The 288,358-nt window shown below is 41.3% G+C and overlaps 12 protein-coding genes and 2 pseudogenes across 13 annotated transcripts; 8 read left to right on the top strand and 6 right to left on the bottom strand.

Moving 5' to 3' along the window:
* Positions 1 to 1,535: 1,535 nt before the first annotated feature.
* On the bottom strand, positions 1,536 to 2,477 carry LOC127627375 (olfactory receptor 5M3-like). The gene has a single exon (XM_052103713.1). The coding sequence runs from the start codon at positions 2,475 to 2,477 to the stop codon at positions 1,536 to 1,538; it is 942 nt and encodes a 313-aa protein (XP_051959673.1).
* Positions 2,478 to 11,531: 9,054 nt separating this feature from the next.
* LOC127628147 (olfactory receptor 2A12-like) lies at positions 11,532 to 12,458 on the bottom strand. The gene has a single exon (XM_052104851.1). It carries the CDS (start codon positions 12,456 to 12,458, stop codon positions 11,532 to 11,534), a length of 927 nt encoding a protein of 308 aa, XP_051960811.1.
* An 18,050-nt stretch (positions 12,459 to 30,508) lies between these two features.
* On the bottom strand, positions 30,509 to 31,435 carry LOC127628135 (olfactory receptor 1020-like). Its single transcript, XM_052104837.1, has one exon. The coding sequence runs from the start codon at positions 31,433 to 31,435 to the stop codon at positions 30,509 to 30,511; it is 927 nt and encodes a 308-aa protein (XP_051960797.1).
* An 8,073-nt stretch (positions 31,436 to 39,508) lies between these two features.
* Positions 39,509 to 40,453, bottom strand: LOC127627374 (olfactory receptor 52D1-like). The gene has a single exon (XM_052103712.1). The coding sequence runs from the start codon at positions 40,451 to 40,453 to the stop codon at positions 39,509 to 39,511; it is 945 nt and encodes a 314-aa protein (XP_051959672.1).
* A 15,017-nt stretch (positions 40,454 to 55,470) lies between these two features.
* LOC127627373 (olfactory receptor 6N2-like) lies at positions 55,471 to 56,397 on the bottom strand. The gene has a single exon (XM_052103711.1). The coding sequence runs from the start codon at positions 56,395 to 56,397 to the stop codon at positions 55,471 to 55,473; it is 927 nt and encodes a 308-aa protein (XP_051959671.1).
* Positions 56,398 to 77,195: 20,798 nt separating this feature from the next.
* Positions 77,196 to 86,625, bottom strand: LOC127627285 (transforming growth factor beta-1 proprotein-like). The gene is made up of 7 exons (XM_052103618.1): positions 85,863 to 86,625; positions 83,821 to 84,108; positions 83,193 to 83,276; positions 82,940 to 83,087; positions 82,687 to 82,837; positions 82,475 to 82,585; positions 77,196 to 82,290 (listed from the first exon to the last, which is right to left on the bottom strand). The coding sequence occupies exons 1-7, from the start codon at positions 86,203 to 86,205 to the stop codon at positions 82,243 to 82,245; spliced, it is 1,173 nt and encodes a 390-aa protein (XP_051959578.1). The 5' UTR covers positions 86,206 to 86,625; the 3' UTR covers positions 77,196 to 82,242.
* A 13,977-nt stretch (positions 86,626 to 100,602) lies between these two features.
* LOC127628259 (odorant receptor 131-2-like) lies at positions 100,603 to 101,550 on the top strand. The gene has a single exon (XM_052105044.1). It carries the CDS (start codon positions 100,603 to 100,605, stop codon positions 101,548 to 101,550), a length of 948 nt encoding a protein of 315 aa, XP_051961004.1.
* A 23,827-nt stretch (positions 101,551 to 125,377) lies between these two features.
* Positions 125,378 to 126,335, top strand: LOC127627372 (odorant receptor 131-2-like; annotated as a pseudogene).
* Positions 126,336 to 137,509: 11,174 nt separating this feature from the next.
* Positions 137,510 to 138,457, top strand: LOC127627371 (odorant receptor 131-2-like). The gene has a single exon (XM_052103709.1). The coding sequence runs from the start codon at positions 137,510 to 137,512 to the stop codon at positions 138,455 to 138,457; it is 948 nt and encodes a 315-aa protein (XP_051959669.1).
* Positions 138,458 to 153,200: 14,743 nt separating this feature from the next.
* On the top strand, positions 153,201 to 154,158 carry LOC127627370 (odorant receptor 131-2-like; annotated as a pseudogene).
* Positions 154,159 to 164,185: 10,027 nt separating this feature from the next.
* On the top strand, positions 164,186 to 170,091 carry LOC127627369 (odorant receptor 131-2-like). The gene is made up of 3 exons (XM_052103708.1): positions 164,186 to 165,129; positions 166,918 to 166,938; positions 170,088 to 170,091. The coding sequence occupies exons 1-3, from the start codon at positions 164,186 to 164,188 to the stop codon at positions 170,089 to 170,091; spliced, it is 969 nt and encodes a 322-aa protein (XP_051959668.1).
* A 120-nt stretch (positions 170,092 to 170,211) lies between these two features.
* LOC127627368 (odorant receptor 131-2-like) lies at positions 170,212 to 171,087 on the top strand (the record flags this gene model as incomplete). The annotated part of the gene is made up of 1 exon (XM_052103707.1): positions 170,212 to 171,087. A coding segment is annotated over one exon (876 nt), but the record flags the coding sequence as incomplete, so codon positions are not given.
* Positions 171,088 to 186,678: 15,591 nt separating this feature from the next.
* On the top strand, positions 186,679 to 196,921 carry LOC127627912 (diablo IAP-binding mitochondrial protein-like). Its single transcript, XM_052104525.1, has 6 exons — positions 186,679 to 186,719; positions 187,073 to 187,193; positions 194,167 to 194,292; positions 194,398 to 194,508; positions 194,686 to 194,782; positions 195,009 to 196,921. Exons 1-6 carry the CDS (start codon positions 186,679 to 186,681, stop codon positions 195,209 to 195,211), a joined length of 699 nt encoding a protein of 232 aa, XP_051960485.1. The 3' UTR covers positions 195,212 to 196,921.
* A 7,008-nt stretch (positions 196,922 to 203,929) lies between these two features.
* LOC127627395 (nectin-3-like protein) lies at positions 203,930 to 284,988 on the top strand. 2 transcript variants are annotated; one of them, XM_052103731.1, is made up of 8 exons: positions 203,930 to 204,046; positions 231,257 to 231,607; positions 241,071 to 241,370; positions 244,144 to 244,261; positions 245,005 to 245,156; positions 270,032 to 270,176; positions 283,228 to 283,330; positions 283,996 to 284,988. In XM_052103731.1, the coding sequence occupies exons 1-8, from the start codon at positions 203,953 to 203,955 to the stop codon at positions 284,161 to 284,163; spliced, it is 1,431 nt and encodes a 476-aa protein (XP_051959691.1). In that variant the 5' UTR covers positions 203,930 to 203,952; the 3' UTR covers positions 284,164 to 284,988. The 2 variants fall into 2 exon arrangements, with proteins under 2 accessions (XP_051959691.1, XP_051959690.1); XM_052103730.1 differs by lacking the exons at positions 270,032 to 270,176; positions 283,228 to 283,330; positions 283,996 to 284,988 and adding an exon at positions 250,004 to 253,283.
* Positions 284,989 to 288,358: the final 3,370 nt, after the last annotated feature.

Here is a 288,358-nt window from a genome sequence, read left to right as displayed (position 1 = left end):
GGTGTGAAAAGACCCTGCGGAGACCACACCCGCCCAGAGAGGGCGAGGTAAAAGTGGCGAAATACACCACATGGGCTTTTAGGTCACATGTGAGAAGTGGCACAGTGGTAGATCCCAACTCTTCAAAGGGAGGAGTTGCTACAGGCACGGCGACTGGGGGGCAGCAGGAACTGCCCAAGGGAGACACGGGTCCACTTGTAAGGAGACCGTACCGTGGAAAATACACACAGGCGGAACGTCCACGTAGGAGCCCTAACCTGCGGATCACCTATTCCAGTACAGGGTAGATTTGAGTACACTACTGCGTCGTGGTGGGCTGCGATAGCAGCTACATACACCTTCAAGGTGGACAGGGACAGCCTCCCCTCCAACCTCTCCTGCAGAAATGAGAGCACTTATATCTGTCACTATATTGAACACTGTTTTCAAGCTACTAAAATAGCGTGATAAGAGATAAGAGACGGTACAATAATATCTCTTAGAGCCAGAGGTCTTTTAATGACAACAAATGACAGTCAGTTCTCCATTTTTGTCCATTATCATTTTAATTGTAAATGTTTGATAACTTTTATTGTGTAAGCTGCCCTCAGTGAATGGGTGAACATTAGACGTCTCAGAAATTAACTGTTTATTTTACTTGAAAAGAAAAAACTAAGTTATGAATTCTTGTTTTAGTGATCTTCGTATGAGTTCAAGTCACGTCCTGCTTTTTTTCTGGTTGTATTGTTTAAAAATCATAAACAGAATTATCTTGCTATCATCGATGAAGTATTAAATAAGGCATGTATCAAGATAAACCAATACCAATATTTATCATGCCAAGGTGACAAATGAAATCATAGGGACTGTAAAGGGAAATCCAGGTAGTTTTAGTGTCAGGCTGTATTTGAAATTGTTTAGTGTGCTTGTGAGTGACATATCATAGGCTAAACAGTCAAGCAATTTTGTAGGTTTCAATGTTTTCAAGGACACTTTACTGTGAATATCTATGGAAAATAAAGGTAATAGAAAAAAAAAAGAAAGAAAGAAAATGCACGCACATTGAAAAAATGTTAACCTGTAAATGTTACATCAATGATCTAAAGTATTTCAACTTTATCTAAAGCATAAAAATGTATTTTACAGGAGAAACCTATTATGTCATGTAAAATACAAATGTTATTGAATAAATAGGTAATTTTAGATGTTACCACCTAAAGCACAAAGCATTTACAGTCTATGGTTATCCATGTCACTATCCTTGTTACTGTCTCTTTATCTTGTTTTTATCATATCTATTTACTCCTGGCACAGATACAAATTAAATTCGTTTTTCCACAATTTAGTGGATGGAGTGGGTTTGCAGCATAGGGAAATACTAAAGTACTCCTTCATTTATTCTTTACTTTGTTTATAAACATTTTTCAGTATTTTATGCTTACATAAAGTAAGGGACTTGGTTCCAAAAGAGTATAATATTTTGGAATAGAATACCATGGAGCAAATACAGTACATTACAGCACAGCAAATAATTCTTCATCATGATAAATACATGATTAATAATTATGATTATGAGTTTTAATGCATGATTTCAAGACTCTTTTGCGGACCTCCTTAAGGTTTAAGCCATATATTACAGGGTTAAAAATAGGTGGCACTATAATTATTTCTAAAGCCAAAAAATTACGCAGATCCTCTGGGAAACCACTTGAGCCATATCTGTTGTACATGGTGTCAAAAAGCATCGCAACACTGAAATTTACTAATGAAAATATATGAGGCACACAGGTCTGCCAAAATTTCTTTCTGCACTCTAATGATGCTTTACATGCAATGATGAGTTTTATATAAGATACAATAATAACAGCAAAAATGCAAAAATAAAACGAAATGCTTATAAGTCCATAAATGTTATTTGTGTCAGTTGATTCACATGAAAGCTTCACCATCGACCAGTTGTCACAATACAATTTATCAATGTGATTTTTACACAAAACCAACCTATTTGATAAAATCAGAGCAATGAGTGTTGTAATTAATGGGACAGTCCAAGAGAAGATAAGTAATGTGATACAAGTAAATCTGTTCAGCTTTGAGTGATAGTTTAAAGGTCTACATATGGCCATATGTCTGTCATATGCCATCACTGCTAATGTAGAATATTCACATTTAACTGAAGTGTAGATCAAAAAAGATTGGAGAGCACACATGTAAGAAGGAATCACATATGAATCCAGTATTAAATCATGCAGGAATTTAGGATAAAATCCTGTGGCTCCACATACGCCATTTAAACAAAGATTGCACAAAAAAATGTACATTGGTTCATGAAGGGCTTTCTCAAAGACAATGACTACACAAAGTGAAATGTTAAGAAATAATATCAGAATATAGAGAAACATAAAGCATGCAAAATAAATATGTCTATTTGATTTAGAGTCTTTTGGTTCCATCAGGGTGTAGGTTCCAAAATAGGTCAAATTATCTAAATGATCCATTATCTGTAATGTTAGGCCAAAATGTGAATTTGTCTAATACAAAATTACTTGAGATTTGATTCTTTAAAATCACCAAAATGTTACAAATAATAAATAAGGCAAAGACATGATTTCTTTTTTAAATATAAACATTTACAAAGAACTATTTAAAACAATGAGTGCTAATAACAATCAACTATTACCGTCGCCATGAAAGAGTTGCCATCTTTCATGCTCACACTCGTGAAATAGAAGCTCTAAAGGCAACTGGCAAGCTTATAAATAGTTTTTTCATCAAAGCATATTCCCTGGTACATAAACCCTGGGGTAAATGAACCCTGTTTGTCTTAAATATGTAAAAATAGCATTGTGTCCATTTTTTGCTATATAGACAAACAAGATGAAAATGTACACCGATGACAAAGGACTAAACACTCTACAAACTGCTCAATAAAATCCATATACCTTTTTATTTGAAGCATATATTTAAAGGTGCACTCTTTTCTTCATTAAATTAGTTTTAACTCCTAAAGACATAATTGTAATTTTGCAATATATGTAGGAAATCATGACCACTCATATTAAAATCAGTAACCTTATAAAAGCTGTTTTAATCTACATGGAGAGAGTCCGCACATTGGGGCTCATGTTAGAATCACATGTCAAGCCGAATACTACTCGCTTAATCTCAGTAACCATCCTGTTGTTTGACACTTTTACTCATTAGTTAAAGTAATCATGGCTGACTGTGAATACAACATTTCTGCAATGGCATCTGAAACTGAAAATGTTTAATTATGCTGCATCCAGGCTGCTAGGTGTCAGTGTCCAAGATGTGTACATCCCAGCCCAAGATGACACAAAAACAAAAGTTACTGAGTGCACTTTTAAAATCAGATTTTGAAAAAACTATGTACTGTATGGAGTTTTATAAACAAGGTGGTGACAGGTGATTCCTGTCAGCCTCATTACCTCGCTGCACAGCTCGTTAGGGCGTGATCCATTCAGCGATTCTGTTTGTCATTCGTAGCAATCATGTAACAGCAAAATCCTTCCAATCAACCAATACTTTAAGTTTAACTTCTTTTTAAACCAACGCAGATATTTTAGCACAAGCTTGCTGCCACGCAGCACAATTTGGCTCCGCAAGAGGCGGATCATCAAGCGCCATGTCTCAACTCATTCATAATCATTCCGCAAACTTGTCTTGCCTCTCAGCATTCGAGCACGCCGACAAACGCTTTACACAGGTAAAATCAACCATCATGGTTACTGTTGTAACCTCCGTTCCTCTAGAGATGGAACAAGACGTTGTGTCGAATGAAGTGACACAAGGGGTTTCTGGGACACCAAACATACCTCTGAACCTGAGAAAAGAACAATGTCAATTTGGCAGACAGAATTTGCATGCCCCGCCCCGGACATATGGTATAAAGGGAAGTGGGGCAGCGAGGGCCAGTCAGGATTTTGCACTGAGGAGCCGAAAATAAGGTATGGCCGTTTACAGTGGTAGGTCTAGTGCTGTGGCAGGAGGGACACAAAGTCTCGTTGCTTACCTCGGGGAACGGAGGTTACAACAGTAACCATGACGTTCCCCTTCTGTCACACACTCGACATTGTATTGAATGAAGTGACACAAGGGGTCCCATATAAAAAAGCCATGCACTGACCGTGTTACGTGAACTGCCAAGACAGGTGCAAGCAGTCTACTGTGTGCTAGAGGCAACTGTGTCGGCTGCACGTAGCCCTCCCCAACGCCCCCAAAGAGGTGTCACATACAGACCTTAGGTTCCCTGCACCCCTGAGGTGGGGAACAAGTGCTACATGACTAGCATGGGAGCAAGCCCGGCAGCCGCACCTTTTTTCTCGCTCAATGATAGCACGCCTCACAAACGAACACACGCAGTCAGTGCTGAATTGCCTGAGTTCTTTCAGACCAGGCACAGCAGTTCCATTGAAACAATTTCAGAGGCTCCTGGGGTATGTGGCATCCTCAGCGACAGTCGCACCACTCAGGTTGATGCTTATGAGAGCACTTCAGCACTGGCCTCAGACTCCAGTCCCGAGATGGGCAAGGCATCACGGCACAAACCGTATGACTGTCACCCCTTCCTGCCATCACTTATTCAGCCCTTGGACAGACCTCTGTTTTCTACGGACAGGAGTCCCCCTACAGCAGGTGTTCAGATGCGTCATAGTTACTACGGACGCCTCCCAGTTGGGCTGGGGAGCCATGTGCAATGGGCACACAGCCGCTGGCTCCTGGATGTGGCCCCAGCTGGGTTGGCAAATCAACAGTCTAGAGTTGCTGGCTAGATTTCTGACATGAGAGGCAGCGCCTGTGGCTGTCAGAAGCAGAGAGGTAATGACCGCATCCAGGAATGACAAAAGACATAAGGGCATCTTGAAAAAGATATGTCTTTAAAAAGACATTCAACATCAATGTCAAGTCAAGTGGTTTTTATTGTCGTTTCAACCATATACAGTTAGTACAGTACACAGCAAAACGAGACAACGTTCCTCCAGGACCATGGTGCTACATAAAAACAACAAAGGACCAACATAGGACCACATGAGACTACACAACGAAATAAAATACCTATATAAACTACCTATATATGCCTATATAAAGTGCACGTGCAAACATGTGCAAAAAGTACAGGACAGTACAACAAATTACTGACAATGAACAGGACAATAGACAGTGCAGCGCCGACCAGTACTCAGTAGTGCAAAAAGATGACAGTTTCTAAAAATGTAAACATAACATACTATGAGATAATGTTCTATGCACATAGCAGTTATTGAGGTAGCAGACAGTTATAAAGTGACAGTTATTAAAGTGCAACTCAGGACACGTGTGTGTCAAACCAGTCTCTGAGTATTGAGAAGTCTGATGGCTTGGGGGAAGAAGCTGTTACACAGTCTGGCCGTGAGGGCCCGAATGCTTCGGTACCTCTTACCAGACAGGAGGAGGGTAAAGAGTTTGTGTGAGGGGTGTGTGGGGTCGTCCACAATGCTGGTTCCTTTGCGGATACAGTGTTTTTTGTAAATGTCTTTGATGGAGGGAAGAGAGACCCCAATGATCTTCTCAGCTGTCCTCACTATCCTCTGCAGGGCTTTGCGGTCCGAAACGGTGCAAGTCCCAAACCAGGCAGTGATGCAGCTGCTCAGGATGCTCTCAATAGTCCCTCTATAGAATGTAGTGAGGATGGGGGTTGGGAGATGTGCTTTCCTCAGCCTTCGAAGAAAGTAGAGATGCTGCTGGGCTTTCTTGGTGATAGAGCTGGTGTTGAGGGACCAGGTGAGGTTCTCCGCCAGGTGAACACCAAGAAATTTGGTGCTCTTGACGATCTCCACAGAGGAGCCGTCGATGTTCAGCGGAGTGTGTTCACCTTGTGCTCTCCTAAAGTCAACAACCATCTCTTTTGTTTTGTCGACATTCAGGGACAGGTTGTTGGCTCTACACCAGTTCGTCAGCCGCTGCACCTCCTCTCTGTATGCTGACTCGTCGTTCTTGCTGATGAGACCCACCACGGTCGTGTCATCGGCGAACTTGATGATGTGATTCGAGCTGTGCATTGCTGCACAGTCGTGAGTCAGCAGAGTGAACAGCAGTGGACTGAGCACACAGCCCTGGGGGCCCCAGTGCTCAGTGTGGTGGTGGTGGAGATGCTGTTCCCGATCCGGACTGACTGAGGTCTCCCAGTCAGGAAGTCCAGGATCCAGTTGCAGAGGGAGGTGTCCAGGCCCAGCAGGTTCAGCTTTCCAATCAGGTGCTGGGGAATGATTGTGTTGAATGCTGAGCTGAAATCTATGAACAGCATTCGAACGTATGAGTCCTTATTGTCTAGGTGGGTGAGGGCCAGATGGAGGGTTGTGGTGATGGCATCGTCCGTTGAACGGTTTGAACGATACGCAAACTGCAGTGGGTCTAGTGAGGGGGGCAGCTGGGTCTTAATCTGCCTCATGACGAGCCTCTCGAAGCACTTCATGATGATGGGTGTAAGTGCGACGGGACGGTAGTCGTTGAGGCAGGACACTGAAGACTTCTTTGGCATGGGGATGATGGTGGTGGCCTTGAAGCACGTTGGAACAACGGCGCTGCTCAGAGAGATGTTGAAGATGTCGGTAAGAACATCTGCTAGCTGGTCTGCACATCCTCTGAGCACTCTGCCAGGAATGTTGTCTGGTCCAGCAGCCTTCCGTGGGTTGACTCTACGTAGAGTTTTCCTCACATCTGCCGTGGTAAGACAGAGCACCTGGTTGTTGGGAGGAGGGGTGGACTTCCTCGCCATCACGTCGTTCTGCACTTCAAACCGAGCGTAGAAGTCGTTCAGCGCATCTGGAAGGGAGGCATCTTTGTCACAGGCAACTGATGTGTTTACTCTTTTAGAGAAAAATAGATACTCTTTTAGAGGTCTGGCATGCAGAAGAAAAGAAAAGCTGCTGAAATGCGGCATATTTCCAACAGCTTATGCTCTTTAGAGTTGAGTGGAACAGTGTGGGTTTTACTCAGCTCGCTGAAACACAACCGCTCGGCTCCGAAGAAAAAATCTGGCTGAACAGATGCAAATTATGTTCGCCAATTCTCATTGGCCTTCTCTCAAAGATAAGAGGTAAACAAGGCTCTCAAGAGAGACCCCTAGTGTCACTACATTGACACAATGTCAAGTGAGTGACAGAAGGGGAACTATAAACAAGATAACAAAACTAAATTAACTTTAACCAATGGAAAGACTAATAACAAAGTAATCAAAGAATGAACCAACGAAATCAAGACACATGAACAGGGGAAACACATGACAAGATCATATGAGGGAACAGGAAATCACATGATCACCTCTAGGGATGGCTCTGGCATGGCTGTGACATGGCCTGGAGCTGACTCTGGCACGGCTGTGAGATGGCCTGAAGCTGACTCAGGCGTGGCTGTGACATGACCTGGAGCTGACTCTGGCGTGGCTGTGACATGACCTGGAGCTGACGCTGGCATGGCTGTGACATGGCCTGGAGCTGACTCTGGTGTGGATGTGACATGGCCTGGAGCTTACTCTGGTGTGGCTGTTACATGGCATGTAGTACACTGAGGATCCGGGGCAGAAGGTGGCGCAAGCTCATTGACAATGACTTGGAACTCTGAATTGGCGGTCATGACGTGGAACTCAGGATTGGTGACCATGATGTGGAACTCGGGCTTGGCGGCCATGACGTGGATCTCAGGCATGGTGCCCATGACTTGGATCAAAGTTGTGGAAGGCGGAGCCATGGGAGGCTCAAAACTAAGAGTCCTGGATGACTGGGAAAAGACCTCAGTGGTTGTGAACATGAGCAGAGCTTTTAGGAGCGACCTCAGTGGTCTTGGGCATGGACTGAGTCTCAGGAACGACCTCTGGGGTCGTGGGAGTAGACTGAGACTCTTGAATGACCTCTGTGGTTGTGGACATGGACAGAGACTCAGCGATGACCTCTGTGGTCATGAACATGGCCAGAGACTTGGAAGCAAAAGCCTTTCTCCTCCTCCTCCGGGAGGCCTAAGTTGGCAGCGCAGGCTCTGGGACGGAAGAGGCTGGCAACGCAGGATCTGGGACAGACTAGATTGACAACACTGACCCTGGGATGGACGAAGCTTCCAGCTCATTGGCCGTGGCAGGCATGGGCATTGATTCGTTGGCCGTTCAGGCATGGGCACTGTCTTGGCATTAGCCTCCCCCACAGTGAACGTAGAACCCGTAGTCTGCAGGACAAGGTCAATATACTGGACCAGATTGAGGGAACTGCAACTGCCAGGCATTAAAGATGAGATTGGCTAAATCAATCCAAAATGGAAACAAAATTTGAGAGCAACCTCATTAAAGTCCACCAGACTGGCCAGATCGCAGTCCTCTACATAACTCTCCAGGTGACATCTCTCCTGAAGTAGGCCGAAGAAGCCGAACTGCTGGGTTAATTATGGGTGGCCAGGTATTCTGTAACAATGCTGGAAGCAGGCAGACAAAGAGACGATGGTGAAGTGCAGTTTATTTCCAAATGTGATATCCAAATATCCAAAGACAAAAACAGCAAAGTTCCATTCACAATACCTGGCAACAGACAATGGCAAACATGAGTGCTTATATACAAGGACATGGTAGAACACATAACAAAGATGACCAATGACAAGACTAAACTATAAACAAGATAACAAGACTAAATTAATTTTAACCAATGGAAAGGCAAGACTAATAACAAAGTAATCAAACAATGAACCAATGAAAACAAGACACATGAACAGGGGAAATACATGACAAGATCACATGATGGATCAGGAAATCACATGACATGAACAGACAATAAACTTGAAAAAAAGACATTAAAAACATTAAGCAACAGAATAATAACATGACAAGAGGGCACCCAACTTTCATTTTCAACCATCCTACTCCCATCCAGCCATTCCAATCATTAGCACACTGCCTACGTACATTACAGAGGATCCCAAACAAAATCCCTCTAGATCCCCTCTTCGATGACGACAAAAATCAAGCAGTATCCCGATTCTGGTTCCAAAAACGCCTCAAATCTGTCCTGCTCAATTCTGGCATCTCAGATAAACTATACTCAAGCCATTCCTTTAGCATCGGTGCTGCAACCACATCAGCCCACAGAGGCCTTCCCGAACACATAATATGATTACTTGGCAATTAGTCATCCGACGCTCACCTTGGCAACATCTGCACCAACCATCTTCATATCAGGAAGCCCTAATAATCTAATCAAAATGTTCACATTTGGGTTAAGGGGAATTCTTGCTTCATCCTTGACTTTCCAATAGGCCGGCCTCACCGTTCAGACACAGAAGGGTTCCACCCCAGCCAGTCCGGAATCCCCCATTCCATAACACAGGACAGGCCTGCCTTAAGCACTCAAGGGCTCACCCGTTCGAGTCACAGTGTGGGTTCTCCCGCTTTAATGCAGTGCAAACTAACTCATAATTTTTTATATTGTGGGCTCCCCTGTTCAAAGTGCAGTGAAGAATCTCCAGTTAGAATGCTGTGAGGGCCCCCCATTGTCAGGAGGAGAGGCCGAGGTCGTTCCGAGTGCCTAGTATTTACTCATATACACGGGGCAATATGCCCTAGTGGCTAGGATTCATGCCTCCGCTCGGGCCAGTCAGAATCCTCCAGCGCAATCCATCAAGGGCTCTCCCGTTCAAATCACTGCAAGGGTAATCCCATTACAAATGCTGAGTGAGCTTTTCACGTTTATTTTTATCATGGGCTCTCCCGGTCAAAGCTCGGAGGACTCTCCCTGTTGAATGGAGCAAGAGCCCACATTCGATTGCAGGCTGGGCTCACTTGCTTGAGCGGCCGCAGTGTCACTTCCCTAAGGGTTTTCCTGTTCGCTGCATATTCTCTTCCGTCGAACTCACCAAGCCCAGAGCGAGATTTAAGGTCGGCCCCCGTGTTTTGACTTAATGATCCCCCCATTGCTTTTCAGCTCTCGCAGAGCTCATATACATGCATCCTCAACTGCCACTGTCTCTTCAGTGCTTCCACCTATTTTCATTCTCCATCTCTATCTATTCTACACCTCCCAGTTATCTATCCCCTGAACAGACCATAGTGCGAGGCTGCCACTACTAACGGCCCCCGCTCATTCTATCATACTTTGCAACCTCTGCTCACCTCTCACAGGGCTCAGCAAGTGCCTCCCCCTCCCTCAAATTATTTTTTGGGGAGTACAAGAAGCATCATAAAATACTTTGTCTCAACGTTTACACTATCCTCTAAGCAAGATTACATTAACTTGCATTGAACTACTGAAATGCAGTTTTATAAACAAGGTGCGGGAGGAGTAAGGTCAATTAATTTGACCAATCACATCGCTACTGTAAGCGAATATTTACATCTTCATGGCGTTGAGTCTTCCTGCATCTCTCCACCTCCCCTTTCTCCTCCTTTCTCATTATTAATAACTAATCTAAGTCTGGGGTATTCATGCTCAGGTCAAGCATCGCGCTCTTCTCCCAGCGACGTTTACACTATCCTCTAAGCAGGATTACATTAACTTGAGGACTACAGAAATGTCTTTATTTTAACATTGCCTTGGTTCTGTTTTTTACGGTTTTTAAAAAACACATTCTGGACTCTATAGAACAATGGCCAAAAAAACTCAATTAATCAGTTTACTTTAATGCATGTATGTTAAGGGTCTGACAGTTCAGGTACAGTCTGTGTATCTTCTGTTAATTTCATATCTGTTCACAAATGTTTCATACAAATTAGCACATTTTTCCCCCGCTTATTTATTTAGTATTTTTCCTATTTTAAATTTTATCAGTGTTGAATTCATGGGGTAAATGAGTTATTTGGGGTTGTCTGCAAAGACTGAAATGTGGCCCTTATCAATTCCATGTGTTCCATTCTTGGTAGTCCATCTTGCTGCTGCACAGTGGTGCATCTTGGCTTGTTGATTCTGATTGAAACAAAACTGTGAACAGTGCCATTAATGTGGTAAATGTAGGCCTAAATACAGTTCAATCACCTAAGATGTTTTTACACTGAAAGTTGTAGGTTATTTTATTAGGACTGAATGTGTTTTGGGGAAACCAGCTTGTATAGTGCTTAAATCACTTTAGCTCATAAAACGTGTACGTTGTGAAAAAAGTTAATTGCTTATGCGCAGACATACAAGTTTTTTCTCATTGCAACATGTCGCTTGCTGCAGAATATTGTGTTCCAAAAATGTTTTTTAAATATATATTAGACACCAGCTCATGGGAGCACTAAACCGTAGATTTGTCTGCGATTTATTCTACCCCTAGTTAAATTGCCCACACAAGTCCTGCTTTTAAACTATTTGTGCATCCTTAAAAGTAAGGTGCAGCATGATAGCAAGCATCCTCTATGACTGAAATATGAACTAAACATCCTAGTAACTTCGTAATGGACTTTTTCTTTCTTTTGTGCTTCACTCAATTACAGTTAATGCCAGTCTGTTCCTTTATTTTAGACATTGCCATTAGTATTTGTCAGCTATGTAATAATCAAATGATATAGCAGATACATCAAGACAGAATTTTAAGTTAATTGTTTATTGTTTTATGTTATTAATAGCGCATTTCAAGATTCTTTTACGGACCTCTTTGAGCTGTAAACCATAGATTACAGGATTGAAAAGAGGTGGCACTATAATCATCTCTAAAGCCAAAAAATTACGCATATTCTCTTGGACATCGCCTGAGCCATATCGGCTGTACATGGCATCAAAGAACACGGCAACAGCAAAATTAATCATTGTAAACATATGAGGCATACAGGTCTGCCAAAATTTTCTTCTATTCTCTAATGATGCTTTACATGCAATGATGAGTTTAATATAGGACACAATAATACAAATAGACAGGCAGAAATAAAATGCAAGTACAATAAAACCATAAACATTATTGGCAACAGTTGATTGACATGAGAGTTTTACCATAGACCAGTTGTCACAGTAAAATTTATCAATATGATATTTACACAATTGCAATCTGTTTGTCAACAGAAGTGCGATGACCATATAAATAAATGGTAGGGTCCAACATAATCCAAGTAATATGCCACAAGTAAATTTGTTCAGCTTTGAGTGATAGTCTAAAGGTGTACATATGGCTATATGTCTGTCATAAGCCATTACAGTTAATGTAGTACAGTCACACATAACTGAGGTGTAAATAACAAAAGCTTGGAAGGCACACATATAAGAAGGGATCACATATGAATCCAACATTAAATCATGCAGGAATTTAGGATAGAATCCCGTGGCTCCATATACATCATTTATACACAGATTGCACAGAAAAATGTACATTGGTTCATGAAGGGCTCTCTCCAAGACAATGACCATACTAAGCCAAATGTTAACAAACAATATAAAAACATAGATCAGCAAAAAGCATGTGAAGTATATATGCCTATATGATTTAGTGTCTTTTGGTTCCAGTAGGGTATAAGTAGCAAAATATGTCCTATTATCCATTTTAAATATATATTAATCCACAAATTTCAAATTGAAATTATGTGATATTATTCTTTAATATCACCAAGAACTGTTTATTGAAAAAGCCAATTATATCTACATATAAGCACCTATGGCTTTTGTCCAAGATGAAAAACATCTAAATCAACCAAAAATAAATAATTAAATAAAGACACATGCGTTTAAAACAACAAATGCTAGAACCTATGAAACATTACAATTGCCTTGCCAGAGTTGCAATCTTACATGTTCCCATTCATGAACTGAAGGCTGTAATGACCACAGACACCCTTATAAATAACTCATGGCAACTTCTTTGTGAGGCTCTAGCAAATAAACCCCATGGGTTATTGTGTATATGTTGTTGATCTTTGTAATGTGTTTCATTGTAATACAGCATATTTGTCTTTTTTTATTGCATAAAAAAATATAAAATTATATAAAAGTATTAAAGTATATTTATAAGATGTTCCGAGTATGAAGAAAGTATTACATTCAGTCTCTAACATTTGCAGTCAGAATGACCTATTTAAACCTAACGCTGTAACTTGTTAGCCTTTCTCAAAACTTATTATAACATTCTTTTGAATTAAAAGTAATTTTTTTGATATGGTGAAGCTTTACAAATGTCCATAATTAAGTTTGTATCATTATACGCAGGGTTGTATTTTCAATTCACCGGGCCCAGGGCAAAATCCCAAATTTTGATAAGTGTCTTCTCAGATGAGTAGGGCAAATCATGAGCCCTCCCTAAACGCATTGATTCTTTTAACTGAAGCCACCATCTTTACACCACAAAGGCAACAATGTTTAGGCTAATGTGGCTAATGTGGATAAACGCCTCTGAATTAAACTGAGAATTTCAAGCACAATGGAGAATGTCAAACATAAGATAAGATAAGATAAGATATACTTTATTGTCCCCGAAGGGAAATTTGTTTTGGACACAAATCTCATAAGGCTAGACCGCCAAGATATTCCAAACAGCACTGATGAGGTAAAGACTAAAACATAATATGCATGCCATTACTGTAGCAACACTAAAGGTAATAACTGGCATGATTTGACAGAAATGTTGTAGATTAATTAAAACCATAAAAGGGGAAGGAGAATTATTTAAACAAACACATAACAAAATGCTATACTTCATTTTATTGAGACCATAATGACATTGATCTACTCAATGACTATCCTTCCACTGTCTTACCTAACCTAATCTAATTCTTAGAAAGTAAAAAGTTTCAAATAAGGGCTTTCAATTAACTATTAATTATGGACCAATCTATGTTCCCTTTACAAAAGGCTTCACTACGATGTTGCGCTGCTAAGCGCTACGGGGAACAGCTTTCGCTGTGAGCCGAGCTGAAATATTGTGTGAAACACGTCAATGAACATTGACCGGAATTTATAGCCTCGGCTGATGTAATCATTAGATGCACCTGAGGCCAGGCTATAAATGGATATGTCACCAGGTGTCGTCAGAAACTCTTTTTTCAGAGCGATTCTGTTTCTGTGTGTTTCACACACCCTGTCAAAACTTTCTTTCCTCTGTTAGGAGTTAGAATCAGTTAGACAGTGTGCAGTGAACTTTGTTCTTTGTTCTCTTTTCTCTTCTGTTTAGAAAATATTATATATATATATATATTTCTAAAAAAAGAGAGAATGACTGAAAACCGCAAACGGTGCGTGTTCCCCTCTTCTCGCTCTATAGCTGAAGACGACACACATCAGTTTTTGCTGTTTGTTTGGGAGCACGCTGCTCTCGCGTTGCAGCAGGGCGGGTGCGAGCACTGCGATTTGCTTTAACAGGCAGAGTGCGTCGTGCTCGCCTCGCTTGCTTCCGGGAGTCAGCACTCTCGAAAAGAAGATCGTTCGTGGGGCTCGTGCATGGTTCTGGCTGAGGAGCAAGAGACGGGTTGATCCCTTTCTCTCACTCTCTCCCCAAACCCAGCTGTTTCTTCACATGATCTCAACGCTTCTTGGATCATGAGGTGGATCGCTATTCTCTTCCCGCCTCCGAGCTTTCCGTCCGTGATAAAAAATCTACGGAGGAATTGCTCGATGTTGTTACTTGTGTGGTTGCCAGATTGGTCTGGCCATGCGAAAAAGAGACCCCCAAACGCTCCAAATTAGGGGATAGATTTTATCTTCCAGTCTAAGAAAGGGAACGCCTCATGGGTTCCTTCCCTTCTTTGATAAACCTCCATTAAGAGCTTTTTCGCTCATGGAGAACCCCTTAAAAAAAAAAAAAAAAAAATATATATATATATATTTTCTTCTTGTGTTCACATACCCTCGACGTCATTATATTCGACTGTCGTGGGTGCTGAGGCACGGCGGTATTCAGTGATGCCGCCGGTCGAAGAGACGCTTATGGCTATCTCGCCGGGCTCGGCATCGTCACTTAAGAAGCCCTCTCTCCCCTCAAAGCCTTGTAGGACAACCTCCACTTTAGTGGGAAGGGCTTATCATTCAGCAGGTCAGGCTGGTGCTGCTCTGCACACTATGCTGCTCTGCACACTATGCTGTTCCTCCCAGTTGGGTGTTTTCGCTGTTCCTGCATTTTATTCAGGACTCGAAACACTCGACAACCCCTCAACAGGAAGTGTTAAAATATAATACCCATCTCAGAGATCCTGGCAGCGTGGGAACTTCTGCCGGATATATTATTTTCTGTGGGTCTTATAAGGGCGTCAGGATTTAATTCACTCGCCGCTTTTCCGTGTTTCAACAGCATGTTCTCACTACCGTGAACCGGATTTCTTTTTATGTAAACAAATATATAACTCAATCTCCTGGTTAAAGGGGCCATGGTATGTGTTCCCCTTCCAGAGAGAGAGTTAGGTTATTACACTAAATACTTCCCGTTTCCCATGGAGGGTGAGGGGTGGCGTCTGGCTTAGATCTTAAAGCTTGAACTACCCGTGGGTGTTCAAGTCCAAGATGATGCCTGTCAAGACGGTCATGTCTCAAGCCCTACAACTCGTTTGGCTGGTCACCATCGATCTTATGACGCACTTCTATACTTCATTTAGAAGTTCTGCCACAACATAGAAAGTTCCTGAGGTTCACTTCCGGGGACAAAGCCTTCCAGGGTCAGGTTCTTTCTCTCAGCCTAGCCCTTTTTACCCGCACATTCGCAATACATGATGTAGCGCTGGCTCCTTGCGACTCCGGGGCATCTGCATTCTGAATTATGTAGACGACTGGCTGATCCTAGCACAGTTCCAGGAACTGGCAGTTCAGCACAGGGACATTGTCTCAGCTCATCTGTTTCTCTGGGGTTGAGGCTCAACGCCAAGAAAAGCGTCCTCTCTCCCACTCAGAACACTGTCTATCGGGGCATCGTATGGAGTTCAATCTCAATGTGGGCACAACTGTCTCCCGCTAGTATTGAGTCCATTTAGATCACCCTGAGCAAAGTCAGGCTAGGTCAAGGTTGCACTGTTATCAGTATCAATGATTTCCAGGTCTCAGGGCGAAGGCGTCCACAGTGATCCCTCTGGACCTTCTGCTCATGAGACCGTTTTTGTTGTGGCCAAAATCCAGGGGATTTCTTCCAAGGGCCAAAACCCCTAGGCTAAATAGGGTGACGCGCCTCAGGCTTCGTTCCCTTTCTATGTGGTTCAGACCCCGGTTCTCTGCCTTGGGTCCCACTCTAGGTGCGTCTTGTTGTCGCAGGCTGCTAATGACAGACGCCTCCCTGATGGGTGGGGTAGCGGCCTTAAGTGGTCGTCCAGCTTAAGGGGATAGGAGGGTCGTCAGCTCGGTTGTCACAGTCACTGTTTCGGGTTGATGGCTGTATTTCTGGCCCTGAAATACCTCCTTGTGAGGCTGCCATGTCTTGGTGCGGGTGGACAATGCAGCGGTAGCCTCTTACATAAATAATCAAGGAGACCCACGTTCTTGTCAGCTGTATTTCTGACACGTTGGGTTCTCCTTAGGGCCCAGGGCAAGCTCCTGTCACTCAGGTCAGTTATATCCCTGGATGCCCGTATATGGGAGCAGATTTACGGTCCAGACAGAAAATACCAACGGGGGAGTTAAGAACTCCACCCTAAGGTAGTAGTTGCCCAGAGTTCGCCAGCAAGGGTTTTTGCCTCTTACTGATAGCACCGCGCTGGCCGAACAGGGCTTGGTTCTCGGAGCTAATCTCTTCCCTCGACGGCTCGCCTTTGGCGGTGCCGAACAGGAAGGATCTTCTGTCTCAGGCACAGGGCAATATTTCATCCCTGCCCCAAATTGTGGAATCTTTCATGTTTGGCCCCTAAGGGTACCAACTGAGGGACACAGGGCTCTCTCCTGAGGTTATCGAGACCTTTTTAAATGCCGGGCTTTTTCCACTTGGAATAAGTTTGGGTGAGATCTTAGGGCAGAAGAGGACATCTTCGCCTCTATGAATAGCGCAATGTGTCCTCTACTTCTCCCTGAAATCACCCAGCCCCCTTGGGTCGGGACGTTAAAACACATACATGACCCAGAATGCGTCTGTATGCATTTCTTTCCCCGGTTTCTCTGCTCCCGGGAGTCTTGGCAATGTTCACCAGCAAGGGTCTTGCCTCCTATTAATGGCGCTGCGCTGGCTAAACAGGATATGGTTCTCGGAGTTAATATCTCTCCTCGACGGCTCGCCTTGGGCGATTCCGAACAGGTAGGACCATCTTTCTCTGGCTCAGGGGGCATATTCATCCCCGGCCCGAATTGTGAAACCTTTCATGCTTGGCCCCTGTAGGGTACCAACTGAGGTTCACAGGGCTTTCTCCTGAAGTTATCGAGACCATTGCAAGCGCTAGGGCTCCCTCTCTTGGAACTGATCTGGGTAGATTTTACAGGGCAGAAGAGGACCTCTTCGCCTCTGTTGATAGCGCAATGTCTCCTCTACTTCTCCCCGAGTCACCCAGTCCCCCCCCTCGGGGGTGCTGATCGTGGTGGCGCATACATGGCACAAATGCGCCTGCATGCGTTTCCTTCTAATAAGTTCAAATTTCAGAACCAGCTAACTGCCAGTTTGCTTCAGTTCTGGATTTTCTGTGGAAAGAACAGTCAGCAGGCACTTGCCTCGCCACTGCCGGGTTCTATGTGGCTTCCACTTCGGTTTGCCACGCCTTGGTGGGCGGGTGCCCTCTAAGAGGCATCCTTGCTAGGACCTCTTCATAGGGTAAGACCCCCCTTTTTAAAACCTCTAGAGTCAGCGTTTGGTAGACTTCTGACTCTCAAGATGGTTTTTCATATGGCAATTACGTCTCTAAGGAGACTTGGGTACCTACAGGCTCTGTCTCTTTTGCCGGCCTGTTTTGAGTTGCCCCAGGTAGGACCAAGAGCATTCTTTGCACCCTCACCCTGACTACCTGCCCAAGGTGCCTTTCTCGACCCTTGGCCAGTCATTCTCTAAGCCTTCTGCTCCCTGCCGTTTGTAATGCTGGAGCAGCTAAAGACTACTCAGACTTTGTCCAGTCTGTGCCCTTCAGAATTATGTCCACCGCATTTGCTAGTGGCGTAAAGTCAGGGCAGCAGTTCTTCACTTTGAAGCCGTGTCCGGGTTGTCACTTTGGGTGAGGGACCTTACTGCCCGGGCCTACGAGGCGCGCGTTCAAGCTTCGCCAGTAGGTTTTAGGGCGCACTCTTCCAGAGGGCTCTCCTCCTCTAAAGCCTTGGCTAGAGGTCTCCCTCTGCAGCAAGTTTGTGGTGTGGCAGGTTGGTCCTCTCCGCGCACATTCATTAAACTTTTATAGTTTGGATGTTCTTGCCACCCTTGGCTCTTACGCCCTTGAGTTGACACTGAACAAGTTTGTGGTGCGGCAGGTTGGCACTCTCCGCACACACTAATCACATTTTATGGTTTAGATGCTTTGCTACTCCGGACTCTTATGTCCTTGAGTTGACATCTCAGCCCATGCCTAAACAAGTTTGTGATGCGGCAGGCTGGTCCTCTCCGCTCACATTCATCAGTTTTTATGACAAGTTTGTGTTGCGATAGGGTTCTCTTCGCACACATTCATCGAACTTTATGGGTTAGATGCTTTGCTACTCTGGGCTCTTATGCCCTTGAGTCGACATCTCAGCTCATGCCTGAACAAGTTTGTGATGCGGCAGACTGGTCCTCTCCGCACACATTCATCAAAAAAATTAATGTTTTAGATGTTTATGCTACTCCTGGCTCTTATGCCCTTGAGTCGACATCTCAAGCTCATGTCTGAGACCTCTCGCATTTTTGTGAGTACACTGCACAACCGTAGGGGTCCGGACAGCCACAAGTGCGGCGGCGTGGGTATTGCGTTCCCCGTAGCGCTTAGCAGCGCAACATCGTAGTGAAGCCTTTTGTAAAGGGAACGTCTCGGGTTACATGTGTAACCCTTGTTCCCTGAAAAAGGCGGAACGAGATGTTGCGCTGCTTTGCCGCACTGGGACGTCCCAGGACTGCTCTTCAAAAAGAAGTATCTGACGACACCTGGTGATGTATCCATTTATAGCCTGGCCTCAGGTGCATCTAATGATTACATCAGCCGAGGCTATAAATTCCGGTCAATGTTCATTGACGTGTTTCACACAATATTTCAGTTCGGCTCACAGCGAAAGCTGTTCCCCGTAGCGCTTAGCAGCGCAACATCTCGTTCCGCCTTTTTCAGGGAACAAGGGTTACACATGTAACCCGAGACGTTTTTCTGGTATAAAATGCATTCTAGTCTAATCTTATGCTTTCTGATTCTAAGGAGGAAATCTGGTTTTATAGATGTTCCAAGAGATCACTTAAAAGTCCCAACTCACCGAATGTATAAAGCTATTTTAATGAACTATTATTAAAATATTGCTTTTAAATGTATCTTATTGAATGCTCCATCATACTTATGTCTACATTTATTAATAAATTATTAACATAATTTTAATGGGGGGTTGTTGGGGAGATATGGGACTCCAAAGGGGGTTCTAAAAATCCTAACGGTGCCCCTGGCCACATCGTATTAGGGGGCCAAACTAATTTATTGAGTCGTTGCAATACTTAGTAAGCCCCAGTCAACTTTTTATCATATACTATACAAATATAGCATGAATTGTACATGAAAAATGTATGGAAACTAAATTAAACAAATACATGTAAGATATTATGCAATATTCAGTTGGATAAACTTCACAAACTTAATTTCTTGTTTGTCTCACTACATTAGGTCTCTATATGCAGGAGACTAAAATAGCCTAATAGGAGAATAAAGAAATTGTGCAACAATAGCTCTTGAGCCAGAGGTCATTAACTATCATGAGTTGGATAATTATCTCTCCTGGGATTTCTCTGTTACCTGGTAGGCCAAAAGGCAGATGTCAGGACTCTTCATGGTGATGCTAGTCAGGCACCTTTTTTATTCACCAATATCATTATCATTTCATAAATATATGATAAATATATATAAATATATATGATTGATGATTCTCATGCACAGAAAATGTGAAGCTGTACATGACAATGGCAAAATTCAAAACAGCTTTGCAGCTATCACATTGCTATTTCTGTGTGCAAACATGGCAAACTCCAGTTGAGTCCCGTCCAGCACAGGGGTACGCTCCTTGCCCTTGCCTCCTATCTCCGGCAGGATATGACGTTCCGAGTACAACTTCTTCGGACCGCCAGACGGGGCTTATGCCAAAGAGAGACATTACATTTCTATTTTATATTCATCAAATAAATGTCATCTTAAATTTCACTCAAGTCTGCGAGTCTTCCTGATAGAAACACATTTACTGAATAAACTCCAATAAAATTTAACAGGAATACAAGATGCATATAAAAAAAAACACATCATGTGACTGAATAATTAATTCATAACTGGATGAACCAATGAACCAATCATCGCAACTGAATAGTTGCCCAGGTTATTCTGAAATACCGGTGTCCTAAATATCCAAAGTCTTCATTGAGTTTGCAGAGGAAATAATATGACAAACACAAATGTGATGAGGAGGAGGGTAAGGCCAGGCCATGAGTCCGCATGGATGGCCCCCGATCCCGATTGACTGCCCCTAAGCAGTTCGGGAGAGAGAGAGAGCCACACGCAGCTACGGTGCATGTGTGTCTGTGTCTTTATATTTTATGTTGTTTTAAGTTAATTTATATCATTCAAGTTTATGTTGGCTGTTCAGCTGGTTCCCGCATCCTCCTTGCTCATCCTTTATCTGTTACAGTGGCAGCTGTGTGTGGCTCTCTCTCTCTCTTGAATCGCTGCATCCAGCTCGGCCTATCCCTCTCCTCAGCGTATTAGCCCGATTGGGGCCAGCTGTGAAGACCAAGAACCCAGCAGAACTCTTTTCCTGCATCATTTTGGGATAAATTGCCAATTCGCACAGGTGAGGTACAATAAAAACTGCTCTCATTAAATAATGGGTCTTTTTTACAGTAGCCCATACATCCAGTTGAGCATTTATTGTGTAAAGAAATGTCTATCAGGAAGACTCGCAGACTTGAGTGAAATTTAAAATGATATTTATTTGATGAATATAAAACAGAAATGTAATGTCTCTCTTTGGCATAAGTCTTGTCTGGCAGTCCAAAGAATTTGTACTCGTAACAGTCATATGCTGCCGGAGATAGGAAGCAGGGGTAAGAAGCCGACCCCAAAAGAGATAAAGTATAATACTACCCCCAAAAGAGAAGATCCAGTCAGGTACAAAACAGGTCTTGTGTTAGTTGAGCTTAATTTTATCCTTGTCATTGAGTGTGATTTTGGGCCCTCCGTCGAGGAGTCCCTAGCTGTGCAGAAACTTTGCTAGAGATGAACAACGTCGGATGAGGCCCTATGTTAGGCCAGCGTTGTTGTGCAGTATCTTTGTTGAAAGATAAACAACAATTCATTGTGAAAACCCTCCGATGAGGTAAGAGTTGTTTGAATATCTTTGCCGAAAGATGAACAACGTAGCATAAAGCCATACGATAATGGCGACGTTGCGTGCAATCCCTTTGCTGAAAGACAAACTAATTTATTGAGTCATGTCAATACTTAGAAGGCCCCAGTCAACTTTTTATCATATACATACCAATATAGAATAATTTTAACATGAAAATGAATGAAAACACAATTAAACAACTACATGTAAGCTATCATGCAATATTCAGTTGGCTAAACTTCACAAACTTAATTTCTTGTTTGTCTCACTACATTAGGTCACTATTTGAAGGAGACTAAAATAGCCTAATAGGAGAATAAAGAGATGATGCAATATTTTATCTTGAGCCAGATGTCATTAACTATCATGAGTTGGATAATTATCTCTCCTGGGATTTAATTTCTCTGTTTTCCCCTGGTAGGCCCAAGGGCAGATGTCAGGGCTCTTCATGATGATTCTAGTCAAGAACAATGTGCTTGTTTACAAATATCATTATCAATTTATATATATAAAGATTTGGCTGTCCTAAAGCAAACATGTGGACATTAATTTTATGGTTACTTCATCTCAACTCTTAATACATGTCCAAAATACATGTACTGTCCATTCTACTTGACAAGGTGCTACTTGTGTTCCATGTCGATCCATGATGTTGCTGTTGTGGTCATTTAAAAAATGGCCTTTAGAAATGAACTGAGGGATGCAATCCTTGCTGGAATCATTGGCCCTTACCCAAATGGTACACTTGATGTGGACTTGCACCCTTCACTAACACATGTCTATAAAGTCCACAAGGTCAGTGGTTGTTTTATTTTCATTTTATGATTCAGAAATGCATCAGAAATAAACCTCACTCAAGCCTGCATGTCTTCCAGACTGAAGTGTAAGATGACATTTATTTGATTCATGTAAAACAGAAAAGTAATGTCTCTCTTTGGCGTAGGCCCCGTCTGGCAGTCCGAGGGAGTTGTACTATCATATCCTGCCGGAGATAGGAGGCAGGGGCGAGGAGCCAACCCCCAAAAAGAGAAAGAAAGTAGTATACTACCCCCAAAAGAGCATGATATGCGGCCCTAAGTTAGGCCGGCGTTGCTGTGCAGGATCTTTGTTGAACGATGACATTAGATATGAAAACCTTCCCGACGAGGGAAGAATTGTTTGGGTATCTTTGCTGAAAGGTGGGCGACGTGCGTAAAGCCATACAATAATGGCGACGTTGCGTGCAATCCCTTTGCTGAAAGACATTTGATATGAAAACCCTCCGACGAGGGAAGAGTTGTTTGAGGTATTTTTGCCGAAGGTGGACAACGTGTGTAAAGCCAAAGGATAATGGCGATGTTGTGTGCAGTCCCTTCGTTGAAAGATGACATTTGATATGAGAACCCTCCGACGAGGGAAGAGTTGTTTGGGTATCTTTGCTGAAAGGTGGGCAACGTGCGTAAAACCATACGATAATGGCGATGTTGTCGTGCAATACCCTGTTGAAGGATATCCCATTATGATGCCAGCTTTCAAGCAGCTGGCTTGTGCAATACCCATGCAAAGGAACCATGCTTGAGATTATGGAAGCCCTGGCAAGGGGGGTAGACATAGTTATGCACTATCCTTGTTGACAGTGGGCATGCTTGAGTTGAATCAGATGTGCTAGGAGAAAGCCACCAACCACCACCAGATATGCAACTTATGGCTGATGGAGAGTTGAGCTTGTTTGATGATTTGGGTTAGGTTGACCATTTCGGGTATGATTGGGGTGACCGGCGGCCAAGCATCTTCATTGTGGATTCCAGTATACCTCGAAGGGTGCCAGTAGGAGCTGGTCTGTGGAACTCCTGCGAAACGAGGGAGGGAGACAGAGATTACATTGAAAACCCAGGGATGTGTCTGGCTGGGATAATGAAGTTGCTCTAATAAGATAATGCTCTGCCATGTCAGACGTCTCATAAGGAACATGATGGTTTGAGGGGGACCAGCCTTTATTGATTTATAGTGATGACTGCGGAATTGTCGCATAACTACGATGCGTTTGCATGTCTGAAGGGAACCCATATGACACTGGCCATGACGGTGGGTGTGGAATAATAAAGGCCTCTATAACCTTTCTTGTATGTAGCTTGCTGTGGCATCACAAAATGCAGCTGCTCTGAGAATGCATTTCCCATTTCTCTGCTCAAACATATATGTTACCCCATATAGGGTAAAGAACTATTTCATTGGAGGGTATAGTGGATGTTGTTTTGCTGGACCATATAATGAAGTGCTGTACGAATAACCGTGGAAAGATTTGATAGATTGGCTCTCTGCGTCATATCTTTCTTCCCTCAGCTGAGCCGCATCGCGATAGGGATTGCAGATCAAGAAAATTTATTAAATACATTAAATGACGAAATTACCTAACGATGGGATTAATTTCGAAGAGAGTGGATGGAGCGTAGGAAGCTATATTGAAAAATTATAATCCTGGCCATATCCCTGTGAATCATGATCCTAGAAAATAACCCCTGAATCCTATGGAGGGAGCCGCATCCATGAATAGGGAAATGTCATCCGGAGATTCGCGGCTGCCATCATTGATTGATAGGTAGGAGAGGTTGTCTACGGAAAGAGCTAGTGTGGGAAGGCAGGAAACAAAGGAGTGGCCTTGAGGAATGATAAGCATGACAAAAATGAGGTGGCCTGGTAGGGACTGGAGATTGCTTATGAGGCCCAAACTGACCGGAGAACGATGTGTAAATAGACCTGATCCTGTTGTGTTTCTTTAGGCGGGACGCTTGCACATTTAGAGAATGGAGCATGATGCCTAGAAATTCGAGAGATGTGGCCCCCTTTTTTTTTTTTTTAAGCAAATGTGACCCAAAACCTACAAAAATTTGTGTGTGTTTGTGCAAATCATTTTACACCGGACTGCTTTGTGAATGTGTGTCAATATATCGGGATCTTCAAAAATGTGATTCTCAGCACGGATCAGTAACAACTGTTTGTGTCCCAGCTTTACGAAGATGCAAGTATCGCACTTTATATTTGTGAATATTTGCAAATCTCCTTTCCAAATGTGCTTGTTAGCTGATTCCACGGCTAATGCGCTAAGTTACCATTGTCTCTGATTGCATTCACGAAGACCGGATATATATATATTCATACATATATGGCTGAACTCCAGTATTTACGCTGTCAATCATATTGGTTCTGATTTGTTGTTGCTCTAGTGTCTGAAGCGGGAGCTGAAAAGGCACAGCCCTCTTCCAGCTCATTTGCATTTAAAGAGGAATGCACAAAATCAGCGTGTTTTTGATTCCACCCTAAAGAGACATTAATAACATGGTATAGTAATTGATCTGTGGGGTATTTTGAGCTGAAACTTCACAGACGCATTCTGGAGACACCTGGGACCAGTGGGGATTTCTTTAAGACTGCAAGGGAAGCTCAGCTTCCCCTATAATGTCAAAAAAATAATGGTCAAATATGTACTATTGTGTAAACAATTTATTGACTAAAAATGCGTTAGAACACGTTCATCTCAAAGACGAGTTCGTTCAGAATCAGCTACATTACATATAGCAGGTCGGCTGACTCGATTTACTTCTCATACATTCCCGTAGCGTCAGTGCATTTCCCTGTTGAAGTCGAGCGTCCATTGACTTCAATGTGGCTGCTCTGAACAGTTTTTTTCAGTGCTCCGAAAATAGACGGTCATTAGATAAATGCTGCGATTATGTCCCGCCCACGGACGCTCAGCGTCTCTGGGGGTGAATGAGGAGTGTGCTGGCCCGGACTCCGGGCTTCTGCGTGATGATTGGAGGATCTGTCGAAAGACTGCATCTCCTTTTGATTGACAGCGAATCTGAACTATAAGAAGTCACTGAAGCTATTTCGCGCTCAGTCCCATTGCGGATTTCTCAAGTGTAGTCGAAAGACAAACTGCTGCAACCTATTTCTTTATATTTGTTTGGCGAAATTCCTAGTCAATTTGCATAATACATTTCACACAATTATACACCACATTCCTTGTTTCAGTTTTACCAAGTTTAATATATTTTGTTTTAGAGCGTTCGTTCGTTCGTTCGTTCGTTCGTTCGTTCGTTCGTTCATTCATTCATTCATACAGTAGGCTAGGCTAGCGTCGTACGGGTGAAACTGCGCATGATGGCAGACGGTGCTAATATTGTCGACCTGATTTTGGCAAAGCCATTTGAAAGTCTTCCTTACGAGGAAAAAATTAGAATTAAACAGCAGGGCAGATCAACACCTAAGATTGATTTAGTGCAAAAAATAGTGTAAATAAGTTTATAATGTAGGCCGAAAATGAGCTTCCCCTCTTTGAAAGACCAGCAGCCGCCACTGCCTGGGACTTATTACGTCTTGTAAAAAAAGGCATAATGGTTCCTTTAACAGTAACAAGATTATATCAATGAGTTTGACTTGGCACAAGTTTTATCCAGTGATTGACCTACTTACCTGCTCCTAAAATGTAACGTCCCTGACCATGCGCATTAAAAGGAAATGGCTCATGTTGAAATGCTTTGATATTTAAAAGTAATGTAGTTGGGCTGATATGACTGTTAGAATGAGCTTTGAAATTTGGAACATGGATAAAGCCCAAGTGTTTGAAGATCCCCATAGATTGGAACGTGGTCTGAACAACGATGAGTGAATGATTTATGAAGACATGCCATGCGAATTTCGGCACTTTAATGATGCCTGCAATAAAATGTAAATATGCCATGAGATAGGAATTACTCGCTGTATGACCAGATCATTATGCGATATGCCTTACACTGGCAATTTAATAATCTGATGAATAGGGGGATGCGGTATGGAGCAGTCGTGCTTGCGATTAGAATGTGGAAGTACATATATTGTAAGAAAACGCTGCGTTTTATGGATCGGCATTATGCGCCCTTGGAGGTGCTCGGGGAACATCACTCGAAATGTTGAGCCAAATGAAATAAGTTATTTATTTCAACGAGGACCCTTTCACAAGGCTTTGGTGAAGGCTATATTAACCTGTTGATACACATTTGTTCGCACTCAGGAGTGACGTCATTCTGCTTACATTTACAATATAATTTACCGTTTATATATGTAATTAATGTTAACAAATTGTACATCTTTTCTACGGGTTCAACATTGATATCCGATCTCTGTTGCATGATAGCAATCCTCCAGAAACAGCTATTTTTTTATTTGTGCCAGGAGTATGAATGAAAACATGCAAGATCAAAACGGGACTTCATACCTTTATTATGAAAACACGATTGCCAGATGAATCCAATTCACCACGCTTGGGTCAAATTGGGACGAGGGTTCATTCTAGCTCCAGTAGCCTTTTGTCCATAAAAATGATAAATCTTGATATGTTCTCCATTGTTTACATGAGATCTCGCCTGGAAGAATTACCCTACGTCGTCGCGTTCTTCAACAAACTATGCAATCTGAGCAGCATTCATGTTGTAAAACTGTATATGATCTTATATATTAGAGTCTCATAAACAAAACGAGCCCATCTCCAAAGTCTATTTATTTATTTATTTTTAAATGTGGCATAGTTTTCTAACTTTAAAAATACATATATAAACATATATAAACATATATAAATTTTGAAACTGGGAAGTAAAGCCCACAGTGTCTTCTTTCAAAAGGTACTACAACTGTGTACATCCAAAGGATCCCGTAAATACAACCATTTAAGTTCAGGATGTTATTTTCATGGTTTGTGCTCAAAATGGGGGGCACACATCAACGGGTTAAACTGTGATGCCATGCTCCCTCGGAATGCCCACATCATGGGCTCGGTCTTTCCTTGTGAGTAGGGCATAGGGATTATAAATTTTATTGGAAAGCACTCATTACGTGATTTGGGCGAAGGAGACCAGCAAAATGGGGATATCTTACTGAATGGAGTAATGGGAGCCCGTACGATAAGCACTGACTGTACATGATGATATTGCTGAATAATTATTTTAATTCACTGATGGGGAATGCTCGGGCATGCAGCATGATTAATGACATGTGAATGAACCTTGACCGAGTTTCCCTCATGAGATTGCTCGATTGCGTGCTATTACTATGCGCTGAGAGTGAATGCGCTGTTGACATGAAATACTGGCTTTTGATATTGATGCGGATGCATTATGATGAACAGACAGCATTGCAACTTTAGAATGAACAGGCAGCATGGCAACGGAAGGCCTAGACCCATGACTGAATCTGAATGCATTTGATGGATATGATAATGACTTAGCTTATTTCTGATGGAAACCAGCTGCTGCCTGAACCGATGATTTTGACGACCTTGGCGTGGAGCGCGCTGGGTCGTGCAATTAGATTAAGAGAGATCTCCTGAATAAATGAGATATGGGTGAAGATCCGGGTTTGCTTGTTGTTTACTCCCCATGCGTTTGATGTTGGCAGAAATTGAGATGAAGTGATGACTTCGTTCGAAAGGGAAGGCAGGCTTCCAGAGATGTGCTGTCCTCTGGTTCTCCTGTGGCCTGGAGAGGTTGAAAAGTGTCTATTTGCCGTGTTAGCACACTGAAACAACAATGTGATAGATTGTGAGCAGACTTATAAAGCAATGGCTTACATGCGATTGGCTAGGAATTACCCAGCTAATGGTGTGATGATGAACAGCTGCTAGTCTTCCCGCTAGAACTACTCTGCGCTTACATTTCAATGCACCCTTATGCAATTTCCGTACAAGTGCCATTAAGGGACTTTAAGAATTATAAGGGTTGTGAAGTCCAAGGGGGGGGGGGATACAATAACACAATACAATTATATTTACACCTTCAATTTCATAATACAAACTGTGTTTCACAGGTCATCACATTTAAAGGGCACCTATTATGGCATTTAAAATGTTCCTAATATTGTTTTGGGAGTCCCCAATGACCCAGTCAGTTGTGATTGGTATACTCTGTGCAGAGATTGTCGGAAACGGAACGCCCATAGCCCAACCGCTTTGTAGTAAAAAAATCAAAATCAGAGAAGGAATTTGAGTTGATTTATGTTAGCAATCATAGCCCAAAGTTCGGTGGTAAACACCCAATCAGTTATTGTTTGCATTAGCCCAACGCATAAACATATTGGTAAAGCACTGCATTACTACAAGTTATTGCTCTATTCTTTATGACAACTCCAATAACATCGACAAACATTTCACATATTTCAAAAAAATTGACATTGGAGACCTAGAAGCTTACACAACACACACAAATACTTATTCAGCATGCTAAAAAATACATAAAAGCAACAATTATTAATAATTTTTACAGGTTGTGATTCGGAGGAGGAAGCTGATCCAAATAAACTTGGTACTGAACCTTCCTTCAGTATCAACCGGCTCGCGAATCCACACTTGAAAGCATTCATGTTCGTAAAGCAATCGTCATTAAAATGACGCAAACACAGCACAAGGTTCGGGCTATACTTGTGTGGTATAGTTGTAAATATAAACTCTAGCCACTGATTCTTCACATGCTCGTCCCTGGGCAGTGAAAAAAAGGTCGCTTTTGATATGCACTTCAGAACACAGCGTCTTGTTGTCGACATGATGTTTTCAAGTTTTCCCTGGTGTCTGCGCGCACGAGTGGGTGTGGCCAATTTGATCATTTTTCGTCTTGACGTCACAACGAAAAGGAAAATGACTCATTGGAAAAACGATTCATTACATTGACTCAGAGTCGACTCCTACTTTTGAGAGACAATAACTTTTTTTACGGTGAACTTTCATATATAAAATTTTGCAGGATGTTTTTGTTCACTTAAATCTATGTTACACACTACATGAAAGGTAATTTTCAAAATTCCATAATAGGTGCCCTTTAAAGGAATATTTTGTGTTAAATTACTTGTTTAATATCCGAGGGAAAATAATATATTTATATCTGACGGTGTCACATTAAGCATTATTAGTTCAAAAGACTAACATTTATATCCTGTCCTCTGAGTAACACCAAACACTTCACTGTAAATTGTAGCAACACCTCCTCCTCGAACCTTCAGACGAGGCTCGTGTTTATAACAATAACCTGGGGGAGAAGATTCATTTAAACTAATATATTCATCTGGTTTAAGCCAGGTTTCAGTCAAACAGAGCGCATCCAATCTATGATCTGTAATCATTTAATTAACAATTAGTGCTTTGGTAGAAAGAGATCTAATGTTTATTAGCCCTATTTTTATATGATGTGTATTTTTTATTTGTTTGTTTTGTTCAAGTTTGACCTTAATCACATTTTTTCTAAATTATTTAGTGAGGGTATTGTGTTTGGTAGTTTTGGGAACAGACACTGTCTCCATGAGATATTTAGGTGATACAGTCTCTATGTGTTGTAGTTTATGTGACCTGTGTGATGTCTCAAGGCAACTAGCAGATGTTCGGATTAACCAGTTTTTCTGCTTCCTGACCTGGGCCCCAGTTTGTCAAATACTATCATTAAGACTATGAGACAAATTACTAGAGAGGAGAGCGGCACCTTCCCTGGAGGGATGAAGTCCGTCTCTCTGTTGTAGGTCAGCGAATATAACTGCATATGCGAGGGGGTTAAGCATTTAGCAGGGCTGGAAACTCGTTCAGAAAAATTCATGCCCCTGTTTGTGTCAACAAGGATTTAACATTACCTACGCAAGGCAAGAATTTCAGAACAAGTCAGAATAGAATCAAGTTTAACCATTTATTAGTCAGGTAAATATGGTTCAAGCCAATTACATAATAAATAATTTCAGAAATAATAAATGCAAAGTACCTAATGCTCAAAGATGAATCTTAAGAGTAACAGATTCATACCTGACTTCAGAGAAGTATGTAGTTTAAATTACAGGGATTTGTGGCTACAGAAAATTCCTGGGCTGGAAAGACAATGAGGCAATTCCTGCTCAGTTGGGTGTGAGATGGTATCTTTGCGAGAATGTTTCTATGCTGATTTTCTCAGAGATCATACATTTGCTCTTTGCCTCCTTGGGGAGTTCTGTCCTATAAATGAAATTACCTTGGCACCCCACCTTACATGAGCATTAAGTAGTTTTGCAGCATTTTGAACAAATAAAACAATTTTTCATTTGTCTTTTGCTTGCTTACATTGAGGTTTAGTAATGTTAGTTTATATAAGGCCGGACAATTTCAGTCTTTTCCAGTTGTGACAAAATAAAATACAGCAAATACACAACACAGTAGAACTTCATTATTTTCTTATGAAATTAGTGAATAATTTTAAGACTCTTTTGCGAACCTCTGTAAGTTTTAAACCATATATTACAGGATTGAAAAGAGGTGGGACTATAATCATCTCTAAAGCCAAAAAATCACGGAGGTTCACTGGGACATTACTTGATCCATATCTGTTATAGATGGTATCAAAAAGTATTGCAACAGCTAGATTTATCAGTGAAATTAAATGGGGCACACAGGTCTGCCAAAATTTCCTTCTGCACTCTAATGATGCTTTACATGCAATGATGAGTTTTATATAAGACACTATAATTACAATCACAAGACCAAAATATAATGATATGAAAACAAGTCCATAAATGTTATTGGTGTCAGTTGATTCACATGAGAGCTTTACAATTGCCCAATTGTCGCAATACAATTTGTCAATGTGTTTTTTGCATAGCGCCAACCTATTTGACAAAAGAACTGCAATGAACATGTTAAGAAATGGTACAATCCAACAGAAGCCAAGTAAAATGCCACATGAAAATTTGTTCAGCTTTGAGTGATAGACTAAAGGTCTACATATGGCCACATGTCTGTCATATGACATCACTGCTAATGTTGAAAATTCACACATTACATAGGTGTAAATTACAAAAGCTTGGAAGGCACACATGTAAGAATGGATCACATATGAATCCAACAATAAATCATGCAGGAATTTAGGATAGAAGGCTGCTGTTCCATATAGATCATTTAAACACAGATTGCACAGAAAAATATACATTGGTTCATGAAGGGCTCTCTCCAAAACAATAATCACACTGAGCCAAATGTTAACAAACAATATCATAACATAGAGCAGCAAAAAGCATGTGATATAGATGTGTCTATATGATTTCGAATCTTTTGGCTCCTTAAGAGTATAGGTTACAAAATGGGTCATATTATCCATTATTACCATCCATATGTAAAAAGCTCTCAAAAAATTTCAATTAAATAAAATCATACAATTGTATCTCAGGTAACTGATAAGCACTGCCATATTTTGACCAGTATACCAATAGAATTTAAAAATATAACATGCATACTTCTACAACAAACATTACCATTGCCTTGCCTGATCTTGCATGCTCACATTCAAGAAATGGATGCACCAAGGACAGCTGACCCACTTATAGAAAGCTGATTTGCACAGGGCAAAATCTCTGAGGTTCTAACAAATAAATCCCAGGGGTTATTCAATGCACACTGTTGCTCTTTGTACAGTATTTTTTCTTAAATAAATAGTTTTCAAATTATTATCGTGCCATCATTTACTCACCCTCCTGTGTTCCTAACCATGATGACTTTTTCTTTTATAGAACATAAAATTAATCTTTTGATAAATGTTTACGCTGCTCTTGTTCATAGAGTGAAAGTATACTCTTTACCAAACTCCAAAAAGGACATTGTACATTTTAAAGTGAAGTAATATTTTAAATGTTCTCTTGTATTTTTAATTAAATTAATACAACAATATTGAAAAATATAGCTGCAAACAGCATTAAGGGGTCAAGTAAAATTTAGAACTTTATGCCATGACCTCATGAGGCTATATTACAAAAATAATTATGTTGCTTGATGAGAGGGTTCAAAAGTTACAAGGTAAAAAAAAAGGAAATTAATGAAAAATTTAGCTGATGGTGGTGCTAAAGGATTTGTCTGAGGCAGGGGAAATCTTTTATAGAGGCTGGATGGGGAAAACATAAGGTTAGTGCCCTGGCATGCAAACCTCAGCTTTAATTTTAATTAAATTAAAAGAGCAAATTTCTTTGTTCACATTGAATGATTTGCTGTACAGATTCAAGGGCTTCAGATTCAATGATTGTATGTGATAGCGCAACATGAGAGGTCAAAATAACACTGATTAGTATTCAAGTAAAGATCCTTTGGTGTAGTGGGCCAGTGCTTTGCACACTATGCCACTCAGTCCCACACTAAACACTACTGAAAGGAAACATATTTGGTTTGATATATATTGCAAAGTCTCAAAGCTTGAAACAGCATCTCCACAGCACACAGGTATGGAACACCTACCACTGTGCCACACTGCCACAAGTTTAAAAGTTGCTTAAGAGACATACCAAGCTGAGAACCAGCACACAAAACTGTTGCTGAGATACTGCTGTTGTTCATACAGGTTTTTGGCAAACTTCCTCAATTAGAGACATTCTCTTTTCCTCAAAAGCTCTCATGCTCTGTGCCCCCCGAATCCAAGAAATGTAATTGTAGTCAGGCAATCTGATTGCAGCTTTCCAATTTTGTGTACAATATGCATCAGACAATTAGTGAACAGACTGTTGGTGGTGTCTGAGCCTGGAACATTCACATACCATTACATTCTTTTAATGTTTGTTTAGCTATTGTTTAATTTTTGTTTTGACTATGTAAAACGATTGGACATTTTTGAATATGTCTTATGTATTGTACTCTATTGATATATAGTTTCAATAAAAAGGCCATTTAAATTAAAAAAAACTTCAAAATTAGTCAAATTAGTTGTTTTGTGTAAAAATGTTCTATTATTTTATTAAGCTATTTTGTGTGCTAGACCTTTACTATTAGTAAATAATGTGAAATATATTTCTGCATTATATCGATCATCAGCTATCCTGCTCGTTTCCATAAAATTAAAGTAGCATGTGTGTCAGGCAATTTAATACCCCACATTCCCCGTCTGTCGTTCACTCCGACGTTGTGTCGAGTGAAGCGACACTAGGGGACTTTCTTGAAGGCCTCGGTTACCTCTGAACTTGAGAAAAGGCCAATGAGAATTAGGCAGAGAGAATTTGCATGTCCCTCCCCCGCACATACGGGTATAAAGGGAGGAAATCGTGCATCTGTTCATTCAGATTTCTGCTTCGGAGCCGAGCAGTTGTGCGTTCAGCGAGCTGAGATCACTACTGCTACACTCACCTCTGTAGAGCATCTGCTGTTGGATCTACGGCGTATATCAGCGGCTTTCTCCTTCTCTGCACGGCAGTGCAGCTTTGCCCCTGGGCGCTTCGACAGTGCTTCTAAAAGAGAATATTTACACAGCTGGCATTGAAAGTCCTTTTTAGGATGCGTCTTTGTAAAGATGCCCTTCCGTCCCTGTGTAGTTCCTGGATGCGGTCGATTTCTCTCTGCTCCTGACTGTCACAGCATGTATTGTGTGTCTGGGCCGCAATCACACTTTTTGGATGGTTCATGTTCTCACTGCGAGAACTTAACCTCACTTAATCTTAATTCACCTTCGGGTCAGCACGCCCAGTCTGAGGCTGATGCCCAGATGGCCAACATGCTTGCCCGGGCCGCCGTCAGCGTGGGGTTGGACTGGAACCCTCCATTCTCCCCGCAGCCCTCACGGCTATATGATTGGTTCCTCGGGTCACAGCCACGCCCCCGTCCCCCTCGGTCCCTTTCATCCCGGAGGTGCATGATGAGCCCACAGTTACTTGGAAGTCACCCAGGAGGACAGAGCAGTTGCGATCCAACTGTGCCCCGAAAACGCCGCCACCTGGTGGGATCGCCTGGTGCTCCCCTCTAAGGCCTGTAGGATGACCAGTCACTGACCACCAAAGCCTACAGTGTCACCAGAAAGGCCACCTCTGCCCTGCATTCCATGGCCCTCCTGCAAGTTCTCCAGTCCAAGGCAATCAAAGATCTGTACTTGGGTAGTCCTGACCCCAACATGTTGCAGGAACTGCCCTCGATTACTGACCTCGCCCTCCAGGCCACGAAGGTCACAGCGCTGACACTTCCCTAGTGAGCCTACTTGTAAGGATGCTGTGCAAGGTCAGGGAGGACGAGGAACAAGTCACTCTGGTAGCCCCCTTTTGGCCCACACAGACTTACTTGGTTCTCGGATCTTGCGACAGCCCCTCCCTGGAGAATTCCATTGAGGAAGGACCTTCTTTCTCAGGGATGGGGCACAATCTGGCATCCACGCCCAGACATCTGGAACCTCCATGTCTGGCCCCTGGACGGGATGCGGAAGATCTAATTGGCCTACCACCTGCTGTCGTATACACAATCAACCAAGCCAGAGCTCCCTTTACCAGGCAACTTTATGCCCTCAAGTGGCGCTTGTTCTTGAATTGGTGTTCTTCCCGATCTGAAGACCCGCAGAGGTGCACAGTTAGGTCAGTGCTCTCATTTCTGCAGGAGAGGCTGGAGGGGAGGCTGTCCCCCTCCACCTTGAAAGTTTATGTAGCCGCCATATCAGCTCACCATGACGCAGTGGATGTAAAGTCCACTAGGGAAGCACGATCTGATTATCAGGTTCCTTAGAGGTGCCCGGAGGCTGATCCCTCCAGGCCATGCCTGTTCCCCTCATGGGATCTCTCTGTGGTCCTTTCAGGCCTTCAGAGACCCCCCCCCCCTTTGAGCAGCTAGAATCAGGGACCAGGTAGTGAACCTGCAAGCGCTGCACTGGGAGGAGGCAGACCCAGCATTTTCTTTGCTGTGTCCAGTGAAGGCACACCTATGTGGACCGCACGTAGAGCTTTAGATGTTCTGAGCCCCTTCAGGGACCAGGTAGTGAACCTGCAAACACTGCCCCGGGAGGAGGCAGGCCCAGCCTTTTCATAGCTGTGTCCGGTGAGTGCACACCTATGTGGACCGCACGCAGAGCTTTAGATGTTCTGAACAGCTTTGATGGACAGCGGAAAGGGAACGCTGTCTCCAAACAGAGGCTTTCCCACTGGGTCATTGACGCCATCACCTTGGCCTATAACACCCAGGCCATGCCCACCCCCTTTCAGATTCGAGCACACTCGACGAGAAGTGTGGCATCCTCGCGGGCACTGGCCAACGGCACCTCCCTAGCAGACATTTGCAGAGCAGCGGGCTGGGCAACACCCAATACCTTTTCGAGATTTTACAATCTCAGGGTTGAGTCCCGGGATGCCGGGAACCTAAAAAGTTTATGATGATTTCTTATGGGCCGTTGGGGAAGGGTACTTGCAGTCTGATGCAGCCTGTTGCTTTGGCACGCAACTGCCTGCCCACACCTGCCTTAGCAGTGCACATACACGGTTCAGCACATGGTGTGATTGAATAGGGACCACTAGTGTCGCTTCAAAATGACCTCAGATCTCATTACACAGAAAAGCCAGCGTTAGAATTAGAGCCAAATTTACCTGAAGTTGGTGCTGTGACTTTAATCTTGAAATATCAGCTTGTCTTGGTGTTAAATAAAGGCATTGCATGACGAAATTATAATTTTTTTCACTGAGTGGAGCGAAGAAATTGTTTCACTTTGAAGAGTTTGATGCTGCTGCACTGATGACTTGAGTGACAGCCTCATCACTCAAGTGGGAGCGTCTCATCGCGTGCAGCTGTGAACTTCAGCTCTCGTAAAAGTCCCATTCAATAATCTCTCAATAAATTACACAAATTAAACCCAGAAATGTAACGACAGCAATGCCACACATTTTAAAGAAGTAAAAGTTTTTTACAAAATAATTTGTAATTTACATGACATAAATGTAGACCTACTTTAAAATTAAATGTTTCCCCAAAACGTTACTTAAGTAAATGTAAAGGAGTAAATGTAACGCGTTACTACCCACCTCTGGTAGTGTTAAAATAGTTTCTCCTATCCCAGCTATATATTTAGAGACAACTATGCCATTCGCAGGTTGATTACCCAAAACATGTACACATAGTGACTCTGTGGCACTATCAAAACATTCCTCTGATTGTTTGAAGATCCCAACCAGCCCAACACAGCAACATTGGCACAACCAATTGTGTGAGTTTGGGGCATGAGTTTGGAGCTTGTGTTTAAAAAACATGATACATTTTGTAATTTTGTTTGGTGATGTTAATGGCTCAGAAATTAGCCATTAACCATCCCGCTGTATGGTCCCACCAACAGGGGGACCATACAGCGGGAAATACATCATAGGGAGTTTGCCTGAAAAGGGAACTAAGCCTGTGGAGCTCGACCTCAGTACAGAGCACCTGTGACTCATAGTGGGTCTGGTCGCTTATTGCTCCACTGAATTCGCCGGCCAGAAGACTAGGGAGGAGAACATCCAGGGAGTGACGCTTAGTGGCTAACCTGGGATAGAAGGCGCACTGGATCAACTTGGTGAAGGGTGCTGTGTGCAAGCGGAACACCCATTCGGTTGTGTCCCGCGTTACCAAGTTCAACTGGCTCAGACCTGACAAAACACGGGACAAGACCGACTAAACCCTGATATTGTCAAATCTGGCAAAGATATTGGGTGTTTCCCAGCCCGCTGCTCTGCAGATGTCTGCTAAGGAGTAGCCAAGGGTGTGATAAGCAAAGGAAATAGCATCAACAACCCAGTGAGCTAACCTGTTTGGAGATGGCGTTCCCTTTCCTCTGTCCGCCAAAGCAGACAAAGAGCTGCTTAGAACATCTAGAGCTCTGCGTGCGGTCCAAATAGATACGCAAAGCAACTTGCTTGCAGGCTCATGACCTGGTCCCTTAAGGGGTTCGTAGGAACCTTGGGCACGTAGCCCAGTCGCGGCCTCAGTATAACGTGAGAATGTGCCGGACCAAACTCCAAGCAGGTGTCGCTGATAGAGAACACATGCAGGTCCCCAACCTTCTTGATGGAGGCTAACGCGATCAGTAGGGCCATCTTCAGGGAGAGGGCCTTGAGCTGAATCAAGCAGCTCGAAGCGGGTTTCTCTGAAGGCCCGAGAGGGCCACAGAGAGATCCCAAGAGGGGAACAGGCTAGGCCGGGAAGGGTTCAGTCTCTGGGTGGCTTTCAGGAACCTGATAATCAAGTCGTGCTTACCTAGGGACTTGCCATCTACTACGTCGTGGTGGGCTGTGATAGCAGCGAGATACACCTTCAAGGTGGAGGGGGACAGCCTCCCCTCCAGCCTCTCCTGCAGGAAGGAATGCACTGACCGAACTGCGCACCTCTGTGGGTCTTCGGCTCAAGAAGAACACCAATTCGCAAACAAGCGGCACTTTGGGGCGTAAAGTTGCCTGGTGGAGGGAGGTCTGGCTTGGTTAATCGTGTCTACGACTGCAGGTGATATATCCACTAGATCTTCCACATCCCGTCCAGGGGCCAGATATGGAGGTTCCAGAGGTCTGGGTGCGGGTGCCAGAGGGTACCCCGTCCCTGAGAAAGAAGATCCTTCCTCAGGAGCATTTTCCAGGGAGGTGCTGTCGAGAGGAGCATAAGATCCGAGAACCAGGTCCGGGTGGGCCAGAAAAGGGGCCACCAGGATGATCTGTCCCTTGTCCTCCTTGATCTTGCACAGCACCAGTGCAAGAAGGTTCACTGGGGGAAATGCGTACTTGCGCAGCCCCCGGGGCCAGCTGTGTGCCAGCGTGTCTGTCCCAAGAGTTAGTGGGAGTTGTCTTCGGAGGCAAAGAGATCTATCTGTGCCTTGAACAATTGGTCCCAAATCAGCTGGACCACCTGGGGGTGGAGCCTCCACTCTCCGCTGGGCGAAACCTACCACGACAGCACGTCCGCCATTGTGTTGTGGTTGCCAGGGATGTGAGTGGCGTGCAACGAACTGAGTCATGGCTGACTACAAAGGAGGAGATGGCGGGCGAGTTGTGACATATGAAGAGAGCGCACGCTGCCTTGGCGATTTATGTACGCTACCGTCGCAGTGCTGTCTGAACGGATCAAGATGTGCTTGCCCCGGATTAGTGGGAGAAACCTCAGTAGGGCAAGAGATACATCCAACAGCTCTAGGCAGTTGATGTGCCAACACTGCCGGGGTCCTGTACAGAGGCCAGCAGCAGCATGTCCGTTGCACATGGCACCCCAACCCTGTCGAGAGGCATCTGTGGTCACTACAACACGTCTGGACACCTGCTGCAAGGGGACTCCGGTCTGCAGAATGCAGAGGTCTGTCCAAGAGTTGAAAGTCTGATGGCAAGAAGGGGTGATTGTCACACGGTATGTCCCCCATATGTACCCATGGGCCACCCCGCCATGTACCCATGGGCCACCAATGAAAGCGCTGTCGAAGCGCTCAGGGGCGTAAACTGCACAGCGTGCAGAGAGAGAGAGAATGCCAGCTGGAAACACGCAGTAGATCCAACAGCAGTGCTTATCGCCAGTAGAGGAGAGTGAAACAGTGGTGAACTCAGCTTGCTGTTGCACAACCGTTCAGCTCCGAAGAAAAAATCTGACAGGCACTTGCTGCCCCGCTTCCCTTTATACCCATCTGTCTGGGGCGGGGCATGCAAATTCTGTCAGCAAACTTGACATTGGCCTAAAGCATACTGAGTCTTAAGACTTAAATTGAATGCTGGTAAATTGATATACATGAGCGGGGCATGCAAATTCTGTCTGCCAACTTGACACTGGCCTTTTCTCAGGTTCAGAGGTACGTTTGGCATCCCAGGAAGACCCCTTGTGTCACTTCATTCAACACAATGTAGAGTGAGTGACAGAAGGGGAACTACAAAATCTTGTCTGAGATTTTGCTTCTCCTAAATTATCATATAAGGTTTGAGCTTGCTCACAATAAAACATTTGATAATGTGGCATGTAAGCTCTCAGTTCAATTATGAACACAGAAAAATTATATACACAGAATTCAGATCGACACAACCTTGTCACACAGTGAATCACTTATAAATGCTACCAATAATTAAGCATATAGCACACTACAAAATGTTGGTCTCTTTCCTTTGTGAACTGACTTATCCAAATTTAGCCTTTTTTACTAATGCTAAATAAATAATTTCCAGTCATGTTGCTGTAATTTTATTACAATTATTTCCAATAATGTTAACATTTATTTAACATTCAACATTAAAACGAGAGATTAATGCAAAGGACAGTTTTCAAACATAGCTTGCTCCCATGCATAACAGGGTCAGGTTGGATGTCATGAGATACAAAATTGATCATACTGAGTCTTAAGACTTAAATTTAATGCTGGTAAATTGATATGCAATGAGTATGTATATCAATATGTATATTGTGTATATATGACATTTAAAAAAAGAAGTATAGCAAATAATTGTTAGGTCTCATTCCTTTTTCAACTTTCTGAAACATTCTCTTTTGTTGTTATACATGAAGTAAAAACTTTTTTACGCACTGCATTAACATTTAATCCATAAATAAGAGGATTAAAAACAGGTGGAACAATAACCAATTCTAAAGCCAAGAAATTGCGTAGGCTCTCTGGAATGTCATTTGCACCATATCTACTATACATGATATCAAAAAGCATAGCAAAAGTGAAATTGATCAGTGCAAATATATGTGGCAAACATGTTTGCCAGAATTTCCTCCTATTTTCTAAAGATGTTTTACATGCAGCGATCAGTTTAATATAGGATACTATAATACACACTGCACAGTTAACAAATATGACAGCAACAATATATCCATAGACATTATTTACAAGAGATGACACACAAGAAAGCTTTACAATTGACCAGTTATCACAGTATAATTTGTCAATGTGATTTTTACAAAATGGCTTCAAGTTTGATAACAGGACTCCTGAAATCACAAAGCAGTTTGGTACAATCCATGATAAAATAATTAATCTAACACAGGTGATTTTAGTTAATTTGGAATTATAGTCTAAAGGTCTGCATATGGCTACATATCGATCATAAGACATCACTGTTAATATTGTAAATTCACAAAGTAAAGAGCTGTAGATTACATATGTTTGTAGAGCACACATGTGAGAGGAGATCACATATGAATCAAATATTAAATCTGACAACATTTTAGGGTAGAATCCTGAAGCTCCAAATACCCCATTTACACAGAGATAACACAAAAATATGAACATTGGTAAATGAAGAGCTTTCTCCATGATAATGACCACAACAAGACGAATATTAATGGACAATATAAGCAAATAGAGGAAAAGAAAACAAGTGAAATATATATGCCTATTTGATTTGGAATCTTTAGGCACCATAAGAGTTAGTGTCATAGAGTTAGGATAAGACATGTTATCCATCAATATATATATGGTAGCTCAAATCACAATATTAGTAAATGTTTTTACACACACACACACACACACACACACACACACACACACGCAAATTATATATTATTTGCAATCTGTTTATTGGACTCCAGTATTAATTGTTGGCTGAAAGAAACCAGACAGTCAAAGTGAGAGCTTAGGAAAAAAAGGCAAACGTTCAGATTCACAGAGCTGGAGCTGGATGTGTGTCGAGCTAGACGTTTTTATAACAAATTTTTTCAGTTCTCTATGAGACATAAAATGTCTAGGGATTAATTACACTCATCTTAAAGCTGAAGTGTGTAATTTCTGTGCAACTAGCGCCACTGAACAGAATTGCAAATATAAACAATGTTTTAAAAAACAGCTTTCCGAATACACCCCTTGATTAGGGTGACCAGATTCCTGCTTGCGGAAAACCGGTCAGTCCCCTCCCAGCAAAAATGAAATTGACATATCCTTACCTAGGAGCAGATCAATGCGAAGTAGATGGTGCATCCGCATCTGGAACTGTTGTCACCTTGTACTTTTCGCTGTCAGCAATTTTTCTCAGTGATCACATGTCTTTCAAGAGTTTATCGTAAAATGCAGAGCAGTCCAGTCCAAAATTAAGACGTACAATAAGCATTGCCTTCATGACTGTTACACTGAGTCGAGATTTTCCAGTGTCCATGCTGCGTTCATTAATGAGAACACACGCTCCACAGGTGCAAATGTCCCAGACAGGCATAAAACAAACTCCACGACCTTGGCTAAGACTCTGAAGTTGATGGTTTTGCTCTCCAGTAGAGTTGGGGTACTCAAGTCCAATATTAATGGACTCGGACTTGTCACAGACTCTGATGCATTTTTACTTGGTCTTGACTCAGACTCAAGCCTTTAGGAGTTCCACTCTCATCCAGAAACATCAATAATGTAAGTACACTTTTAAAAGTACATTCCCCAACTCTGCAAATTATTAAATAGGACAAAAGTTTTATCAGACTCAAGTTACAATGCAAAGACATTTCTAACTGAAAATGTTGACTATATCGAGACAAAATCAATCATTACGTATAAGGGATATTTCAACTAAAATGACAGATGCAATAGACCATGGAATTTGTACAACTCAGTCCATTACATATTTGTAGCGCAACCTCTGTGTGTTACCTGTAAAGCTGGCACTTGTGTTTGGCAAAAAAGTTTGAAAATACAATGGACACAAGTGAATAGAGAAGTCTTTATTCACCTATTATCCATACGAAATATAATGTGAAAAGAACAACACATCAGCTTAACTTTAAGGAAGTAAGCTATACCTGGACAACGCAGGAGGACTGAAATTTGTGAAGTGTAGTAGAATAAAAATACATTTTTAATGGTAACTGATATTGTTTTATTTTATGGGCATTATTACATTTTTTAATATTACCATTTATTAAATGTATTAAACATATTAAATGTATTTAATTAATTACATTATATGTATTTTACCCATAATTTTAGATAAAACTGGACAAATTGAAAATGAAATAGAAACAAACTAAATTAAAATTTGAAATAATAATAACTAATTGATATTACTATTATATCAACAAATAATTGAAAAAGTCAACAGAACAAAATAAAAATTGTGTTGAAGGACAGTTTTGTCTTCGTACACCTGAAGCAAATTCATTCTTAAACCACTTTGAAATTTGTTCAGCAGGACACTAATCATAAAATGTGAATATAAAATGCAACAGAGGTGTTTTTGTTTCATTTTGTGAGAACTTCAAGGAGTACACAGGAAAGTTAGAGACAGGTGTTAGACATAATTTAGCTCAGGTGTAAGTGCCCTTACCACTTCTCCAGACGGGCACTTTACCATGTCCCCGCTGCCACACGCTTATATTGACAAATACTTTTTTCTTAGTTGTGAAGGTTAAAATAAGCTTAAAATATTTATGTTGAGTTTACGGTTACAATTTTAATTCAGATTCATGAACAGATTCATTTGGACTCAACTCGGACTCTGCCTGTTATGGACTCAGTCTTGAGTTAGACTCTGCCCCTTTTGGACTCTGACTCGATTGTTTAAAGACTCAGACTTGGCTGGAATTCAACTATGGTGGACTCGAACCCAACACCACTCTCCAGCTCATGAAAAACATCTGTCCATCTCTCAGACATGGCTGTCTTGTTCATGTTCCAATCATGAATTGCGACAAGTGACAATGTTTTTCACACAAAACACTTTTTTCCTGCTGTTGTGATGCTTCGACAGAGGCCAAGGCAGAGATGCTGGTCTTCACAGTTGCAACATCTCACATTTCCTCTATTTCATGTACTCATTTCCATTTACCCACCTTCTCGCAGCCAGTGGCAGCAGTGGAATGGACTAAAACCAGATACATTTTAAAAGTTGTTTTAACTTAATACCGTGACTTAAAAATGCAAGCTATCAAATGACATGCATTACAACGTTCAAAGACATCCATCTAGTGCATGTTTACAATGTCCAACAGTCAAAAACAGCACACCATGAACACCTTAATGATGTCAGGGTGTCCAGGACATGTTTTTGTACTCAAACCAGCACACAGTGCAGTAAAGTGGAACTGTGGATTTCATTTTGTAAGTTAGAACTTGACACAACATTCTTGGCACGAGATGGATACCAACAGCCAAAGATGTCTGTCTGGATCAAGTTTACAAAGCTAAACAGTTTAAAAATAGTGCAGATTGGTGCAAGAATGTGTCCTTTTAAACCACCCCTAATAGTCTCTTTTGGTATCTGTCCTGCTCTTGACTCAGGCAATAATGTAAAAATAGCTGTTAATGTCTTGCTGTGGAGGCAGTCATGTCCTGACGTGTTCATCCATGTGACTTCACAAAGTAGTTTGATAATTATTTTATGTTTAGCTACTTAGGATACTATGTTAGCCTATGTTACTTGTTAGAATTGGTTTTCTTGTCACTAAAAATTTACATTCTTCAGTGGAGAGTGTTACTATAATCTACAGTAGTGCTCAGAGCTTGAAAACATTATCCAGATGAACATTCTGTTAATGTACAAAATCTACAAATCAAACTCACTCAGAAAGCCAACCATTTCTAAAATATCATTCTAATTTTACAAAGAATAATTGTGCCAGAATCAGTTTTCTTATTCCTAAAAATGAACATTCTTCAGGGGAGAGTGTTCATTGTATTAACTTATTTCAAAGCATAATTTTTATATAATAATAATTATATATATCTCAATATAGTAAATGTTTTCTGGAAAATCAATAAAAAATTTTTTTATATATGTAATAACCATATTGTAATGCCTAATTTTGGAAATTCCAGTCAGTGAATTCAATATTTTTCTGTATATGGAACAGGACAAACATAAATAAAAATAATAATAGAAAAAATGTAAGTTACCAAAATGTTAATGATGGTATATTTCAGTCTGATATTTTGTTAACTAATATTATTATTATTATTATTATTAGCATATTATAATCTTTGCTCAAGAAACTCAATACCTATCGCATGTAAACCACGAAGTGTTTCTTACTTTATACATCTATCTACTTCCGCGTCCTCCAAATAAGGAAGCACCACTGTTGTTGCGCTGCTCTGACACCTAGCGGCAGGCTCTGTTACATCTCCGTTACATCTCATTACATTTCCGTTTTTCAACAGCATGATACATTTGGCTGCCTTGTGCAGAGTTTACACTACACGATTTAAAGCCCAATTTTGAATCGCCGACAGATTTGTGGAGATCGCTAGCAAACGCCCGAAATCATAGGCATATCAGAGCATGCTCCGACGAATGTTATGTATGAATCATCAAAGACAATATCTGAGAGAAGCGCTGACACATCGCTGATGTCAGCGAGATATTTAGAATGTTAAATATCTGGACCAGTCTTCAGACATGGGGACTTGTGACTTGGTGACTTGGACTCGAGTCGACTCGAGTCGCTATTTTTATGACTTGTGACTTGACTTGACAAAAAATAAAATACTTCGGACTTGGAAGTTAAAGACTCGGGACTTGACTTGACTTGAGAGACGAAGACTTGAATGACTTGAGTGTTAATCACATCATGTTTTCAGTTTGAATATAAAATATATAAATTATTTAAAAAAATAAAGTTGATCCAGCTGGAGCTCAGGCTGAGAATAGTTTTGTCATGACTGGATCACGACACTATAGGCTATCATCAGCCATGCCCTCTCGTATCTTACGCACACCACGCCCACTTAGATCAGATAACCCATCAACATGTCAACCGGAGGGGTAACGTTACCGAGGGTCATCGTTTTCGGCTTCAAAAATGATTATCAAGATGGTAAAAGACGAACAGCGCTTTGCAAGACATGCAACGTTAAGATCGCGGACAGCCAGACGACAACCTCCAATTTCGTCCGCCATTTGAAGAGCCATTCTGCCCAGTAAGTGCTTGTCAATTTGTTAATTTTATCTGGTTAGTTGGTAGTTAGCTAATGTAATAATAGCAGGGTTCCCACGGGTCCTTGAAATCCTTGAAAGTTTGTGAATCTGAAAAATAAAATTCAAGGCCCTGGAAAGTTCTTGAAAATAAACATACATATACAGGTCCTTGAAAGTGCTTGAATTTATTTTGTGCAAGAAGTTTTCTGGAAAAAAAATCTGTCCATTAATTTTTTATTTCGCCAACACTTCGTGGCTTATGCTGCATACTAGCCTGCTTGATTTACGTTAGTTACGCCGCATTTAAGTGTTTCCCTGCGAGGTACTTTGTTTTGTACGTTGCCATGACGTTCACGCGCGCTGGTACCTCAACGTTTCCCACTCACAGACATTGCAAAAATAGGCTTATGGATATACTCTGAGTGTGTGTGGGAGTGTGTGTGTGTGTGAGTGAGTGTGTGTGTGTGTGTGAGTGAGTGAGTGAGTGTGGGTGTGGGAGTGTGGGAGAGAGAGTGTGTGAGAGAGTGAGTGTGTGTGTGTGTGTGTGTGTGTGTGTGTGTGTGTGCGAGCGCGAGAGTGAGTGAGTGAGTGAGTGTGGGTGTGGGAGAGAGAGTGTGTGTGAGTGGGTGTGTGAGAGAGAGAGAGTGTGGGAGAGAGAGAGTGTGGGAGAGAGAGTGTGTGAGAGAGAGAGAGAGTGTGTGTGAGAGAGAGAGAGAGAGAGAGTGTGTGAGAGAGAGAGTGTGTGTGAGAGAGAGAGTGTGTGTGTGAGAGAGAGAGTGTGTGTGTGAGAGAGTGTGTGTGTGAGAGAGAGTGTGAGAGAGAGAGTGTGTGTGAGAGAGAGAGTGTGTGTGTGAGAGAGAGAGTGTGTGTGAGAGAGTGTGTGTGTGAGAGAGAGTGTGTGAGAGAGAGTGTGTGTGAGAGAGAGAGTGTGTGTGTGAGAGAGAGGAGAAATGTAACAAAGTTTAATGTATGTAACTGTGTTTGAGAGAGAGAGAGGGAGGTGTTCAGAGAGGAGTCTGTTGGATGTTAAGCTGTTATATGTTTTATGGACTCAATGTTGAAAATTTAAAATATTTCAAACACTGTTGGCAGAAGTGAAAAATAAATAATTTTATGAAGTTACAATTTTGTTTGATTCCATGATGTATTTTACTGAACATGAGTATTGTAATTTACTGACAGTTACTTATATCTTGTCTTTTCACTTTATTATGATCAGATTCTGCAGGTAAAATTACAATAATAAGGTGACTTGACTTGGACTTGACTTGACATAGCCTGTGACTTGACTTGGACTTGACTTGACATAACCTGTGACTTGACTTGACTTGACTTGCCCAAGAAAAAAATACTTGGGACTTACTTGAGACTTGAAGGTGAAGACTTGAGACTTACTTGAGACTTGCACATGTGTGACTTGGTCCCATCTCTGCCAGTCTTCGATTCCAAATCGTGCAATGTGAAATGTATTTTGACTGAATACAACTGCAGCGTTGACCTACAGCCAACGTGAGGGCAAGAAACAGGGCACGGAAATTTTCAGTTGGAGGAGCCCTGAGCTACCTGCAACAAAACATCAACTAGCATGGCAGCAGAGCAGACAATCCTTGCTGCCCGCATCTCCCCAAACCATTCCCTCCTCCGTAGTCTTTTCTTCTTCTTGTTTGACTGACTTTCGCTGTAAATCAGCGCACAAACATGTATATCGCAAGCATGGTGGTTCCAAACTGTATTCAATCAACCGAACTCAGCTCATAGTAACCAATGCATCAAAGGTACCATTTTCTTACAGCTCTGGTGGTGGTGCATTGCAAGGTTACTCTTTTTAAGGGTATTGCACAACCAATGCTTGCCCAATTCAGGGCTTATATAAAGTATTGGTTACTCTTTTAAGCAAGGGCATAGAAAGAATGTGAGATCTGTGTGTCAGTTTACTATGCACCATTAAGAATGATGCTCCCTGACAAGAACGGACAGTAAAATGCATTTATTATTTTGCCAAGATGAAACAAGATGCAGTTTAGGTTTCTCCTCTCTGCTGGTTGTGGAAAGTTTGTGGAGGCAAGTCAGACAGTGTGGAGGACTGTCCTGTCAGCGCCTGATTTCGCTCATTCTGCCTGTGAAACAGTGTGTGATAAATTATGGCAAAATGCAATAAACGGTATAACTATATGCACTCAAATCCAATGATTTTATGAAAATCGTAATTAATGATATGTAGACATTTATTGCCAGCCTGTAATAAGTATTTTTGGATAGCTAAAATAGCTTTAAGTGGCTTATACCAGAAGTGGTCAAAATTTTCTCTGAAAAATAAAGTGGATAGATCTAATGTATAAGAATAGAATAATGTAAATCCTTGGACTGAGAGTGAACAAGCAGGGCAACATTCGGAGCTGCTCAATGCAATAGCAGCTGTACTCAGCCAGTCACCAATGAGCAAAAGGTTTCTTTCAGTTAGAAATGAATATCATAGAAGGATAAAAGGGCAAGCCTTTTAAACTACTCCTCAATGTACATACAGTCCGTTCCCTAACACACACCCCAAAACTAATTTAAATTATTAAAAAAATAATTTCTAAAGTTACAATTTACCAAAAGTATAGTTGAAGAACAGGACAATTATTTATCCCCCCCAACGAAACCAAGAAATTAAATTGTCAGACAATCTGACTGGAGCTTGCAATTTTTGCTATATTGCTTTCTAGTTTGCTTTCGAATGTAGTGATACAAGGGGTCTTTCTTGAGAGCCTCGCTTACCTCTGGATTTGAGAAAAGGCCAATGAGAAATTTGCAGACAGAATTAGCATGTCCGCCCCCAGACATACAGGTATAAAGGGAAGCGGACGTGAGTCTGTCAGTCAGGTTTTTCACTGAGGGTATGGTATGACCGTTTACAGTGGTAGGTCTAGTGTCATGGCAAGGGGGACACAACGTCTCATTCCCTCCATCAGGGAATGGAGGTTACAACAGTAACCATGACATTACCCTTCTGTCACTCACTCGACGTTGTTTCGAATGTAGTGACACAAAGAAGAGTGACTCTTAAGGGATCCATTTCCAAAACTTGGGATTACACCTGACTTAAAGGAAATGGCAGGTCCACTGTTGGTTCTCAACGGACTGCAAAATTTAGAGCTGAATGAAGTAGAGGGGAAAGTGATTTATAAATTCTTTGTGAAGGTTTTTAATAAAGGAAAACGAAATGGGAGCGTTGGCAGAGGGATAAATTCGGGTTGAAAGAGGATATGAAGCCAGTGTGGAGGGTGCTGTACAAACCACATATTGACAAAACTATCTGGTGACTTACAATGGAGAATATTACATGGGGCTGTGGCTGTTAATGCATTTTATTTTCAGTCATTAACGCAAACAATAATGATTAATGTGTGTTTTGTGGTTCTATAGAAGCTATTTTTCATTGTTTCTTGGAGTGTGTAAGATTCCAAATGCTTTTTAATTTGTTGGATTTGTTGTGTAGTAAATGTGGGGAAAAGTTTACACCAGATGCTTTTATTTTGGGGGCAGGGTATAATCAAAAGCAAAAGGTTAAATGGCAGCTGCTCAGTTTGCTGACAGGCAAAACTCGTAATTTGTAAAACAAGGATGAACAGCATAGAAAATAGAGGTGGTCAAAAGATTATACCTTTATTTAAAGCTTTTGTCAAAGCTTTTTGTATTATAAAGCAATGAAAGATATAGAAACTTTTAAACTACAATGGTGTTACAATTTTATTTTTTGTAAAGTGGTGGAGTTATTTTTTGATCATGTGTGGACTTGAAACTTGTTTAATATTTATGCTTTTGTTATAATGAGTGAATAAAGTTTGTTATTAAAATCAAAGCTCTCTCTCTCTCCCACTTGCCCTTTCCCTCTCCCCTCTGCCACCCCTCGTCTCTCCCCAAGGTACCCAGGAGGCGGGGTGGACCACCAGCTGGTGGAACGGCGTGGTTGGCCCGTGAGGGTGCACGGCCGGCGCGGAGTCAGCTGATCAACAGGAGAGTGAGATAAAGGGGAGCCGGAGATGCCAGTTGGAGAGAGAGAGAGAGAGAGAGAGAGAGAGAGACACACGCAGCCTCTGTATGTGTGTGCATCTTTGTTTAATGTTGTTTTAAGTTGAATTTCTGTCATTAAAGTTACATTGACTCTTCTGCTGGTTCCCGCCTCCTCCTTGCCAATACCTAACCTGTTATACTATGTTAAAAGAGTATGGATATTTTTTTATATGTCTTATTGATAAAATAAATTATAAAATATTCAAACATGTTTTACTTGCAGCTATTATTATATAATCAATAATGGTTGTTTTGTAATTTAAATAGTGTTTTTCATTTAAATGTATATATCAATAGAGTACATTACTCTATTGTAATTGCTCCATTGATATATAATTTCGGAGAGCATCCCGAAAGTATTCACAGCGCTTCACTTTTTCCACATTTTGTTATGTTACAGCCTTATTCCAAAATGGATTAAATTCATTATTTTCCTCAAAATTCTACAAACAATACCCTATAATGACAATGTGAAAGAAGTTTGTTTGAAGTCTTTGCAAATTTAAAAAGAAAAATCACATGTACATAAGTATTCACAGCCTTTGCTCAATACTATGTTGAAGCACCTTTGACACCAATTACAGCCTCAAGTCTTTTTGTGTATGATGCTACAAGCTTGGCACACCTATTTTTGGCAGTTTCTCCCTTTCTTCTTTGCAGGACCTCTCAAGCTCCATCAAGTTGGATGAGGAGCTTCAGTGCACAGCCATTTTCAGATCTCTCCAGAGATGTTCAATCGGGTTCAAGTCTGGGCTCTGGCTGGGCCACTCAAGGACATTCACAGAGTTGTCACATAGCCACTCCTTTGTTATCTTGGCTGTGGGCTTCGTTGTCCTGATAGAAGATGAACCTTCACCCCAGTCTGAGGTCCAGAGCGCTCTGGAGCAGGTTTTCATCAAGGATGTCTCTGTTCATTGCTGCATTCATCTTTCCATCGATCCTGACTAGTATCCCAGCTCCTGCCACTGAAAAACATCCACAAAGCATGATGCTGCCACCACCATGCTTCTCTGTAGGGATGGTATTGGTCAGGTGATGAGTGGTGCCTGGTTTCCTCCAGACATAATGCTTGCCATTCAGGTCAAAGAGTTCAATCTTTGTTTCATCAGACCAGAGAATTTTGTTTCTTATTGTCTGAGAGTACTTCAGGTGCCTTTTGCTGAGAGTGGCTTCCGTCTGGACCACCTGAGCACCTGAATTTTGAGTCTCATGGCAAATGCTGTGAATACTTATGTACACGCGATTTTAACTTGTACATGCCATTTTGTGTACAATACCTTTGCGATTAGTAAATTATGTGAAATGTATATTGGCATTATATCGATCATTGTCTATCCTGCTCTTTTCCATAAAATTAAATTAGTGTGTCTGGCAACAAACTATTTGGATTAGACTTCTTAATTTAGACAAATTCTCTGTTGTTCAGGAAAAATTGGTCAAAAGAAATTTGGGCTCATCCATTTTTATTCAGGGTCACCCAAAAGTAATTTTCTGGCTAAGCCCTTTGTCTAGAGCCAAAAGCAGGCTGGCTGTTAGAAAACCAAAAAGCAAAATTAAAGCTGCAGTGTGTAATTTTGTCAGTGTTAATACTTTCACCTATCCCAGCTTAATTTGTATAGATAACCATGCCATTCATTTGTATTAATTTACCCATGTTTCCAATGATCATGGTATAAATATTGGGGGTTGTACTTGCTTGGTACAAGAATCCATGCCACTGGAGTTAGAATAAGACACGTTAGCTCAATTCACAATATTACCAAATTGTTGTTAATAAAAAACCCTACAAAATGTTACATTTGACATAATTTGTTAATTAGGCTTCAGAATGGTAAGTAATCAGACAGTTAAAGTAAGAACTTTGGAAAAGGCAAACGATCAGATCCACAAAGCTCGAGCTGGGTGTGTGGAGCTAGACGAGTCCCGCCCCAAAGCCACGCCATTGGTTAAGTCAATGACACAACAAATGATGCTGATCCAGGAGCACGTCTTACTTGGCAAAATCAAGGCAACCAGCAACTTACTGAATTTCAAAAGTAATACAAAATAGTCCAGAAGTTAGTGCAGAAGTTAGTGTAGAAGTGTAACTGCGGAAGACTAAGAGAGTAATACAAGTTATTGTTCCCACGTCAATTAAATGAAGGTCATCTGACAGTGAAATCCAGCTGTATATATGGAGTTTAAGAATACAAATTATTCTTCAAAGACTACTACCCCACGATACATATGCAAGAATTCCCTGCATGTCCTGTGGCGCAGAGAAAATTCCCCTGTTTTTTTTGTGACTCCTCATGTTCCTGGAATCCAAAAACTAGTCAAAATCAACAGCTTGTTATGGTAACACTTCTACTAGTCCAAGAGCTAGGCATAGGCAGAATGGAAATAAAGCAGAAGACAGAAGATTGTTTTGGTAGTCTTCTAGTTATTTTAAAAGTTATGGTAAAAATCTCACTGTTCAGTCTTCATCTGACAGGCATAGGCTCAACCAGTGTTATTATATCAAGCTAAAACAATGGAAAATACTGCTTCACAAAATTGTCCTATGACATTGAAGACCTTGAAATGGAAACAAATTATCTCTAACTTGTGAAGACAATACAGCATACAACCTAAGAAATAATAATCCATAGAAAAAGCAATAAACAATATAAAAATACAATTATTACTACTACTGAGAAAGAAATGTGTAAATGTATGTAAATCATGTTGTTTTAAAAAAATATTTTTTTATTATTATTATTATTATTAAATAAAATCTACAAGGTCTTTAAAATCGTGAGTAAATGTTGATCCAGAAGGATAATTTGAGTGTTTCAAGATATTTTTGGACCATCATAGTCATCATGTTGATCCTGGATCATCATAATTATTTCACTCCTAGATAGATTTGCTAATGTTGATCCTGGACCATCATTGTCATGATTCCCATAAACTACCATGGGAAGCACAGCTACTTCAAAATACCACTATCTTCAGTTCGTGGTTTGTAATTATTCTTGCCATGGTTTAATAAAGGCTTCCTTACATTTTATACTTCAGTTGGAGCCATGGATATATCCTTTATACCACTATCTTTTGTTACAAGCTTAAACATTTTCTAAATTACTGATCAGTGTAAATTAACTGGTTTTATTCATTAATTAGGGATGCTCTGATATTCAAATTCTGATAGATGCTGAAATGTATTGTCATGTAATGGCCGATGACGAATACATGGCCAATATTATTGATTTATTCAATTTTGTCTAAAAACAAAGTTAGGTGGTATAACCAATGGATTGGAATAAATAGTTGGTGTTATACAAGTGAGTTTATGTGTGTGATCTGAAACGGAGTTAGGTGAACTTGCAGTACTGGGTATCAATAACAATTATAAAGCTTTACAGCGTGCATTCAAGCTTTGCACAAGTTACAATTGTGCTAAACATTATCATAATTCCCAATAGTCAGTAGCAGAAATCCTGTGGCTCTATATACATCATTTTCACCCAAGAATATATACATTGGTTCATGAAGAGCTTTCTCCATGATTATGACCATAACAAAGTGAATGTTAATTCACAATATGAGCATAAAGAGGAAAAGAACACACACATTAAATATACCTATAAGTGTTTTATTCTTTGGGTATCATCCATCAAGGCAGGAATGGTCAGATAAATATTTTTACAATACAAACTGCACATGAGACATTATTAATAGACTTGCATCATAATGTACATCAGTGCACAACACTTCTGTATGTTAAGCCACACTATCCAATGCTGGCAGAAGGAATTGAAGTAGTCACAGTAAGTGCTCAAAAAAGGCAAAAAGATCCACAGATTGTAAGGTGGGTATTCTCAACTGAAAGTTTTGTTAACATTTTTTGCAACACAGTTGGAAAGTGTCAATAAAACATATCATGGGATCAATTACACTCAAAGCCAAAACTTTGAGCACACGTTTCTAACACTTAAACAAAAAGTAATACATTTGCCATATCTGGCACATTATTTATAATGATTATTGTGTATGATAATACAGTAACATTGATTTTATTTCTAAAATACAGATACAAATATTGATATTGTGTCAAAGCAGCGAGAATACATGTAAAAATATAGAGGTGGGTTCAGATGGTCTTAACCATAATTAACCATATATTACTGTATTGTTCAATTTTGTCAACCTTTCTCTGAAGTGTTTGAAAGGCCAGACTAAATTACATTTCTGTCAGAGAGTGAGACAAAGCGACCCATGAGCAGAGGAAAAGTTCAAAGAATTTATTAAAAATAAATATGAACTTTCACTGTGCTGGTGAAGACTGAGGATCCTGGCTCCAGTTGTGGGGAGGCGTTTGAGGATGTGTGCGCACCAAGGCCACGTCTTGGGAAAAAACACGAAGAGTGTGTTTGTAGGTGCATTATGGAAGTCAGTAGCAGATTCGTAGGAATCCTCCGTTGAAGTGTAGTAAGGTGTATAGAACAACGCTCAGCAGACTGGAAGGCAATCAATTTCCCGACATGCGGGCAGAGATGAGAAGTCTTCCGTTGAAGACTAATGAGTGCAGAGAACAAGAGCACAGCAAACTGGAAGGCAACCACACTCCCGACATGCAGGCAGAGACAAGCAAACAAACAGATACACAAGACAGGACCAACTAGGCAGAGAGAATGAGGTTTTTTTACTTCACATCAAACAACAATCAAAGATTCTGAAAACATGAAGGGCTTAAGAAGGGAGTGAATTATTGGAGAAACAAGGTGCTGCTAGCACACTAATTAGTGGCATGATCAGCATTCCCCTGGGAACAATCAATGCTCCCTTGGAAACACTGATCTTGCATGCTGGCAGCACGTGTGAGACATAAGGGAGAGAAAATAACAAAACACAGAACAAACCGACAAACTCACCGGAGCTGTGACGATTGCCTTATTCATAATAAACTTGAGCATAGCCATTCGTTTTCTGTTGCCTAAAGTATATGTATATGTACAGTATAGTAGACATGATTATATCCACAATATTCTGCTTTGTGGCCGATGTGGGCGGAACTTCCTAATAAGCATAAAACATAATTATGTTATGTATTAACACAGCATTAAAAATGACAGAAACTTGGGATCAAATGAAAACTGAATTGATTTGAGAGGTGATCTTTTTCTTCCCCATCAATCCATAATTGATTGTGGGTAGGTGGATGATGGCCAAATATCACATAAGCATTTTAATTATTTTGAGTCTTTGTCTATCAATTGCTACGAGTAACCTGAAAAGTTCCCAAGCCTATCGCTGCCTTCAAAGCTGTAAAGTCGGACATGTTTTGAGGACTGTAGAAAATTATGCTTATTTTAAAGCAGATATTGAATCTAATCAGAATGTGAAAAGTCTGTTCTATCAAGCTTGTACTTACTGCAGAGTCTGCAGAGGTCCAAACAGGAGGATGCTCATTTATTGCAGGGCTACTGTCATGCTGCTGTTATTGTTGTTCAGATAAAATCACATTTATGATTACAATTTGCTGGAGATGTAGCAGGCTCAATCTAGCTTCATAATTGTTAGTGTACATACATAATCTCCATATCTTAATGCTAACCTAAACCTAGCTTAAAACATTTGGTGTTGACATTGACTGTTGATTGATTGAATTCTTCCAGTGTATAATTCATCAGTTGAGCATCACAGCATGAAACAGTTGAAAACATCGTCACAACCTACGGTTCAGGAATAATTAATAAACCATTAATTTTTATACTAAGTAATAATGTCACTTCAAAACATGTGAAACATTTGAAAATGCCGACACTGAATAGAAATGAACATTCTCTTAAAGTTACTTATGAACTCTGAGGACATGTACACACACCTGTTAGCACAATGATGCTATTGTTTTTGTAGTTCATGGCGCTCTGCTTCAGGAAGTCTATCGCTGCCATTCTGGTGGACAAGATACGTATTCTCCACGGTTGAATTCATCAATAAAGTGAAAGAGCACACAAACTATTTATTCCAAAGCTTTTTCAAACAGATGTTCTGAAGCCCATACAAGAATCTAATCACCTGACATGCTACCGGCTACGCACAAAACACCAACCAACCGCATTTCCGCCAACCTAGCAAAATACAGTGGCTGACAATATTGTGGAGAGTATCGTTTGTTTCAAATTGGAGTTCTAAACAAAAGTTTGGGAGGAGAATGTTCCTCTAACCTCGCAATAAAATATATATAAAATAAATAATGGCTTGCATACCTTTCTCCTGTGACAATTCTTCCGGCATCTCTCGTCCACTCAATCTTCACATTTATTGTACATTTTCTTAATATACATTCACTTCCGTTACACTTTAATTAATCTATTAACATGTACAATATCATCTCTTTTTATGGAGTCCAGGGGGAACCTTCTATTGTACACAAGAGCCAAGCTATTTACCATTGTTTTAAGATTATATGAACACATGAACTTGTGAAAGAATGTATTGCATAACACAAACACACACACAACACAACAAAGTGTTAATATAATTTTCATTTTTATATAATCAAATTATTTTAATGATTTATGATATTAACACATGATTTTGAGATTCTTTTACGGACCTCTTTGAGTTTTAAGCCATATATTACAGGATTGAAAAGAGGTGGAACTATAATCACCATTAATGCAAAAAAAGTACGTAGGCTCTCTGGGAAATTGCTTGAGCTAAATCTGCTGTGTGTGAAATCAAAAACCATAGCAATACTACAATTCAACAGTGAAAACAAATGTGGCACACATGTCTGCAGAAATGTCCTTCTGTTCTCTAATGATGCTTTACATGCAATGATAAGTTTAATATAGGACATACTAATTAAAACAGCAAGACATATATAAAATAATAAAGTAATGAATCCCAAAATGTTATGAATGACCGTTGATTCACATGAGAGCATTACCATAGACCAGTTATCACAGTATAATTTGTCAATGTGATATTTACACAGTGGCAACCCTCTGGAAAACAGAACAGCAGTGAACATAGCAATAAATGGTAGAGTCCAACAGAAGCCAAGCAACATGCCGCACATACATTTATTAAACTTTTCATGATAGTGAAATGGTCTGCATATTGCCACATGTCTATCATATGCCATAATAGTCAGTGTACTACAGTCACACATAGCTGAGCTGTAGATCACAAAAGCTTGGAGAGCACACATGTAAGAAGGGATCACATATAAATCCAGTATTAAATCATGTAGGAATTTAGGAAAGAATCCTGCTGCTCCATATATATAATTTATACACAAATTACACAAAAAAATATACATTGGTTCATGAAGAGCTCTATCCAAGACAATAACCACACTGAGCCAAATGTTAACAAACAATATCAGTGCATAGACAAGCAGAGTGCATGTGAAATATATGTGCCTAAATGATTTAGAGCCTTTAGGTTCCATCAGAGTGTAGGTGGTAAAATAGGTCCTGTTGTCCATTATCGATTTATGTTCCTCCACAAATTTGTCCCGATCTAAAAAGCATGGTGATTTGATTCATTTGTAAATATTCCCTGGATACGACCAATGAAACCAACAATTAATCTCATGTAATTGGTTAACACTAACATCAATGTTCTAGCTTGAAAATACAGTATACACCAAAAATGACATACATTCTTTAAAAACTCAGTGAGTGCTACAGTAACACCAATTAACCATTACTATTATCTTGAGTTGTTATCTTGCATATTGAGAGTCAAAATATGGAGGCTCTGAAGACATTGCATGCTTATAAAGAACTTTTTTACACTGAGAAAATTCTCTGAGGCTCTAGAAAAGGGGTTGGCAACTGAGGTGTAATAGTAAGATGACAAAGGTATCTACCTTGTAATAGTATGTACATAATTACTTTACAAACATAAAGGGATCAGTCCCAACAAATTGTTATATTAAGTTTAGAAGGAAGACATATAGTACCAATGGGCACACTGCAAAACAGAACCAACTTGATTCTTCTCCTTTTTTTTATGATATTAAAGCAGGATTTTAACACTTCTGATTAGGGCTCTCTCCAAAACAATGATCATACTGAGACAAATGTTAACAAAAAATATTAGAACATAGAGAAGCCTCATTGGAGCCTCTTGGTTCCAATAGGGTGTAAGTTGTAAAATAGGCCATATTATTCATCATTTATTTATTGTGGCCAAATGTAATTGTGCAAAATCTGTCAAATGTTTAGACAATCAAAATTTGTGAGTCTAAGGGAATATTCAGTAAACTTTGAGATTGCACGGCTACTTTTTACCATTTTGTCACGCATCAAAATAATTAAATCTTACCAATATAATTTTAGATTGTAAGATTCCTTGTTAGAATAAATTTCAATATTCTTAAAAAAGGGTGCATGTTGCATTGTGTTGTATATAAGCCAGAATTTAATTTACACTGGATGTGAACATTACTTTTAAAAGTTGAATATCATAAAATAGCACTCAATTTGCCATCAGATATTTTGCAATGATAAGGGAAAGTTTGAATATATTGTCTTAGTTTAATTACATTGATTGATCGATTGATTGATTGGTTGGTTGATTGATTGATGTAAAATTTTGAGCAGACAACATTAGGCTACCACATTCTAATTCAACATGAAACTGAATGGATAGTATAATGTTTATTCATCAACTATGGAGCTGCTGTATACTTAACCATAAACATAAAACTATTTCCAAATAAACTAACTAAATAACTTCAAAAACTTCCCTACTTTTTTGTCTCACAGCCTGTTGCCCAGGGACTTAAATGACCTGAGAGGACAATAAAGAGATGCAATAATCCCTTGGATCCAGAGATCATTAACTATCATAGTTTGATAATTGTCTCCTTGAGCCATACTTTCTCTGTGGCTGGACCCAACTGTGAGACCAAAGGACATATCACAGTAGTCTTCATAGTTATGACAGACAGGCCACTGATCTTCGTTATAGTTTTTTTTTTTATGTTCAATGTGAGTGAGAGCTGTCACTGAATTGAAAGGGAGATTTTTTTTTTTTTCACTCATTTACTCTCAGAAACCAACATATGGCAGATTCTGTCTGACATGGAGAGTTCTGTAAAGCTGTAAGGTTTTCAATGCATGTGGAAGTCATTGATGTGGTTTGGACACTTACATCATACTAAAAATTTAATAATGTCATTGCGTTAAAAATAAAACAAGTGGCCTTTTCACAGAACTAACTTTACTATAGTCTTCTGAGCCATTTTTGGAAATTACTTTCAACCAATTATTTTCAAGGGGATTTTAGGTGAATATATAAAGTCGGTTCCCCTCAAGTTCACCCAGACTGACCAAATATGTGCAAAGAATATTGCACCTGAAAGAACCATTTACCAGATCATCAAGAACTTCAAGGAGAGAGGTTCAACTGCAGTGAAGAAGACTTCAGGATGTCCCAGAGTGTCCAGCAAGCGCCAGTACTGTCTCCTCCTGAGGAGTCTGAGGAGTCAGCTACGGAATCGTGTCACCACCAGTGCAGAACTTGCTCAATATTGGCAGCAGGTTGGTGTCAGTCCATCTGCAAGCACAGTGAGGCAAAGAATTTTGGACAATGGCCTGGTGTCAAGAAGGGCAGTAAAGAAGCCACTTCTCTCCAAGAAAAACATCAAGGACAGACTGAAATTCTGCAGGAAGTACAAGGATTGGACAGCAGAAGACTGGTGCAAAAATATTTTCTCTGATGAAGCCCCCTTCCGACTGTTTGGGACATCTGGAAAATCGATAGTCCGGAGAAGAAAAGGTGAACGCTACGATGAGTCCTGTGTCGAGCCAAAAGTGAAGCATCCTGAGACCATCCATGTGTGGGGTTGCTTTTCATCCAAGGGAGTGGGCTCTCACAATTCTGCCCAAAAACACTGCCATGAATAAAGAATTGTATCAAAACGTCCTGCAAAAGCAACTTCTCCCAACGATCCAGGAGCCATTTTGTGATGATCTGTGCATTTTCCAGCATGATGGAGCAACATGTCACAAGGCAAGAGTGATAATGATGTGGCTCGGAGATCATTACATTGACATTTTGGATCCGTGGCCAGGCAACTCCCCGGATCTTAATACCATAGAGAACCTGTGGTCAATCCTCAAAAGGCGAGTGGACAAGCAGAAGCTCACAAATTGTGATCAAATCTGAGTACTAATAAGTCAAGAATGGATCGCCATCAGTCAGGATTTGGCCCAGAAGCTGAAATCCAGCATACCAGAGCAAATTGCAGAGGTTATGAAGAACAAGGGTCAACATTGTAAATACTGACATAAATTGAGCGTTTTTTCCAATAAAAGCCTTTCAAACTTATGAAACGCTTATAATTGTTTTCCAGTATACCATAGAAACATGTGAAAAAATTATCTACAAATACTGAAGCGGCAAATTTTGCAAAACACAAAGTTTATGTCACTGCCAATTATATTCCATGGCTATATATTTCTTTCAAATAAATGTCACTTGTTTGGACATATTGTCGAGTAATGGCAAAGCATTCATAAGGGTCTAAATAATTTTTAGGGCCACTGTATATGTGACATAATGGTTGCTTTGTTAAACTAAAACATAAACTGTTCTTGATGACAAACTTGTTCCAGGTGACAAATCAAATTATTATCTCAAGGCCAATAGCCTCAGGTCTGGGTTCATGTAAATGACTTGTATAGGCACTATGGCTTTTGTGACTAACTAATGTGTTTGATTGTTGGCAGTGATGATTAAGAATTGTGATTCTCAAGTTCAAGCATCTTGTGGATTCAGTGATAGTGAAAATCAATGTAAATAGGCAAAGTACTGAACTTAACAAAAGGAACAGTTTCATTACATCGCCTTCACAATCTTTGATTGCACAAACTACCTAATGAGACCATGGATCCAACAGAATTAGAATTGAAGGTCTTCTGGCAGACACTGTCAGGCAGAGCATCTGGTAACAGCATAATTATGTTACAACTCATTATGTATAATTAGCATATAAAAGGAACAGCCACAATATATTCTCATGCTGTAGGCTTATAAAAAATGTTGAGGATGGAAGAGGCCACTAATTCTCATGATCAACAAAGAGCTTCATACAAAAATCTGCCAAAATAACAAACCTTTACATTATATTTTATCAGTCAGTTACTGTTTTGCAAACAAACTGCAGATAAAAGACGATAAGTAGTTTAGTCAAAATTAAATAACATGTTAAAAAAATCAAAGAAAACCTACATTCAGAGGCCTGTGGACTTGATTTTCTTGGAATAGAGGAAAACATCTGAACATGGCAATATATATTTAAGCAAATATGCGTTGATAATACAGGGCTAAAAAGCAATCCATTCCAATATATTTACTTACACATATTTGATGTGTGGAATAAGTAGAACAATTAAAATATATATTTTTAAAGGCCAACAGTATACAAATGTATTTATTTCTATAAATCTCTTGACATGTCTTGCTACTGTTTCTCATAAACATTTGTGATCATGTTTAATCGCTATACCTTTGAGAAAAGGTATATTTGTAACTACATAAACATGTTAATTGGGGTCATTATTTCTCAAAACAAGAAAATTCCCAGGGGGACAATTTAAAGTAGCCACTAATGAGTCTAAAGTAAAAGCTCATCAAACTGAGCCCAATGGACAAAATCACACCAAGGCCATAATGACCTCCCTTAAGTGGCCCTGATATTGTAATGTGGAAACAATGTGTAAGAGCTTGATGCAATCATAACACAGTTGTTTTCCACCTTTTAGCTAAAAATAATAATAATAATAATGATATTAATTTAAAAACACATGTGACATTTTCACCTTGAGTTTGACCAGTACTTTGATCTGAAGGCCTATTTACAATTAATACATTTGATTGTACTTAACTACTTGATTGATTATACCGTTGTTTTCTAATGTCTGTCCTAGCCTATTTTTCATAACTTTTATAATGATATTCTTTTGAGCACATTGGTGTCTGCTAAAGAGACTGTAAATAAGGCAATATTCTTAATAATTTGTAATGACTAAATAATATATAGCATTATCATAATTTTAAAGACAAGACAAAAGACGTACAAAAGATCATTTGTACATTACTTTAAACATATAAGCCTATTGCCAGACTTTTGAAGTTTAATCACATGCAGGATATTAATTATTTATTTCAATCATTTAATTTCACTAGTTAAAATGATAATTCTTGGTAACAGCAATGGAATTACTACTAGTGAAAATGGCCATTCTTGATATCAGTAATCACAATAGCACTAGTAAAAACAACATGATGTCATGAGAATTCATCACAATAGTGCAAGGTGGTGATCTCGTAACCTGACCTCTTGTCTCAATTCAAAGGATACTTAAACTGGCGGCCAAAAGTTTATATTAATGTATTTTGCTGTTTCGATATGAAATTACTACAATAATTCACCAAAGTGGCATTCAACTGATCACAAAGTATAGTCAGAACATTACTGATGTAAAAAACAGCACCATCACTATTTGAAAAAAGTAATTTTTTATCAAATTTAGATTCCAGCAGCCATCACTCCAACACATTATCCTTGAGTAATCATGCTAAATTGCTAAATTGGAACTTGAAAATCACTTGCCACTATATCAAACACAGTTGAAAGATATTTGGTTTGTTAAACGAAGCTTAACATTGTTTTTGTGTTTGTTTTTGAGTTGCAAAAGTATGCAATAGACTGGCATGTCTTAAGGTCAATATTAGGTCAAAAATGGCAAAAAGAAACAGCTTTCTCTTGAAACTCATCAGTCAAACATTGTTTTGAAGAATGAAGGCTATACAATACTTCAAATTGCCACAAAAAGAAACTGAAGATTTCAAACAAAGGTGTACACTACAGTCCTCAAAGAATATTAAAGGACAACTGGCTCTAACAAGGACAGAAAGACATGTTGAAGTCCAGAAGTACAAAAAAACAAGAGGATAAGTACATCAGAGACTCTTGTTTGAGAAATAGATGCCTCATATCATCAGCTGACAGCTTCATGGAATTCTACCTCTTGAATTCTATTCTCGGTTACCTCTTATCTTTGAGAAAAGGCCAATGAGAATTGGTGAACATAATTTTCATGCCCCTCTCCCAGACATACGGGTATAAAAGGAGGGAAGCGTGTGTCTGTTCAGACTGATTTTTTCTTTGGAGCTGAGCAGTTGTGTTTCAGCGAGCTGAGTAAACCCCACTGCTGTTCCACTCACCTCTACAGAGCATACACTGATGGAAATACAGCGCATTTCAGTGGCTTTACTCTTCTTCTACGCCCCTGAGCGATTCGACAGCCCTCTAAAAGAGTATATATTTCTCTAAAAGTGTAAACACATTGACGTTGAACGTCTTTTTAAAAGACGCGTCTTTTTCAAGATGTCCTTCCGTCTTTGATGTCATTCCTGGATGCGGTCGTTACCTCTCCGCTTCTGGCGGCCACGGGCGCTGCCTCTTGTGTCAGGGCAGAGATCACACAGAGGCAGTATTTGCCGTCTCAGGGCGGGTTCGCATCCTGCCCCGGCACGTTTCAAGACCCCGCACCCCGTCTGCTTGTCGCCAAGGGTGTCCCCCTGCAGAAGTAACACAGGCTCTGCCGCAGTCCAACCCAGTGGGCCGGCCTCGGCGTGCAGCCAAAGGCAGGAAGCAGACGCCACCCATCTTATGGCCGGCTGCCAAGAACCTAAGGAAGGCTTTGAAGTGCCGCTGAGACAGGCTGCCCAGGAGGTCCGGAATCTGCACTTCGGGAGCTGGTAAGAAGACCACTCACTCACAAGAAAAGAAAAAGTTCAAGAAAAGAGTAGTTTCCTCACTTCCTGGGCCCTATTCTCTGTGTCCACGTCTGTCGTTATCACGACCACCGGGCACCATTTCTTTATGGCAGGTGCCCAGCTGTGGCACTAATCCACCACCGATGTGATGGCCTCCACTGGCTACGAGGACGAAATTCTTCCTCTCCCGTCCCAGGCTGTTCCGGGAGCTGTCCCAAGGAGCCAGGTAAGTGCTTTGATTTCCCTGGACTCGGCACGGACACAAGTGGCAACTCAGACTCTGCCCCGTCACAAGGCCCCGTCCGGCAGTACATTGGACACGATTGTTCCCTTGGTCCCCCTCGCGCGGAGCTTGTGGGCATAGCTCGTGCTCCCCAAACCATTGCGATGGCTGATCAGGACTTGATGACTTCGCTATGCGATTCAGTTCACCTGGCGCCCACCCAGGTTCAACGTCGTCCGCTTCACTGCGGTGAGAGGAGAGAACGCAGCTGCCTTGTGCATGGAGATAGAGCCTGTCCCTCCAGCTGAGATGAAGAAGGGGTTTTACAGCCCCTACTTCATCGTACCCAAAAAAGGCGGCGGGTTGCAGCCAATCTTGGACCTGCCAGTTCTGAACCAGGCTTTGCACAGACTCCTGTTAAAGATGCTGATGCAAAAATGCATCTTAGCGAGCATCCGGCATCAGGACTGGTTCGAGGCAGTAGACCTGAAGGACGCATACGTCCATGTCTCGATCCTTCCTCGACACAGACCCTTCCTTCGGTTCACTTTCAAGGAACGGGGATACCAGTACAAGGTCATCCCCATCAGTCTGTCCCTGTCACCTCGCGCATTCACGAAGGTTGCAGAGGCAGCCCTTGCCCCGTTAAGGGAAGTGGGCATTCGCATCCTCAACTATCTTGACAACGGGCTCATTCTAGCCCACTGGCGGGACCTGTTGTGAGTGCCCAGTATCCTGGTGCTCATGCACCTCAGCTGATTGGGGCTTTGGGTCATCAAACTGTCTGTTCAGCCCTTGGTAAAACCTAGTGTTCCTACGGGCAAAAGTTCCCCTAGGCAAGGTCTCCAGGCACGTTGTGGTTATAACGGACACCTCCAATCCTGACTGGGGCACTGTGTGCAACAGGCACACATCTGCCGGTCCCTGGACTGGCCCGTGGCTGCGTAGGCACATCAACTGACTCGAGTTGCTGGCGGTATTATTTTCCCTGCGGAGACCATTGCCATTGATCTGGGGCAAGCATGTGTTGGTCCGTTCGGACAACACAGTGACGATTGCATACATCAACCACCAAGGCAGCCTACGCTCTTGTCGAATGTTGCAGTTCACCCAACGTCTCCTCTGGATTCAGCAGCGACTCAAGTCGTTGCGAGCAGCTCATATCCTGGGCTACCTCAACAGTACAGCGGACATGCTGTGGCAGCAGGTCACACTCAGGGGAGAGTGGAGACACCACCCTCCAAAGGTACAGCTGATTTGGAGTTGATTTTGGGCAAGCGCAGGTAGACCTATTCGCTTTCTGGGAATCCTCTCACTGCCCGCTCTGGTATTCTCTGACCGAGGCTCACCTTGGCACAGACGCACTGGCACACAGATGGCCCCTGGGGCTGCACAAATATGCGTTACTCCCAGTGAGCCTTCTTGCACAGACCTTGTGCAATGTCAGGGAGGATAAGAAGCAGGTCATCCTAGTGGCTCCTTATTGGCCCACCCAGACTTGGTTCTCGGAACTCATACTCCTTGCTACAGCCCCCCCTGGCGAATTGCCCTGAGGAAGGACCTTCTTTCTCAGGGACGGGGTACCATCTGGCACTCATGACCAGACCTCTGGAATCTCCATGTCTGGCCCTTGGATGGGACATGGAAGACCTAAGAGGCTTACCACCTGCAGTGGTAGACATGATCACTCAGGCCAGGGCTCCCTCGACAAGGCAGTGGAAAGGAAGCACTGTCTCCAAACAGGGTCAAACTCCACTGGTTCATTGACGCCATCGCTATGGCATATTACGCCCAGGAAATGCGCCACCCGGCGGGGCAGCATCCCATTCTATCAGGACTGTAGCGGCCTCCTGGGCTCTAACCAATGCCGTCTGTTTAGCGGACATCTGCAGAGCAGCAGGCTGGACAACACCTAGTACCTTTGCGAGGTTCTAGAACTACAGGGTTGAGTCGGTTTCATCCTGTGTATTGTCAGGTTCAACCAGGTAAGTCTCGGCACAGCTGGCCAGGTGTACCGCTTGGATATAGCGCCTTTCCCCTCCCTTGCGGTAAGTCCATGTGACGTATTCCCAGTCTAAAGCCACCCCCCTCTCCGGGCAGTGTGTGGTCTCTGTGGTGTCCTCCTCTTCAGATGGACACTCCCCGACATGGACCTTACAGTATATGGCCCCCCAGTGAAGGGGTCAACCGGTCCTTATTTTTTGAGCAGTCGACTTGTTCCTGACACCTACAAATGCATTGGCCATAGTTACGTGATGGTCTGGTATGCTGGCTATGAGGCACACAGAGCTCTGCCCATCGTTGTGCCATTTTCCATAAGGACCCCTAGTGTCACTATATCGACATAATGTTGAGTGAGTGACAAAAGGGGAATGTCATGGTTTCTAACGTAACCTCCGTTCCCTGATGGAGGGAACAAGATATTCTGTATGCAGACTCATCTTCATCTCGGATTATGCCAATGACAGTGGTGTTGTCTGCAAACTTCAGGAGCTTGACAGAGGGGTCCTTGGTGATGCAGTTGTTGGTGTAGAGGGAGAAGATTAGTGGGGAGAGAACACATTCCTGGGGGAACCAGTGCTGATTGTACAAGTGCTGGAAGTGAATTTCCCCTGTCTCACAAGCTGCTACCTGTCCGTCAGAAAGCTAGTAATACACTGGCAGATAGACATGGGAACAGAGAGTTGGTGTAATTTAGTACAGAGAATATCTGGGTTGATGGTGTTGAAAGCCAACCAGGCTATTCAAAAAGGATCCTTACATATGTCCCTGGTATGTCCAGATGTTGCAGGATATGATGCAATCCCATTTTGACTGCATCATCCACAGACCTGTTTGCTCGATAAGCAAATTGAAGGGGATCTAGAAGGGTCCACTGATATCCTTTAGGTGGGCCAACACCAGTCTCTCAAATGACTTCATGACCACAGACATCAGGGCGACAGGTCTGTAGTCATTAATTTCTGTAATTTTTGGTTTCTTTGGGACAGGAATGATGATTGAGCGTTTGAAGCAGCAGGGAACTTCACACTGCTCCAATGATCTTTTGAAAATCAGTATGAAGATGGGGGCCAGTTGGTTAGCACAGGATTAAGACATGCAGGTGAAATGCCGTCAGGGCCTTGTGCTTTCCTTATCTTTTACTTATCTTGATGGCACACATCATCTTCACAGATCTTAAGTGCAGGTTGAGTAGCAGGAGGGGGGAGGAGGGAGGCTGCAGGGGGTGTTAGTGTTTGTGTGAAGTGAAGGTCAGAGCGGATGTGGGGCGTGTGATTGGGCCTTTCAAATCTACAGTAGAACACATTCAGGTCCCCAGCCAGTTGGTTGTCCACCACAGGGTTGGGGGTAGGAGTCCTGTAATTCATAAGATGTTTCATGCCACTCCACACTGATGCAGGGTTGTTAGCTGAACTTGTGTTTCAGCTTCTCAGAGTATCTGTTTTTAGCCAATCTGATTTCCTTATTCAGTGTGTTCCTGGCCTGATTGTACAAGAGTTTACCCCCACCACTGTAAGCATCCTCTTTGGCCTGATGAAGCTGCCCGAGTTCTGCTGGAAACCATAGTTCCCTATCAAAAAGCTACACTTTGATGCTGCGCTGATTTAGCGCTTTGGGAACATATTTAGGAGTGACCAGCTGTGAATATGTGTGCAACACGTCAATGAAAATGACTAGAATTTATAGCCTCTGCTGGTGACATCATCAGGATGCACCTGAAGCAGGGCTATAAATAGATGCATCACAGGTGCATCGTCAGGTCTTTTGTCATCAGACCACTCTGTGTGTGTGTGTGTGTGTGTGTGTGTGTGTGTGTGTGTGTGTGTGTGTGTGTGTGTGTGTGTGTGTGTGTTGTGTTTCTCAAGCTGTCAGAACTTTCTTTTCCTCTGTTAGGAGTTAGAATTTGTTAGGCAGTGTGCAGAAAACCTTTTCTCCTTTCCAAGAATTAGTGTGAAGCAAAGCAAGCAGTGTGTGTTCCCGTGTTTACACTCTATGGCTGAAACGGACACACACCAGTTTTGTTTTGTGTGTTTGGGGGAAGAGGCCACTCTTGCATTGGGGCGGGTGCGAGCATTGCGATCTGTTTACAGTCAAAATGCTTCGCACCCGTCTCACTTACTTCCAAGACCCAGCGCCCACTCCTGTCAATCAGGGCAGTTTATATCCCTGGATGCCTGAATGTGGGAGCAGATGTACTGTCCAGACAGAAAATACAGATGGGTGAGTGGAAACCCAGAGGTAGTGGAAAAAATCTGGTTGAGATTTTATAGAACCTCTTTGCCTCCCAACAGACAGTGCAATGTCCCCTCTACTGCTTCACCAGTAGGTGTCAGGGCTCATTCTACCAGAGGGGTCGCCTCTTCTAAAGCCTTGGCCAGAAGTGTCCCTCTGCAGCATATTTGTTATGTGGCAGGCTGGTCCTCTCCTCACACATTCATAAGATTTTATAGTTTGAATGTTCATGCCACTCCGGGCTCTTATGCCCTTGAGTCAACATCATAAGCTCATGTCTGAGACCTCTTGCGCTCTTGTGAGCACAACTACACAACCGTAAGGGGTTGCTGCGGCATGGTTATTCTCGTTCCCAAAGCGCTAAAATCAATGAAGCACAGCATCTCGTTCCGCTTTTATCAGGGAACAGGGGTTACAGTTAAGTAACCCGAGACGTTCCCTGTCAAAAAGCTACACTCTGATGCTGCGCTTCATTGCCGCACTGGGATGCCCCAGGACTGCTCTTCAGACAAAATACCTGACGATGCACCTGTGACGAATCTATTTATAGCCCTGCTACAAGTGCATCCAATTGATGTCACCAGCAGAGGCTATAAATTCTAGTCAATTTCATTGACGTGTTGCACACATATTCACAGCTGGTCACACCTAAAGCTTTTCCCAAAGCGCTAAAATTAGCGCAGCATGTCATTCCGCTTTTATCAGGGAACAGGGGTAACAGTTAAGTAACCCGAGACATTTCTACTGTTGTACATTTTAATTTAATTGATTACATTTTAGATCAAACAACAGCACAGCTCAAATAAAGATGATAACTGATTCAAGGTCAGTTATTAAATAATTATTGCCCCCCACCACCCCCCCGCCACGACACGGTTAAAACCTAGATTAAAAACCTGGATTACGACTCGGACCTGGACCACCTGGAGGACTATATTGACAAATGCTTCAAAAGACTTTGTACAATGGGTCGATCACGCAAAGCCAAAAAACCGCGCACTTCGGATTCTCCCATACCAACTGATTTTTCGTCGTCACCAACATCACCAACAACCACTCCTGTCAAAACAAACTGCTGTTCTGATATACTTTTCTCAATCAACGAGCGCTTATCTAACTTGGATTCTAGACTCTCACTAATCGAAGTACTTCACAAAGAATTCCAAAACCTTCGCCATAGCCTGGAATACAGTCAACAACAAGTCGATTCGCTCACAGAAGAAAACAAATCACTTAAAAGCTCCGTGGGCACACTCACCGCAGAACTTTCCACTGTAAACACTCAACTCACCTCCGTCACCGCTGAGAACAAAGCTATACAAGAAACCATCCTGGATTTACAATCACGTAGTATGAGAGACAATTTAATTTTTTCCGGAATTGCCGAATCATCCACCGAAGACCCCGAAAAATCTGTTAAGGACTTCATGGTTAACCAGCTCAAACTTACACCAGAGACTGTGGAGTGCATCACCTTCCATCGCGTACATCGTTTAGGACAGAAACTCCTCAACTCCACTCGACCCCGGCCCATCATCGTAAAATTTGAACATTTCAAACAAAAAGTACTGGTTCAGCGACAGGGCCGGCAGCTAAAAGGGACCCATTACGGACTCAACGACCAATTTCCACAAGAAATCATCCGCAGACGTAAACTACTCTTCCCCATCCGCAAGACAATGATGAATCAAGGTAAAAAAGCAATCATTACAGTAGACAAATTATATATTGATGGACAATTGTTCAGAGACAAGGACACTACTCCCTGGCTTTACTAATTCTAGAAACTGTGAAATGATGTATAGACAAAAGACCCCTGCTCCTGTCTCGTTGTAACCCCCCCAATCAATATTCTTACATTAAACTACTTGCACCACTCACACACATTGTATACTAAATGCTCCAAATTAACCTTTATGCTCATTGCTTATATGTTTTGTTGTTAGTTATAGGTATTTATGTTTGTCCTGTTTTGTTTGTCTTTTGGTATCGTAGATTTACAAGTACACACACACACACACACACACACACACACACACACTCACACACACACATACATATGCAGACCTATGCTCACACGACATAATTATGAAATAAACACTATAGGTTCATGCAATTAAAATTCTTAACTTGGAATATTCGTGGAGTTGCTTCTCAAACAAAAAAAAACAAAGTCCTAAGTTACCTAAAAAATACGCAAGCTGATATATGTCTTCTACAGGAAACACATTTCTCACAATCTACACAAAACAGTTTAAAAACTACACATTTTAACCACTGTTTTTCCTCCTACTTTAATTCAAAACAAAGATAAACAAAAAACAAAAAAATACAATTTAACCACCATACAACCATTTCAGACCCTGAAGGCCGTTTTATCATTATTAACATTTCAATCAATAATAATCCAATCACAATTGGCAACATTTATGGACCAAACTCTGATGATCCCTCCTGCTTTTTAAATTTCTTTTCCTCTTTTTCAAACTTTTCCAGCGGTCCAATAATTATAGGGGGAGACTATAACACTGTAATCAATCCATCATTGGACAGGTCAAAACATACAGGGAAATCCTGGCAGTCCTCCAAAACAATAAAACAGTTCATGAGTGATTTTGGTCTTGGTGATGGTTGGAGGCTACAACACCCACTCGCCAGAGAATACACTTTTTATTCTAATGTCCACAAAACCTACTCCCGCATTGATTTCTTTCTAACCAGTAATTCAATCATACCAAATACATTGAAACCAAAATTCATCCCATCATTATTAGTGATCATTCTCCGGTAACTCTCACATGGAACCCACCTGCAATACAGAGGCACCCCACCAGATGGCGTTTTAATACATCTCTCTTGAAAGATCTAGAATTTGACAGCTACTTCAGGAGAGAGTGGACATCCTTCCTTGAAATAAATGACTCTCCAAAGTCACCAGCATCACTACTACACTACTTCGTCAAGAAACTTTCCACCATAGCAATAAATCCGGAAAATATCTAGCCAGTCAAATTAAAAGAAATAAAGAAAAAACAGCTATAACATCCATTAGAAACTCAGCAGGGAAGCTAACTAATTCACCAATTGAGATAAACAAAATATTTAAAGAATACTATACAAAATTATATTCATCTGATCTGGACCCAAACCAAGAAGACATAACCCAATTCCTCGATAACACCATTCTACCAAAACTTAATCTGGAACAAATGAACTCTCTCGAATTACCAATCACTGAAAAAGAACTTCACTCTGCACTAAAACACATGCAAAATAATAAAGCACCAGGACCGGATGGCTTCCCTGCTGAGTTCTACGAACATTTTTGGTCAATTTTATACCCACTATTTAGTAGAACAATAACGGAAATAAAACATAATGCAAAATTCCCATTCCACATGAATACAGCGCTCATATCACTCATTCCTAAACCTAACAAAGACCACACCCTTACATCTAACTACCGTCCTATTTCACTTATAAATGTCGACATAAAAATTATTAGCAAAGCATTATCCCATAAAATTGAAAAAATTATACCTCATATCATCCACCCTGATCAGACCGGCTTTATAAAAGGCAGACACGCATCCAACAATACCCGCAGGTTATTTAATGCATTACTCATCAGTACAACAGAAAGATACATTCATTGCCACATTAGATGCTGAAAAAGCTTTTGATAGGGTCAACTGGAAATTTTTATTCACCACATTACAAAAATTTGGCTTTGGAGAGTCATTTATTAACTGGATCAAGATTTTATACACATCACCATCTGCCACAGTCACAACCAATGGACTAACCTCACAAAGCTTCACACTGTACAGGGGGACGAGGCAGGGATGTCCACTCTCTCCATCCCTATTCACTATTTTTATTGAACCCTTAGCAGCAGCTATCTGCCAAAACCCAGCAATCAAAGGTATTGAAACACTACAACAAACACATAAAATTTCACTTTATGCAGATGATATTCTACTATTTATACAAGAACCTCTAGCATCTACTCAAGAAATAATTAAAACAATCCAGTCCTTTTCAAAAATATCAGATTATGCAATAAACTGGAATAAATCTTCCGTCCTCCCTTTACATAAAACCAAATGGGATGTGGCACCCCACCAATCACCTATACCTATATGTCATGATTACATCACTTACTTAGGCATTAAGATTTCCTCCAGACTGTCAGAGTTGGTAACACTCAACTTCACACCACTGCTAAAAAAAATAGAAGACGATTTGCTTCGATGGCTCAACCTTCCAATCTCCATAATTGGCAGGATAGCAGTAATAAAAATGACGACTTTACCAAAAATTAATTATCTATTTTCGATGATTCCAACCCACCCCACACTCACCTGGTTTAAATCACTAGACTCCATTATCACTCACTTCCACTGGAAAAATAAAACACCAAGGATAAAACTCACTACACTACAAAAAAACAAGGTTCAAGGAGGACTAGAAGCATCAAATTTGTATTATTACTCAATGGCTAACCAACTGCAATACATATACAAATGGATCCACCCCACCCAATCCGATACTATATGGCTAGATATAGAACAATCACTATGCAAAGAATTAAATATAGCTGACATACCATTCCTCACCAAATCAATCAAACAACACACATGTTTTAATGCAGTAACTATAGCTGCCACTCTGACAGCCTGGTGGAAATTTCACCAAATCACAAATTCTATACTAGCTCCATCTAACCTCACCCCACTGTGGAATAACCGTGACTTCATAAGCAATAAGAAAACACTGAATGTTAGCACATGGGCTGAAAGGGGTATCACCCACATTAACCATATTTTCAAAACTAACACATTAACAACATTTCCGCAATTGGCCCAGGAGTTTGGCATCGGGAGCAATGAATTTTTAAAATACTTACAACTCAAATCTTCTGTTCTGGCAAAAATAAACATCAGAGCCACAAATTTAGAACTTCCACCGGCAATATCAGACTTGGTTAACATTTCCTCTCCAAAGAAACTTCTCTCTAAAATATACAAAATGATTTCAAATCAACTTCAGACCATAGACTTACCAACAATAAAATGGGAAAACGATCTTTCAGTAGCTCCTGATACCAACTTCTGGACCCAAATCTGTAAAAACATCTTTCTCATGTCCAAAAATGCAAATCTTCAGTTAATACAATACAAAACACTTCATAGAACACATTACACGGGCAATAGATTAGCCAAAATGGGTTTCACATCAGAAGTTTGCACACATTGCAATCACAATTCTATAGATACATACATCCATGCAACCTGGCACTGCACTCCAATCAAGCACTTTTGGGAAGAGGTCACACAGTCACTATCCACTATGGTCGGCTACCACATCCCATTATCGCCCTCTCTTTGCTTGTTGGGGGACCTCACAATAATCACTGATAAAACTATAAACTCTAAAATGCTCCTCATAGCTCTAACCATCGCAAAGAAAACTATCCTCATGAACTGGAAAACTCGTAACAAAATACACATTAACCATTGGAAAAATCTTATTACAGACTTCATTACAATGGAATACACATCTCCCCCTTATAATTACGCATCTGAAACCGACCTCTGCCATCCAACACTTTCTGGTCTCTTACAACTATGAATCCTCTCTCTCCTTTCAACTTCGACTCCTCCCTCCTTTTTAATCAACCCACGGATATTACTATATTTTTGTCATCATTGCCATTATTATCATTATTGTTACTGTTATGATTACTATATATATAATTTTTTTTTTTTTTTTTCTGTTGTTATTGTCGTTGCTCTCATCATTGCTATCACCATTGCCATCATTGTCATCAGTATCATTATTGTTATTATTAATACTATTATTATTATTACCATTGTTAGTACTGTTTTGGAATTACTAACCTGGTGTTTTCACTACTGCTGTAGTTAAATTAATTGATTGTTTCCAAAATTCCCCCCTAATCTTTTCATGTGTTTTTAATGCATCACAACGTAGAATAGAGAGGAAAAGTTTCATTTTAAAATAAAATGTATGTATGTATATATACACTGAAAAACCTCAAACACTTAGGCAGGCAAGACAGGAGAGAAGTGGTTTCCATGGTACAGCATCTCTGTCCCAAGTTGAGACACTCTCACACTGTACCCCTTGTTTTAATGCACATTAAACACTACACATAACATACAGAGAGAAAAATAAATAAATAAATAAAAATAAATAAATAAATAAATAAATAAATAAATTTTTTAGGAGAAAATAGGGATTGAAGAGATGTGGGGGGAGGGTTATCTTATATTATCTTATTAAAGTCTCTTTTATTTTTGAAGAGTGCTGACAATGGTAATTGTTACATAGGAGGAAAGATGGAAATAAGAATAGAAATAAAAATTGACTGATACAATGTTGGCAGCATGTTGGTAGTGAGGAGTGGTGGTGGTGATGGTAATGATGATGGTAATAAATAATAAATGCTTATTTTGCTTATGCACACACACACACACACACACACACACACACACACACACACACACACAGTTATTTTCACTTCTGGAATTATGGAATTACTATATTGTTCGTTAATGCACTATTTTGGTTTGTATACAAACCAAAATAGTGCATTAACGAACATGTCTGTCTGTTAATAAAAAAAAAAAAAAAAAAAAATTAAATAATTATTTACAGAAATGCATATATGCACTTCAGCTACACATGCACACAGAGAACTGAGATAGTGTGACCAGGGTCCAACTTGGCCAAAGAGACACAGATCACCTTAATGATGATATTACACCAAACAACTATTTGCAGCAAAGCATAAATAATGCAACAAAAGAGCTAAAACATCTATGAATTCTTAATAACAATTATTTAAATTCCCCAATCTGTTCCCTCTGACCAAGGAAATATAATTCAAGCAGCAAGGGATTGTGGGTATTCCCCGTAGTATCAATTTTGTACTCAGTACTTTGAGTTATTAACACTTCAAATCTTAAATCTATGGATTTTTCAGAAAAATTAATTCAATGAAGTTGAATATTTGAGTTATGAGTCCAAAACTTGACATTTCAAGTAATAATTAAGACAACTTGATATTTTCAGTACTGATAACTTTAGGGTTTACAGTGCATTTATTGAACCACTTGAGTCTGATGGATTATTTTATGCTGACTTTATCTGCTTTTTGGTGCTTCAAAGGCCTAATCACAATTCTCCTGCATTGTATGGACCTACAGAACTGAAATATCCTTCTAAAAAGCTTTGTTTTGTTCTGCAGAAGAAAGAAAGTCACACACATCTTAGAGGGCATGAGGGTGAGTAAATGATGAGAGAATTAACAATTTTGGGTGAACTAACCCTTTAAGTAAAAATTAAGTAAAATGTTTATACAATATTATTAGTTTGCCAGCACAATCTTACTTTAACAGCCACAAACAATTTACAAGTCTCTTTTTTCTAGAGGCAGCAACAGAGCCATTTGGAGAGTAGGCTGAGGTGACCATGCGTACCAACTTTTGGGGAACACTGTGGGTGTGCCATGCTCTTGTGCCAATACTTAAACCCAATGTTCGGGTGGTCAACGTGTCCAGCTTTGTTAGCAAGAGGTCCCTTGATCAGTGCAGCCCTGAACTACAGGCAAAGTATGAGTGAATCAGGTTTTTATAATAAGTTAATTATAAATACCATATCAACCTTATTGTAAATATCATAAATTACACACCCGATAAATACCATATACGGTTTTTATTATTGTTTTGTGTTTTACCTTATGTCAGATTAAGAAATATACAGATGTCAGAGGAGGAGCTCTGCCTGTTGATGGGAGAGTTTGTTCAGGCTGCACAGAACGGGGACCATGTAGCTCAGGGCTGGCCAAACACCGCCTAAGGTACCACCAAGGTAACAAACATCTGTATTTGTTCCTGAGATATGGACCCTACAAAGATCTTAAAGGAATAGCTCACCCATAAGTTACATTAATTTTCTTGCCCTCATATTGTTCCAAAACCATAAGACATTATATCTTCCATGGAACACAGAAGGAGATGTTTGGCAAAATGTTAGCCTCAGTAACCATTAATTGAATGGAATAAAGATGCAATGAAAATGAATGGAGACTCAGACTAACATTTAGGAATTTGGGGCTGGCAATGAAGCATTTTGTTTCTGTCTTTGTAGATCGGTGTGACTGTGCTTTCAAAGACCCTGGCCAGAGTTTTCACTGAGACAAGGCTTGGTGATGGTATCCTCCTGAACGCTTGCTGTCCAGGATTGGTGCGTACAGACATGGCTTGACCAAATTCTCCAAAATATCCAGAGGAAGGAGCAGAAACTTCCGTCTATCTGGCCTTGCTGCCAGAAGGGGCCAAATATCCACATGGACAGTTAGTGTGGGACAAGACTGTACAGGAATGGTAGAGTGAAAAAAGACCTACTCATCAGATCATTCCATCAAAAAAAACGTCATAATGCCATTTGATTTTTCTTTGATTCTGAAAGCAACTGGCAATTCCAAATTCACATGTGAAATGATATATGACTACATGTTGACATTATGTCGAGACTATGAATTTAATATTCTGTAAAATGCATATACTATATCATTCACACTAAATAAAACTCAACATAAAAAAAAAATTCTATACTTTGTTGAAAATAATTGTAAGGTTTTACTATATGATTCTGATCTTCATATATGATTTTCAATAATTGTTCAGTTTAATATGAGGTCACTTTTAAGATTCTTTAATCTGTGCTATGGACTTTCTCAACCTCAAATTATCTCACTTTAAGATAACATATTATGTCCTCTAATCTTTTATCTACACAAGAATGTTTTCTATCTGCAGTCTCTAAACATATATTCACTTTCTGTTTGCTCAAATAAGGACATTTCAGCTAAAGTCATCTGCATATTTTTGGATGCCTAAAGTACTGGTTAGAGGAAGGATTCTACTTGACTGTATTGGACAGAATAGACATTTATGCCCTTCCACCATCTTGATAACACTGATAAAATCAGTTATATGGGGTTAAAGGTAATAAGGCAGGAATTAGAGGACTTGGTGTGTTAATTAAAATGTTGGCAGTTCCTTGAAAAAATGTTATAATGATAATGGTATGGAGAAATCATATTTTAATGATGATGATGATGTATTGTAAAATCAATCAGAAAACCATTTTTTAACAAACAGATAAACGTTGTATTATTATTCATCTTTTGCATGGATTCTGTAAATGTGAGGAAAAAGTAAGTGCATGTAAAGCTCAGTTGTTCCACTAGAGTGCATCATAGGACTGACATTTGAAGAATACCCTCCATTAATTCACTCTAAATCCACATTTCTCTTTCTATTTTTATATGTCCATGATTAAGATGACATTAAGTATGCTGATTAATTTTTATCAAGTTATTATAGGTTATATGCCAAACTTTTATTGGCCCCTTTCATGGCTAAGTGATGTAGTGAAATCATGTTTCAAAACTGGAATGACTTTATTCTTCTCTTGTGTTGTTTCTTTTTGTTAATTAGGCCTCTTTGTTCATCTAAATGTAAACATAGTGATACATAAAGAGAATCCGTCTCGATTAAACAACTGTTATTCTCCAACTCATTAAACATTATTTTCAGTATGAGCTTAAATTAATATGCCATAATCAAGTAGGCAGCATACAAACAATTACTGTAACCTTTTAATTCACTTCCTTAATAATATTAGACAACAAAAGCCTTGCTAGCTATGTAGTCATAATAGAATTGGCTGGCAGGAAGCTTTCTTTCCTGAACACCTGTTACAAATAGAGACTTTAGAACAATTTATGAAGAGTCAACATTAAACAGAACACAATTGTGCAGCAAGACAACTGACTTTGTAGACAACTAAACAGCGTCTTAAATAACAGAAAACTACATTTGGGTACTAATATAATCATATTATGATATTGACAGTCTGTTTTGTAGTATAATGTTTTACACTTTTTTTAACCATCAATTTCCACTTTCACATTTTTCTTGTTTTGTTTTTGGCGATTCGAATTCTTTGCGCATATTGCCACCTACTGGGCAGGATTTATAGTAAAAAGGACTTAAATATTTATCTCTATCACATCCACACCTATCATGTTGCTTCTGAAGATATAGGTTTAACCACCGGAGTCTTAACTTTTATGCTGCCTTTATGTGCATTTTAGAGCTTTAAAATTTTGGTACCCATTCACTTGCATTGTGAGGATCTACAAAAAGCAACTGACATTTTCTTCCAAAAATCTTTGTTCACGTTCAGCAGAAAAAAGAAAGTCATATACATCTGGGATGGCATAAGGATGAGTAAATGATGAGAGGATAAACATTTTGGGGTGAACTATCCCTTTAACAGATGAAATCAGCGCAGGTAACAAAACAACTAGTTAAAGCAATGCATACTGTTACCCTAGAATTACAGAGTGTACTTATTAATCATGGTGCTTTTAGTCATAATTTAAGACTAAGCTAAATAACACTTTTATTGGGACTGATAAATAAAAAAAACAGTAATAATAACAATAATAATAATGACCATAATACATGTAGACAACATGTAGACAATATGTAGATTGCTATTCACATCATAAAAAGTAATCTAAAAACTGTTATAGAAAATGTAAATGTAAAATATAGCTGCAAGCAGCAATTAATGCGGTTCAAGCCTTTAAGGTCCTTTAAGTACATACATTATGTAACTTATATTAAGTATTAATCAGCAGGGGTGTAAAGTAATGAATTACAAATACTCACGATTCTGTAATTAACAAATTTTCACAAGAATTTTACTTTTTTAAGTTGTTTAAAAATGTTGTAATTTTACTTGAGTACATTTGAGTGCTGTAACTGTACTTTTACTGCACTGTTTTCCCACTGTCTGTGTTCGCTACCTCCCTGTCCTGATTTTATTTTTATCTATCAACATGATTGACTAGGGAGAGTCTCGTGACTCCCATCAAATGAAATCACATGTAAAAAAACTTGAAAGGCAGCTTCAGATCTGGTGCAAACTGTGGAGAATACCTGAAAGGGATTTTCGCTGTGAAAAAATGCCAATTGCATGATCGTGTCATGTGAGTTTAACTTGCTCAAGCCAGATATCAGCATTAATCCTGCCTCTAATTTGAAGAAACATATCGAGGTAAAGTTCATATTTCTGCTTACTAGATTCTGTGTGTCTCTAGCGTAGCCTGTAATTGAACTATCTATCGCTGAGATTATTGGGCTGCTGTGAGAGATTAATGGACTGTTTTCAATAGGACTGGGCAATAAAATGATCTAGATGTTTATCAGAAAAAAGAGAGATGTCCTCGATCAAAATTTTGAGTAGTTTTCTATATTTAGCCTATGTTCTACATCTAGAACAAGGGTGATCATTACATCGATCAAGATTGCAACCACTGGTTGGTTGATCTAGATGAAATATAAAGATTGACTTTTTATTTCCTGATGTTTGTAGCTGTGCACTGTTTGATTGACAGGCAGCTAATGTTTGAGTGCTAATGCGAGTTTGCGCCTAAATTATCAAATACGCTTTATAATTCAGCCAATGCCTGTCTTTGTGAGGATTTAATGTAAACGCAGTCGTTTATTTCTAAAGTGAATTAAAACAGTGTGACAAAAATCGTATTCGCATCAAAATGTTGGACTTGATATTGTACATGTGACCGAATTAAGCACTGTCTAGTAGGCTATGTCAAATAAAGGCTATTAATCAAACAAAAATAACAAGGAAATGAGAAAACCACTCACTACTTTTGGCCGAATAACTTAAGTAGCTTTAAAAGTATTAATGTTATAGAATAAAACAGTGATATTTTTAATATAATTTTTTTTTTTATATTGTTAATTTTTTAATAATACTGACCCCTGATGTAGAGAGTGTTACATATATTTACATTTATGCATTTGGCATACAATTTTATCCAAAGCAACTTACAGAGCCCTTATTACAGGGACAATCCCCCTGGAGCAACCTGGAGTTAAGTGCCTTGCTCAAGGACACAATGGTGGTGGCTGTGGGGCTCGAACCAGCGTCCTTCTGATTAACAGATTACCAGTTATGTGCTTAGACCACTACACCACTACATTTATAATTGGTATAATAAAGTAGAAAAAGTATCAACCTTTACAGAGCAATACTTCAGCAGAACATTCCACCAGTTACAAACTTCAGAAAATTGTGCATCATGCATTAGAATGAGAACACAACTATTTCTTGGACTAAAAGATAAAATAACTAAATCAGTGTTGAACATTGTATTTCAAAAGGAGGACAATGTGGCCCCCATGTGCTACTTAAAGAAATGAAAATTCTCTCATAATATTCTCACCCTCATGCCATCTGTCTTAGACTTTCTTTCTTCAGAAAACAAATTAAGATTTTTAGAAGCATATTGTATCTGTAGGACCATTCAATTTAAGTGAAGGGGTGCCACAATTGTTATGCTCCAAAAAGCACATAAAAGCAGCATAGAAGTAATACATACAACTCCAGTGGTTTAATCCATTTCTTCAGAAATTATATGACAGGTGTAGGTGGGAAACAGATCAATTTTTAAGTCAAATTCTTCTCTCTGCCCAGTAGGTGGCGAAATGCATGAAGAATGTGAATCACCAAAAACACAAGAAGAAAGTGAAATTTAAAGTGGAGATTGACTGAGCAGGGAGGAGAACTAATAGTAAAAAAGGAATTAAATATTGATCTGTTTCTCACCACATCTATTATATCACTTCTGAAGACATGGATTAAACAACTGGAGGCACATGGATTAGACTACTTTTATACTGATGTGATTTATGGAGCTATATTTTAGCAACGATTCACTTTCATTGTATGGACCAAACGAGCAGAGATATTCTTCTAAAATTCTTAATTTCTGTTCAGCAGAAGAAAAAAAGTCATACACATCCAGGATGGCATGAGGGTGAGTAAATGATAAGAACATTTTCATTTTTGCACATGATGTAGCTCAGTACAGTGGCAACTTTTCCCATGCCTGCTTTACCTCCTCTATTGTGCAGGACATGACATGCCAAGTGATCCTGCTGATGTTGCATTTTTTTTGTATTCATTGCATTGTTTGAACATGTTTTATGCACAACAATAATGCTCTGTCAGCATTAAGGGAAATTTAGAGCCTACAAATACAGTAATCTGATTTTAATGGAATTGTTTCATACATTACGATTTAAAATGGTGATCAGTGTATTTAAAATAACTTATTAATCTTTTAATTTCTGTTATCATGTCAGATTCATGTAATGTTTATCATAGATGAGTGATGTATTTTAAAAGTTGGCATACAGTTTTAATTTTAATGGGGCATAGGTTTCGCAACTCAGTACTCAATACTCACTACTCATGAGTACTTTTAAATGAGCTAATCTTTAACTCTTACTTGATTAGTTTTTAGGACAGCTACACTACATTTGGGAAGTAACAGTAATTCTAATTGAATGTGATTTTTCAGTACTCTTTCCACCCCTGTTAATCAGACAGTCTGTTTGCAACTAAAACAATGATAAAGTGCCTTAATTTTCAGAAACATCAGGTTATATAGCACAGAGATATTGTATTTTTTACATTTCTTACAGTTATAGGGCCACCAAGAGGCAGAGGTACCCAATTTTTTTCATGTGTCCTCAGATTGACCTCCTAAATAAGTGTTTTAAATTTGGTAAACTTATGGAAAATCAAGCATTTTAACCATTTAAGAAAATATGGCCAACCCCACTTTGTACGTTTTGATGTACTGTTGCAACGGTGCATCGAAAGTTCAAACTTATTTTGAAAATTATTGAGATTGGGACTCCAGAGAACCTTTCTGCACAGATTTGTTAGAATCGGGTGAACGATCATTCGATCAGACCAACGGTTCCATATTTACATTTGTAATTATTATAGCGTCACCAAGAGGCAGAGAAACAAATTTTTTGTATGTCTTCAGAATGACCACATACATACAGTATGCACCAACTTCGGTGATAAAATCTCATTCTGTTCAAGAGTTATAACTGTTTTAGTAAAAGTGTCCACAACCCCAAATACATTTTGGTGTAACTTTGCATTGATGAATCGAATTTTCAATTTTTTTTGATAATTATTAATCTTGGGACTCAAGAGATGTTTCTGCACTGGTTTGGTTACGATCAGGCAAATGGCCTAGGACTAGTTCAAAAAATTAATTTTGCTAAATAATGCTCAAATATTTAACAAACAATTTGAGCCACACCAATGGTTCTTGAGGCAAAGTTGTTCAGAAAGAAGGTCTATCATATGATATGAACAATATGTTTGTTTGTGAAAAACAGCTGTATATACATCGATTTACACGCATTTAAAACATGATAGCACCTCTCAGTGGCCAATTTTTTTCACATTTTGCACAGATCTCTCAGGCCAATTGACAAATAGGCCTACCACTTTTCTTTTCGATACACCTTATTAACCTTGTCAAATAGCTGCTAAAAGCTGATTGGTTGATGGCAGCCATGTTTTTCAAGATATGTGACTGTCCTCATAGACCTACATGGCACTTTGGACAATGAAAAAGTCAATCGGACCAAGTGTTCCATAGTTAGAGCCATTTTTAGTTATTTAATTATTATGGCACCACTAAGAGGCAGAGGCATGCAATGTTTTGTGTGTGTGTCCTCAGAATGTCCCATTCATAAGTGTACCATATGTGGTGATATTATCTCAATCCGTTAAAGAGTTATAACCATTTTCGTAAAAGTGGCCACGGCCACTACGTATATTTTGGCATACCGTTTGATGCGGTTAATAACTTTTTATATTGGGACTCTGCTTAATCTTTCTGCATTGTTTTCCAATCTGGAAAATGTCCTAGGAAAAGTTCATTTTGAATTGTTTTCAGACAATCCAAAATAGTGGAAAATAAGGGGGTGGAGACAAAATTTACACATAACAGGAAACTTGATTTTCCTCAAAGAAATATTCACAAATGCATCCTTCACCCAAAATATCATAGGTTATAAATGTTCTTCTTTTGTCTTTGTACACCAGGACCACATGAAAATGATGCACTCAGAGTTAGCAACACTTGCAGGTCTTCACAATCATATTTGACAACTGTTCTACCTATAAAGAAAGTAACATTGCATTTTAGAGAATAAAAAGGCAGGCTACTACATTAAAAATCATGATATTAGGTGGCTTGTCTTAACATATCATACTCTCATGTTGACAAATTATCACAATTCTTTCATTTCACTTTTATGCCACAGAAACTGGATGAAAATATATGGGAGGGGTTCATACTGACCTTATGTTGCCTCCCCACAAAGTAAAGAATGGGCAGTGGATCTAGAACCTGAGGTACACAGCAAGGTTGGGCCGAGGCTCCGGGATTATGATGCCTATATAGTGCAAGCACCTGTGGTAGACAGGTTAACAATTTCAGACAATATCAGACCCCATATTTTTTAATTGGTCCAAATATGAAACATGTTTAGAAGCTTCTGTTCAAACTGGTACCTGTGAGTACTTATTTTCTGAAGTCCAGAAGTAAGAGCAAGAGCCAGTACAATAGTTGGCATAGTAGCCAGAAGGTTCATGTATCCACTTCCAGCCCAGGTCTTTGCGAAAGTCAATATACAGGCTTCTTACACAGCAACCATCAGACTTTCTGCATGAAGGCAAATTGATTGACATATTTGAGGCCCTTGATATGTTACAAATACATAAGCAAAATTATTTTTCCTTTATGTTATATTCATAAAAGGCTTACTCAGAACAAACTCCATCTGTTTCAGCTTGCCGTTTGTTGCGAGATTTCAAATGACTGTGGCGCTCAACAGGAAGTGACATCACTAAAATGTGGGGTCTTGGCACATGGTTGGCTAGTTCCTTCTGATCACCTCTTATACCAGACAAACCTACATAAACAATTAGCAATATTAACTTGTTCTATCATTCAATAAATTCAATTTCAATTTCAAATCAAAGATATATTTAAAGTATTTTAACCTTATATTGCTAACCTGTTATTTTGAATTGAAAATCCGACTTTGGCTTATCACAACCACAGTGCAACTTCACCTGAAATCCTTGTTCCTCCTCTATGTCTACAATTTTGGAAAAAGATTCATTCATAATTTATGCATTGTATATACAGTGCTGTTCAAAAATATGAGTCCACATTGTATTACTGAGATAAAAAAAAAAATCTAATTTAAAGCAGGAAATGAACAAAGTTTTAGGATTTTGATAAATGCAAATCAAAGAAATGTTATGACTTAAAATTAATAAGAAAACTTTGAGATTCTGTACTATTTCTAGGCCAGTTATCAAATTAGCAATTTTGTATAACTGGCCATGTTTACTTCTTTATACAAAAGGTCAAATCTCCTGGCATCCATTAAAATGCACTAAATGGTCTTTGGAAAATTCTTAATCATGCTAGGATACCATGGATATCCCATCAGGTTTTTTCATCGGAGCCCATGCCATCTCGATTGCTTGCTTTCATTAAAGCAAAAGGAGAGACATACCAAATACTAAAAACGCTGATATTCATGTTTTAGTTTTTTACTTTTTATTATTATTATTATTCAAATATTCCCTGAAATTTATTTTCTGAAATACAGCAAATATCATACATCTACCCACTGGCACTTTGGTTCTTAGAAGTAGATGTCATCTCCAGCAAGTCATTCAAGGTCTTAGTCACATCAAAGGACAGCCACTTGTTGGCCAGTTCATTGGAAACAAAGTGTGATCCCAGGTAGCGAGCCGTGTCCCCAGTGCCCTGGTACAGCTCCAGTCTCTGCTTGGAACCAGCTATATTTGGTTCCTTGATGCGCAGACGGAGCTCTGCCTGGGTGATCATGCGCTGATCCAATGTGAGCTTCATCTCTGTGATGTTGAACCATAAGTGCTTTTCTGGGTTCTCTTCCACTGGTGATGAGATACACAACAAACATGTTTGAAAATGTGTCTAAAAGCATGCATGTACAGAATGTGTACAACAACAGGGCCTTGCATTTAGGTTTCAATTAAACAACCAAATCTTGCTTTTCAAAAGTCATTAGTTTATGTTAAGCTTTTCAATTTAACATGTTAATTCAGTGTGATTAATTATTAAAAAAAATTACGTGTTGAAAAATGAATCATGCCCTGTGACCTAAGCCTTAAAAAGCGTTTCTAACCAATGATATCATTGCAACTATTACCATCTGCCATATCTCTAACAAGCGCTTGCTTTTTTCAAGCAAGAATCTATGAGAGTAATGTGTGTTTGAGTAGTTTTAAGTGAGATTTTATAAAAAAAAAAAATTATAAATAAATAAAAATACTTAAAAATTTTAAAACGTTGTTACTGTGTCACTTGTAATCGTGACATGAGGTATCTAGAGAGGATACACACAGCGTTTTTTATCTCTAAATAAATATCAACAAGAGCTTGCTATGGATTAAACTGTGAAAACCTTAAAACCTTAAAGCCCAGGGCCCCCCTCCTCTCGTAGTCAAGGGCCCTGGGCACTGGCCCCATTGGCCCAGTCAGTAATCCATCCCTGTCTTCGTTCCAGCCCACATAAGAATATTATCAATTATGAGAATATTTTGCCCAAAACCATGCAGTTAATGGCACTTTCCCATTCAGTCCTATGGGAAGTTTTGCTTGTCAGAGTAAGCAATGGTATCCAAGGGTGGGCGGAGCTTAGCGAAGGGTTGTTTGAATGAAATTGGTAAAATATGCTTTTCCAAGTGTAAATCAGTAGGGGCAGTCAGCGCAACAAACCAACAACTAAGGGGTCTGGAGAAACGTTATTTAAAGTTTCAAAGTACATTTAACTTGACACAGAGTCATTATGAACACAGCGTTTATGGCTAGAGATGCAGAAAACACGATGCAACAACTGTGAGATGCACATTGTTTTTGATGTGTGTGTACAGAAGGATTAGAAGAATGTGTCATGCCAGAACAGCCCAAGTATTCCTCAGCCAGATTGACGAATAGCAAAATGGATTGCTGTGGACTGTAGGCTAGTGATAGGGCTGTGTTCAATAATTTGTAAATAAATAAACAATATATTCACTTCTAATTCAATTCAAAACACTGCTAAAAAAAAAACTCTATCAACCAGGGAGGATTTTGCAGGTCAATCTCTGTACATGTGTTTTGCGATTATACCACAAACTACCACATAAAATATGGAAGTGTTTAAAAAGATTTTTTTAAGAGTAAGCCTTCTTTACAGTACTGTAAATTAATGCTGAGTGAAAATCACAGACAAAAAGAAAATTCAGGGACTCTACACTGACTGTTGAGTGACAGTTGTCATTGTCAGTGGTTTTTGCAAATTCATTTCAGACCACCAACACCAAAAAAATTACCATATAAGCCAAACCAGAGCTGTTGCCAAAGTCCAAATATGGTTTTAAGAGAGAAAATACATTTAGGGATGCCTGGAGTACAGTGATACATCACTCTAGTTTACCAAGGCACTCTCAACCCAGTATCTGAGTCACTCATTAACATTCTCTAAGCTGCCTTCCTTCCTGTTTGTGGTCAGATCATATGCACACACCCTCAAGTCTCAAAAGAATCATCAGTCAGAATCTATAGTAGCCTACTGTATAGTACAGCAATCATCAAATTATTGCAAGACAAGTTATGCACCTTATACACCAAATGAAAGGCTACTCACTCTGTTTCATTGTGAACTTGTGAACTTCTTTTGCATAGTATTCCGCCTCTGTAGATTCTTCTACAGGTGAAAGTACAGGATCCACGGACTGTTCTTCAATAAGCTCCAACGTACTGTTGTAGACTGATATGAGTTCTACAGGAATGTTTTCCACCTCTGCTTCTTCATCCACTTCTGGTTCCTTAGGCAGTCGCAACTTGCTGAGAATCTGTCCTCGAATGGCTTCAATGCGCTTTCTTTTTATTAGTTCCAAATCTAGAGGATTGCAAGTTGATAAGGCTCCACTATATTGCACAAATCCAAGCAGGCATTGCAGTGCCAGTAATAAACAATCTGCCCTCATGGTCCAAGTTGCTGGATTTTATGTTCAGACTTCGAGAGTGGCAATGGATGGTTAAAGGACTTAAAGAGAAGAATTTCTGGGCTGTAGAGCTGCCTTCACTTTAGCATTGCAAAAATGTCACCATAAACCAGTGCTGTCTTCGAAACCAAGAGCCAGAATCGGAACCAAAACATCACCAAGATTTGCTGCACATATTACTATCTTGCTGGCGCAAAAGCCTCAATAGATCTGAAAAACTCACCAATGAATTCAAAGGTTCAGCCACACAATAAATGTCCTTGCGAGTTACCATGCGTCACATTTAAATGGTTTAAATTTCATAACCTCAAAAATTCCTTACAATGGAGGTTCAAAGTTATATCAGTTATTTTCGTCTGCCTTCCCCTTGTTTGGTAAACTCAAGCTTTGCTCTCAGCTCAAGGAATGACAAAAGAGGAAAAGGAAGCAACACAGTTTAACCAAATGAGACTACTTCCTTTGCAGCACAGTAGTACAAGTTTCCCTTGCAGCTTTAACCCGGCATTGTGGACAGTACATGACTCAAAGGGTTAAGGTTCACTTAAATTGATTTTCATATGCCTGGAGTCAGCTGGAAATTGCTATCCCCTTATCAAGAAATGTCAACATAATATGAATAAGCATATATTTGTAAAACATACAAATAAACATAATAAAAAAAAACTTTAGTGCCTACAATGATTATGGACAAATTAAACAATAATTACACAAGATGTTATTTATTCTTTCCTTAATTAAACATATCATAAAGAAAAAAATATATAATTTTAACCCTGAACAGCCAAATTGCAGTGTTGGTGCCTATCTATTAGAATATCTTCCATATGTTTACAGAATGCAAATAAAATTCCCACAGTGAGAATCCTACTTTTAAAATTGACTACTCTTACTTCTAAACACAAAACTTTGTAGAGACAAACCTTGATGTTGGCTTGACAAAGCCTTTAAACTAAATTAAGTTTGAAGGTTATAGACTGATAAAGAAAGAAAGATAGCGCAAGAGACAGTTAAATTAAAGGCCTTTGTTTATATTTGAATTTTTTGACAGTCGGAGTTTGAATAGTCTTGGGCCATTTGAACATTCCATAAATGTAGATGTAAAATCATTATTCTGATCAGTTAGAAACACCATAGCGATGAGTGTCAGACAGCCTGAAGGTCTGTGCTAAGTTTGGTTGATGTAGTTTAAAAGCTTGAGTAACAGTGAGAAATTGTGGTCTTTGTTAAGGTATTTTTTTTAAATTCCAGTATGGCTTTCTCAAGCTAACATAATTAGTGGAGGCACATAAAAAATTATGACAGATGGATACTCATCAACATAAACTTTTACTTAGATGCGCACCTTACCCCATCTCTCTCTATGTCTATAGAAACAGCATTTGAGGAAGAACTTAAAGACAGACACAAAACAACAGACTAAAATACTCCTAATCTCCGTTTGAAACCATTTTTGAAAGAGTTTGTCAATATCTTTGTTTTACATGAGTGTTTTCTCACCTCCTCAGAGCACAGACAATGCTGATGCAGCAAAAGCCATTAAGTTCCTGTGTTCTATTCTAAATTTCCTCAGCATGATTTACTGATATCATATTTATTTACAAATCTGAATCCTCTTTTAAATACTGTTCCTCTCTCTCTTACTCATTAATCTATGCATTCTAATGACAAACATGAGCCATGATAACTTACGTGTTGTCTTTTCTTTAGCCTCACTAAAGCAGTTAGAAATTCCACACAGGAAATGAGCAAAAAGCGACAATTTAGATCTTCTGCAGGCCACCAAAGTGTTGTTTCTCATTATCTCAAAAACACACAAAACCTGCTACTTATTCTAACAGAAATCGAGCTGTAGGTGAAACAAAAAGAGTAGAACTACATTCTGATAATGTAAATAGGATGTGGTTTTATAAATTGTCGACATACCATAAAACAGAAGCACAAGCTCTGCGCTGGCAGGCTGTTGAAATATTTTCTTGTTCCTTACCCAATAATCAGGCTATTGTATGAGAAACTATTAAAAATGTATTATTCAGAAAATATCCACCATTGAAAACTTATATTTAATTGATGAATAAAATATTTTTATAAACAAAACCACAACATACATTTGTATAAAATATACAAAGTGTACAAAAAGTGTACAAAAAATAAAAAAGTATATGATTGATGTCCAAAATACACAAACAAACATACAAATTCAGCACTTATCATTACATACTTCACACTATAACTTTACATTCTGATAATCACAAAACACCATGTCAGCACATTTATACAATAAGACAATACTTTCTTTCCACTCCATAACACATCTTTGATCTGCACTTAAATGTGCAACAATCTGTGGTCCATTCTCAACTCTCCACACCGTATCGGTCAAAGTGCCGCAGAATGATGCACAGCTCTAGTTCTACTGTGCCCATTGCAACCGTGTGGAGCCTGTATCCGTCTGCCCCACTGTAAATTAGATCTGAAGAGTGCAACTGTGGTCCTCCACCAACAAAAATCTGATAAAGTTGATCCTGCCAGGATCCCAGTGGTGGCCATGTCACACACTGCAGATGATGCTGTCCTGGGCTTGATGGGACATGGCAATAACCATACACATACAGCTGGCATCGCCAAAATGAGTCCTGAAACCAGACTTGAAAATGAAGCTTTGGCCATCCTAGAGGCAGAGCAAACATACCATATTATAAATCAAAACTGCTTAACTGATTTCAAACTCTGCCAATGACACAGAAACAAGACAAATGCCTTGTAGGCCCTCAGTAGTATAGTGCAAATCAATGGGATAGCTCCAGTAGACCAGAAAGAAGCCTCCATACTCCTCCTGATTGGCAGTGAAAAGGTTACTAAGTTATTATTTAGTTGCTATTCATATTAAAGCATAACTTTCCTATGCTACATAAGATTGTGTAAATAATTTAAATCATTAAAATGTGAGAAAAACACAATGAATGACTGAATTGAAATAAGTTTAATTTGTGCTTTGTTGCAGCTGATAAATGGTCTTACCATTTGTTCAGAAGCTTAGATACCACAGTTAGATATTATATTTTGCAATATCTTAGTCTAGCAGATCTAGAAATACGTCAAGTTCATTCAGGATTTTTCTGAGGAGCCAGAAATGGTCCGGCCACTACAGTGGCTCGGCTCAGCGACATGGCCGGGAGGACACAACGTCTCGTTCCCTCCATCAGGGAATGGAGGTTACATACGTAACCTAGACGTTCCGCGTCTGTCGCTCACTTCGACTTTGTGTCGAAGAAGCGACACTAGGGGTCCAATTTAAATCACACCATGCGCTGAGCCGTGTACGTGTAGTGCTGACACAGGAGCGGGCAGGTACTTGACGTGCACAAGCGACCAGCTGTGTCAGACTGCACGTACCCTTCCCCAATGCCCCAAAACAGTCGTCGGAATCCATCTTTAAAACGTTGTTGCTGTGTCACTTGTAATCGTGACATGAGGTATCTAGAGAGGATACACACAGCGTTTTTTCTTACATTTTTCTTTTTTTTTTATCTCTAAATAAATGCGAGCCTGGCTGGCCCTCTTTTCTCTCTATGTTTCTCCGCATAGAGCAATAAACGACCGAGGCCCTTACACACATCAAGGGAAGGGGGTCTTACCCAGTTCCATATTCTTTCAGGGGGAAAAGACCCTGAGGAGACCACCCCTGCCCTGAAGGGGAGGTAAGAGTGATGAAAACATCACATAGATTTTTTAGATGGCATGTGGAAATGGCGCAGTGGTAGATCCAGCCTCACTAGGAGGGGGGAGTTGCTACAACAGGGCGGCCGGAGGGCAGCTGGGACTGCCTAAGGGAGACGCGGGTCCACTCGTAAGGGGACCGTACCACGGACAATACGCACGGGGGAGTCCACGTAGGAGTCCTGCCCTGTGGAGCACCTATTCCAGTACAGGGTAGATTAAGTACCCACAGTGGATTGGGCAATGTAAAAACCCCTCTTCATCTCGGCTGGAGGGACAGGCTCTATCGCATGCTTACGCAGAAGGGTGACCATGATGAAGTGAACGCCGGCAAACCTGGGCGGACACCTGGCAAACTGAATCGTTGGATGGTCCAGGCAAGGGGGACCAGAGGAACAATTTCAGCGGACATACTGGAAGGTGGTGCCTCGTGGTGGGGCGGAGCCAGGGAGGCCACATTGACAGGGTTTGAGCCCTGTAGCTGTGCTGAGGTGAGAGACATCGAAGCACTTACCTGACCCCTGATACTCACCGGCGAATCAGTAGAGGAGGGGGGAGGAGGTGTTTCGTCCCTGTGGTCCATCAAAACCGTCCGGGTTTGAGTATGTTTGTGCCACAGCTTGGTGCGCAAGGGTGGGGAGACTGCCGCCGGGGCGCTGGACCTGCCAAAGAAAGACAGAAGACGCTGGTCAGGGTGATGGCCGAACTCACTGGATATGTGGCCCAGGGTTTGAGGAAACTGCTCTTTTGTTGAATGTTTGGGTACCACAGCTACTAGAGCCTCCTACAGCCTCTGCCTCCCGAGCCTCCTACGGCTCTGCCTCCAGAGCCTTCTAGGGCTCCGCCTCTAGAGCATCCTACGGAGCCACCTCCCTCAGCTCCACCTCCAGAGCCCTCCAAGCCTCCACCTCTAGAACCTCCTACGGCGCCACCTCTCTCGACTCTGCCTCCAGAGCCTTCCAGGTCTCCGCCTCTAGAGCCTCCTACGGCACCACCTCCCTCGGCTCCGCCTCCAGAGCCTTCCAGTCCTCCACCTCCCGAGCCTTCCTCGGCTCCACCGCCTGAGTCTCCAGAGCCTCCCTCAACTCCTTCTCCTGAGCCTCCCATGGCACCGCCTCCTGAGCCTCCAGAGCTTTCCATGGTTTCGCCTCCCTTGGCTCCGCCTCCTGAGTCTCCCTCGGCTCTGCCTCCCGAGCCTTCCTTGGCTCCGCCTTCCTCAGCTCCGCCTCCTAAGCCTTCCTTGGCTCTGCCTCCAGAGCCTCCCAAAGCTCCGCCTCCTGAGCCTCCCACGACTCCGAATCCAGAGCCTTCTACGGTTCCACCTCCTGAGCCACCCATGGCTCTGCCACCTGGGTCTTCCATGGCTCCGCCCTCCATGGCTCTGCTACCAGAGACTTCCATGGCTCCGCCCTCGGAGTTCCCCATGGCTGTCCTGTGGCCGCCTCCTAGGCCTCCTGAACCTGTGCCTGTCCTATGGCCACCTCCCAGGCCTCCTGAACCTGTCCCTGTCCTGTGGCCGCCTCCCAGGCCTCCTGAACCTGTCCCTGTCCTGTGGCCACCTCCCAGGCCTCCTGAACCTGTCCCTGCCCCTTGGACTGCCTTCTTGCCCTCTGTGCCCCCTTGGACTTCCTGCCTGCCCTCTGTGCCCCCTTGGACTGCCTTCTTGCCCCTTGTGCCCCCTTGGACTGTCTGTCTGCCCCTTGTGCCCCCTTGGACTGTCTGTTTACACCTGGTGCCCTCTTTGGTCTGCCTGCCCCCCCTCACTCCTTGGACGATCTCTGTTTTTTGTTTTTTTTAGGTATTCCTTTTTTTTTAAAGAATTTCAGGAGCGTCTGGAAGCCGGTCCTTAGAGGGGGGGTTATGTCACGATTCCCTGGTTGTCTGCCCCGTGTTTTCCATGTCACCGTCACCATGGTTCCCGGTCCTCAACACTCTGTCACGATTCCCTGGTTGTCTGCCCCGTGTTTTCCATGTCACCGTCACCATGGTTCCCGGTCCTCAACATTGTGTCATTGTTTGCACCTGTTTGTCGTTTGTAATCATCCTGTGTCTTTGTATATAAACCCTGTTTGTTCTCCACTCCTTGTCATTCGTTGAAGGTTTATGTTCCCACTGTTTTGATGTTTCTGGAAGCCCCGATGTATAATCTGTCTCCTGTTTCAGCCGTGTTCACCCTGCCATGTTTTCCCAGTTCGTGTGCCCTTGAATGTGTTCGTGTTTTTTGTATCTGTTTACCCATCATGGTAGTTTCCTTTGTTCCTGTCTGTTTATTTTCACTTTTGTTCAATAAAACCGCATTTAGATCCCACTTCTTGTCTGTCCTCGTCTGCATGCATAACAGTATTATTCTTGTGGATCAAGTTTATTGCTTGTACAGTTTACGGACCGCCGAGTCCGCTCATTGTTGCTAATAATACTCAAGGTATTAATGTAACATACTGTTATCAAAAATGTAAGTTTGCTGTGTTGTAATCCAACCACATTGGACTGTTGTGTATTTACGCCATCGCGGATGATACCGGCACACTGTGTTTATCCATTAAAGGAACAGATCGCAGGACGGGTTACGAGCCGTTCAACGAGTGATAAATTAACAGTTGCCTTCTCTCTCACGATCGTGAAACCGGCTTCAGAGCCGCCGCACGAGCGCGCAACACCTCACAAACATTTGCTAGTAGATAACGTTGTGATAAAGCTCAGCTTTGTCCCCAAGTTATCGTGCAAGCTGAGACATGTTGTAAACGGGCAGACTTCACTCCTCACTCACACACACACACATACCTTCCTCTCATGTGTTATAGGCTTATTTTGGTTACCATATCTAATCACGTCACTGTTTAGTTTGTAGTTGAATGTCGGAAGTTTATTGACTGCATTGTATGGATTATTAATTGATATTATATTTTCAATAAACTTCGTTATAATTAAAAGAGAAGTGTTTTGGTTGTTTTGCATACACATGTGTCAAAGGCTGGCAGGGGATACCAGTGCTCAAATTCAACCCTTCGTTGTTCCCTTTTTAATCTTGATGATCTATGGACATCAATTTTCCTAAGAGAATAATCTAATATTGAGACTAATATATGTTATGAGAGAATAATATGTTAATATTGTTATACTGTCTGGTTATTAGTCCCTGATTCCAGGGTGGTGCCCCGTCGACATTAATCCTAAATAATATTCTATTGATTTTGATAATTGACAATTATCTTTGATGATTTTTGAATTTGAAGGATCAATAAGCTAGTGTTAAGTCTAATTAATGTTTAATTAATTTGTATAATTAATTATTATCTTGGATAATAATTAATATCCTATTAAATTTGATGATTGTTGATTTAAAGGATTAAAAAGCTAACATTGATTCTAATCAATGTTCTACGGCAGGAGGAAACAGATGACAGGGGAGGGTCCATGAAGAAGACCATGGAGTCCAGGAGTGATTGGCGGATGATCCCGTGGCCAGGGAGGAGTCTGGGAATGATCAGGAGGCCAGGGAGGTAACCATAGGACAGAGGTATAGTCAGGAGACTTGGGAGGTGGCCGCAGATCAGAGACAAGGTCGGGAGGCCTGGGAGGTGGCCCCAGGGCAGGAACAGTAGGAGCTGGGGTTTTAGGGGGTGAGTGCGGGGCCATGGAATACTCTGAGGGCGGAGCTGTGGGAGGCTCGACGAAGGCAGGCGGAGCCAAGGGAGGCTCAACGGGTGGAGCCGAGGAAGGTGGAGTCGTGAGAGGCACGAGGGGTGAAGCCATGGAAGGTGGAGTCATGAGAGGCTCGAGGAATGAGGCCATGGAAGGCTCGGGACTAAGAGCCATGGATGACTGGGAACTGATGACTGGGGGAAAAAAAAAACGTGTGTATAACTATACACTTAACTCCACTCCTGTTGCTTTTTGAAACCTGAACAGCATCTCCTATTGGTATTCTCCCATGTATTTTAGTCAGACGATTTTCTAGAGACATTGTAATGATTCCCTTTTCCTGTAACTTTGATTGCAATACATGTTTTTCATTGTTGTATGTCCTGCATTAACATTAAAGTGCTATGTGTAACATTACAGTTACTGCATAGCCCTTTAGGATGCTTATTCATATTTTGTAAGTTTGCATTCAGCCCAGTATGACCTATATGGATTCTAGTTATTATTGACTCTTCCCTTCTTCTCAGTAATTCTATCATTCCTCCTCCAGTGGCTACATTTTTCTGCATCTTGTAAAGATGCCTCCCCTTCACCTCTCTCTCCCAGAGCTTCTGCCAGATACTATTAGCAGTTTTACAAATACAAATCTTCTGATCTTCTGAATCTACAAATCTGGCTCTCTACATTATTGCATTTCATTGAGTTATTATCTAATTTGTTCACCCTCTCGTTGCCTTCTACTCCTACATGTGCCGGGAAACCAAAGAATGCTGATAAAAATTCCTTGGTTTTTCCTTGGTAGTCTGAACATAATTTCCAAGACTTCATATACGATGTCTTGTCTACTGTTAGAATGCCAAGAATGCAAGCTTTTCAGGGCAGCCAAAGAATCTGTACAAATGACTCCTCCCTCAACATTAAATTCCTCCACCCACTGGAGAGTGAGGCTATATTTCTGTTTTAGGTACTGAAGAACAACATAATCTTCTGATAATAGATCATTTTCCTTAATTTTTTGGAGTAATTGAATGTCTATGCAAGGCATTGGAAACAACCACTGTGGAACTGTAGGCAATGGAACAGTTTGACTATAGCTCCCATTGTCCAGAATCTGGGCTAGTCAAGACCCTATCCATTCCAAACTTTGGCAGTTAACTCAAGTATGCTCCCAGTACTCTGTGAACACAAACTTGGTAGGGTGTAAATCATTGTGTCCTTTTAACGATATCCAATACACCATGAACAGTTGTTGATGTCTCACTTTTAGCAGTAATTCACACATCTCCACTTGCAAAGCTGCTACTGGGGATGTTTTGAAAGCTCCACAACATATTCTGAGGGATATTGTTGAATTGAGAAAACCTCAATTTTCTTAAGAAGAGACTTCTATGCTGAACCATAAGCCATGAAACCATATTCTATTGCAGACCTAATAAGGACGCAGTAAATGTTTCTAAGTGAGTTTCAGCTAGCACCAGACTCACATCCTGCCAAACATCTCATGACATTTAGGGCTTTCTTACATTTATTCAGCAATTTACCTATATGAATACTAAAATAAAAAATGTCATCCAGCCACACACCCAAGAACTTGATCACAGACACCTGCTCAAGTGGATGTCCAAAAAGTTTTAGATTTACTGGAATAGGATTCTTTTTTGAGAAACATATTACTTGGGTCTTTGCAATTGATAGCCGGAATCCGTATTTCATAGCCCACTCCTCAGCTAGGTTTATTGCTGACTTAATTAGCAGTATGTGGCAGGGCGGAGGGCGGGGCCGGGTCGTGATTCTACACACCCGGTCCCTTATCAGGCTAATCAAGCCTCCGAGAGGGATAAAGGCTGACTGCAGCGGATGGTGCGGGAGAGAGAGATCGTTTACGGACATGTCCGTCGTGTGTGTGTTTGTCTTTGGTTTAAGTTAATCATTAAAATATTATTTATGACGTCAAGCCGGTTCTCGCCTCCTCCTTTCCATTGAACTGCTTTACACAGTATATACCACATTTTGCCCTCTCTTCCATAACGCTCCATCATCCACGTACAGTGATTGTCATATATTTGGTTCAATCTGATTAAATATATAATTAATCATGACATTAAATACGAGTGGACTACAAAGACTTCCTTGTGATTGTGTCAGGGCAGGTTAAACCCTCTCTGTATGAGTGACATGCATCACGTGATTATGACATTGCTAACAGTCAGACATCATGGGCCGCATATTTGTTACAAAACATATATGTTACATTTTTAGTGTTCTTGCTTGATTGGTTTAAAACACTGATTTTATACATGTTTTTGTGTCTATTTATTTTTTCATCTCTATTTTTATAATTGCACCCACATCTTCTGCCCTGGGCCTAGAATGAACCCATGTGACCTATTTGGTTAAATCTGGTGTTTTTATTAACATTTCCCTGAGTGAAATTCCCAGGGTCTTGCTCTTTTATTACTCAAAACCTCAATTCATCATTCTACTCTACTCCACAACATGGTGTTTCATTATCAATTTGATATATGTACTAGAGGAAGATGTTCCCACCCTAACTTGAATTGTTCGATTAAATAAAAAGTCTACCCAATTATAAGCTCTACCTCCAAAACCCAATGAATTCATTTTAATTAACAGACCTTCTTTCTACAGCGTAGGCTATCATACGCTTTATTTCAATATTGAAAAACACAGCTATCTTATATCAGAATCAAGGCAAAGCACTGAATCCATTGTGGTGCAACCACAATGAAAACCACTTTGATGTGGCGAGAAAATCCTTCTATTTTCAAAATAATACATTCATATATTTACTATCATTCTTTCCATGAGTTTACAGCGATTTGAAGTTAAATCTATTGGTCTATAACTAGTTGCTTCAAAATCAGTAGTGTAGTCTAGGGCATACGCAGGCATACGCCATATGCCCACCTAAATAACTAATGATACAATGATACTTATGGCCGCCAGATCAAGTAGGCTTTTGACCTGGAACATTTTCAATCTAATAACGTGATACCGCAGCACTGTTTAGTGAATTGTGTGTTTTTTTGTTATTATTAATAATAATATTTATTATTTTTAAAAGTTTACACAGATTCTCACTAAACGTGCATGGAGCTGCAGGAGCGCAACTGATAGCACAGGCAAAACAGACAGTCCGACAAAGCTGATCCACCAATCAGAACATTAATTTCAGATGCAATATATGGTACTACAAGAAAATATGTTAATGTGAACATTACTTCACTCATATAAGCTATACAATGCTTGACAGTTCATTGCGTATTATGAATGTATTAGTGTATTAATTAATTTTCATAGTAGCCTAATGAAAGGAACATTAATAAGACCTATACATTTAAATAAATAGTTCACATCAAGTTACCATGGTTCTTATTAAAGTATTGTACACCATGCCAGCAAGAAACTTAACCTGATATACATTTTGTAAATTCATATGGGACTATAATTAAAACAGCCAATTTTTCTTTTTTAATGGATTTTTTTTTATTTATCCTTCATAAAATCATAAATTCACAGTATGCCCACTTCTTCAGACACTACTACACCACTGTTCAGAATTATCTTTACCAGGCTTCTTTATTGGAATGATTGTTGAGTGTTTCCATGATGTGGGTAGTGTGCCTGCTATCCACACCTTGTAAAGTAATTCTAATATAACTGTAAGTGCCTCATCAGGCACATTTTTGATCATAATGTAGATTGTGTTTATTTTTTCAAGTTTTTTTTATTAATTTTTTTTATAAACGGAGCATAAACTAAGGTGGGATCCATGTTTGTGGTTGCGCATGTCAACTTCTGACATCCCCTCAAGATGCCATGTTTACATTATTTAATACTTTAATGTTTACATAACATGGTCAATAACAAGGAGAAGAGCATGTTCCAAACAAAAGGTTTCTTCTCCCTGTGGCCCAAATCATCCTAAAGTAGACATCAACAACACATTTAATACCCTTAGAGACCATCTTTTTATGAACAGATAGACAAATAGTTAATATTTAATGAGATTCATAATGAAAACACAAGGGACTTTGCGTGTGTCTGATGTAACCCTGAAGATTGACATGATGTTAAACTGTGGTGAAGGAAGTTATACACAGATAAACACAGTCATATCAATTGATACACAACAATATTGCTGTTTAAACTAACAGAGGTAAGGCCTGTGTTATTCTTTGGTTGTAATTATTCTGTAAAGTAAATTGAAAGGCGGTCAAGTTAAATCTTTTAAGTTTTTATCTTTTAAACATTTTTCACAAGAACCAAAGCAACAACCCACAGAATATCTGCAGAGACTCTACTCTCTTCTGTACTCATCAATACAACAGGAGGGCCAGTCGTTACATGACGCATACAAATCTAGGCCCTCCATAATGACTAGACATCTTCCAAGTGACTAGAGGTTGTTTGAAACCCTGGCCAAGTTGAAAAAAGTCCTGCTACTGGTGATATGGTGTTGTCTGGATGATAGGTTTCGTTCACTCTGTCATCTGTCATCTCACCGCTGTCTTAAAATTACAACTAGGCTACCAACTGATACAAAAATAATATTAATAATCAGAAATGCACTATAATGAGGTTCCATTTGTTAATATTAACATAACTACATAAGTGTTGGGATGGGGGCGTGGTCATGTGTCTGTCTGAGGGATAGGGAGAGCAGTAAGGCTTGTCTGGGATATAATTATGTCTAACACCTGTCTCTTGTTATAGTGATGGCAGAGGGAGACTTGAAAAGGTGCACCAATGCATCAGTTTTGGTGAGAGAGAGAGAGCGACCAAAGAGCATGGTGTGGACATGTACTGAATGCATTAAAATTGTATGTTCTTATTGAGTGTTATGAAGAATCTTCGTGAACTGAGTGTCATTAAATACTCATCCCGTCATCCCTACCCTTTCCATTCTGTTTCAGCTCCACGGCCCCGACTTAGGGGCTCTATCCCTTAGACTCTCTCTCACACTTTCCCTGTTTCCCTCCACACTACAATTCATACGAACTTACGATTTGTAAGTTCGTACACAGGGACTCTAGGAATTGGGATAATTAGCTCGAACCCCTGTTATTTGAAGTGCGAGAGGTCCTGCAAGCCTCCACAGGGATCTCTTGGTCCGGAGGTGACTCTCAAACAAAATTCATTCACCCCGGTCTCATGTGGAGACCACCTCTCACCATTGCAACTCACAGACATGGCCGAGTTGCAATCGGAATTGTACAGGTATTGGTGCCAGACAGTATTTCTGTAATTGCTATTTTCCTGGGATTTTTACACACAACAGTATCTAGAATTTACTCCGAATGGTGCCAGGTGGATTTAATGTTGTGGCTATTCAGTGTAAGTTGGACAATTTGCCTGTGGTGTGTAAGGGACAGTCTGAAAAGTCCACATATTTTGCTAAAATGTGCTAATACTTTGGAGGGTGTTTTAAATCTAAATGTTAAATAAGATCAAACAATGTATGAATACAATCACTGAGTCATAAAGACAAGTGTAAAAAAATAAAATATGACAAATAAAAATAATAAAGAAATTAAAAAATACACATAAACCAACCAAAATGTATGCATAAATATGATGAAGAAGACAAATACTCGAAAATAAAAGTTACAAGTAAAATCTTCGTTACAAGTCATAGGTAAGGAAAGATCTAATTTTAGCATGGCCGCCTAATAATCCTTTTTCATGAATTGGCTCTATCATTCCACTCTCTCCTACAACATATTGTGTGTGGTGAGTGTACTGGTGTACTATGGCTGCCGTCGCATCATCCAGATGGATGCTGCACACTGGTGGTGGTTGAGGAGAGTCCCTTGTTCACTGTGTAAAGTGCTTTGAGTGAGTGTATAAAAGTGTTATACAAATATAATGTTAATTTATTCATTCATAATTAGTTCACTGATACAGGACACCAGTGTTAAGCTGATGTGACTTTGACATTCAGCCAGGAAACCTAAAAGGTTCTTCATGTGATGCTGAAGCACCTCTCTTTGAGCAGCAGGCCTCAGATGGTAAAGATCCACATCTTGGCAGGATCATACATATTTATCCTATGTATTTTTTATGTGTTGTATATTTTGTAATTTGGCATGCCAGTCACACTGGGCGATGCACACCAGAAAGTGCACTGTTTTTATCAGTTCAATTATGCTGAGGAATTACGAAGTGTGAAAAAGTACTAAGAGCTAAGTATGATTTTTACATAATGTCCTCTCTCATAAATATAAACAAGTGTAAATGTCAACATCATCATATATACCCAAATAATTAAAGTATGTCACTCCAAATATGAGATCATCGCTGTCATTCAAAGTTTGCATTTTTGTTCCATTTTTATTGGTCAGATGCTTCCTTTAATATTTATTAATCATGTCATGTTACATTTAACCTAAGTTTAATGGTGCAACGCTCAAAAATACCCAGATGCCAGTATTTGTCAAATACCCATAATGTTCACTTATATTATTAAATGAATAGGCCTAATTCTGTAAATTAAATTGTTTTGTGCACTAGAGTTTTACAATGTTAAAGTGTTCTCTAGGGCAACATGAGACGCTGTGTGCAAAATGTTTCTTTATAAGTGAAATTTCCCTTTAAGGCCTATTCTCACCAAGAGCAAATATTCAATGTTAACAACACGCACAGACAAACAGACAGAAACACACAGAGACACATACCATTGGGATTCTGTATGCTGGCCTGCTAGTTGTTTAGGGTTAATACTTTTTGTCACAAGCTTTTTAACACACACACACACACACACACTCAAACAAACCAACCGTTGGGATTCAATACGCACTTTATGACATCATTATTTTTTATAATGATATTTAAAGCGTGATACACTCTGATCTTTCTCTCTCTTTTCCTTCAACAACACCTGTGACGTGACCTCCTACTGCAGATTTGCATTTAGAAGTATTTTGTAGACTTCAGTATTATTTAGTGTGCAATAACAGCAGTGATCAGTTTAATCTTTGTTTCTTTACTCTTCAAAAAATGTCTAATTTAAATAATTCTACATCTAACCTCATTCAGATTTTATCGCTGGGGGATAGAGTTGTGAGGACATTCTTCTCTGTGACCCCATGTGTTATCTTCTTCTTTGTCAATGGGGTCATGATTTTTACCTTAAGGAAAAAGACTGTTTTTAAGGAGGCATCTCGCTACATTTTGTTTGGACACATGCTTTGGGTTGATACACTCAATCTCTTAATGAGTGTAGTGTTGTTTATGTGTGCCACTAGTAGGGTTTCTATTATGAAAAATGTCTGTCTCTTTCTTCTTGTTACTGCAACATCCCTCTTTCAGGTTTCTACCCTAAATCTGGCTTTGATGTCACTGGAGAGATATATAGCTATCTGTTTTCCTCTCAGACATGCAGATATCACGACTTACGGAAGAACTCACATGGCCATTGTTGTTGTTTGGGCTATAAGTTTAATTAAGTCCCTGTCTGAGATTACAATTTTCTATGTCGTTGATTTGACAAACACACCAATGAATGTGTTCTGCTCAAAAACTACTCTTTTAAGACTGCAGGTATATAAGAATCTCGATATAGCCTTTACTTGCATATTTTTTGTGTCTGTGGGTTTTGTTGTTATCTTTACCTACTCCTCTATAGCAATTGTGGCTAAATCAGCCTCCGGTGATAAGGTGTCGGCCAAAAAGGCCAACAAGACTGTCCTATTACATCTAATACAGCTAGGTCTTGGTGCAGCATCCATTTTAGTTGGAGTTATACAAGAAGTAATTTATGTTCGTACCGACTATATGACTTCGGTACATGTAATGTATTTTTGCTTTGTAGTCTTTCAGATTTTCCCAAAATGTCTAAGTCCTCTTATATATGGCCTGAGAGATCAAGCCTTTAGCTATTTATTAAAAAACTACTTCATATTTGGTCTCAAAAAGAAAAACAGTTGTCATGCAGAGATGCATTAAGTAGCATGATGGTGAAAATACTATATACTATATAGATAACTTTATACTTGTTGAAAATATTTCTTCAAACTGTTTTTGTAGATTATAATCTTTAACTTAAAATTTTAGAAAAAGGGGAAGGAGGGTGGGGGGGTAATAGTCTATAATTGTAAAATATAAACTTGTGATTTGTAATGGGAAACTGGTGTCTAATATCACTAAATTAACTGTCCCTTGAAAAATGCAAACATATATTTAACAAACATATTAACACTTAGTCACAATATTTGCCCGTACAAACCATTGAGTGAGACCACATGGATGGGAAAAGTGTAAAATTCATTGCTTTTGCATCCATTCTGGTCAAGTGACAAACATTAAGCTGTTCTGCATTTTTCATTTTATACTGATTCATGTAAAAGTTGTGACATTTAAATGCATTCTGATGTGATTTACTGCCTGTTATTGAAGAAATGAATTTGCTGCCTCCCCTGTTTTCTGTCTGCTGTCAAGACAGAAAACAAAACCATGAGAGAAATAAAATAAAGTGACATTACTGACCACTAGATCAAATTCTCATTTGTATCAGAAACCGTAGCCCATTTCCCTTTAGAACCCATGTGCAAAATAGCATGGACAAAGGTGACCAAGTTATAAATAATGTATTGTGATAGTGAGGACGGAAAGACAAAGGAGTAGGTTAGAAAAGATACATTTGTAACATTGTCAAGAACATCATATAGAAGATGAACATGTATAGTTGTCAGAATCCCACAGGCCACATTTTATTGAACAAACATTTATTGTAACATTAATTAGGGACTGAGTAACGTTTTTCTACACCCTATATGTAATCACCTGTTATTTTGATACCACATGCTGTTTTGTCAGTCATTTAAAAGGCTACAGACACAGTACATTCAGTAAAAAAGGGTAATGGCAAGATCAAAATACCTAGTTAGTTTACTCCACTTCCAAATAAGACCAATTCACAAATAAAACAAAAGCAGTCATGGCGTTCATTCAGGCTGGGATATTTGAGAGGTAGGCAGAGATTGTGGGGTCATCCAGCTGAAATGACAGGCGAAGCTGTGTACATCATCTGCGTAGCACTAATAGAAGCTGTGTATCTTTATAACTGGCCCAGTGAGGTTGTGTTTATTGGAAATAGGAGTCAGCTTATGTGACCCAGACCCTTCCACCTGGAATTAAGATGCGTTTTGGGTGATCCAATCACATGTGGTCCTAAATACAGGTCTGAACGGGGTCTAAAATTTTTTGATAGGATCACAAAAACCACATACAGAGGTAGTCAAAAAGGAGTGTGACCACATATCTTTTCCGTCCTGAATGTGTCCCAGACAGCTGAATGTAATGGCCAATTACATTTATTACAGTTTGTTGAATTTGTGTCATTGATTTTTATTTAAGTCAAATTATGATTGTTTACATCATAATTTTTATTATCATTATGACTTTGTCTAAATGAAATATTTATGTAAATATTTGTATTATTTTCATTAAAGGTGCTATATGTAAAAATGGCAACAAGAGCTTGAAATGGGTACTGAAGTCCAAATTAAAAATATTGGAGAGTTGTCTGCCCTGCCACAGAATCGAATCTCATGCGTGTTGCCAGAATGTTAACATGCAAATTAGCCAACTCAGCATCCGTTTTAAAGGATTTTTGGGCTTTACTCTGTCTCCATCTTCCAAAGGCATCTACAATATTTATCCTTGTTTTACTACGCCTCTTGTCATGTTGGTTTTATATGGATGGCGAGGCTTTTTAGGTGAGTTGGAATCTGTTATCTGATCCAGTTTGTTTGTTTAAGGGAACGAATAGGGGTGGAGCACATCAATTTTACCATCTCAACATTCTAAAATCATGGAGGGAGGTGGTCCCTGTGGCCTTAGCGATGGTAGTCCCCAAGAGGGTGAGCTTGGGACGGAGGTGACTCTCAAATCAAATTAATTCACCCCGGTCCCATGTGGAGACCACCTCTCACTGTCGCAGCTCACAGACGTTGCCAAGTTCCAATTGGAATTTGCGGATGTGTTCTCGCCTCTCCCCTATCGCACAAACCTCATAGAGCACCACATCGAGACCACCCCAGGGGTGGTGGTTCGTAGCCACCCCTATCACCTTCCTGAACACAGAAAAAGGTTGCTAAGGAAGAATAAGAGGCAATGCTTGATATGGGCATAATAGAAGAGTAGCACAGTGATTGGGCCAGCCCGGTGGTTCTGGTACATAAGAGCGATGGGTCAGTCCGGTTCTGTGTAGATTATCGCAATAGCCAATGCCTCGGATTGATGAGTTGCTCAATTGGTTGGGTGTGGCTACATTTTGTTAGACACTGGACTTAACAAAGGGTTATTGGCAGATCCCTTTAACCCTCTGGGGTCTGAGGGTATTTTGGGCCCTGGAGAAGTTTTGACATGCCTTGACATTTGTGCTTTTTTCAGTTGCTTAAAAACATATTAATGGCTAAAGTCTGATTACACTGTATTCAGCACAAACTGGGCTACAATAATATGTGAGCAACATGTATGTACAGGTTTGTATTTTTGAGAAAATAACGTTTATGCTTGGTTTTTGAAAAATTAAAATTTTAAGTCACTGAAAGAAGGCCATATAACACATACTAAACATTTGTCCACAAGACTTTTGAGAATTGGATCTTGTAGCCTAGAGTCTTTGCTACAAAATTATGTGAAAACCATCCTGATCACTCATTCATACAAAACAATATAGTACTTTAACGTTTGTAAGACAGTTTTAGTGTTGAAAGGTCATATGCGAGGAGGAGTGAATGATCATGAATATTGGGTCTCAGGTAATTCACACCTGAGAGACAAAAGACCCTCCCCTGTGCCTATCAATGAGGGATAGAGAATGAATGTGAGGAGACTTAATGATCAAAATCAAGTTTTAAGTTAAAGGAAGTAATCTGACTATACATTTTCTTTACATAAAGACTTTACTTAATTTTAGACCTACACTACCATTTAAAAGAAGTCTCTTCTGCTCACCAAGACTAGATTTATTTGATCCAAAATATAGAAACAACATTGATATTCTGAACTCTTTTTACAATTTAAAAGAATCGTTTTCTATTTAAATATATTGTAAAAGGCTATTTGTGATCAAAGCTGAATTTTCAGCATCATTACTGCAGTCTTCAGTGTCACATCAGAGCCTTCAGAAATCATTATAATATGCTGATTTTCTAATATGGGCATATTTAAAGTGCATTTTACTCATTTAACCTGAACACATATTTGCAAGCACAAGCTTTGTTGATGATAATGAGGCATTATAAACACTAGATAAAATATAATCTAAACATTCATATTATTTTTATATCATATCATATTACATACCATATTTATATTATACAGCATACAATTTAAATACCTGCTTTAGCATTTAAAAACAGCATTTAAATGTAACTAAAACTTGCTTATTAGGAGTCATATTTCAAATGTCAGTACTCTGAATCCTGGCTGGATACCTGGCTGCCTTACCACTAGTAAAATATGTACATGTTTATATGAAATAGCATTTCAGCTAATGAAAACTAAATTACTTACTCATCTGAAATTGTATCCTCGGCTGGATCAAGTCTCTCTTCAAAATACAATCGTTCATCGGAATTCCGCTCTTCTTCTAATCATACAGATTACATTGCAGGAGAATATTTAAATATTACATTTGAATTGTTTTATTTAAAAGTAGACATTTTAAGCTTTCTTTAGACATATGTTTCATGTTTGTGTGATAAGTATTTGCGGAGTTTCAGTTCATTTTAGTGACGCGTTTCTGAAATATGCTCGTGAACACAGAGACTGCTGAAAGCTCAACCTTTTTATTTTCTTTATTTTACAAAAACACTAAATTTTGTTGTTATTGTGAGTGTACACAAATAAAAGTAGACCCTTTATAGTCTCTAATGATGTCTTACACTTATCTGTATACCCAAAAATGACTGAGTATTTTAAATTGTTTCCCCTGTAATGACGAAAATATCCAGCAGGACCCCAGAGAAAACTTTAACTAATGGAAAGACAAGACTAATAACAAAGTAATCAAATAATAAACCAATGAAAACAAGACACATGAGCAGGGGAAACACATGACAAGATCATATGAGGGAACAGGAAATCACATGACATGACAGGAAGTGGAACTAAACTAGAAAATAAAAAACATGAAGAAAACACATAAACGTGACTCTAGGGGTGGCTCACAAGGCCCCAAAACATAATAGCAAAGTTAATGAGTGTGCTGGGGGGGGTCCTTGAAACGTGGCCTGGCGAGACATGGCATAGAGCATGGGAACAGGGAAAAGTAAGTCATGTATGTAACAATCTTCAAACTGTGATGCCAGGAAAACAAAACAAGTGACTTCAGAAGGACTTGAGTGAAAGACAAAAGTAACATTAAGAAAAAGAAAAACGTCTAGGTTACGTATGTAACCTCCGTTCCCCGATGGAGGGAACGAGACGTTGTGTCAGAGAAGCGACACTAGGGGTCTCTCTTGAGCGCCGATATTCACCTCTGAACTATGAAAAAAGGCCAATGAGAGTTGGCAACCAGTATTTAATGGTTAATTGGGGGTAGTGGTAGTGGTGTAGTGGCTAAAGCACAGGGCTGTTAATCAGAAGGTCACAGGTTCTAACCCCATGGCCACCACCATTGTGTCCTTGAGCAAGGCACTTAACTCCAGGTTGTTCCGGGGGGATTGTCCCTGTAATAATTGCACTGTAAGTCGCTTTGGATAAAAGCGTCTGCCAAATGCATAAATGTAAATGTAAATGTATTTGCATGTCCTGCCCCGGGACATACGTGTATTTAAGCGGCGCAAATACGGGAGTTCATTCAGGATTTTTCTGGCAGGGGAGACACAACGTCTCGTTCCCTCCATCGGGGAACGGAGGTTACATACGTAACCTAGACGTTCCCCTTCTGTCGCTCTCTCCACGTTGTGTCAGAGAAGCGACACTAGGGGTCCACTTATAAAAGTGCCATGCGCTGAGCCATGTACGTGAACTGCTGATACAGGAGCGAGCAGGTATTCTTACGTGCAGGACGACCAACTGTATCAGGCTGCACGTACCCTTCCCCAGTGCCCCATTTAAGCCATCAGGATTCCTTATCGTTACCCTGGAGGGGGGAACAAGGTGCTGGCCGCCAACCTGGGAACGGGCCAAGCCTGGCCGGGCCTCTTATCTCTCTATGTTTCTCGCATAGAGCAACTAAGGCCGGGGCCCTTACTCGCCTTGAGGGAAGGGGGTCTTAGCCCTTATTCAGGGCGGAGAAGACCCTGCAGAGGCCACAAGTTTAAGTGGCAAAACCATCAGAGGCCTGACTTAGGGCCTATGTGGAAAAGTTGGTGCGGTGGTGGATCCAGCCTCATAGAGGGGGTAACATACAACATGGCAACCGAGGCAGCCGTGACTACCTAAGGGAAACACGGGAGTCTGCTCGCCAGAGGGGACAGAACCATGGTGTTACAGACTGGGGGAGTCCGAAGGAGGCCTTACCTGTGGAGCACCTATACCAGTACAGGGTAGCTTGCGGTACCCGCAGTAGCTTGGGTCCCAAACCTGGGATCTCCTGGGAATGAAGGCGCACCGTTTCCCCTGGTTAGGGGGAAAGGTGCTAGGTGCAAGCGATTCACCCGGTCAGATCGTGGGTGTGCTACCGAGTTCTACGGGCTCGGTACCTGAGAAAACACGGGACGATACTGACTCAACTCGGAGATTGTAGAATCTCGCAAAAGTGTTAGGTGTTGCCCAGCCCGCTGCTCTACAAATGTCTGCTAGGGCAGTGCCCCTAGCCAGTGCCCATGAGGACGCAACACTCCTGGTGGAGTGGGCTCGGACCCACAGGGGGGGCACGGCCTGGGTGTGATAAGCCTGGGAAATGGCGTCGACAACCCAGGGGGCGAGTCTCTGCTTGGAGACAGCGTTCCCTTTCTGCTGTTCCCCAAAGCAGACGAAGAGCTGCTCAGAGTGTCTGGTGCTCTGTGTGCGGTCCAGATCAATCCATAAAGCACGTACTGGACACAGCAGTGAAAGGGCTGGATCTGCCTCCTCCCAGGGCAGCACTTGCAAGTTCACCACCTGATCCCTGAAGGGTGTGGTAGGAACCTTGGGCACATAGCCCGGTCGCGGACCGAACTCCAGGCGGGGGACAGCCTCCTCTCCTGAAGAAACACGAGCACTGACCTAACTGCGCAGTTCTGCGGGTCTTCGGCTCGGGAAGAACACCAGTCCGCAAACAGACGCCACTTTAGAGCGTAAAGATGCCTGGTAGTGGGGGCTCTGGCTTGATTGATTGTATCTATGATGGTCGATGGTAGGCCGGCTAGATCTTCCGCATCCCGTCCAAGGGCCAGATGTGGAGGTTCCAGAGGTCTGGGTGCGGGTGCCAGAGCATGCCCCGTCCCTGAGAAAGAAAGTCCTTCCTCAGGGGAATTCGCCAGGGAGGGGCTGTCGTGAGGAGCGTGAGGTCCGAAAACCAAGTCCGGGTGGGCCAGTAAGGGGCTACCAGAATGAATTGCTCCTCGTCCTCCCTGACCTTGCATAGCACCTGTGCAAGAAGGCTCACTGGGGGAAATGCGTACTTGCGCAGCCCCGCAGGCCAGCTGTGTGCCAACGTGTCTGCCCCGAGGGGAGCCTCTGTCCGGGCATACCAGAGCGGGCAGTGGGAGGTTTCTTGGGTTGCAAAACAGGTCTACCTGAGCCTTGCCGAACCGGTCCCAAATCAGCTGGACCGACTGGGGGTGGAGCCTCCACTCTCCGCCAGGCAAGCTTTGTCTTGACAGCGTGTCCGCTATCACATTGAGGTTGCCGGGGATGTGAGTGGCGCGCAGTGACTTGAGTCGCTGCTGACTCCAAAGGAGGAGACGACGGGCGAGCTGTGACATGTGGAGGGAGCGTACTCCGCCTTGGCGGTTTATGTAGGCTACGACCGTGGTGCTGTCTGTCCTGACTAGGACGTGTTTGTTCCGAATTAACGGGAGAAACTTCTGCAGGGCCAGAAAAACAGCCAGAAACTCTAGGCAGTTGATGTGCCAGCGCAGCGGGCCTCGGTTCCCCAACCCAATTTGGAGGCGTCGGTTATGACCAGAACGCGTCGGGACACCTGCTGCAAGGGTACTCCTGCCCTTAGAAAGCAGAGGTCTGTCCAGGGTTTGAAGGTTTGGCGGCAGGCAGAAGTAACTTTTACGTTGTGCGTGCCGTGGCGCCATGCTCGTCTCGGGACTCGAGTCCGGAGCCAGTGCTGAAGTGGTCTCATATGCATCAACCCCAGCGGCGCGGCCACCGCGGAGGATGCCATATGCCCCAGGAGCTGTTGGAAATGTTTTAGCGGGACAACGGAGCCTGGCTTGAAAGAAGCGAGGCATTTCAGCACTGACTGAGCACGCTCGTTGGAGAGACGTGCTGTCCTTGAGACTGAGTCTAACTCCAGACCGAGAAAAGAGATGCTCTGGACTGGGGAGATCATGCTCTTTTCCCAGTTGACCTGAAGCCCCAAACGGCTGAGGTGGCTGAGCACCTGGTCTCTGTGTGCGCATAGTAACTCTCGGGAGTGGGCCAGTATGAGCCAGTCGTCGAGGTAATTGAGTATGCATATGCTGGCTTTTCGGAGCGGGGCAAGAGCTGCCTCTGCGACTTTCGTGAAGACGCGAGGGGACAGAGACAGGCCGAAGGGGAGGACTTTGTACTGATACGCCTGGCCGTCGAACGCGAACCGTAGGAAGGGTCGATGTCGAGGGAAAATTGAGATGTGGAAGTACGCTGCGAACCAATCTAGATGCCGGACGTCAGATAGAATTTGTTTCTGGGTGAGCATTTTGAATGGGAGTTTGGACAAGGTCCGATTGAAAACTCGCAGGTCCAAGATCGGTCGTAAGCCGCCGCCTTTCTTGGGTACAACAAAGTAAGGGCTGTAGAAACCCTTCTTCGTTTCGGTTGGACGGACAGGGTCCTTTAATAGAAAGGCGTCGGGAGGCAACGTGGTGTCCCGAGACTCTGGTGCTGAGAATAAACTCAAAGCACTTACCTTGCTCCGCGCACCCAGCAGGGGGCGGGTTCATGGCTGAGGAGGAGGTCTGATGCTGGCGTCCTCTGGACTCGTCTGAACCGGCCGGCCGGGGAACAGTCGTGAGGCTGAAGGCGGGGACACCGCGTTCATGGAGCCAGGACTGTTGAGGCCTGAAAGCAGAGTGCTGTGAGAACGTCATTTGCGGGCCATGTGCCCCTGAGACAAAGGATATAGCTCTTTTATTGAGAATTTGGGAACCGCAGCCCCTGTTAAGGCAATTACGTCTCTAAGGAGACTTGGGTACCTACAGGCTCTGTCTCTTTTGCCGGCCTGTTTTGAGTTACCCCAGGTAGGACCAAAAGCATTCTTTGCACCCTCACCCTGACTACCTTCCCAAGGTGCCTTTCTCGACCCTTGGCCAGTCATTCTCTAAGCCTTCTGCTCCCTGCCGTTTGTAATGCCGGAGCAGCTAAAGACTACTCAGACTTTGTCCAGTCTGTGCCCTTCAGAATTATGTCCACCGCATTTGCTAGTGGCGTAAAGTCAGGGCAGCAGTGCTTCACTTTGAAGCCGTGACCGGGTTTTCACTTTGGGTGAGGGACCTTACTGCCCGGGCCTACGAGGCGCAGGATCAAGCTTCGCCAGTAGGTTTTAGGGCGCACTCTACCAGAGGGCTCTCCTCCTCTAAAGCCTTGGCTAGAGGTCTCCCTCTGCAGCAAGTTTGTGGTGCGGCAGGTTGGTCCTCTCCGCGCACATTCATTAAACTTTTATAGTTTGGATGTTCTTGCCACTCTGGGCTCTTACGCCCTTGAGTTGACACCAAACAAGTTTGTGGTGCGGCAGGTTGGTACTCTCCGCACACATTAATCAAATTTTATGTTTTAGATGCTTTGCTACTCCGGACTCTTATGTCCTTGAGTCGACATCTCAGCCAATGCCTAAACAAGTTTGTGATGCGGCAGGCTGGTCCTCTCCGCTCACATTCATCAGTTTTTATGACAAGTTTGTGTTGCGATAGGGTTCTCTTCGCACACATTCATCGAACTTTATGGGTTAGATGCTTTGCTACTCTGGGCTCTTATGCCCTTGAGTCGACATCTCAGCTCATGCCTGAACAAGTTTGTGATGCGGCAGGCTGGTCCTCTCCACTCACATTCATCAGTTTTTATGACAAGTTTGTGTTGCGATAGGGTTCTCTTCGCACACATTCATCGAACTTTATGGGTTAGATGCTTTGCTACTCCGGGCTCTTATGCCCTTGAGTCGACATCTCAGCTCATGCCTGAACAAGTTTGTGATGTGGCAGGCTGGTCCTCTCCGCACACATTCATCAAAATTTAATGGTTTAGATGTTTATGCTACTCCGGGCTCTTATGCCCTTGAGTCGACATCTGAAGCTCATGTCTGAGACCTCTCGCGTTTTTGTGAGTACATTGCACAACCGTAGGGGTCCGGACAGCCCCAAGTGCGGCGGCGTGGGTATTGCGTTCCCCGTAGCGCTTAGCAGCGCAACATCTTAGTGAAGCTTTTTGTAAAGGGAACATCTCGGGTTACATGTGTAACCCTTGTTCCCTGAAAAAAGCGGAACGAGATGTTGCGCTGCTTTGCCGCACTGGGACGTCCCAGGACTGCTCTTCAAAAAGAAGTATCTGATGACACCTGGTGACGTATCCATTTATAGCCTGGCCTCAGGTGCATCTAATGATTACATCAGCCGAGGCTATAAATTCCGGTCAATGTTCACTGACGTGTTCCACACATTATTCAGCTCGGCTCACAGCTAAAGCTGTTCCCCGTAGCGCTTAGCAGCGCAACATCTCGTTCCGCTTTTTTCAGGGAACAAGGGTTACACATGTAACCCGAGACGTTTTCGGTTGGCTGACTGCACTGCAAAAGTGATCAAGAAATTGTATGATCTGAAGCTGTCATATGCAACGTACTCGCTTTTGTGCAGCTGGACTATCAGAAATTACTGCAGCATGGAAACACACATTTCCTATCTCTTGGTCCAGCTCTTGAAAGTATACTACACATTTTCAATGGTCTGCATGCATACTTTCTTTATCAAGAAAAATGCCCAAACTTTGGATTGGCATCACACTAAAGCAAACAGCCAATTTGAACCGTGTACTGGAGGTGTACTGCAAAACCACATATCAGCCACAGAAGTAGCTTTGCACAATCATGTACTGAGAAAAGTCTTGCAGGCCAGGCTGGAGAAATCATTCATATTCTCTGACATTAAAAAGCAGTTGGATGCCCTGATTGAAGCTGGTGACATGCAAGTGGATGATTTCTTTTGTGCAGTGAGAAACGTCTTGGTTACTGATGTAACCTCTGTTCCCTGATGGAAGCAATGAGAAGTCGTGTCGATGTAGTGACACTAAGGGTTAGACCAGGAGAGCCCCAATCACCTTTGCTTAAAATAGGCCAATGAGAATTGGTGAGTGGAATTTGCATGCCACTCTCCACCCGGAAATACAGGTATAAAAGGAGATGGCGTTCACCACTCATTCAGATTTATAATGAGGAGCCGATAAAGTCCTGGCCATGTCAGCGGCCGGTTCAGCGCCACAGCAGGAGGGACACAACATCTCATTCCCTCCATCAGGGAAAAGAGGTTACATCAGTAACCAAGACGTTACGGAGACCACATCCTGCCAGAGGGTGGAGAATATGTGGAGAATACCTCACATGGACTTACCAATGGGAAAGTTCACATATGGAATAATACCACCGGAGGACCCTATCCACAGAAAGAGTACACAGCCACAGTGGCCGACGCAGAGAAAGCTCTAGCGAGGGGAAACACATGGGGAACCTAAGGGGAAACCGAACAGTGGAAACTCATCATATGGGATTACCAAGGGGGGAATCACCACGCATGGAGTACTGTGCCCGAGCACACAGGCTCACCTGAAATGGGGCATACCAAAAGTACTGGGCCTGGTGCCATTACTCCTCCGCTGAGTTCATCACCGAACAGTGCTTAAGAATTAGAGAGGCGTTCGGGGTTCACTGTATATGGGGAGCTGTTGTGGACATAAAGGCATACATTAACACCTTTGAAAAAGGGGAAGGGTGCAATGCAAGCTGTACACCCAATTGGCCATCTGGTCTACCTGCTGCTACACTGCATAACAGTCGGGTCGATACCGGGTCTATGCGTAGGTTATAAAACCTCGCAAAAGTATTGGGTGTAGCCCAACCCGCAGCTCTGCATATGTCTGCTAGAGAGACCCCCTTGCCAGTGCCCAGGAGGATGCATCACCTCTAGTGGAGTGCGCCCAGACTACCAAGGGGCACGGCAAGTCCTGACATTGGTATGCGAGAGAAATGGCATCCACAATCCAATGGGATAGCCTTTGCTTCCAGACATCTTTCCCCTTCTGCTGTCCTCCAAAACAGATAAAGAGCTGCTCCGAGCACCTAAAGCTCTGCGTGCAGTCCAGTTAGATTTGCAGTGAGCGACGCAAGAGTTGGCCACCTTGGTAATTTATGTAAGCTACAGTCGCTGTGTTGTTGGTCCCGACCAACACATGCTTGCCCTGAATCAATGCTCGAAGCCACCTTAGGGCCAGCAATACCGCCAGCAAATCGAGCTCGAGTTCAAGGTGTCTGTCGTGACCACAACGTGCCTTGTGACCTGCTCTAGGGTAACAACTTCCCATTGAAATGCCAGGTCCGACTAAGGGCTGAAAGTCTGACGGCTCTGTGGAGTGATGGTCACATGCTGGGGGCCGTGGTGCCATGCCCACCTCAGGGCTCGAGCCTGTAGCCAGTGCTGAAGCGGTCTCATATGCATCAACTGCCGCCAAGGATATCATATGCCCCAGTAGCCTCTGAAATTGTTTCACTGATACCGCTACCTTCTGCATGAAGGTCTTCAGGCAGTTCAGCACTGACTGAGCATGTTCAGTTAAAAGACGTACCTTGAGAGTGACTGAGTCCAACTTCATACCAAGAACTTGCTCTTCTTGACCTGAAGCCCGAGTCGGTCGAGGTGCTGAAGCACAAGGTCCCTGTGTACACACAATAGATCTCGTGAGTGAGCTAGGATTAGCCAGTCATCGAGATAATTGAGAATGCGTATGTTTTCTCCCTCAGCAGATTCAGGGCAGCCTCTGTGAACTTAGTAAAGACTTGAGGGGATAGGGACTGACAGAAGGGGAGGACTTTGTACTGATATGCTCGTCCCTCGAAGGCAAACCGAAGAAAGGGTCTGTGTTGAGGAAGGATCGATTTGTGAAAGTACACGTCCTTCAGGTCGATGGCCGTGAACCAATCCTGATGTCGTACTGATGCCAGGATGTGCTTCTGCATTAATATCCTGAATGGAAGCCTGTGTAAGGCTTTGTTCATGGGACACAGATCCAAGATTGGGCCCGACCCTCTCCCTCTCTTGGGCACGATAATATAAGGGCTATAAAAACACTTTCGCTGCTTGGCTAATGTTACAGGCTCTATTGCTCCCTTCGCCCAGAGGACCATAGGAGAGAGGATGCCACTGAACCTGGGCAGGCGTCTGGTGAACTGGATCTTGTAGCCGAGGCGAATCATCCTGATGAGCCACCGCGAGGGGCTGGAGAGCGCTAACCAGGACACCAGCCTCTGCAACAGCGGCACCAAGTGGACGACTGCACTTACCGTGCCTGGGCAGGTGCCCCACCTGGAAGACAGTCCAGGGGGGACGTGCTGCTCTGCAAGCCCACAATGGTAGCCAGTGACTGGAGTGGGCGAGCGACCCCAGAGACCAGCATACATTTCTGTTCGCCAGCTGTCTCTTGACGGAGAACGAGGGACCGTGAGTTACTTGCGTTCACCTGATTGCTGGCCCAGGGAATGAGGAAACTGCTCTTTTATTTACCATGTGAGAGCCGAGGCCCAGAGGGCACTCAGCGATGTAATATTCACCACGCGCTGGCCAAAGGGCGATGGTGGGGCTGGAGAGATTACTTGGGCCAGACCGGTCAGAGGTAGTTGCCCCATCCATGGGCTGCCTGTGTTAGGGCCACCTTTAAGCCCGTCTGGGGTTCTTGGGGGCCGTCTGACGGGCAAGTGGAGCCTACATCCCGCAGGAGGATCTTTCCCTTTAATGCCGGCGTATGGGCTCCAGTGGTGCGGGGGGCCTGGTCCGGCACCACAGGGAATGGCTCTGGCAAGAAGCAGACAGGGTGCAGGACTTCAGAGGCCTGAATTCTGAAAATGTGCTGCCAGCGAAAAGTGCAAGGTGACAACAGTTAAAGATATGGATGCACCCTCTACTTCGCATTGACCTGCGTCTAGGTAAAGATATGTCAATTACATTTTTATTGGGAGGGGGTTGAGCCATTTTCCACAAGCAAACACACAAAATACGGGATCGTCCTGGATGTAAATATAAAATTATGCCTCCCATATCGAATCAATATGTGATCCGATTTGTCCCGTATTTAAACTGGTCAGATGCCGTAATGGAGAAATCATTCTAGATGAAAATTCAGAGCAAACAAACAATGAGGAGAAAGAAGAGGAAGAACAAGATGAAGAAGAGGTGCAAACTGAGAAGAGGGAGAGAGGGTAAAGGAAGAGGAAATAGGAGGAAGAAGTGATGAGATATGGGGAAGTTTTTTCTTAACTCTTTCATGGGTGAGCATTGAAAGAGTTGAGGAAAGACCAAACAGAGATGCTGTAATGATGGTGAGCAGAGAGAAAGAGGACAGCAGGGTGGAAGAGTAGAGTGTAGAAGACACAGGAGAGGCTGAAATTTCCTATCAATTGATCATGTTATGAATCACGGTCTCTCTGAGACACCAAGTGTTCAGCCTGATGTGAGCAGATCTACAGTGGCTTCAATCACAACAAAAAAGAGGAAGAGTGAGGAATGGCATTGGTCTGCATGCCACAGTTATTGTCAACAATCACCACCTGTGCTTACAGTTCTGTCTTAGGTCCATACAATCTAGCAAGACTGTTATCTTGTTTATTTTTTCAGTAAACTTTCTCATCCTCTTTCCAGAGGAAGAGCAGGAACTAGGGGTGTTACAGTCATTTTAAAAGTGGGAGGACACAGATGTCAGTAGGTGGCTCACACAGACCCAATACTTACAGTGCAGTATTTGTATATTACAGTATACACATATGATATAAGTATTATAGTAATATATAAGTATTATATACTTGTAGTATTTTAAAGATTTAGCTATTGAAAATTAAATGCAAAAATTAGCAAAATTAGCTGTAAAAATAAAGTGCATCTTTTAGAGCACTCGCTTCTGTTTCACACATGACAATAAAAGACTGAGCACAAGCTGTTCCTTGAATATATGATTTAATCAATGACAATAATACCAATTGTGCATGCGCATAATTACATTTTTTACTCTGTGCTTGTACATTGTGAGATTTAAATGTATCCATGTGGCTCGAGTATTTTGACTATATTCAAAAAATTCATTCAGATCCATTTAATGATTAGTTCAGTGACCATTTGTTATGATGCCACCGGTTGATGTCTTGTGTGAAATGAGTCACTGAATCAACTATCAAAAGAAAATTGTAATCTTTTAAAATATGTATTTCTACAGACCTAAAAAGAGACTTAGTAGAGGTTTTATGCATTACATGAACATAGCAAATCTATAATTTCCCTACAGTTTGTGAGCTGCAAGGCATGACTTCTATCAAAAGACAACACTAACAGTCTTATATTATCATGAGTTTCATTAACGTCTGTATGTTTTTATGTATAAAAAAGCATGTCTACATATTCTCTAAATTATAGAGAATGCTGTGAGTTGGCTCTATCAATCCACTCTCTCCTCTCCTCCAACATCTTGTGTGTGGTGAGTGTACTGGTGTACTATGGCTGCCGTCGCATCATCCAGGTGGATGCTGCACACTGGTGATGGTTTAGGAGAGTCCCTTTGTAACAAAGACTCAGGTAAGTTGGGATCCATAAGCAGTTTTTATTGAAAACACTGATGTTAACGGGCAATGGTCAAGCAATGGGCGAACAGGGCAATAGTAGGCAGGCAGAGAGCGAGGTGAGGCAGGCAGAATGTCGGGGCAGGCAGCAGACAGCAATACGGGAAGGCAGACGAGAGTTCAGGTAGGCAGGTAGCAATCAATCGTGGTCAGGAGGGAAAGCAAGGTCGGTAAACAGATCAGCAATGAGGAATGTAAACTAGAACGCTCAGTAGTGTAGCCGGAACAAACAAGAATCCGCAGTGAGTGTGTAACTGCGTGTAGCTTAAATAGAGGGAGATGAATGGGGATCAGCTGTGGACTAATTAAGCGTGGTATGTGGGTTGCGGAGGCAATTTAGAATTCAGGTGAATCGGATCTCCGGTGGCCGATCGGGGAGGCGCCTTCGTAGGCGTTTGTGACACCCTTGTTCACTGTGTAAAGTGCTTTGAGTGAGTGTAGAAAAGTGTTATACAAATATAATGTTCATTTATTCATTCATAATTAGTTCACTGATAAAGGACACCAGTGATAAGCTTTGACACCCCTCCCATTCAGGAAACCTTAAAGGTTCTTCACGTGAAGCCAAAGCACCTCTCTTTGAGCAACAGGTCTCAGATGGTAAAGATCCACATCTGGGCAGGATTGTATATATTTATCTTATATATTTTTTATGTGTTGTATATTTTGTAATTTGGCATGCCAGTCACACCCACTGGGCGATGCACACCAGAAAGTGCACTGTTTGTATCAGTTTGAATATGCTGAAGAATTACGAAGTGCGAAAAAGTACTAAGAACTTAAAAGTTTCCATTTTTATTGGTCAGATGCTTCCTTTAATATTTAGTTTACATGTCACTTTACATTTAGTATAAGTTTAATGGTGCAATGCTTAAAAATACCCAGAAGCCAGTATTTGTCAAATACCCATAATGTTCACTTCCATTTTTAAATGAATAGGCCTAATTCTGTAAATTATTTATTTTGTGCACTAGAGTTTTACTACCTTAAATTGTTCTCAAGGGCAACACAGGGCACTGTGTGCAAAATTTTTCATTTTAAGTGAACTGTCCCTTCACACCAAGAGCAAATATTCAATTTTAACAAGACACGCACAGACAAACAGACAGAAACACACAGAGACACATACCATTGGGATTGAGTATGCTTGCCTGCTGGTTGTTTAGGGTTAATACTTTTTGTCACAAGCTTTTTAACACACACACACTCAAACAAACCATCTGTTGGGATTCAATACGCACTTTATGACATCATTATTTTTTATAATGATATTTAAAGCGTGATGCACTCTGATCATTCTCTCTCTTTTCCTTCAACAACACCTGTGACGCGACCTCCTACTGCAGATTTGCATTTAGAAGTATTTTTTAGACTTCAGTATTATTTAGTGTGCAATAACAGCAGTGATCAGTTTAATATTTGTTTCTTTACTCTTCAAAAAATGTCTAGAATTTAAGCTCAGCTCAAGGCTCAACAACTGCCGGCTTCCCGAGAACAGCTTTCCGGCCATGGGAAACAACACCTTCCCCAACCTTCAGCCGCCCTCCCCCTCCGGTGGGGGCACCGCCGACACAGGTACGAGCGTAGCGCCTGGGCCGGCATGCTGGTGATGCGGAGATCCGGGCCACTTCCGGGATCAGTGTCGCTGATGGAGGTGGGGACGGTGGTACGGGTCTCCGATATCCCGCAGTCTGCCCCCGATTGGGCCGGAGCGTACCGGATACCGGTAAGAATCAAGGGGGGTACTCACCAAGCATTGCTGGATACAGGTTGTAATCAGACCACCATCCACCAAGGCTTGGTTCAACCCGAGGCTTCGGGCACAGCTAAACAGGTGAGGGTAAGGTGTGTGCATGGGGATGTTAACAAGTATCCTATGGTGACCTTGGTGATCAAATTCCGGGGGGAAAAACATAGAATGGAGGCCGCGGTTAGTTCCCGCCCCACCCATCTGCTGATTTTGGAGACCGATTGGCCGGGTTTTAGAAATGTATTAGAGGGAATTTGCGCGGATGGGTCCTGCACTAAAATGAGGAGATGTGCGGTGTGCAATGCTTTTGCAGGGGAGGCGGAGCCGGGGCCATCCTCGACCGCTCCAAGTCGGAATGACGAAGGAAGGGGCGAGGCTACCGCCCCTCCTCTTCTCAGGGAATTCCCTGAGGGGGATTTCCCTTTGGAGCAGTCCTGGGATGAAACCCTTAAGCATGCCTTTGACCAAGTGAGAGTAATCGATGGTCAACAACTCCGGCCGGGCATCGCCCTTCCATACCCTTATTTTGCCATTATAAAAGATCGGCTATATAGAGTGACGCAGGATGCTCAAACAAAGGAAAATGTAACACAACTGTTGATTCTATGAAGCCGCCGGGAAATGGTATTCCAGGCGGCTCATTATAATCCCATGGCGGGTCACCTAGGAGAAAGAAAGACACTACTCCGTCTAATAGCCCGTTTTTATTGGCCGGGCATTGGCGGCGACGTCCGCAGGTGGTGTGCGGCGTGCCGCGAATGTCAGCTGGTAAACCCACCGGCCACCCCAAAAGCGCTGTTTCCACTGATCGAGGTCCCCTTCGAAAGAATTGGGATGGACCTCTTCGGGCCATTAGAACGGACAGCACGCGGACATCACTTTGTATTAGTCCTAGTGGATTATGCAACGCGATATCCAGAAGCAGTGCCTCTGAGCAACATCTCACCAACATAGAATTAGTAGACACTTAAAATTTAATCAAGGATAATTAGACTAGTTCTGGTCATGAATAAATGCTTTTGGTTCAATCCGATTAATTAAAAGATGGTCATTCGGTGCTCAAATGTTCAATGAACTAATCTTTTTGGTGAATGAAATTAAATGAAACGAGTTACTTAAATGAGCAAAATCACCACCACTACTGCCCAGGAGGCCTAACCATGTTTATTTAAGAAACAGGTCAATATTCCCAATGAGCAGGGTCCAAAAATATCAACCACCATGCGGCAAATGTGCATTTTTCTATTTGCTAAAAAATTAAGCGATCTTGCACGAGACACTGAAAAGTGGAACATATGTGGCAAAGAAGTTTGTCCACTGTACGTTCACATAGTAAATCAATTGAAAATAGCAGAGACACAACGAAACTAAGTGTTCTATGACCGTCAACTTACTTTTTAAAAGGATTAATTAATAAAGGAAAAAGTGTGGGATGCAGTTACCTCAGCTGTTGTTGTAGATGGTAAGTTAACACATATTTTTGGGAGTGCATCCTTTTTGAGAGGAAATAAATCAACTCTTAAAAGTTCTGGCTGGTGTTTGATCAAAGAGGTATCACTATTCAATGGTTGTATATGTTTATTTATTTCTTATTATATTATTAAGAGTGATCGAGTCAAACCTAATTGTCTGTATAGGGCACAGCAGTTTCTGCAGCAGAAATGCTGTCAGTGTAAAAACACAAGTGTTGTGCTTGTGTACTATTTCAATGCTGCTCATGTGCCTCATAAACATGATGTGTGCAACAGCCATTAGCCTCAGTTAGCAGTAAATCTAGAAGCAAGATGAAGGAAGTGTTTTGGACCATTAATGCCATCCGGAAGAAGGGAAGACCACGCTCGGATTTTTAGTGAATGTGCAAGGAAGTTTTAATTACCCAACACCACACACACCAATTCTTTGGCAATAATTGCATTAAACAACAGGAACCCAAATTTATTTTCACAATGTTCATTTCCTTTAATGGTTCTTGAATGTGTATCCTTCCCGTGATGCAGACAGAAAACCGGACTAAAATACAGTGTTTTTCAGCACTACACAGCTACAGAATCAACAGCGCAAGACATAAAGCATGACGGGTGTAGTCCGATTCCAAAACAAATTGCTCTTTTGAGCCAGTTCTTTTAAGAGAAACAGTAAGCGCTACTAGTGTTGTCTGATTTCGCAACTAATGACTAATTTCAGTAAACCAATAAGACTTGATGAAGCTGACTGAATGAACTGACTCACCTAAAAAACTAAGAACTGCATTATGTTTAGCTAAGACCTGTAAGTTATTAAGTGGTTGTTCATATGACAACATGGCCTTTAAAATACACATTTAGTTTTGTTGTAATAAGTTTTCTGAAGAAAATATATATGGACTTTCAGGCAACTAAATATTCAAAAATTATTAAACAATTATTTTACATACAGTATTGTTTATTTGTCTCTCATGTCTGTCAAATCCACTTGTAAAATGCAAAAAAAAAAATATATATATATATATATATATATATATATATATATATATATATATATATATATATATATAATAACAATACATTTGCCACCTTTGCTAGTAGGCTAAAAAGTTAGTGTTACCGTACATTCACACCAGAGGCGGCGAGAGCGTCAGATCGACCGGAAGTCATTCTTTTTCAATGACAGCCAGCGTCTCTCTGCGGCGAGAAGTGGCGCGGCGAGTCTTTGGCGGCGTGGGCGTCAGATGGAAGTTCAAGCGCAGTCAACATTATGGTAATGAGCTGTGACGCGGTTCGGCGGCAACCTATTGGAATATAGAAGTGCTCCGCTCTAGCGATGTCGAGAACACAACCGTGTAAACTTTGGTTCCCACCAAACATTCGTTCCGAAGATAAAATGTAGAAACGAATTATTGCCGTGACGGGTTTCCCTGTAATATATGACCAAGACCACAGTTATTATTACAAATGTATTTTATTTTGATAACAAACAACTATAATTTTAATTACTTTTGCCATCGATCGATTTCAGAATTTTAAAGAGTTCATGAGGATATACGCTACTTGTGATCGGTCGGCAAAAAGTAAATGGTCGACATGTCTGGATGTTTAAATTGCGGCCCCTTTAAATATAGTTCACAAAACAAAGCATTCTGAACAAACGTTGCCGCTTATTTCAACTACGTCAGAGCGTCCACGAGCGTCCTTGAGCGTCGAAGGCAGGGCAGCCAGAGCGAATTTTGACGCTCTCGCCGCTTCTGGTGTGAACGTACAGTTAGGGTTAAGGTTTGCGACCCTGCCAATGAGGCTGCTCATGAAGCTCAATGTAGGACACCTTTCTGACTGGCAAATCTTGAAATAAGCCTAATAATGAGCAGTCAGTCTGTCAGTTTTGATAAATAAAATCAAAAGAAATCCAATGCAATTGGTGAAATTTGAATGTTTCTTAATCAATATTTGGTGTCTATTTAACTATTTATTTGGTAGGTAGCCATTTTATAAGCAGGAAATATACAGTCAGACAGTCATTATCCCATAATAAACCCATTCAGGGTAATACAAGACCTGATTACCCTGTCGTGGTTTATTTTGCAATTACAACAGGCTGACTGTACATTATACCATACGTAAAGGAATAGTTCACCCAAAAGTTTAATTTGCTGATAATTTACTCACCCTTTCTTTCTTCATCAAAACAGAATTTAAGATTTTTTGGATTTCATTTCCTCCTTTAAATAATGCAAGTGAATGTACTTCATTTTTTGACGGTCCAAAATGCATATCCACTTGTAATTTGCATCAAAATAATCCACACGAATCCAGTCGACAAATACATTTCTTCTGAACCAAAACTATTGATTATTTTTAGAAACAAAGTAATACTTATATACTTTTTAACTACAATTGTTTGCTTCCGTACATCTCTGTGACACGTGCTCATGAGAAGGATGACGTAAACTCGTTGGTAAAGTCACGCGTCACATGGAGGAGACAGGAAATGTGTCATTGTTTACAAGAGGAGTGCTGTACAAAAGTTTAATTGGCTGTGTCGCATTTGACAGCAGCTTACATCATCGAGGCTGTCTCATTTCAGAAAAGCGAGTAAGACACTTCGAATGCAGCCTTCGAATGCGACCATCTTTCACGGGAATTCGGAGGATGCATGAGGTGTATCTTTTGAGGGAACTCGCAACCCACAATTATTTGCTTCAACGGAAATGTCTAAAAAAAAATTACGCCAATTTGCCTGTAAATATGATGTTCAAATTCAAGTAATGTTAATTCCTAAGTTGAAGTACCTCAGTAGATGAGTGCAGAGTATATAATGGCTGTCTCAATTGGAAGGCTGCATCCTCCGGAGGTCGCATTTGTCGGCCACATACGTCATCGAGGCTGTCTCATTTCATAAAAACGAGTTGAACACTTTGAATGCAGCCTTCGAATGCGACCATCTTTAACGGCAATTCGGAGGATGCATGAGGTGTATCTTTCGAGGGAACTCACAACCCACAATTCTTTGCTTCAACGGAAATGTCTAAAAACAAATTACGCCAATTTGCCCGTAAATATGATGTTCAAATGCAAGTAATGTTAAATCCTAAATCCTAAGTTGATGTACCTCAGTAGATGAGTGCAGAGTATATAATATGTATTATTATATTAATATATAATTAAAATATTAATTGTATTATTATATTGTTTTTAATATTTAATACTAAATAAGTATTAGACTAAAAGCACAGCTTTAAAATCTATTTTCTTTTCTTTTGACATCATAATAGCTCTCCTAAAATGTACCTCATACATTCCCTTTCAAAGGGACTTTGTTTCCTTCTCACTTGAAGCGCTCCCGCTTGTAAGAAAGTGGCGTGCTGTCATAGCAACCATGTTATGTTCCATTTCGGTTTCTCCTACGAAGGCCGTCTTGTTTAAATGAGGCTAGTTTAAAGGAGGATTCTCGGTATACTACAACCTTCAAAGGATGCGTCCTACCTAGCACGCAGCCTTCGAAACGAGACACAGCCATTGTCTTTGCTGTAGATTTGCATTTATATAAGTGTATTGTTCAAAATGGTTGTTTTGCGTGTGTATCCTGGATGCTTCACCCTTCAGAAACCCAAAAGAACATGCACGCCAAGAAAAATATTATCTTTTCATTGATTCCCTATACATGATCATGAGCGACTGAAGCTCTGGCTTATCTTGCTGAACCTGGATATCAGTATACCCCTACATTCTCTCAAATATTGGAGGGTGTGCAATAAACATTTTACCCCTGAGGATTCAGACCATTGAATGAAACAAAGGGTCGATATCTGAATTCATCAGCTGTGCCCATGCTGTTTTTCTTCCTCTGGCTCTGCAACTCCCTCTGCACTCCGCTCCTCATCACCCGATTTCTAATTCACCACACCTGCACTCAATTCTCTCGCTCATATCTGCCTGCATAAATAACTCACCTTCACGCCACTTCATGTCAAGTCTCACACAAAGGACTCGCAGTGTTTATTTACCTGTCTGTATTTGCTCTTGATTATCGTCAATATCTGTTCAGTGCTTATCCTGCTGTTTCGGCTATTACCTCTTCTTTACTTTGTGAAGCTTCTCGTCTGTGATATCACCTGTACCATTGATCTCACTGTGTAAATCCTGTGAATCTCAGTAAATGCTCTCACACTTGGTTTCACTAACTACAATTTGTGTGGCTTGAATTCCTGACAGTCATATAGCTTATATTTTTCTGCTAAAGAAAAGGCAAAAGTAGATAACGTGACGGCATTGCTCCGAAACAAAAAGGATGGTTATTTACTGCAGTAATGTTTTTTATTATTATTTGGAAATATTTTTTATTATTATTTTATATTGTTTTGAAATAGTTTTGGACTGTTTTGTTTTGTGAACGGCGCTTGGTCTGTGGTCTGTGTAAGTTTCTCTTGTAAACAATGACATACTTCCTGCCGCCTCCACGCGCGAACTAACCAACGAGCTTACGTCATCCCTCTCATGAGCACACGTCACAGAGATGTACAGAAGCGAACATTTGTAGTTTAAAAAGTATATAAGTATTGTTTTGTTTCTAAAAATAATCAATCGTTTGGGTTCAAAAGAACTTTATTTGTACCCTAGTTTGTTGCATTTTGGACTGTCAAAAAAATTAGTACATTCACTTGCATTGTTCAAAGGAGAAGGCCTGAAATGAAATCCTAAAAATCTTAAATTCTGTTTTGATGAAGTAAGAAACTCCAATGCATCTTGAATGGCCTGAGGGTGAGAAAATTATCAGCAAATTTTCATTTTTGGGTGAACAATTCCTTTAAACACTTGTACATAATACATGTTGTAGTACTGTATTTATTGTGTTTTTTGTTTTGTTTTGTTTTTTACATATGTCTTTAATGTTAGTAAAGATAATTTAAATATAGTTATTCCAAAAAAGTGGTATGTCAATTGAATTATATGTATTTTCTATACATGACCAGGGAGGAGAATTTATTGGGAAAAAGAAAAGGGACTTAAATATTGATCTGTTTTTCACCCACACCTATTATATCACTTCTGAAGATATGGATTTAACTGCTGGAGACTTACAATACAATACGTAAAATATTATCAAAGCCCATTTTACATATAAATTATTATTATACTGGATATTAATTTCATCAACAAGCAACAATCTTCTAAAAAATGTTGTCCTGACTTCTTAAAAAAAGCAGGTGCAAAAGTCTGAGGTATATACACAGCCTGAGTTAAAACTTGAAGAGTCAGACTCACACACCAAAACACAAACAGAAGCACCCAGAGACAAAAAATAAACCACTGGGATTCAGTATGTACTAGATGCTTCTTATAGGCAGTCAATTGTTACTTTGATTGTTACAAGCTTTAGATGCACAATCACAGCCACTGGGACTCATTATGTACATTATGACATCATTTTGCAATGTGTTCAATGATATTTAAATTGTGATGCTCTGGCAGTACTCTAATGAAACTTTATCTGTTCCTTCAACAGCACCTGCGAGACAAGCCATTAATGTAGATTTGCAGAGACAAGGATTTTGCTGATTGCAGCTGTGGTCAGTTTATCATCATGTTTTTACTCTTCTGAAGATGGCAAATTTTAATTATTCTAAATCTAACCTCACACAGACTCTATCAATGGTGGATCAAAATGGACCAGTGAAGACGTTCTTGACTGTGACACCATGTGTTATCTTCCTCTATATCAATGGAGTCCAGATATTTACCTTGAGGAAAAAGACAGTTTTTAAGGAGGCATCTCGCTACATTTTGTTTGGACACATGCTTTGGGTTGATACACTCAATCTCTTTATGAGTGTACTGTTGTTTGTGAGTGCTGTTAGTAGGCTTTATATTATCAAAAATGTCTGTCTCTTTCTTCTTGTTGCTGCAACAGCCCTCTTTCAGGTTTCTACCCTAAATCTAGCTTTGATGTCACTGGAGAGATATATTGCTATCTGTTTTCCTCTCAGACATGCAGATATCACGACTTACGGAAGAACTCACATGGCCATTGGTGTTGTTTGGATGATTGGTTTAATTCAGTCCTTTTCTGAAATGATTATTTTCTATGCCATTGATTCCACAAACACAGTAATGAATTTGTTCTGTTCAAGAACCACTTTATTCAGGCTGCAGATATATACGAAACTCGATATTGCCTTTACATGTATATTTTTTGTGTCTGTGTGTTTTATTATTATCTTTACTTATGCATCTATAGCAATTGTGGCTAAATCAGCCTCCAGTGATAAGGTGTCAGCCAAAAAAGCCAACAAGACTGTACTGTTACATCTAATACAACTGGGACTTGATGCTGCATCCATTTTATTTGGAGTTATCCAAGAGGCCATTTATGTTTATACCGACTATATGACTTCAATACATATGATGTATTTTTACTTTGTAGTGTTTATCATTTTCCCAAAATGTCTAAGTCCTCTTGTATATGGCCTGAGAGATCAAGCTTTTTGCTATATATTTAAATACTACATCACATTTGGTCTCAAAAATAAAAACAGTTGTCATGCAGAGACACATTAAGTAGCAGGAGGTTGAAATGTAGCAGTTATTATTGTGCTGACTTTGAACATATTGAAAATGTTCCTTTAAATGCTTTAGTAGATAATAACCTTTGAATTTCATTTTCTTTTCTGAAATTTAAGAAGAACATTCTCCATAATTACGAAATATGACTCATATTGATATATTATGTATATGTCTTAAAGTTATTTTGCATTTATCATTTTATACTTTTTCATGGAAATAAAATGCAACATTGTACTCTAAATGTGAACAATGTGCTCTGAAATAAATTACACCCTTTTGTTGAGTGAATTTGATGCCAATACTGACCCACTCTCAAGAAAAGATAAGGGTTCTAGAACAGTTTTTTTTTTTTTTTTAAGCTATACATAACCTCAGTTGTGAAGAACCATGGCTTTTTTTTATTACAGTTTTTAGCTATAAATTTTATACACTTCTCCAAACTCAAGTCACTACTCTTAAAACATTTAACACAGCCATCTGAACACTTTGTAATTTTCTTGAACATTACAACTACACAGAAATTCCTCTGATCTAAGATTCATGGCTAAATTAGTCATATTCTCAGATGCACAAGTCAGGTTGTCAAATCCTTTCAGATTGTTAAACAACATGCGAAACAACCTTGATTGTTAATAATGCACACAGCAAAGAAAATGCAATTTACTAACATTTTCACAAAACTTTCATGACACTGTTATCTATAAAATTTCAATTGAAAATGAAAATTCAGAGCAAACAAACAATGAGGAGAAAAAAGAGGAAGAACAAGATGAAGAAGAGGTGCAAACTGAGAAGAGGGAGAGAGGGTAAAGGAAGAGGAAATAGGATTCAGGTATTGCAAATTAAAAGCAAAATTAGCTGTAAAAATAAAGCGCATCTTTTAGAGCACTCGCTTCTGTTTCACACATGACAATAAAAGACTGAGCACAAGCTGTTCCTTGAATATATGATTTAATCAATGACAATAATACCAATTGTGCATGCGCACAATTACATTTTTTACTCTGTGCTTGTACATTGTGAGATTTAAATGTATCCATGTGGCTCGAGTATTTTGACTATATTCAAAAAATTCATTCAGATCCATTTAATGATTAGTTCAGTGACCATTTGTTATGATGCCACCGGTTGATGTCTTGTGTGAAATGAGTCACTGAATCAACTATCAAAAGAAAATTGTAATCTTTTAAAATGTGTATGTCTACAGACCTAAAAAGAGACTTTAGTAGAGGTTTTATGCATTATAAGAACAAAGTAAATCTATAATTTCCCTACAGTTTGTGAGCTGCAAGGCATGACTTCTATCAAAAGACAACACTAACAGTCTTGTATTATCATGAGTTTCATTAACGTCTGTATGTTTTTATGTATAAAAAAGCATGTCTACATATCTATTGACTACAGTAAAATGAAATAAGTAAAAGTAATAAAACATGAAGAATGCTGAATATAAATGGTCTGCACTTATATAGCGCTTTTTTATTAACCTTAGAGGTTACCAAAGCGCTTTACACTGTGTCCCAATCACCCATCCACACTCACATTCACACACCAATGGCGGCAGAGCTGCCATGCAAGGCGCTAGCCTGCCATTGGGAGCAACTCAGGGTTCAGTGTCTTGCCCAAGGACTCTTCGGCATGTGGAGCCGTGTGGGCCGGGATTTGAACCACCAACAAAATCCTTGTCTCTGCGATTGGTAGCCGACCCGCTCTACCATCTGAGCCACAGCCGCCCCTACAAATCCACCATTTGGACTCGGTATGGGTTTAGCTTGGAAAAGTGTGGGGGACCGAATCAACTTTTTTCTCTCTCTCCCCTTTTCTCCCCAATTTGTAATGCCCAATTCCAATGCGCTTTAAGTCTTCGTGGTGGCGTAGTGACTTAATCCTGGTGTTGGAGGACGAATCTCAGTTGCCTCCGTGTCTGAGACCGTAAATCCGTGCATCTTATCACATGGCCTGTTGAGCGCGCTAGCACAGAGACATCGCGTTTGGAGGCTTCACGCTATTCTCCGCAGCATCCACGCACAACTCACCATGCGCACCACCGAGAGCGAACCGCATTATAGTGACCATGAGGAGGTTACCCCATGTGACTCTACCCTCTCTAGCAACCAGGATAAGCTACCCAGCCCCCGAATCACGTGTCCCCCATGTCCCCCCTGTCTGCTATACCCTTGGCAGGAACAACTAGAACTATAGAGACATTTTACAAAAACACATGGAAAAAGACCTGAATTGTGAATTTTTAGGTGAAGTTTTGGAGAAATTATTTAAATCAATTGAGAATCAATTAGAACTTTTTACCTCTAAAACGTGTATGCAGGGCCGGACCTAGGGTTTTGGGGGCCCTAAACAAAAATAGTGTATGGGGCCCTACAAAGGGTCTGTGTTGAGGATCGCGTAGCCGAGGCGAATTGTCCTGATGAGGGGCTGGAGAGCGCTAACCAGGACTCCAGCCTCCGCAACAGCGGCACCAAGTGGACGACTGGACTTACTGTGCCTGGGCAGGTGCCCCACCTGGAAAACAGTCCAGGGGGGACATACTGCTCTGCAAGCCCACAACAGTAGCCAGTGACTGGGGTGGGAGAGCGACCCCAGAGACCAGCATACATTTCTGTTCGCCAGCTGTCTCTTGACGGAGAACGAGGGAACGTGAGGTACTGGCGTTCACCTGATTGCTGGCCCAGGGAATGAGGAAACTGCTCTTTTATTTACCATGTGAGTGCCGAGGCCCAGGGGGCACTCAGCGATGTAATATTCACCACACGCTGGATGGTGGGGCTGGAGAGATTACTTGGGCCAGACCGGTCAGAGGTAGTCACCCCATCCATGGGCTGCCTGTGTTAGGGCCACCTCGAAGCCCGTTAGGGGTTCTTGGGGGCCGTCTGACGGCAGGTGGAGCCGACTTCCCACGGGAGGATCTTTCACTCTGAGGCCGACGTATGGGCTCCGATGGTGCGGGGGCCTGGTCCGGCACCACAGTGAACAGCTCTGGCATGAAGCAGACAGGGTGCGGGACTTTAGAGGCCTGAAGGCTGAAAATTTGCTGCCAGCGAAAAGTGCAAGGTGACAACAGTTAGAGATACGGATGCACCCTCTAATTCGCATTGACCTTCGTCTAGGTAAAGATATGTCAATTTAACTTTTATTGGGAGGGGGCTGAGCCATTTTCCACAAGCAAACACACACACACACTCCAACCACTGGTAGGGTTGCCACCCATCCCATAAAATATGGGATCGTCCTGTATGTAAAGATAAAATTATGCATCCCATATCGAATCAATAGGGGATGCGATTTGTCCCGTATTTAAACTGGTCAGATGCCGTCATGGTGAAATCATTCTAGATCGCTAATTTATCATAAACGATCAGCCACAACATTAAAACCACCTGGCTAATATTGTGCTTGTGCTGCCAAAACAGCTCCAACCAGCATCTCAGAATAGCATTGAATAGCATACCCCGGACATACGGGTATTTAAGCGGCGCAAATACGGGAGTTCATTCAGAAAATTTCTTCGGAGCCGATGGTCGTGTTTGCAGTCTGCTGCATTACTACACACCGAGTTCCTGCTATCCTCTGCTGCATGCTGTTGGATTCTGCGGCGCACAACAGTGGCTTTCTCCTGGTTGCACGGCTGTGCACTTCCTGCCCCTGAGCGCATCGACAGTTGCAGATAGAAAGATCTCTCACGAGTCTTTCATTCATAAAAGAGTGATTTTATTTAAAAGAGTAATTTCCTCTAAAAGAGCAAAAACACAGCGGCGTTGAGCGTCCTTTTCAGGACGGCGTCTTTTTAAAGATGCCTTTCCGCCCCTGTGTTGTTTCTGGATGCGGTAGAGTACTCTCCGCTTCCGACTGCCACAGGCGTTGTCTCGTGTGTCTGGGCAGCGATCACACCGAGGCTGCGTTTGTGGATGGTTCATGTTCTCATTGCGAGAACATGACCATGACAACGTTGCGGTCACGGCTTGCTTACAACCGTAGCGTGCTGGGTACAACCGTAAGCAAGCCACTCCAGCCGCCCCCCGCGTCGCTCCTTCTTCCCACGGGATTGAGGACGATGCGGCTGGCGATGGAGGTGATTTGGGGATGGCAGCGGGTGCAGCTCCGCCGAGTGCGCCCCTCGGACCACCAGCGCCCCAGCACGCTCGTTGACTCCGTCCCGCTCGAGGTGGCGGCGACTCGCCTCACAGCCAGTCTGCCTACCCTCTTGCGATGGAAGCAGATGAGTTCGCCGCGACATCGGAGGGCATGGGCTCTGGCGCTGAGGGCTCCTCTGGGCTGCCGCCTCGGGCTTGCACGCCCAGCAGGAGGCCGACGCGCAGATGTCCGATATGCTTTCCGGGCAGCCAATAGCGTGGGCCTGGATTGGAACCCTCCATCCTCCCGCAGCCATCACGGCTAGGCGATTGGTTTTTGGGCGTGGGCGCGCTCACAGCCTCGCCCCCCAGTACCTTTCTTCCCGGAGGTGCATGATGAGCTGGCGTCTTCGTGGAGAGCACCCCTCTCCACTCGTCGTGCCACCTGCTCATCCGCCCTCGCCACCCTCGGCGGCGGAGCGCGCCACGGGTACATGGAGATCCCCAGGTGGATAGAGCTGTTGCGATCCATCTATGCCCGGAAGCACTACCACCTGGCGGGGCCGCCCTGTACTCCCTTCCCGGTCCTGTAGAGCAACATCCTCGCTCACCGCGAAGGCCTACAGCGCTACCGGACGCGCCACTTCCGCCCTGCATGCCATGGCTCTCCTGCAGGTCCACCAAGCCAAGGCACTCCGCCAACATGCACGGGGGTGGCCCTGATCCCGACACGCTGCAGGAACTGCGCTCAGCGACCGACCTGCGCCCTGAGAGCGACGAAGGTCACAGCGCAGGCACTCGGGCAGGCGATGGCCACTCTGGTGGTCCAGGAACGTCAGCAATGGCTGGACTTGGTTGAGATGCGTGAAGCCGACAAGACTCGCTTCCTCAACGCCCCTGTCTCCCAGTTCGGCCTCTTCGGCGACACCGTGGAGGACTTTGCCCAGCAGTTCTCCCTGGTGAAGAAGCAGACGGAGGCCATTTCTCACATCATGCCACGCCGCAAGCCTGCCGCCACGGCCCAGGCCCCATCTGCTCGCCGAGGGCGTCCTCCTGCGGCCAGAAGACCTTCTGCTCCACCCCAACCTGGGCCCAGCTCTCAGCCCCAGCGTCGAGCAAACCGCAGGAAGCGTACGCCCCCTGCCTCACGGACCCCGTCGAGGACCCGGAAGGCTCCCAAACGTCCCTGAGACAGCGGACCCAGAGGACGAGAAGTTAGCTCCGGAGATGGTGAGACCGCTCCGTCCCCGGTGGAGGGCGGGAGGAGAATCTTGTGTTTTTCATTTGCCGCACCCCTGGCGGGGCTGCGGTACCCAAATTCTCAATAAAAGAGCTATTTCCTTTACCTCTGGGTCACATGGCCCGCAAATGCCGTTCTCCACGGCACTTGTGTTTCAGGCCTCAACAGTCCCGGCGCCCAGGATGCGGTGCTCCGCCCTCAGCCCCACGACTGTTCCCCGGCCGGCCGGTTCAGACGAGTCCAGAGGGCGCCGACATCAGACCTCCTCCTCTGTCACGAACCCGCCCCCTGCCGGGTGCGTGGAACAAGGTAAGTGCTTTGAGCTTATTCTCAGCACCAGAGCCTCGGGATGCCACAGAGCCTCCCGACGCTGCGTTACCTGTTCCGCACCGCTCGCGAAGCCCGCCGGGTACGTCCAAAATACTTGTCCCCTTGGTGCCCCTAGCACAGAGTGCAGAGGCATGGCTTTCTCTGCCCAGCTCGTCACGCTGGCTGCACCGGACCATTCGACTTCGATTACGCAATTCAGTTTGCCAGGTCTCCGCCCCCTTCCTGGGCGTTCGTTCCTCCGCAGTGCACGGCGAACATGCCCTCTCCCTGCGCGAGGAAATCGCCTCCCTTCTAATCAAGGACGCGATAGAGCCTGTCCCTCCAACCGAAACGAAGAAGGGTTTCTACAGCCCTTACTCGTTGTACCCAAGAAAGCGGTGGCATACGACCGATCTTGGACCTGCGAGTTTTCAATCGGACCCTGTCCAAACTCCCGTTCAAAATGCTCACCCAGAAACAAATTCTATCTGGCGTTCGGCATCTAGATTGGTTCGCAGCGGTAGACCTGAAGGACGCGTACTTTCACGTCTCAATTCGCCCTCGACATCGACCCTTTCTACGGTTCACATTCGACGGCCAGGCGTATCAGTACAAGGTCCTCCCCTTCGGCCTGTCTCTGTCCCCTCGCGTCTTCACGAAGGTCGCAGAGGCGGCTCTTGCCCCGCTACGAGGAGCGGGCGTACGCATACTCAATTACCTCGACGATTGGCTCATTCTGGCCCCTCGCAGGAATTACTATGCGCACACAGAGACCAGGTGCTCGAGCACCTCCGCCGCTGGGGCTTCAGGTCAACTGGGAGAAGAGCAAGCTCACCCCAGTCCAGAGCATCTCTTTTCTCGGTTTGGAGTTAGACTCAGTCTCAATGACAGCACGTCTCTCCAACGAGCGTGCTCAGTCAGTGCTGGAATGCCTCGCTTCCTTCAAGCCAGGCACCGTGGTCCCGTTGAAGCGTTTCCAACAGCTCCTGGGGCATATGGCATCCTCCGCGGCGGTCGCGCCACTGGGGTTGATGCATATGAGACCACTTCAGCATTGGCTCCAGACTCGAGTCCGAGGCGAGCATGGCGCCACGGCACGCACGGCGTGGAAATTACCACTGCCTGCCTCCAAACCTTCAAACCCTGGACAGATCTCTGCTTTCTTCGGGCAGGGGTACCCTTGCAGCAGGTGTCCCGTCGCGTTCTGGTTACAACCGGCGCCTCCAAATTGGGTTGAGGCGCCGTGTGCAACGGGCGCGCAGCCGCAGGCCGGTGGAACCAAGGCCGCTGCGCTGGCACATCAACTGCCTAGAGCTGCTGGCCGTTCGTCTTGCCCTGAAGAAATTTCTTCCGATGATTACGTGGCAAACATGTCCTGGTCAGGACAGACAGCACCACGGTGGTGGCTTACATAAACCGCCAAGGCGAGTACGCTCCCCACATGTCACAGCTCGCCCGTCGTCTCCTCCTTTGGAGTCAGCAGCGACTGGAGTTGCTGCGCGCCACTCACATCCCGGCAACCTCAATGTGATAGCGGACGCGCTGTCAAGACAAACCTTGCCTGGCGGAGAGTGGAGGCTCCACCCCAATCAGTCCAGCTGATTTGGGACAGGTTCGGCAAGGCCCAGGTAGACCTGTTTGCCTCCCAGGAAACCTCCCACTGTCCGCTCTGGTATGCCCTCACAGAGGCTCCCCTGGGGACAGATGCTCTGGCTCACAGCTGGCCCGTGGGGCTGCGCAAATGCAGCTTTTCCCCAGTGAGCCTTCTTGCACAGGTGCTATGCAAGGTCAGGGAGGACAAGGAGCAAGTCACTCTGGTGGCCCCCTACTGGCCCAACCGGACGTGGTTTTCGGATCTCACGCTCCTTATGACAGCCCCTCCCTGGCGAATTCCCCTGAGGAAGGACCTTCTTTCTCAGGGGCGGGGCACGCTCTGGCACCCGCGCCCAGACCTCTGGAAACTCCACGTCTGGTCCCTGGACCGGGACGCGGAGGGTCTAGCCGGCCTACCTTTAGCCGTCATAGACACTATTAACCAAGCCAGAGCCCCTTCGACCAGGCATCTTTACGCCCTGAAGTGGCGTCTGTTCGTGAACTGGTGTTCTTCCCGAGGCGAAGACCCGCAGAAGTGCGCAGTTAGGTCAGTGCTCGTGTTTCTTCAGGAGAGGCTGGAGAGGAGGCTGTCCCCTCCACCCTCAAGGTGTATGTTGCTGCTATCGCGGCCCACCATGACACGGTAGAGCGGCAAGTCTCTTGGCAAGCACGACTTAATCGTCAGGTTCCTAAAAGGTGCCCGGAGGATGATTCCCTCCCGGCCTAACCTATTTCCCTCCTGGGATCTCTCGGTCGTCCTGAGGGGACTCCGGAGACCCCCTTCGAGCCGCTTGACTCAGTTGGACTCAGGGCCCTCTCTCTCAAGACTGCCCTGCTGATCGCGCTCGCCTCCATCAAGAGGGTCGGGGACCTGCATGCGTTCTCTGTTAGCGACGCCTGCCTGGAGTTCGGTCCGGCAGACACTTTCGTGATCCTAAGACCGCGACCGGGCTACGTGCCCAAGGTTCCTACCACACCCTTCAGGGATCAGGTGGTGAACCTGCAAGTGCTGACCCGGGAGGAGGCAGACCCAGCCCTCTCACTGCTGTGTCCGGTACGTGCCTTACGTATTTACCTGGAACGCACACAGAGCACCAGACGCTCTGAGCAGCTCTTCGTCTGCTTTGGGGGACAGCAGAAAGGGAACGCTGTCTCCAAGCAGAGACTCGCCCACTGGGTTGTCGATGCCATTTCCCTGGCTTATCACACCCAGGCCGTGCCCCCCCCTTTGCGGGTCTGAGCCCACTCCACCAGGAGTGTTGCGTCCTCATGGGCACTGGCTAGGGGCACTGCCCTAGCAGACATTTGTAGAGCTGCGGGCTGGGCAACACCTAACACTTTTGCGAGATTCTACAATCTCCGAGTTGAGTCAGTTTCGTCCCGTGTTCTCTTAGGTACCGAGCCCGTAGAACTCGGTGACACGCCGACGATCTGACCGGGTGGATCGCTTGCACCCAGCGCCCTTCCCCCTAACCAGGGGAAACAGTGCGCCTTCATTCCCAGGAGATCCCAGGCTTGGGACACTGGTTGGCTCCTCCCCTAGCCCTCGCGGGTCGCAGTTCTGTGGAGGGACTCGCCGACCCAAACCACTGCGGGTACCGCTAGCTACCCTGTACTGGTATAGGGGCCCCACAGGTAAGGCCTCCTGCTCGGACTCCCCCTGTGTGTAAAACCACGGTTCTGTCCCCTCACGTGAGTTGACGCCGTGTTTCCCTTAGGCAGTCACAGCTGCCTCAGGTGCCGTGCTGTATGCTCCCCCCTCTCTGAGGCTGGTGCTACCACCGCACTACTGTTCTGCATAAGGCCTAGGTATAGGCCATGCGATGTATGTGCCACTCAAAATTGCCTCCCCTCCGGGTAGGTGTGGCCTCCGCAGGGTCTTCCCCGCCCTACCAAGGGCTAAGACCCCCTTCCCTCAATGCGTGTAAGGGCCCCGGCCGTAGTTGCTCTATAGGAGAAACATAGAGAGAAAAGAGGCCCAGCCAGGCTGGCCCATTCCCATGTTGGCGGCCGTCACCTTGTTCCCTCCTCCGGGGTAACGATAAGGAATCCTGATGGCTTAAATGGGGCATTGGGGAAGGGTACGTGCGGCTGATACAGTTGGTCGTTCTGCACATAGGAATACCTGCTCGCTCCTGTATCAGCGGATCACGTACACGGCTCAGCGCATGGCGCTTTTTAAGTGGACCCCTAGTGTCGTTCTCTGACACAACGTAAGAGAGCGACAGAAGGGGAACGTCTAGGTTACGTATGTAACCTCAGTTCCCCGATGGAGGGAACGAGGCGTTGTGTCCCCCTTGCCACGTCGCTGAGCCGAGCCCCTGTTGTGGCCGGACCATTTCCGGCTCCTCAGAAAAATCCTGAATGAACTCCCGTATTTGCGCCGCTTAAATACCCGTATGTCCGGGGGCGGGACATGCAAATACTGGCTGCCAACTCTCATTGGCCTTTTTTCATAGTACAGAGGTGAATATCGGCGCTCAAGAGAGACCCCTAGTGTCGTTCTCTGACACAACGTCTCGTTCCCTCCATCGGGGAACTGAGGTTACATACGTAACCTAGATGTTTCCATCTGTAGAACTGCCCCTCACTAGATTGTTTTTGGCACCATTCTGAGTAAATTATAGAGAATGTTGTGAGTTGGCTCTATCAATCCACTCTCTCCTCTCCACCAACATCTTGTGTTTGGTGAGTGTACTGGTGCACTATGGCTGCCATCGCATCATCCAGGTGGATGCTGCACACTGGTGATGGTTGAGGACAGTCCCTTGTTCACTGTGTAAAGCGCTTTGAGTGAGTGTAGAAAAGTGTTATACAAATGTAATGTTCATTTATTCATTCATAATTAGTTCACTGATACAGGACACCAGTGTTAAGCTTTGACACCCCTCCCATTCAGGAAACCTTAAAGGTTCTTCACGTGAAGCCAAAGCACCTCTCTTTGAGCAACAGCTCTCAGATGGTAAAGATCCACATCTGGGCAGGATCGTAAATATTTATCCTATACATTTTTTATGTGTTGTATATTTTGTAATTTGGCATGCCAGTCACACTGGGCGATGCACACCAGAAAGTGCACTGTTTGTATCAGTTCAATTATGCTGAAGAATTACGAAGTGTGAAAAAGTACTAAGAACTAAGAAGTATGATTTTTACATAATGTCCTCTCTCATAAATGTAACCCAGTGTAAATGTCAACATCATCATATATATCCAAATGATTAAAGTCTGTCACTGCAAACATGAGATTATTGCTGTCATTTAATAAGTTTCCATTTTTATTGGTCAGATGCTTCCTTTAATATTTAGTTTACATGTCACGTTACATTTAACCTAAGTTTAATGGTGCAATGCTTAAAAATACCCAGAAGCCAGTATTTGTCAAATACCCATAATGTTCACTTCCATTTTTAAATGAATAGGCCTAATTCTGTAAATCATTTTTTTTTGTGCACTAGAGTTTTACTACGTTAAATTGTTCTCAAGGGCAACACGGGGCACTGTGTGCAAAATGTTTCTTTTTAAGTGAGCTGTCCCTTCACACCAAGAGCAAATATTCAATGTTAACAACACGCACAGACAAACAGACAGAAACACACAGAGACACATACCATTGGGATTCTGTATGCTGGCCTGCTAGTTGTTAAGGGTTAATACTTTTTGTCACAAGCTTTTTAACACACACACACACACACTCAAACAAACCAACCGTTGGGATTCAATACGCACTTTATGACATCATTATTTTTTATAATGATATTTAAAGCGTGATACACTCTTTAAGAAAGATATGATCTTTCTCTCTCTTTTCCTTCAACAACACCTGTGACGCGACCTCCTACTGCAGATTTGCATTTAGAAGTATTTTGTAGACTTCAGTATTATTTAGTGTGCAATAACAGCAGTGATCAGTTTAATCTTTGTTTCTTTACTCTTCAAAAAATGTCTAATTTAAATAATTCTACATCTAACCTCATTCCGATTTTATCGCTGGGGGATAGAGTTGTGACGACATTCTTCTCTGTGACCCCATGTGTTATCTTCTTCTTTGTCAATGTGGTCATGATTTTTACCTTAAGGAAAAAGACTGTTTTTCAGGAGACCTCCCGCTACATTTTGTTTGGACACATGCTTTGGGCTGATACACTGAATCTCTTAATGAGTGTATTGTTGTTTATGTGTGCCACTAGTAGGGTTTCTATTATGAAAATGGTCTGTCTCTTTCTTCTTGTTACTGCAACAGCCCTCTATCAGGTTTCTACCCTAAATCTGGCTTTGATGTCACTGGAGAGATATATTGCTATCTGTTTTCCTCTCAGACATGCAGATATCACAACTTACGGAAGAACTCACATGGCCATTGGTGTTGTTTGGGCTATAAGTTTAATTCAGTCCCTGTCTGAGATTACAATTTTCTATGTCATTGATTTGACAAACACACCAGTGAATGTGTTCTGCTCAAGAACTACTCTTTTAAGACTGCAGGTATATAAGAATCTCGATATAGCCTTTACTTGCATATTTTTTGTGTCTGTGGGTTTTGTTGTTATCTTTACCTACACCTCTATAGCAATTGTGGCTAAATCAGCCTCCGGTGATAAGGTGTCGGCCAAAAAGGCCAACAAGACTGTCCTATTACATCTAATACAGCTAGGTCTTGGTGCTGCATCCATTTTAGTTGGAGTTATACAAGAAGTAATTTATGTTCATGCCGACTTTGTAACTTCATTACGTGTAATGTATTTTTGCTTTGTAGTGTTTCAGATTTTCCCAAGATGTCTAAGTCCTCTTATATATGGCCTGAGAGATCAAGCTTTTAGTTGTCTGTTTAAATACTACTTCACGTTTGGTCTCAAAAAGAAAAACAGTTGTCATGCAGAGACACATTAAGTAGCATGATGGTGAAAATACTATATACTATATAGATAACTTTATACTTGTTGAAAATATTACCTTGAAAATATTTCTTCAAACTCTTTTTGTAGATTATAATCTTTAACTTTACATTTCTGAAAAGGGGGGGAGCGGGGCAAGGGGGGTAATAGTCTATAATTGTAAAATATAAACTTGTGATTTGTAATTTGAAACTGGTGTCTAATATCACTAAATTAACTGACCCTTGAAACATGCAAACATATATTTAACAAACATATTAACACTTAGTCACAATATTTGCCCGTACAAACCGTTGAGTGAGACCACATGTGTGGGAAAAGTGTAAGATTAATTGTTTTTGCATCCATTCTGGTCATGTGACAATCATTAAGCTGTTCTGCATTTTTTATTTTATACTGATTTGTGTAAAGGTTGTGACAATTAAATGCATTCTGATGTGATTTACTGCCTGTTATTGAAGAAATGAATTTGCTGCCTCCACTGTTGTCTGTCTGCTGTCAAGATGAAAACAAAACCATGAGAGAAATAAAATAAAGTGACATTACTGACTACTAGATCAAATTCTCATTTGTATCAGAAACCGTAGCCCATTTCCCTTGAGAACCCATGTGCAAAATAGCATGGACAAAGGTGAACAAGTTATAAATAATGTATTGTGATAGTGAGGATGGAAAGACAAAGAGTAGGTTAGAAAAAATACATTTGTAACATTGTCAAGAACATCATATAGAAGATGAACATGTATAGGTGTCAGAATCCCACAGGCCACATTTTATTGAACAAACATTTATTGTAACATTAATTAGGGAATGAGTAACGTTTTTCTACACCCTATATGTAATCACCTGTTATTTTGATACCACATGCTGTTTTGTCAGTCATTTAAAAGGCTACAGACACAGTACATTCAGTAAAAAAGGGTAATGGCAAGATCAGAATACTTAGTTAGTTTATTCCACTTCCAAATAAGACCAATTCACAAATAAAATAATTCACAAAAGCAGTCATGGCGTTCATTCAGGCTGGGATATTTGAGAGGTAGGCAGAGATTGTGGGGTCATCCAGCTGAAATGATGTGTACATCATCTGCGTAGCACTAATAGAAGCTGTGTATCTTTATAACTGGCCCAGTGAGGTTGTGTATCAGAAATAGGGGTTAGCTTATGTGACCCAGACCCTGTTTCCACCCGGTATTAAGATGCATTTTGGGTGATCCAATCACATGTGTTCAGCCCTAAATACAGATCAGTGTCTAAAAAGTGTTGTGATCAGACCACAAAAACCACATACAGTCTTAGTCAAAAATAAGTGTGACCACATCGCTTATTCGTCCGGAATGTGTTCCAGACAGCCAACGAATGTAATGGTCAATTACATTTATTACAATTTGTTGAATTTGAGTCATTGATTTTTATATAAGCCAAATTATGATTGTTTACATCATAATTATTATTATCATTATAAATTGGTCTAAGTGAAATATTTATGTAAATATTTGTATTATTTTTTTTAAATGTGCTATATGTAAGATTGACAATAAGCGCTTGAAATGGGTACTGCAGTCCAAATTAAAAATACTGGAGAGTTGTCTGCCGAAGCTTATGTGGTTTGCCAGACTGTTGGCATGCAAATTAGCCAACTCAGCATCAGTTCTAAAGGATTTCTGGGCTTTAAACAGTCTCCATCTTCCAAAGACATCTCCAATATTTATCCTTGTTTTACTATGCCTCTTGTCATGTTGGTTTTAGATGGATGGCGAGGCTTTTTAGGTAAGGTGGAATCTGTTATCTCTTATCCAGTTAGTTTGCTGGCTTCCATGGCTGCAGCACGCAGTGTTGTTTCCCTGCAAACTTGTTCAAATCTGGCAACCGGGCGGTGTCTAAATATGATTAATGACTGGGCAGTGGGCAGGATCACACATGCCAAAACATTAACAGAAATTCAAGCCTGGAATGGAAACTTCAAAATAGAATATACTGCCTGTAGCATTGTTGTTGGAGAAGCCAGTATTTCAACTTTGCATGTTTCCTAATTCTATAATGACATATTATGGTCATTTTATGATTTTGTACAGTAAAAATTCTTTAAGTAAAGAAAATGTTTTGTCTTGAGTATACAGCTTGCCCCAGTGGTATGCATTTAATGATATTTCATTATTCATTTTTCAACGGCAGTATGGAGTGCTGGCATACGTAACTCACTCAATAAATAAAAGTGAATTAATTCACAGACATCTGCTTCACTCCTCTTTCTCTGAACTGTTTGTTGGAACTAGCCCCCACATGTAGAAGTGAATATGGTTATATTCTGATGCCTCTACACCACCCCTCAACTGTCAATCAACCACTGCCCTAAAACAGGAGTTTAAACATTGTCGGTTACTAGCGGCTTTAAAAGGACAAAAGAACGTCCGATCAAAAAATCTGAAAACGCTGATACATTCACAAGCATGAGGACTTCACAGGTCTTCTTCAGTTTGTCTAATATCAACATGCAGTGACACAGATGAGAAGTACACACATTTGAAGCTCCCCTAATACAGGTACTCCACTAAAAGTAATGGATGCATTTTCTCTAAATGTTGCATTTGTGCTATGATTAAATTTCAACTGCATTTTTGTTCGCACTTTCCTTGTCTTTTCTAACTTTTTCACGGTTTATTATCATGCAGTTACACAATGACATAGTGAATGATGTTCTTCATCATAAAATAAGTGACCTACTCTTGGAAATTTAAACACAAGTAGCCACAGGATATGCACTCACTGATTACAATGACATACGAACATTACTGAAACTCGTAATTATACTGAAGGCTAGTATTGCCTATTTTAGTATAGCTTGATTAAATAGTCATTCTCAGCAGTTCATAGTATGATAGATGTGCTTTTTTGTAATTTGGGGGTAAACAATTATGACACTCTGCAGTGTTGAAGACTCTAGATTAGTAGAATTGCAGACACTTAAAATTTAATCAAGGATAATTAGGCTTGTTCTGGTCATGAATAAATGCTTTTGGTTCAATCTGATTAATTAAAAGATGGTCATTCGGTGCATCTACAGGAGCAAAGGTGTAACTTACAGAAATATTCAATGAACTAATCTTTTTGGTTTATGGAATTAAATGAAACAAGTTACATAAATGATTCAATATCACCACCACTACTGCCCATGAGGCCTAACCATGTTTCCCCTTCTGTCGCTCTCTCCACGTTGTGTCGGAGAAGCGACATTAGGGGTCTCTCTTGAGCACTGAAATATGCCACTGACTTATGAAAAAAGGCCAATGAGAAGTTGGCAGACAGTATTTGCATACCCCGCCCCCGGACATACGTGTATTTAAGCAGGCAAATACGGGAGGTAATTCTGCTGCAAGTTACACACACCAGTTCCCGTGTATTCCTCTGACGATCTGCATGCTGTTGGATTTGACAGTGCCCAACAGCGGCATTCTCCTTTCCTTGCACGGCTGTACATTGTTGTCCCTGAGCGCTTCGACAGTGCAGATAAAACTCAAAAGAGTTTTTATAAAAGAGTGATTTTATTTAAAAGAGTAATTTCCTCTAAAAGAGCAAAACACAGCGGCGTTGAACGTCCTTTTCAGGACGCGTCTTTTTCAAGATGCCTTTCCGCCCCTGTGTTGTTCCTGGATGCGGTAGAGTGCTCTCCGCTTCAGACGGCCACAGGCGTTGTCTCGTGTGTCTGGGCAGCGATCACACCGAGGCTGCGTTTGTGGATGGTTCATGTTCTCACTGCGAGAACATTACCATGACAACGTTGCGGTCGCGGCTTGCTTTCAACAGAAAGCAAGCCACTCCAGCCGCCACCTGCATTGCTCCTTCTTCCCACGGGATTGAGGACGATGCGGCTGGTGCTGGGGGGCGATTTGGGGATGGCAGCGGGTGCAGTTCCACCAGGTACGCCCCCTTGGACCACCCACCCCCGGCACGCTCGTTGACTCCCGTCCGTGCTCGAGGTAACAGCGGCTCGCCTCACAGCCAGTCTGCCTATCCTCTCAAGCTCGAAACAGATGAGCTCGCCACTGCATCGGAGAGCGCGGCGTCTGATGCTGAGGACTCCCCTGGACTGCCGCCTTCGGGCCAGCATGATGTCCGACGTGCTTTCCTGGGCCACCGCCAGCGTGGGGCTGGATTGGAACCCTCCATCCTCCCCACAGGATGACTGGTTCCTGGGGTCTGGGAGCCGCTCACGGCCTGGCCAACCTCCCGTTTTTCCCGGAAGTGCATGATGAGCTGACGTCATCGTGGAGAGTGCCCCTCTCGTCAAAGTGCCACCCGCTCATCCGCTCTCGCCACCCTCGTCGGCGGAACGCCCCACGGATACACGGCGATTCCCCAGGTGGATAGGGCAGTTGCACTCCACCTATGCCCCGGAAGCCCTACCACCTGGTGGAGTCGCCCTGTACTCCCATCCAGGCCCTGTAGGACAACATCCTCACTGACCGTGAAGGCCTACAGCGCCGCTGGACACGCCGCTTCCGCCCTGCACGCCATGGCCCTCCTGCAAGTCCACCAGGCCAAGGCGCTCAGAAACATGCACGGGGGTGGCCCTGATCCCGATGTGCTGCAGGAACTGCGCTCAGCAACGGACCTCGCCTTGAGAGCAACGAAGGTCACAGCGCAGTCACTCGGGCAGGCGATGGCCACGCTTGTGGTCCAGGAACGTCACCTATGGTTGAACTTGGTCAAGATGCGTGAAGCCAACAAGACTCGCTTCCTGAACGCCCCTGTCTCCAAGTTCGGCCTCTTCAGCAACACCATCGAGGACTTCACCCAGCAGTTCTCCAATGCCGCCACTGGCCATGCCCCACCTGCTCCGCCTCAACCCGGGCCCAGCTCTCAGCCCCAGCATCGAGCACTCTGCAGGCGGTACACGCCCCCAAGTGGAGGGCCAGGAGGAGAATCTTGTGTTTTTTAATTTGCCGCACCACCTAACAGGGGCTGCGGTACCCACATTCTCAATAAAAGAGCTATTTCCTTTGTCTCTGGGTCACCTGGCCCGCAAATGGCATTCTCACGGCACTTTACTTCCAGATCTCAACAGTCCCGGCTCCCTGAACATGGTACCTCCGCCCTCAGCCCCACGACTGTTCCCCGGCCAGCCGGTTCAGACGAGTCCAGAGGACGCCAACATTGGACCTCCTCCTCAGTCACGAACCCGCCCTCTGCCGGGTGCGCAGAGCCAGGTAAGTGCTTTGAGTTTGTTCCCACACCCCTGCCTCCCGACGCCACACTACCTGCTCCACCTCGCTGCGAAGCCCCGCCGGGTACGTCCAAAATACCCGTCCCCTTGGTGCCCCTAGCATGGAGTTTAGAGGCGTGGCTCTCACTGCCCAACCCGTCACGCCGGCTGCACCGGACTATTCGACTCGGTTACGCAATTCAGTTTGCCAGGCCCCCACCCCCATTCGCGGGCGTCCGTTTTTCCTCAGTACACGGCGAGCATGCCAGTTCCCTGCGCACGGAAATCGCCACTATTTTACTCAAAGCTCTTTGTCTGCTTCGGGGGACAGCAGAAAGGGAACGTTGTCTCCAAACAGAGGCTTTCCCACTGGGTTGTCGACGCCATTTCATTGACTTATCATACCCAGGCCATGCCCCCCTTGCGGGCCGAGCGCACTCAACAGAAGTGTCACGTTCTCGTGGGCACTGGCCAGGGGCACATCCCTAGCAGACATCTGTAGAGCAGCAGGGTGGGCAACACCTAATACCTTCGCAAGATTTTACAATCTCCGGGTTGAGTTGGTATAATTTCTCATTATATTGTTAAGAGTGATTGAGTCAAACCCAATAAAGCACAGCAGTTTCTGCAGCAGAAATGCTATCAGTGTAAAAACACAAGTGTTTTGCTTGTGTACTATTTCAATGCTGCTCATGTGTCTCATAAACATGCTGTGTGCAACAGCCATTAGCCTCAGTTAGCAGTAAATCTAGAAGCAAGATGAAGGAAGTGTTTTGGACCATTAATGCCATCCGGAAGAAGGGAAGACCACTCTCGGATTTTGAGTGAATGTGCAAAGATGTTTTAATTACCCAACACCACACACACCAATTCTTTGGCAATAATTTCATTAAATAACAGGAACCAAAATTTATTTTCACAATGTTAATTTCCTTTAACGGTTTTTGAACGTGTGTCCTTCCTGTGATGCAGACAGAAAACCGGCACTACTAGTTTTTCAGCACTACACAGCTACAGAATCAACAGCGCAAGACATAAATCATGACGGGTGTAGTCCGATTCCAAAACAAATTGCTCTTTTGAGCCAGTTCTTTTTAGAGAAACAAGAAGTGCTACTAGTGTTGGCTGATTCCCCAACTAATGACTCTTATGAGTCAGCTAATTATAAGACTTGATGAAGCTGACAGAATGAACTGACTCACTTATAAAACTAAGAACTGTTACTGCGTTATGTTTAGCTAAGACCTGTAAGTTACTAAATGGTTGTTCATATGACAACATGGCCTTTAAAATACACATTTAGTTTAGTTGTAATAAGTTTTCTGAAGAAAATCTATATGGACTTTCAGGCAACTAAATATTCAAAAACTATTAAACAATTATTTTACATACAGTATTGTTTATTTGTCTCTCATGTCTGTCAAATCCACTTGTAAAATGCAAAAATATATATATATAATAATAATAACAATACATTTGCCACCTTTGCTAGTAGGCTAAAAAGTTTTGCGACCCTGCCAATGAGGCTGCTCATGAAGCTCAATGTAGGACACCTTTCTGACTGGCAAATCTTGAAATAAGCCTAATAATGAGCAGTCAGTCTGTCAGTTTTGATAAATAAAATCAAAAGAAATCCAATGCAATTGGTGAAATTTGAATGTTTCTTAATCAATATTTGGTGTCTATTTAACAATTTATTTGGTAGGTAGCCATTTTATAAGCAGGAAATATACAGTCAGACAGTCATTATCCCATAATGAACCCATTCAGGGTAATACAAGACCTGATTACCCTGTCGTGGTTTATTTTGCAATTACAACAGGCTGACTGTATATTATACCATACGTAAAGGAATAGTTCACCCAAAAATTTAAATTTGCTGATAATTTACTCACCCTTTCTTTCTTCATCAAAACAGAATTTAAGATTTTTTGGATTTCATTTCCTCCTTTAAATAATGCAAGTGAATGTACTTCATTTTTTGACGGTCCAAAATGCATATCCACTTGTAATTTGCATCAAAATAATCCACACGAATCCAGTCGACAAATACATTTCTTCTGAACCAAAACTATTGATTATTTTTAGAAACAAAGTAATACTTATATACTTTTTAACTACAATTGTTTGCTTCCGTACATCTCTATAACACGTGCTCATGAGAGGGATGACGTAAACTCATTGGTAAAGTCACGCGTCACATGGAGGAGACAGGAAATGTGTCATTGTTTACAAGAGGAGTGCTGTACAAAAGTGTAATTGGCTGTGTCACATTTGACAGCAGCATACATCATCAAGGCTGTCTCATTTCAGAAAAGCGAGTAAGACACTTCGAATGCAGCCTTCGAATGCGACCATCTTTCACGGGAATTCGGAGGATGCATGAGGTGTATCTTTCGAGGGAACTCACAACCCACAATTATTTGCTTCAACGGAAATGTCTAAAAAAACATTTTACGCCAATTTGCCCGTAAATATGATGTTCAAATTCAAGTAATGTTAATTCCTAAGTTGAAGTACCTCAGTAGATGAGTGCAGAGTATATAATGGCTGTCTCAATTGGAAGGCTGCATCCTCCGGAGGTCGCATTTGTCGGCCACATACGTCATCGAGGCTGTCTCGTTTCATAAAAACGAGTTGAACACTTTGAATGCAGCCTTCGAATGCGACCATCTTTCACGGAAATTCGGAGGATGCATGAGGTGTATCTTTCGAGGGAACTCACAACCCACAATTCTTTGCTTCAACGGAAATGTCTATAAACAAATTATGCCAATTTGCCCGTAAATATGATGTTCAAATGCAAGTAATGTTAAATCCTAAATCCTAAGTTGATGTACCTCAGTAGATGAGTGCAGAGTATATAATATGTATTATTATATTAATATATAATTAAAATATTAATTGTATTATTATATTGATTTTAATATTTAATACTAAATAAGTATTAGACTAAAAGCACAGCTTTAAAATCTATTTTCTTTTCTTTTGACATCATAATAGCTCTCCTAAAATGTACCTCATACATTCCCTTTCAAAGGGACTTTGTTTCCTTCTCACTTGAAGCACTCCCTCTTGTAAGAAAGTGGCGTGCTGTCATAGCAACCATGTTATGTTCCATTTCCGTTTCTCCTACGAAGGCCGTCTTGTTTAAATGAGGCTAGTTTAAAGGAGGATGCTCAGTATACTACAACCTTCAAAGGATGCGTCCTACCTAGCAAGCAGCCTTCGAAACGAGACACAGCCATTGTCTTTGCTGTAGATTTGCATTTACATAAGTGTATTGTTCAAAATGCTTGTTTTGCGTGTGTATCATAGCATAGCTGTATCAGAGTATATCATAGCTGTATCAGAGTATATTAGCTTTTCATTGATTCCCTATACATGATCATGAGTGATTGAAGCTCTGGCTTATCTTGCTGAACCTGGACATCAGTATACCCCTACATGCTCTCAAATATTGGAGGGTGTGCAATAAACATTTTACCCCTGAGGATTCAGACCATTGAATGAAACAAAGGGTTGTGTTACGTTCCTGTTCGTCTGCCCTGTGTTCTCTGTCACACTATCACGTTTATGTCACGTTTCCTTGTCTGTTCCGTGTTTTCCGTTTCACCCGTCACCATTCACGCTCCATGTCGTGTTTTCCTTGTTGTTCGCCCCGCGTCTCACTGTCTTTGTCCAAACTACATTTCCCACAATTCCCGGCCTCCGTCACTGCCTACACTCATCAGTGTTTTCACCTGTGTCTTGTTCAGTCTCCACTTTGTCTGTGTATTTAAACCCCAGTTCTTTGTTCAGTCCCTGTCGATCGTTGTTTGTATGTTTATGACATTTCATGTCGGTGCCTGTTTCTACTCGTGTTATTCGTGTTCCTCGTGGTTACCCTGTTCCTGTCGGTACCGTCCGAGGTTACCCTGCTGTTCGCGGATGTTCATTTCTTTAATGTTGTCAGCCTGGTCCGTGTTCCCTACCCGAGTTCTTAGTTATGTTTGAGTTTTGTTCCATCGTGTTTAATCTGTTTCGTGCTGTTTAGTTTCCCGTTTTCCCATCGTGGATTTTCCTTTGTGTCTACCTTTTGTTTCTTCTGTGTCAACCTTAATAAAACCGCATTTGGATCCGCACCTCTCGTCTGTCTTGTCCTGTTTCCACACCAGTCATAACAGAACGATCGAACCAAGAATGGATCCAGCGGTCCAACAGACCAACTATCGGCTGCTTTGTCTAAAGCAAGGGGACCGACTGGCGTTGAACCACATAGGCGACTTCCTCAAGCTAGCTACGTCTGCGTCTCCGACTTCCCGGACTCTGCCCTGGTGGTCTACTTCAGGGGCAACCTGAACGCCTCGTTGAGGGAGCGGTTACCACCGGCTACGCACGAGTGGACTCTTTGCAGCTTCGTGGAGATGACTTTGTGGGTCTGCGGCTCGCCGTTAACTGTGGGCGTTGCTGAGAAGGACTCTACCTTGCCATCCACAAAGGAGTCCCTTCGACCACCTCCGACGGCCCCAGTAACACCAGCCCCACCTGTCTGCGAACCGACCCTCACGCCAGTCACCTACCATGAGCCAGCGCGGCCCACTTCATCAGCCCGGAGGAGGGAGAGAAGACGGGCTTCCGCCTCCCGGCCCGCGCCAGCCCCGGTCTGTGAGCCAGAGCCCACGCATGTCACGGTGAGCGAGCTAAAGCCCACGCATGTCACTGTGAGCGAGCCTGAGTCCTCGTCAGCCACGGTGAGCGAGCCAGAGCCCACGCATGTCACGGTGAGCGAGCCAGAGCCCACGCATGTCACGGTGAGCGAGCTAAAGCCCACGCATGTCACTGTGAGCGAGCCTGAGTCCTCGTCAGCCACGGTGAGCGAGCTAGAGCCCACGCATGTCACTGTGAGCGAGCCTGAGTCCTCGGCCGTCCCCGAGCCAGCACCAGTAGCCTCAGACGTCAGTGAGCCAGAGCCGATAGCCTCAAACGTCAATGTGCCAGTGCCTGTAGCCTCGACCGTCCCTGAGCCAGCGCCTGTAGCCTCGACCGTCCCTGAGCCAGCGCCAGTAGCCTCGACCGTCCCTGAGCCAGTGCCAGTAGCCTCGACCCTCCCTGAGCCAGCGCCAGTAGCCTCGACCATCCAAGAGCCAGCGCCAGTAGCCATGACCGTCCAAGAGCCAGCGCTAGTGGTCGTGCCCATCCTAGAGCCAGCACCTCCCAAGTCTCTCGAGTCTTCTAGGGCTCCTCCTCCCGAGCTTTCCAGAGCTCCGCCTTCCGAGTTTCCCGAGCTTTCCAGAGCTCCACCTTCCGAGTTTCCCGAGCTTTCCAGAGCTCAGCCTTCCGAGTTTCCCGAGCTTTCCAGAGCTCCGCCTTCCGAGCTTTCCAGAGCTCCGCCTTCCGAGCTTTCCAGAGCTCCGCCTTCCGAGCATCCTGAGCTTTCCAGAGCTCCGCCCTCTGAGTCTTCCAGGGCTCCGCCTCTCAAGCCTCTCGAGCCTTCCAGGGCTCCGCCTCTCAAGCCTCTCGAGCCTTCCAGGGCTCCGCCTCTCAAGCCTCTCGAGCCTTCCAGAGCTCCGCCTCTCAAGTCTCCCGAGCCTTCCAGGGCTCCACCTCTCAAGTCTCTCGAGCCTCCTAGGGCTCCGCCTCTCAAGTCTCTCGAGCCTCCTAGGGCTCCGCCTCTCAAGTCTCTCGAGCCTTCCAGGGCTCCGCCTCTCAAGCCACTCGAGCCTGCCAGGGCTCTGCCTCTCGAGTCTTCCAGGGCTCCTCCTCCCGAGCCTTCCAGGGCTCTGCCTCTCAAGTCTCTCGAGCCTGCCAGGACTCCGCCCCTCAAGCCTTCCAGGGCTCCGCCCCTTGAGCCTCCTACGGCTCCGCCTCCTAGGCCTTCCTCGGCTCCACCTCCAGAGTCTTCCAGGCCTCCACCTCTAAAGCCTCCTACGGCGCCACCTTCCTCGGCTCCACCTCCTGAGCCTCCCTCGGCTCCACCTCCAGAGCATTCTAGGGCCCCGCCTCTGAAACCTCCTACGGCGCCACCTCCCTCGGCTCCGCCTCCAGAGCTTCTTAAGCCTCCTACGGCTCTGCCTCCCGAGCCTCCTACGGCTCTGCCCCCAGAGACTCCAGAGCCTTCCAGGTCTCCACTCCTAAAGCCTCCTACGGCGCCGCCTACCTCGGCTCTGCCTCCTGAGCCTCCTTCAGCTCCGCCTCCTGAGGCTCCAGAGCCTCCCTCAGCTCCGCCTCCTGAGCCTCCAGAGCCTCCCTCAGCTTCGTCTCCAGAGCCCCTTGCAGCTCCGCCCCCAGGGTTTCCTGCGGCCTTGCCTGCGCCTCCTTCGGCGCCACCACCCAAGTCTTCGACTGCTCCGTCTCAGAAATCCTCCTTGGTTCCGCCAGCTCCCCTAGTGGCCACTCTTCCCCCAGGCCCCTTGAACCAGTCCTAGCCCTATGGCCACCTCCTAGGTCACCTAAGCCTGTCCCTGTCCTGGAGCCACACCCCAGGTCCCCTGAACTGGCCCCTGTTCTGCGGCAATCTACCAGACCTCCTAGACCAGTCCCTGTCCTTAGGCCGCCTCCCAGGCCCCCTGGACCTGCCCCCGTCCGATGGCCACCTCCCAGGCCCCCTAGACCTGTCCCTGTCTTGTGGCCACCTCCCAGGCCTCCTCGAACTATCCCTGTCCTGTGGCCACCTCCCGGGTCCCCTGAACCAGCCCTTGCCTTATGGCCAGCCCCCGGGCCATCTGAACCTGTCCTTTTGTGCCCCCATGGACTGCCTGATTGCCCCTTGTGCCCCAGTAGACTGCCTAATTGCCCCTTGTGCCCCCATGGACTGCCTAATTGCCCCTTGTGCCCCCGTGGCCTGTCTCATTTCCTGTTGTACCCCCGTGGTCTGTCACCATGTCCCTTGTGCCTTCTTGGTCTGTCTCTGTGCCCCTTGTACTCCCTTTTCTCTGTCTGTGTTCCCCGGGTCTACCCCCTCACTCCTTGGATCTTTTGTTTTTGTTCTTCTGTGTGGGTTTTGCTTTAGGACCGTCTGGAATCCGGTCCTTTTAGGGGGGATTCTGTTACGTTCCTGTTCGTCTGCCCTGTGTTCTCTGTCACACTGTCACATTTCCTTGTCTGTTCCGTGTTTTCCGTTTCACCCGTCACCATTCACGCTCCATGTCGTGTTTTCCTTGTTGTTCGCCCCGCGTTTCACTGTCTTTGTCCAAACTACATTTCCCACAATTCCCGGCCTCCGTCACTGCCTACACTCATCAGTGTTTTCACCTGTGTCTTGTTCAGTCTCCACTTTGTCTGTGTATTTAAACCCCAGTTCTTTGTTCAGTCCCTGTCGATCGTTGTTTGTATGTTTATGACGTTTCATGTCGGTGCCTGTTTCTACTCGTGTTATTCGTGTTCCCTCGTGGTTACCCTGTTCCCTGTCGGTACAGTCCGAGGTTACCCTGCTGTTCACGGATGTTCATTTCTTTAATGTTGTCAGCCTGGTCCGTGTTCCCTACCCGAGTTCTTAGTTATGTTTGAGTTTTGTTCCATCGTGTTTAATCTGTTTCGTGCTGTTTAGTTTCCCGTTTTCCCATCGTGGATTTTCCTTTGTGTTTACCTTTTGTTTCTTCTGTGTCAACCTTAATAAAACCGCATTTGGATCCGCACCTCTCGTCTGTCTTGTCCTGTTTCCACACCAGTCATAACAGGTCGATATCTGAATTCATCAGCTGTGCCCATGCTGTTTTTCTTCCTCTGGCTCTGCAACTCCCTCTGCACTCCGCTCCTCATCACCCGATTTCTAATTCACCACACCTGCACTCAATTCTCTCGCTCATATCTGCCTGCATAAATAACTCACCTTCACGCCACTTCATGTCAGGTCTCACACAAAGGACTTGCAGTGTTTATTTACCTGTCTGTATTTGCTCTTGATTATCGTCAATATCTGTTCAGTGCTTATCCTGCTGTTTTGGCTATTACCTCTTCTTTACTTTGTGAAGCTTCTCGTCTGTGATATCACCTGTACCATTGATCTCACTGTGTAAATCCTGTGAATCTCAGTAAATGCTCTCACACTTGGTTTCACTAACTACAATTTGTGTGGCTTGAATTCCTGACAGTCATATAGCTTATATTTTTCTGCTAAAGAAAAGGCAAAAGTAGATAACGTGACGGCATTGCTCCGAAACAAAAAGGATGGTTATTTACTGCAGTAATGTTTTTAATTATTATTTGGAAATATTTTTTATTATTATTTTATATTGTTTTGAAATAGTTTTGGACTGTTTTGTTTTGTGAACGGCGCTTGGTCTGTGGTCTGTGTAAGTTTCTCTTGTAAACAATGACATACTTCCTGCCGCCTCCACGCGCGAACTTACCAACGAGCTTACGTCATCCCTCTCATGAGCACACGTCACAGAGATGTACAGAAGCGAACATTTGTAGTTTAAAAAGTATATTGTAAAAAAGTATTGTTTTGTTTCTAAAAATAATCAATCGTTTGGGTTCAAAAGAACTTTATTTGTACCCTAGTTTGTTGCATTTTGGACCGTCAAAAAAATTTGTACATTCACTTGCATTGTTCAAAGGAGAAGGCCTGAAATGAAATCCTAAAAATCTTAAATTCTGTTTTGATGAAGTAAGAAACTCCAATGCATCTTGAATGGCCTGAGGGTGAGAAAATTATCATTTTTGGGTGAACAATTCCTTTAAACACTTGTACATAATACATGTTGTAGTACTGTATTTATTGTGTGTTTTTTTTGTTTGTTTTTTACGTATGTCTTTAATGTTAGTAAAGATAATTTAAATATAGTTAGTCCAAAAAAGTGGTATGTCAATTGAATTATAGTATTTTCTATACATGACCACTTTCCCCTTTACTTCCACATTCTTCTCCTTTTGTTTTTGAAGATTTGCATTTTACGTGCATATCGCCACCTACAGGGCAGGGAGGAGAATTTATTGGGAAAAAGAAAAGGGACTTAAATATTGATCTGTTTTTCACCCACACCTATTATATCACTTCTGAAGATATGGATTTAACTGCTGGAGACTTACAATACAATACGTACGATATAATCAAAGCCCATTTTACATATAAATCATTATTATACTGGATATTAATTTCATCAACAAGCAACAATCTTCTAAAAAATTTTGTCCTGCCTTCTTAAAAAAATCAGGTGCAAAAGTCTGAGGTATATACACAGCCTGAGTTAAAACTTGAAGAGTCAGACTCACACACCAAAACACAAACAGAAGCACCCAGAGACAAAAAATAAACCACTGGGATTCAGTATGTACTAGATGCTTCTTATAGGCAGTCAATTGTTACTTTGATTGTTACAAGCTTTAGATGCACAAACACAGCCACTGGGACTCATTATGTACATTATGACATCATTTTGCGATGTGTTCAATGATATTTAAATTGTGATGCTCTGGCAGTACTCTAATGATACTTTTATCTGTTCCTTCAACAGCACCTGCGAGACGAGCCATTAATGTAGATTTGCAGAGACAAGGATTTTGCTGATTGCAGCTGTGGTCAGTTTATCTTCATGTTTTTACTCTTCTGAAGATGGCAAATTTTAATGATTCTAAATCTAACCTCACACAGACTCTATTGATGGTGGATCGAGATGCACCAGTGAAAACGTTCTTGTCTGTGACACCATGTGTTATCTTCCTCTATATCAATGGAGTCCAGATATTTACCTTGAGGAAAAAGACAGTTTTTAAGGAGGCATCTCGCTACATTTTGTTTGGACACATGCTTTGGGTTGATACACTCAATCTCTTTATGAGTATACTGTTGTTTGTGAGTGCTGTTAGTAGGCTTTATATTATCAAAAATGTCTGTCTCTTCCTTATTGTTGCTGCAACAGCCCTCTTTCAGGTTTCTACCCTAAATCTAGCTTTGATGTCACTGGAGAGATATATAGCTATCTGTTTTCCTCTCAGACATGCAGATATCACGACTTACGGAAGAACTCACATGGCCATTGGTGTTGTTTGGATGATTGGTTTAATTCAGTCCTTTTCTGAAATGATTATTTTCTATGCCATTGATTCCACAAACACAGCAATGAATTTGTTCTGTTCAAGAACCACTCTATTCAGGCTGCAGATATATAAGAAACTCGATATTGCCTTTACATGTGTATTTTTTGTGTCTGTGTGTTTTATTATTATCTTTACCTATGCATCTATAGCAATTGTGGCTAAGTCAGCCTCCGGTGATAAGGTCTCAGCCAAAAAGGCCAACAAGACTGTCCTATTACATCTAATACAACTCGGACTTGGTGCTGCATCCATTTTAGTTGGAGTTATCCAAGAGGCCATTTTTGTTTATACCGACTATATGACTTCATTACATATAATGTATTTTTGCTTTGTAGTGTTTATCATTTTCCCAAAATGTCTGAGTCCTCTTATATATGGCCTGAGAGATCAAGCTTTTTGCTATTTATTTAAATACTACATCACATTTGGTCTCAAAAATAAAAGCAATTGTCATGCAGAGACACATTAAGTAGCAGGAGGTTGAAATGTAGCAGTTATTATTGTGCTGACTTTGAACATATTGAAAATGTTCCTTTAAATGCTTTAGTAGATAATAACCTTTGAATTTCATTTTCTTTTCTGAAATTTAAGAAGAACATTCTCCATAATTACGAAATATGACTCATACTGATATATTATGTATATGTCTTATATTGAGATATTGGAGTTTAGCAAACATATAAACCTCTTGTCACAATGTTTACCAGATGTGTCACTAAGTTGTACAATAAGAAGTCTTATTACTGTAAACATGGGAATCATTTTGTTTATTTTCAGTGTGACAACAGATATTGGGAAAAGTGTTTTTTAAGGTTTGTTTTTTCACTTTTTTCAATGTTTTTGCAGCTATTATACACAACATAAACATTATCACAGTTACAATTCAAGTTATTTTGCATTTATCATTTTATGCTTTTTCATGGAAATAAAATGCAACATTGTACTCTAAATGTGAACAATGTGCTCTGAAATAAATTACACCCTTTTGTTGAGTGAATTTGATGCCAATACTGACCCACTCTCAAGAAAAGATAAGGGTTCTTCAGCTTGTAACAGCAGAACAGTTTTTTTTTTTCTTTAAGCTATACATAACCTCAGTTGTGAAGAACCTTGGCTTTTTTTTATTACAGTTTTTAGCTATAAATTTTATACACTTCTCCAAACTCAAGTCACTACTCTTAAAACGTTTAACACAGCCATCTGAACACTTTGTAATTTTCTTGAACATTACAACTACACAGAAATTCCTCTGATCTAAGATTCATGGCTAAATTAGTCATATTCTCAGATGCACAAGTCAGGTTGTCAAATCCTTTCAGATTGTTAAACAACATGCGAAACAACCTTGATTGTTAATAATGCACACAGCAAAGAAAATGCAATTTACTAACATTTTCACAAAACTTTCATGACACTGTTATCTATAAAATTTCAATTGAAAATGAAAATTCAGAGCAAACAAACAATGAGGAGAAAAAAGAGGAAGAACAAGATGAAGAAGAGGTGCAAACTGAGAAGAGGGAGAGAGGGTAAAGGAAGAGGAAATAGGAGGAAGAAGTGATGAGATCAGGGGAAGGTTTTTCTTAACTCTTTCATGGGTGAGCATTGAAAGAGTTGAGGAAAGACCAAACAGAGATGCTGTAATGATGGTGAGCAGAGAGAAAGAGGACAGCAGGGTGGAAGAGAAGACACAGGAGAGGCTGAAATTTCCTATCAATTGATCATGTTATGAATCACGGTCTCTCTGAGACACCAAGTGTTCAGCCTGATGTGAGCAGATCTATAGTGGCTTCAATCACAACAAAAAAGAGGAAGAGTGAGGAATGGCATTGGTCTGCATGCCACAGTTATTGTCAACAATCAACACCTGTGCTTACAGATCTGTCTTAGGTCCATACAATCTAGCAAGACTGTTATCTTATTTATTTTTTCAGTAAACTTTCTCATCCTCTTTCCAGAGGAAGAGCAGGAACTAGGGGTGTTACAGTCATTATAAAAGTGGGAGGACACAGATGTCAGTAGGTGGCTCACACAGACCCAATACTTACAGTGCAGTATTTGTATATTACAGTATACACATATGATATAAGTATTATAGTAATATATAAGTATTATATACTTGTAGTATTTGTAGTATTTTAAAGATTCAGGTATTGCAAATTAAATGCAAAATTAGCTGTAAAAACAAAGCGCATCTTTTAGAGCACTCGCTTCTGTTTCACACATGACAATAAAAGACTGAGCACAAGCTGTTCCTTGAATATATGATTTAATCAATGACAATAATACCAATTGTGCACGTGCACAATTAAATTTTTTACTCTGTGCTTGTACATTGTGAGATTTAAATTTATCCATGTGGCTCGAGTGTTTTGACTACTGTTACGATCCCGTGTTGTCTGCCCCGTGTTTTCTGTTTCACTCGTCACTGATCACGCTCCATGTCACGTTTTCCTTGTTGTCCGCCCCGTGTTTCACTGTCCTTGTCTAAAAACTACAATTCCCACAATTCCCGGCCTCCCTCACTGCCTGCACTCATCATTGTTCTCACCTGTGTCTCGTTCAGTCTTCATTGTGTCTGTGTATTTAAACCCTGGTTCTTTGTTTAGTGACTGTCGATCGTTGTATGTTGTATGTTGACGTTTCGGTTCATGCTCTGCTAATTCTCTGTCTTCGTTCGAGGTTTCCCTGACGGTTCATGTTCGTTCGAGGTCTCCTGTGGATGTTTAGTCGTGTTTGTTCTGCCCTTCGTGGATATTTCCCCAACCTGTGTAGCTCCTTTGTGTTCTTCTGTGTTTTAGTTTATTTTCCCATCGTGGACTTTTCTATTGTTCCTGTGTTTGTTAATCTGTCTATGCTTGCAATAAAAACCGCATTTGGATCCGCATCTCCCGTCTGCCTTCTCCTGACTTTCCACTGTCATAACAGAACGATCGACCCACAATGGATCCAGCGGTTCAGTGAGCGAACTTCCGGCTGCTCTGCCTGAAACAAGGGGACCGACCGGTAGAAGACCACATCCGCGACTTCCTCGTTCTGGCGAGCGTCTCGGACTTCCCTGACTCTTCCCTTGTGGTCCTCTTCAGGGACAACCTGAACGACTGGCTAAAGGAGCGGTTGCCACTGGCAATGCGCTTCTGGAAGCTCTGCGACTTCATTGAGGCAACTCTACTGGTCTGTGGCTCACCGTTCACAGTGGGCGTCGTTGAGGAGGACCCTACCTCTCCACTCACGGCGGTGACTCTCCAGTCATCCCTAGCGCTCCCTGCCACGCCAGACCCTCCGGTCAGTGAGCAAACCCCCACGCCTGTCGCTGTCAATGAGCCAGCACGGCCAACTTCGTCCGCTCGGAGGAGGAAGAGAAGACGGGCTTCCGCCTCCCGGTCCATGCCTGCCCCGGTCTGCGAGCCTGCACCCACGCCTGTCACTGTGAGCGAGCCTGAGCCCTCGTCAGCCACGGTGAGCGAGCCTGAGCCCTCGTCAGCCACGGTCAGCGAGCCTGAGCCCTCGTCAGCCCCGGTCAGCGAGCCAGAGCCCGCGTCACCCACGGTCAACCAGCCAGCACCTGTGGCCTCGACCATCCAAGAGCCAGTGCCAGTAGCCATGACCGTCCAAGAGCCAGCGCCCCTCGAGCCTCCCAGGGCTGCGCCTCCCGAGCTTCCCAGGGCTCCGCCTCTCAAGTCTCTCGAGTCTTCCAGGGCTCCTCCTCCCGAGCTTCCCAGGGCTCCGCCTCTCAAGTCTCTCAAGCCACCCAGGGCTCCGCCTCTAGCGCATCCTACGGCGCCACCTCCCTCGTCTCAACCTCCAGAGCCTTCTAGGCCTCCGCTTCTAGAACCTCCTACGGCGCAACCTCCATCGGCTCCACCTCCAGAGCCTTCCAGGCCTCCGCCTCTAGAGCCTCCTACGACGCCACCTCCATTGGCTCCGCCTCCTGAGCCTCCCACGGCTCTGCTTCCTGAGCCTCCAGAGCTTCCCATGGCTCCGCCTGCTGAGCCACCCAAGGCCTTGCCACCTGAGTCTGCCACGGATCAACCTGCCTCTGCTCCGCCCACAGTGTCTCCCACGGCTCTGCCTGCCTCTGCTCCGCCCCCAGGGTCTCGCCTTAGAAGTCCTCCTTGGCTCCGCCAGCTCCCCTAGTGGCCACTCCTCCTCCCAGGCCCCCTGAACCAGCCCTTGCCCTATGGCCACCTCCTAGGCCACCTAAACCTGTCCCTGTCCTGTGGCCACCCCCCAGACCTCCTGAACCGGTCCTTGCCTGGTGGTCACCTCCCTGGCCTCCTAAACCTGTTCCTACCTGGTGGAGGCTCCCCAGGCCACCTGACCCTGGCCCCGTCTCACACCCCCATAGACTGCCTGCCTGCCCTCTCGGCCTCCCTGGTCTAACTGTCGGCCCCTTGCGCCTCCGTGGACTGCCTGTCTGCCCTCTTGGCCTCCTTGGTCTGCCTGTCTGCCCCTTGTGCCCCCGTAGACTGCCTAATTGCCCCTTTTGCCCCCATGGACTGCCTAATTGTCCCCGGTGCCTCCTTGGACTGTCTCTGTGTCCCTTGTGCCCCCTTTCGTCTGTCTGTTTTCCCCCGGGTCTACCCCCTCACTCCTTGGTCATTTTTTGTTTTTGTGGGTCTTTTCCCCTCTAGGACCGTCTGGAATTCGGTCCTTTTGAGGGGGGCCTATGTTACGATCCTGTGTTGTCTGCCCCGTGTTTTCTGTTTCACTCGTCACTGATTACGCTCCATGTCACGTTTTCCTTGTTGTCCGCCCCGTGTTTCACTGTCCTTGTCTAAAAACTACAATTCCCACAATTCCCGGCCTCCCTCACTGCCTGCACTCATCATTGTTCTTACCTGTGTCTCGTTCAGTCTTCATTGTGTCTGTGTATTTAAACCCTGGTTCTTTGTTTAGTGACTGTCGATCGTTGTATGTTGTATGATGACGTTTCGTTTCAGGCTCTGCTAATTTTCTGTCTTCGTTCGAGGTTTCCCTGACATTTCATGTTCGTTCGAGGTCTCCTGTGGATGTCTAGTCGTGTTCGTTCTGCGATATTTCCCCAACCTGTGTAACTCCTTTGTGTTCTTCCGTGTTTTAGTTTATTTTCCCATCGTGGACTTTTCTTTTGTTCCTGTGTTTGTTAATCTGTCTATGCTTGCAATAAAAACCGCATTTGGATCCGCATCTCCCATCTGCCTTCTCCTGACTTTCCACTGTCATAACAACTACATTCACCAAAATTCATTCAGATCCATTTAATGATTAGTTCAGTGACCATTTGTTATGATGCCACAGGTTGATGTCTTGTGTGAAACGAGTCACTGAATCAGTTATCAAAAGAAAATTGTAATCTTTTAAAATGTGTATGTCTACAGACCTAAAAAGAGACTTTAGTAGAGGTTTTATGCATTATAAGAACAAAGCAAATCTATAATTTCCCCACAGTTTGTGAGCTGCAAGGCATGACTTCTATCAAAAGACAACACTAACAGTCTTGTATTATCATGAGTTTCATTAACGTCTGTATGTTTTTATGTATAAAAAAGCATGTCTACATATCTATTGACTACAGTAAAATTAAATAAGTAAAAGTAATAAAACATGAAGAATGCTGAATATAAATCCACCATTTGGACTCGGTATGGGTTTAGCTTGGAAAAGTGTGGGGGACCAAATAAACTTTTTTTTCTCTCTCTTATTATTCCACCATCTGCATCCAATTATATAATCCATTCCAGGCATCAGCAATATAAAAAAAGACAGTACATTCATAAGACTTTGGTAATGAAAATGGACTGTATGCACTGAATTAGAAGAATAGAATATTTAAAAAAATTGGGCATTAACTGCATACTTGATGAATGTCAGGCAAATTTCAATGACATTGACATCCTCCTTTTTTACACGTGGATTCTTGTCAGAATTTGGATGTACACTCCATTAAATTAAAGAGAATGTATTATTAATCATTGTCATGACACATAAATCATGGCTAGTATTAACAGTGATTGTTTCAGCACGCACTTCACTTCTACCGGTAGACGTTGATTTTGAAAACTGTAATTAATTTAGGGAAACTTAAAAATGTTACCCAAAAATATTTCTAAATTAAAAATAATTTTGCAGTGACTTAAAAATCACTCTATGACAACAGATAGAAAATTACTAGTAGACTACAAATTATATCATAAATACAATTGTAAATAAACAATAATATACATATAAACATAACAATACAAATTATAATAATAACTGAAAAAATAAACATGACCTCTAGAAAATGTAACACAAATCTCATCATTTTTTGTTCTCATCATTTTTGTTTTCAACAGCGATTGACAAGGACATTATTTGAGGTTCTAGACATGGACTTTATTACCACCTGCCGGTGAAATCTCCAAACTGCAAATGCAGGAACTGAATTTGGATTTTGTACTGTTAAAAGGTAGTATTGAAACGTCTTAGCGCGATGACATTTACCTCAGGAAAATAGCAAAATGCTCCACTTCATGAATATAAAATACACCCACAGTTTGTGCACCTACACCCACAGTTGTGCAAACCCTCCCATCCACGGCCACTTGTGCTGGCAAGAAAATTCCACTAAGAATTATTGATCTCACGAAAATTGGATAAGACGTTGTGCACGGTAATTGTGCATAGCAGGCACATTAGACATTAAAGGGGGCTTGAGCACCTGCCCTTTTTCTTCCTCGAGAGAAAGTGGCCTATTTTCTGGGTGCTTTATATATATATATATATATATATATATAAAGGAATACACATATTCCTGTTTGAGCACAGCTTTCCTGTCAAACAAATATATTTATTTAATAAAAAAATCTAACTATCAGTTCGGGAGATGAGACTTTGTCGAGTTCCGATGCCCTCCCTCCCCTCTCTCTCTCTCTCTCTCTCTCTCTCTCTCCTTCTGCGTCTCCGTGCAGCAGTGCAGCACACATCGGCACATCAGACACACAGACAGGCAGACAGCAGACCCTCCCAGCTCCTTTCCCAGTTTTTTTGGCTTGTGTGGAGGTAATGAACAAAAGACTAAGCTACTAGTGCCTTGACGTTACAGCTTATTAGCCAAAAGCAAAAGACAAATATAGTCAACTTGTGTCTTGCTAACATGCAGAGCCGGCCCAAGGCATAAGCGAACTAAGCGGCTGCTTAGGGCCCCGGTGGCCACCAGGCGGCCCCCAAGAGCACATTAATTTTATTTATTTATTTATTTATTTTTTTGGTGTGTGATTATACTGTCAATGGACAATGGTAATTATACAAAAACGCAATATTAAATGCAATATTATGTTAACGGGAGCACATTCAGACAGCAAAACAGCAATGCCATAAAAAGGACATATCCTCTGGTGCAAAGAAAAGTAAAAAGAAGAAAACAGAGGAAGAGAAAAAACAGGACGATAAAGGTATGTTAAGTAGCTAGGCTAAGTTATGAGCTAACATTAGCTGGCTAGTTATTTAACATGCCTATGTAGCATATCTTCTTTTTTAGGAAAGTTTGATTAATTATGCGTAAATAGCCTTGACATCTTAATATATTATTAGTACAACATATTACTTAGCAAGTTTTAGATTAAAGTTTTTGTCTTCTGTGTAAAAATAACTTTCCTGGGTATATATTTTTGTAATAAAAATAAGCTTCTGTTTCATAAACGTGGTAGGCCTACTGATAACAACTTAACATTATTTACATTAGTCTACCATTTGGGGGTCTTTGCTATTATATTCCGATATCATTATGCCTCAGTTAGCTAGTTATAGATTAAGGGTTGTTGTTTAGGTGTACAGATGGCTTGCTGCTGTGTATATTAATTTGTGTTGAGAAAATAACATATTTTGTCATATAGTCTGTCAAATATGTACTCTTATGAAACTTCCCTAGGAGCACTGTTGAAATATTTTGGACGTGGGGCACAACCAACGCCACCTGCCCCAAGTTCCAGTGCTACAGCTGATGATGATTTTTCAACAATCCCAGATCAGACAAGGAGCACTTCCCAGCACGTGCATCCACTGATGTGATCATCTATCCTGTCTGACTCAGAAAGGACTGATCTGGTAAGTAGAGGGCCACTGCCTATAAAGGAAAACTTCACATTCCCTGAAAAACCTGATGGCCGAAGCTTCCACTACACCTACAGAAAGTTAATTAATGGGGAAAAAAATGTAAGTGGAGCTGCTCACTTATTCAAAAAGAAATGATGCAGTCTGCAGCTTCTGCTGCAAATTGTTCTCTATGAAGTACACAAAACTGGTAACAGAGGATCAACAGGATTGGGTAAATATAGGTGTGCTACTGTTACATTTAAAACCGTAGAAGGGTAAAATCATGCCAGGCAGACATTGGTATGTTGTAAGCAACACAGCTACAACCAGTAAAATTGATAAGGGGTATGTTAGATTTATAGTGTGCGAATAATCAAGCATTGACAATATTCAATCATATTGGCAGCACCGAGGGGCCCCCAAATCAAATTCTGCTTAGGGCCCCATAAAGGCTTGGGCCGGCCCTGCTAACATGCATGACTCATGAGCTACTAGCTAATGTAATAAGTTAGCTAAAGTTTAGTTAATGAAATATATCATGGCCATACAGGCTACTGTACTGTACTTAATGGAGACACTACATGTGAATACAGTAAAATGTGTGTCTAATAACATCAACACAATCGCCACATTGATATGCAAATTAGGTGTTAACTAATTAAAATGCACAGCAGGGTGAATAGGATAAACAAAATAACTATATTATTTCAAAGTTTAAGACCTTTTTTTGTAAGCATTTCAGTTAAGTTGCTGTATTTTTGTATTTTGTCAATATTTTTTTGCAGTGTTATGTATTCCAATAACGCCAAAAGAATTCAAAGATGTATTGCCTTGGACAAAATAAATTAATTATCAGTGAAACTATGTCCCTCTCCTTGGTGCAGTCATTTATTCTAAATATATACTTGAAACTAGTAGCATAGAAAACATGCACATTGAGGCATAGTTCCCCTTCTGTCACTCACTCGACATTGTGTCGATTGTAGTGACACAAGGGGCTTCTTTTGGGAGCCTCGGATACCTCTGAATATGAAAAAGGCCAATGCCAAATTGGTGAACAGAATTTGCATGTCCCGCCCCCGGACATACGGGTATAAACGGCGGGATGTGCCTCTGTTCAGCCAGATTCTTTCTGCAGTTGTGTGTGTTCAGCGAGCTGAAAAACCTCTAAGAGAGCTTTTCTTTAAAAATAATTTAAATAAATAATTATGAGAAGTGCCCTTTTTTCCACTTGAGCCCCTGCCCCCCAAAATGTCTGTGCACATCCCTGGCATATAGCATTTGTGGCATAATATTGATTACCGCAGTACCACAGTCCCTCCTTTTCTTAAATTAAAAAAAAAATAAATGAGGTTACAGTGAGGCACTTACAATGGAAGTAAATGGGGGCCAAATTTGTATCATTAAAATAATCACTGTTTTAAAAGTATAGCCACAAAACATAAAGGATAAACATGGTTTTAGAGAGATAAAATCGCTTACTAACTTTTCTGTGTAAAGTTGTAGCCAGTTTTACAACTTTGTTACCATGACTATGTAATGTCAACAAACCCTAAAACCTTTAAACAACTGTAAAAATTAAAATTTTAACAAATTAACAGCTCAAATAATACACACGTATTTTAATACAATTATAAGCTTCAAATTTCTGTTTAAACCTTTCAAAAATTTACCTCATTCAATGTCATTGTCCCAATTCACTTCCATTGTAAGTGCCTCACTGTAACCTTTCTTTATAGAAAAGAAGGGATGAGTCTTTTTATTTATTTATGTGGTAATCAATATTATGCCACACATGCTGTCGATTGAGCTTAACTTGTATTGAAACTGGAATATTCTTTTAAAAGGCTGCTGTTATGCTGTACACATTTCTTCAGGTAGATGTGGTTCTAAATATAACTAATATCATTAAATAATCTTATTTGTAAGAGAGGATCTAACTCCATTAAAATGGTATCTTTTACAAAATGGTGTGAGAGACAAACACATAGGCTACATTAACTTCTTACTGACACATTTGCTCACACATACAAATACAAAGAGCTCCATAAATGCACAGAGACATACATAAACAACTGGGATTTAGTATGTACTGGATGATACTCATTAGCAAGAAAAAAAAAAACACTCTTAAAACTATTTCTATTGTTTTCCATTGAAAAACACGCTGTAAAAACTATAGCTAAAGCTTTTATATGCACACACACATAAACCAACCTCTGGGACTCATTATGTACTTTATGACATAACTATACCATGCATTTAATGATATTTAAAACCTGATGCTCTGGTAGCACTCTGGAGATTCTGCTATCTGCAGCAACAACACCTGGCGAGAATCTTCTGTTGATTTGCAGCTAAAAGGACTTTGTAGATTGCAGTATTATTCTGAATCAATGTTCTATAACAGCAGCTGCAGTCAATTGATCTTCCTGTCTTCTGAAGATGGCTAATTTAAACAATTCTAAATCTAACTTCACTCAGACTCTATTGATGGTGGATCGAGATTCACAAATGAAGGCATTTTTGTTTGTGCCCCCATGTGTTATCTTCCTATTTGTCAATGGAGTCATGATTTTTACCTTAAGGAAAAATAAATTTTTTAAGGAGACATCTCGCTATATTCTGTTTGGTCACATGCTTTGGGTTGATACACTCAGTCTTATTATGAGTTTAGTGTTGTATTTATATGGCATTAGTAGGCTTTCTATGCTGAAAAATGTCTGTCTCTTCCTTCTCATTGCTGTATCATCCCTCATTCAGGTTTCTATCCTGAATCTGGCTTTGATGTCACTAGAAAGATATGTGGCCATCTGCTTCCCTCTCAGACATGCAGATATCACGACTTACGGAAGAACTCACATGGCCATTGGTGTTGTTTGGATGATTGGTTTAATTCAGTCCTTTTCTGAATTGATTATTTTCTATGCCATTGATTCCACAAACACAGCAATGAATGTGTTCTGTTCAAGAACCACTCTATTCAGGCTGCAGATATATACGAAACTCGATATTGCCTTTACATGTGTATTTTTTGTGTCTGTGTGTTTTATTATTATCTTTACTTATGCATCTATAGCAATTGTGGCTAAATCAGCCTCTGGTGATAAGGTGTCAGCCAAAAAAGCCAACAAGACTGTACTGTTACATCTAATACAAATGGGACTTTGTGCTGCATCCATTTTAATTGGAGTTATCCAAGAGGCCATTTTTGTTTATACCGACTATATGACTACATTAAATGTAATGTATTTTTGCTTTTTGGTGTTTATAATTTTTCCAAGGTGTCTAAGTCCTCTTATATACGGCCTGAGAGACCAAGCTTTTAGTTGTTTGTTTAAATACTACTTCACATGTGGTAAAGGCAAAATCAAACCAGTTGGCATAGAAGGACGCGTTTAGTAACAGGATTTGGAAAAATAGCACTTATTTTGGTTCTGATTTTCTACTTTCATTTTCTGAAATAAAAAGGTCACTCTCTATAATTGTGAAGAAATTAGTAACTTGATTTAATAAGCAATTGATGTTTAACCAAATTAAAACAAATGACCTGTGTCAAAACAAGCAAGCGTGTATTTTACAATGTTTTAAACCTGTGTTTTTAGTTTGTTTGCTTGACTTTTATTGAGGTAATTCATTTGCTGCCTCACTCACAATAAAACAATGAGAGGAACAAAGTAGTCTCATTACTGATCACTTGATCAAACTTTAATTTGCTGCTGACAACACATCTGGTTGCTGAAAAAAATGGTCATTACAGAAAACTGATCAGACATAATAATAAAAGGTCATGAGCCAGTGTGGCCATTTTATTAATTTGTATTGTGATTAACAATTTTGTTAGACCTGTATGCCTTTTCTTCTGCTGTTGAACACAAAAGAGATGTTAGACAGTAATTTAGTCTAACACAATTCACTTTCATTCCATTTTTTTCATATATTTTGGAACACTGTGAGTAAATGGTGGTAGAATTGTTATTTTTGGGTTATTATACTTTTAAGTTTTATAGTTTCAAACAAGCTCTGACTGCAGAAGTGATTTGATTGAGGATACCTCACATTTTCCATCAATTAGGCAATGAGTATAAACTTCTGTGAAGTCACATGTTATGAAAGCAGCTAATATTGTTCTTGCTAAGTCCCAGAGAGGTCATTTGAAGTGCTACACAGAGGTAACCTGAAAGTTTGGACTCTCTTTTTAAGAAAGGTAGAGGCGAAATCAATAAACTAGATCACTATTTCCTAGTTAGTTCACTCCACTTTAGGCCCTGTTGACTGTGTAATGATCAACTTCAGTCACAATACTCACTGACAGGAAAACAGGAACAGGAATCTTCCTGGCCCACATTCTGTCTCCTTAAAACTGTTTGTGCACAAGTTTTCAGTTCATCTCTGATTGATTGTATTTACTGGATAGGACTGCCAACACACTCCCACTCACTGACCTCTGAACAGCCCTTCACAATCACTGTCTATCTTTAGCAATTTCACTTCCACATACTGTTTTAATTTGTATTCTCCACCACATATTGAACATGAAGAATCATGTATTTCCATTAGGACTCAATAGAACTTTTATTATTCACTAAATTATGTGACAGAAGTGTGTAATTTCAAATAATATAATGCAAGGCCATCTTTAAGAAGTCAAAATCTACACAGTAAACAATTGCTGTAAATTTATTTTCTACAGCAATCTACTGTGATTCTTAAAAACAGTTGTTTGCTGTTAAAAATGTTGCATTCTGGGAGATCAAGAGCAGGCTCACTGTGAAGTGACTAGTTTTATGGTAAATAGCTGTTCTATGCAAGGCATTAGGGGAAAATTAACATTTCAAATCACGATATCATCTTGGTGAAAGCTATAGTGACATTTAGTTTGTGTTTCATGGTTAGTGTTCATGATGTTTCTGACCAACACCTCTGTTCTTTATCATCTCACATCAGCCTTCACTTGCCTGTCTAATGAGAAGTCAAATAAAAAAAATCAACATTTGAAGCAATATTAAATGTATAATTGTGCCAGGATTGAGCACTATACTTTTTAATTTAAAAAACTAACAAAACAACAACAACAACAACCTGTACACAGTAAAATAACAGTATAGCACTGCATTGTGGGTTATAATGGTGAAATACACATAAGCCTTTGCGCTTGAATAAGTATGTATGCTTTGGCAATGCATTGTGGCTACAATGTTTTTTTTAAATAATAATAAACATATATACAAAAGTTTTTATTCAGACTTAATAGAAGTCTTAGTTTAATTAGTGTTGCTGTTTTGTTACCAATAGTTGTGTTTTGTTTGAAGTTCTCTTGAGATGGCACCTTGGATCTTCATTATTATTATATTATGTTCGTCCAGCCAGTAAATTTATGTTTGGAAGACAAAACCTAAGGTCAGACTGAATATCTGAATACCTTGCAAATGTCAATATATGTGGCAATAGTGATGAAAAAGCCAAAACAGTAAAGGGTATTTCAGTATAATGATATCAGTAAATTGAGTGTTTGATGTTTTTGATGACCTTACAGCATGACTTCGAGTTGTTATCAAGACACACACAGAAATCAACTCTCGGCATACAAAATGCAACAGTGGTGACAATTAACAAACATGTTTTTATGTAAAAGGTAAAAGCTGAACATTACAATACAAGCAACTTTGACTACAACAAAATCAACACCAAAATAAACCAGTAAATAGTAAAAACAATAGAATTTCAACATGCCGAAGAGCATGCTGGGAACTTTGCTATTAATTTGAACAACAGTAGATAGTATGTAATTTGACAAATATATGCTGCTAAATTACAGATGTTTACTGTAGCTGTAAAAACAGTATCTAGCTGTTTATTTCAGCAACAACAAGACACCGTTAAATTTACAGTAACATGCTGGCAACCCTGCTACCATTTCTTTACTGTATTATGATGAGAAAATCTTTAACAGTGTACAGACAGACGAAAAGATGGACAAACAGAAAAACTAGATGTAAACTACTAGGCACATGATCTGTCCTCTGCCCTCCAGTTTTTAAATGTTACAATTAAAGTAATACATTCTAAATGATATTTAGAATGTGGAATCATTGTGAATTCATTGTCTGTATATGTGCCCTGAAAAGCACCTTCAAAACAAAACTTATTGGTAAATTATAAATACTACAATTCACACTGAATATGTGATTTTTTTTTTTGTTGTCAGCCTCAATAAGGCCTATGATGACATATTAGACATGACATTACACCATATATAAAAGCTTCACCTTTATCTTTCCCATCTGTAAATTGCAGACATGAAAACTCCAGGGTATCATGAACAAACACCCCCACTGGAACTTCCTCTCGTGCCTCTTAGTTCGTGATCACATTAATTATTAATGTTCACTATTCAGGTCTGTTTGTTTTAAGATATTTTAAGTTTGGGATTAGGTGTTGCTAGAATGACTGGCAGAGATTTTTCCAACACAGATCTTGCTAATAGTCCTTAGGGCCTGCTCTCCTTCACAACAAACACAAACACATTTGTTATTCAAAGGTTAAACTAAATAGACTTTCCATGTGGTCAAGACTAATGGCTGTTTAAGAAATGGCATCTGGATATAACTTACTCATAATCAGAATGTGACTGTGTTTGGGCCTGTTCAACTGAGTGGTAATTAAGTGAAAGGAACTGAACAGTGCTGTGATTCATCAGACTGAACAATACTTCATATTTAAACATTCATTTTCATCCGTCAAAATGCTTTTCATCTTTTGGAAATGACTTGAATCATCTCAAGAAATAGAGAGTGCCAGAGGAGAGAAAGGCATTGGGAAGCAGGAGACCAAAAATAAAACAAAAATAAAAACATCACCCATGTCTCCCGAACCGCTGTCTCATTATTTTTTTCAAAGATTTTTCCTGTCTGTGAAAATCAGTGGAATAATGGGTGTAAGCATGTCTGTCATTATGATTGTTGACATTTTATCACTATAGTTGTCAAAATTAACGTATTAATCCATGCGTTTAATTAAAAAAGCGTTAATCCAGCATAAACACTGGTTGGAAGGGCTGAATCTTTGCGACGTGAAAAGAGCTCTTAACACTATTTGATGTATTTTAAATACCACAAATTAGGTGTTAACTAATTAAAATGCACAGCAGGGTGAATAGGATAAACAAAATAACTATATTATTTCAAAGTTTAAGACCTTTTTTTGTAAGCATTTCAGTTAAGTTGCTGTATTTTTGTATTTTGTCAATATTTATTTGCAGTGTTATGTATTCCAATAACGCCAAAAGAATTCAAAGATGTATTGCCTTGGACAAAATAAATTAATTATCAGTGAAACTATGTCCCTCTCCTTGGTGCAGTCATTTATTCTAAATATATACTTGAAACTAGTAGCATAGAAAACATGCACATTGAGGCATAGTTCCCCTTCTGTCACTCACTCGACATTGTGTCGATTGTAGTGACACAAGGGGCTTCTTTTGGGAGCCTCGGATACCTCTGAATATGAAAAAGGCCAATGCCAAATTGGTGAACAGAATTTGCATGTCCCGCCCCCGGACATACGGGTATAAACAGCGGGATGTGCCTCTATTCAGCCAGATTCTTTCTGCAGTTGTGTGTGTTCAGCGAGCTGAAAAACCTCTAAGAGAGCTTTTCTTTAAAAATAATTTAAATAAATAATTATGAGAAGTGCCCTTTTTTCCACTTGAGCCCCTGCCCCCCAAAATGTCTGTGCACATCCCTGGCATATAGCATTTGTGGCATAATATTGATTACCGCAGTACCACAGTCCCTCCTTTTCTTAAATTAAAAAAAGAATAAATGAGGTTACAGTGAGGCACTTACAATGGAAGTAAATGGGGGCCAAATTTGTATCATTAAAATAATCACTGTTTTAAAAGTATAGCCACAAAACATAAAGGATAAACATGGTTTTAATGAGATAAAATCACTTACTAACTTTTCTGTGTAAAGTTGTAGCCAGTTTTACAACTTTGTTACCATGACTATGTAATGTCAACAAACCCTAAAACCTTTAGACAACTGTAAAAATTTAAATTTTAACAAATTAACAGCTCAAATAATATACACGTATTTTAATACAATTATAAGCTTCAAATTTCTGTTTAAACCTTTCAAAAATTGACCTCAGTCATTGTCCCAATTCACTTCCATTGTAAGTGCCTCACTGTAACCTTTTTTTAAAGAAAAGAAGGGATGAGTCTTTTTATTTATTTATGTGGTAATCAATATTATGCCACACATGCTGTCGATTGAGCTTAACTTGTATTGAACCTGGAATATTCTTTTAAAAGGCTGCTGTTATGCTGTACACATTTCTTCAGGTAGATGTGGTTCTAAATATAACTAATATCATTAAATATTCTTCTTTGTAAGAGAGGATCTAACTCCATTAAAATGGTATCTTTTACAAAATGGTGTGAGAGACAAACACATAGGCTACATTAACTTCTTACTGACACATTTGTTATCTTCCTACTTGTCAATGGAGTCATGATTTTTACCTTAAGGAAAAATACATTTTTTAAGGAGACATCTCGCTGTTTTCTGTTTGGTCACATGCTTTGGGTTGATACACTCAGTCTTATTAGGAGTTTAGTGTTGTATTTATATGACATTAGTAGGCTTTCTATGTTGAAAAATGTCTGTCTCTTCCTTCTCATTGCTGTATCATCCCTCATTCAGGTTTCTATCCTGAATCTGGCTTTGATGTCACTAGAAAGATATGTGGCCATCTGCTTCCCTCTCAGACATGCAGATATCACGACTTACGGAAGAACTCACATGGCCATTGGTGTTGTTTGGATGATTGGTTTAATTCAGTCCTTTTCTGAAATGATTATTTTCTATGCCATTGATTCCACAAACACAGCAATGAATGTGTTCTGTTCAAGAACCACTCTATTCAGGCTGCAGATATATACGAAACTCGATATTGCCTTTACATGTGTATTTTTTGTGTCTGTGTGTTTTATTATTATCTTTACTTATGCATCTATAGCAATTGTGGCTAAATCAGCCTCCGGTGATAAGGTGTCAGCCAAAAAAGCCAACAAGACTGTACTGTTACATCTAATACAAATGGGACTTTGTGCTGCATCCATTTTAATTGGAGTTATCCAAGATGCCATTTTTGTTTATACCGACTATATGACTACATTAAATGTAATGTATTTTTGCTTTTTGGTGTTTATAATTTTTCCAAGGTGTCTAAGTCCTCTTATATACGGCCTGAGAGACCAAGCTTTTAGTTGTTTGTTTAAATACTACTTCACATGTGGTAAAGGCAAACTCAAACCAGTTGGCATAGAAGGACGCGTTTAGTAACAGGATTTGGAAAAATAGCACTTGTTTTGTTCTGATTTTCTACTTTCATTTTCTGAAATAAAAAGGTCACTCTCTATAATTGTGAAAAAATTAGTAACTTGATTTGATAAGCAATTGATGTTTAACCAAATTAAAACAAATGACCTGTGTCAAAACAAGCAATCGTGTATTTTACAATGTTTTAAACCTGTGTTTTTAGTTTGTTTGCTTGACTTTTATTGAGGTAATTCATTTGCTGCCTCACTCACAATAAAACAATGAGAGGAACAAAGTAGTCTCATTACTGATCACTTGATCAAACTTTAATTTGCTGCTGACAACACATCTGGTTGCTGAAAAAAATGGTCATTACAGAAAACTGATCAGACATAATAATAAAAGGTCATGAGCCAGTGTGGCCATTTTATTAATTTGTATTGTGATTAACAATTTTGTTAGACCTGTATGCCTTTTCTTCTGCTGTTGAACACAAAAAGAGATGTTAGACAGTAATTTAGTCTAACACAATTCACTTTCATTCCATTTTTTTCATACATTTTGGAACACTGTGAGTAAATGGTGGTAGAATTGTTATTTTTGGGTTATTATACTTTTAAGTTTTATAGTTTCAAACAAGCTCTGACTGCAGAAGTGATTTGATTGAGGATACCTCACATTTTCCATCAATTAGGCAATGAGTATAAACTTCTGTGAAGTCACATGTTATGAAAGCAGCTAATATTGTTCTTGCTAAGTCCCAGAGAGGTCATTTGAAGTGCTACACAGAGGTAACCTGAAAGTTTGGACTCTCTTTTTAAGAAAGGTAGAGGTGAAATCAATAAACTAGATCACTATTTACATTTATGCATTTGGCAGATGCTTTTATCCAAAGCGACTTACAGTGCACTTATTACAGGGACAGTCCCCCGGAGCAACCTGGAGTTAAGTGCCTTACTCAAGGACACAATGGTGGTGACTGTGGGGCTTGAACCAGCGTCCATCTAATTACCAGATTACCAGTTATGTGCTTAGACCACTACACCACCACCACTCCAGTTATTTCCTAGTTAGTTCACTCCACTTTAGGCCCTGTTGACTGTGTGATGATCAACTTCATTCACAATACTCACTGACAGGAAAACGTCTAGGTTACGAATGTAACCTCCGTTCCCCCGATGGAGGGAACGAGACGTTGTGTCGGAGAAGCGACATTAGGGGTCTCTCTTGAGCCACTGAATATACCTCTGATCTATGAAAAAAAGCCAATGAGAAGTTGGCAGTCAGTATTTGCATATCCCGCCCCGGACATACGGGTATAAAGGCGAGGCAAATACTAGAGTTCATTCAGGATTTTTCTGAGGAGCCGGAAATGGTCCGGCCACTACAGCGGCTCGGCTCAGCGAGGTGGCCGGGAAGGACACAATGTCTCGTTCCCTCCATCGGGGAATGGAGGTTACATTCGTAACCTAGACGTTCCCCTTCTGTCGCTCTCTCCACGTTGTGTCGGAGAAGCAACACTAGGGGTCCAATTTAAATTACGCCATGCGCTGAGCCGTGTACGTGGTCTGACACAGGAGCGGGCAGGTGTTTTTTACGTGCCAGAAGACCAGCTGTATCAGACTACACGTACCCTTCCCCAATGCCCCACAAAAGTCGTCGGAATCCTTTTGGTTACCCTGACAGGGGAACAAGCGACGCTTGCCAACCTGGGGAACGGGCCAAGCCTGGCTGGGCCTCTTTTCTCTCTATGTTTCTCGCATAGTGCAATAGACAGCCGGGGCCCTTACACGCACTGAGGGAAGGAGGTCTTACCCAGCTCTACGTGTGGTCCAGATAGGTATGCAAAGCACGTACCTGACACAGCAACGACGGGGCTGGGTCTGCCTCCTTCCGGGGCAGCGCTTGCAGGTTCACTACCTGGTCTCTGAAGGGCGTGGTAGGAACCTTGGGCACGTAGCCCGGTCGTGGTCTTAGGATCACATGAGTGTCTGCTGGACCGAAATCCAGGCAAGTGTCGCTGACAGAGAACGCTTGCAGGTCCCCGACCCTCTTGATGGAGGCGAGCGCGATCAGCAGGGCAGTCTTAAGAGAGAGGGCCCTGAGTCCAACTGATTCTAGCGGCTCAAAGGGAGGTCTCTGGAGGCCTGCCAGGCATACCGAGAGGTCCCAGGAGGGGAACAGGCTTGGCCGGGTGGGATTGAACCTCCGGGCGCCTCTTAGGAACCTGATGATTAAGTCGTGCTTACCAAGGGACTTGCCATCTACTGCGTCGTGGTGGGCCGCGATAGCAGCAACATACACCTTCAAGGTGGACGGGGACAGCCTCCCCTCCAACCTCTCCTGCAGGAATAGGAGCACTGACCTAACTGCGCACCTCTGTGGGTCTTCAGCCCGGGAAGAACACCAATTCGCGAACAAGCGCCACTTCAGGGCGTAGAGCTGCCTGGTGGAAGGGGCTCTGGCTTGGTTGATTGTGTCTACGACAGTAGGTGGTAGGCCAGCTAGATCTTCCACGTCCCGTCCAGGGACCAGACGCGGAGTTTCCAGAGGTCTGGACGCGGATGCCAGAGCGTGCCCTGCCCCTGAGAAAGAAGGTCCTTCCTCAGGGGAATTCGCCAGGGAGGGGCTGTAGCGAGGAGTACAAGGTCCGAGAACCAGGCCCGGGTGGGCCAGTATGGAGCCACTAGTGTGACTTGCTCCTCGTCCTCCCTGACCTTGCACAGCACCTGTGCAAGAAGGCTCACTGGGGGAAATGCGTACTTGCGCAGCCCCGTGGGCCAGCTGTGTGCCAGCGCGTCTGCCCCGAGGGGAGCCTCTGTTCGGCCATACCAGAGCGGGCAGTGGGAGGTCTCTCGGGAGGCAAGCAGGTCTACCTGAGCCTTGCCGAATCGTTCCCAAATCAGCTGGACCGACTGGGGGTGAAGACTCCACTCTTCACTGGGCAAGCGTTGTCGTGACAGCGCGTCCGCTACCACATTGAGTTTGCCGGGGATGTGAGTGGCACGCAGCGACCTGAGCCGCTGCTCGCTCCAAAGGAGGAGACGACGGGCGAGTCGTGACATGTGGCGGGAGCGTACGCCGCCTTGGCGATTTATGTACGCTACCGCAGTGGTGCTGTCTGACCTGATCAGGACATGTTTGTCTCAAATTAACGGGAGGAACTGTCGCAGGGTAAAGAAAACAGTCAACAACTCTAGGCAATTGATATGCCAGTGCAGCGGGCCCCTCTCCAAAGGCCCGCAGCTGCCTGCCCGTTGCAAACGGCGCCCCAACCCGATTTGGAGGCGTCGGTAGTGACCAGGACACGTCGGGACACCTGCTGCAGGGGCACTCCTGCCCGTAAAAAGCAGAGGTCTGTCCAGGGTTTGAGTGTTTGGCAGCATGCGGGGGGAATTATCACGCGGTGCGTGCCGTGGCGCCATGCTCGTCTCGGGACTCGAGTCTGAAGCCAGTGCTGAAGCGGTCTCATATACATCAACCCCAGATGCTCCGCGATTTCGTGGAGGAGACTCTGCTGGCATGCAGTTCGCCGTTCACTGTGGGCGTTGTTGAGGAGGACCCTGCCCCTCCTCCCACAGTGGTGACCCTCCAGTCGTCCATGGCTCATCCTTTCACGCCTGCCCAACCTGCCAGCAAGCCAACCCCCACGCTTGCCTTGGTCAACGAGCCAGAGCTGCCAACTTCATCCACCCGGAGGAGGAGAAGAAAGGCTTCCGCTCCCCAGCCCACGCCTGCCACGGTCTGCGAGCCAGAGCCCACGCCTGCCAAGGTCTGCGAGCCAGAGCCCACGCCTGCCACGGTCTGCGAGCCAGAGCTCACGCCTGCCACGGTCAGCGAGCCTGAGCCCACGCCAGCCACGGTCAGCGAGCCTGAGCACACGCCAGCCACGGTCAGGGAGCCTGAGCACACGCCAGCCACGGTCAACGAGCCTGAGCCCACGCCAGCCGCGGTCAGTGATCCAGCATTGCCAGTCTCGTCCGCCCGGAGGAGGAGGAGAAAAGGAAAGACGTCTGCTCTCCAGCCTCTGCCTACCACGGCCAACCAGCCAATGCCCCGAACGTCAGTGAGCCAGCGCCTGTAGCCTCCACCGTCCCAGAGCCAGCGCCTGTAGCCTCGACCGTCCCAGAGCCAGCTCCTGTAGTCTCGACCGTCCCAGAGCCAGCGCCTGTAGCCTCGACCGTCCCAGAGCCAGCGCCTGTAGCCATGACTGTCCAAGAGCCAGCGCATCTCGAGCCACCTGAGCCTTCCAGGGCTCCGCCTCTCGAGCCTTCCAGGGCTCCACCTCTTGAGCCTCCCAGGCCTCCGCCTCTCGTGCCTCCCAGGGCTCCGACTCCCGAGCCATCCAGGGCTCCGCCCCTTGAGCCTTCCTCGGCTTCAATTCCTGAGCCTTCCAGGGCTCCGCCTCTCGAGCCTCCCAGGGCTCCGCCTCCCGAGCTTCCCAGGGCTCCACCTCCCGAACCACCCAGGGCTCCGTCCCTCGAGCCTCCCAAGGCTTCAATTCCTGAGCCTTCCACGGCTCCACCTCCTGAGCCTCCCAGGGCTCCGCCTCCCGAGCCATCCAGGGCTCCGCCTCTCGAGCCACCTGAGCCTCCCAGGGCTCCGCCTCTCGAGCCTCCCAGGGCTCCGCCTCCTGAGCCTCCCAGGGCTTCATCTCTCCAGCCATCCAGGGCTCCGCCTCCCGAGCCTCCTACGGCTCCGCCTCCCGAGCCTCCCAGGGCTCCACCTCCTGAGCCTCCCTCAGCTCCGTCTCCAGAGCCTCTCTCGGCTCTGCCTCCCCAGCCTCCCTCAGCTCCGCCTCCTGAGCCCCCCATGGCTCCGCCTCCTGAGCCTCTCTCGGCTCTGCCTCCAGAGCCTTCCATGGTTCCGCCTCCCACGGCTCCGTCTCCTGAGTCGCCCTCGGCTCCGCCTCCTGAGCCTCCCACGGCTCCTACTCCAGAGCCTTCTACGGTTCCACCTCCTGAGCCACCCAGCTGGCTCTACCACCTGGGTCTTCCACGGCTCCGTCCTCCATGGCTCCGCAACCAGAAACTTCAATGGCTCTGCCTACCTCGGCTCCGCCCTCGGAGTTCCCCATGGCTGTGGTCCTGAGGCCGACTCCCAGACCTCCCAAACCTGTCCTGTGGCTGACTCCCAGGCCTCCAGACCCTGTCCTTGCCCTGTGGCCAGCTCCCAGGGCCCCTGAACCTGTCCCTGTCCTGTGACCGCCTCCCAGGCCTCCTGAACCTGTCCCTGTCCTTTGGCCGCCTCACAGGCCCCCTGAACCTGTCCCTGTCCTGTGGCCGCCTCCCAGGCCTCCTGAACCTGTCCCTGTCCTGTGGCTGCCTCCCAGGCCTCCTGAACCTGTCACTGCCCTGTGGCCAGCTCCCAGGCCACCTGACCCAGTCCCCGTCTTGTGCTCCCCGTGGACTGCCTGTCTGCTCCCTGTGCCCCCTTGGACTGCCTTCTGTGCCCCCTTGGACTTCATGTCTGCCCCCCGTGGCCCCTTGGACTGCCTTCTTGGCCTCTGTGCCCCCCTGGACTCCCTGTCTTCCCCTGTGGCCCCTTGTACTGCCATCTTGCCCTCTGTGCCCCCCTGGACTGTCTGTTTGCCCCTTGTGCCCCCCTGTACTGTCTGTTTGCCCCTTGTGCCCCCTTGGACTGTCTGTTTGCCCCTTGTGCTCCCTTGGACTGTTTGTTTTCCCCTTGTGCCCTCTTTGGTCTGCCTGCCCCCCCTCACTCCTTGGACGATTTTTTTTTTTGGGGGGTATTTTTTATTTTTTTTTGCAGCGTCTGGAAGCCGCTCATTTGAGTGGGGGTTATGTCACGATTCCCGTGTTGTCTGCCCTGTGTTTCACTAGTCTTTGTCAAAAAATTCCCTTGATTCCCGGTCCTCATCACTCTGTCATTGTTCGCACCTGATTGTCGTTTGTGATCATCCTGTGTCTGTGTATTTAAACCCTGTTTGTTCCCCGTTCCTTGTCGATCGTTGAATGTGAATGTTATGGTTGTTTCTTGATGTTTCGCCTGCCCGTGGATGTTTTGTTTGTTCCCAGTGTTGTTTTATTTTTAGTTATCTTGTTCACTTCCTACTGATTTATAATAAAGAACCCGCAAGTAGATCCCCACTCCTCGTCTGCATCCGTAACAGATATCATCTTGGTGAAAGCTATAGTGACATTTAGTTTGTGTTTCATGGTTAGTGTTCATGATGTTTCTGACCAACACCTCTGTTCTTTATCATCTCACATCAGCCTTCACTTGCCTGTCTAATGAGAAGTCAAATAAAAAAAATCAACATTTGAAGCAATATTAAATGTATAATTGTGCCAGGATTGAGCACTATACTTTTTAATTTAAAAAACTAACAACAACAACAACAACAACCTGTACACAGTAAAATAACAGTATAGCACTGCATTGTGGGTTATAATGGTGAAATACACATAAGCCTTTGCGCTTGAATAAGTATGTATGCTTTGGCAATGCATTGTGGCTACAATGTTTTTAACATTAATAATAATAAACATATATACAAAAGTTTTTATTCAGACTTAATCGAAGTCTTAGTTTAATTAGTGTTGCTATTTTGTTACCAATAGTTGTGTTTTGTTTGAAGTTTTCTTGAGATGGCACCTTGGATCTTCATTATTATTATATTATGTTCGTCCAGCCAGTAAATTTATGTTTGGAAGACAAAACCTAAGGTCAGACTGAATATCTGAATACCTTGCAAATGTCAATATATGTGGCAATAGTGATGAAAAAGCCAAAACAGTAAAGGGTATTTCAGTATAATGATATCAGTAAATTGAGTGTTTGATGTTTTTGATGACCTTACAGCATGACTCGAGTTGTTATCAAGACACACACAGAAATCAACTCTCGGCATACAAAATGCAACAGTGGTGACAATTAACAAACATGTTTTTATGTAAAAAGGTAAAAGCTGAACATTACAATACAAGCAACTTTGACTACAACAAAATCAACACCAAAATAAACCAGTAAATAGTAAAAACAATAGAATTTCAACATGCCGAAGAGCATGCTGGGAACATTGCTATTAATTTCAACAACAGTAGATAGTATGTAATTTGACAGCTATATGCTGCTAAATTACAGATGTTTACTGTAGCTGTAAAAACAGTATCTAGCTGTTTATTTCAGCAACAGCAAGACACCGTTAAATTTACAGTAACATGCTGGCAACCCTGCTACCAGTTCTTTACTGTATTATGATGAGAAAATCTTTAACAGTGTACAGACAGACGAACAGATGGACAAACAGAAAAACTAGATGTAAACTACTAGGCACATGATCTGTCCTCTGCCCTCCAGTTTTTAAATGTTACAATTAAAGTAATACATTCTAAATGATATTTAGAATGTGGAATCATTGTGAATTCATTGTCTGTATATGTGCCCTGAAAAGCACCTTCAAAACAAAACTTATTGGTAAATTATCCATCCATCCATCGTCAACCACTTATCCTGTGTACAGGGTCGCGGGGGGCTGGAGCCTATCCCAGCTATTGGGCGAAAGGCAGGGGACACCCTGGACAGGTCGCCAGTCCATCGCAGGGCCACACATAGACAGACATACACTCACACTCACCTCCACATCCACACCTAGGGCAATTTTTTTTGGAGACACCAATTAACCTAGCCTGCATGTCTTTTTGGATGGTGGGAGGAAGCCGGAGTATCCGGAGAGAACCCACGCAGACACGGGGAGAATATGCAAACTCCACACAGAAAGGCCAGGGCAACCAGGGTTTGAACCCACAACCTTCTTGCTGTGAGGCGACAGTGCTAACCACTGCACCACCGTGCCGCCCTTATTTGGTAAATTATAAATACTACAATTCACACTGAATATGTGATTTTTTTTTTTTTGTTGTCAGCCTCAATAAGGCCTATGATGACATATTAGACATGACATTACACCATATATAAAAGCTTCACCTTTATCTTTCCCATCTGTAAATTGCAGACATGAAAACTCCAGGGTATCATGAACAAACACCCCCACTGGAACTTCCTCTCGTGCCTCTTAGTTCGTGATCACATTAATTATTAATGTTCACTATTCAGGTCTGTTTGTTTTAAGATATTTTAAGTTTGGGATTAGGTGTTGCTAGAATGACTGGCAGAGATTTTTCCAACACAGATCTTGCTAATAGTCCTTAGGGCCTGCTCTCCTTCACAACAAACACAAACACATTTGTTATTCAAAGGTTAAACTAAACAGACTTTCCATGTGGTCAAGACTAATGGCTGTTTAAGAAATGGCATCTGGATATAACTTACTCATAATCAGAATGTGACTGTATTTGGGCCTGTTCAACTGAGTGGTAATTCAGTGAAAGGAACTGAACAGTGCTGTGATTCATCAGACTGAACAAGACTTCATATTTAAAGATTCATTTCCATCCGTCAAAATTCTTTTCATATTTTGGAAATGACTTGAATCATTTTAGTCTTTCATATCACTCTTTGGGGTTTAGTTCAGTAGATACAAATAATTAATTAGCTAATGCCCAAATCATGACACATTTAATGAAAAGCATGTAACACTTTGTAACATTGAGGCAGTTTGTAAAAACTAGTTTTGCACAAATTGTTTAATGTGGTACCAACATATTAGTCACTGAATGTAGTGCTATTCATGTCATAGATGACAGAGGGTTAATCATGCAACTGACCATACCTGTAAAACAGGATATGCTCTTGAATCATATCTATCTGGTTTTGGCCTTCCTGAAAGATGTGTTTTTTAAATAAAGTATGCAGAACTTAATGCACTCATTGTTGATTATATTGATAATATAATGCTTGAAACTGAATGCTTGATGACTTAAGTCTGTAACTTAAACAGTTATGGGGGGAGGGGGGCTACATGGCATGATGTGGTAACATGGTAGGATCACTGACTTGGCCATGTTAGGCATGGATGCTGACTCATTGTCCGTGGCAGGCGTGAGCGCTGAACCATGGAGTAGAGGCAGGCCTGGACCATGGAGCAAAGGCTTGCTTGTGACATGGAGCAGTCTGGGGCTTGGCTGTGACATGGCATGGAGCAGGCCGAGGCATTGCTGTGACATGACCTGGAGCGGACTCAGATGTGGATGTGACATGGCATGGAGCAGGCTGAGGCTTTGCCATGACATGGAGCAAGCTCAGGATCTTGGGTAGAAGGTGGCACAAGCTTAGTGGCCATGACGGGGGACCCTGGCTCGGCGGCCATGACATGCGACCCTGGCTCATTATCCACCTCCCCCACAGTGAAAGTTGAACCACTTATCCGCAGGGCAAGTTCGATATATTGAGCCAGATTGAAGGTACTCCAACTGCCAGTGCACCAGCTCATGCAAGCCTGCATGAAAAAAAAAATGTGTTGGAGGGCGATATCATTAAATCCAACCCTGTAGGCCAGAGCGCAGAAGTCCTCCACATTCTATGGAATGCCTTCTTTGACATAGACATATTAGTAGATCTGCTGGGTTCATTTTGGTGGTCAGGTGTTCTGTAATGTATGCTGGCAATGACAGGCAGACAAAGACGATGAAGAGTAAGAACCCAAATGCAGTTTATTCCTTATACATGTAGTTAACCCAAGAAACATGACCAGACCAGACTAACACAAACAAACATATAAACAATACCTGACCCAGACACATCTTCTTCTTCTTCTTCTTCTTCTTGTTTAATGGCGATTAACTCCTAAGGAGCATCATCGCCACCTACTGTACTGGATAGCAAATTAACCTTGGGTGATAAGTCTGAAGTTTAAAACTGTTTCCTCTTCCTTCCTACCAATGGACCATTGACTAACTATCTATATCATCCCACACACATCACCAATATTTATAGTACCTGCAATAGAAGTTTCATTGAGTTTCATCCGGCGCTGCGTGTTCAGCTCCTCCGTCCACACTCAGCCCCCATGGCGGGTTCAACTTTACAGACATATTATATTCTAAAACCCAAACCTGAATCATATATAAACGCAATTAGTGCTCTATATATCTGTCTGTTCAATAAACCTTTTCCTAGAATATCCTCATTCTTCATTCTATCCTCTCCATTTTCCAAATGACTGAGTAATACACCCCGAAAAATATTATACTTACTACAAATAAATAAAACATGACATACATTTTCAGATACACCACACACATCACATAATCCATTATCATGTAACCCCATAATTGCCAGTGTTGAGTTTAACCCTGTATGTCCCAGTCTTAACCTAGACAGCAATACCTCTTCTTTCCTATTTCCTCCCTGACAGTTTATCCTCCCTACTGTCTGTGTGATACTATAACACCATCTCCCTTTGCTACTACTATCCCATCTAATTTGCCACTTATTCATTAACTTTCTCTTTAAAATCGATTTTGCCTCCTTTTTCCCCATAGGTACTCTAACATCTCCCTCCCTCTTGTCTAGTGCTTTTTTTGCTAGTTTATCAGCAACTTCATTACCAGATACCCCAACATGTGCTGGTACCCAACAAAAATACACCACTACTCCAACCTCTTTCAGTCTGTATAATGATACATATACTTCCATTAATAAATCTTCTCTGTCTGATCTTGCATGTACTATACTACTTAAAACTGAAGAAGAATCTGAACATATTACTACTTTATTTGGTCTGACTTGTTCAACCCACTGTAGTCCTATTATTATAGCTGTTAGCTCTGCAGTGTACACGGACATCTCATCAGTCAACCTCAAACTAATCTGTTTTTTAAAATGTGGAATATATACTCCTAATCCATCCTTTTGACTGATAGGTTCCTTTGAACCATCTGTAAATATTTGTAACACTGAATAAAATGTGTTATTTAAAAAAGCATTAATCTCATTTCCAATGTACTCCTCTTTGGACTTGTTTAGTAAACTCAAATCTACAAGCGGTTCAGGGACTTTCCATGGTGGAGTATCAGTAAGTGGTATATTGGGACAGAAGATCCTATTGTCCATGCAACATTCCTTGGCCCATACTCTGCTCTTCCATCCAAAACTGTGTCCTCCATCATATGAGTATTCCCAGCACTCCTCCAATACTTTGCGAGTAAGGTGATTATTTGCTGATTGTTGAAGATTTACCCAGTATGTAATGCCAGTTTTTCCCTTCTAATATCTAGAGGCATCTCTCCCATTTCTACTCCAATTGCATCCACAGGGGATGTTTTAACTGCTCCACAACATATTCTTAATGCTTTGGATTGGATTATATCTAATTTCTTCAGTAAAGACTTGGATGCCGAACCATACACAATACATCCATAATCAAAGCAAGAACGATGCTTGATACATGCACAACAATGCACTACGGCTAGTTCCCCAGTTGTGACTAGCAACCGTACGCATGCAATTTAAGATTTTTTTACACTTTGACTCAATTTTACTGATATGACAATTCCATGTTAATTTTCCATCAAACCATAATCCAAGATATTTAAAAACAGGTACTCTTTCCAATGTTTGAACATACAACTTCAGATCTAAATGTTCATTCCTCCTGTTCTTTGTGAATAGCATATATTGTGTTTTTGAGACTGAAAACTTTAGACCCCAATCCAATGACCATTCTTCCACTTCTTTAATTGACTCCTGTATACCTTTAACCACATTTTTAATATTACGGCCTCTCTTCCATAATGCTCCGTTATCTGCATAAAGAGCCAATCCTATTCCTGGTCTGTTAACTTTATCAAAAACATCATTGATCATTAAATTAAACAATAATGGGCTAATTGCACTACCCTGTGGAGTTCCATTTAGAATGTTATAAGGAGCTGATAATTCTTCCCCAATTTTCACCTGAAAAGTGCATTCAAATAGGAAATCTAAAACCCAATTATAAAATTTGCCACCTATTCCAATTTTATTCAGTTTAATTAGCAAACCTTCCCTCCACAAAGTGTCATAAACCTTTTCTATGTCAAAGAAGACTGCAATCATGTACTCTTTCATTACAAATGCTTTTTTAACTTCATTTTCAAACAATACTAAAGCATCTGCCGTAGACCTACTTTTCCTAAAACCACTTTGAAATGTCGATAACAATTCTCTTTTCTCTAAAATGTAATTCATTCGCCTCACAATCATTTTTTCCATTAATTTACATAATGTAGAGGTAAGAGCAATGGGTCTATAATTACTAGATTTTGTTATATCTTTCCCAGGCTTAGCAAGAGGGAGCACAATTGCCGTTTTCCATTGTTTAGGAAGGATACCCTCATTCCATATATAATTATATAAATCCAGTAATATTTCTAATGCTTTTGGTGATAATTTCTTTAAGATTCTATAACTTATCATATCTTTTCCTGGTGTGGTACTCTTTGAGTTATTAATTGCTGTTTTTAATTCCAAATAACTAAACTCATCATCCAAAATATTATTAAAATCTTGTTTTTTCTTGCAAACATCTCCATAGATATTCTTAATTTGCTGACGTCTTGTTAAAAATGTATCATCTAAATTTTCAATGCTATGAGCTTTAGCAAATGTTTGAGCCAACATAGTAGCCTTATCTTTATCTGTGATAGCTACCTTCCCATTTTCCTCCATTACAGGTATTTTTTTAAAGCTGTTAATTCCATTCATATTTTTTAATCATAAGCCAGACTGCATTTATTTTGGTTTCCCTCCCTATTGTATCGCAAACGTTTTGCCATGCTGTCCTTTTTGTACTTTTAATAATCTTTTTAACATAAGCCCTTTTTCTTTGATAATCTATGACTGCTTCTGGAGTGAGTGTTCTTTTTAAAAACTGAAATGCTTTATTCCTCACTCTGATTGCTGCCGAGCACTCCTCTGACCACCATGGCACATTCTTTCTTGTATTTATACCACTTGATTGTGGGATAGACTGAGAGGCTGCAAAATAAATGCCACTCACTACTTTATTATATCTGTCATCAATGCTACCCTCTACTGACAGATTTTTGAATTGTTCTTCACATAACATTTGAAGTTTTCCCCAATCTGCTTTCTTATATATCCATCTTACACCATATTTACATTTTTGTAGTTGAATCTTATTTTGAATTACACATGTCACTGGAAAATGATCAATTCCTATATTATCCTTAGATACTGACCATATACATTTACCAGCTAATGATGCTGAAACTATTGTGATATCCAGACATGACATTCTACCACTTGCTATGTCTATTCTTGTTGGATTGCCATCATTTAAACATACTAACGAGTTATCGTCCATGAACTCTTCTATTATTTCTCCATTTTTATCTGTACTCCTGCTACCCCAAATACAATTGTAAGCATTAAAATCACCACATATAATCATTTTGTTTGCCTTTTCTCCCATGACACTTTTCAGGATATCTATTGTTAATTCTGCACATGGATTATAGAAATTTAACACTCTGATTACCCTGTGTACCCATTAATTCTATACATATGCTCTCTGCATTACCTTCATTATTTATTTGTCTATATATCACATTTTCTTTTATGAGTGTTGCACATCCTCCACCTCTACCATTAATCCTGTCCTTCCTTATTACCTCATAGCCGTTCATCCTAAAATCTAATGACTTGCATAACCATGTTTCTTGTATACAAATGATATCAGGAGATTTACTCATCTTCAATATACTTTTTAAACTCCTGTCCATTAGTGATTAAGCTTCTGGCATTCCAATGAAGCAACAGGAAAGACATGATAATGTTATATATCATTTCATTGAGATGCATCATAATTTGCTGTTATACCACCTTCTGTTCTCCCTTCTTTAGACTGTAGAATCTTGTGAACTTGTTCTGCTGATATACCGATGCAGTTCAAGAACTTGTTTGCACAATCTACCACAATTTTTATTTGATCAGATCTTCTTTATACCTGCCCAGTGCCATTCACCACTGCACAGATAAATGCCACAAAATCAGTTTTGCTCATGTTAATGTTGTCATTTGAGTCATTCTTTAACAAGTTCAGCTGTTCCATTGACTTGTCAATCTGAGAGGTTTGTTCCGGTCCAATATGTATTCTTGTATCATCTACATGTTTCACTCTACGAGCTGCTTCTGCATATGTTACATTCTGTGTGGATTTTACCTTTTGGATTTCACGAGCCTGTTGCTGTACTGGACAACCTGCATATGCAGCGCTGTGTTCTCCCCCACAGTTGCAACACTTGATCTCAGCTCCTTCTTGACACTTCCCGTATTCATGCTCCCCTCCACATTTTGCACAACGCATTTTCCCTTTGCAAACAGCAGCAGTATGACCTATGCGCTGACACTTATAACAACGCAAAGGAGGGGGTACATACTCCCGTACCACATAACTGATGAAACCTAGTTTCACCTTGACTGGTAGATTGCGGTCTTCAAATAGTAACAGCACAGAAAGACTATCACACTTTTCATTATCTTTCCATGTCGTCAATCTTCTAGCCAAAGCAACTTTGCCTCCAATCAAGTTTCCTTTTACTATCTATTCCAGCACAACTTATTTTACCACCAGCTAGTGTTTTCAGTTTTAGAATCTTTGCTTTCTGATTTTCATCCTTACACTTAATCAAGACTCTTCCATTGCTCAGACATGTTGCCCCTTTCACTGATCCCACTTCTTTTTCTATCGTTTTTGATAGTTTAACAGGATGCATGTATTGCTCTGCTTGTTTGACAAATGTGACCATAACTTTTATTTCCTTTTCCTCACTGTTTCTCATCATCCTTTGCCCTGAATCCCTGGTTTTACTTGTACATAGTTTCTCATATTCAGACTCATCACCCATGTTAATTCCTTTTATTATATCGCACTTCTTGGAACTCCATATCTTGATTACCATCATCCGAAGAATCGTCCATTATGTCAACCTACTTCAACTCAAGAACCGTCCCTAATTTGTCCTTTTAGAATCTATTAATTTGTCCTGACGTTCCTTCGCCGCTGCTTCAACGCTCTCTGCTGCAACACGCGAGTACCGTCGTTAGCACCAACCGTCAGGTCATTCGAAGTCATCTGCAGCTAAAATGTCTACAAGCTTCTCCTCCGACCCAGACACAATGGAAACATGAGACTTAAATACATGGACATGGGAAACATAAACCAATGGACAAACAGAACTCTAAACAAGATAACAAGACAATGAGCATAAACCAATGACATGATTATGAACCAATGGGAAACAGACTCAAAGAACATGAGGGAAACAGGATGATCACATGACATGGCAGGGAAACAGGAAATAACATGATATTTTTCAAAATAAAAGACAAACACAAACTATGAACATGAACACATCTAGACAACACAGTTGTGGCCAAATATTACATGAATAATGATCTAATATTGAAATTAAAATAATTAATATTGTAACAGTAATAATAATAATAATAATAATAATAATACAATACTTAAAATAAAAACATAAAATAAAAAAATATTTGTATTAAATATCAAAATTAATACAAAAATAATAAATAAAAAAACGAAAAGCGCATCAATATTCACAAGGCTTGTTGTTATTACTGTTAAAAGGACAAATGGTTGTAATTCTGCGTCGTCCGGCAGGGGGCGTTTTTTTTTTTTTTTTTTATCTCTACCAACTTCCTTGTTCCGACATATGATCAAACATGGCGGCGTACAGAAGAAAATTGTTAGTTGCAGGACTGAGGTTGTGTATAATTTATTTAGCCGTCTCATGTTAAGATTATTTCTTTGCTAAACGTAACTGTAGTGTAGCCTAAATGTGATTTCTGAACAATCATCAATAATGGGACGATAGATTGCCATTTCACACATCTTCTTAGTTGATGTTATAAGATGTTATACTAGTAGATGAAGTAGCCTACTGCTTATACATTTCGAAATTCTCCTAGAGGCATTTCAGTTTAGCCCGGTTTGTTCCAACTTACTTTTCCTGTATGACGTGTTGCCAGATTAAGCTGTTTTTCTTGAATTGAGTGACTTAAGAGGGATAGATTGATATTGTTATTTACACAAACGTTGTTTTCGTGTCTAATGTAGTTGGAAAGCTTCTTTGATGATCAGGAGCCGCCGTAGACTTGCTGTGCTGCCCACAATTATCAGGAAGAACTGGATGACCTTGAGTGTCACAGGTGCTCTGTGTGCTGTCCCTTTCAACCAGGTTGGAACCATGACATTGTGAATGGAAAAATTGTATACTGTTTTATAGTCTCCTTAATTTTTAACTTACATTTTTAATTAAATGTGTATGCTAGTGTTACAGTTGTTATACAATTATTTGAATTTCCTTTCAGTTGCTGTCTGCAAAAAAAATGATTCACAAAAATAAAGAAATTTTGTCATTATTTCCTTTGTGGAACACAAAAAGAGAATATTGAATACTTTTCACACAGCTCTTTTGACAGAATTGGTCACTATAAATTAGAGGTGTAAATCTTCACTGGCCTCATGATTCGCTTTCATTACGATTCAAAGCGTAACAATTCGATTACTAAACTATTCTTGTCCAGGTTGCATCTTGTCCTCAAATTTTTTAACAATACACACACTCAGTATAAAATAGTATTAGGCTAAATTATTAATTTATCTACTTAATAATTAATCAATCCCTAGCCGATAACTAGCGAAAACTATCGTTGGATGGTCCAGCATGGCTACATGAGATATCTGCTTCTTGTGAGAGTGCAAATGTCAGCTTCTCCTTTCTACACTTCAGGTGTAAACTGACACAAATCGCAGGGATTCAGCTTATGAAATCAATCAAGTATCTTGTATGTGCACGGTTCTGACTAGTGAGAGACCAGCAATGAGCAACAGCCAAAGAAATAGAGAGTGCAAGAGGAGAGAAATGCATTGGGAAGCAGGAGACCAAAAATAATAAAAAAATAAAAACATCACCCATGTCTCCCGAACCGCTGTCTCATTATTATTTTCAACGATTTTCCCTGTCTGTGAAAATCAGTGGAATAATGGGCGTGAGCATGTCTGTCATTATGATTGTTGACGTGTTATCACTATAGCTGTCAAAATTAACGTATTAATCCATGCGATTAATTAAAAAAGCGTTAATCCAGCATAAACACTGGTTGGAAGGGCTGAATCTTTGCGATGTGAAAAGAGCTCTTAACACTATTTGATGTATTTTAAATACCACAGAAGTACGCCAAGTCTTAACTATTACCAAAACGCATAATGACACATTTTTGTGTGCAAGCACTTTTCATGTGGAGTTCAATGTGTCACTTGATGCTGGCATTGACACCCTGACACGAATCATGAACATGGCTGCACGATTGCTGTAACAAATCAGTTAGCCACAGGCTGATTAATATTGTGGAGGATGAGATTTAACACTAGAACTACCGGAATTGTAGAACTACTAGAATGGCCATAGCAGTCATTCTGACCATTCATACTAGACTGTACCAAATGTCATTTTTTTCATGTCATATTTACATTCAAAACTTTTATTGAGGTTTTAGAATGAAGCTTCTAATGTCTGTCATTATATTTTATGACGTCATCACCCTAAAAAAAAAAAAAATCCTCGAACAAAATCCTCAATTTGAATAAAATAGAATAATATGGATTAAATGGAGCATGGAGTGCCAAGCGAATGCAGATAGGCCTACATAATACGATATTTTTTGTAATATTTAATAGTGCTAGACTATACAAAATATATATAAATATATTAGCTGCTAGACTGCCCCAGAAGGTGCGTGCCTCGCTTTGTGTCCAGCAAGTTTTTTCTCCACAGTGAAATGTTTTTGAAAGTCTAAATGCCAACAAACATGGTTTGATGCAGAATATTTTGTTAGATAAAAACATAGGAAACATTTTGTTAGATAGGAAATTATTACATCTATCTTTTTTCAAAACATGTTGACTTTTGGACTTTACAACGCTCTGGAGTTATTGGAAGTGTTTGGACAACACAAAACAATCCTGTGCAGACACCACTGGAATCAAAACCATGAATAAATTAATCTGTTATATTAATAACAAACACCAGGACACGAAATTTAAATTCTAATGAATGTGAAAATGGATTAGTTCATCAACAACCACAGAACTTGCTATTGTAGCTAATTACAGATACAAATTTGATTATTTATATTCTGTTATTTTCTTTGTAAAATAAAAACAAATCAATACTATAGCTTATAAAAAACTTCACCAATGTGAATGCGTAGTAAAAACCTTAGACATTTATGAAACACATATAGGCCTAACCCAAAATGGTCAAAAGAGTTCATAAAGAATATGAACTTTCGCTAAACTGATTTAGAAAGCAATATTTGTTTTACTGTGAGCAAAAATATCATGCTGTAAAACTATAATGAAAATATTATGCTGTAAAATCATTATTAACGAATTCTCCTAAAAGTGGGCTCACTTGAACAAGGCATTTGTTTTTTTTGAGGGGGAAACACCGCACATCATTCACTAACGCTTGTGGATCGATTACTCACAGTCAACACAGGTACTCTCTACCTTCCATTTGCAGCTCCCACACACTACCTTTTGACATTTATCACAAGTGTCCTTAGTTTTGTTTTTCTTGCAAACTTGGCACTGCCTTCCCCTCTCCATCATCAGCTGCTCCTGTCTGGGTCCTCGCAACATCAGCTGTGTGGCATTTGCTCTCATATATGGCCGTAGCGAAGTTCATATGAAAGTCGCATTTTGAAGTTTCTCCGTGACATTCTCTCATTTGTGCTTTTCTTGAACATGATGGAACCATTTATCGCTGCCAGGTCAAGGATATTATAAAACACAGCCACTGGACATCTACGTGTGGGTGCTTTCACATAGTATTTCCTCGCCATTTGATCTAGCACATCTACTCCGAACTTGTTTCTGTTGTAGTATGTGACTGTCTCTGGTTTAGCCTTTTGGCCACTTGTGAAGGCAACAGCTGTGTGGACAGTGCTTTCCTTCTATTGCACTGATAGAATGTGAGCTTTGCATTGTCACTTCTCAGCACCTTCGTGGTGAACAGCGCCCTTTGTTGCTTTACGTAGCAAACGCTGAAATGCGTGTGGTCAAAATGACCGTTATGGCCATTCAAGGTAGAAACACTTAGAATAAAATATACACACATTTTAGAAAAGTCATGGTCCTATGGGTTTTATTTCAACAAAGTTATTACATTGCAAAATTGAAAAATGGTCAAAATGACCACCGTGGTAGTTCTAGTGTTAAGAGATTTAATGCCCATTGCAATGAATATGCAACCTATGTGGGGAATAGATATTTTAATTAGTCAAACTCCCACTTAGACTTTGGCAAACTTTTATTTTTACTTTAATTGGTGATATTTTAGTGCATTTCTATCTTTATACTTTGGAAGGCTTTATTTGGAAAATGTCATAAAGCATTCATGTTTCATATTGTGTTTATTTTTTCTATGAAGTATATAAATGCATTTTGACCAGAAAAGATGTATAAATAGTGTCAAATTTCAGCACTTTCAAAATCTGTCATTAATAGGGATTAATTATGGAAAATTATGCACTTCAAATTTTTTTTATCAACTTTTAGCACTAGCTATTATGAATAAACTATCCCATTGCTATATGGTTAATTTCGTGAAAGTTTCTGTCTGGGACGGTGGTCATGTTATTGTTGCATAGAGTCTGCGATCAGTTCTGTAGTGTGTGCTTGGCTTTAGTATATGCGCTTCTGACCATTTGTCTCTGGTGCTGTAACGCTTGAGCAACGAGGCAGACGAGGAGATGCGGATCCAAACGCAGTTTAAACTTTATTTAATTAACAAAACAGGTAAACACAAAGGAACAACCCACAATGGGGAAATCAAACATAAAAAAAAAACTGCTAACTAAACACGATGTAAACAAACAGAGGACTCGGGAAGGAAACACACACCAGGCTGACATCAAACAACGATAGACAAGGACTGAAACAAGATAACAAGGTGATTAACAGAAGCAAAAGGCAAACTAATGAGGACAGGTGAAAACAATGACAGAAAACACGAACGCTAACAAAGAGACTATGGAGTTACATAAGGGACTAAAGTGAAAACTAAGAAATGCAAAAGTGACAAATGGCAAACAAAAGGGCAACAGTGAAACAAGACAGGGTATACATAACAGAGCCCCCCTCAAAGGATCGGCTTCCAGACGATCCTAGAAGACAAAAAACAAAAGACAAAAACCCACAAAAACAACATGAGGGCATCAGGGGCAAACAGACAGTCCAAGTGGGCACATGGGCAGACAGACAGACCAGGGGGGCACAATGGGCAGGCAGGAAGTCCGGGGGGCACAGAGGGCAAGACAGGCAGGTCATGGAGGTGCAAGGGGCAGACAGGAAGTCCAAGGGGGAAATGAGACAGTCCACGGGGGCACAAGAGATGAGACAGTCCACGGGGGCACAAAGGGACAATTAGGCAGTCCATGGGGGCACAAAGGGACAGGTTTAGGAGGCCGGGGTGGTATCAACCGGGCAGGGACAGGTTTCGATGGTCTGGGAGCTGGCCACCGGGCAAGGGTAGGTGCAGGAGGCCTGGGAGCTGGCCACAGGGCAAGGACAGGTTTGGGGGACCTGGGAGGAGGCCACTGGACAGGGACTGGGTCAGGAGGCCAGGGGGGAGGCCTCAGGACGGGAACAGGGTCAGGAGGCCTGGGAAGAGGCCACAGGACAGGGACTGGGTCAGGGAGCCTGGGAAGAGGCCACAGGACAGGGACTGGGTCAGGGGGCCTGGGAAGAGGCCACAGGACAGGGACTGGGTCAGGGGGCCTGGGAAGAGGCCACAGGACAGGGACCGGGTCAGGAGGCCTGGGAGGAGGCCACAGGATAGAGGCCGGTTTTGGTGGCCTAGGAGATGGAGTGGCCACAGGGGAGGCCGGCGGAGCCGCGTGAGGCGGAGCCAAGGAGGACCTCTGCAGGAGGCTCGAGAGGCTCTGGGGGCAGAGCCGTAGGAGGCTCAAGAGGCTCTGGGGGCGGGGCCGTAGGAGACTCGGGGGGCGGAGCCCTGGAAGGCTCGGGGGCGGAGCCCTGGGTGGCTCGAGAGGCCTGGAAGGCGGAGCCCTGGAAGGCTCGAGAGGTTCTAGAGGCGGAGCCCCAGGAGGCTCGGGAGGAGGAGCTCTGGAAAGCTCGGGAGGCTTGAGGCGGAGCCCTGGGAGGCTCGAGAGGCTTGAGGGGCGGAGCCCTGGTAGGCTCGAGAGGCTTGAGGGGCGGAGCTCTGGGAATCTCGGAGGGTGGAGCTCTGGAAAGCTCGGGAGGCTTGAGAGGTGGAGCTCTGAGAAGCTCGGAGGGCGGAGCTCTGGGAAGATCGGAAGGCGGGGCTCTGGAAAGCCCAGGAGGCGGAGCTCTGGAAGGCTCAGAAGGTGGAGCTCTGGAAAGCTCGGGAAACTCGGAAGGCGGAGCTCTGGAAAGCTCGGGAAACTCGGAAGGCGGAGCTCTGGGAAACTCGGGAGGCGGAGCCCTGGAAGGCTCGGGAGGCGCTGGCTCTAGGACAGGCATGACCACTGGCGCTGGCTCTTGGACGGTCCTGGCTACAGGCTGGCTGGCTACAGGCGCTGGCTCAGGGACATCTGAGGCTACAGGCGCTGGCACACTGACGTTTGAGGCTATCGGCACTGGCTCACTGACGTCTGAGGCTACAGGCTCTGGCTGGGTTACCGTGGTATGTGCCGGCTTGGGTTCGCCGGGCGCTGAGGGCAGAGCCAAAGGGGGTTTAGGGCATGGGGCTGCGGCAGGCGGAGGCTGGAGTGCAGTGACCACTCCCTTTCTCCTCTTCCTCCGGGCTGATGCGACTGGCGAAGCTGGGATGCTGTTCCTGGTCAGCGTGGCTTCAGGCTCGCTGGCCGTGGTTGACGAGGGCTCAGGCTCGCTGGCCGTGGTTGACGAGGGCTCAGGCTCGCTGACGGTAGAGGCCGTAGGCGCTGGCTCGCTCACTGTGACAAGCGTGGCCGCTGGCTCGCAGACCGGGGCAGGCGTGGGCTCTGGCTCGCAGACCGGGGCAGGCGTGGGCTCTGGCTCGCAGACCGGGGCAGGCGTGGGCCGGGAGGCGGAAGCCTGTCTTTTCCTCCTCCTCCGGGCGGACGAAGTGGACTGTGCAGGTTCCAGAGAAGCCACTGGTGTGGGGGGTTGCTCGCTGACAGGTGAGGCTGGTGTGACAGGGAGCGGTGAGCTGCACGCTAGTAGGGTCGTCTCCAGGTAGTCGCGGAGAGTGCAGCCGGGCGTTGCCTGTGGCACCCGCTCCCTCAGCGAGGGATTTAAGCTGTCCTTAAAAAAAAAACACCAATGCGGAGTCCGGGAAGTCCGTAAAGGTCGCCAGGAGGAGAAAGTAGAGAGCGTGGTCTACCAAAGGCTGGTCTTCTTGCCGCAAGTTGAGCAGCCGGCATTTGGCCCGTATAGCTGCTGGATTCATGTGTGGTCTATCGTTCTGTAACGCTTGAGCAACGAGGCAGACAAGGAGATGCGGATCCAAACGCAGTTTAAACTTTATTTAATTAACAAAACAGGTAAACACAAAGGAACAACCCACAATGGGGAAATCAAACATAAAAAACTGCTAACTAAACACGATGTAAACAAACAGAGGACTTGGGAAGGAGACACACACCAGGCTGACATCAAACAACGATAGACAAGGACTGAAACAAGATAACAAGGTGATTAACAGAAGCAAAAGGCAAACTAATGAGGACAGGTGAAAACAATGACAGAAAACACGAACGCTAACAAAGAGACTATGGAGTTACATAAGGGACTAAAGTGAAAACTAAGAAATGCAAAAGTGACAAAAATGGCAAACAAAAGGGCAACAGTGAAACAAGACAGGGTATACATAACAGGTGCGCACCACTGCGTTGCCATGGTTTAAACTAAACTCAGAATCGATTTTGAATTTCGTTGGAGAAAGAATTGCAATGCATCAGAGAATCGATATTTTTCTCCCACCCCAACTATGTACTATGTTGTTGTTACATGGAAAAGAATTGCATGAAACTTCTTCAAAAATGTCTCCTTTTGTGTTTCACAGAGAAGAGCCAGAAACGAGTTTGAAACAACATGAGGGTGAATAAATATGACTGAATTCAAATTTTGGATTAACTGTTCCTGTAATCACCCTTTTCTCTTGTTTTTATAATGTTTAGAGACCAGAAAGTCTATCCCATGAAGACTTGGTACGGAGAGCTTCATCTTTGGTCACTGACAGTGCTAATACTTTCCTTTCACAAACCACTTTAGCTCTGCTCGATTACCTTACAGGTTATACTAAGGTAATCCCAAATATTGGAACCATGGATCAATGCTTTTGTTTGCATGTCTGAATGTTACAACCCTACACTCAAAGCTGTTCAGAAAAAGACCCTTGTCTTCTTTAGGCTATAAACAACCTGGTGACATTGCACAAGCAATATGTGGCCTCCATCAGCAAACTTACTCCTGCAGAAGAAGATGTTATCTGGCAGGTCATTCTTCGCCAGCGTCAGGAGGTAAAGACTTGCTAAACATTGGGCAAAGTTTACTGTCCAAAAGTTAATGATCACAAGCTTTCAAATGAGTGTTACAATTATCCAATGATGGTAGCCTTTTATTTGTGGCATTATGATATAATAAATATATTGTTAAAATACTTTCCCTTGATCAGAAGTTGTTCTTCATTTAATTAGGTAATTGACAGACGAAAGGATTGTAAACGATTTGAATCTTGCTGGATGACTGCCATCAATTTATCAGAGCTGGCTGCAGAGGCAGCCTTCAATGCAGGTAGGTTTCATATTCTATTTCAAATGGTTCAAGTGGGTGTTAAAGATGCCAATACATGACTAATTATGGCCTGGTCAGTCTTCCAGGCTCAAATCAGTGCACTTGCCTGCAATAGGCATTTATTTTTAGTAAATAATTGATACCTACTGTCACCTGGTGGTCTTTCTTTGCATTGCAGTTTTGGCAAAAAATGATGTCATAGCCAAACCATATCTCTGCTCTCTAGGGGCTGACCAAGCTTCTGTGATGGCACAGAGCAGTCTACAGGTGGCACAGTCACAAGTGGAACATGTTCGACAGCTATCAATAGAGGCTGAGAAAGCACTCAAAGACTCTAAAGCTGAAGATAGTGAGAGGCTTCAAAAGGCCCTCAGCACTGGAATGGAGGAGGATGAAGACATTCCAGATGCATATCTACGAGAGGACTAATTATATTAAGAACTTTAGCACAGTTGCTGTGCTTAAATATACATTTACAGTATTGTGACCACTCCAACACCACACCAAGACCTATACCACTACCAACTGAAACACTGAATCCTAACATGTTATTTATTTGTGTCCAGCTTATAGAAGTAGCACAAGAAAATGCTGTGTAAAGTGCAACCAAGTATTAAATGCCAGGGTGTGCAAAATAATTTCTGTTCCTTTTTTCTTTTCTTTTTTTTAGATACAGAGAGATAAAGAGTAATGATAATTTCTCTATGCATGCTTGTTTTCCTTTTCTTTTTTTGGTGGGATATGCTTTTGTGATAATGAGTCCATTTAAAAAAAAAAACTACATGATACATTAAAAAATAATCTTTATAATATAATTAAGCAATGTTTATTGCTAAAAACCTTTATTTTTCAATGCCTTTCTTATATACCCTTTATTTGTATCTGTTATATAGAGTCTATATTAGTCTTTTATAGGCTAACACTTTTTAAATCATCCTTTAGAGTGGATTGTGAAGGTCTATCTAGAGCTACTGTACATTCAGTATGACTAAAATATACATTTACTCCTTCCTAGTTCCCTTGTTCATTCTGTTTTACCATTGCAAAACAAGTTATTAATCTCTTATTATTATTATTTTTCAGTGCCAACATGAAAGAGCATGTCAAACACTGATGTCTATCTCTCCTTATCTCCACCTGTTTCTTTCTGTGTTCTCAGATTAAGGGCCCATTGCCAGTAAATCCATCATGTCACTAGAGATGTCATTCTACTTTTGTGTGGTCCAGAGCTGTCCCTCAGTCTTTTCACATATCGCACTTTTCAGTCAACCACAGAGCTACGGTCATGTGTGTCATTCCTTCCTCCTGTCACATTTTCAAAACCAAGCTGATGAATAATGGCTATATAACTTTGTAATACTATAAAAACTTTTCTATATGAGTGATGTCTATTACTAGATATTATTAGTGTACAATGGGGCTAAAATACCCTCTTAAGGAAAAGTGATTATTTTTTCTGGTCCATAATGTAAAATTATTTTTCCATAATGTTGTAAACTAACCATATTTATTAGTAGACATTACTCAAATAGAACAGTTTTTATCATACATAGTAATATCCATACATCGATGGCAGTTGAAATTTTATAATTGTGTGTTTTTAGCTTAAGCACATTGTTTCTTCGACACAAAGAGCAAAAAATGTGTCTCAACAATTGCATTGATCAATTAGAGCTGCGGTCTGACTAAAGAAGATATTTTTGCAGTGTGCCTTGTGTTAAAAGACATTGTTTTGATACACTTTTTTTATTTCAATGAAGCCAATGCAACCAGTATACCTTCTCTGCTGATAGTTAAACAGCCAACAGAGGGTGCTCTGGGACAAATTACTACATTGACATCTTGGTCTTAGGAGTAAACACAACTCTAGCATTAAAAATGTCTTTTACATTTTGTTAATTTAACAATCATAAATTCAATTGCATGAAGTGCTGCTGCGTATTCTTAAATTTGTCTAATACTTTTGTCATTCAGTGGTCTAATATAATAAGTCATTACAATCCTAAATCTTTTCAGCTGTAGCTTGGCATTTATTTATTTATTTAGTTAGTTAGTTAGATTTGCCTCCAGGTACCCATTTTAACCCTCCTATTGGCTTAAGAAACTGCACACTCTTTTTATCCATCGGGTCATTTTTTTTGGGGGTAAACATACTGAATATTAACGTAGTAATCTTCTGTAATGTTAAAAGATTTTTTTCCTAAATTAAAAAAAACTTGGCAAACATTGGCCAACGATGTCTCAATTTACGTTTATTTCAATAACTTTTTACTAATTTTATAATATCTTAAATATGAAACATTTTACATTTTAAATTTTAGATAATGTCTATTTCACAAAGGAATCTATTGCTTCTTCCAAAACTCAAAATGAACCCACTTTGCACATCCATTGCAACAAATCCATTTCTTTCCACTAATGTCAAACTATTTGTTCCAGAATTACAGGGGTTTAGGAAGGTGCCGTAATAGTTCTTTCTGCCATCTAATGTTTTAAGGGAAAATTATATTCAATAAAATATATTTTACCATTGTAAAAAATTATGTTAGTAAACATATATACCAACATGTAACCTGTTCAAAACTGTAAAAAACTAACATTTTGCATGTTTTCACAAACCCCATTTTAGAGGAAAGTATGCAAATTGTGGAAAAGATGCAGTACCCAGTGAAGGGGGTTGGGAAGTTTTGAGAACAGTATGTATGGGTCTAGGGGCAAAATGTAAAATATTTTTAGATCAAATTTGATTCACAGATGTACAAAAAACTCTTTAAAGCTGTATGACATCCAGAAATTCCAAAGGTAAAATGTCACAATTTCTCTTAATTGTACACAAAATTTTATTTTATTTTTTTATTTTGTTTTTTTTGATGGTCCTGACAAAGTCACAACATTTGGTTCCTGTACAAAAGACTATGCAGTATATCTATCTTTTTCTTTACATGTCCTGGGTCAAAAATGACCCTAAGACAGCAGGAGGGGTTAAGGGAACTGATATATTCAATGGTAATTGCTTGCTAAATGAACAAAGTAAACATTGCCATGGTTTATATAACTTATACTAAAAATACCTGCCCACTGCGATTAGTGTGATTGCAATGCCAAAATGAATTTAGATCCTGGATTTACAACATTCTGGAATCAGAAGTTCACTAGCATGCCAATGTTGACAAAACTGAAGTAATTTGGGTTTGCTGGACTCATCAAAGGAAACCCCATAGTCGGCACTGAATACAAACAATTAGTTTTTGATCTATCACGCTGTATTTATAAAATAAAAGATGTGTTTATTGCACCAAAAATAAAAGACCTTATAAAAGAATACTTCACATTGAGTGATGGTTCTAAGGGGAAAACACAAAAATGAGATTGCGAGTGCAAATCAAAACACGGATAAACAGCTCTTCATAAAACATGCTCTTCTGTGTTTTACTCTCCAGCCTGCCTTAGACATCCTTCCCTGCAACTCTTAAGTGCTGGGCACTGGCATGCTATATGATGACATTCCACACATGATTCATTTTCTGAAGGGAGCTGTTCTATGTTACTTGTCTAGGAAATGTTTAAAACTGCAGCTTGAAGAAATATTGTAGTGTATTTACTTGAATAAACTAGTGTGCTCTGCACTGAGGGAGTTAAGTTAGAACCTGTTGGCACCAAAAGCTCCTCTTTTAAGGGTCCTTAAGGACTCATACAACATTCCTAGAGCAGGAAAAACTCAGTGCACGTCCCGATTTTAGAAAAAGCAGGGGTAAGAAATATCATTTTTAGAGGGTTAAATATACAAAACGTGACTGTTTAGATTTAGAAAAATCTTGCAGGCTCTTGAATGCTTGGATGTGTAATAAATGACAAAAAAACTTTTGAAATAGTTTAAAACGACATGTTTGAGCAATTATACCTCAAGTGCTCTAAAGTATGTCTATTTGTTATGGTTCCAAGACAACCTCTGTAGCAAGATGAGGAGTAGATCAATTGCATTATCACTTGAGTCCAGGATGCATTACCATTTGAATGTTACCATGGCATCACATCATTAGAGACACAAAACCTCTTTGAGGGAAGCTTGCCCAGTAACCAACTTCAAGGTTTATATCTAATGAAAATCTCTAAATTAAACACACAAAAAGTAAAAAAAAATAAAAGATTGAATGTTAGATATTTTTCATGACTGGTTATATATATCCTGTTAATGCCACTGACATACATATAAAGCAACAAAAATAAATTTCAAAAGACTATAATCATACTGTGTTTTTGTATTTTTTTTATATTTCAGCTGTGAACATTTCAAGTAAAAATATTTTGCAAAAAATTTAAGCATTAAACATTTTATTATAAATATTCACCATCCAAAGTTCAGTTTGTTTTGTTTTTTTATACATCTTTATAATTCGACAGTATATTCAGTAACTTTTATATTTACATTTTTTTCAATTATATTTTATTTTACAATTTTGCCTCTAAAATGTCAGTGGTTCAAATTTAAATATTATTTATTGTAACTAAACTGTGGAAGGTGAATATTTATTACTTAATGTTCAATGTTGAAATTTTGTATGAAAAGGTTTAAATAGTAATAGCTTAAATATACAAACATGTTAAATCATAGTCTCCAAAAATGCAAGCACTGTTAATGCAATGTGTTTATTATTATTATTAGTGCAATTAATCTACTTCCATAACTAACATATCTCCACATTGTTCAGTATCAAAATACAAGGCACTTCATAGATCCCATTATGACAAACTGTTGTATTTACATCAGAATTAAGTTGTAGATCATTATACATTTGTCAGTCAACCAGTGAGCCTAAGTCCTTATTGAATTTTTTAATAACTTAGAGTTCCTCAGAAATAGTCCCGTTCTCTTTGCCAGGTGAGAATGTGTGCCCTTGTTTTCTTTCACTGTTTTTCTACTTTTCCAACATAACACACGCCGAAAGAACCATTAGCCAAAAGTGCTCTAGAATAATTCTAGACCAAACCCTAAAGTGAAACACTGACTTATATTAAAGAAGTTGAAGAAAATATGGAATGAGCGTGTACATCATTTTCAGGAGTCTCTTTAGAATATAATTTTCCTATAGGCATCACTCACAATGAAAAGATAAACTTTGCCTGCCTAATGATAAAAGAGAGTTTCAGAGTTTCAGACCAGCACTGCTGAACTAAACCAAATCACAATAAACCAAATCATAAAAGAAAGCAAAAATTCATATTTGGACAATGGGAAAATGAAAGTAAAAACCAAAGCAAACTGGAATGTTATCGGACTCTAAACAGAACATACAATCTGGCAGAATATCTGCACACTGTAAGAGATCCAAAACAGAGATGGATCCTCACCAAATCCAGGCTCAGTGATCACAGTCTGGCCATAGAAAAAGGCCGACACAGACAAACATGGCTTCCAAAGGAAGAACGAGTCTGTGCTCACTGTGACATGGTTGAGGTCGAGACAGAGACACACTTTCTCCTTCACTGTGAGAAATTTTATAGAGAAATACCTCCACAAACTCTCAAACTTCATGCCACAGTTTTCCAGTTTAGCAGAAACAGATCAGATGCTGGTGTTACTGGGGGAGGACCATCATGCATCAATTGCAGCTATTCTTTTCTGAGATGCACACCCTCAGAAACAAATCACTGCCTTAATGTACTTCAGTCACAGTACTTTTATTTTCTTGTGTTCATAATGTCATGTTAAAGGCTCATTTTATTTTATATTGTATAGAGTATATTGTTATTATAGTTTTTATTTTATTTTATTCATTACCTGGCACCTTATTATATTATTATTTGTCTTGTCATTATCTGTTTTGTGTATTAATACTTTGGCAATATTGTAAACACAATCATGCCAATAAAGTACTTTTAAATTGAAATTGAAAATTGAGAGACAGAGAGAGAGCGAGAGAGAGAGAGAGAGAGAGAGAATGCATTGTTCGGTTCATGGATTGTCTTTTGGGGGGGTAAACAAACAATAAAAAGGGATTCAGGATTTAACTAGACGTTGGATAATGATGAGTATTTGTAAGACAACCCTTCTGGGTGCAGATGGACATAATCTCAGCTCAGTAGATTTGGTGACTCATGGACTGTTTACGTGGATATGTCTGGTTCATTTAGGCTATTGAAAGGAACAGATCCTCATGAGGGCTCACTTCTCCATGCAGATGGGTTGTGGGACAGTCTTGGGAATCACAGTCTTTGATGTACTGTTTTAAAAGCTGTTTACATGGAGGAGATTTCAGTAGTTGAGTGAGTTGACTTTGTTGATGGTGCATTGTGCCTCATGGCAAATAGTTTAGACAACTTCATAGAATTCAAGTCTACTGTGTCTCTCTTTGGATGGCCCAGTAGCCAAATTATGTATGTGCTGGTGTAACTTCACTTCTTTCTTTGTCTTCTTGCTGCTACCATCCAGATATATGAGTGAGCAAAAGATAATTCTTGTTGGATTTAGAAAAGACAGAATTGCCAAATTGCTGACCTGGCATAAATAAGGATGAAGCTATTAGTCAACCCCCACGTTTGTGTTTGATTTTATTAATTAGTCAGTTTCTATATATCCCAGTTAGACTCAGATCGAGAGGTAAAGGCAATGGGGTGATGGGCTTTCTTGAGGCTTTAAGTCAAGATAAACTCAGATTGGACTGTAGTTTAATTTGTGACAAGGGGGCTCTGAGTGGATTAGCAGGGGGTACAGGGGATTAAGTCAGAAACTAACAAAAAATGTGCCCATTTGTGGAACTGGCCCACGACCAACAAGTGCACAAGTTATGATGATCCTCTGAACAAGTACTGGAAGAAGTGGAAACAAAATATGTATATGATAAGTTAGTTATCATGCCCCCCATGATAAAAAGTAAAACTGTAATTTTCTTTAATGTTGAATTTGCATGTGTAATGAGCGGTCACTGTTGGAAATTTCATATCAACTACACATTTTAAAACAAATTATTAACAAGTTGAAACCTAGAAATTAAGCAGAATTACACATATAACAATTAAATGCTTGTATTATGAAAAAGTGCAGTGTATCATCGCTGTCCGAATGTGTTCTGTCAGGTCCAGTTTACCTCCATGGGTGTCGGAAAAAAAAACTAAAATTTAGAGTGGCAGGAAAACACCTCACTAACATTTTCACATAGGATGGTGTGCTGTATACTCACACCATGAACTCTTGGTGAAAAATACTTTCTGTGCTATTTTGATCAACTCGCTTCAATACAAACAGGATGTTAGATGACAAAATTCAGAGGAGCAGAGGGGGTGAGGCTCAATAAGGTAAAAAATACTTATTAAAAATTCTTTGAGCCATTGGAATTGCTAAGAATTGCTATGGTGTCAGACGTGGACTCGTTTTCATAGGCAGACTCATTTGATTATAACACCTTCTAAATATTTTCTATGAGTCAGATTAGCATTGCTACAAGTTACAACTTTCTTTAATTTTCAGTTTTATACCTACAGTGAACACACACACACACACACACACACACACACACACACTCACTGTATACAGCTGTAAAATCATAATAAGTGTCTCATAAGTGAGTTTTTCTTCAATTAAAAGCTACAGTAGTAAAACTAAGTAACTACAGTATTTTGGTGATTAACTTGGTTGGAAATTATGGTTAATTTTGTAAAAAAAAATAATCAAACTAAGAACTTATTATTTTGTCAGACCACATCTATCATTCTCTATCAGTGTATACCTATGACATGCCATCAGCCATATCACCCTGTAGCTCAAGACTGGTTGCACACTGCTGCTAAGCATTGTTGAGCCTGGTCAGTACCTGGATGGGGGACCTCCAGTGAAAACTAAGGTTGCCCATAGGGAGTGCTCACCCTGTGTTCTGTGTGGGTCCCAATACACCAGTATTGACAGGACACTATACTGTAAAAAGGCACTGTCCTTTGATGAGATGTTAAACTGAGATTTCTGCTCTGTGGTCATTAAAAGATCCTTTTAAGGCACTTTCTAAAGACTAGGGGTTGGCCCTTCTCAATCATGGCCTCCTAATAATCCCTATCCACTAATTGCCTTTATATCTCTACTCTCTCTGTGGTGAGTGTACTGGATGCACTGTGGCTGCTGTTGCATCATCCAGGTGGATGCTGCACACTGGTGGTGATTGAGGAGATTCCTCTGTTCAATGTGGAAGTGCTTTGAGTGTAGTGTCAGAAAAGTGCTATATAAATGTAACAACCATTCATGGTATGCTTCTGTTAGAATATTACGAGTTCAATACAAGTTAAGCTCAATCGACATAATTTGAGGCCAGGGCTGGACTGGTAATCTGGCATACTGGGCATTTTCCAGGTGGGCCGACGCACTTTGGGGCCGATCAGGGGTGGACTGACCATCGGGAGAATGAAGTGGGCCGGTGGGTCGGCCGTGATAATCTAAAATGAGCCGCCACGTTATGCAGAATATACTACAAAATGGTGCAATGATATCCAGAAAAGAACAGCTTCAACAACTTTTTGGCCAGTTGCTATGTAAAATCCTGAAACGATTTCTCTTACCAGTCCAGCCTTGTTTGTGGCATAATGTTGATTTCCATAAAAAAAATATTTTGACTCATCTTTTTTACTTTTCTTTATAAAAAAAATAAAAAAAGCACAACTCGACAGCGAGGCACTTACAATGGAAGAAAACGGCCAATTATTTGTGTTTAAAGGAAGAAATATTAAGCTTGTAATTTTATAAAAGCACTAACATTAATTCTTCTGTTAAAAATCATGTATTATTTGAGCTGAAAGTTACTTAAATCATAATTTTTAGTTTTTCTTTAGGCATTACATCGTCATGGCAACAAAGTTGTAAAATTAGCTTTAATTTTACACAGAAAGGCTTAGTAAGTTATTTTATTATAAATTGAATACGTTTACATTGTTTTTAAGTAAAAATATGAAGGAAGAAAAAAGTTAAACTTAAATTAACTTAATTTTCAGACAGCGCTTCTGGTAATATGTCCACCAATGAGCTTATCTTGCAAACAATGGTTTGCATATAAAACTTCAGGTGAACCCATTACACACCCCCATAATCGAGAGACAGAGTGGTACAGTCCAGACGCAGCCTTTCCCAATGAAGTTGTTGCTGAGGAGGTTTCAGAGTTTCGGGGAGAACGAGAGAGAAGTCGGATGGTGATATGGCGCTGACAATGACTGGCCGTTATCTCAGGAATAACCCAAATCAGCCGGGTCTGAATGTTAGAGTCATATTAATGCTGTCTTTCGTGTCAGGTAGGTTTGATCATGCGTTATTTGACGTTTCGTGAGAGCAAAAGCCCTTGCTAAAGTTTGGGGGAATCCAACGGTCTATGGAAAGTATTGAGCGCGTGTGCATGATGCCGTCCAGGCTCGCGGACAGTCCTTCAAACGTCAACGTGGAACGTCGTTTGTGCCCCAAAAAGTTTCTAAACCCTCCTTGTACACCATTTATTTGGGATACCTTTAGCAGATTTCGCATCGAAGTCGAATCTTGGTTGTGCAAGACCGTTGTTTTCACCTCAAACTACGCTATTTGTGTGTATTCAAAGCGCAGGAATCTCGCACGATGACTGAGATTCAGCTGCCATGGAAACATTTGTGCAGAAACAAAACGGTCGCTGATTGCTCCCTTCTCTTTCCCCTCCCCTCTCGTTCAACATTCCTTATAGCCTTAAAGCTTTAAATAATTGTCGGATACCCGTAGTAAACCCATGGCATTGGTTTGCTGGTGGTGGTATGCTGGTTATTGTTTGCCTACCTCGTAATTTATGCCAAATGTTGCACTCTTTGTTTGTCCTTTAAAAACGCTCCAAGCCATTTTGTTCCCATAGAAGAAGAATTAAAGGAGCGTGTCTATTGTGCTGCTTATTCTGCGTTTGTTGCAAGGTTATAATCTATGAAAGGGGCTGAGCCAGAAGTTATTGACCCACTTCAGATTAAACAATTCCTAGTTTCTGTCTAAAACTTGATCAGAAGGATTTGATGTAAATAGAAAGACATTTGCATGGTTTGACTCCTGAACACAATGCTTGTCTGTGAATACAAATTACTTTTAACTGTTCACAAGTATTATTGTAGCATTCCTAAACTCATTCGGTCCCTGACAAGCACACCTGTCGTGACCGCAGTTGCCTTTTAACAGCGGGTTTCAGCTGTGTTGTGTATAATTTTGCAGCTGTGGGGTACACATGCAGGCAGAGGTCAGACCACAACACCGCACTCCGGCTCGTGTACTCTGGCGGTATCCATAGTGACCGGTTGGACTGCACGAGACCTGCGTCCTCGCGCCTAATCGATCGACGCTGGTAAACAAACGAAATCCATCGTTGTCTTCTCGTGAGAACATAATTTGTTTAGCTCTAATAAGGACAACACGTGCGCTTTTGTCTTTTGACATGCCTTTAAATGTAAACGTAAACATTTGTACAGAGATGGGATGCTTCGAAAAGCCTGGGGGCGTTCAGACAGAACACGTTCTTGCGCGTTGAAGTTGTTTTTAACTTGCAACGGCGTCAAAAACGTCCGTATGGCGAATATTTACTTGGAAAAATACCTCGTAAACAGTCCCTTGTCTTTTCGGATGTTATTGTCACTGGCTGCATGTTGTACATGCACTATATGATTGTCTTTCATTTGCATTTTTAGTGGTCTGTGGCAGTCACAACTTTTGCGCCTAACTTGGAAGATTTTCTTGTTTGTGCGGTAAAGACCGTTTACTTTAAAACCCTGCTCATTGTTAGAAGACAAAGGACAGGTCAGACACTGGAGCAGATGTCCCGCTGCCGTTAAGACCTTGTGTCCTGTCCAGCGGGGTAGGCCACTGCGTGCTCTGCCCTCAGGTTGTCCAGATATGGTGTGGTCATTGGCTGCACTGCAGTGAGTGATGGCGGCAGGGGAATGAGGAGGAAAGAATAACAGTTAAAATACCACACAGGAGCTGGGGATTAGCCCTGGCATTCCACTCGGTGTATCCCACCCTCCCTTCCACCCAGTCTTTTCTCTCTGCTCTTTGCTCCTTGCTCCATCTCATTTATGTCTTAATTGCTTTTTTCCTCTGTGTCATTGCATGTTTTGTTTGGTTGGGGGTGGCCCTGAATCAAATTGGTTAGTTAATAACTTGGACTTTGGATTTTCTCTCAGGCCTTTTTCTGTGTTTTCTCCTTTTTGTCTTTGTATTTAAACTAGTTGATATTAGTAACTGTCCATATTTAACAAGGTTCAAATCATTGGTGTCACTTTGTGATAAAAAGTGGTGGGAAACTTTTTTGTTGTTGTTTTTTTTGGTGGTGGTGGCAGCATAACTTGGGTGCATATACTGTCACTGTCCTGCAATGTTTACTGTTTTAACGTTCAAGCACTCCCATTCATATTTTACATAATTCGATAACTTGGTCCGGACATCTGTGCGCGTGTGTCACACTTTTAACCCTTACGCCGGTTTCACACTGCACGCGTTAGCAGCGCGTATTTTTTTCGCGCTCATGTTAACAGATTAGAGCATTCACATCGCACGCAGAGGCGGCGCGGCAGCGCGTAGCAGGAGCAGAGCAGGAGCAGCTGTGCCGCGATCGTTTCGGCGTCCTGTCTATTTTTGACGCGCGGCTTACGCTGAATTAAAGTGACAATGCATTTGATCATGGCAAAAATACACAGCAGTTACCAAAAGCGCATTGATGACATCTATTGTGTTTTAAACAGTCAATCAAATGACCTTCATCAATTTAAAAAGAAAACAAATGTCCAAAAACAAACTTGTTGCCCAAACTACAAAAACAAGTTTAAATAATTTATACTGCCAGTTTAGTTTAAGTTAGATTATTTTAATGTATAAATGTATATACACATAACATATATATATTTGTCATAAGGATGCCATGCTGATATCATGCTGACAATCATAAACAAAAGCACGTGGTGTCACAGCCGGCATGGTCGAGTCGGAGTTCGGCGACAAGATGGTAATATGCACCATATTCTCTCCTTCGTCGGTTCATGGAGTGAACCCAAAGTCTGCGTCTTTTCCGTAGTCTTCGTAATAGCAAATATAGCACAATGGCCTTCCTTCTATCAACAACTCGCACTACACGGTCAACAAAAACAAAGATGAACCAAAAGTTATATAATATTATATTAATATTATTATAATAATATAATATAAATGTATTTGAAAACGAAATAAATCAATGCCAACTTACCCATAGCCTACTTTGTCTGTAAACACGCCGCGCGCGTCAAACGCTGCCAGTATGAAAGCAAAACGCGCGTGTCCTGCTTCCGCTTACCGTACGCACTGCTCCTGCGCTGCTTACGCGCTGCTAACGCGTGCAGTGTGAAACCAGCGTTACACTTTGTAATAGTCCATCACCTATTCCTTAGCTGAGGTGCATATCTTACTGTTGAATTGTAAACCGAATCCTCAGTGTTCATCTGTGAGACCATTGCACTTCGGGTGAGACAATGATATTGTTTTGAAAACGATCAATACATTTACAATTATCAAATGCTAGCAACAGCATTTTTTTAGTTCAATAGTCTCATTTGAAGTCGTCGCATATAGGCTTGGGAATCGGTTCCAGGTTCCGGTTTGGAACCGGTTCCAAACTTTCCGATCCATCGGAATCGTACACGTCCACACGTTAACGATTCCACTAACGATTCCTAATGTTCCGTTCCATCCATTCCCGCGCGCGGCATGACGTTACAGTATGCGACTGGATTTTTAAATCCCCCAAAAGCGCGATGGCTACGAGACGTAAACGATCGAGAGTGTGGCTTAATTTTACAAAAAAAGACGATCAGCAACATTCAGAGTGTAATCTTTGCAAAGCGGTTCTCGCTTGTAAGGGGGGGGAGCACAACAAATATGCTCAAACACTTAAATAACATACATGGCATTAAATACCAGGAGTGCACTATATTTGACAGCCTGCGCTCCACAAACAATGGTAGGTAGGCTTATAAGTTATATCAAAACATTAATTCTAGATAAGTAACCAATGATCTTTTCTAACTAAATAGTCAAATTATGTGCAAATATTCGCTCGTTTAATTCATTGTAGATGGTGACAGTGACAGACAGCCTGGTGAGAGTAGCGAGAGAGAGACCCCTTTCACGCTAGCTGCTCAGGGAGCCAAGATGACAGAGGAAAGGGTGAACGAATGAAAAAAAAAAGATTAATTGATGAAGTTTTTGTGAACACACAATAAAAGTTAAAATGTAAACCATGATGCGTTGTTTACTCTTTTATAGTTTAGCACACACGAGTCGACTAAGTGTGATTACAATACAAAGCTTTGTTTTAGAAATGTTTACTTTTTTTTTTTTTAGAAATTTCAATGCATTCAACTTCTGTATTGATATTGCACACTTGGTTTTCATTCTCTAAAACCACTTTAAATTAGACATTCAAAGCCAACAACTCTCAAAGCCACCCTGTAAGTGTTCAGCAAATGGTACAGGAATCGATATGGGAATCGATAAGGAATCGCATCGATAAGCAGACTCGACAATGGCATCGATATCGATAATTTCTTAACGATGCCCATCCCTAGTCGCATATGGTGTCATCGAATCTCAAGTAAAGGCAACCCAATGATTTTCCTGTATTTTACCTGGTTGCATGTGTGAAGGGTGTTCCTGTTCATAAAAGTTGCTAGAAGAAAGTATTTTAACATTGAAAAACACTTCACTTTAGGTTATTTTGTAGCATGGTGCGATGACTTAAAACCAGGGAAAGATGATCGATATTATCCTGTAATCTATCCTGACTGTCACGACTCAACCGTTAGTCTTGTTTCCTTATGCATTTTGTTGCCATGGTGTCTTTCTCTCCCACAGTTCCCCACCTTCAATGTCTCCTCTCAAAGCCATTTGATTTCATAATCCATTGCTTTAATATTCCATAGTGTTTTCTGATCCATGTATACTGGCCCAGTTTATGCATATTTGCTGCATTATTATTAAATATTATTTTTTAGGGGTTCTAGATATTTCACAGATTGTCCTGGGACACTTGGAATCCCTGGGGTCTCAAAGGCCTAGAGCACTCAAACAAAAGGCTATTTGTATGTGGCATGTTGTCCATTTCAAAACTCTCTTTGTGCGTGCCCGCAGGCCTGGAAGGTTTTAATGAGAAACCTCAAGTTTATGTATGTGTTTTGATTTACTGACTGTTTAGTTTCCATTTAGTGATTATGCATGTTATCAAGTAGCCACTGAATTTCAGTGAAATGGCCACATTGACTTTAGACAACCTTGATCGTTATGTCTAATAGTTTATAACCCAAAGCAACCCTGTCATCACTAAGTGGCCCTGACATAGGCCTAAAATTCTTTCAGTCCAATAAGGGACCTGCAAGTATCACCAAAATATGTAATCACTGGCATATGCTTTTGAGGCAGTGTAGTGTTTGATGGTAGAAGTGTAACAGAAAGCTTTTTAAGCCAGTTTTAAAATGCCAGTGAACTAGACTCCATTCTAAGAACATTCTCCACACTAGCCCGGGTATTACTGTAGATTTGATCTGGTGGTGATGTCCGTGCAGTGTTTCCCACAGGATTTTGTGAGACTATGGGGGGTGGAACTCCGACCCTCTAGGGGTGTCTGGGGGCATGCTCCCCCGTAAGAGAATTTTGTAAATTTTTAAAGTTCAATACTTCTATCTGGTGCACTTTGAGAGCAACATTAAGAGGCTAGTGTTGTGCTATTGTAAACCGTTTTGTGCTCCTAAAGTTGCTGTAGGCAACTTGAAATAAATTGAATTGTGAGAAACTGCACCCCTAATTCTTCTCCATATACATGATGCTCTTGACCCCCAGCCCGAGTTACTTGAGAGCTCACAGGGCCTCTGTGTTAATATAGGAAACCATTTTCAATGAATAAATACTACCTACTGTAGCTTTAACAATTTTGTGCTCTTAACCATTCGAAAAAGCAGGGTACAATTTAGTGATGTCAATTTCAGCTTTTAATCTTTTAACGTTACCCCAGGCAGGGCATCTCCTCAGTCTCACTGCCTGTTATTAACACTACATGAATAAATCCACAATGAGCATGGATATTTGACATTACATGACTGTTAAGTGAAACTAGAGTGCTTTGCGTTCACAAAATTAATACGTTTATACCGTTTTTATTTTCACGGGAGTTTGGCGCAAGCGTCTGTAGACTGCGTGCACATCAGAGAGCTTGAAGTGGTTCATCTTCACATGACGTCCGCAGTGCAGTTCCCTGAGATGCTCTGAATTCAACTGAATGAGACGCGTGTATTTTCCTGCGTACATGAGACATACAGGGAAAGACGAGGCTGAATCCAGCTTCTTGATCAACTGCTTTTTATTTAAAGGAACTTTGTGGTTTGAAACTACACAACTATTATCACTGGCATATGAAATGTTAATATTTACTTGTTGCCAGTGGCTAATAACAGACATTTGTATTTTTTTTTTTTTGGTTGCATAATGTGAAATTTACTCACCTGTGCGAGTGATTTACTCACAATGTAGAGGGCTGGTTAACTGAAATGTGCCATCCTCAATCAAATAACGTTAGACAGATCCAGGAATACTCCAGTGCATGTGTTTTTACAGCAGCGGGGGAGGAGCTGACTGAACTGACTAGTGCACGAGAGAGGGTGCAAAACGCAACCTTTTATTTTGTTATTATGAAACGGAGAAGTGTAAACATTTTCGGTTCATTACGAGACCGTGGCTGGGCAAATTAGACTGTGGCGGGCCGCCATATCCTGGTCAATTAATGGGAAACACTGCCGTGTCTTCCACTAGTCCATGTTCACAATATATTTGGAAGTTCATTATTTTGGACTGAGCCAAAACTCTACCCCCACCACCCCAAAAACTTTAACTCCCAATTGAATGCAGTGCTGCTGCTTATCAGCCAACACCAGTCCTGGTGGATTTTAAGCAAGCCTGTTACTGTACGTTCACACCAGAAGCGGCGAGAGCGTCAAAATTCGCTCTGGCTGCCCTGCCTTCGACGCTCGTGGACGCTCTGACGTAGGCGGCAACGTTTGTTCAGAATGCTTTGTTTTGTGAACTATATTTAAAGGGGCCACAATTTAAACATCCAGACATGTCAACCATTTACTTTTTGCCTATCACAAGTAGCGTATATCCTCATGAACTCTTTAAAATGTGAAAATAATAAATCGATCGATGGCAGAAAGTAATTAAAATTATAGTTGTTTGTTATCAAAATAAAATACATTTGTAATAATAACTGTGGTCTTGGTTGTTTTATATCCCTGTAAGCAAACAGGGACAGATCATATATTAATGGGAAACCCGCCACGGCAATAATTAGTTTCTCCTCCATTTTATCTTCGGAACTCATGTTTGGTGGGAACCAAAGTTTACACTGTTATGTTCTCTAGACTTCGCTAGAGCGGAGCACTTCTATATTCCAATAGGTTGCCGCCGAACCGCATCACAGCTCATTACCATAATGTTGACTGCACTTGAACTTCCATCTGACGCCCACACCGCCCAAGACTCGCCGTGCCGCTTCTCGCCGCCGAGAGACGCTGGCTGTCATTGAAAATGCATGACTTCCGGTCGATTTGACGCTCCCGCCGCCTCTGGTGTGAACGTACGTGTACGTTACATGTACACAGGGACCCTGAAGTGGTCATTAGTTTCCCACACACAAGCATTGTCTAATGTCCAGCCTCTTATCAGCATTTTGTGTGTGAACCTTGAAAATGTCCTCCTCATGGATCTCATGCGGTCAATAGCTATGCTTTTATCAATGGCTTAAAAAAATGGTTTCACTATAATACTGCATCTACAAAATGAAGGTAAAGTGTGTTCATTACTTACACTTTAGCTTCAAGCTGGGAGTGTGCGTGCGCGTGCTCCCGTCTGTCCCCCGAGGCTGATCTCGTGAGTTACTTGACTGTGGCAACATTTTTAATATTGCGTGGCTCCTTAAAATAATTGCAGCTTTTCTACTGTGGAATCTCCACTGAGGGCACTAAAAGAGTTCAGTCTTGACCAGGCCAGCAATGTTGGCTCAACCAATGGCATGAGTTGGGGGCAGGACCATCTGTTTGGCAGACAGGAGTATTTGGGGAAACCTGTTTGCAAAAGGTCATGATAGAGGTGCAGAATTACACCCTTTTAAAAGTAACCGTTTTAATAACCAAAGACGTGACCCTACATTCAGACTTTGGTGTTAATTGGTTAATCAGACACAGTGAAGTCAATTATATTTACTGCTTCATCTGTGACTGATCATTCAGACTAGCCACCACTTTTTGGAATTGGCTCGCCTTCCATAGTCAATGCACGCATGCTTTTATCATTCACGATGTAGATTACAGCTCAGATAGTGATCTTTGCTTGGCCTGCTTGGAGCACTCAAACTACTCCGCATCTTGGTCTGCTGGATTTTTTTTTTTTTTTTGAACCAGAAAGTGTTCCTTTCCTGGTTTTCTCATTTTGTCACTCTGGAATGCATATGCTCTTAAATGCAATTCTGACATTCATGCCAGATGAGGATCTCCGTAATTGTGTTCCCTTTCTTTCAAACACACTGAATGTTATACTGTTACTTTAATTATAAAAGCTGCCGAGCTCCTCGCTGATGACGTCACCACCATTCCCAGCTCTAAATGGCCTCCGTCTGGTATCGCTATCTCTCAAAATTGCAGGCAAATGTAAAACTCTCTACACGTGACTTCACATACTGTTGTCATCATTCTCATTTTTGCATACCATTGCTGTCATATCACATACATGGGGGACTTTGAAGTTCTTTGAGCTCATGGTTATAACATTCTTCCATCCTTCTCTGATTCCTTTATGTGCATGCTCTGCAGTTGAAGACTCCAGGAGACAATCTTTAACTTTTTGATGGGTCTGCAGCATCAGATGGCTTTTGATTTTGTGAAGAGCTTATGATTTGAAAGACTTTCCATATTGGCTCACAATTGAAATAATTGAAGTATTCTCTTAATCTCTCATCCGTAAATCATCTGACTGCTGCATCCCACCCTAGTGCATCTGTCTCTCAGTAAATAATTAGTTTTTTATTAGTTCCTTTTAGAATTAGTTCCTTAATGCTGTTAAATTGGAACAATCGAAATTAAAGTCTTTTGGGCTTTAATGCAGGCATGTGCGCATATTTACTTATCTAAATGGGGACATACTTGTCTGATAGGACAACTAAAGCAATCCATACATTTGCATACGTGCCACAGAAAAAATGGCAATCATGGGCTGAAAACTAGACCATAAGTTTAGAAGCTCTGATCTCATTTTACTCTGAATTAGGAGCACTGTGTATGTTGTTTAAGCAACCCAAACCAATTTATTTTTACATGGTAATGTCCAAATATAAAAGTTAATGTAACGGAGATGACCGCAAGTTAATGACTAAAGCATCAGCAGTAGTAATGATGATTTGATAATTATGATAATTATAATTTTTAATACTAAATTAATAACATGTTGTTGTTTTTATATTATCCTTAAAGATAATTTATTAATAAAAAAAATGGTAGCAATATAATTACAGCAAAATAATATTCAAATAGGCTGAACATTTTGTCCTTGTAACTTGAATTTAAAAACACCCTCTTATAATCATTTATAACTTATAATTGCAGAGGAACCATAATCTGGAACTCCCCCTCTTTTTCCACGTGGCACTTAAGGTCGTCATGTCTGAAATGGTGCATAATTTCTGGATCACTTTTGTGCTTTTCATGATCCCATTATTGGCTAATCATTTTATGTATTTAAAAAATAAATAAAAAATTCTAGATTGTTTTGGGACAAGTTATGCTTTCATGCAAGTAAATTATTAGTTTTGCTTGTCCGAAAGATGAGTACATGGAAAAGCTTTGTCGCACAATCAGTTCAGTTGCTAGAAGTAGGCCTTTTTCTGGGTGATGTCTCTCTGAATCTTTCCTTTCTACTTTGTACCTCCCCGTGTTGATCAAACTGGTGTGTTGTCATTTTCTCCAATTAAATGTATTGTTTTCCAACATCCTTCACTTTGGCAAAGATGTTCCTTGTATGACAAAGCTGTGTTGAATTTGTGTGTACCCACCCTCTCCCTGTTTTCCCATCTGGGATGTGGACTCTGAAAGGGATTTTTAGGATGATATGCTGGGCAAATTTCCTAGACTGCTGAAAAGCTCCCAAACTCCCTTAGGTTCAAACCTGTGTTTGTTTAGGAGGCCTTATTGGAGCTCTGCTGCACCTACCACAGCGAGAGCCTGTATCTCCCATGCTTGAACACTTTCTTTCTTTTTTTTTTTTAAACCACTCATTTCTCTGTCCCTCCCAGTCACAACACAAAACTTGGCAAGTCAAACTGAAAGCACACTATTTTGAAGCAAGAGTCCACCTGTCCCATTAGAGACGTCTTGGTCGAAAAAGATACTTGAGACCTGCTTTGCTCTGTATATTCAAATCTGTCCTTGACATGCTGAAGGTGAGTACACACTGCCAGCGACATCGTGCGCGACAGCGACTCCATACCATTCATTTTCAATGGGAGCACAGCGACTTCCGGCGACACGAGCTGTCGCGACCGTTGGCGACTAGATGTGGGCGTGTCCAGCGACGCGACAAAGTTGAGAGAAGTTCAACTTTATTCAAATGAAGAGCGACTAACGGATGCGACAGCCAATGGGGGAGGGGGAGGGGGGGAGAGAGAGAGAGAGAGAGAGAGAGAGAGAGACTATATCTTTTGATTATTCATATCTTTATTTTTTTTATATTTGTTTAAATCGATTCTGATATGAGAGCCGGCTCCCAACGTTCACCTATAAGAGCCGACTCGTTCGCAAATGACCCATCACTATTTCAGATGCGGGTTTCCTGACACGAAGGACGAGATGCCCACCTGTTTTTGCCCTCTACAATATTTGCAGAACATGACGTTGTTTTCGAACTTTAGCCATGGGAACATTTTGAGACAATTTGCTTTGAATCTATATGTTCTCCCTTCACCAGCTACAGTGGACGTTGAAGTGACAGCTGTGGTCACGGTAGCTTTGCTCTCAGCATCCCTAACGTTAGCCGTCTCAGGTAAACCCTGTGAAGAGACTTCGTTAGTTGAACCTCTTTTTCGCTTAAAATAAAATGCGATGTCGATGATACCGCTACTTTTTTCCATTGTTCACCTTTCTCTCTCTGACTGGACCGTGTTATCACAGAAAACTCCGCTTGTGGTATGTGGGTTTTGTAATTTTTAAACAAATATCTTAAAAAGGGGGGGGGGGGGTTACGTTTGTAATCTTTAATCGCACACTGTGCTCGTAAATAATTTTTCCAGTTCGCACATATCTATTTTTAGGGGCAAATGCGAGTGAAACACTCACTGTAGAGCCCTGGGACTGAGCTTCTTGTCATTGCAGGCAATCTCAATGCTGTACGCTACAGGGAAGACACCCTCCTCCCTCATGTGGTACCCTTCCTGGAGGCTCATCCTGGCATGACAATGCCACCAGCCATACTGCTCATTCTGCGCATTATTTCCTGCATGACCGGAGTGTCCGTGTTCTGCCATGGTCAGCAAAGAGCCTGGATCTCAATTCCATTGAGCATATCTGGGACCTGTTGGATCAGAGGATGAGGGCTAGGGCTATTCCCCCAGAAATGTCCGGGAACTTGCAAGTGCCTTGGTGGGAGAGTGGGGTAACATCTCGTAGCAAGAACTGGCAAAACTGGTGCAGTCCATGAGGAGATTCACTGCAGTATTGATGCAACTTGTGGTGGCCATCAGATACTGACTGTTACTTCAGTATCTGATCAAGTTCACTCACAACAGTCTCTAGAGTTTACACTGAATGGTGTCAAAAGCAAAAAACATCCAGTGAGGATCAGTTCTGCAGTTGAAAATGCTCTTGTTGATGAGAGAGGTCAACGGAGAATGGCCAGACTGGTTCTAGGTGACAAAGGCTACGGTAACTCTAACCACTCTGTACCTTGAGGTGGATGGGCTACAACAGCAGAAGACAACATCGGGCACTTAGGACCATAGTGTTCATAATAAAGTTCTCAGTGAGTGTATATAAAACTCAACATTGCTTTTCTTTTGAAATGAAGGGAGGCCGTGCTTCCTGTGCAATCTCCACAAATAGACACCGCCTTCTCTTTTGATCTCCTTTTCTTTCTCAATTCTTTTAACTTTGTGTTCTGCTTATTTGCTTCTATTACGTTAATACACTTGCAATAGTAAATTGCACATTTATGCTGAAACTGACCTACATATCGGCCTAAAACCTTTCACTGCCTATGCTCTGTGTATGTGGCAAAACACTTTGCACATTCTAAATCTCCTGGAGAAGCTACTTTTTAAAATATGACATTGAACAATGATGAATGACCAAACGGGGGGAGCAGCCTATCAAGCCGGGCCGGGGGATGGATGATCTAGACATATGCTGAGTACAGACAGTGGGCTTTAAAATGCCTGCATTAACACATGTCAGGCACAGGCACCCAAATGAGGGCAGGGGACACTGAATTAAAATAGACCTGGCTGCTTTTAAGAGCTCAAGGCCGTGTAAAGAGAATGTCAGGAGTGTTTGATGGGCTTGGTTAAGTGACAATCGTGTGTAAATTTGTGCATGAAGAATTTGACGGGCAGTGACATGAAGGGTTACACCGTTATTGTATGTAGCAGCAGCAACCTGGTGGCTTCAGGTTTCACATAAATACAGTCACTGCATCTCTTGCGGCCTGAGTGCTCTTGCAGAAATGCACTAGGGATTTCAAATAAGTCTCCTGCCCGAAAAAAAATAGTCTGACAAATCTCTGGTACATAAAATGCATATCATTGTACTAGAAATGTGCCACTGTGGGCGATTTTAGTGGGGTCAATTACTAACATTAATATTTGTAGCATTGGTGGTTTTAATGAGAGTTTATTCTCAAATGAATTGAGGTGCAATTTCTTAAGCACACCAACCATCATGCAAAAATGCTCAACTGAGAATAACAGTCAGGGTTGCGTTTCCCAAAAGCATTGCAAGCTTAAGAAATCCCTAGACATGGTGTCTACGATCAACTTAAGCTTGCGATGCTTTTTGGAAATGCAGCCCAGCACAGTAAAACCTTCCACAATAATTTTTGTATCTTAATGCTGTAGGTTATCAGTCTTTATGCGCTGTTGTTAAAGCGATGCGCTGCATCAACAATACATTTCAAGTTTATCCCTGTCAGATGTTAAATCCTTTGCTGTTAGTAATGTAAAGTCTTTTGAATGTGGAAGTCTTTCAGAATGACGTCTACATTGAAGCATGTCATTCTGCATTCATGATGGACAAAATTAGTGGCTGATGTATCTGGGGAACTTGTTTGAAAACTATTATTATTCTTTTTGGTGCTGCTGTTGACTAAAATTACATTCTTCACTTTTGAACGGTGGGATTCCAAAACTGAAACTATGACCACCCAGATTGTTTAGGGACACAAACAGGCTTTTCACCAGCTGTCTGCAAGCGGGTTTCTCAAAGAATTGCAAACAATTGATGACCGAAAACAGATCCACCTCACCGCATCCTAGTGCAGGGACTAGCTGAGCAAGAGGCCAGTGGGAATGTTTGTTAAGAGAGTGTATAGATGTGTTGTGACCATTTTGCCACAGTCCGAGCAGTGGTTTATTGGGGGCATTGGTGAGGCTAATGCTCCCACACAGAGATGGTGGTTTTCGGAAGAGTGACTCATGGGTCTCTTTCAGAAAGCTGTTCACTAGCTAAAGTGTAGACCACAGAGAGGCCCGGAGACTGCCAGGATCTACCCAATATGAGCACAGCCTGCCTGCCTGAGGGGGAGCTGACTGCTCCAGAGGATTATTGTGCTTCCAAGAAGTGGGGGAAATGTGAAGGATTCTCCTTAAAAGTACCCAGGTCATTTTTAGTACTCCCCTCACCCCACCAGATAATGTTAAATGTGCACCGGTTTTTATGCACAGGTCACGAAAGCTGTTTGAATAAAGAACATGAATAAATCTCTTGCTGTTGTAATTCAAAAGAATGTAATTCTGTCTACACTGGAATGCTAGAGGAATGTGGCATCACAAAGATTTCATTCATGACACTGCAGAAATGCAGTGCAATATGACCTATTGATAAACGAACGGTTACCGTCATGGCACGAAATTAAATCCTATTTTGAATAGGATTTTTTGACTGAAAAGCTGTAACTGCGCAGTGGCTGCTGCAGCAGTCCAGGTCATATTGTAATGCTGAGTCCCTGTCTTTTCCTCGGGCCTCTAATCAGTCAACCTCACAGCTTTTATGATTCTCAAACCAATGTTTTCTAAGGATCAAAACAGTTATGGATACACTGGTCAAGGAAAAGTTAAATTTATATGACCCCTTAATATTCACATCAACCATTATACCTCAAAGGAAAGGTCCTTTGAGGTAGCCTGGAGAGGGGAAGTATCCAAGCCACACCAGTTACTTACTGGGGTACCTCTCTTCTCCATATACACAACATTAGGGATGAACCGAAATGAAAATTCTGGGCCGAAACCGAAAATCCAGGATGCACTTGGCCGAAAACCGAAACCGAAATTTTTACCTATTTAAAAAAATAAAAATAAATGGTGTGTATAATTGTATTAATTTTATACTTTTTCATTAATTTCATGAATTTAATGAATCTGAATTGAAAAACTACAAACCAATAAAATAAATCACACTTTTATTGAAAGTAACACCAAAATTGGACAAAAAATATATTAAAACTATATTAAATATTCTTCTTCTTTCAGTTCTGTAAAAATCTAAGTTTACAGATTTTATTAACAATTATCCAAATAATGTAAAGTTTTAGAAAACTATTATATGAAAAACAACAGTCAAGTAATGAACTTGGCTAACATCTTTCAAAAAGTTTAAATACGCAACAGTAATTTTAATTAAAACAAAAGGCAGAACACAGAATGGCAGAGAGCCTCTATTCCACTGATCTATATATAACTATAATATATATATATATATATATATATATATATAGATAGATAGATAGATAGATAGATAGATAGATAGATAGATAGATAGATAGATAGATAGATCAGTGCTCTATTCTGTTTATGTAAACGTATACGTACACTTTAAGTGAGAATTATTGTGCAAAACAACAGTGCAAAACAGCAGTAATTGAACTAAATCCAACCTCAACTGTAAACGACAGATGTATCCTCAAGTGAAGAACAAGTCACAAGTCACAAGAAGGCAGTGGTGGCTCAGCGGTTAAGGCTCTGGGTTACTGACTCACCACCAAGACACCACTGTTGGGCCCTTGAGCAAGGCCCTTGAACCTATCTGCTCCAGGGGTGCCGTATCATGGCTGACCCTGCACTCTGACCCCAGCTTAGCTGGGATATGTGAAAAATAAATAATTTCACCATGTATATGCAGAAATGTATGTATAATGTGTGACAATTGATCAATTTATTTATTATTTTTTAAGTGTAATGTAATTGCTATACACATCAAATTTGACCGCTTTCTATTTAAGTACAAGTGAAAGGTTTCTCTTCAAGAACAAAAGTTGCTAAACTTTCTGACAGTCTCTCCTGTCAGAAAGCTCATCAAGAACATGAGATGCTGCACTGAACAGTCTCTCACTCTCTGTGCTGGTGCTTGGGCAGATAAATACCTGTGCGCAAGCAAAGGAAAGCGGTCTTTGTTTATGCGACCGTAGTCAAGGGGATTGTCGCTTCTGGCGTAGTTCCGCTAGATATGCCTCAAGTTGTGGTGTAGCTGCGCTAGTTGTGACACTTTCCTGTAGAATCTCTTGTGTGTGTGTGTGTGTGTGTGTGTGTTTTTTTTTTTTTTAAAGTTCTGCTGAATAAACACTGCAGATCGCAAATTTGATGTCCTTATCAGAAACTTTTAAGAATTTCCACACCGTTGACATGATCGGCCTTTGTTTGGTAGCGCTGTGATAAGGGCTAGATCGATCCAGAGTGAAATCTGAGCACTGAGGGGCGGGGCGAAGAGGTATTTTCGGCTCATGTTTTCGGCCTTTTTTCTCTTTCGGCCAAAAACCGAAAGTGCCATTTTCGGCCGAAATTTTCGGCGGCTGAAATTTCGGTGCATCCCTACACAACATCACTGGGACCCATCATCCATTCACATGGTTTCTCTTACCACTGCTACGCTGATGACACGCAACTCTACTTGTCTTTCCAGCCCAACGACACCACGGTGACCGCTCGAATCGCTGCCTGTCTGGCAGACATCTCAGCCTGGATGAAGGAACACCACCTTCAACTCAACTCAACCCAGCCAAGACCGAACTCCTTGTCTTTCCAGCCAACCCTGCTGTTGAACACAACATCACCGTGCAGCTGGGTCCAACTACAGTTTCGCCTTCCAAAACAGTCAGAAATCTAGGGGTAACCATTGATGGTGAGCTAAATTTCACAGACCACATTTCAAAAACTGCAAGATCATGTAGATTTACACTCTACAATATCAGGAAGATAAGACCCTTCCTATCTGTACATGCCACACAACTGCTCGTTCAGTCCCTTGTCATAACTAGACTGGACTACTGTAACACGCTCATTGCAGGCCTTCCTGCATGTGCTATTAGACCTCTGCAAATGATCCAGAATGCTGCAGCACGTCTGGTCTTTAATGAGCCTAAGAGAGCACATGTTACACCACTCTTTGTCTCTCTCCACTGGCTGCCGGTTCATGCACGTATTAAATTCAAGGCCCTGATGCTGGCATACAAAACAGTCACTGGGTCTGCTCCAGCATACCTAAAAACATTTATGCAGAGCTACGTTCCCACCAGAAGCCTACGGTCGGCAAAGGAACGTCGCCTTGTCGTACCAAAACAAAGAGGCACCAAAACACTTTCCCGGGCTTTCGGTTTCATCATACCACGGTGGTGGAATGACCTTCCCAACTCAATCCGGGATGCTAACTCACTCTCTATCTTCAAAAAACGGCTAAAAACACATCTTTTCCAAAAGCACTTAACCGGTCACTTAAAAAAAAAAAAAAAAAAAAAAGTGTTGCACTTAAATCGGTTTTGTATACTATTCTGATGATAGTGAAACTTTGTAATATGGCACTTTTTGTACCACTGTCTCCCTAAGATGATTCGCTGATGTTTTTCCTCTTTTGTAAGTCGCTTTGGATAAAAGCGTCTGCCAAATGAATAAATGTAAATAAAGGGGAAACATTTTATCTCCATGATTTCAAACAGTGGCATTTATTTATAAAAAAAATTTTTATTGCCAGACGGGCTGTTTGAGTATTTCTTTAACTGCAGATCTCTATGTATGCGCTGTGGTCTGTGAGAAACGATCTCATTTAACTGTATTGCCTCTGCAAATGGTTAAATGACAGCTCAAACTCAAAACAAAAATTGTTCAGTAAGCGGCAGTTCTGCGGACGGAAACGCCTTTGAGAGAGGTCAACGGACAATAGTAGGACTGGTGTAAACTGACAAAGGCTACGGTAACTCTAACCACTCTGTACAGTATTAGTGAGCAGAATAGCATCTCAGAATGCACAACATGTTGAATCTTGAGGTGGATGGATGCTGCTCCAAACTTGAAGAATTTAGCCTGGTCTGATGCATCTTGATGAGATACACCGATATAAGGTCAGAATTTGGCGCTAGCCTTCCTTGTATCAATGGTCCAGGATGGTGGTGGTGGTGTAATTGTGTAGGGAATGTTTTCTTGGCACACTTTGGGCCTGTTAATACCAATCAATCATCGTATTAATGCCACAGCCTATTTTGAGTATTGTTACTGACCATGTGCATCCCTTCATGGCCACAATTTACACGTCTTCTAATGGATTCTTCCAGCATGATAATGCAACATGTCACAAGGCAAATGTTGTCTCAAACCATTGCAGACAACATGACAATGAGTTCACTATTCTTCAGTGACCTCACCAGATTCAAATCCAATAGAACACCTTTGGGATGCGATTATAAGGGGAGATTCGCAGCACGAATGTGCAGCTGACAAATATTTTGAGTATTTCTGAGTGAAACCTGGATATTCAATAAAAAATGCATAGGCCAGAACTTAATTTTTTAAATTGTGAATTGATTGGATGAAAAGTGGCTTTTTCATACCAGAATGGAGCCGACATCCTCACATGCACTGGCACACCTTGCAGGTAGCTTGTGTGTGTGAAGGAATAGCTGACAGAGTAGAATGGAGCACAAACCCTTTTGGGATCTCGATGTCCTTGCTGTCAGGACCATTAACTTCCTGTGCTGTTCTGACCTCTTGAGCTGTGTGTGCACTCATAGGAATGATGTAGCCACTGTGCTGAGGAGCATTAGTGATTTTGTAGAATGTGTTTGTTTTAAGAACAAAGTGTTTTTTTTTTTTTTTTGTAAACTTATTAGACTTTATTACACTATTCTAAAATATATTTTTAAGGCTTTTTCTAAGTCACTACTAAATTAAATTCTCATGGAAGCAATTTAATGAGTAAAACCGTCATTACTGCATTGGGGACATTTTGTTGTTTCATGGTTTTGGTAATGAGTTATGTTCTATGGAGAATGTGGCTAGGCATGTCAACTAGCCTTCAACATATGTATACTCCAATCCTTATTTTTATCTTAAACATCTAAAAAAATGGAGGGGGTCAGAATTAATTTTGTTGGAGGAGTTATAAAAAATTAAATAACACTGTCAATGCCAATGTTCAGCCTTAAGATGGCTATAAATTGGTATTTATCTCTGTTCAATATGCAAATTACAGTAATGTTGTTGCTAAATCTTTTGGTCACGTCAGGAGTTGCATGTTATGTGGTTCAGACTCGATTACTTACACAAGTTTAATACTTGGGGAGAATGTAAGTAAAGTGGTGCATTTGCAAGCACTTTAATGACTATCGTTTCTATTGTTTGGAGAAACTGGTAGTCCAGCCCCAAACCTACACCACAGCCAACGTTGCGTTGTCGGCTTCTCAAACAGGGCAGGGTAATGTTTAATGCGCCACAATGTTTACACTTCAGGGCAATCAACCAACAAATGGTGTGAATTATAAGCTCTATTTTAAAGATATTTTTGTAAAGGGTTTAAACTGTTTTCCATGCTTGTTCAATGAACCATAAATTATTAATGAACATGCACCTGTGGAATGGTCATTAAGACACTAACAGCTTACAGACAGTAGGCAATTAAAGTCACCGATATAAAAACTTAGGACACTAAAGAGACCTTTCTACGGTCTCTGAAAAACAGCAAAAAGATGCCCAGGGTCCCTGCTCATCTGTGTGAACGTGCCTTAGGCATGCTGTATGGAAACGCGAGGACTGCAGATGTGGCCAGAGTAATAAATTGCAATGCCCATACTGTGAGATGCCAAAGACGGCACTACAGGGAGACCGGAAGGACCACTGATTGTCCTCGCAGTGGCAGACCATGTGTAACCAATACCTGCATCGGACAGGAACAGGATGGCAACAACGATTGCCTGAGTTACACCATCTCTCACACAATACCTCCATCAGTGCTCAGACTGTCCGCAATAGGCTGAGAGAGGCTAGACTGAGGGCATGTAGGCCTGTTGTAAGGCAGGTCCTTACCAGACATCACCGGCAACAACGTCACCTATGGGCACAAACCCACCTTCGCTGGACTAGACAGGACTGGCAAAAAGTGCTCTTTGTTGACGAGTCACGGTTTTGTCTCACCAGGGGTGATTGTTGGACTCTCATTTATCGTCGAAGGAATGCGTGTTACACTGAGTCCTTTAGTCTGGAGCGGGATCAATTTGGAGGTAGAGGGTCCGTCATGGTCTTGGGCGGTGTGTCACAGTATCATCGGACTGAGCTTGTGTCACTGCAGGCAATCTCAACACCGTTACAGGGAAGACATCCTCCTCCCTCATGTGGTACCCTTCCTGCAGACTTATCCTGACATGACCCTCCAGCATGACAATGCCACCAGCCATACTGCTCATTCTGTTAATGATTTCCTGCAAGACCAGAATATCCGTGTTCTGCCATGGCCAGCAAAGAGCCCAGATCTCAATCCCGTTGAGAACATCTGGGACTTGTTGGATCGGAGGGTGAGGGCTAGGGCCATTTCCCCCAGGAATGTCCAGATGCACTGCAGTACTTAATGCAGCTGGTGGTAAAATAATGACCCCCCCCACCCACCTTTGTTCGAGGACACATGATTCCATTTCTGTTAGTAATATGTCTGTGAAACTTGCTCAGTTTGTCTTTTGTGTAAATATTTGCATGAACATAAAAAGATTCAACAACTAAGTTTGCTGACAATATAAGTAATTGAAAGGTGAGAGGAAATTCCTTTTTTGTCACCACAGATTAACCTGGTTTAGGAGAGTTTTTATTTAATTTTTTTTTACATTTGAAAAAGTTACATCACCTTTTTATGTCTACCCATATGAGTGACATGTTTGGTCAAAGCGGGAACCCTGTGGCTTGTTTGTTGTAGACCCGAGTGATTGAGAGGTCTGGATTTGGGCATTTTTCATCCTTGTGAGTCAGCGTTATAAAATGCCTTTTGTTTAAATTATGATGGCATAACACTGACTACTTGCAGGCCTAAATCCTCTGGTTCATTTTTTGCCTTGCTCATCCATTCCTGTGATGTCTTTGCTAACCTACTGGCTCTGAGCGTGTTAGTTGCTCTAAACCTTTTTTCTTTTGTCATTTGCCACATTTTGTAATTTATTTTTCCCATTTTCCCTTCTGTCCACAGCATGGATATATACTGTAGAGACGAAGAGTAGAGGGTTGTTTCTGGCAACAAACATTTCAGTGAAATGTTTGAAGTCTGTTGCCAAGCAATGCGGCAGGTTTTATTTTACGATCGCATCCTCAGACCTGCAGCTTGTTGCAATTACCATTGTCGTTTGGGAGGGCGGTCGGGCGGGTAGGTGGGTGTGCATTCTGTATTTCTGTTTATTTGACTGATTATGCTCCAGTGTTTTCTTCAAGATGTTCACTTATGCATTTACTTTATTTTCACACTGCTTGTTGCATTTAAAAAAAAAAAATGTCCCTGTTTCTTTGCTATCGGTTTTCTTGCTTTATTCAATGAGGGGGGCTGAGGAGTGTTGCATGAGTTTTAAGGCCCCCCCATAAGAAAAATTGGGAAAGCTCATTTTCCATTTTATAACTTTTTCCTTCATCTAACTTTTATTTTAAAACTCATTTTACATCTGAAATTTCTAAACTCTGAAACGTACAGGTATTGTTGAGGCATTTACAGTCTGACACAATCGATCCTTGTCTTCACAAAAGTGTAAAGATATTACTTAAATTTACATTCACACAACAGGGCACATTCAATAGATCATAGATAAAAAAAAAATTCTGATCAGCCTAATGAAACTTATCTTGTCTGAGGGCTGCTTTGAGAAAAACATACTATGGTTTAACAGCGCAACAAATTTAATAGAAATGAAGTCTCAAAATGCTTTTTAAAGTTTAAATGCTTTTTTAATTGGACACATCTAAAAAATCACGCTCCTGCATGAGACTGAGCAAAAGCAAAGGCATTTGTCTAGTGCACGTTTGCATAGAAAAATAAAAGGATGATTGCAAAATCGTTTGGTGTGAACAACCACTTACAGTTGGAGGTACTAGGTATTGCTCCCTTATGCGTTTCTCAGATAAAGCTTTTTTTTTTTATTTTTTTATTTTTTAACTCCTTGTCCAAAAGAAACCAAAAGATTCAATTTGGAAATGTCTCGTGAGAGCCTCTTGTCCGGTTCCATTTCTGTGTACCATCTGTTTGAACAGCCCCTGGCCTGTGCTCAGAGTTAAGCTGAAAACCATTGCCATCGTTTGAATATTGCTACTGTACATACAACTAGGGGTGGGTAAAAATATATTGTTTTTCCAATTAATCGCAATCATTTAAACAATCTATCAATTCTTAAATCCCAAGATCGATCTTTCGCTCAATGCCCAACCCTCTACTACAATGAGGGGAAGTCACTTGCATTTGCAACCAAATTTCGCACAAAGCGACTAAAGTGAATATATATTTGGCAACTGGCTGGTAAATGTATACGTTTCACTCACCAGTAATTGTAGTTTAGTCATGAAGTTTTCCACAGCGAGGTCCTTTTCACAGTGTGTTGAGTTGTTGTGTAATGTGCGTCCAAGACTAGATCCATGCTGTCCGTTGTTGATCAAAAATAATTCTAAAGAAAAAAAATTGATTCTAATCATGCATCGCACAGATGAGGTAAAGCCATTCGAGTCCTCTGTTTACAGAAATGCCGCTTTTTGTTAAAGAGGCTGTACCGGTTTTAGTACATATTCAACAAATCAATGTAAATATTGTAAATAGAACAAATTATGCAATTTTAACAATAAATATGTAACAATCATATGAAATGCATTATATCTTATTAATTGATTTAAATAATGTATTTGTTCATATTTAAAAAGCCAAAAATGTGGCAAATGATGAAGTGATAAACTAATTGGTAAAATTTATATTTTCCTAATGTGCCTAGTTAAAAGGTCCTCTGTATAATTAGCCGCATTAGCTGGGAGAATTTATTTTGTATGTACCGGTAATAAAAAGGGACATTATAACTGAAATAAACCCATATGAATAGAATCGAGAGCTTGCAAATCGGAATCAAATAGAATCTGGAAATATGCATCAATACCCAGCCCTACATACAACTGTACAGAGTGAAAAACAATGTGGTATTTCACCTGTTATTATGAAGCTTGAGATTGTGGTAGTGTACTGTGGCATCAGTTCAAGTGTAAAAGCATGTGAACTGCCTATTGAGTTATCCCTTCTCATATTTCTTTTGACTTATCATTTGAAAATATGGACCGATTTTAAAAAATGTTATGCACATTAGATGAAAATGGATTATCTTTTTTTTAAACCGCAATGAATGTTCTTTGCAATAATATAACATGGTGCTGTATGGTTTGTATAAAATGTGCCCTCTTGTGGACCATGTAAAAAAAACATCAATTAAAAAATCGGCTGACTTTAAAATTCCAATTTAATTCGAATTTGAGGTAAAAATGTGTATTTAGTTTCTCTGCCCAATTGACTGCCCTAATATGCAGCCTACATGTTTGCAAAGAAGAATTTTGTGTAAATTACTTTTTTATTTTTTTTATTCACTCAAAGTAATGATTTTTAAAAAGAGTGGCTTCCTAAAACACTATCAATGTTTGGGTCTGTGAGGGTTAAGGGACTGGAGAAGATTGGAGATTAAATCCAGATATTATACTTTTTTGAAGTGTTGCTTTGACCGGACCAAAATGACGTGGTTCCATGAAGAGCTGGTTTTAATTCTCTATTCAGGTCAGCCGTCGGCCAGCCATCATACATGAAATGGAAAAGCTCATTCGCAGAGATGGGTGGTTTTGATGGTCTTCAGCTGAGATTCTGGGTTCTTCTGATGAAGAGCAACTTGTAATTTGGTTTTCGATGATGATTTGCTCTAGGCAACACAACATAACACATGCCTTCTGGCTACAATGCAGTTTTAGCATGTGACTGGAACCTGAGATTATACTTGCTCTATTCCAAAAGCTGCCTAAATAGACATGTCACCTAACAAGTGACAGATTTGGGACTCTCTACATAGGCAGCAACTCCCACTTCAGCTCTACTTAAGTTTGATGTTAGCATGTTTATATTTTTCAGCATAAAATTGCATGCACAGCACACAAACATCAGATAAATAATACATTTTTAACTACAATGGAATTTGTGGAACGGAGATGTTTAACAGAATGCTAAGGACCGATAGCCTTTGGGATTGAGATGTAATGAAAGTGAATGATAACTGTCTTCCACTTTATTCCGTGGAACACAAAAGTCATTCAGGTTTGGAACAACAGAAGTGTGAGTAAATGACACAATTTTTTCATGCACTATCCTATTAAAATACGGCCTCTTTAGGGAGCACACTAATTTCTGGAACGGTGCAACAGAGCGTGTGCATCTCATTCATTGGAAAGTTCAGCAGATGACTGTGTAGTAGATATGGGATTCCAGAGTAGATCCAAATTCCATTTTTCTCCCCATAGAACATATTCACTTGCCTCAACCACCACATGTTAGAGGCCGCACGCGTTTGTGTTGCATGTTTGCGTGTATTTATGCAGTATGTCACGGATTCAGATGTTGTTAGCCCAGCTGTCTGGGTGTAATAAGACACACGTTGTCCTCATGTGGCCTTCGGTCTTTTGGCATCTTTATGTACCCCCCCCCACCATCTCATCTAGTCTACCTCTCATTCACTCCCTATTTGCGCTCATTTCACCCATACCCACTTTCAGACATAAGCTTTTGTTCGGCAAATTAAGAGTAAAAAATAAAAATTAAGAACCAAGTGATGTAAGGTACGCTGTGGAAAGGGAGGAAAACGAGAGGTTTTATGTTGAATGCCCATGTTCTTATTTTTAAGCCCTTTGGGCCTAATGGCCAGCCCGACCAGCACAAACATTGTTCTGTGCATCACCAAGTCAGGCTGGCTTTTGTTATATTCCAACACTTGCCTGTCTTGACTTCATTGTTCCTGACCCATTTTCAGACCTTTATTTTAGAAATAACTTGCAAGAGGGTTTTTGCAGTAAATTGAATGCTAAATTTAATCTCTCCTCCAGTCCAACATGTTTTTTGGTTTCTTTTCATTCTCTGATTTTACAGCACCACAAATTTACAGCCACTTACCAATGTGGTATCATGGGTAAAGAATATCTTTTTCTCAAACGCCTAGGCAAAGGGGAATTTACTTTCTAGTTAGGAATTAGGAGCAGAGTTAAGAGACCTTGGCGTCTGATTGATCAGAGCTTGAACAGGATAAAAACGGATTTGTCAATTGAGATGGTGTTCAAGAGCTCTTTTCAACAAGGCGGTAGCAGCAGCTGCTCCAGTGTCCTGATTGATGTCAAATGTACTGGCACTTCACTACAAAGTCGATACTAGAACTAAAAAAGAAACCACTATCATTCTACAGTTTCCTCATGCCGTCTTAATGACATGCGGCTCTTTTTGTTTTTTAACTCTTAAATGGGTGATTCTCACAAAACCCTGTTAAGAAAATCTCCTGGTCCTATTTTGCTCAAATCCAAAGAAACACTATTTTGCATGTAGAAAATGAAGCCTATTTTTAGGGCCATTTAAGTTTACATTGACTATTGTCATGAGTTAGAAAAGTAAATGTGATAGTTCACAGCATCGAAATTAGTTTGTTATAAGTTATAAGCAGTTCTTTTTACTTGCACTAATGTTATGAGGTTTGTTGTAATCTCTATCAAATTACCCCCCCACCCATTATCGCAATAAAAGATGACCATTGCAATTTTAAACAAATTTTTTTCACATTGTGGTTAAGTATTTATACATCAGTAGGAATTACCTTGGAACCGTGTGTGTGTGTGTGTGTGTGTGTAGTACTTGCTGTAATGATAATAATCACTGAAAATGATGTGAAAGTTAAATGTTGTATGCATTACAATAAGAATTGGGGGCTAATTTGTGCTTTGTCAAATGTCCCATTGTAAAAAAGAAAATATCTTGATGACCTTTTAAAATGGGCTTCCTCTTTCTTTTATACAAAATTATACCACCATCATCCCCATGCCAAAGAAGTCTTCAGTGTCCTGCCTCAACGACTACCGTCCCGTCGCACTTACACTCATCATCATGAAGTGCTTCGAGAGGCTCGTCATGAGGCAGATTAAGACCCAGCTGCCCCCTCACTAGACCCACTGCAATTTGCGTGATCGTTCAAACCGCTCAACGGATCGATGCCATCACCACAACCCTCCATCTGGCCCTCACCCACCTAGACAATAAGGACTCATACGTTCGAATGCTGTTCATAGATTTCAGCTCAGCATTCAACACAATCATTCCCCAGCACCTGATTGGAAAGCTGAACCTGCTGGGCCTGGACACCTCTCTCTGCAACTGGATCCTGAACTTCCTGACTGGGAGACCTCAGTCAGTCCGGATCGGGAACAGCATCTCCACCACCACCACACTGAGCACTGGGGCCCCCCAGGGCTGTGTGCTCAGTCCACTGCTGTACACTCTGCTGACTCACGACTGTGCAGCAATGCACAGCTCGAATCACATCATCAAGTTCGCCGATGACACGACCGTGGTGGGTCTCATCAGCAAAAACGACGAGTCAGCATACAGAGAGGAGGTGCAGCGGCTGACGAACTGGTGTAGAGCCAACAACCTGTCCCTGAATGTCGACAAAACAAAAGAGATGGTTGTTGACTTTAGGAGAGCACATGGTGAACACACTCCGCTGAACATCGACAGCTCCTCTGTGGAGATCGTCAAAAGCACCAAATTCCTTGGTGTTCACTTGGCGGAGAACCTCACCTGGTCCCTCAACACCAGCTCTATCACCAAGAAAGCCCAGCAGCGTCTCTACTTTCTTCGAAGGCTGAGGAAAGCACATCTCCCAACCCCCATCCTCACTACATTCTATAGAGGGACTATTGAGAGCATCCTGAGCAGCTGCATCACTGCCTGGTTTGGGACTTGCACAGTTTCGGACCGCAAAGCCCTGCAGAGGATAGTGAGGACAGCTGAGAAGATCATTGGGGTCTCTCTTCCCTCCATCAAAGACATTTACAAAAAACACTGTATCCACAAAGCAACCAGCATTGTGGACGACCCCACACACCCCTCACACAAACTCTTTACCCTCCTCCCGTCTGGCAAGAGGTACCGAAGCATTCGGGCCCTCACGGCCAGACTGTGTAACAGCTTCTTCCCCAAGCCATCAGACTCCTCAATACTCAGAGACTGGTTTGACACACACGTGTCCTGAGTTGCACTTTAATAACTGTCACTTTATAACTGTCTGCTACCTCAATAACTGCTATGTGCATAGAAGATTATCTCATAGTATGTTATGTTTACATGTTTAGAAACTGTCATCTTTTTGCACTACTGAGTACTGGTCGGCGCTGCACTGTCTATTGTCCTGTTCATTGTCAGTAATTTGTTGTACTGTCCCGTACTTTTTGCACATGTTTGCGCGTGCACTTTATATAGGTGTATATATAGGTTTTTTTATATAGGTATTTTATTTCGTTGTGTTGTCTCATGTGGTCCTTTGTTGTTTTTATGTAGCACTATGGTCCTGGAGGAACGTTGTCTCGTTTTGCTGTGTACTGTACTAACTGTATATGGTTGAAACGACAATAAAAACCACTTGACTTGACTTATACATTTAATAATGATTTGGGGTTAAATATGTCCAAGATGTTTTCTTGACAGATTTTGAGTGAGAATGACCAAAATAAATATTTGTAAAGTGAATTGTTTGTGTGAATGGTTAAATGCACTTCTCTTTCAAAATGCCTGTCTTGGCAAGGCATTAAGTAAAATAAAACTAATGTCTTCTGTGAATGTAAACTGGTGGTATTTTTGCTGTCATGACACTCTTAGACCTGACTAATGTTTGTTCTCTCTCTCTCTCAGGGATGGCGTATGGCAGTCAGGTTGTTGTCCCCCCCAAGATAAATGCGGTGTTGGGCAAGAACGTCACCCTCAGCTGTAGGGTGCAGGTGGATACCAACCTCAGCCTGACCCAGAGCTCCTGGGAGAGGAAGCTGCCCACTGGCTGGGTGACACTGGCTGTATTCAACCCCATGTTCGGCATCTCCATCCATCCAGAATATGCGCAACGCCTGTCCTTCCGCTCGCCCTCTGCACACGATGCCACCATTGTGCTGGAAGATGTGGGTTTCGCTGACATCGGCGTGTACACCTGCAAGGTGGCCACCTTTCCGCTGGGTAACACTCAAGCCTCCACCACCATCAGTGTGCTAGGTAACAATAGACTGTGTGTATGTGTGCATGAGAATGTGTGTCAGTGCTCAGTTGTTGTTTTTTTCTGCTGACTCGTGTAAAAAAATAGCTTGCAATGTATTTTTTATTTACCAAAATATATATTTTTCATTAACATGAGAATTATTCAATCTGTTAGTTATTTCTCCTATACTAGCTTAAAATTTAGAAACGACTGTAAGCCATTCGTAGCGTGCTTTTTTTTTAAATTTTTTTATTTGCATTATTACACGGGTCTCTGAAATACTAGATTCTGATTGGTCACTGGTGCCGTTTAGCGGTTTGATATTTCTGGGTAACAACTGCACATCCAGGGATTAAGACATATCAGACTTCTCATATGGGTTTTGCGAGTCATCATTCCTACTTCTCGTATCACTGTGCGATCTCCGTGAGATGGATAATGAAGAGTCAGATGTTAATTTTCACGAAGTAAACACCAACAGAACTCTCACACAAATTGGAGGTGGAATTTGGCTGTTCATCTGACTATTTTATAGTAATCTATAGTATGCCCGTGCAGTGCTAGCATGTTAGTGAGTGGTGCTGCTCTGTTGGCACATAAGCACAAGCAGCCCTGGGTGATTCACTATCTATTTTTAGCCTTCACACAGTGCGCAATATTTGAGCGCTACTCACGAACAACAACAAGAAAGGCAAAAATAAAACACTGGTTTCTTTTCTACTGAAGACTTGAAGACCGGAATTACTGTTAATTTTACTGCTACATTATCCAGTATACTAGTTAATAATAAAGTGTTTCTTAAGCTATACATTTATATTTAAATAATGTGTAATACGTAAAGAATCACAAATCTCTAACTAAAGAGAACTCTCAATTAGTTCCACACAATAATGTAGAGAGATTCTAAACTGTTTATGCAAAAAAAACAAAAACACTGGTATCGGCTTGGGATCGGCATCGGCCGATACAGAGATTTCCTATATCAGAAGAGAAATTGGTATCGGTGCATACCTAGTGAATGGCCCAATGCTTATTGGTTTAAGTGGGCAAGTATGCACTGTGTGTGCGAGAGAGAAAGAACATTAGTAGAAACCACAGAGCAGGAATGAAAGCAGTGTTTTGGGAAATCTTCCAGTGAACATTATTTTGAACCACTAGAGCACATCTTCTCTGAACTTGCAGATACTGAATAAAAGTGGTGTGCTGTTATGAACTGGGTGTAAAAGGTAACGAGGAACTTTGCAAGCATATGGCCTTCTGTTAGGTTTATTAATTATGTATTATGATGTGAGTGTGTGGAGAGTTGCTCTTCCCTTGGTGAGCACAAGATGAAGGTTGGAGTAGTACATGAGATGTAGAGTGAATATTCATGAAGAGGAGGAAGATGAATTGGGCTGCACAATTGGAGAAATTTTTTTATTATTATGAACACAACCGTATTAAGGGTTGTTTGATCTTTTAGTTTGCCTTTTGGCTTGGGGGAAGGGCGGGCTTTTACTACAAAAAGTGCTAAATAATACCACTCGTGCGCATTGCAAATTAGTGTTACTTGTCCATGCAAAAGTCACCAACACTGTGCTAAGATTTTGCAGCCATGGTTTTGCAATGCGATTTGCAAAGGCATTCTGAGTGGTTTTCAGCGTGTTGCTCTGCAGTTGATATTATGGGTGGTTTGCTAGGTGGTTGCTTACTGGCCTAAGTCAAAGGAGTCCATATAGGTTTGCTCTGGTCCCTACTTGAATATATGATTTCGTTTTTTTCCTCCTGTCATCTACCAGGTGAAAATCACAAGTTTGATTGCTTTGGTAATGGCACCCCTCTACTCAAGCCACACAATTTGAGGTGTCACTCATGGCCGTAGCACAAAGTTTATTACTTTTGGCTTAAGATTTTTTTTAAATAATTTGGTATTAATAATATTAATTTTCTGCTCTATTTTGTTAGTGGAGCTTGCTATGGAAAGCATAGCAGGCCTATGCTTTCCATAGCAAGCTCCACTAACAAAATAGAGCCAAATAAGGACCAGGAGGTTTAATAAAAGGAGAGGGGAGGGGGCAGATGGATGGAAAGTGGTTGTGTAATGAGGGAGGGTGAACACGCACAGTTATAAATCAGAGGTGGGTAGATTAGCCAAAAACTGTACTCCCAAGTAAAAGTACAATTACTTCAAAAATATAATTACTCAAGTAGAAGTAAAAGTACTAACATAAATAATTACTTGAGTAAGTGGAAGTACTCAAGTAGTGAGTAACTTGTTACTTTCACAGATGACATAATGAACATTTACTCCACTATATTCCATTACATTGAACATGTATTATAGAATTATTATTAGTGTGTGTGTGTGTGTGTGTGTGTGTGTGTGTGTGTGTGTGTGTGTGTTCCTGACAATTTCCATGGCTTTCATTTATAAATAATTGGGTGTTTGGATCAGCAATTTCATTTTGATCTATCAAATAAATGAAGGACACTGTAATATTTTGGTAGTGAAATGAGGTTCATTGGATTAACAGAAAATGTGCAATATGAATCAAAACTAACAGGTGCATAAATTTGGGCACCCTTGTCATTTTGTTGATTTGAATACCTGTAACTACCTAGCACTGAATAATTGGAACACCCAGTTGGTTTGGTGAGCTCATTAAGCCTTGAACTTCATAGACTGGTGCATCCAATCATGAGAAAAGGTATTTAAGGTGGTCAATTGCAAGTTGTTCTCTTTCACTCTCCTCTGAAGAGTGGCAACATCTCATCTCAAATGACCTGAAAACAAAGATTGTTCAACATTATGGTTTCGGGGAAGGCTACAAAAAGCTATCGCAGAGATTTAAGCTGTCAGTGTCCACTGTGAGGAACATAGTGAGGAAATGGAAGACCACTGGCACAGTTCTGGTTAAGGCCAGAAGTGGCAGGCCAAGTAAAATATCGGAGCGGCAAAGGCGAAGGATGGTGAGAACTGTCAAAAACAGCCCACAGACCACCTCCAAAGACCTACATCTTGCTGCAGATGGTGTCACTGTGCATCGTTCAACAATTCAGCACACTTTGCACAAGGAGAATCTGTTCGGGAGAGTGATGCGGAAGAAGCCTTTTCTGCACACACGCCACTTGCTACCCACAGTCAAATTTTATGGAGGTTCCATCATGCTGTGGGGCTGTGTGGCCAGTGTCGGTACTGGGAATCTTGTTAAAGTTGAGGGTCGCATGGATTCCACTCAATATCACCAGATCAGTCACAAAGTCGAAGTTACGCCAGGGTTGGATATTTCATCAAGACAACGACCCAAAACACTGCTCAAAATCTACTCTGGCATTCATGCAGAGGAACAAGTACAATGTTCTGGAATGGCCATCCCATTCATCAGACCTGAATATCATTGAAAATCTGTGGGGTGATTTGAAGCGGTTTGTCCATGCTCAACCATCAAAATGTTTTGCAAGGAGGAATGGTCCAAAATGCCTTCATCCAGAATCCAGACACCCATTACAGACTATAGTAAGCGTCTAGAGGCTGTTATTTCTGCTAAAGGAGGCTCAACTAAATATTGATGTGATATTTCTGTTGGGGTACCCAAATTTATGCACCTGTCTAATTTTGTTTTGATGCATTTTGCACATTTTCTGTTCATCCAATAAACCTCATTTCACTACTGAAATATTACAGTGTCAGTTATTTGATAGATCAAAATGAAATTGCTGATCCAAACACCCAATTATTTATAAATGAAAATCATGGAAGTTGTCAGGGGTGCCTAAACTTTGTGTGTGTGTGTGTGTGTGTGTGTGTGTGTGTGTGTGTGTGTGTGTGTGTGTGTGTGTGTGTGTGTGTGTGTGTGTGTGTGTGTGTGTGTGTGTGTGTGTGTGTGTGTGTGTGTGTGGTGAGCTCATTGTTTCTCATCCACACCTATCACATCGCTTCTGAAGACATGGATTATACCACTGGAGTCTTATGGATTACTTTTATGCTGATTTATGTCTGTTTGTTTAGCTTTAAAATGTTGCCACCCATTCACTTGCATTGCATGGACCTACAGAGCTGAGAAATTCTTCTAAACAATCTTCATTTGGGTTCAGCAGATTAAAAATTCCTACACATCTGGGGTTGCATGAGGGTGAGTAAATAATGAGAATTGAAATTTTTGGGTGAACTATCCCTTTAAGGGCTCTTGTCAGATCTGGATTAATTTGTCAATAACAAGTGAGGTTTGGAAACATTTCTAGTAATTATTACAGTGAAAACATGAAAATGTCCCACAAGGACATTATATATAATGCTGAAATATAATGCCGCCTTTTGCTATTGTAGCTTTTAAAGTCCTCTGAAAAATGTAACTACACTGAAATAAGAATCCACAGTGTCGCAAGTATTTAGATCGTTAGTTCTGTACAGCAGTACCGCCGCTCTCTAAATGCAGAGTACACAACCTACGTAGGGCACCAACCCTGATCGTGGAACCCTCGTGGTATCTGAAACCGCCCCTTATCCAATATTTTGTAGAAGTGTCTGAATTCGGAGTGAGCCACTCATTCCCTAATTTTGTTCACTCATTCTTACCCACAATGCACTCTAATTTCAAGTGTACTTTTAAAAGTACACTCAGTGACGGTTAATTTCCCACAATCCAACACGGGGAAGACGTACGAGCTAGGAGTTTACTGCTTCCTTCACTCCTGCAATGTTTTATTTCATGCTGAATGTAGTAAATTTACGTTTTGACAAATCATTACTGGATTATAACATATAGAGAGACAAAACATACAGATACATTTTAAAATGTACTATTTATTTGATCAAATGTGTTTACTCTTAATATTAACACATATATTAAAAATTACAAACAGAATGAAGATTTATTGTATTCATATATTATTTAATAAGAATAAATAATGAGGCCAAAGTATTTTCAAATTTCATATGACGTTTCTGCCCCAGATCTCCGACACTCACGTCCAAATTCACTCATTTCGTTCACTTACTGCTGAGATTTAGTGCACTAACTGCCATTTACTATATAGGAAATATCGAATGAGTTCACGATAGCGGACACAGCCACTCTTGTCGCCACGATCACCTCATGCCCGCAAATCTCACACGCACGCGCACCTCGCTGTGCACGCACAGAAATGCTCTGTTCGTGATCCAGTTGTCGATCATGCGAATGGCAGTGATTTAACTTGGATGTTTATGGATTTATTCAGTTAATCCGCCTGATGTAGCTGCAATGGTTTCCAGTACCCCCGCGAGGGCATGGATTAAAAGCATAAATACTGCTTATGATATGCGGGGCAAAGCACACTGATATATTGGTGCACTAATTTAAAAATGTACACTTAAAACTGATGTCATTAGAGCCCAGTTACAGAATCACCCTGAAAATAACCATCTCATTACACAGAAAAGCCCGCTTTAGAATTAGAGCCAAAATGTACCTCAGTGTGGTGGCTGAAGTTGGAGCTGTGTCTTTAATCTTGAAATATCAGCTTGTCTTTGTGTTAAATTAAAGCATTGCATGACGAAGCTATTTTTTATTTTTTTTATTTTTAATTTTTTTTTTTCTTCACTGTGTGGAGCGAAGAAAGTGTTTCACTTTGAAGAGTTTGATGCTGCTGGACTGATGACTTTGTGAAGTCATAATGTACATAATGTAATGTCTCATCACGTGCAGCTGTGACCTTCTGCTCTCGTAAAAGTTCCATTCAATAATCTCTCAATAAATTACACATTAATTCAAATTAAGTAATGTAACGACAGTAATGCTGCACATTGTAAAGAAGTGTTTAAAAAAAGCATTCGAAATTTACTTGATTGAGATTAAAAAGTACCCACTTTTAGACCTACTTGAGTAACGTTTTGGGGAAAATTGTACTTTTCAAGTAAATGTAACTCGTTACTACCCACCTCTAGTTATAATTTGATCAGTGCTCTGTGCATTTGGGATCCCCTGCCCTTTAGGGTCAAGGATGTCGATTCAAGGTCTTGCTGAATTTGTTGTTTAAAAGGACAGATGAGAGTTGGCGCGCACACACAATCAAGCACAGTCACATGGGCGTGGAGCACATGCATACTGTACACTCCAGACACATGATATGTCACTCACACACTACATGCAAGTTGCGAAGACCATAGCTGCTACTGTTTTCTCTGAAGGTCAGCTGCCAATGTTAATATTTTGCAAGATAGGTAGAGACAGAAAACCTATGAGAGAGAGAGTGAGAAACAAAGGTTAGTGAAATCAGTCTGTACAGGGCAGTCACAAATTCAAGGGGCCTGAGACAACTACACACCTTAATTGTAAAGGGATCATTCACATTCACAACAAAATTCTGATTGTTTACTCAACTTGATGTCATCGCAAACCCATACAACTTCTTTCAGTGAAACTTAAAAGGAGAAATTAAGAATGGTCTGGTTTCTCTCTTACATGCAATTTAAAATGAATGGGAGCTGAAGCTTTCACACTTTAAGGATACAAAAGCCCATAAGATTTAGATTGGTGTGAGTGAATGGCCACAGAATTGTCATTTTTGGGTGAGCTTTTCCTTTCACGAATACCACAATTTAATGTTTTACCAAATGCCTGCTCATCACAGACTACAAGAAGCTTAGGAAATTGGATGCACCCATTAATAATCAGGGGTGCAAACTACTCGCCTTTCCACTAGTCACCACTGCCCAAATTGTTTTGTAAAATGTTCTACATTCTCCTTATTAAAATCACTTGAAGTGTTACTTTTAAGCTTAAAATTAAGCTTTGAATGCAACAAAAAAGCTTTAGAAACAACTAAAAATATATCTAGAACACCAGCTATGAGTTTCTCACCTTTTTCACCTCATGAGTTTGCATCCCTGAATGTTGTTTTTTTTTTTTTTTTTAACAAGGATGGGAAGTATCAATGAAATTTAATGAGAAAATATAGCCGCGAGAAGCAATTTGCAGGGTTCAAGTGGTTTAAGGCCTTTAAGCACATTCGTAAAAAGGTATTATGTTTTATTTAGCAAGCATGTAAACACCTAGATTATAGATGGAATAAGACCATTTACAGGCAATTTACTAAGGAAATACATGGTTTTTAAAGCTCATAATGCCACCTATGGTCACATCTCTATAAAAGTCAACAAATATTTGTATTTTTGTTTTAATATAATTATTGACCTAGAGAGTCCAGAGAATTGACTGCATTGATTTTATTGAAGTTGAGCGAAAAACCTAGGACTAGTTCATAAAAGTAATACTTAATGAACGATTGAATGACAGCAGGGGTTCTTGAGGCAAAGCTGTTCAGAATGAGGAGATTTAACAAATTATATGAATTATAGCTGCATCCCAATTCAGAGGCTGCATCCTTCAAAGGTCTCATTCGAAGGCCGATTGCTGCGCGACAGGCTGTCCCAATTCGAATGCTCCTTCAAATGTGGCCTCCAAATGAGTCCTTCGTTTCCCATGAAATGAAGGATACAACCGATGGATTGAGAAATTGCCGAATTACACTTAAGTGTTGGGTTTCAACTTACTCAAATATCTAGTGGTACAAATGTAAAAAAATAAAATTTATAATTTAAAGTGGTTCAAATGTTGACTTGTATCTTACGAAGATGCGAGAAATGGACCATGGTGAAAATATTTAGACCGTTTGTGAAACCTGTTTTGTTTTCAGACAGTTTAATATAACTTTCAATTAAGTCCAGTTCAAATGTTAGTCACTCGGCAGCTGTCACAGTTGTTAGGTGACAAGAACAGTCCTCAGGCTAGACTGTCCCAATTTACAATGCTCAGTCTGACCTTTGCGGCCTTCGAAGGACTCTGACTTCAAAGGCCATGCCTTCGAAGGATGCAGCCTTTGAATTGAGACACAGCCATTGTGTGAAACACGTGATTACAGAGACGTAAAACTCTTTACTGCCATCCATTGGCTGATTTCTTTCAAATTTCTCACAGACCTCTTGGGCCAGGATTCGAACAGGCCCGCAGAGTTTTGTGCCGATCGACCTCCGTTAACCTTGCCTAATAGGTGCTCAAACTTCATTGGCTGATGGCGTCATGTTTTTTCAATAAATTGAAAACTATTTGACAGTCATGGCACCTTGGACAAAGACACTGCATGCCAATTTTCAACTCAAGTAGACTAACGGTTGTGTAGTTGGAGCTGTTCATGTTTTTGTTTTTTTTCCTTTTTATAGCGCCACTAAGTGGCCAAATTCCGCAGTGTATTTACTCTGACCTCAGATTGATCTCATGTGTTTGGTTAAAATATCTATAATAAAAACCGTAGCTAGCTCGAGTCGAAAGTTCAAACTTTTTTTGATATTAAGACTCCATAGAATCATTTGCCACTGGTTTGGTCCCGATCGGACGAAAAACCTAGGACTAGTTCGCAAGAGTAGGTTTTATGAAAAATCCAAGATGGCGGAACGACAAACTGTCTAGGAGTTATGAGCAATTTAGCTTTTTTTTGTTTGCTGTAGCGCCCCCTATTGACCGATTTGGCCGAGTCAGTGTTTCCGAGTACTGAGCAATACTACCATCTGACCAAGTCTCAAGTCTTTAGTCCTTAAGATTTGCTCTGCCCGATCAGTTTTGATCAATAATAAAAATCTTAATTACAATAGGGTTTCAGCGCCAAGCGCTTGAACCCCTAAAAATCACAATATATAATTTTTATGATTGTATCGACAGCCCTACATACATACTTTTTTGGGACTGCAACTTTTTCCTCATTTGCCTCTCCCATTGATGGCCTTGTTTGGAGAACGAATAGGGTAAAGTGCCCCACACATGCTACATTTCTGTCAGCCACGGCATAGCTCAGCTTTCCAGCCCTGAACACGAAGGGATTCATAATGGCTTGCGCGCACACACAAGCTTCGCCCCTTCCATGGAAGGCTACAATGTAAACTGAATAAGCCATTAAAACAAATAATTTAATCATCTCTAGAAAAGCACTTAGTGCTTTCTGATGAGAAACAAAGGCCGCCTATGGCCGGTAGTTACCACTTTTTTTTTTTTTTTTTTTCTCCTCAAAGAAAATCTAATTCTTCGAGTCATACTTATCAGTTTATGAATTTTATTGGCTTTGGTACCAGAGTGATTCTTAATGCTGAAGGGGATCAGCTTTATTTGCATTGTACTTTCATCTAAATTGATCTCCTTTTTAGCTTTGTTCATTATCTTCATACATTTTTGTAGTAATGGGATGCGTGCGTCTCCTCACATTTAAAGCACAATGAAACCAAGAGGAATAGTTTAAATTTGGTACATTTTAAAAAGTGATAGTTCACCCAAAAATGAAAATTCTGTCATTTACTCACCCTTGCAATGTTCCAGACTCATATGACTTTCTACCTTGATCATTGCATCTTTTTTCCATGCCATGAAAGTGAATGGTGACTGAGATTATACATCTCCTTTTGTGTTTCATGAAGAAAGTCAACTGGGCCTTTAACATCAAAATAATTTCTCTCTCTCTCTCTCTCTCGCTCAGTGGAACCAAAGGTGTATGTCTCGGCTGGATCTACCGCTCTGATCGATGGCGGAAATGAAACTATGGTTGCCACCTGCATTGCAGAGAGGGCTCGGCCTCCTGCCGACGTCTCCTGGGAGACGAATCTTTACGGTACTTCCGAGGCCCACATGCAGGATGATTCCAATGGCACCACAACGACCCGGGTGCACTACACCTGGAAGCCCACCCGTCACACCCAGGGTCACACGCTAACATGCGTGGTAAAACATCCTGCCCTGCAGAGCGACTTCAGGATCCCTTACGTTGTCAACGTGCTGTGTGAGTATCCGACACGTTTGAACGCCAGACAAGCATAGTTTACTAGACTGTGTTTACGCTTTTCCCATTGAAACAGGAAGTTTGGGTGGCACATATCAAAGAGCTTGTTCCTTAGCCAATAGGCTTTATTTATATTGTGTCAGTCGTTAAATATTATTTGCAATGTGCTGGTTTATTGCAGGTGGATTAAAGGGGGAATGGACATTGATACTAGATAGTGTTTGAGTGGACAAAATCTGTGAAGTGCAATATTTTTGGTCCCTTTTGCCAAAAGGACTGTAGGTTTTCTTGTGTATATCAGTTCAAAGCTAACCCGGTTTTGAACTTTTTTTTTTTTGTGCATTTTTATTCAGAATGTGTACGCACACTTGATTCCATGCACCTAAGCCCATTTTATTTGCCTTATCCAGCACAACAAACAGCCAAGTGTAGCTTTGTCATGAAGATTTCAATGTCTCTTAAGGCAAGTTTGATCATAATTGTAACACCTCTAGGCATATGGCAAGCCCTTTCAACATTTAATCACATGGAAGATATGAATTATAGTGATCAACAATTAAATTTTCACTTGTTGCTGATAGATGTCAGGAATGGCACTACTTGTGAAAGTGATAATTTTTGATATTAGTAATTACATTTGCACTTAAACGAAACATGAATTCATTATCAAAAACTTTTATTTCAACCAAAAAAAAAACAATTCTTTATCTCTAATAGCATTTCTATTAGAAGAATTTCACAGTGATTTGTCATTCTCTCCTATTTAAAATACAATTGCTGATATCTGTAATTCACATATTGGCTATGCATTTCTTTTTAGTTATATTATAACTATATATTTAGTTATATTATAACTATATAACTATAATTATATATTATATATAATATTATATTATATTGTTACTAGTGTAAATGTCCATTCCTGATGTTTTTTTTGTAACTAGAAAAAATGCAAAATAAGAAATCTCTGTAAATCCATTTCAACATGTTGGATTAAACATCAAAAGGGCTTGCCAAATAAGACATCTTTTTATTCTGATACAAGTACAGCGATTATTTACTTGAATCGGGCAACACTAAAATCGCAAAATTGGTTTTTCAAGATTGATGAAATAATATTTTAAATCTGTCAACAATGGTATCATTAACTAGTTCAAATCACGCAAAAAGCTCTTATTTTTCAGACTTGACCGGCTAATGCACATTCTCAAGGAAACTGACAGGCTCTATGAAAAGGTGATTGGCCCTTTTTAACTGCAAGGCGGGGCTTCCTACAGCTGCCATTTTCAGTGTTACGCTTTCTCCCTTTCATATATAAATATAAAAGTCATGGCAATTTTTTTTATTATTATTAACTGTACCACATCTAAACAATCACATTTACATGCAAGCTCACATCTGTTTTCCATATCATCCCAGTTAGGTAAGTATCCACATAACATGTCTTGAAGCCGTCTCGTGAGTGAGAGGCTGGCCATTGTAGAGCTAGTAGGCCCCTTTTACTATGATTCAGACCTTAAGGTTTAATGGACTTATAGTGAATAAGGGTTTGATGTTTCAGCAGAATGATTTATCAACACCATTTAACAGTTTCCTCCTTCCACATACACCGGCATATACAGAGTACCATTGAGGGGAAGGCACATACTGTATGTGTGTGTCTGCTGTTGTGGTGAGTGCATGAGTGCAGATATCTACTATTTGAAATATAGATGTAATGGTTAGGGGCATGCACAGGAAGTAGTAGATGTTGGGAGTATAGACCGGACGAGGTCACATCAGTCATGGGACGATGCTCTCTCCATCTCCCTATCCATCTTCTACATTCCTATTTTGCATGGGACATCTTAATTCAGCACTTCACTTAAATAACTTAAGAGCTTTTCTAAAAGCACAGATCAATAGTTAGCTTATTTTCTCTTTGTAAGTGGTCTGATACTTTGCTGGTTAGATGCACAAGTCCTAATGAGGAATTATGTTGCTTTATTCGCAGTATGAATTGGTATTAATGATGTTGTGTTTATAGACATCCTTTGTTGTACCATTTTATCGTGGATATACAAATGCACACATCAGCTTAAAGGAAGGATTCACACAAAAATTATATTGTTGTTCCAAACCTGTGCTGTTTTTTTTATTTTATTTTATTTTTTTTTTTTTTCCTCTGTCGGACACAAGAGGACTAGTTTAACACTCCTCCTTTTCAAACAATGGTACCAAAAAAGTACCATAAATGTAATCCATTTGACTTAAGTGCTATATTTCAAGTCTTTTTGTAAGGAACAGACTGATTAAGGTCATTATACACTAATCTTGTCCTCCATTTGAGCTGATAACTCAAGAACTGGACATTTAAGGAGCAAATCGGTATAACTAGTTGATTCGGTTCATCAGTGTTGATCTTGAGTTAACAGATCAATGGAGTGAAGATTATCAATGAATAATTAAATTTTTGTCTGGATTTCACACAAAGCTATCGTATGTCTTTTATGGAGATTTGGAATATAGTGAACAAGTCATATATTCTAGTTTTAGGACTAGTTTTGTTTTATTTTTTTCTTGTCATTTTTGGAGCTTTACTTTACAGAAAAGTAATTGTATGGAAAAGAGCTACATGAAGATTCTTAAACTCTCCTTTTGTGTTCCACTGTAAAAATAACTGCATTCCGGTCTGAAAGCAATTTTCATTTTTGGTTGAACTATCCCATTAACAAGGCTTTGCCTTGCCCTTCCCTTCTCATGGAATGATCCCTTTGTGCTTGTGTGTGCACAGTTGCTCCAGATGTCCTGGTGCTGGGTTATGACGGTGACTGGTATATGGGCAGGGAGAATGTACAGCTGAAGTGTCACGCCAAAGCCAACCCGCCTGCCCAGCACTTCAGATGGATCAGGTGTGTAACCACTATAAACAAACTCAGTGCTGTCTGTACAATGTATCTGGAACAGGTTCAAGAGTATTTTATTACCAAGGCTTCTAGATTCCAGAACTCTTCTCAAACGGCAAATGACCACTAAATGGTCATTAGCTTTAGAGGACATTAGAGGACAGTGGTGGCTCAGTGGTTGAGGCTCAGGGTTACTGACCAGAAGGTCGGGGGTTCAAGCCCCAGCACCACCAAGATGCCACTGTTGTGTCCTTGAGCAAGGCACTTAACTCCAGGTTGCTCCAGGGGGATTGTCCCTGTAATAAGTGCACTGTAAGTCGCTTTGGATAAAAGCGTCTGCCAAATGCATAAATGTAAATGTAAATGTCACAACACCATTGTTGTCTTTCGAACTGTCAGTTTAACCTTGTAAATGAACCTTTTCTATGTCATTTCTTGAGTGGATGCCCAAAGTAGCAAAAATTATACTCCTTAAATGCAAGTCTGTTATCTAGCTATGATCGATTTAAAATGTTTGTCATTTGGAAGATTGCACATCAGTCATGTGCGCTTAAAACATTTATTAATTGTGATTCGAGCTTTCATACATATTCTTTTATTTCCAAAAAATTGGAAATAATATTTTTTACAAAAATTGTAAAACCATCATAATTATGTAACACATGGAAGTTATGCAGCTAACAAAAAAAAAATTAAATTTAAAACTATTTCAGCCATTTTATAAAACCGTTTTTTTGTTTGTGTTTTAGGTTGGACGGAGAAATGCCGGATGGAGCAGAGGTGTTGAATAGCTCTTTGGTGTTTATGAGGCCCCTGAAAAAAAACGACTCGGGGGTTTACAGGTGTGAGGTGGCAAACGACATTGGACTACACAGCCGGGATATTAGTATACGTGTTCAGGGTGAGTGAGAAATGAAATGTGCGATGCTCCTCTTAACAGTGTTCTCGTTCAAGGTGAAGTAGTTCACCCAAAAAAAAGCTAATTCTCTTGTCAATTCACACTTATTATTTACAGTGAAAAGGTAGTTACATTTTGGTCCATTCTCACACAAAACTAATCCGATCATTTCAGAAGACATTGATTATGCCACACAAGTCATATGGATGACCTTTTATGCAGCCTTTATGTCCTTCTTGGAGCTTGAAAATATTGGACCCCTTTGACTTGTATTGTATGGACAAAAACACCATCTCCATCAAAATGTCTTTGTGTTCTGCTATACGAAGCACAAATTTGAGATTGCATAAAGGAAGAGTAAATGACGAGAGAATTATAATTTTTTGGTGAACCGTTCATTAAACGTGTTAAATGTGTCCATCTTACCAATATTTTCCTTAAGTGTGTTAAAGTATGATGTACCATGAAAAGCTGAAGAAAATCGATGTGGGGCAATAACAAAACTTTACCTATCAAATATACTATTTATTGTAACCCACTCAAACACTGAAGTTCTTTAGTCTGTGTTTGTGTGTTAGTATGTTGGCATTAGAATCCGACAGAAGGGAAAGATCTGTGAATAACTCAAATTTGATATCTTCAAAAGACTTTGAATATAGTTTTGGACTGGGGGGGCTTGTGGTTTCTTTGAAAAAAAAAAAACATTTGGAAGAGGAGAATGTACACTCTTAAAAATGTATCAAGAAATATGTGTTTTCAAACTCATATACAGTTATTATTTAATAATTACAGAATTCTAATATTTATGGAGTTAACTATTCCTTTAAACTCCACAAATCTTTAGAACCCACCCAACTTGTCCTTTTCAGTACAGAACCTTTTTTACATGCCACACAAGCTCAGCGGGGCTCTGATCACTGCATGGGGAAAATCGGCCCTTGCCCCCCCATATAAAATATTGGCTGTGTCTCATTTAAAGTTTTGATAGTTGGTGCATTCTACAGGTTGTTATTATTGGGTTTTATGGGTTTAATTTTATATCTAGATGATCTCTGAGGCAGGGTCCACCATCACGTCATGCTGTTTATCTCCCATTCCTTTTGTGTGAACATTAAATATTGAATCCTGCTGTTTAATTTGTATCTGTGATGGAGCTGCCAATGTCTTGCGTTTTCTTTCTTTCTTTCTCTCTCTCTCTCTCTTTCTTTCTCTCTCTCTCTCTCTCTCTCTTGCTCACGCACCCATTCTCTCAAACTGTCATGCAGTTATACAAAGCAAAAAAGAGCGGAAGCAACCTTGAATGAAATTATGTCCTATATTCATGAAACATTCACCAGCTCTTTTCAACCACCATTAATTATGTATTTCTTTTTTTCTTTTTAATGCTAGCCCCCGAGATAGATTAAACGTTTGCGTGCATGAAGCTGTGTTCCTGTGCATCGTGTGTGTGTGTGTGCGTGATTGTTGTCTTGGATCTGTCTTCTGTGTTATTTCTATTTTTTAGGGTGTCTTTTTTTTATGGTAAAAGGTGATAATTGTGCTAGATTGCCTAATGCTGCTGTTGCGTATAGATGGAGTGGACTGTTTGTGGGCGTGAAAGTAGGTCTGTCTGCTCTGTTCGGTCACTGATATGTGTGCATGGACAGGCAGTACATCTTCTGCATGTTCGTTGCCCCACCGCAACCAGTGTGGTCACCAATCACCGCCATATACACTCCCACACACACTTTCCAAAACTAAGTTGCTGACTCTTTTTCGTTTTTAAGACGGTGACAACTTAACATTTTTCCAACTTTTAAAAATGTGTCTCGAGACCCCATTTTGTTACATTGCATTGCGGCCCTATATTAATACCTTCTAAGGGTGCAAAATAGAGAAAGCTCAAAGGCATTTGAGAAGCATTGAGATTATAAACGGGGGTATCCAAAATGTTCTTTTATTGGTTTATAAGAGAAAATCTGCAAAATCAAAGTGCTGTGTGCATAATAAAGACAAACGCAACAGACATTTTTCAGTGTTTGTCTTTTGAAATTCTGCTTTTATTGAGATTTAAATGTTACATGTTGAGGTATATTATACCAATGGATTACACCTGTTTTGGATAGTTAAAAAAAAAAAAAAAAATCTGTCAATTAGGACTGAGTTTATCACATTAACATTTTCATATGGCCCATATATTGCATTTTGGCACAGCCACAATTATCTGAATCAACAAAGAGCAAAGTATGGTTATAGGAAACAAGATCAAATAAAATCTTTAAGACCCTGTGGCTGCATAGTATTTAATCAGAAAATCGACTTGGGCTTGGATGCACTGTGTACATAAATCGGAACTCTGCTCAAGTTTGTCGCATTGCCATCGGTCACCTCAAATCACCAACTCTCATTGGTAATGAATGGCTTCCAGTTGCTTTGTCGCTGCAAATCGCTGTCTGTGTGAACGCCCCTCAAGGCAAGATGCAAAGAATTATTTTTTCCTGACCTTCAGCGACATTGACATCTTCTGGACATTGACATGCTGATGCTAGAAGCTCTACTGTGTATTGATTGAAACAAATCATTCTTTTAACTTGCTGAGCTAAATTGAATTAATTAAAATAAATTGTCATTATGCATGTCCTTGAGCCTTAACCAGAGATAATCTGTATTTTATGGATTTGGTTTAACATATGTAACAAGAATACCATGGGAATATCGTGGGAGAGCTGACAGGATTTTGGAGACTTTTTTTGTATCAAAAAATGTTGCCAAAAAAATGAATGGGAGGTTTTAGTTTACATCAACTACATAGCCATTCTTCCCTACATATACACACTCACTCATCACACCCACAGATGCATACAAATAATCTTTGATCTGGTTGGAAACATACTGTCCAGGAATCTTTTAAAATGTTATATTGTTATTCAGTCCAGCAAGGAGAAACTAATTATACTTTAACCAGCAGCAGTGTAACCCTGAAGAGCTTGCAGCCCTGAATCCTGCTACTGAACGCAGACGCTCTGCACTCTATGCATGCATGCATCACAGCCAGCCAAATAGCTATCATTGTGCCAGGAACAGGACACTTTGTGATGGGATAGTTTGACTTCAGCTCTTCGAGCCTCCTCTTGCAAGAACGCTGCTTGCATAGATCAGATGCATGGCCCAGAATGCAAAGAAAAGTGATCAATGCAATGGTAATGGTGTTAAAGCAAACTCCTAGCCTAGCTCCAGTCAAGTCATGTTAGCATTTAGGCGTTGTAGTCACCCAACCCTCAGGTATTTATGTTATCTATCCCCTCCCCCAGTAGCATGTACCCTTTCCTTGACCCCTTCCCTCCATCACACAGCTATTTGGTCATCAGTACTCCCTCTCTCAGCTAACACAGTTTAGCTCACTAGGATTCATTGTTGCTGAAGTCACTGTACATTGTTAGCCATGATAACATTGCAATGTGTGGTGTTAGCTGGAGATGTTAGTATGTAGCTCCTCATGAACATTTCTCCCAAATCTTTCTCTTTTTCATGTTTTATGTTTTAATCCTCTTTTTGCTCTGGATAACAGTTTCAGGTTTTAAGGTGTTTTTATTTTGATTGTCAAACAAGGTGCACAATTTCTTCAGCTTCATTGCTGCTGTAGAAAGTTATAATACACCAATGAAATCGGAGCTGTTGCATCCACAATAAAATGGTATTTCAGTTTGTAGTCCAACAACCTGGAATTTTTATTTTGCATGTTTGAGCCATGGGTTTCCTCAGAAATTTCGAATTGGTTTTTAGAATTGCTGTTTTCAATTTAATACGAAAATAAGGTCTTGGGTTGACATTATTTAGAGACTTTCCTGTTTTCTAATACAACATGCATTAAATTGCTAAATAAGAGCTACAACAGTTGTCCAATTTGTCAGCAATGTAAACTTAAATACTGTGGTAGTTGTAGTCCTTCTGTAACAACTTTTTAGAAACTTATGATTTGAGCCCAAAGTATACTTCGGGTTGTACAAATTCACTAGATCGTGCATACAGTCTAATGCTCCAGCATGAAGAATAATCCATTTGACAGTGTTCACGTGAACAGGTGGTCAACGTAGGTGTGCTACTGTTATGATATACTGGACTATTACTCTTCAGGAGTTTAGATCCATAAAGTTCTCTTTTATAGTCTTTTAAACTAGTTATACAACTGTACCTGCATTCTCAATCTTATTCACGTGCGCTCTTGACGTGTACATACACTGTTGTTGTTTGTCAACCATTTGCTCTTCATGAAAACAGTGGCTCAACTGTCAGTGTTTCTAATTGGTACAGAGAATTCCAGGCAGATGTACAGACTATGCAGTCAGTGTATGCACAGTTAGAAAATTTGGGCCACACGTGTATAGGGCTCACGTACCCTGCTGGCAAAATTTACTAGCCCCTACACTAGAGTGGCTAGTGGCTTTACTAGTCACTAGCCCCTCTAAAACTGCAGTATACTTTGGCCTATAAAAGAACTCAACCCTTTCAAAATTCATGTTAGATGTATTTTGTAATTTACTGTATGTTGTAGAATAAAATGTGATGGTCCATATCAACAAAGACCTTTTATTTTACTCTTATACCGCTAAAGCACAGCAAATTCAAGAGGGAACACGTTAATTAGCCTTCCAGGTCTGTCTACAAATTGACATCATGACTGAACCACTCAATAGAGATGTATTCCAGTTTCTCATGCTAAGAAAATATTACGATCTTTGAAGCAAATTCATATGACTGTTAATTATATGATGTAGTTGGCATTGACAATATCTACTTTTCTTTGTCTGTCCATTACCCCCCCCCCCCGCCCCTTTTTCCCCCTCTTGCCAATACTTCCTTCCCTCCATTAGATCCTCCCTCCACCACCACCATGCCCCCCACCACCCCTGTGCGCATCCTAACTGCTGACATCTCTGCCACTACGCCTGGCAATAAACAGCGAGCGCTCATCACCTCTCCAACCCTGGCACCTCTGCCAGAGGGGAGCCTGGGCACTATTGTGGGTGGAGCAGTGGGCGGAGCCCTTTTCCTCCTGTTGCTGCTCATTCTGGGTGGAGTTTATTACCAGCACCAGCGTCAGACGTTCCGTGGTGACTACTATACGAAACGGTACCATGGACCGTCTGATATGCAGAAGGCTCCGCAACCCCATGAGCTTCAGCAAGTCTACAGCAAGGGCAGCCCTGATACAAAGCTAAAGTCCAACCAGGATAACGGCACAATTTACCCTGACAAGGACAGAGAAGAGTGGGGTGACTTCAACCGAGAGCGATCACCCAATGGTTGCAGAGCTCTGAGAGAAATGGGTGCTCAACTCAACCACCAAAACCATCACAACCATGAGCATGGCTACCACAGCAACCATCACCCCAATCATCCGCAGAGTTATAGTACAGCCCATCATAACCAGAGGAGCTCAAAGCAGCCAGAGCCCCGCAGGTATGCTGCTTCAGAAGTCATGAGCAACAGCTCACCCTACCTGCCGGAGGACTGCTACGACAACGACTATGTGTCGCACACAGATGGTTCAATGATATCCCGCAGGGAGTGGTATGTCTAACAAGAATGTAAAAGCAGGAAGAGACTGCGTAAACATTACGAAATGCTTCAGACTGCAGGATCAAAAAAGTAACAATTAGAAAATTAGTAGGAAATGTACTCCTGCACCTTTGAGTAGTTTACACCTACCACAATTTGTGTGTTTTGGGTTTTATTTGTACATTAGCCTAATTATTAGTTAACTGTTAATATTTAGCTGATTTAATTGATGTTTTGGGACCAAAGGAAAATATTATTTCTTCAATTGCTAAGAAGACGATGGTCAATCAACAAAACTTCTGCTTTATTTAACTAATAAACCTGTACAGGTTTGATTTTCAGGTGCGATTTCAGTTGGGTTGTCTTGCCAATTCAATAGCCAATTTCCTCCTTTGCGCAGTACATTTGCACTGTGTGTTTAATAAAAAGTAACGTCTAAAAAAGAAAATGGTTCATATTAAACAAATAAAATAAGAAGTATTCATATAACCTGTTGATAAGAGTTTCAGATCACCGCCATTGTGACAGTGTCTGTGTCATGTAAACGTTCAGTCATGCTGTCACTGGTGAATGCAGAAATGTGCTCCTGTCAACAGCCTGGTGGTTTCTATGGCAACATTTAATTGTTTTCTACTGGCATTCAGAGTTGGAGTGCTGTAGGGCGGAGCTAGACAGGGAAGACAGTGCTGGATTTGATATAGCCCAATGGGCGTGAGAAAGACAGACAGGATAATTGCTGGAGAAAAAAAAACTGCTATAATTGTATTAATTCAGCTTCCACTTGAATGCAATTACTCAAGTCACTGTATTAGGTCTGGGTTGCTTTTGTTTCATCAGAATTGAACTACGTGTTAAAATCTGGGTCGGGTGGAAAAATTATTTGGATACCCTCAAAATACTGCCTTTTTTCCAGATTATATATATATATATATATAGCATTCTTGGATAGGTTGTCCTGTATTAAAGTAACTGTCTGGCTTTTTGTTAGACCACTACTGCCCAGTGTTAAAGGTTTAGTTCACCCAAAAATTACCCAAATGTTGTTTCAAACCCATGTGACTTCTTTGGTACACAAAAGTAATTATTTAGCAGAATGTTGGGTACTGACAGACTCATTGCATAATTTCCACATAATGAAAGTGAAAAGTGACTAAGGCTTTTAGTCCCTAACATTCTGCCCAACATCGCCTTTTGCGTTCCACTGAAGAAAAAAAAAATCTCATGGGTTTGAAACAACATGAGAGTAAATGATGACAGGGTTTTCATTTTTGGGTGCACAGTCTAAGACCCCCAAAGCGTTCAGCATCTGTTGATCTGTCTTTATTACGTCACAAATTAAGTTCTGTGCCTGTCTCAAGTTTCTGCGTGCATACATGTTCTGTGTTTTTCTGTGTTTGTATGCACATTGCGTATATAGTAAATGCAATTAACTGGTGTTAACCAACAGAGTTTTTTGATCTGAGTCTCATTGCCCATGGGCAATAGTGTTCAAAAGCAATGCCTTCAGACCTGGCCTCAGATTTCACACACACTTACAATTTAATGCAGAGGACAATAGCCTAACACAGCCAGTTATTGGTCATTAAGAGTAATTTATAATTACAATTGTCTCAGTTTAATCACACTCATGTTGTTCCAAGCCCATATGATTTCCTACTATGGAACAAAAAAAGATATTATGCAGAATGTTAGCAACTGACCACTTCAGTCCCTGTTCACTGTCATTGTATCGAAAATGTGTGTCAGTTCCTAACATTATGCATATCATCTCCTTTTTTGTTTCCCATGGAAGAAAGTCACAGTACAGGTTTGGAGGAACATAAGTGTAGTTAAATTATGACCATTTTTATTTTTGGGTGACCTTTTCAAGTTCTTGGCCATTTAAGATGAGTGTGTGTTGGATCATAACTGGCTAACAGATGCCAATGGTTGAGTTTAGAAAAATGTATCTGGATATTGAAGATGATATGTAGTGCCTTAAACTGATTATGTGTCCTCCTAAGCATTACAAGGAGCATTCAGAAGTTATGAATGAGTATCATTTTCAGAAGGATGCGAGTAGTTCTGAGGTATAAAATTAGTTAGGTTGGATGATTTGAGAAATTGTAAATTTTTCTGTACCTTTTTTTTTTCATTTTTGCCTATTACTTTGGAAGGTTTTTGTTTTATGTGCCATTTGTAAGATAGCATTTTTTCTCAGACAATGACTGTTTTGCTTGCATAATGACGTGTGACACTTGAGTCACAGTGCGCATGAAAGAGTAATGAAGTTGAGAGTAAAGCTGTTAAATTTAAGTGTACATGTTTGGACAATGCGGAGGTGAATAAAGCAAAGTTTATGTGTATATGTTGGCAGTTGGGAGAGCCTTGTTTTGTTTGTATGTTTAAAAGTTGAGATTTGACTGTGGAATGCACTAAAGAACCCCACCACTTAACAGATTGTGATGACACTTTCTTTGATCACTTTTTTTTTATTTTTTTTTATTTTACAAAAGAGCTACTGTTCATTTTTTTGAAAATAAAATATATTTGCAATGTATAGATGAGTATTGTTTTGTAAAATCAACCTTTTGGGATACATTTGTTTTAAAATAAAGCACCTTTTTTCTGTGATATTGTTTTTTTTTGTTTTTTTTAGACGATGGCTCAAATCAGTCTTTTGTGTGAGTGTTGAAGTTTTGGGTGTAACTGGTTGCTTCAGCTGCAGAACTGTTTTCTGCATGGGGTCTCTTCAAATGAGTGCTCGAGGGATGTATGCCTTGGGCCCACTTTTCCTTTGCTGTGGTTAACCTACTTTATCTCAGAAGAACATTTCGTCACTAAGGCTCATGCACATTTTGTGGGAAAGCCTGTGGTTAAAAGCTTCCTGTGGATGGGGGCTAAATTTCCTCTCAGATTTAACTAGGATGGAGCTAAAGTGAGGGGATTATGGACTTGTTGATTCTTGTGTTTACACGGCTGTTCTGTCGATCAGTGCAAGTTGAGTGGGAGGGTGCTGCTTGATGAAGGGAAGATCAAGCACAGGAACCTGAACAGCAGTGGGACTTATTGGTATTTGAGCCGTTTAGTCATTTGCAGTGTCTGTTATCCTGTTCCAGCAGCTGGTGTGGGAGTGGGTGTTTTAGCAGAATTTGTAGGTGTGCGGAGGTTAAGTTCCTGCTGAAAACAATAGTTAAAACCAGCAAGCCATCTTAGAATGGTTTACACCAGTCTCACACCCTAGTCAGACTTATCTGTTTGCAGGATTTAGAGGGGGTTTGGGGACTTGTCAGATGTTCAGGCTGGGAGATGCCAACTGAACACCGGCTTGGCCAGGCTGGGTGACCAGCTAGATCATATGAAGATGAGAAAATTATTAAATCAGCCTAAACTGGTTTGTTATTCTTAGCTGGTCTTGGCTGATAGACCTGCTGGATGACCAGGTTGGGAGACCAGCTAGACAACATGAAGCTCAAAAGAAAGCATCATAAACAGGCCTAAGCTTGTTTCTGGGTCTTAGCTGGTCCTCCAGCTTGCAGTCTTATCTGGTTTGTTGGTTTTAGATGGGTTTTGGGTACTTGTCAGGCTGGGAGACCAGCTGTCAACCAGCAACACTAGCTGAAGATGATCTGGAACAGACTGGGAGACCAGCTGTCAACCAGCAACACTAGCTGAAGACGATCTGCAACAGACTGGGAGACCGGCTAGACCACATTCATTTGAAAAAAAAACAACAAAAACAGCCTAAGATAGTTTATTGATTTTAAGAGTGTTTTGGCTCTTGTCAGTTGTTCAGGTTGGGAGACTAGCTGGCCAACCAGCTAAAGCCGTTGAAGCCAGACTGGGACACTATCTAGACCCCATTGAAGCTGAAAAACAAAATCATAGGGTGACTAGGGTGTGAGACTGGCTTAAACCATTCTAAGATGGCTTGCTGGTTGGTCTGTTTATTTTTATTATTCTTGTTTTTAATTATCTATGTCTTGCTGCTGTTTTTGTATTGTTGTACACTGGAAGCTCCTGTCACCATGTGTAAGCATACTTGGCAATAAAGCTGATTCTGATAAACCAGCCTAAACTGCGTTTCTTGACATATCTGGTCTGGTTTGTTTTAGAGGGGTTTAGGAAGGGTTTTGGGCAATTTTCAGTCTTAAGAGGGTTTTGGAAACTTGTCAGCTTGAACCCATTTAGCTTAAAACACCTTAAACCAGTCTAAGCTAGTATGCTGGTCTTAGTTGATCTCACTGCTTTGTCAGATTGTCCTGGTTTGTTGGTTTTAGAGGGGTTTAGGGCGTTTATCAAGACGGTCAATCCAGAAGAGAATCTGTCTTGCCTAAACTAAAGTGAAAGACCAGCATGGCTAACCTAGACATATAAAGCTGAAAAATAAATCTTAAACCAGCCGTGGCTAGTTTTCTGGCCTTAGCTGGTCTTTCAGACTGATCAGGTTGGTCTGTTTACTGTTTTGGAGGGGGTTTGGGCACTTGTCAGGTTGGATGACCAGCTACACTAGCTGAAGACCATCTTGGCCAGAGTGGGAGATCGTCTAGACCACATGAATCTGAAAAAAACAACATCTTAAACAAGCCTAAGTTAGTTTGCTGGTCTTGCAGCCTGTTCTGGTTCGTCTGTTTAGTTGATTTTAGAGGGGTTTTTGGCACTTGTCAGCTATTCCAGACAGGAGACCAGCTGGCCAGACAGCTAAACCAGTTCAAGACTAGCTTGACTGGGAAACCATCTAGACCACATGAAGCAAAAAACAACAACAACAAAAAAAAAAACATTTTAAGCAAGCCCAAGTTGTTTTGCTGATCTCCCAGCCTGGTTTGGTTTGTTGGTTTTAGAGAGGTTTTGGGTCCTTGTCAGCTATTCGGGCTTATAGACCAGCTAGCTGACCAGGTAAACCAGTTGAAGCATGAGAGTTGAAGAGACCAGCTTAGACCAGCCAATGGTCTTAGGCTGGTTAATTTTTGTTTTTGGCAGAGATTCTAGAAGAGTTCCACAATGAGCCACTCCTCCATTGTCTGTCCCTTAAACATGTCTTTAAACCATGACAAAGGAAACTAAGGTTAAAATGGATACAAAAGAGCTAAAGCACTGGAGCCTGTTCTCCTGTGTAATGCCATTAATTGGTTACCTCAGTGACAGGAAATGACAGAAACATGCTCTCTATTCCTTTAAATACACTGTTCTTCCCTCTTGAGTTAAGTACAGGTGTGCCCCCCCCCCATGAGTGCTTCTGATTGGTTAAATTAGTCCGGTAGAATGGGTTTGTTGCCACAGTCCCCTTCCAGGCCAGCGACACCATCCCCATGGCAACAGACTCTTCCCTGGCTCATGAAAGACAGCTTGTTCTCTTGAGAGATACCTGTGCCTCCTGTCTTCTGCTGTGTCACAGAGAAAGTGGACTGAAAGAGGGCAATTCAGTGGAGGAGAAAAAAAGAGGTTAAGAAAATGAGAAATGGGGGGCAGGGGGCTTGAGACAGAATGGGAGGAGTCGGAGATGGAGCAAGGTTTAAAGGAAAAACTGCGAGGTGGAACGTTGGAGGCTTGAAGGTGAAATGTGGCATTATAAATTCCTGCTATAAACGATGGACACTTTTTAAAAGGGCTGTGATCTGTCATTGTGACCATGTAATTTGCGTTTGTTTTTTCCTTCGAGAGAAAATCTATCATTGTGATGTTCCGGTTTTCCTTTGGAAAATTTGTCATTTTTGAATGTGTGCTTTTCCCCCTTCAGATATCAGTCTTCTATGACATTTTTCCACTAATACATCACAGTGGTCGTGAATTGATTCCCTCAATGGTAGGCTGTTATTAAATGTTCAGTACTTCATTTTAGAGAGTCTCACACAGAAATGTACAGAAGAAAGTGTGACTGCAATTTATCACATCACTGGACGCAGATACATTATGTGGCATGTACAAATATGTAACCGCACATTGTATTCTTGTCATACTAATGGTTGCAGTTGGTTCTTATTATATCAGGTTAACTGAATGATGATATTCTCTACAAACAAATACATCCAAACACATACTTGGCACTGCTCTCTCCATTTCCTTTGCCACATTGCCAATTGTATTGTAGGGAATCCAAGATTACCATCCATAACTAAATTAGCCAGTCTTCCTCCTCCCCAAGAGGAAATTGCTCATTTTGGATGTCACTATTAAAATTTAATTGATGTATTTTTAATTTTTTTTCCTCATTGCTAAGTATTTTGCTGTTTACTTTAAATGTTGACATGACCAAGATCAATAAAAACCATATAAATGTATAAAATATCTAAAGCAGGTCTGGTAAATTAAGCAGTTGTGTAGTCTATGAATGAATGAATGTTGCATTTATAAAGCTCTTTTCTAATACTACACTCGAAGCGATTTACACAGTCAACAGGGGACTCTCCCTCAACCACCACCAGTGTACAGCATTCACCTGGTCTACCTTAGCCATCCACATTAGTCTAGGACATGCGCTGTTTGCCCATCTACTGCACTGCCTCTGTCTAAGGATTTTGTGTATACTCACCTAAACTGAGTGATGATGCTTATGGCAGCCAGAACAACAAGGCTTTTGACCTGTAACTTTTCAATCTACTTGCGCGATGATTTTGATTTGATTTTTTATAAAGTGTACAGAGAAGCCCTCATTAGACTAGCTTGGTTCTTGAAATAAATTCCAATTCATTTTTCCCAAAAGTAGATTTTTAACAATAACTTAGAAACCTTTAAAAACCCTACCCTGAGCTCCATGTTTGTTTATCGATGGCATATGCCTCTGTTGAAGCCATTTTAATAATGTTTAATAGTGGAATTCCTGGTTAAGAACTACACTACTCATTGTCCAGCAGAGAAAGATCAACCAATAAAAGAACCGTGGTCAACAAAGCCCTTGAAACCAGTCCAACAGCAACCGCCCACTTTCCATGACACACTCTGAATAAAGCAATAGTGTCACTCTCCCTTCAGCCTCAAACTAGTTATGTATTTGTATAAATCTGAATATTGTAAAAAAAAATATTGTTTCTATACCAAAAAAATTTATCAATAGTTTAATTTTATTTCTGTTACTTTTTATTCGATTACATCATTCGCAATGCTTCATGTGATTGTAATTCATTCCTTCATGAAAGATGTCTTTTTGTGTGACTTTCAAATAGTTATTTGCTTCAAATCAATGTTTATAATGTTGTGATTCACCTCAGAGCTGGTAGTTTGGTTAATGGCTTAGAACTCTTTTATTAAGCATTTTATGAAAAGTCTATGGGGAAAATATTACTGGAACCCAGGCAGCTAAACAAAGTGGGTGGGCACTGTTGTGCTCTATTGAATGCACGGGCAAGTTAGACAGTCCGACTCAGCTGAGCAACCAATCGGAACATTAGTTTTAGCTGAGATGGGATATTTGCTAACCAATCATACCTTCCATTTCAGTACAGGGCAGGGCAATTCTAGCATCCAGAGTAAAATGCTGATGCAGCAGAGCTTGTCATAATTTGCGCTGTAAATTTACTTCGCTGCTAAACATGAACATATTTATGCATTTAAATACAACTCATGCTATTGAACTTTGCAAAAGTACTGACTGCCCTGTGCTAGTTTTTAATGATCTTTGCAGATGCTGGCCAAGTTATCTGAGCAGGGGTATCTCCACATTGTTGGCTTGGGGTGGCCCTGGCCACCTATATAATTGGTCACTTCCCAAGTCAGAGGAGGGCCTGCAATATTACCAGGTAGAACCTCATTGGTTTGAATCTGAGTGGGAAGCAGCGTCAAGAAATTGCAGTTAATAGAGTGGACTGGGGGAAACATTGCGTGCAGTCATCCTAAATGAAGAATGGCTTGAATGCACACTGTTGATCGTGCTGCATGTCACATCCGTGAGACTGACAATGAAGCGCACCCGTGAAGCGGCCTTAAGGAAATCAAGTTAGTGACCATTTCACTATAAACAACAGTTCCATTCAATGTAAACACTGTACAAGCAACATAGTCTCATGAAAATTTGTCCCAATACTACGAGGTGACAAATTTGTACAGCTTAATTTGCTTGATTCTAAGGAAAGGTGTTGGGATGGAGTTTGGGTTAGGGATTAAAGTTATGAAAACATAGTTTTGGATTAACATGAAACAAATGCCACATTGGGAAATACAAGAACACGAGGGAAGAGTCTCTCATTGGTGGGTGTACACTCACCTAAAGGATTATTAGGAACACCATACTAATACTGTGTTTGACCCCCTTTCGCCTTCAGAACTGCCTTAATTCTACGTGGCATTGATTCAACAAGGTGCTGAAAGCATTCTTTAGAAATGTTGGCCCATATTGATAGGATAGCAACTTGCAGTTGATGGAGATTTCTGAGATGCACATCCAGGGCACGAAGCTCCCGTTCCACCACATCCCAAAGATGCTCTATTGGGTTGAGATCTGGTGACTGTGGGGGCCATTTTAGTACAGTGAACTCATTGTCATGTTCAAGAAACCAATTTGAAATGATTCAAGCTTTGTGACATGGTGCATTATCCTGCTGGAAGTAGCCATCAGAGGATGGGTACATGGTGGCCATAAAGGGATGGACATGGTCAGAAACAATGCTCAGGTAGGCCGTGGCATTTAAACAATGCCCAATTGGCACTAAGGGGCCTAAAGTGTGCCAAGAAAACATCCCTCACACCATTACACCACCACCACCAGCCTGCACAGTGGTAACAAGGCATGATGGATCCATGTTCTCATTCTGTTTACGCCAAATTCTGACTCTACCATCTGAATGTCTCAACAGAAATCGAGACTCATCAGACCAGGCAACATTTTTCCAGTCTTCAACTGTCCAATTTTGGTGAGCTCTTGCAAATTGTAGCTTCTTTTTCCTATTTGTAGTGGAGATGAGTGGTACCCGGTGGGGTCTTCTGCTGTTGTGGCCCATCCGCCTCAAGGTTGTGCGTGTTGTGGCGTCATAAATGCTTTGCTGCATACCTCGGTTGTAACGAGTGGTTATTTCAGGCAAAGTTGCTCTTCTATCAGCTTGAATCAGTCAGCCCATTCTCCTCTGATCTCTAGCATCAACAAGGCATTTTCGCCCACAGGACTGCCGCATACTGGATGTTTTTCCCTTTTCACACCATTCTTTGTAAACCCTAGAAATGGTTGTGCGTGAAAATCCCAGTAACTGAGCAGATTGTGAATTACTCAGACCGGCCCAACAACCATGCCATGCTCAAAATTGCTTAAATCACCTTTCTTTCCCATTCTGACATTCAGTTTGGAGTTCAGGAGATTGTCTTGACCAGGACCACACCCCTAAATGCATTGAAGCAACTGCCATGTGATTGGTTGATTAGATAATTGCATTAATGAGAAATTGAACGGGTGTTCCTAATAATCCTTTAGGTGAGTGTATAACTTGTACTATTTCGAATGAAAGAACGAAATTGCCTCCTCGTACTATTGTGATGAAGTATTGTGGTACGGGTTGGTACAACATGGCATAGTGCTTGACGGATGATCAAGCACTATGATCATCCATCCCTTTACCAGTGCTTGAAGTAAATGGGCCAGTAATGTGGAGTCTTCTGTGTTTTGCAATATCAACATTTAATAGCAATAAGTCAATTATTTAACTAAATAACATTTGACTATTGAAATTCTTGAAAATATGCATATCTTACATTTACGTATTTGGCAGATGCTTTTATCCAAAGCAACGTACAGCGCATTTATTACAGGGACAATACCCCCGGAGCAACCTGGAGTTAAGTGCCTTGCTCAAGGACACAATGGTGGTGGCCATGGGGATCGAATCAGCGACCTTCTGATTAACAGTTATGTGCTTTAGCCCATTACGCCACCATCTTATTAATATTTGTATCATTTAAATTATTATTATGTTAACTTGTGCTTCATTCCACCCTTGAATGAGTCTGTGCCCCACATGGGCCACCCCAGTCAAAATAATGTCTGGACACACCACTGCAAATGAGATATTCAATAATTTTAATTTTAATTGTCAATAATTGTAACTTTAACTTCTGTCAGTGGAGACTTTATCCCTGTGATATCAAATCAGATTGATACCTTCTATATTCTAAAACCACTACACTACTGTAATTAAGTGCTCAAGTCCATTGTAATAGCTCTTTAAAGATACCATTTGAGGTCTTTGCCAAACTCTGATGAATTATGCAGACTGATTTCACACTGAAAACGGAAACAGAATGTTGACCTTTCTTTAGCTAAAACCGGTCTGTGCTTACCGAAATGCAAAGCACTTAGTAGCCAAACTAGTAAATGTTTTTGGGTATAGGGGCACATGTGAGCTCCATTTTCAGGGTGAAATTTCCACGGAGAGGCCCCAAAAGCAAGTTGTAAAGTGAGTTGATCTCAGCTGTACAGGATGTAATACAGTGAAGAGGAATGCAGATTTTATAAACCGAAATATTTATAAATCTCTGATGGGAGTTACCGTTTGTCAGCAAGTCGGCATAATATGGCCAATCCTAGGATACTGGAACTCTCGAAAACTACATGCTGAATTCCCATCTGATTATGACCACCCAGATTCGGCTGTCCTTTCCTACAAATGTAATTGCCATATACCCCTCATAAAAATCTGCCAGTTTAAACAGTGGCAGCTACTACAGAAGATGACCTCTGACACTTGACCTACCTAACCTACCTATCTCTTTCTTAATTCACCAAAACAAACCTATCTACATTACTTAAAGATGTGGCCTTTCTCTTGTCTGGTGTCCTCTATGTGGAGAGACCTATACTGAACAGCTTAGCTTTTGTCTGTTGTTGAGCCTTTTTTGCCAGCTGCATCATAAAACTTTGCACTCTAGAAAGAGGGTGCTACAGTTCTTTTCATTGCCCCCACAATCTGTATTTAAATTTCACATTAATTAAGAGTCATGGGTAGCAAATAGACAACAGAAACCTTTTCCGGTCCAAGAGAGCCAAACCACTACCTGCTCCCCTGTATGGCTATGAAGTGTCAGCCAGCTAAGGGAGGGCCAGCTTTCCCCATGTAACACTTGCATTATGGTGCTTCTCCCACACCCAGCTCCCTTGTTATAAAATACTGATCCTTGTATGTTTTCCCCTGAAAGCACTGAATAGATTTGCAGGGTGTCCTATACCGACAAAGTAACACTTAGTCACCTGATCCCTTTAATCATGTTTTAAAATGCCTGCCACCCTAAAAACTGATTTATCGGTTATATTACCAAGCAAGTGTGAACTAATTTAATCCTCCATTGCTCTAGGATCACCTCTGCTCTGAGCCGTAAATTTTTCCAAAAACCTTAAATCTGTTTGGTAAACATCTCTTAATACTGGTGAAAGCATCTTCAAAGGATATGGTTCACCTTTGGGTGTTCACCTGTTAAAGCTAAAGTCTTTAGTCCAGTGGGGTTAAAGTAAGCCTTTAAAAGGCACCAGTATTATGGTCAGTAATTGCTGTTTTTTAAATGGGCACTTTAGGAAGACCATAAGTAATTTAAAACCCTATAATAGGAAAAAACACAAATGTGTTTTTGTGGTCCGTAGAGTTAGTTTAAGAAGTAATGTTGCAAGAGAAACATGCAATGGACGCTTTTTAAAAAATGTCCCTCATTTCCCATCATTTCTTAAAAAGGAAAATCTGTGTTACAGTGAGGCACTTACAATGGAAGTGAATGTTAAAATTGACAATCCGTAAATGTTCAAATACTGTTATAACCACACGTGTTAGACAAACTTCTTTTCAATGTGATCAAATCGCTTACCAAACTTTTCTGTGTAAAGTCATATCTAAATGTTTAACTTTGTTGCCATGACAATGTATCATCATAAACCCTGTATTCCAGAATTTAAATAAAAGGACAATTTAAATAACCTTACTGCTCAAATAATACATGAGTTATAACAAAAGTAATGTAAGTGATTTTTTAAAAATATAATCTTCACAATTTTGCTTTTAAACCCATTCACTTCCATTATAAGTGCCTCACTTTAACTTCCATTTGTGCTTTTTTTAAAGAAAAGGAGGGACAAGTTGAAATTACTTTTTGTGGTAATCAACATTATGCCACAAATGGGGTCAAATGAGCTTAACTTGTGTTGAACCTTGAATATTCCTTAAACGGCATCGCTGCCGTGTAGAGTAAAATGGGAGACCACAGCAAATTATGACAGCGTTACATTCTGCTCAAGTTTCAAAAAAACAAAAAACATTATTACATTTCCACAATTTTACAAAAGAGGAAAACAATTTGGTATATGGCAACCAGAAGAGAGAAAGATGCAATTTTTTCTGTCACTCTCTCAGCAGTGATATACGTACATTTTTATTTTTTTTGCAAACATTTACCCTGCTAAACTAAAGTGGAAATGCATCATTGAACTTACTGGGTCCACTTCTCATAAAACCCGACATCAAATGCACCAAGTAATGATAGGTATCATACAGGATGTAGGCTTTCGGTTTACTACAGTATAGTCCAACAAATCATAAGTCTTGTGACAAATGTTGGTGGCTTCTTTAATTGTACTTTGTGATATGCTGTATATGTTGTGCTGTCAAGTGGACAGCTTTAACCCTTCCTGATTTGAACTGTAAAAAGGGGTCTTGTGACTCACTGTGGGGGGCCCATCTGTGCTATTACCCCTCCAGATGGCAGAATGATGGCCTCTCCCCTGTCCCCTTCCAACCCTGCCACTATCCTTATTGTTCTTGTACACTGAACCACATATAATCCCAAATAAAGTTAAACCTCCAGAAAACATTCATGGTGTGGAGGTAGATAGAGACTCGCTGGACTAGATGCAGAACTATGTGCTAATTAGCTATAGAAGAGTGTTGAGGGGATTTATTTTGTATTTTTTCCCCATGAAAACAGGAAGCATTGAGATTAATTCTGAGGTACATGCTCATTTCCTGATTCTTAGGGGAGACTTGTAAATAAAATGAACGATTGGATACATAACTACCATTTCTCATTGTAAGCAATTGGAGGCCTATTGTTTATTTACACAAATACTGACTTTTACTCTTCTTGATGGTGATCTATGCACATTTCTAATGTTAAAATACCTTCTGTCCCAGTTTAACATTCATAGACAACTATAAGTGAGTCATTCCTGGTTTGATTTCCCTGAAAAACTTTGGTTCTGTGGCTCTATTTAAATATTGCTGTTTGTTGGAGGATCTAAACCAACCCAACGGCAATATTGGCTCAACCAATTACATGTGTTTAGAGCAGGACTTGGTGTTTTTATGACATTTGGTGACTTTAATGGCACAGAAATTACACACTTTTTTCTAACAAAAGTTATTCTAGAGACTGTTCAGTAGAGATCCACCCTTGTAGAGATCAGCAGTTACAGAAATAGTCAAACCAGCCTGTCTGGCATCAACAATCATCCATGTGATTATCTAATCAGCCAATCATGTGGCAGCAGAGCAGTCGTAAAATCAGGCAGATACAGGTCAGGAGTGGAGCTTCAGTTAATGTACACATAAACCATCAGAATGGAGAAAAAGTGATGTGATCTCAGTGATTTGGACCATGGCATGATTGTTGATGCCAGAATGCTATTCTGAGATTAATGTTTTGGTGGCACGATGGGGGACCTACACAATATTAGGCAGGTGGTTTTAATATTTAATGCTGATCGGTGTATATTGGCAGGGCTGGAGGAGTTTATTTTTCATAGTCCATGATGATGCACTTCCCATCTCTACACTGCTTTCTTATAGCCATATGGACTTGCTGTGCAAAGATCTGTCACAAGCCTGGTTGAACCACCACTGTGCCAAACCTCCAATTTAGTGCTAAACATTTTACTAATGTTCTCCATCCCAGCTCACATTAGCTCTAATCTTTTTAGCCACAATCCCCCTCTCCTCTTAATTTTCCCTCTGTGATCTTCTAACACTTTACACCCTCAACCACATTCTCACTTTATTCCCCACTGCCAGCTTCTTTCAGGCCCCTATGAGCTGGACGTGTGCTCAGCAGGGCAAATATTTACAGTTTGCTACTCTTTAATGATCACTATTGAATAAATTCTGACTGCACATCCTGTTCCGTTCTCCTGTTAGAGCAGAGGTGAGGTAACAATAACAGCACTGTAGTAATTATTGGGTTTTTGGCTATGAAACCTTACGGGAACACTCAATAATTCCTTTAATTGATTTCTGTGAGGGGAAAAAAGTTAAAGAAGTCAGGGAAAAAATGCTGATTTCTACAGGGATTTCCTTGAACAGATTAGCTCCTTAAAAGCTGTTAACACTGTTATAAAGGGGAAAATTCCACTTGATAACTTTTATTTGACGCTCTCATAGGCCACATACATGCTTATATTTTTTTATTTGGAAAATGCTTTGATTTTGCTACGTTTATGCATCCTAATCACACTGGAATGCCATTTTCCTCCACCTAAAATTTAGAAGGACATGGGGCTGGAGCTCCGATCCACCAGCAAAGATATAGGGAGCCACTAACCTAACCCTTTCCCAAACCCTAACTGTGTGTGGAAGTGACACACCCTTTTGGGGTTGGTGCAACACCCTTTTGGAGTAACCCTGCCCGTTCTGGGGTAACTCTGCACATTTTTTGAGATTCCACCCTATTTGGAGTTCTCCGGCCTGCAGCTATACCTTCTTTTTTTAATTTTTTTTTATTTGGTATGCCCAATTCCCAATGTGCTCTAAGTCCTCATGGTGGTGTAGTGACTCACCTCATTCCAGGTGGTGGACGACGAATTTCAGTTGTTTCGTGTCTGAGACGTCAACCCGCGCATCTGATCACATAGCTTGTTTAGCATGTTACCGCGGAGACATAGCGCGTGTGGAGGCTTCTCTCTGTTCTCCGTGGCATCCATGCACAACTCACCATCCGCCCCACCGAGAGCGAACCACATTATAGCGACCATGAGGAGGTTAACTCATGTGACTCTACCCTCCCTAGCAACTGGGACAATTTGGTTCCTTAGGAAGGCCTGGCTGGAGTCACTCTGCACGCCCTGGATTCAAACTCATGACTCCAGGGATGGTTGTCAGCATCTTTACTCGCTGAGCTACCCAGGCCTCCTGCAGCTATTCCTTCTTTGGAAAATAGGGATTTTCGAAAGCACTCTCCAATACCACATACTTTGAAAAATGGTGACATAAGGAAACTGAAAACTGACTTTTCAAATGAAAATGGTTTTAATTGAATATGTAGTACGTACCCAATAGAGCACAACAGAAATCAATTTTAAATAATAATGTGTAATAATAACAATGCATTGCGAATGACGTGATTGAGTCAGTCTCCTACTGCAAAATTGTTGTCATGCTATGATTTTCGTGACTGAAAAGGTTGTGCGTGTATGTATAACATCATAATTTTTTATATAGTTTCGTCATTCGTAATGTGTTCTAGAATGCTTAGAAGTACACATTGTACTTTTGTCTTTTCCCCTATTTGCGAATATATCTTGCGGTGGTAGGCCTGATCACTGACAATGATGAAACAGCCTACAGAGAGGAGGTGCACACTCTGACACGCTGGTGTCAGGAGCACAACCTCTCCCTCAACGTCAGTAAAACCAAGGAGCTTGTGATGGACTTCAGGAAGAAAGACAGAGAACACAGCCCCATCTCCATTAATGGAGCACTGGTGGAGAGAGTCAGCAGTTTCAAGTTCCTCGGTGTCCACATCACTGAGGAACTCACATGGTCCTTCCACACTGAGGCCGTTGTGAAGAAGGCTCACCAGTGCCTCTTCTTCCTGAGACGGCTGAGGAAGTTTGGAATGAACCACCACATCCTCACACGGTTCTACACTATTACTGTAGAGAGCATCCTGACTGGCTGCATCACCGCCTGGTATGGCAATAGCACCGCCCACAACCGCAAATCCCTGCAAAGGGTGGTGCGAACTGCCAGAAACATCATCGGAGGTGAGCTTCCCTCCCTCCAGGACATATATAACAGGTGGTGTGTGAAAAAAGCTCGGAGGATCATCAGAGACTCCAGCCACCCGAGTCATGGGCTGCTCTAACTGCTACCATCAGGCAGGCGGTATCGCAGCATTAGGACCCGCACCAGCCGATAACAGCTTCTTACCCCAAGCAATCAGACTTTTGAACACTTGATCTCTCACGATCAACAATCAGCACTGCACTTTATTAATCTTCATCTTATTATCTCACACTGGACTGTCAAATATATTCCCCTCAATACAACTACTGCACATATACACCTTTAGGTGAGTGTATTTACACAACACAATTTACATATCAAATGTACACATTCTTATACGACACAATATAATATACAATGTACAGTAAACAATACACACAATATAGAATACACATACAATAAAAAAATAAATAAGAGTATATAATATATACACTCACCTAAAGGATTATTAGGAACACCATACTAATACTGTGTTTGACCCCCTTTCGCCTTCAGAACTGCCTTAATTCTACGTGGCATTGATTCAACAAGGTGCTGAAAGCATTCTTAAGAAATGTTGGCCCATATTGATAGGATAGCATCTTGGAGTTGATGGAGATTTCTGAAATGCACATCCAGGGCACGAAGCTCCCGTTCCACCACATCCCAAAGATGCTCTATTGGGTTGAGATCTGGTGACTGTGGGGGCCATTTTAGTACAGTGAACTCATTGTCATGTTCAAGAAACCAATTTGAAATGATTCGAGCTTTGTGACATGGTGCATTATCCTGCTGGAAGTAGCCATCAGAGGATGGGTACATGGTGGCCATAAAGTGATGGACAGGGTCAGAAACAATGCTCAGGTAGGCCGTGGCATTTAAACGATGCCCAATTGGCACTAAGGGGCCTAAAGTGTGCCAAGAAAACATCCCCCACACCATTACACCACCACCACCAGCCTGCACAGTGGTAACAAGGCATGATGGATCCATGTTCTCATTCTGTTTACGCCAAATTCTGACTCTACCATCTGAATGTCTCAACAGAAATCGAGACTCATCAGACCAGGCAACATTTTTCCAGTCTTCAACTGTCCAATTTTGGTGAGCTCTTGCAAATTGTAGCTTCTTTTTCCTATTTGTAGTGGAGATGAGTGGTACCCGGTGGGGTCTTCTGCTGTTGTAGCCCATCCGCCTCAAGGTTGTGCGTGTTGTGGCTTCACAAATGCTTTGCTGCATACCTTGGTTGTAACGAGTGGTTATTTCAGGCAAAGTTGCTCTTCTATCAGCTTGAATCAGTCAGCCCATTCTCCTCTGACCTCTAGCATCAACAAGGCATTTTCGCCCACAGGACTGCTGCATACTGGATGTTTTTCCCTTTTCACACCATTCTTTGTAAACCCTAGAAATGGTTGTGCGTGAAAATCCCAGTAACTGAGCAGATTGTGAAATACTCAGACCGGCCCGTCTGGCACCAACAATCATGCCACGCTCAAAATTGCTTAAATCACCTTTCTTTCCCATTCTGACATTCAGTTTGGAGTTCAGGAGATTGTCTTGACCAGGACCACATCCCTAAATGCATTGAAGCAACTGCCATGTGATTGGTTGATTAGATAATTGCATTAATGAGAAATTGAACGGGTGTTCCTAATAATCCTTTAGGTGAGTGTATGTTGTTTATTGTAATTAGTATATGTCTCCTCACTGTCATGACTGCTATGTTGCTCGGAACTGCACACAAGGCTTTCACCTACTGTTGCACTTTTGTACATGGTAGTGTGACAATAAAGTGATTTGACTTGATTTAATCAAAGTTTGTATTGTTGTAATTGATCTCAGAGTTGGGTTTTTTTAGCTCTATGGAGAAAATGAATGGAAACAATACTTCCAGAACCAAGGGTGCTGAATAAGTGGGCAATCTGTTTTCCGTACTGTGGGTCAGGTGGAAGATCTAGTGCAGAAAAATTAGGCAATACAGGAACATTGTACCACTCTTGACCAAAGAAATGTGTTGATCATCCAAAGGGCAGCACTCTTTGAGTTTAATTAATCTTAATTAATGGATGTAATCCCTTTTCGGGAGTGCCGCTGTGTGGATAACAAGCTTATGATCTCACAAACCTTGTTGATTCTGGTGAACTTGCTAAATTAAGTTGTTCGAAAGTGTGAAACTCACCGTAAAAGCAAATGAAAGAGAGGGAGAGGAGGTAGTTATGAGAGAGAAAGGGAGTGAAAGGGAAAGCAGGCGGAAGGAGTGCAGCAAAGCATAAGAGCACTGTGGGGTGGAAGAGACAGTAACGGCAGGCTTTAAAGGAGGGCAACATGAGGTCCTAATTACATAGCCTTAGAGCTGGCTGACTACAGCTTGCCCCTGCCAACTACTGCACAACACACCCATGCACCTGACTCGTCATAACAACAAATATCCATTTCTCATGTATTCTGATTCCTGATTAACAGTTACTCCAACATTATATTCACCAGGATAGAGGAAGCACAGTTAAACACTCATTTAAATCACATGCATCAGCCTTTGTTTAATGTGCACTTTGGCATCATTTTTGGTTTAAATGTTTGGTTATGTACTCAGCTGTGCTGGGTGCATTTTTGTTTTTATTATTTTTTTATTTTTTTGGCTTACTCTGTACTCACTGTTTATTTAATTCATTTGATTTATTTTTGTTTTGCAATCTGCATATATTGCAGTCAGATGCTATAACCCTCAAGAGCTTCTCATTAGGATCAGTATCGCATTGAATATCAAAATGTAAAGGTGCACTGATTAATTGGCATGAAGTGTCCAGTCAGTAACCTTATAAAAGCTGTTTAAATATACATGGAGAGGGTCCCTTCATGGGGGCTGCCATGTTATGATCACATGACCAGTCAAATACTACTAGCAAAATCTCAGGTACCGCCCTATTATTAAACACTTTTACTCACAGATTAAATAGATCATGGCTGATTGTGAATTTCGACAATAATATTGGTAACTTTTGTGTTTTAATGTTGCTGCATCCATGCCGCTAGGTGTCAGTGTAAGGCCTAGACGACATGCATAAACAAATTCTTAGCACCTTTAATAGTGTCAGAATTTATGACTTGATTATAAATTGACTTATACATGTTTTATTTAAATTAAGCAATTATTTTGGGGTATGCAACTGACAAACCTTATTACATCATGAGAATGACTAGAACACGTATCAATTGCTAGTTGCTAAAACAGACTTTAATCAGCTGTTTTGTGCTCTTATTTATAATTTGTTGCATTAAGTCTTTCTGTGCCAAGATTTGCAATGTTTTTCTCTTTGTATTGTACAGTAACATACAAAACGTAATTTTGATGGAACTTTATGCACCTCTAATGTTTATATATCATTTGGCTTGCTTTTTGCCTCACCGTGTTGTGGTCCTTTTCAGACATGTCTCAGAAGCAGATGACTTCCTCCATGGCTATTGCTGGAGCTGTGATGGGAGCCGTGCTGGCACTCTTCCTCATTACCGTTTTTACCATCGTCCTCCTCACAGCACGCAAGACCCCCCCACCCACATATACAGATAAAGTGTGAGTACATGCAGTATCTTCACCTAGATCTGTAAGACACTGTTATCTAAGAGCAAGCAGGATGACATTTCGTAGAATGCCACCTGTTTTCCAAAATGCAATACAAGCACAATTTTTCCTTGTTTGCATTTTTTTTCCTTGATGATTTTGATCAAATGTAAATTAAGGCTGCAAGAGTAGATAATGGTTTCAGTATCTCCTCTCTCTACTCAATAATTCTAAGATGATCAAGCCGCTAGTTAAGGGAATACGAGTATAACACTGATACTGTCCATGCTTTTGTGGTTGTATGGCATTTGAGGTATTTGCTTATAATATTACCTGCTTAGGAAATATGAGTGCTGCCTTCATGTGCTGTTGGAATTATTGTAAATACGAGTATCCCACTGGGAAGTTGCACATGAATGACCCCTCAAGTCGTAATAACGACTGGGGATATTCTGAGATCATTTTGATTCAGAGTTTTTGATTTGGGAGTTGTAAACTTTCAACATGGTGGAGGTGAGGATGGTTTCTGTTGTGAATGACAGGTTTTGTTAATTTTTCTAAATACTGCTAATTGTTAGCGCTTGCCGTTTTGGTCATATTCATTTAGCAACCATTTGATGAATGGTGTACATTTTCACACAGTGAAATAGCTTGTAATTAATTAAAATTTCATTGTCATCAGCAAGCTGAGTAATATGTATTATAGTGTCAAAATAAAAATTCCTCAAAAAATATGTGTGAATGAACCTGGAGTTGTCCATGTTTCCTGATCTTTCTGACAGCAATGCACTTGAAAGCAGTGTACTCATAGCTATCACTTTAGAAGTTGGAAGCAGGATGATTCTGATAGCACATAAAGGCAGGAAAACGCTGATATTGCCCATGCTTTGCGGCTGTCAAACTTTTGAGGTATTTGCTTATAATGTTACCTGCTTGAACACACGTAGACCCTCAGTGGGTTGGACAGCTGGTGCAGGATGTGGTCTCTTACCTGGTGAATAATTTAATCATTGGTATGCTTTCGCAGCAACTTCCTGACTGTCCTTTGAACCTGGACTGACTGAACACAACTTAACTATTACCACCCTTGGGATAGTGACCTTCCAAACTTCACTTTGACTGACTTATTTCTTGGTAGTTTTTCTTTGCTTACAGATGCTCTCATGCAATACAGTTTTCAGTGGTCCTAAATAGTATTTGGACACTTTTGCATGCTTAATTAAACAAAAAAATGAATTAATTTCTTTGCATAGATAACAAAATATTAAACCAAGTGTCATCTGCAAATATATGGTGCTAGACCTTTTCTCAGAACTAACTTTTTCAGTTTTAAATATTATACTTTTAACTGACTGGCCCAATGCCATTTTTAGTGGATTAAATCAGTTCCCCTCAAATTCATACAGAAGGGAATTTCACCACAGATGTGGTTTATAACAAATATGCATGTTTTTCACTAACGTTTGACAACTCTATTTTTTTTAAATGTATGCAATTTGTTTAGATATTTTACTATTGGAATTGGATCATTGGCACAGCTCTTGCCCTGTCAGAACAAGGCATTTCACGTTACATCGCCTTTTTATATCTTAATCTTTAATTAGCCACCTTAGCCGTAACAGATTTTATCTGGTCATTTATTACTGAGTCCAGTAACCCAGTGAAGCCTGTAAATGTTCCACTCTACCAGGAGCAACATCAGATGATTCCTTATTTTTCAAGTTCCTGGAAAGGCATGTCAACACAGAGAGAGACTTACCATAATAGATAACAATTGTTTATTTGCTTGTACAGTACATAGAATCTACCACACAATACATCATTTAAGAAATTTGTGTGGGCTAAAGGGCTCTAGCTTCTATTTTAGCCTTTGCATGTTGATTTTTTTTTTAGATGTTTTCATTTGTGTTCTTCAAAGAGAGCTGCTTTATTTTCCTGTCACCTTGTGAACGGCTCTAGACTTGAGCCCACAGACATCGCATTTAATCCAGTCCAGATGACTCGCTGTTCCCACAGCCTCTACAAAGCAGCTCAAGACTGGGTTTCATGTGCTTCTTCGCTCCCCTCCTTCAAGTCCCCACAGAACAATGGATCTGTCCATGGCCCTTCAGTGTTTATGTGCCTTCAGTTGTTAGTGTCAGTCAGCAGAAATAACACTCAATGTGGATTGTTCTGCCTCTTGCTTACTATAAAAGAAATAACTAATGTACATACATGAATATAAATACTTAAGCAAACAAAGCCAAATAATCATGTTTCCTAGAGCCTCAGTGATGAATGCAGCTCTCATGAGAATGAGATCACATCACAGCCTTGCATGATACAGCTATTCACAAGAGAAAATTTAATTGGGGAACAAGGGAAATACAGCAGGCAGACCATTCTTAGCACTTTGGCTGCTTTAAAATGTAAAGTCTGGCTTCCATATGAATGGTGGAACTTGGAATTTCTTCAAGGCACTAATATCCTTTCTCTCTTTTTCATACCGTCCATCATGTTCAGTTCGCAGTTTCACACGAACAGGAGTGCCACAGGTAATCAAGCCATGCTTATATTCACTACAACAGCATGATTGTGAGTGTGATATTGCTTTTATACAATGTTTCAAAACTGGTATACTAAATAGCAACACTTTTGGAAGATCTCTTTTCAGTTTATAATGTCTGTTATAATATGACCTGAGCTATATATCACAGTCAAAATAGAATTGTTGACTTTGTTGTTCTCTTATTTATTACTACTTTCTATCTTTATCAACATTATCTATCATGAAGTGAGAAATCTCTTGAAGCTCTGAAATATTTCCACCCTGCTGCCTGAAGCATCGCGCTCAGAAGAGGTGTGAGAGACACTCTTATCTCTTATCTGTTTAGGCTGATCCCCATTCAGCCTCCTTGTGTCTAGGCTTGGCTTTAGTTTGGCTGCACACTGCATGCAGATCAGTGCAGTGGGACAGCTGGGTTTGGGCTGATGGATGATGCTGCCTCTGCATTGGAGACAGCAGGGACTCTGTGAGAGATAAACAACTTTGGGATGTTGACACACCAGGCTCATGTGAATACGAAAGCAAAAAATGTCCCTATAACTCTTGACATTTGGATCTGATGAAGGTTGCATTGGTAACCTGTGGTCAAGAATGAGAAAATGCACTTGCTTCGAATGCCGCCAATAAAAAGTATTTTTGTAAAGGTTTAGCCATTTTAATCAGATTTATGTGAAATCTCATCTCACCTAAATTTTTCAGAGCCATGATGATTTTGTGTTTTGAATGTGTCTTCATAGATCACATTCATTTATGCTTGCAGCTGTTCTTAAATTGACGAAACGGTGGCAACATTTTTGCAAAATGATATTACGTGACTTCTTACATGTATCCTGGCAGTTCTGAAGTGAAAGGACCACAGTGTGGTGCTAAAAGTAAGTACAATTTTCTCCCAAACAGATTAGGTTTTTAAAGTTAGATGGCTATCGAATTTTAAATCAATGAAATTTACCTGCCCACCTTTAGCCGTAAACTTAACCCTAACCGACAGTGTCATAAATAGCAAATGTGAGATGAAAAATAGATGAGGTTTTGAGTTTTAAATCAACAAAACCAACATCCTTACCCCCAACCTTAAGGGACAGATTCACTAAGAATGTGAACAACAATTGCAATGAATGTGAAATGTCAGAACAATAGTAGAGAGAATGATTTATTTCAGCTAATATTTCTTTCATCATGTTCCCAGTGGGTCAGAAGTTTACATACACTGTTAGTATTTGGTAGCATTGCCTTTAAATTGTTTAACTTGTGTCAAACGTTTTGGGTCAACAAGCTTCTCACAAAAAGTTGCTGGAATTTTGGCCTATTCCTCCAGACAGAACTGGTGTAACTGAGTCAGGTTTGTAGGCCTCCTTGCTCGCACATGCTTTTTCGGATTGAGGTCAGGGCTTTGTGATGGCCACTCTAATACCTTGACTTTGATGTCTTTAAGCCATTTTGCCACAACTTTGGAGATATGCATGGTGTCATTGTTCATTTATGTCCCATGGTGTTTATACTTGCGTACTATTGTTTGTACAGATGAAGGTGGTACCTTCAGGTGTTTGTAAATTGCTCCCAAAGATGAACCAGACATGTGGAGGTCCACAATTCTTTTTTTCTGAGGTCTTGGCTAATTTATTTTTATTTTCTCATTATGTCAAGCAAAGAGGCACTGAGTTTGAAGGCAGGGCTTAAAATACGTCCACAGGTACACCTCCAATTCAGTACACCTCCTATCAGAAGCTAATTGTCTAAAGGCTTGACATAATTTTCTGGAATTTTCCAAGCTGCTTAAAGGCACAATTAACTTGGTGTATTTACATTTCTGACCCACTGAAATTGTAATATAGTCAATTAAAAGTGAAACAATTGGTCTATAAACATTTGTTTGAAAAATTACTCATGTTTTGTAGTAGATGTCCTAAACGACTTGCCCAAACTATAGTTTGCTAATATTAAATCTGTGGAGTGGTTAAAAAATGTGTTTTAATGACTTCAACCTAAGTGTATGTAAACCTCTGACTTTACCTCTACTTGTACATTTAATAATGTAGATTTGAACTTTACAACATCAGGAAGATAAGACTCTGATCATGCCACAGAAGTATTTGTTCAGTCCCTTGTCATATCTAGACTGGATTACTGCAATGCTCTTTTAGTTGGCTTCCTGCCAACAATTAAACCTCTATAAATGTAATGTAAAATCCAGAATGCAGAAGCACAGTTGGTCTACAAAGAGAGTGTATGTTACACACCTCCATGTCTCTCTACACTTGCTGCCAGTTGCTGCACGTATCAAGTTCAAGACTCTGATGCTGGCATACAGAACAGTCACTGCGTCTGCTCCACCTCACTTAAAATCATTCCTGCAGAGCTACATTCCCACCAGAAGGCTGCAAATGAGTGGCACATTTCTTGTTGCACTCTCTGTCTTAGTTCTTTTTGAGTGCAATTGAAACTTTGTAAAGCAGTGCTTTTCATGTTACTGTCTCCTTAAGATGAATTGCTTATGTCATATCCTTCATTATTTTTTAAGTCGCTTTGGATAAAAGCATCTGCTAAATTAATAAATGTAAATGTACTTGTGATTTGTGTGAGAGGAAATAAAAGCCATTGTTATAGCACCTCTATTGTTTAATTCACCAGGAAACCGAGTCAGTAGACCAGATTTCAGAAGTCCAGAACACGCCACTGGCCGGACCTTGAATTTAGCCTTCACTAGATTATGTAACAGTATTTAAAGTACTTAATTATTTCTCAAGGTCTTGGTTTAAAATCTATAATGCAGTTGGAAATCTAGACAATGTTTCAGAAAGAAACTGACCTTCAACTGTGGGCTTGCATTCATAAGAGAGAACTACAGGAGGAGATCCAGAAGAACACTTCCTCATTCCCCTTTTTATGTAAAGTCCAAAATGTTGGCCTTTGTTTGGTCTCTGGACATCCAGGTGGATCCAGTGAGAGTATCCAGGCCTGTCTGTGACTCTTCCTGCTCATGCCACAAATGCACTCACCATTACCTCTTCCTAGTCCATAGATCACATCTATTGCTTTTAATCCTCTATTTCTGCCCTAGCTTTTCATGGGAAAAGCTAATGTGAGTCTATATAGACTTAATGAGTCATAAAACAAAGTTGTACACATTTTCATCTCAGCTCTTTTTAGACTTCATGTAGGGAGGGCAAGGGACACATTAGACAGACTGATAGTCCATTGAAAATCAATTATACAAAACAGTGGACTACTAATGGTTTGAGATTAATATCCACAGGAAGTAGAAAAACAAAAGTCACAGAGCTGATCCCTTGAGGAATGGGGAACTATGGGAGCTTATGGACATAAGGAAAATATTTGACCTTGTCCTTACTCACACAATAAGGATACGCCACAAGGATCACATGTTGTCCTTAAAGGATTTTCAACCAAAAGGTGCGAATGAGCTCTTAAGAGCTTACTCTCATTGGCAGGCAATGTAGAGCTTTTAAAACAACTTCTGAAGTTTTAAGATTCCTTTTTTGTCCACTCACAGCACTGGTAAATCTTAATGCCCTTAAATTGCTGACCTTTAGGGCACATTTTGGAATAGCAGCATAGCACAAGTTACAGTATCTAAATCCAGGGAGCAAGAAGAGGTATTTTTCTATACATTAGGCTTTTTCGGAATTCATGGTCAGGGCAACCCTCAGGAACTGCAGAGGCCTTGGGCTACCTAAGAAGCTCAATAGATATTACTGTAGTCCATCAGAGGCTAGTCCATTTATGGATGTGAGACCACACCTCTCTAATGTACCCTTGTCAAAACTCATCCTTGTCAGATTAGAAAATGCAGAGCCATCTGAATAAGAAAGTAAAGGAGAAGAGTGAGCAGAGAGACAGATTCAAAGAGGAGGATAAGCCCATCACAGAATGATGGATTGAGAATGTATGAATCAGGAAGGCATTAAGAGCTAAGTAAATAGCAACATCTTTTAATGGCATCTCAATGGAACGTTAATAAGCTACTTGGATATGTGCTTGGGGTACTGCAGTATTAAAGTGTGTTACGCTTTCTGATCCTTTATTAAGCAAATCCAGATCCATATTCCAGTCCTGGAATCTGATTTAACCTGTTGATATGCACTCCCTTTTTGAGCACAAACCACGAAAATGACATACCTGAACTTTATTGGTTGTATTTACTGGACCCTTTGGAGTATGGACACAGTTGTAGTATCTTTTGAAAGAAGACACTTTGGGCTTAATATATGTTGTTATTGTTTTAAAGTTAGAGAAGCTGAAGTTTATAGTAATTAACTTGTTTTTGTAGTCTAAAAAAAACAATAATAAAAGTACCAAGACAACCCAGAAATACAATGTTCTCAAAGCCACAAGTCTAAAGAAGTTATGTTTCAAATTTGAAGATGATCTAACAAAAACAGAGGTTCCTGCAAGCTTTTGTTCTCTGTAAAATCGCTGGAAGTGCACAGAGTAAAATTAAGGCTCCGCCTTTCAAGACGACACAAAATCTGACTGCACTGCTTGGCTGATATGAATTAAACTACCCATTTTTAAAAATAGACTTTGGAGACAGGTTCATTTTGTTTATGTGACTCTAATGTATAAGATAATATACAGCTTTACAACATGAATGCTGGTCAGATTGCATAATTTGTTGAAGAACGATGATGAAGGTTAATTCTTTCAGGCAAGATCTCATGTAAACAATTGAGAATATATAAATTTAGATTTATATAAATCACTTTTATGGACAAAAAGTGCTATTGGATGTTTTTCAATGAACGCTTGACATGGACAATTGACCCAAGTGTGGCAAACTGAATTCATCTGGTGATCGCATTTTCATAAAAAGGTATGAAGTCCCGTTTTGATATTGCATGTTTTTAATTTGTACTCTTGGCACAAATAACTAAAGTTCTGTTTCTGGCGCATTTCTATCATGTTGAACCCTTAGACCTTTGAAAAGATGTATAATTTGTTAACATTAATTACATTTATAGACTGTAAATTATCTATTAAATTTAAGCAGAGAGAAGTCACTACCGCATGAGGGCGATTGCGTATCATCAGGTTAAGCCATGCTAAAATAAATTATATAATAACAGCAATGACGTTCAATACCTGTTTGCCTAGCTACTGTGTATACTGTATATCCCTGCAGAGCAACCACAAAGGACATACATTTGAATTTGTTCCTTAATATCTTATAATGTAGTAACCATTTTTAAAGCACTTAAGGTGTTTTAGCTGTGACTATATTTACAGTATAGCACAGACTTCAGTACCTCATTGCTTAAAGGAAATTTAAAGGGATAGTTCACCCAAAAGTGAAAATTCTCTTATCATTTACTCACCCTCATACCATCCCAGATGTGGATGACTGACTTTCTTCTGCTGAACACAAAGAAAGATTTTTTTTAGAAGAATGTATCAGCTCTGTAGGTCCATACAATGCACAAAGTGAATGGTGACCAGAACTCCAAAAGCTCCAAAAAGGAGATAAAGTCAGCATAAAAGTAATCCATAAGACTCGAGTGGTTTAATCAATGTCTTCTGAAGCAATACAGTTGGTTTTGTGTGAAAACAGACCAAAATAACCCCCTTTCCACTGTACATCTTGAGCAGTCTCCTTGGCAATCATGATTTCAAGCTAGTTTACACTTCCTATAATGCCATCTAGCACTCCGTGCATACATAAAGTGCTAGGAGGTGAAATTGAGCTTGAAATCATGATCATGCCTAGAGACTGCTGTCAAGATTTACAGTAAAAAATAAGTTACATTTTGGCTATTCTCACCCAAATTCAACTTGATCGCTTCAGAAGACATTGATTAAACAACTGGATTCTTGGCAAGATGGTAAATGATGAGAGAATTTTCATTTTTGAGTGAACTATCCCTTCAATCGGCAGAATTTGTGGCGTTAAGGTGATTACCCCACACACACACACACACACACACACACACACAAAATAAAATTTCAGATCGTCCCTTGTTTTTTTTTAAATGCAAAAATGACAGTTACAGTAAGACACTTACTGTGAATGGAGCCAGTCCATAAACATTAAATAAAACGTCTAGGTTACTGTTGTAACTTACATTCCCTGATGGAACGAACAAGACGTTGTGTTGAGTGAAGTGATACTACAGCGACTTCCTTGAAGGCCTTGGTTACCTCTGAACTTGAGAAAAGGCCAATGAGAAATTGGCAGATAGAATTTGCACGTCTGTCCATTCAGGTTTTGCACTGAGGAGCCGAGAGTAATGTTCGGTCATAGCAGTGGCTCGGTTCAGCGTCGTGGCCAGGGGGACACATCTTGTTCCCTCCATCAGGGAACGGAGGTTACAACAGTAACCTACACATTCCCTGTCTGTTGCTCACTTCGACGTTGTGTTGAGTAAAGCGACACTAGGGGTCCCTATTCAATCATGCCATGCGCTGACCTGTGTACATGCGATGCTGATGCAGGTGCGGGCAGGCAGTTGCATGCCAAAGCGATAGGCTGCATCAGACTGCTCGTACCCTTCCCCAATGCCCCATAAAATCGTCATAAACTTTTTAGGTTCCCGGCACCCCGAAGGGGGGAACAAAGCAGCGTGCCAAGCATGGGAGTAGGCCGCACCAGCCGCCTTTTCTCTTTCTATGTTTCTCGCATAATGTGGCTGGGGCCATCTTAACGCTATCACACGCAACAGGGAAGTCATTCTTTTCCAACTCCTATTCTTTCAGGATGGCGAAATACATCACATAGGTTTTCAGGCCACATGTGGGAATGGCACAGTGGTAGATCCTATCTGCTGCGAGGGAGGAGCTGCTACAACACGCCGACCCGGGGGCAGCGGGGACTGCTCAAGGGAGACGTGGGTCCACCTGTAGGGGGACCGTACCGTGAAAAATACACACAGTGGGATTAATCCACAAGGACCCATCCTGTGGAGCACCTATTCCAGTACAGAGTAATTTTAGTACCTGTAGTGGGTCTGGTCGTGGAATTCCTCCACTGAAATCGCGGACCAGAGGGCTAGGTAGGTGCTATGTGCAAGCGGAACACCCGGTCACGTGTTCGGACCTGAGAGAACACGGGACGACTCAACCCTGAGATTGTAAAATCTCGTAAAGGTATTGGGTGTTGCCCAGCCCGCTGCTCTGCATATGTCTGCTAGGGAGGTGCCATTGGCCAGTGCCCATGAGGATGCCACACTTCTTGTCACTTCTGTGACTTCTGGGGGCGGGCACAGCCTGGGTGTGATAGGCCAATGCAATGGCATCAATGACCCAGTAGGAAAGCCTCTGTTTGGAGACAGCATTCCCTGTCCGCTGTCCACCAAAGCAGACAAAGAGCTGCTGAGAACATCTAAAGCTCTGTGTGTGGTCCACATAGGTATGCAAAGCACACACCGGACAAAGCAACGACAAGGCTGGGTCTACCTCCTCCTGGGGCAGCACTTTCAGGTTCACTAACTTGTCCCTGAAGGGAGTCATAGGAACCTTGGGCACGTAGCCCGGTAGTGGTCTTAGGACGACATGGGTGTCTGCCGGACTTAACTCCAGGCAGGTCTCGCTGACAGAGAACACTTGCAGGTCCCCAACCCTCTTGATGGAAGCGAGCGCAATCAGGAGGGCTGTCTACAAGGAGAGGGCTTTGCGCTCGACTGATTCTAGCGGCGAAGGGGGGTTTCTGAAGTCCTGAAAGGACCACAGAGAGATCCCATGAGGCGAACAGGCATGGCCTGGGAGGGTTCAGCCTCCAGGCGCCTCTAAGGAACCTGATAATCAGATTGTGCTTCCCTAGGGACTTGCCGTCCACTGCGTCTTGTTGAGCTGATACGGCGGCTACATAAACCTTTAAGGTTTAGGGGGACAGCCTCCCCTCCAACCTATCTTGCAGAAACTAGAGCACTGACTTGACTGCGCATCTCTGCGGGTCTTCAGATTGGGAAGAACACCAATTTGCGAACAAGCGCACATTAGGGCATAAAGTTGCCTGGTAGAGGGAGCTCTGGCTTGGTTGATCGTGTCTAGGATAGCAGGTGGTAGGCCAGTCAGATCTTCCGCATCCCGTCCAGGGGCCAGACATGGAGGTTCCAGAGGTCTGGACGCAGATGCAAGAGGGTGCCCCGTCCCTGAGAAAGAAGGTCCTTCATCAGTGGAATTCACCAGGGAGGAGCTGTCATGAGGAGTGTGAGATCCGAGAACCAAGTCCATGTGGGACAGTAGGGGGCCACCAGAGTGACTTGATCCTCGTCCTCCCTGACCTTACAAAGCACCCATGCAAGTAGGCTCACTGGAGGAAATGCGTATTTGTGCAGCCCCTGAGACCAGCTGTGTGCCAGCGCATCTGTCCTGAGGGGAGCCTCCGCTAGGGAGTCCCAAAACGGGCAATGGGAGGTCTCTTGGGAAGTGAACAGATCTATCTGTGCTTTGCCGAACCGCTCCCAAATCAGCTGGACCACCTGGGGTGGAGCCTCCACTCTCCGCTGAGTGTACCTTTGCTGGCTCCAAAGGAGGAGATGGCGGGCGAGTTGTGACATATAACGAAAGCGCACACCGCCATGGCGATTTATGTACGCTATCGTAGCGGTGCTGTCTGATCGGATCAAGACGTTCTTATCCCGTATTAGCGGGAGAAACCTCCGCAGAGCAAGGATTACAGCCAGCAATTCTAGGCAGTTGATGTGCCAACCCAGCTGGGGCCCCGTCCAGGAGCCGGCGGCTGCGTGCCCATTACACACAGCGCCCCAACTCTGTTTGGAGGTGTCTGTGGTGACCAGAAGGCATCAGGACACCTGCTGTATGGGGACTCCTGTCTGCAGAAAAAATAGGTCTGTCCAGGGGTTGAAAGTCTGGTGGCAGGCGGGGGTGATGAACACACGGTATGTGCCACGGCGCCTCCCATCTCGGGACTCGAAACTGAGTCTAACTCCATGCCGAGAAAAGACATGCTCTGAACCGGGGTGAGCTTGCTCTTTTCCCAGTTGACCTGAAGCCCTAGATGGCTGAGGTGCCTGAGCACCTGGTCCCTGGGGGCGCATAGAGACTCTTGAGAGTGGGTTAGGATAAGCCAGTCATCGAGGTAATTGACTATGCGAATGCCCACTTCCCTTAGCGGGGCAAGGGCTGTCTCTGTGACCTTCGTGAAGACACGAGGGGACAGGGACATGCCGAAGGGGAGGAACGCAATCCGTAGGAAGGGTCGGTGTCGAGGCAAGATAGAGACTTGGATGTACACGTCCTTCAGAACGCCTACGTTTGTGAAGCACTTGATTAATTGGAGACTGGGGGATCAGTGTTACCTTTTAGAAATTTAGGACCATGATGAACTGTTCAGTGATATTTAAATGAAATTATTATTTGATTGTGTACGTTCTTAGAGGGTAGTCAGTTGTAAAGGCAGTGATTCAAAGTAAACACCCATATCCATACATACAAAAGCTTACTCTAGATGGGGCCCAATGTAGCCCTGCTGATGTTTGGGTAAAAGGTCCAGAGAGCATGATAAAGTATGCTGTAGTGTGATCGAAGGGCCCAGGGATGTGGAGGCCCTTTTGAATGGCTGGTGATTAATTCAAAGTCACAATTTGTGTGACATCTTGTATAGTGAATCCATACATCTTAAGTCTCGGGCAGTGTGGAAGCTGGGAGAAGGACTGAGACTTCATGCTAAGAGACTTCATGCTAAGAGACTTCATGTGAAATTCTTTCAACCTAACAAAAAAGTTTAAATTTCGGTATGAGTAATTGCTTGTATTGATATGGATATAAAACAGACAGAATGTTCCATTTGGTTCCCAGAACTAAAGTAAGGTGCGGTTGTCTTTTTTCCCCAGAGGGAGCGCATTTTAGATTTGCCAAACATGTCCACCATCTACTGAAACAGAATACATGTACTACAGTATATGGCTGAAAGTACGTGGACACTTTAACACCATACCCATATTGCTCATTGAACATTTCATTTTAAAACCATGACCATTTATATGGAGTTGGTCATCTCTTTGCTTCTATAAGAGCTTCGACTCTTCTGGGACGGCTCTCCACTAGATGTTGGAACATGGCTACTTCCATATTTTTGAGGGGGATTTGCTCCCAGACACAAGAGCATCAGTGAGGTCATATTAAGCATTGGGACCTGGCACGTAGTTGGCATTTTATTTCATCCAATAACAAAAAAAAAAGATTTTGAATGGGGTTCAGGTCTGGGCTTTGTACAGGCCATTCAAGTCCTTCCATAAATTCAGTAAACCATGTCTTAATGGACCTCGCTTTGTGCACAGGGGTATTGTCATGCTGGAAGTAGAAAAGGTGTGCCCTATTCTAACAAATAAGGAGATTGCATGATTGTATGCTTGATTTTATGCACCTGTTTAGAAGGGCATAGCTGAAACAAGCTAAACTCGTTAATTAGAGGGGAGTGTTTATACAATGTAAGTTATAATTTTACTGCTTTTCAAGAAATTAATGCTATGTTAAAGCCAATGAACATATTTTGAAACTTCCCCGGGTTGTTATTGATTTTCCTTCCATTATTTTTCAATACAGGATCGACCTCCCTCCAACTCATAAGCCTCCTCCTCCATATACAGAGAGACCTCCCGCCATTCCACTGGCCTCGCAGGCACCTCAGGTAGCCTCGTTCTCTCAGGTAAATCTTATGCAGCTCTGTTTACTCTGCAGGGTTCCCTTGTCTACCAATTTGATTTATTGTCCTACTGTGGCACTTTATAATGGCGCTATATTTGAAAGATGACTACTGCCATATTCCTTATTATTCAAGGAGTGAATATATGTTCTCTGTCTCTTTTGGGAGAATCTATCATTTATTGTTGGCACTTAGCATGAATAAGGCTCACTTTAGTGTCCCATTACTTTGTTTTAAAGCGGCACAAATCCCTTTTTCTTTTTTTAAGAAATATTAGATGTTGGTTACGCTTTACAATAAGGCTGTAATAAAAATAAATGACTGCTATTTGATGAAGAAACAATGTGGAAGTAAACTATAGCAAGTGTAACACAACAGTATTATTTGGCTGTACTCTTAGTCTTGATATATGAAATATAAAACATCAAAATATATCAGAATATACAGTATTCTTTTCTATTAATTTCTATGTATCTGGGGATTATTTAGATCAATTTGTGATAGATATAAGTCCTGGTTGAATCACCCATGCATTTAAGGATTACACAAAATTAACCTAAAATGAAAGGTAGCTAATTTTAAACAACTCAAATGTTTGCAATGCACATGCATACAAATTACGCAACAAGAGAGCTGTGCTAATCTGTTGTCTGTCATCTGTGCTGTAGGCTCGTCAGATGGAGAGACGCTACGAGCTGGCTGAATGCGTGCCCGGCAGATTGGCTCGCCGAGACTTCCAGAGCCTGTCCCAACATTCAATGTCATATCAGGAGTGGATCTGTCATCAGAATGGGGCAGACCGCGTTTATATCAACCATAGAGAACACTATGTGTGATTGAGTCCTCGTGTCAACTGCAGCACACTGCCAGCCCCAAAGTTAAAACTGTTTACGAGTATACTGGGAGCTATGTTTAAGGCACTGCCAATTTTTGGGGGTCTGTGTAATGTACAATGAAACCCCTCTCAGCATATTTATCTTATTAGTTTGGCCTTGAACACAGTACTGTGTTGTTCTATACAAGTCATCATTAACTTTAACATGTATAGTAGTCCAGTATAAAATTACCTGTAGACAGCCTATATACGGTACTTGGTCTCTGATTTTCAAATCTAGTGGTCAAACTGAGGAGCAAATATGGTTGACAAAATTATATTTTCCTTGACCAAGGATGTTTAAATCATATGTTGCATTAATCATATGTTTCAGTAAAAAAAATGTATTCAGTGTAGACTATAGTTAATTGTCCAATTGTCTTAAATGCTCAAACTGAGATTTGATTTGTCTGCTTATGACAGATAGATACTACTGCAGATAGTAGGTAATTTGCCATAAGTTTCTTGTTTACACTATGATGTACAGTAGATGTGAATTGCTCAATGTACTTTGTCATTGCTTAAGTGTGTAGATATTGTATTATGTGCCATGTAAATATCTGAGTTTAGAATATTATTAGTGTTCTTTACAATTAAGTCTGTAGAGAACATATTAGAAATGACTTTCACACCTTTTAGATTGTAAGGCTGAATTAGAAGTGGACAGTCGTTTCACAAACATTTTTAGAGATTTTTTTTTCTTCACCAGTTGAGTAGTGGAGCATGGACATTGAATCTCACAACCAAAGCTTTCTTTGCATTACATCATACAGATAATCAAATAAAATGATAGGTAAATATGAGGCTTGTTTTAATATGCAGCACATTATAAAGTGGAGTAATTTTTTGATTTGCAGAAAGCACATCTGAAATAACAGACAGGAGTTCTGTTCTTCTCATATTTTCACACAGTCTTATTAAGACAGAGTTTTGAGAGACAAATATATGTTGTAAAACTCAATGAATGCATAAAAAGGCTTTTTATGCTGCTCTATGGTCATTGAGACAGCTGGACGACTTCCCCCAGTTGATGATGGAAAACCTCAGACCACAAAATGCTCTTTGGGAAAGAGCGAGAGACAGAGAAAGGGGCGGTGGGAGTACTTGTAAGAGCCTCAGCAGAGACTGCTGTCTGCATGTCAGTTTATAACTTGTGTTGTAGGTAAACAAACCAGTTATCTGCAGGGCAACTGGACAGGCAAGGCCATTAAACAGCAGTCTTTTAATGAGTTGGCAGTCACCAGGGAGCGATTACACTATTCTGGACCTACCATTCAGCGAAATAGTGGACTCCAACAATGAGAGCATTGTTAATTCCATTGCCAAATCACCTCTGTGGATTGCACCCACCATTGCTTTATTAAAACGTGTCATTCCCACAATAAACTAAGGTTTAGTTCATCCAAGTTAAATCCATTTAGGCTAATAAAGGTGTGCGTCTAAGTCAAAATCAATTACCTAGCAAGCAGTTATATGCAACTCAATATAACAGCCTACTCATCACCTTATATACAGTAAACCAGAGCCAAGCCATGCATTGACATATGTGTTCTCCTGCTCTTTCTTGACAGACCTAATATATTCTTTCATGTTACGTGAGGTTGGGATTACTTCTTTCTATCTATACCCGTCACGCTTATCTCTGATTGTGTGTCTAACCTACCGTGGACCTGATATTTTAGCACATTAAGAAGCTATCTGAGAGATTTAAGGTGCTCATTTTGCCATTTATAATTTTCACGTAAGAGGTCTCGTGTTTGTTCTGGAAGAGCAAATGTTCTCTCGCTCCAGAAAGAGTCTCAGTTTTGCGAGACTCCAGACACAATGTGGAGTGTTGCATAAATATTTTTGCCTTTTGGGAGCATTATTAAATGAAGTAGACATCGAACTCTTCGCCTCTTGTCTTCCAAGTAAGACAAATTGGTGGTCGTCAACAACAAGTTATCTTAAACTATGCAGATTACTTTCAAGCTATAGGGAATCTGCTTTACATTACTAATCCTAAATATGTCTGTGAATTCCAAAAACCAGCAGGGAATGGAAGAAAATTCTCCTACTTGCTTGTGAAAAATCATTTGTCACTGTAGATTAATGTTTAGCATCATTGGCTTAATACTGAAATGTAATTTAGCTGTAAATTAGGGCCGTAAAGTGGTTCTTGCCACAATAAAGTGCATCCAAAGATCCCGTCCTACAACTATTATCAGGAGGCTGATTACCTTTATTAGAGTTGGAACAATCTGCAATCTCCAAAACCCTTTCTGTCTGCATCTCTCCTTTTTAAAGGAATAGTTCATCCATAAATTAAGTCCCATTTTTCTCACCCTCATGTCACCCTTCAAAACTCTATGACTGTATTTCTCTCTTCTGTGGCTGTGTGAGGAAAGCTGTGTCCTCTGGGGGTCGCATTTGACGGCCGCATATGTCATCGAGGCGGTCTCGTTCCAGAAAAGAGTGTAGGACACTCCGAATGCAGCCTTCGAATGCAACCTTCTTTCACAGGAATTCTGAGGATGCATGAGGTGTATCCTTCGTGGGCACTCACAACCCACAATTCTTTGCTTCAATGGAAATGCTAATTTCCAAGTTGAAGTTCCTCAGTAGATGGGTGCAGAGTATATAATATGTATAATTATATTCATATATAATTAAAATAAAGTATTAGACAAAAGTACACCTGTAAAATCTATTTTCTTTTCTCTTTACATCATTATAACTCTCCTAAAATGTACCTCATACATTCCATTCCAAAGGGACTTTGTTCCCTTCTCATCAAAGCGCTCGCGCTTGTTAAAGAGTGGCATGCTATCATAGCAACCATGATACTTTCCGTTTCCGTTTGTCTTATGAATGCCATCTCATTTAAATGAGGCTTGTTAAAAGGAAGACACTCAGTATACTTCAGCCTTCAAAGGACGCATCCTAGCTAGCATGCGGCCTTCCAAACGTGACACAGACTATACAAAACAGAAGTAGGTAATTATAGCAGAAAGTCAAAGCTGCTCTTTTCCACACACTGACATTTACATACATATGTGTATGACTTTCTTTCTTCTGCTGAACACAAACTAAGATTTCAGAAGATTATCTCAGCTCTTTTGGTCCATTGATGCAAGTGATTGGTGACAAGACCTTTGAAGCACCAAATATCACATAACGGCCCATAAAAGTAATCCATACAACTCCAGTGGTTAAATCCATATTTGCAGAAGTGATATAATAAGTGTGGGTGAAAAAACCTTATATAAGAGATTTATAACTAAAAATGACATCTGATTATATTGATCTGTTTCTCACCCACACTTATCATATTGCTTCGGAAGACATGGATATAACCAGAGTCTTATGGATTACTTTTATGTGGCCTTTGTGATTTTTGGAGCTTCAAGGTTCTGGTCACCATTCACTTGCATTGTACGGACCAACAGAAGTGAGCTATTCCTCTAAAAAAAGAGGTGTTTTGCAAAAGAAAGAAAGTCATACACATCTCAGATGGCATAAGGGTGATGTCAGATGGCATGAGGCACAGTTGACAGAAATGATTTTAAACTAACACAAATAAGGCTGATGTGAAAGGAAGACTCAAACAGGGCTGATGAGCAGAGAGGAACCCGGCACCGACTGCAGCGTGGAGATGGAGAGTGTGTTTCTAGGCGTGAGTACGCGTCATGGCAGTGTGATCCACGAGGAATCCTCTGGAGGAGAGTGTGTTTGTAGGCATGTGTACGTTGTTGCAGTGTAGGGATAACCAGTGAGGAATCCTCAGGTGAAGAGTAAAGGCAAGCAAGAAGCAGTCAGGAAGGTAACCGCAATCCGGGCTCTAAGGTGAAGACTGGCAACCAACACAGAATACACGTAACAGAACTGAGTTAGGCAGAGACAGCGAGGTGAGTTAAACAACACACAAAACAACAATCTAGCAATGAACACGGAACAGAGTGGGGTTAAAGTAAGCAGGAAGCAAACAAGGGACAGGTGCCATCAGCCAGCTGAAAGTTGGCACAATCTGAGTTCCCATGGAAACGCTGATTTCACATGCTGGCAGCACCTGGAACACATGAGGGAGAGAACATCAACACAAATAGAACTAACCTTTATTCCAGGTTTTTTATTTTTTTTTTTTTCAGAAATCGGCATTCTGAAATGTCATGGAAACA

Source organism: Xyrauchen texanus, chromosome 34 (genome assembly GCF_025860055.1).
Source record: "Xyrauchen texanus isolate HMW12.3.18 chromosome 34, RBS_HiC_50CHRs, whole genome shotgun sequence".
Taxonomy (NCBI): domain Eukaryota; kingdom Metazoa; phylum Chordata; class Actinopteri; order Cypriniformes; family Catostomidae; genus Xyrauchen; species Xyrauchen texanus.
This window is presented reverse-complemented; position numbering and strand designations above follow the sequence as displayed.

Excerpts from the sequence above, each read along its gene's own strand:
- LOC127627912 (XM_052104525.1), top strand. The coding sequence starts at position 186,679 with ATGGCGGCGTACAGAAGAAAATTGTTAGTTGCAGGACTGAG. Across the intron at positions 187,194-194,166 it reads GTGCTGTCCCTTTCAACCAG|AGACCAGAAAGTCTATCCCA; the intron begins GTTGGAACCATG and ends TATAATGTTTAG. Across the intron at positions 194,783-195,008 it reads AGAGGCAGCCTTCAATGCAG|GGGCTGACCAAGCTTCTGTG; the intron begins GTAGGTTTCATA and ends TCTGCTCTCTAG.
- LOC127627371 (XM_052103709.1), top strand. The coding sequence starts at position 137,510 with ATGTCTAATTTAAATAATTCTACATCTAACCTCATTCCGATTTTATCG.
- LOC127627285 (XM_052103618.1), bottom strand. The coding sequence starts at position 86,205 with ATGAGGGCAGATTGTTTATTACTGGCACTGCAATGCCTGCTTGGATTT. Across the intron at positions 83,277-83,820 it reads TTCTAAGAACCAAAGTGCCA|ACATAGAGGAGGAACAAGGA; the intron begins GTGGGTAGATGT and ends CCAAAATTGTAG. Across the intron at positions 82,586-82,686 it reads CAGAAAATAAGTACTCACAG|GTGCTTGCACTATATAGGCA; the intron begins GTACCAGTTTGA and ends TGTCTACCACAG.
- LOC127627395 (XM_052103730.1), top strand. The coding sequence starts at position 203,953 with ATGGCGCTGACAATGACTGGCCGTTATCTCAGGAATAACCCAAATCAG. Across the intron at positions 244,262-245,004 it reads CAGCACTTCAGATGGATCAG|GTTGGACGGAGAAATGCCGG; the intron begins GTGTGTAACCAC and ends TTTGTGTTTTAG. Across the intron at positions 245,157-250,003 it reads TATTAGTATACGTGTTCAGG|ATCCTCCCTCCACCACCACC; the intron begins GTGAGTGAGAAA and ends TCCCTCCATTAG.
- LOC127628147 (XM_052104851.1), bottom strand. The coding sequence starts at position 12,458 with ATGGATAATAGGACATATTTTGCTACTTATACCCTACTGGAACCAAAA.
- LOC127627375 (XM_052103713.1), bottom strand. The coding sequence starts at position 2,477 with ATGGATCATTTAGATAATTTGACCTATTTTGGAACCTACACCCTGATG.
- LOC127628259 (XM_052105044.1), top strand. The coding sequence starts at position 100,603 with ATGTCTAATTTAAATAATTCTACATCTAACCTCATTCAGATTTTATCG.
- LOC127627369 (XM_052103708.1), top strand. The coding sequence starts at position 164,186 with ATGGCTAATTTAAACAATTCTAAATCTAACTTCACTCAGACTCTATTG. Across the intron at positions 165,130-166,917 it reads ATCAAACCAGTTGGCATAGA|GCAATGCATTGTGGCTACAA; the intron begins AGGACGCGTTTA and ends ATGTATGCTTTG.
- LOC127628135 (XM_052104837.1), bottom strand. The coding sequence starts at position 31,435 with ATGGATAATATGACCCATTTTGTAACCTATACTCTTAAGGAGCCAAAA.
- LOC127627373 (XM_052103711.1), bottom strand. The coding sequence starts at position 56,397 with ATGGACAACAGGACCTATTTTACCACCTACACTCTGATGGAACCTAAA.
- LOC127627374 (XM_052103712.1), bottom strand. The coding sequence starts at position 40,453 with ATGGATAACATGTCTTATCCTAACTCTATGACACTAACTCTTATGGTG.